The sequence below is a fragment of the Bos indicus x Bos taurus genome, chromosome 6 (genome assembly GCF_003369695.1).
Source record: "Bos indicus x Bos taurus breed Angus x Brahman F1 hybrid chromosome 6, Bos_hybrid_MaternalHap_v2.0, whole genome shotgun sequence".
Lineage (NCBI taxonomy): Eukaryota > Metazoa > Chordata > Mammalia > Artiodactyla > Bovidae > Bos > Bos indicus x Bos taurus.
Window position 1 is genome coordinate 94,120,164 of NC_040081.1, and position 288,358 is coordinate 94,408,521.

General features: G+C 38.5%; 1 protein-coding gene across 1 annotated transcript; it reads right to left on the reverse strand.

The window, feature by feature from the left end:
• Positions 1–24,180: 24,180 nt before the first annotated feature.
• ANTXR2 (ANTXR cell adhesion molecule 2) lies at positions 24,181–203,333 on the reverse strand. The gene is made up of 17 exons (XM_027544859.1): positions 202,518–203,333; positions 201,789–201,860; positions 199,606–199,677; positions 180,449–180,530; positions 179,628–179,735; positions 179,436–179,504; positions 177,987–178,067; positions 159,835–159,895; positions 157,658–157,756; positions 155,594–155,663; positions 139,772–139,850; positions 127,546–127,641; positions 110,787–110,831; positions 109,253–109,345; positions 103,933–104,100; positions 103,559–103,639; positions 24,181–27,853 (listed from the first exon to the last, which is right to left on the reverse strand). Exons 1-17 carry the CDS (start codon positions 202,667–202,669, stop codon positions 27,815–27,817), a joined length of 1,467 nt encoding a protein of 488 aa, XP_027400660.1. The 5' UTR covers positions 202,670–203,333; the 3' UTR covers positions 24,181–27,814.
• Between the last annotated feature and the right edge of the window lie 85,025 nt (positions 203,334–288,358).

Genomic DNA, 288,358 nt, shown 5'->3' on the forward strand with positions numbered 1-288,358 from the left:
ATCAATAGTTCTTATTAGGATAAGAAAGTAATTCACTGAGATATAAAACCTCATGACAAACTAGTTTATGAGATTACCTAAATAGTAATCTGACAGTAATATTAGCAGCTAACACATATGATAGTTAAAAAGTGGCTCCCTAGGTGGCTCAGTGGTAAAGAATCTGCCTGCCAAGGAAGGAGATGCAAGAGGCGCAGGTTTGATCTCTGGGTTGGGAAGATCCCCTGGAGGAGGAAATGGCAACCCTCTCCAGTATTCTTGCTGGGAATTCCCATCAACAGAGGAGCCAGGCAGGCTATAGTCCAGGGGTTGCAAAGAGTCAGACACAACTGAGCACACACAGACATGTACTGAAATGATAGTTGAGAAACGGGGCACAGAAGATCTGGTGCACAAGGAAGCCGCCACAGGGCCAGTAATATTAGAAGATGGAGTGATTTCCCCCCACATACACACCCGCAAAGAAAAATGCAATGCTTCACAACTTGCCAATGGTCAATGGCATGTAGAGTGAGATGTAAAAACATGTCTATGCATGTACAAATATATCTATGTATACATGTATAGGAATATGTACATACACACATGTATACAGGCATACAAAACACAGGTTTATATAACTGATGTGAATATAGTTGAGACACTGATGGCAACGTGGACTAAAAAACAAGTGTTCTAAAACCTAAGACATAAGTCTATAACAAATTCCTAAGACTCAAGTTCTGAGTACATCTTCCACAAAATAACATTTAATTAGGTTTAAATAGGTATAGTTCATTTATACGGAGAAGGAAATGGCAACCCACTCCAGTACTCTTGCCTGGCAAACACATGAAAAGATGCTCAACATCACTCATTATCAGAGAAATGCAAATCAAAACCACTATGAGGTACCATTTCAAGCCAGTCAGAATGGCTGCGATCCAAAAGTCTACAAGCAATAAATGCCAGAGAGGATGTGGAGAAAAGGGAACCCTCTTACACTGTTGGTGGGAATGCAAACTAGTACAGCCACTATGGAGAACAGTGTGGAGATTCCTTAAAAATCTGGAAATAGAACTGCCTTATGATCCAGCAATCCCACTGCTGGGCATACACACTGAGGAAACCAGAAGGGAAACAGACACGTGTACCCCAATGTTCATCGCAGCCCTGTTTATAATAGCCAGGACATGGAAGCAACCTAGATGTCCATCAGCAGATGAATGGATAAGAAAGCTGTGGTACATATACACAATGGAGTATTACTCAGCCATTAAAAAGAATACATTTGAATCAGTTCTAATGAGGTGGATGAAACTGGAACCTATTATACAGAGTGAAGTAAGCCAGAAAGAAAAACACCAATACAGTATACTAACGCATATGTATGGAATTTAGAAAGATGGTAACAATAACCCTGTGTACGAGACAGCAAAAGAGACACTGATGTATAGAACAGTCTTATGGACTCTGTGGGAGAGGGAGAGGGTGGGACGATTTGGGAGAATAGCATTGAATATGCTATTCAATATATATATATTTCATATATAAGCATCATATATGAAACGAGTCACCAGTCCAGGTTCAATGCACAATACTGGATGCTTGGGGCTGGTGCACTGGGACGACCCAGAGAGATGGTATGGGGAGGGAGGAGGGTTCAGAATGGGGAACACATGTATACCTGTGGCAGATTAATTTTGATATATGGCAAAACCAATACAATATTGTAAAGTTAAAAAATAAAATAAAATATAAAAAAAAAAATCCCATGGATGGAGGAGCCTAGTAGGCTGTAGTCCATGGAGTCGCAAAGAGTCAGGCATGACTGAGCAACTTCACTTTCACTTTTCACTTTCATGCATTGGAGAAGGAAATGGAAACCCACTCCAGTATTCTTGCCTGGAGAATCCCAGGGACAGAGGAGCCTAGTGGGCTGCCGTCTATGGGGTCGCACAGAGTCGGACACGACTGAAGCGACTTAGCAGCAGTAGCTCATTTATAACATTTTTTTTCAAATTTTGCCATCCTTTTCGGTTATTTTACCATTAATTATTATTTAGTGAGTAAATGCATGCTTATTTATTAAGGGACTCAATTAATTTTTATTTATTGATTGCTCACAGTATGCCAGGGATGGCTGGCTGAGCATAAAGGGACACCATTCTGCCCTTGAAGAATTCCTCAGGTACAAAGAAAAGACAAAAGCACTTGGCCTTACCCATTATATGAGGTTATTGGTGCTTCTGTTACACCAAGAGCACGCTCACGTGTGTGAATATGCCTGTGCACGTCCGTGTGTGTCCAGCCAAAGACTGGACAATGTCCAACTTGACTTTTTCACTTGGTCACCAATTCAAATAGGTTTGGCCCTCAGAAAGTTAAAGTTAAAGTCACATGCACAGTAGCTGTGAAGTGCAATAAAGTGAAAAACAATTAAAAAGGTAAAAAAAAAGTCACATATTATGTTGGATACTGGCCTGTTATAATTAGGAAAGGGTCTCCAATGATGTTTACTTAAAAAAAAAAAACATTTAGTATGAATATTTTCAAACATACAACAGCAACAACAAAAAGAAATTATATAACAGACACCAGTATGTACAAAAATAAGAACAAACATATCTTAACACAGAGGATGAGAAGGTTGGAAGGCATCATTGACTCAGTGGACACGAGTCTGAGCAAACTCCAGGAGATAGTGAAGGACAGGGAAGCCTGGCGTTCTGCAGTCCATGGGGTTGCAAAGAGTTGGACACAACTGAGTAACTGAACAACAACATGTTTTATTATTATAGTAGCTAACACCCATCATGCTTACTATGACTCGATCACAAGGCTTGACTCATTTGTCACGTATAACCTCCTATTCCTTCACATTTTATCAGCTACCAGAGGTGCTGCTGCTAAGTCGTTTCAGTCGTGTCCGACTCTGTGCGACCCCATAGACAGCAGCCCACCAGGCTCCCCCATCCCTGGGATTCTCCAGGCAAGAACAATGGAGTGGGTTTCCATTTCCTTCTCCAATGCATGAAAATGAAAAGTGAAAGGTAAGTCACTCGTCGTGTCCGACTCTTCACGACCCCATGGACTGCAGCCTACCAGGCTCCTCCATCCATGGGATTTTCCACGCAAGAGTACTGGAGTAGGGTGCCATCGCCTTCTCCGTACCAGAGGTAACCAAGTTGATTTATATTAACATCATTTTCAGGAATGTTGTCATACGTTTACTCTCTATATTTGTCCATGACATAAAATATATTACTGTTTTGTTTTTATAATTGATGTAATTTTATCATATGCTAGATAACTTCCGGCTGGTTGCTTTTTTCACTCGATGCTAAATTCTTGGGATTGATCTATATTGATACACTTATTTTAACTATATGAATGATCCACAGCTTATTCACTCAGTGGCCCACAAAAAAAAATCACTCTATAGTTTCCACTCTTTTGTAGGTCGTGATTCTGAATAAACATTCACATCCCAAGCTCCATCTCGCTTCTAAGAAACCAGCCTGTGTAACTCAGGCAGTAGCTCCCAGGTACTAGGAACAGTTTGGTAACAAGTGGGCTTCAGATTCGTGAAAACAGTTACCAGACACCATCACTGTCATCAAGCTACCCATTCTCATCGGTCTCTGTCTCAGCGTCTCCTTCCCTTTCTTGCTATGGCAGCAACCTCTAATTTTACCTCTAACCTTGTGTTCCCCCACCAAACACACAAAGAGAAAGCATGTCTTTTTATGACATGGCTTCTATCTGCCTTCTGGATCTTGTTCTGCTCTTTGGGGGGTTTGGTCTGGTGTTACAAGTCTTTCCTCTTTGCTTTTTCCCCTTAATCTATAAATAAATTTAAGTTACCTTGCTTTGGAAGGCAACAGTAACAGAAGTTAATAACTTCTGTAATTTTGATCCTACAAAGACCAACTTCTGACCTTTCCAGCCATCCTCTCTCTCTCTCTCTCTCTATATATATATATATGTATATACACACACATATATAGGCTACACTGTGTAGCATGTGGAATCTTAGTTCCCCAATGAGGGATAGAATCCATGCCCACTGCAGTGGAATCTCAGAGTCTTAACCATTGGACCAGGGAAGTCTGCAACCTCTCTATATTAACTTCTTATCCCAGTGGAAACTGGCTTCTACCACCACTAGATTCACTGAAATTATTTTATCAAGGACCCTATTAACCACTTTATTACTAAATCCAGCGGACATTTTTTCAATACTTGCTCCCCTTGACCTTCTGTTGGATTTGGCAAAGTTAATCACTTCCTTTGAATTGTATTAATATAAGTATTTCAAATATATGTGTTCAAATATAAAGCACATATAAAGATATGAGACATTTGTTACTTATTATCCGAATTAAACAGATATAGATGTATATATTTTGCCGTGTTTTCTTGAATGCTATCTTATTGAAAATATAAATAAAATATTAAATGTAAGAGATAATTAAAAATTATCATCCTTTCCCCAAATCTTCCTCTCCAGGAGTAACATATAACCTAAAGTGACATATTCTAGCCAATCCTTCCTTTTCAAAATACTATCACCCTTTCTTCATTCTCACACAGTTTGATTACTAGTTTTTAGAATGATTTTTGGGCTCCACTTCCATCAGTATTTTCCTACTGCAAGTATTCCTTACAAAAGATTTCCTAGAAGAGGTTCTGTCTTTGGCTCTCTTCTGTTTCCACTGTCCAAACTTTCTTTGAGTTATTTTCTTCCATCCCCATGGTTTCAAAAAGTATCTCTCCCGAGTTATAAATCATATATCTGAAACTCTACTTAAAATCTCCATTTATATAGTTTACATATAAGTGTAAGTGACTTTGTTTTCTAGACCTTTGGGAATTTGAATCTTCCCTATGCCTGAATACACAGGAGGTTTTCTCCAAAAGGTATTTTTAAATGACTAAACTCATGTATGGATGAGCTGAGGTTATGAAGTCTTCAGTTTGTTTCATCCGATATAATAGACACTACTCACAGCCTGTAGATAAATTAGATTAGAATTAAAATAAGTAAAACTAAACATTTATTTTCTCAGACTTTCTAGCTATGTTTCAAGTGTTCAACAGCCACATGTGGCTAGTGGAGAGTGAAGCTTCATAGACATTTTCCATGATCTAAGAGAGATCTATGAAACAGTACTGCTTAAGATTAAACTGACAGGAATATGAATAGCAAAGAAGAGAAAGGAAAAGGTAGTTCTAGTAAGAAATAGGAGCAAAAGGAGAGGAGGAAGTTGCATTATGTTTTCTAGATGTAACGATTAATTGATAAATTGATGGCTATAGGAAATGCCAAGCTATGCAGAGGTCAAGATGAGAGATTATTAATTGTTGCTGTTGTGTTGATGCTGTTGAGCGTGAGATTTTACAGTGGTACATCCTAGAGAATATTTCTTAAGTCACTGCCACAGTATCAAAAACTTTGTTCCATACCTTGATTTAATATCAGGAGATATTTCTTCATAAATTTTTCTTTTTCTGCAACTATTTAAAGAATAGCTCTAAATAATGTTGGATTCTTATTTTCTTTATGCTACCTTATAATTAGAATAGATTAATTTTGTGAAAATCAATTGTTTCCATAGTTTTTTTTTTTTACACCATTTAAAAGTGGGTTTTCCCCCTGTGGGTTAAATTTACCACTAAGAACGAAGCATAATGATAATGGGGAGATGTACAAAAGTTATCAATCATTTGAATTTTTCAAATGTTTCCCATAAAGACATCCAAGGAATTTTAAATTTCCTCCTAGAATGATATGACACTGACTCCCACTTTAACAACACTGCTCCTTAACTGGGCTTCCCTGGTGGCTCAGACAGTATAGAATCTGCCTGCAATGTCTCCTTAAATGCTTCAGTACATGTAAGACCACTATACTTTACACTATAAATGGTCATTCAGGGACTTGTACAAATATATATATTAAGAGTGATGGATTGTTAGGGCTCATATTTTGTTTTAATTGAGTACAGCTGTTAGCACTTGTCCAGTAATTGACTAGTTAGGTCATATGAATATAAAGATGTTCTTCTCCCATACAACTAAGCCTGGCTTTAATGCTAAAACCTTGAGCAGGATACTGAATAAAGCTCTACTTTAAGAGATCTTTGATATCTCATGTTCACCCAAGAACATTAAATATACAGAATTCTGTCCAATGACTTAAAACTGACTTGCATTTTTCTCTTTTATATATTAACCTCATATCACATACTAATCAACAAATTTTTCTGAAATATTTAGCCATTTAACTTTTCTTCAAGTTTTAGAATTTTAACTAGTCATAGAACAACAGATTTCTTTAACTTCAGGTGGATATCTACTGGCTATCTACTCCTCTATTATCACTTGTGTTTTCCTCACAAAACTTTATGCATTCTTTGGATTCTTTGGTAATTTTTTATGTTCTTGTAGCATTTATATTGTTTGGTGGGTTTTATTTTTGTGTTATTTTTATTTTCATCCCCAAATTTATGTCATTGTTTTTTGGGAGACAGTGAGTCTTTTGATTATTTTAATGAGCATAATTTAATCAGATACAAAAGTTTCTAAACCTTGGTTTATTGATGATTTGTTACACCTGTGTAAATACCACTGAAAGTAAGGAACTGATTCTCAAATATATTCATATATCAAAAATCTATGGGAGGGCTTATTAAAACACAGGTTGCTGGGTCCACTTTCAGAATTTCTATTTTTGTTTCAGTAGGTCTGAAGGTGGCCCCAAGGATTTGCATGTTCAACTCAACCTTTTTGTGTATATCTGTATTGGTATCTAAATTGTATGTTTGTGAATCTTTATGTGCATTTATTTCTATTTTTATTTCTATGATGAAAATCATAGTGTATGTACATTTTATAACCTAACGTTTTACAACAAATACATATATATATGTATATATATGTGTATATACTTGTGTATACTTATGTATATACTTGTGTATATACTTGTGTATACTTGTGTATATACTTGTGTATACTTGATATACACAAAAGTATATGTGTATATACACAAAATATATATATATATATATATATATATATAGTGCCAATTGGTGATTGACTCAAAATCCTCTAGCAGTGTCCTTCAGACTTGCAATGGGAAACTTGAAAGCTGCTGCTGCTGCTGCTGCTGCTAAGTCACTTCAGTCGTGTCTGACTCTGTGCGACCCCATAGACGGAAGCCCACCAGGCTCCCCCGTCCCTGGGATTCTCCAGGCAAGAACACTGGAGTGGGTTGCCATTTCCTTCTCCAGTGCATGAAAGTGAAAAGTGAAAGTGAAGTCGCTCTACAGTTTAGAATTAGGAATTTGTATGGTGGGTGTGGCCAATTGACTAGAGACAAAGAATCTGAGAACGTTCAGCCATTCAAAATTATTAGAAAAGAGATCTCTATTGAGATGAGGAAAACAGAATTTTTTCACATGTGTTTCAATAAATTGGATTTATCTGAAATTAAAATAGAAGTTTTCAAATGCCATCATGAGAATTAGTGTAATTTCAATTTAGTTCCATTCTCATAGTGTGTTGTTGCTCAGTCACTCAGTCGTTTCTAACTCTGCAACCCCATGGACTGCCGCACACCAGGCTTCCCTGTCCTTCACTATCTCCCAGAGTTTGCTCAAACTCGTGTCCATTGAATTGGTGATCCCATCCAAGTATCTCACCCTCTGTTGACCCCTTCTCCTCCTGCCTCAATTGTTCCCAGCATCAGAATCTTTTTAGTTTAAGCAGTTACTTGAAATAGATTTATTTTGAGAAAATATTTTCATAGGCCTAATTCCTAAATTCATTCCGTATGTTATGGACGGAAGAAGAATAGTGCTCTCCTCACCCACAGATATCTGGGAATGAATGAATATAGTACCCTACATGTCAAAAAAATTATAAATATCATTTAAGACTTAGATCTTTGAAATGAGATTATTTTGCATTTTCTAGGTGGCCTGGTCTAATCATTCATTAAAATGGAAGAGAAAGGCAAAAAGTAGGTCAAGAGATGCAAAGTGAGAAAACTCTGACCTGCCATTGCTGGCTTTGAAGATGGAAGAAGGGAGCCATGAACCAGGGAATGTGGGAGGCCCATAGAAACTGGGAATGACATCAGCCGACACGCCAGGAATAAACGAGACCTCAGTCCTGTAACTTCAGAGAAACGGATTCTCTCCTATACTCTCCTTAGGAATGCAGTCAGACTTCTGATGCCCCCGAACAGTAAGATGATGTTAGTACATTTGTACTGCTTAAAGACGAGAGAGTTGTAATTTGTTACAATAGCATCAGAAAATTAGGGAGATAAGCTTCATGAAAGGTGAGGATAATGTTTCTGTCTTTTTCAGTGCAGCAAATAAGAGGCCAACCAAATGCCTGGTATGTAGACAGTAGTCAGCAAATATCTATAGATTTAACTAATTAAACCCCATACATTATTCTCATGTATTTTGGCTTTACTCAGTAAGGGAAATCATCTCACTCAATTTTAGGAGAGAAATAGAATTTACTGATTAAATTCTGACTCTAACTAGCTTAAAAAATGCAAATAAAACCTTGGAAAAAAAGTAATTTCTTATGTAATTAGCTAAATATAACTGTATGAATGGGAAGGTTGGACCCTTCCAATGTAATGTTTTATCTCATTTTATTTGATTAGGAAAATTATGAAACAGCATGAAATGCATTACTATACTAATGTAGCCTCTAAACTGTGAATCTCATTGTAACTATGGCCTTGAGGTCTTTTAAGGTTGAACCTGAATGAACAAGTTAAAGTAGTTTAAAAGAATGCTCATTCACATGCACACACACACACACACACACACACACACACTCATAAGTATGATAATTACACTCTTGCAGAGGAAAGCTTAACCTTTGTGCTACAATCAGAATAAAAAAAGGAAATGGCACATCAGTCAATTTGTAAAAATGCTAAAAGTAGTCAAGCCACTTGAATGTTGCAGCAATTCCAAAAATGCTTAACTGTGTGATTTGGAAGATGGATGTTGGTGATGGTAGCACAACATTATGAATGTATTTAATACCAGTGAATTATATACTTTAAAATACTTAAGATGGTAAACTTTATCTTATGTGTATTTTAGCACAATAAAAAATAATTGAAAATATATGTGGAGTAGAGTACCTGTTAGCAGTCCCACTGGAGGATTCTTAAACACTCTGCCCATTGCATTTTGGTATTGGAGATGCCAAGGAAAATACAATGCAGTTGAGTGCTGGGTGAAATAACTCTACTTACAGAGAAGAGAGAGAGCAAGATCGGCCTCAGTGGCGGACAGTCTGCCAAGACGGCGGGTCTCTCCCTGAGGCACCCTCTTTGTGATAAGGCAACAGAGAAACCCAGGAGACTCACCTGCAAGCTTTTCATGTTCTAAGCAGTCTGCCTTCTTTCCACCTTTCAGAGGCTTTCAGAGGTTTTCTTTGTTGTTGTTGCTGTTATTGCTGTTTGTTAGGTCCAGGGGTTTGTGATAAGGGGAACATGGGAGAAATGGGACCACTCAGTCTTAAAGGAGCTAGAAGTCTGAATAATCCTTACAAGAGCCTATTATTTGCCAGACACTCTGTTATTTTATGTTCTACTTATGGTGGCTCAGACAGTAAAGAATCCACCTGCAATGCAGGAGACCTGGGTTCAATCCCTGGGTTGGGAAGATTCCCTGGAGAAGGAATGGCAACCCACTCCAGTATTCTGTCCTGGAGAATTCCTTGGGCAGAGGAGCCTGGTGGGCTACAGTCCACGGGGTCACAAAGAGTCAGACAGGACTGAGGGACTAATGCTCAGTACTTTGTTGCTAAGCAATTAGGACTGAAGAAGAAAGGAGGGAGAAAGGGAGGGAGGAAGAGAAGGAGGGAAGAAGGGTAGGGATGGAGGGAGGATACTACTCATCTTCCGAGTCTCTGCAAGAACTTCACAGCTTTCCCTAACGACTCAGCCTAGGTTTGTTGTTGTTTACTTGTGTCTGACTCTTTGAAACTTCATGGACTGTAGCCCACCAGCCCTTGGGACTTCCCAGGCAAAAAAACTGGAGTGGGCTGCCATTTCCAGCCTAGGTTAGCCCCTTCCCATTACAAACTCTTCCAGCACTTTATATGACTCATGACTTGCATCATTTTGTTCAGACCTGTCTCCTCTTGCCAATGAGATTGCTGAGACCAATTTGTCCTTCCCGCTGCAGTATCCCATCACCCAGCAGAGAGGCCAGCACGAGGTAGGCACCTACCCGTCTTCATTAATTATGCTAATGAGTGTGCAATTTCCCTTCTCTCTGGCTTTGTTCTTATCATTGTTTTTCATCTCTGGTACAGTTGCTGTTGGAGTTCTGACTTTCCTGATCAGTTTTTGGCTCCTTTCTCTTGGCAACAGAACGATCTCCTGACCTCAGGCATGGTTTGCACTGATCTAGCAAGGGGTAGGGAGGGGGAAGTCTTTACATTTCTGACTGCTCAGTGCACCTAACCTCCTCTACTCCCAGGGACTCCACGATGTCATTTCTACTATTCTCCAGGTGCTATCAGAAAATCAGGATGTTATGAGCGTCTGGCTTCACCCTAAACAGCACTGTCCTTTACCTGCTTTGTGTAAGTCAAGGGGTACAGTGAAGAGAAAAACATGGATATCAAAACAGAATAAATACCTGGAACAGTTTCGTTATCACAGAGTCAAAATGTAAAATATAAATCTAGTTGCTCAGTTTTCCATTGTGAAGGGTCACTTCACCATACAATCTTTAGAAATTAAAACCAAGACTCTGAATTAATTATCCTTTCACTGTGTTGGGTTTTCTTTCCTTTCTCGTTCAACATTAACTGCCTCTGAAATTATGTTAAAGCAATGATCTCTATCGTAATGTCCTTCAGCTGGCCCTGAAAGCAATTTCCTATGAAAACCTCCTTTTTTTTCCCTAGGAAACATCTCAACCTTCTTAACCTCATCATTTTTATGTCATTTTGTTTTGTTTTGTTTATACTTAGAGGATATTACAATTTTATGTGGCTTCACTTATCTGTGACTTAGACTAAAGTCGTGTTTTGCAACAAATAGAATGATTTAAAAGTATTTTGCTCCCTCAGGAAGGCCGTTAATGTACATGGGAAATTGTGTGGCAGCAAAATGAGATACTCTCCGTGGTACAGAGTTTATCTAGGGTTGCCCATATAAAACAGGCCTCATTTAGCATTAAATCTCATTTTATGTGATCAGGGTTTATTTTCCAATGGGCTACTCAGGATTCATGTGGTAAGACTGCTTTTTACTGAGCATCCTGAGAAGGCTGTCTCTATCTCTCTCCACTCAAGTTGCTTACACCTCAATTTCACACTTTAATTTGCTAAGTTTTGGCCCAATTAGCACTGAATATGTTGTGTGCTGCCAGTACATATTTATTAAATAAAAACAATGAACAACACATGTCAAAGTGCTTCGGAAAATTATAAAGTAGTAAGTACACATTATTAATGTCTTCAGGTGATTTGCCTGGTTATCATTAAACACGCTGAAAAAATCATTGTCTGATGTCATATTGCTTCACATGAATAATCAAGGATATCTTTAGGACTGTGGGGCACTTAAGAGTTCATATTATGAGTCATTTTTAGCATCTTTCCCTAGAAAGGATGGTGTGTTTGTGTATGTGCATAACTACATAAAGTAACAAAAATTATGAGCAACATGAAAACTATTCCTAGTTAATGTAAAGAATTTCATAATTATTCCTAAAAACTCAAGATTGATTGGTATATAATGTTGTATTTTAGGGGAAATCCAGCTGGAAAATCTGATCCCTTTTATTTCTAATATTTTAGAGTTTATCAATTTTATTGATGTCATGTTCAAGATTACTACTTGAACAATATTTTAAGTAGATATTAGTTTTAATAACATTAAAATCATTCTCCTTTCTTAAAAAATTTTTTTTATTCTGTGAAGAAAACAACTAACAGGTGAGGATATCTATATATTTAAGATCTATAGATTAAGATCTATATATTTAGGTTGCTGCTACTGCTAAGTTGCTTCAGTCATGTCCCACCAGGCTCCTCTGTCCCTGGGATTCTCCAGGCAAGTGGGTAGCCATTGCCTTCTCCAATATATTTAAGTTGGTGCAAATGTATTTCTGGTTTCAGACCATGAATTTTAAATCATTATAACTAGGCTCAAATATATCTTTATTAATCAAAATAGGAACCATTGCAATCAACACATTTTTGCCAATGAGAAATAAGTTTGTTTATTCCTGCAGCATAAAAATCTGTGCTTCAGGGTTTGATGAACTCTTGGAAAGCATTTTCTGCATTCTGCTGGTTGTGGAAGTGTTTTTTTTCCCTGTAAAAAGTTTTTGAGATTCTTGAAGAAGTGGTAGTTGGTTGTCAAGAGGTCAGGTGAATATGGCAGAATAGACAAAACTTTGTAACCCAATTCGTTCAACTTCTGAAGTGTTGAATGTGCCATGTGTGGTTGGGCATTATCATGGAAAAGAATTGACATCTTTCTGTTGACCAATGCCATCTGCAGGTACTGAAGTTTTTGGTACATCTCATTGATTTGCTGAGCATACTTCTCAGATGTAATGGTTTCACTGGGATTCTGCAAGCTGTAGTGGATCAGACGGGCAGCAGACAACCAACCAATGACCATAACCTTTTTTTTTTTGGTGCAAGTTTGGCTTCAGGAAGTGCTTTGGAGCTTCTTCTAGTCCAGTCACTGAGCTGGTCATCACCACTTGTTGTATAAAATCCACTTTTCATTGCATGTCACAATCATGTTGAGAAATGGTTCATTGTGTAGAATAAGGGAAGACACTTCAAAATTTTTTTTTTTTTAAATTTTCAGTCAGCTCATGAGGCACTCACTTATCAAGCTTTTTCACCTTTCCAATTTGCTTCAAATGCTAAATGATCATAGAATGGTCAATGATGAGTTCTTCAGGAACTTCTCATGTAGTTGTAAGAGGATCAGCTTCAATGATTGCTCTCAGTTGGACATTGTCAACTTCTGATGGTCAGTATGCTCCTTGTCTGCGAGTCTCCTGTCTCCTTTGCAAAACTTCTTGAACCACCACTGCACTGTACATTCATTAGCAGTTCCAGGGCCAAATGTGTTGTTGATGTTGCAAGTTGTCTCTGGTGCTTTATGACCCATTTTAACTGGAAAAAGAAAATTGCTGGAATTTGCTTTTGTCTAACATGAATTCTCTAGTCTAAAATAAATATAAAATACAAAGCAAGTAATACATCACTAGCAAAAAAAAAAACCATAAACTGAGAAATGTGCATTAAAATCATGTACAACATAACCACTTTATTTAAAAATGCATTCCAATATCAAAGGCAAATTTCAACAGTGCAAAAACCGCAATTACTTTTGCACCAACCTAATACTATTACCTCAAATCCATCCATCAGTTTTGGAATGGCCACTCCTCAATATTTCTGCTAATTTTCAGAGGCTATTTTTTATATTAAGTTGAGGGAACGCTTTGCTTTTCTTGAGTTTGGCCAACTTCCTCAAGTGACAGAAAATGTGAGTTAGTAGACACTTGAAATGGAAGGGTTTACATTGCAGGAATGCCTGCCATTTAAAGTGGAATAGGAAGGATTCTCAAAATAGCATTCTTAAAAACATAAAAACTTCCTCTGTCATTTTCTCAATTGATCCTCTCACCTCCTGTAAAATTGCTCAGCCTCTTCTCTCTCTTCTTTTTTCTCTATTTCCCTTCAATTTGGGGTGGGAGGGGTAAGTGGAGATTCCCACCAAGATTTGATTTAGGCAGAGAAATTCAGTGTTGTCCAGCCTCTATGGCAAAACTGAGATCTGAGATTCACTTCACATGGAGGAACTGAGCTGAAGCTATGAATGCGTAACTTGCAAGAGCCCCTTCTGGTTGAATTACATTCTTAGACTAAGGCTGTCATGCTCTTTAGTTCTCTACAAAGAGGGGTGGAAAGGCAGTTTAATTTTCCAGCTACCCAGGTACCTAAGCAAATGAGTATAAGATATTTTTAATTTCCTGGTGTTTCTTTTAAGAATCTTATGATTGACTTGGAATATATCGATTCAATGGACATAAGTTTGAGCAACCTCCCAGAGATAGTGGAGCACATGGAAGCCTGATATGCTACAGTACACAGGGTTGCAAAGAGTCAGACACGACTCAGCAACTGAACGACAATATTATTTATCAGTGTTCCTTGAAAAATATGTGAACAATCTTACACAGATTAAAGAACAGAGGCTCTTTCTGTACTCTGCACAGGTCTACCTCCTTCCATTTTTGCCTTCTGAAGCTTACTCTCCATCAAGAAGCTAGAGTCTTTTTTTTTTCAAGTATAAAGTGGAACATATCACTATTTTGCTCAAATCCTCCAAGAGCTGGCTTCCCATCACAGAGTATAATCATACATCCATACATGTCCTTGCAAGCCCTGCATGCTGATTTCCCACTCCCCCATCTTCTTCTCTCACACACTCTCTCTTCAGCCCCTCTACCTTTCTTCATTCAACTTCTTGTTCTTTGTTATTGCTCAGTAGCCAAGTCATGTCCAGCTCTTTGTGACCCCATGGACAGCAGCAAATTGGGCTTCCCTGCCTTTCACTATCTCCCAGAGTTGGCTCAAACTCATGTCCATTGAGTTGGTGATGCCATCCAACCATCTCGTCCTTGTTCTTACCAAGCTCATTTCTGTCTCAGGACCTGGGAATGTGCTCTTTCTTGTGCCTGGAATCCTTACCCCTTCAGAGAGACTTTCAATGACCACCTCAACTATAAATCTTTTTAACTGTTTTTGTGTCATTCTGTTTTATTTTCTTCCCAGCACATGATATATATACACATGTATATACATAGATATATATCATATCTATCTATATATCATATCTATATATGATATATATCATGTATATATATTTGATACTTCACTGAGAGCATCTCTCTAGATGTCCCCTTGTTTATTTTCTATTTTCTCATTTGAATATAAAGTAGGGAACTTTCTCTTCTATTTCTCCAACACCCAGAATGGGCTTTTAATAAATTATAACATAATATTATACAGGGCTCTTTTGGTTTCAGTTGCAGCAGAAGCCTCAGGACTTCAGAATAACACTAGGCACAGCATCCTAGTGTGCATCATAGCAGCTCTTCTGGACATGATACACTGCTATTGTGAAACTGGTTGCACAATAGTCCTTTGGTATGTGCCATGCTAAGTCGCTCAGTTGTGTCTGACTCTTTGCAACCCTATGGACTGTAGCCCACCAGGCTTCTCTGTCCATGGGATTCTCCAGGCAAGAATATTGAAGTGGGTTGCCATGCTCTCCTCCAGGGGATCTCCCTGATCCAGGGATCAAACTTGCATCTCTTATGTCTCCTGCATTGCCAGACAGGTTCTTTACCACTAGCACCACCTGGGAATGCTTTGGTATGCATGGGGAATTGATACTAGGACACTCCACCCCCCATGGATACCAAACTCTTCTTATACAATGACACAGTATTGTCATTTACCCTCTACATCTGCACTTCTGCATCTGCAGATTCAACCAATGAGAACCTGTGAGTATGAAGGGCCGATTATACTGACATTAGCTAATCATACCTAGACAGCATGTTAAAAAGCAGAGACATTAGTTTGCCAACAAAGGTCCATCTAGTCAAAGCTATGTTTTTTCCAGTAGTCATGTATGGATGTGAGAGTTGGACTATAAAGAAAGCTGAGTGCCGAAGAATTGATGCTTTTGAACTGTGGTGTTGGAGAAGACTCTTGAGAGTCCCTTGGACAGCAAGATCAAACCAGTCCATCCTAAAGGAAATCAGTCCTGAATATTCATTGGAAAGGACTGATGCCAAAGCTGAAACTCTAATACATTGGATACCTCCAATACCTGATGCTGGGAAAGATTGAAGGTAGGAGGAGAAGGGGATGACAGAGGATGAGATGGTTGGTTGGCATCACTGGCTCAATGGACATGAGTTTGAGTAAACCGCAGGAGTTGGTGATGGACGAGGAGGCCTGGCATGCTGCAGTCCATGGGGTCGCAAAGAGATGGACATGACTGAGCAACTGAAATGAACTGAACTGAATGTGAGGGTAAGGCTGAAGCATTCAGATTGGCAATGAGAGACTTGGGTAGAGGCCAGACCCCAGAGCTCTAGGCATAGGAGTGAGACACCCTGGAAAGACAGCGGGTACAGGGGCAGGGCAAAGTACTGTAACAAAATTATTCAAAATAGTACTCATTTGAATCTTTAAAAGTAACAGAAAAAAATAGAAATGTGTATGGCTAGTTCTAGCCTTAAACACACGGCATCTGCTTAAAACTAAGGGGGAATATGTCTTAACTGAAGTAGTAGAAGGTAAATGTTCCCATAATTCAAAGGAGTTTTGAATTATGATAAATTCAGAAATGTAATATCTGGACAGTGCACAATGATGTGATATTTGAGATGAGATATTGAATTATCTACAATACATCCTTTCCTTTATGGTCTCCTCTGTAATCTGTGATTGCTTCAAAATGTCATTCTGATCATACAAACTGCTTTCCTGCTTTAGACCTTCAAACCTTGGTTGAATGGCTTCTTTTCATCCTGAAGATAACAGTGAAAAATAGTGAACATGGTTCTATGCTTTCTGATTTCTTTCTGTTTGGTTTTAAGTTAATTTTTATTGGCATAGTTGCTTTATAGTGTTGTGTTAGTTTCTACTCTGAACGAATGAATAATCATTAGAAAGAATCAGCTATGCATATACATATGTCCCCTCCCTTTTGGACTTTCTTCCCATTCAGGTCACCAGAGTGCATTAATTAGAGTTCCCTATATAATATGGCATTTTAAACGAAGCAACTGACAAAGGATTAATCTGCAAAATACACAAGCAGCTCATGCAGCTCAATATTAAAAAAACAAACATCCTAATCAAAAATTGGGAGGAAGACCTAAGTAGACATCGCTCCAAAGAAGACACGCAGATGGCCAACAAATACATGAAAAGATGCTCAACATTGCTCATCATTAGAAAAATGAAAATCTGATTTCTTTCTAAATCATCCTGCCTCATCTTTTCCCACTCTTCCTGGCTCTCTATTTGTAATTCCCAACTCTCCATCCTCAAAGATAGCCTTAGTTTTTATTACTTCTGGGGCACACTTGTCCACTGTCTACAAGATTCTTCTTTCCTCCTCTCTTTGTGTCTTTATCCTTCAAAGTTTCTGCTTCTTTCAATTTTCCCCTGAAACCCTAGACCAAAGCTCACACACATTCAAAATGCCTGTCCCACTTGTTACCCATTTACTTAAAGTGGTTATTTTTTTTCTCCACCAGAATGTGGGCTTAACTTATTCCTTACTAATTATTCCTAACTTACTTATTCCTTAACTTATTCCCTACTAATCTGAATATTGCTTATCCCTCATTTGTTGCTCATGTTGGCATTAGAATGTCAACATATTTTTGTTCTTTGCCTCTAGTGATCTTTCAATACTTTCAGTATGACAGCAGAAAGTATTACAGGAACTAAATCTAGGTTAACTTTGGGGCTTATGCCAGATAGATCAGGTAAATACTCCGGAGGCAACAAAAACCTGCTCATATACTTCTCAGCCTTGTGTGAAGTTTATCATCTGGCAAGAATCTTCCAAGAATTTATCCCCTGGCATTTTTCCTTTTATGAGCAAAATCTCAAGTAAAATACAAAGCTACAAAATGAGGACAAATGGAATTCCTCCAAAAACAAAACCACTCATGTGATGACAAGATCTAAATAATTTGGGCAGGCAAAGATCTAATGTAGAAAGTTGTAGGTTTGGCATATATATATACCACCATGTATAAAGTAGATAGCTAGTGAGAAGCTGCTGCATAGCACAAGGAGCTCAGCTCAGGGCTCTGTGATGACCTAGAGGGGTGTGATGCATGGGTGGGAGGGAAGTTCAAGAGGGAGAGGGTATATGTATACATATAGCTGATTCACCTCATGGTGCAGCAGAAACTAACACAATATTGTGAAGTAATTACACTCCAATAAAAACATAAACTCTGATAGACAGAGTGCCTGAAGAAGTATGGATGGAGGTTCGTGACATTGTACTGGAGACAGGGATCAAGACCATCCCCAAGAAAAAGAAATGCAAAAAAGCAAAATGGCTGTCTGAGGCGGCCTTACAAATAGCTGGGAAAAGAAGAGAAGTGAAAAGCCAAGGAGAAAAGGAAAGATATACCCATTTGAATGCTGAGTTCCAAAGAATAGCAAAGACACACAAGAAAGACTTCCTCAGTGATCAGGGCAAAGAAATAGAGGAAAACAATAGAATGGGAAACACTAGAGATCTCTTCAAGAAAATTAGAGATAGCAAGGGAATATTTCATGCAAAGATGGGCACAATAAAGGATGGAAATTATATGGATCTAACAGAAGCAGAAGATATTAAGAAGAGGTGGCAAGAATACACAGAAGAACTGTACAAAAAAGATCTTCATGACCCATATAATCACGATGGTGTAATCACTTACCTAGAACCAGACATCTTAGAATGTGAAGTCAAGTGGGCCTTAGAAAGCATCACTACGAACAAAGCTAGTGGAGGTGATGGAATTCCAGTTGAGCTATTTCAAATCCTGAAAGATGGTGCTGTGAAAGTGCTGCACTCAATATTCCAGCAAATTTGGAAAGCTCAGCAGTGGCCACAGGACTGGAAAAGGTCAGTTTTCACTCAATTCCAAAGAAAGGCAATGCCAAAGAATGCTCAAACTACCACACAATTGCACTCATCTCACACACTTGTAAAGTAATGCTCAAAACTCTCCAAGACAGGCTTCAACAGTATGTGAATGGTGAACTTCCAGACATTTAAGCTGGTTTTAGAAAAGGCTGAGGAGCCAGAGATCAAATTGCCAACATCTGTTGGATCATCAAAAAAGCAAGAGAGTTCCAGAAAAATATTGGCTACTGCTTTATTGACTATGCCAAAGCCTTTGACTGTGTGGATCACAACAAACTGTGGAAAATTCTTCAAGAGATGGGAATACCAGACCACCTGACAGATTTCTTGAGAAATCTGTTTTGCAGATCAGGAAGCAACAGTTAGAACTGGACAAGGAACAACCGACTGGGTCCAAATCGGGAAAGGAATACATCAAGGCTGTATACTGTCATCCTGCTTATTTAACTTATATGCAGAGTACAATCATGAGAAATGCTGGACTGGATAAAGCACAAACTGGAATGAATCAAGATTGTCGAGAGAAATATCAAACCTTAGATATGCAGAAGACACCACCATTATAGCAGAAAGCAAAGAAGAACTAAAGGCCCTCTTGATGAAAGTGAAAGAGGAGAGTGAAAAAGTTGGCTTAAAACTCAACATTCAGGAAACCAAGATCATGACATCTGGTCCCATCACTTCGTGGGAAATAGATGGGGAAAAGAGTGGAAACAGTGACAGACTTTATTTTTTTGGGCTCCAAAATCACTGCACATGGTGATTGAAGCCATGAAATTAAAAGACACTTACTCCTTGGAAGAAAAGTTATGACCAACCTAGACAGCATATTAAAAAGCAGAGACATTACTTTGCCAACAAAGGTCCGTCTAGTCAAAGCTATGGTTTTTCCAACAGTCATGTATGGATATGAGAGATGGACTCCAAAGAAAGCTGAGCGCCGAAGAATTGATGCTTTTGAACTCTGGTGTTGGAGAAGACTCTTGAGAGTCCCTTGGACTGCAAGGAGATCCAACCAGTCCATCCTTAAGCAAATCAGTCCTGAATATTCATTGGAAGGACTGATACTGAAACTGAAACTCTAATACTTTGGCCACCTGATTCTAAGAACTGACTCATTGGAAAAGACCCTGATGCTGGGAAAGGTTGAAGACGGGAGGAGAAGGGGATGACAGAAGATGAGATGGTTGGATGGCATCACCAACTCAATGGACCTGAGTCTGAGTAAACTCCGGGAGTTGGTGATGGACAGGGAGGCCTGGAGTGCTGTATTCCACGGGGTGCAAAGAGTTGAACGTGACTGAGCAAATGAACTGAACTAAACTGGACTGAAAAAACAAAATGTAAAAAAAAAAAAACAAAATTAAAGTTAATATATATTTTCTTATGGTGTCAGAAGGAAAATATTTACAAAAGGAAAAATATAAACTTCATGGTATGTTGAATAACAGCCTCCCAAGGTGTCCATGGGAATGGCTATCCACTCCAGTATTCTTGCCTGGAGAATCCCACAGACAGAGGAGCCTGGTGGGCTACAGTCCAAGGGGTCGTAAGAAGTAGAACAGGACTGAGCACCGAAGCACACAGCACAAGGTGTCCATGGCCAATCCCAGAACCCGTGACTGTTACCTTATATGGCAAAAGGAACTCTGAAGATGTGACTATGTTAAGGATTTTGAGATGACCAAGTTATCTGGATATCCAGGTGAGTCCGATGTAATCACAGTAGTCCTTTTAAAAAAGAAGAAGGAGACTAGAGACAAGAGGTGATGACTGAAGCAGAGGCTGAAGTGATACACTTTGAAAATGAAAGAAGGGTGCACCATCCAAGGAATACAGGTAGCCACTCGAAGCTGAAAAGGGCAAGGAAACAGCCTCCAAAAGGAACTAACCCCAATCAAACCTTAATTTTTTAGTTCAATGAATCTGATTTTGGACTTTTGACCTCCAGACCAGTCAGAGAATAAGTCTGTGTTAAGACACTAAGTTTGTGGTAATTTGGGACAGCAGCATTAGAAAACTAATATAAGCCTTCTCTTCTCAATTGAATTGATACTAAAAGTGTCTTTTTCAAAGTTAGAAGTTATAAACATATGCAGACCTTGGGTTGAGAATTATTGGACTGATTTTTAAAGAGGTTGAGGGAAATATTTTTAAAAGCAGAGTCAGGGGCTTCCCTGGTACCTCAGTGGTGAAGAACCTGCCTGCTAATGCAGGAGACCCAGGTTCTGTCCCTGGTCCAGGAAGTTCCTGTATGCCGAGAAGCAAATAAGCCCACACACCACAACTGAGACTGTGTTCTACAGCCTGGGCACCGCAACTAATGAGCCCATGTACCCCGACTACTGAAGTCCGCGTGCTCTAGAGCCCATGCTCCAGAACAGGAGAAGCTGCAACTAAAGAAAAGCCTGTGCAGCAACCAAGACCCAGCACAGCCAAAAATAAATGAACAAAAATCAGAGTCATCCCTTCCATTTTATCCATGAAGAAATATTTCGAGGAGTATACTATTGTTCTTCCACCAGATCAATAGATTCAGTGGTTCTGAAATCACTCACGAATTGGCCTTTATCATTTTGAATGAGAATTTAAAAAACCATGGCTACCACTACAGCATTTTAGTGCTTTCTGAGAATGACAGGAATACAGAGACACTGAGTATTTTCAATGCCAACATAATTTTCTTTTGTTTTTACTGCTGTGCCCTACTATTTTTCGTATCAGAAAAAGTACATTGACTATTCCAAGTCATCACTTAATCTTGATATCCTTTATAAAGATTATTCTAAATCTTTTTAAATTTTCTATAATATCCAGCACCCTCGGAAGAGACCCAAGACTTTAATTGCAGAAGCCCTGGAACTTTCTCCCATTTTTTTAAACATTAAGAATTTATTGAAGATTTTTCACACTTGAACATATTGTTTAAAATATAATCTTTCTTTCCATGTGACAGCCTCACACAAACAAAGTATTTAAAGAAGATGAAGGTCTGTCATTGCTCTGTTTAATTAACAAGAGACTTTTAGAATTAGAGAATGTTAAAAAAAGAATGCAGAAGAAAACTTAGTGTGATAATGATAATCGTTTCATTTCACATCAGAATTTCAACTCGTAAAAATTCTATTTACAGGTGTCATCTGCTCGAACTAGTCAATCTTCTTTCATAATGTGAGCTTTTCTTTCCCTAGTTACTTATACAAATCAGATGGTGGAGTACAAAATCATGCGGAGAGGTTTAGATTTGCTTCTAATTTAGCACATGATGTAACAACTTCCTTTTTCTATCATCTATGACTTTGAAAGCTCCCAGATCCTTTGTTTTGCATCTAAATTATTTAAAATTGCCTTTCCTTTTAGTACATAAAGGCAATGCATATCTTTTTAATAGTCTACATTCTTGAAAATTAACTCAAGGTTTCTAACCAAACTACTTCGATGCACATTTCAGTAACTTTTCAATTTATTTTGGATTACCCAGTGACACTTATGATCTTGAAAATACAATTCACCTAAGATACAAATAATTTTACAGTAATTAGGAGACAATGTTAAGGGTTTGTACATGCTGTGCTAACTTGCTTCAGTCATGTCTGATGCTTTGCGACCCTATGGACCATAGCCTGCCAGGCTCCTCTGTCCATGGGGTTCTCCAGCCAAGAATACTGGAGTGGATTGTCATTTCTTTCTCCAGCAATCAAACCCTCATTCCATATTTCCTGCATTAGGCAGCCTGGTTCTTTACCAGTTTTCTTTTACTATAAGACAGTGGTGACGTTGTAAAAGGTTAGCAATTTTAACACAGCACATATACTCAGCTGTGTTCACATTATTCAATAAAATGTTTTCCAATGAATACTTGTTGTGGGACGCACAAGCACAGTTATCATCAATTAAGATGTTTTTTTCCAATTTTGACTAAGCAAAGAAGAAATTAACTTTCTGCAGGGTATGAAGTAGCTCAATCATTACAACTGTAGCATAAATATCTCCTAACGATTTCTGTTTATATTTATATATGCCTTTGAGACACTTAAGACTGTAAAGTCTAAGTGAAACACATGAATATATTTTCCAATATTTTACACAACTTTTGAGAGATTTCAGGAGATATAAAGTTTATTATCAGTTGTGTCTTTGACAAAGCATAGTTAAAAGAAATTTACTGAGAAATTACTCTATCATAGCTAATTACCAGATTTTGTACTATATAGTTCAATGCCTTTTTTATAATGAAATGGCAGTTTACAGAGCTAATATTATCACATTCTACAAATGAAGCCAGTTATTAAAATATGATATACATAAATACTAAAACATTAAATAAGATGTATATTCATAAAAATGTCAGAGTTGGAAGGAAATTTAGGTATTTCCAGTTCATCCATTTTCACTCTGTGGTTGAGAAGCTAATCTGTTCAATTTCATCAAGCTACTTGTGGCTAGATCTAGGTCCAGAACCTCCATCATCTGATTCTTAAGCCAAGACAATTTGTAGTACATTTGGGCTCCCCCGATGGATCAGTGGTAAAGGATCCACCTGCAAAGAATGAGGATAGGAAATGTGGGTTTGATCTCTGGATCGGAAAGATTTCCTGGATGAGGAAATGGTAAACCTCCCTGGTATTCTTCCCTTGAAAAATCCAATGGACAGAGAAACCTGGAGGGCTAGAGTCAGACACGACTGAGCAACTGAGCATGCATGCACTCTGAGTCAATCTCCACCTCTCTCCATGTCTCTCTTCCTCCCCTGCTTCATGCACACACACACACTTTACCTCAATATAGTTCTTGCAAAGCAATCTGAACAAGCACATTTTAATATAAATTTGCATATTATACTCTGTACTTTCTTATCAGCATTTTCTTTTGGCAGAAGAGTCCCAAAATAAAATGCATAAAAAAAACCCAGCACAGAGCTTGCTACACTATGAGAAAGAAGTTTTTCTATCTTTTGTCAAATTGACTGAATTAGATCCTGGTAAGAGTAGAAATATCCCCAAATTGAAGTGTTCTCTGAAATAAGCCATAGAAATTCACTTGGTAAAATATTAATCTAACTCTGAGCCTAGAGTACGTGGCCGCACTCACTTAATCACCTGCAAATAGACAACATGCTCCAGTCTCACCTGCTTGTTTCTTTACTTAAACATCCAAGAGATGAATCAGAGTTATTCGATGATTCTAGGATAGGTATTTCCTTTCATATTAAAATTATGTATTTTCTCCTGTGGAATACTAACATTTTTCCAGTAGCAACAGAGAAGTGATAAACTTCCTAAAGTAATGTGATGCTGAACAAAATCTAGTAAAAGTTAACCATAAGGCTTTGTGATAGAGGAAGTTATAATATTTACAATATTTGTAAATGTTACTCATTTATATTTTACCCTCTTAAAATTGAAAAATAATATATGTAAGCAGTTCAATTGAAAAAAAACACTTTAATAACCTTCTTGGCCACAATACAGGCTGTTTTAATTTTTAAAATAATCTAATTAAATGCCTCTGAGCAGTAAACAATGGTCAGTGATATCTAGATAATAAAGTTAAGTTCACAGAGACACCCAGATCTCGTATCCAGTAAGGATTTATTAGAAAAACAAATATTGAATAATTTATTATTTTAAATGGTTAGAATATAATTCAGGAAAAATATAAGCAAGTCATTTCCTTTCTAACAATTTAAAATGTAGAACGTTCAAACCTTATATATTTTTGCCAAAATAGTAATTATCCATAGATGACAGATGCTGCTCCCCACTTAATGGAGGGTCTCAAATTTTACTCTGCATCTCATTGGGAAGGAAATTTAAAAATTTAAAATAGAATTAACTTGGGGAAAGACATCAGTGCTGTAACTCTTAGCACCAAATGTTTCTTCTTGGAGCACCAAATGCTTTAAGGAAAACATTCCAAGTATCAAAGTTTTCAGATAGATAAATATTTATGGATCAAATCCATAAAGAACAGACATTGTTATGAAATATATATAGATGCCTTCAAAACTTTCTTTCCAGGCAGAGTAGACACATAAGTTAGGAGTCATTTCCCACTTAATTGTTTTTGCAACCTTATGCAACACAAATGGATTGTGGATAAAGACTTAAACTGGCTTATTCACAGAAAATAGATCTTGACTGACATTATGTCCAGAAAATTAAACAGGAACTGTTTCTCAATATAAAACACTATTAAACTTAAAGAAATGGCTTTATTTTAACCTTTTATATTCTTAATTGAAAGGCATAGAGGTTTTCAATTTTGTCCTTTTGTGAGAAAACAACACTCCTTAAGCAAATTATTCTCAATTTGCTAGTTAGCAAAATCAGAGAAAATCATTAACCTCAATCTAGTTTGTATCTTCAAGTGCAATAAAATTCCATCTGTCTTTGAACTTTATGAACAATACGTTTTTAGTCTGTATATAGACCACTGCCTCTTCCTCTTCACTGAAAGTTCTTCATAGTGATATTAGAACCAGAAATCCATTTTCCTTACACTCTACAGAAACCTACTTTGCCACGTAAGGGCAAAGGTGTACTTACGTTGCTCAGATAAAAAATAAAAGTGTCATAGAAATGCCATATGATACTAGACGAATTCAAAGGAACTACCAAAGAAGCAGACTTAGCTTCTGCATGTACCCTTGATGCTCTTCAATACCATTTAGGGGTGTGCACTGATCAGAAGGGCTTCCCTGATAGTTCAGTGGTAAAGAATCCACCTGCCAATGCAGGAAGAATGGGTTCAATCCCTGGGTCTGAAGATCCCCTGGAGAAGAAAATGACAACCCACTCAAGTATCCTGGCCTGGGAAATCCCGTAGACAGGGGACCCTGATGGACTACAGTCCATGGGGTCCCAAGAGTTGGACATGACTTAGTGACTAAACAACAACTGATCAGAAATGAAATGCCAAATTAAGAAAACAGCATCTGCCCCAGATGCAAATGTAGAACAATGGTCTACAAGAACTCGGTGGGGATGTATGTGGTTTCCAAGTTACACTTGCACACATGGATAATTACTACCAACACTATCATTTGTGAACATAACAGACATTTTGGAACTGGATACAATTCTGTCCCTGCAACTAGCCAAGACAATTCAATATGCAACCAAACAAGGCTTGAGTGTATGTGGGCTTAAAGAAAATGGTAGCCAAAGCACAGGTAAAATTTTATTTATGAATATGGAGACACATGACTTTGGATCCAGCCAGCCAGTGACATAAATAAACTCGAGCAAAAGATTCAAGCTAGAGGATATATATGTATATCTATATATAAAAATTTGTGTGTCTGAGTAAGGCTTCTTGGAACAGTGCCACAAATCTGAACACCAACCATCAGAATCACTCCCGTCCTTTGAAATTTCCATTAAGAGCACAATGGGGGTAATTATACTGGGATGCTCCAAATCGCTGTTTCCATCTTGTGCACTCACATGCCCGCCAAACATGAAATGTTCGCCTTCTCCCTTCCAACATGATGGTTGTTGAACTTATTTTTAGTGTCATTTGATAAGCCTTTGTGCTCGCAGAGAGACATCCCACTGACCCGGCCACTGGTCATTGTCTATACCAGTTCACATCAAAGCAGGCGCGCTTTGTCAGGTTTCCAGTCGAATATCCATTTCGCATCTGAAGTACAGTATCGAAAGTGACTAGATCATTTGAGCTTTTTCTTCAGCTGCTGCCTCCTTCCTCCCCCACAGTCTTTCCGCTCACGCTAACATAATTTGGCATCGTCGACGTGACACGATGGTGGTTTTTCTAAAAAAAAAAAAATTATAATACAGACATTTTCGATGTTTCGAGGTGGTCGGCCCTCCTGATATTTTCATTTATAATTTGATGAGAGGAGGTCTTTTTGTTTTTTCTCAACTGAATCACAACCAAGGTAGAGTGCCCCTCAAAAATCCAAGAAATATGCATACAGTAATAGGTCATTCAATGTCAAAAGGCATAAAAAAGATGAGCAAAATCTTCACAGGCTGCTGCTTGCTGTTGCCTTTAATTATATTAATTAAACTTTGAAATTTTCATGCAAAGAGAGTTGCTGGCTTGTGACGCTGAAGAGCCCTTGGAGACTTGGAGGAAGAAAAAAACCCTGAGCGGAAGCTTTGTGGTTACTGCTTCCTTTAAATTAAAAGCAAAACAAACTCCTAGGTATGTTTGCAGATATTAATGCTTTATGCACTACTAAGCCCTAAACATAGCAAGAGGGGTAAATCGACCCATCACAGGGACAAGTTCTCAAATCATGAGTCCATTAAACTCCACTCAAGATCTCTGGTGAGAGGCTGTCTTCCTGTGGAATAACGCACTATTAATTTTCTTCTTTTCCCAAGCGCATAATGAAAGGAAGGTGTCTTCAAAAACTAAAGGGCAAAATCTTGCTTGCTACCAATACCTTGAGGCATCCTGTCTACACTTTGTCATGCGTGTGCACTTTTCAGTGTTAGAATGACAAGATTTTCCAGTCAGAAGCTTCCCGGAAGGCACACTGTGGTAGGGGGACTTGGAAGGCTTCCGTGATCTGACATAGCTATAAGGCAATAGACTCCATTATTTGCTGAGCCTGGTGGGAGATTTCGCACTCTGCCTTTGGCTAACAATCTTGCCATGTAAACACACAAGTGCCATGTTTCCATGTAAAACACTCCTTTCTCCATTCAGGATCCACCACGGCCAATTGTTTTTTTTTTTCCTCTCTATTTTGACATCATCCTCACACTTTTGTTTTCACTTTTTCCTCTTCTACACATTCAAGCAGACTTTCTTGTATAAACCACAGCATGTCCATTAATGTTCCTCTTTATTTTCAATGTCCTGAATCATGAGTTACCATTGAGTTTCATCAACTCCCATGTAGATGGCAGAACAAGTGTTTGAAAATGTTTGGTGCAAGCAAAGCAGAAGGCAGAGAAAACATTTCCTGACTGAGAGGAATAAAGCTGCTCTTCCAAAAACTTCTGAAATGCACTTTTTTCATTTGGTTGGAAATCGGCGTTCTGAACGTGTGCCATCTTCGTACCTCTTGGCCTTCTCGTTTTCCTTTTACTGAGATGGAACTCGAGAGAAGTTTATGCACCGGCCCTAGGAAAGAAACAAATACTCATTGAAATACTGAAATAATTATTTTTAAAACCTGAGAACACCTAGTTTTTCTACCATGATATAACAAACAATTACCCAAGGTAAGGTCAACATTAAGATGAAACATGGTCATAATTATTTCCCCCTGGGTCAAAGCATGACGGTTTATTCAGATCTTTACCATAGCAAGTTCATCTACACGATGGCATGATAGAATTAGAGTGGGAAAAAAAAACAAAACAACTATGAGAAATAGAACTTTGATATTGTTATTTAAAGAACAGTATTACTACCCTAGCAATAAAAATATCAAAGCCACAAACTCATATTTTCTATAATGAAATAAAAGTATCCCTTTATGCAAGCTGGTGTTTTTAAAGCTAATATAAAATTGGTGCTTCAAAAATGTATACATGAGGACTGTATAGAAGAGATTGAGAATAAGAAGTCAGGGAGAAAGGGAGAGATGCCATTTCTTTGTGATTCCATTTTATAATAGGCTTTCACAAGAGACTTATTAGCATTCCTGTCCACTACTCTCAACCATCTCTCACAAGTGCACACCACTGTTACATGGCCTCTACACGTAGTCACTCTATTTGCACTCCACATTTCCAAAGAGAGTCTGCCATTCTAGTTCCTTGGCACTTCAATAAAGCTTATAGAGAAACATTATTTCATACATAACTATAAATAATCCAAGAATTAGTTGAAAATAAATTTCCAGTTAGTAATAAAAGATCCCCTTCTTCCCCTCCTTGGTGTGACAGTGCTGATGTCTTGTACTGTCTAAATCATATCCAGATTCCTTAGTCCAAAGCTACCACACTGCTTTCTACTTTAGGGTTCAGATCATCATCTTATGGAGATTGTCCTATTTCTCTTAATATCTGCTCTCTAACTTCATATTTTAGACTGTCTTTTCATTTCCCTCTAAATGTTAAAAATACATTTATTTCAAGTGTACATCCTTTGTACATGGTATATTAAAAAGGAAACAAGATTTTGGTCTGTTTTCCTCTCAAAAATCACTGTACAACAAATTGGCAATTTCAGAAATCAATGAAGAAATATTAAAGCAAGGTAGTTTACATTTGCTCTTGCCTATGGTTTTTCCTGTGGTCATGTATGGATGCGAGAGTTGGACTGTGAAGAAGACTGAGCACCGAAGAATTGATGCTTTTGAACCGTGGTGTTGGAGAAGACTCTTGAGAGTCCCTTGGACTGCAAGGAGATCCAACCAGTCCATTCTAAAGGAGATCAGTCCTGGGTGTTCTTTGGAAAGAATGATGCTAAAGCTGAAACTCCAGTACTTTGGCTACCTCATGCGAAGAGTTGACTCATTGGAAAAGACTCTGATGCTGGGGGGTTTGGGGGCAGGAGAAAAAGGGGACAACAGAGGATGAGATGGCTGGATGGCATCACCAACTCGATGGATGTGCGTTTGAGTGAACTCCAGGAGATGGTGATAGACAGGGAGGCCTGGCGTGCTGCGATTCACGGGGTTGCAAAGAATCAGACATGACTGAGCGACTGAACTGAACTGAACTGAAGAGGCAAATATTCATCAAATTACCTGCCTTCTAAATAATTTTGGAAGTAACGTTATTACTACAATTGTCAATTTTATTCCTTACTTTGTGCCTAATGTCTACAGATAATATCTGTGCAAAAGGAAGTGGGAGAAAATCATGGAGAAGACTACTTTAGAATGAGATCAAAATTCCTTGATAATGAAATGATCACAGGTCATGTACTTAGACTGTATTTATTTTTTTTCTAGAACCTTCAAACAAGATTTTCAGAATGAATATTAAGGGAAAAGATGCTTTTCTCCAGATTAGCTACATTTGTCATCAAGTGCCAAGAAAAACATTTTTAAATGTTATTTTCATGATATATCCCTTTTGAAAAAAATTTTTCCAGGGGGGTAGGAAGAAAAATGACATAATTAATAAATATTTGGGCAAAGCAGTAAATCAGTCCTTCTGAGCCATGACAGTATAAATAGTATAAATACATACAATGAGAAATAGATTTTAACCGTGCATATTAAAACAATGATGTATATTAAAAATATTACTTTCTGGCAGTTTTCCAAAACCAAACAAAAGGAAATATATGAGGAATGGCATTCAGAGAGCAAAGATACAAGTTAATGACATCTTTTCTTGTGTATTTATTGGACACAAAATGTAAAAGTTTTCTATTTCTATATCATTTTGAAAAAGAAGTTATCCTGAATTTCTACTTTTATTTGCATTTCATCACTGCTGCTAAGTCACTTCAGTTGTGTCCGACTCTGCGAGACCCCATAGACGGCAGCCCACCAGGCTCCCCCATCCCTGGGATTCTCCAGGCAAGAACACTGGAGTGGGTTGCCATTTCCTTCTCCAATGCATGAAAGTGAAAAGTGAAAGTGAAGTCGCTCAGTCGTGTCTGACCCTCAGCGACCCCATGGACTGCAGCCTTCCAGGCTCCTCCGTCCATGGGATTTTCCAGGCAAGAGTATTGGAGTGGAGTGCCATTGCCTTCTCCAATTCCTAGATTTAAGTGTAAAGTTCTTTCTCTGACCATTTCTATTCTACAAATCAGATTAACCTTAGTGATGCTGACTCATTTATTTTAAGCAATTGAAGGGTTTAAACAGAGAAATTCACAGTACACTTGAATTTTCAAAATCATGTTATCATCTAAACTATTCCAGACTAAATTATTTTCTATTTCATTTGGTGTGGTTTAATTAAAGACCTAGAAACTAAAATGAAGAAAGCCATATTGATTTTCACCCTGAGGTCCTTACTCCAACTCTTCCCAACCTTGGGATTAAGTACTGATCATCAGTCTATTGATTTAAGTACCTCAAAACTCTGCTGAATACCATATATACCCTGGATTTTAGCACACACATTGATAAAAACAACCAAATACCTCCTCTACTTCTAATCATGGACTCAGTGTTTTTCACTTTTATCAAGATCTGATCACGTTTTAATTTATAGGAATTGAGAAGTTGGTAACTTAAAGGAGTTTTGTTCAGAAGTTACTTCCTCTGTTTAAGCCTTCCTCAGCTCACCCAGTCATGTGGCTCTTTCCCTGAAATTCCATCTCTATAATGGCCAAACCACATTGCACCATAATTGCTTGCTCCAAGACCAAAAGAAAAGATAGTGCTCAAATCCTAGTGCTCCAAAGCTTGAATATGTATCCCAGTTCTGTTATTTATTAACTGTGGGATCATGAACAACTTATGATTTCTTCATCAATAAAATGGGGATTAAAAATTGAATGTTTATATTATTAAGTCTGTTAATATATATCTATAAAGCACTTAGAATAGTACCTGGCATATAGTAAACTCTCATTTAAAAAACAGTCACTATCCATCTCCTGTCTATGATGTTATTGCACAATGTCTAACACAGAACAGACATGTAATAAATACTTGCTTAGAAACAACTGGACAAATGGATGGTGTATTAAAAAAAGAATACCTCTACTTGGGGATGAGAAGACCTTGAAAATGGGAAGACAGAAAAAGTACGAATTTGAGAGAGAAAAAAAAATGGACTACAAAGGAGAAAAATACAACAGTGTAAAGGAGAGAAGATAATATGGAAAAACATAGAATACAGTAGTTCTAAAAAGAAAAGACCGATAAAGAATAATCAAGAAAAAAAGAAACTATTGGCCAAAGGAAATTTTTATTTAGTATTCCATCAGTTATCTTACTCCCAGGGGATTATTTCATGCTAGCTACTACCATTCACTTACCAGAATGTTCTAAAATCAAGGCAACATACCCTGGTTGCAAGTGGCTGTAATTAAGAGTCTGTGGGCCTTCAAATACTACTCAATACTAAGATTACAAAACCTGTCAATATCATGCTAATTACATTTAAGGTCAAGAACATTTGGGCTGCCATTGATATCATGGCAAAGCAAGCACTCTAGGCCAGAACACTGCAGAGCAATTTTTGTTCACAGGAAATGGGATATGACAGGGCTTATAGGTCTGCTATATCCTCATGCTTACAATGCCTATACAATAAAGATTTGTTACCAAGGTAACAAGGAAAGCAGTATAAAATAGCTTGAGCAAATGACTCATCACTGAATGGTTTGGAATGGAAAATACTAGTAGTAAACAGCGATTCTTTTCCTGAGACTATTTCACTTAGCGTGCATGTGCGTGTTCAGTCTCTCAGTCGTGCGCGACTGTTTGCGACTCTATAGACTGTAGCCTGGCAGGCTCCTCTGTTTGTGGAATTTTCCAGGCAAGAATACTGGAGTGGGTTGCCACTTCCACCTCCAGGGATCTTCCTGACCCAAGGATTGAACATGCATCTTCTGCATTGTGGGCAGATTCTTTACTGCTAAGCCACCAGGGAAGCCCCCCTATTTCACTGTAATTATAAACCATCAAGCTCTGAAAAATTTTTTAAAAGTTAGTTGAACTAATCTAAATATACAGAAATATACATAGATACATACTTTTAATACTTTATTCTCTAAATAGAGGTTAATACTAGTACCAGGGAAAGGACTATAGACTCTCTAAAATAAACCACTAAAATTGTAATATGCTAAAACAAATGAACACAAGGTTTCTGCTAGCAAGAGTTAAAACAGATGTGGCTTCCTGAGGCGGCTCAATGATAAAGAATCTGCCTGCCAATGCAAGAGACGCAAGAGATGCGAGTTTAATCCCTGGGTCAGGAAGATCCTCTGGAGTAGGAAATGGCAATCCACTCCAGTATTCTTGCCTGGAAAATTTCACGGACAGAGGAGCTACAATCCACGGGGCTGCAGAGTTGGACACAAATGAGCATGCTATATTATATTTATGCTATATTTTACAACATAATAAAAGAAGCTTGAATTCAGGTGATACAGTATTTAGAGAATAATATATAATAACATGTAATATTGTATTATGCATGCATGCTAAGTTGCTTCAGCTGTGCCTGACTTTGAGACTCTATGGACCCCACCAGGCTCCTCTCCAGACAAGAATATTGGAGTGGGTTGCCATGCCCTGTCCTTCTCCAGGGGATCGTCCTGACCCAGGGATTGAACCTGGGTCTCTTGCATTGTAGGCAGAAAAAAAAAAACACATTAATTTTCTCTATATTTCCAAATTTTTATTGAATATTTAAAAAATAATTTTCCTGACTTAAAATCATGCTCTAATCATGCATCTAAATAATGGGTGAAATCAAAGTATACTGTTGTTGTGATGATTTAGGTAACACCATATTATTTATTCAATTAGTCAATCACTACAACCAATCTGAATGTTGTACCATGCTTTTTAAATCACTAGTTCATAAGTTTCAACAGTAACAACATATAGTCAATATGAAACTGAATTAAAATAGTATCCTTAGGACTACATTTGTTTAAAAATGAACTATGAATATATTCTATTCTTTTGCCTTGGGAGTACAGAATTCTTTGGATGCAATGAAATAATTGTTAAATTTATTCATTTTGCATAAATTAGGAGCAAAACTACTTAAACATTTAAAAAAATTAAGGTTAGGTAGAACAAACAGAATAACTACTGACTTTAGATTATAGCCAAATACATTTAAAGTACATTAATTTCAAAACTATGATAATTCAGATAATTACTGGCCAGGTTATAATTTACCTTCTTAATATGCTAAACAATCAATGAGGCAAATAAACTATAAACAATATTGTTATTTGCATATTTACCAACTTAAAATAAGTTGTAGTATATTAGAAAGGCATTTATATATTAATAATTGAAACCATGGTATTATGATCTGGGAATGACATTTTATTTACCTAATAAAAATTATGGCTTAAAAGGAATAAAACTGCCTCACTTTGAACGTAAAACTGTTTTATGCAACTTTATATTGAGCACATTACCTAATTAGTGAGCTTCTGTGGCAAGAGAACTCACGCATTGCTAGTGAAAGCATAAATTGGCAAAAATTATATAGTAAGCCACATGTGTAATAAGTCTTTAAAAGCTTATATTCCTTGACTCAGTAATTTCATGTTGGGAATTCAGCCCAGTAAAGTATCTAGGCAAAGATTTCAAAATGTTTACCATTGCGTTTTTATAATATGAAAAATATAACAGTTAATTTATATTTCTATCAGAGGAAAATTAAATTATGACTCATCTATCATATATGTAGCCATTAAAATAGAAAAATTTAAAATATTTAAAGATGTAGGGAAATAATAAGTGAAAAAATTCCAATTTGCATATATATATATTTATTATTGGGCTTCCCTTGTAGCTCAGTCGGTAAAAATCTGCCTGCAGTGCAGGAGACCTGGGTTTGATCCCTGGGTTGGGAAGATCCCCTGGAGAAGGAAATGGCAACCCACTCCAGTATCCTTGTCTGGAAAATCTCATGGACAGAGGAGCTCGGTGGGCTGCAGTCCATGGGGTTGCAAAGAGTCGGGCATGACTGAGTGACTAACACTTACTTACTATATTTATTATTATGCAATGAGTATGTCTGGCGGGCTTCCCTAGTGGTTCAGATGGTAAAGAATCTGCCTGCAGTGCAGGAGACCCAGGTCAGGAAGATCCCCTGGAGAAGGGAACAGCTAACCAACTCCAGTATTCTTGCCTGGAGAATTCCATGGACAGAAGAGTCTGGAGGGCTCATATAGTCCATAGGGCCACAAAGAGTCAGACACAACTGAGCAACTAACAGTGTATGTCTAAAGAGCAAAAGACAAGACTAACAGACTATACCAAACATACTATGAGGAGTGGAACTGTATGATTTCTTACATTCTATTTTATATCTTTTCTGTATATTTATACATTTGATAGTTAAAAAAAACAGTTTTCAAAGAGTAAATTCAATCAGCAAAAATGTGATCCTTTCTAACGATCTATATTTATGTTTCTAAAAATCAGCCCAGGAACCCACTGACTGCTCTCAGGAATCACCATCATCTACTATCTATGCCAAAGTTCTTTAGCATTCATGTTCCCATAGGTCACCTCATTTACTTGCCTGAAGGTTGTCTTTTACAGTCAATACCCTGATGAACTCATGTGAGTGCAGTTCTACTCAAGAGGGACTGAGTATGGCAGAAGATGATGATTAATAAATTTTATAGTCCACAGTCAGTATTTTCATTTTTATGGTATATAATACTAAGAGTTTCCATAAAAGGCCTGTTCAAGCATTTGTCCAGGTCACAATCAGCAATCTAACTTCTTGAAATGTCTGTATGTATGTGCGTGTTCACACTCATGAGTGTGTACATGTGCACATATAGCCTACGTCAAACCCTATGCATACGGGAGTTGATCACCTTTAAATGAAAATATAAGATAAAACTTTCATACAACATCAAACTTTCCAATAACATGCATAGTATCCAGGGTATATGTAGGCATGTGTGCTCTGTCATGCAGTTGTGTCCAACTCTTTTGTGACCCCGGGGACTGTAGCTTGCCAGGCTCCTCTGTCTATGGGATTATCCAGGCAAGAACACTGGAGTGGGTTGCCATCTCCTCCTCCAGGGGATCTTCCTGACCCAGGGATCAAATCTATGTCTCCTGTGGTTCCTGCACTGGCAGGCAGATTCTTTATCACTGAGGCACAAAGAAGCAGGGTGTGTGTGTGTGTGTGTGTGTATGTGTGTGTGTGTATCCACTCAGTCAATAACACAGAATATGTATACTTCAGGGACTCATCAATAATAATTTTGGAATCATTCCTCCCCAGATCTGTGGGCAAAACTATCTTTCAAAGTGAGGTTCTAAGTGAAATGCTAGCCACTGATTTCTCTAGGTCAGTCTGGTTTCTCATACTGTAGTCTATGATGTCCCATGGGTTCTAAAAGAGTCACTACCGCTGGAATAGTGCACAAGAATGGAGGAAACAGACACATACAAGCTCTCCTAATTCAAATCAAGAAGCTGTACTCTTATCTATGCTTTAAAATTACAATTCATATGAGATTTTGTTTTTGCTTAAACTAAAATTATAGTTTGATAACTATTATTCAAGCTATTCGTACCTATGTAAAACCAGATCACCAGTAAACTATCAATATATATGGACTTGGCGTCTTTACTTCTCTTTAGAAATACAATGCCTTCCTAAATATATTTATGACAACATTAAAGCATTATCCCTTCAACATTTGGTCATATCAAGACCCCATATAAACTTTGATCATATATAGAGAATTTCGCATTTTGGAAAATTGCTATTGAGGATGATGATATTAAGGGGTCAATTTTTGGAGTTCAGAGCTAGGTAGGAAAAAGCCTGTCATTTCTGGTAAGCTCATGCGTTTCCCTTGTATTATGTAATGCCAACTGTATAACTCAGCCTTTCTCTTTGCGCCTTGACTTCCAAAAGCTCAGACTTACATCATGTTCTAAGGCACTGCTATTCTTAGTGTACATTTTCTGGTATAGCTAACACTTTGGCCCATGATTATTTCTCTATTTTTATCCTTAAGTTTTTTAACACATTTTCCTCAATATTTCTTTACAAGTGGATTAGGTATAAGTAATTGTAAACTAATATATTTCTCTCTTAATTCTCAACTTTCTTAATTATGCAGACTCCACACTCCTCTAAACCTTTAAAACCCTCCAACAAATGTATTACACCCCAACCTCTATCTTACACAAAAGATCAAATCTTGTCTAATTCCCTTCTTTGTTGCCTTTTCTTATTCTGGTATGACTTATTGAAGTACCATGGAGATGGCTGATGTCAATTTAATCTTAACTAATATGAATTTGAAGCTTAAACATGCAAACATGTTGAAACTATACTATTCCATAAAATTCCAAAAATTCTTCTACAAAAATAAATCTCCTAGGTCTAAAGACTAAACGCTTAACTTCCTTTTCTTTGATTGCTAGAAAAAATAAGCACAATATGATGCTTTATAAACTTTAAACGTACTTATATGCCAATTCATCTCTTAGAGCTCAGGTCTGTGCAGAGGCTTTACTCTGTTACTCAGTTTCCCTCAGTATAAGAAGGAACAGAATGTACCACGGATATATTACAAACCAGCATATCCCTTAACTCCATTTAGGTGATTTTCAGGAAACACCAAGTATCTATTAGAGTAAGAAGTTCATTGACATTTCATCGTTGGCAATACCTTCTCTTAGGTCACATAATAAGTAGGAGTAGAAAGTTGAGACTCAAAATAAAAATGTCCAGTGCCATTACTGTTCTTCAGCTAATGAAACCAGGAGATTAAAATTAGATAACAGTAGGAACCAATATATTTACTGTTGGTTACTCCAGTACTCTTGCCTGGAAAATCCCCTGGATGGAGGAGCCTGGAAGGCTGCAGTCCATGGGGTCGCTGAGGGTCAGACACGACTGAGCGACTTCACTTTCACTTTTCACTTTCATGCATTGGAGAAGGAAATGGCAACCCACTCCAGTGTTCTTGCCTGGAGAATCCCAGGGACGGGGGAGCCTGGTGGGCTGCCGTCTATGGGGTCGCACAGAGTCGGACACGACTGAAGTGACTTAGCAGCAAGTACATAGACCCCAACTCTGTTGCAATATTTGAAAATTGATTTTGCCAATCGATTGTTACTGTGACCAGAGTAGCATTAAGCAGAGCAAGTGCCACATTTCCCATCTCTTGAGCATTAAAATTCTGCTGGCATTAACACCTGCAAGCTCCTTTACTAGCTATCTGCACAGGATATATTTCACTGTTATAACCGTTATAGTATTATGCTCACCTCATAAATATCCATTGACAAGCTGAAGCATACAACTGCACTTTAGTTTAGACTTTTCAAACACAGATAGCTGATTTATTTATATCTGCACTTCAAAAAAGACTTTACTAAACCTTCATGCTTTGTGCAACAGTGAACAGTGACTCAAATTTAAAATTGTGTACAAAGCAGAGATACACAAGGAAACAGACCCAAGACAACTGAAGAGGTCTAGGAAATCACAAAGGTCAGGAAAGAATGTGGGCTTGAGAACACAATAGGCTCTTTGAGTGAAAATTTCCTGTAGCAACAGGAGGTACAGAGTAAGGAAAGGGCACCTAGTATTCTCTCTCTGTCTAAATGTCAGAACTTCCTGAGAGCTTTATTTCATTTTTTTAGTAAAAGGGCAAGTTAGTGAAGCTTACATATCTTTTTTTTTTTAATTTTATTTTATTTTTAAACTTTACATAATTGTATTAGTTTTGCCAAATATCAAAATGAATCCACCACAGGTATACATGTGTTCCCCATCCTGAACCCTCTTCCCTCCTCCCTCCCCATACCATCCCTCTGGGTCGTCCCAGTGCACCAGCCCCAAGCATCCAGTATCGTGCATCGAACCTGGACTGGCATCTCGTTTCATACATGATATTTTACATGTTTCAATGCCATTCTCCCAAATCTTCCCACCCTCTCCCTCTCCCATAGAGTCAATAAGACTGTTCTATACATCAGTGTCTCTTTTGCTGTCTCGTACACAGGGTTATTGTTACCATCTTTCTAAATTCTAATACTAATAGTATAATAAGACTACATTCAACTATCAGGTATATATACACACTATATATGTATATAAAAACATATACATCTATACGCTATAGACACACATAATGAGAAAAATATATATACACATAGTTAAGTGTTAGTTGCTCAGTTGTGTCTGACTCTTTGCAACCCCATGAGTGTAGCCTGTCAGGCTCCTCTGTCCAAGGGATTCATTCTCCAGGCAAGAATACTGGTGGGGGTTGCCATTTCCTTCTCCAGTATATACATAAATGTATATGTATAAAATGTATACATAATTATACATGTAAATATAGTATTTATATATTATGATATATACTATATATGTAAGAATCTGTGTTATCCTCTTTAAAATCTGTGTTATCCTGCTTTAAAAAAAACTGAAATATACTGAGCCAAAATATAAGTTCCAAATACTTTTGTTCTAACAGAAGCCCAACCTATACCATATGTTCCATTTATAGTGGAGACAACACACTATATAGAGATTCAGTTAACGTCATGAAGGGAAGTATTGAGTTTGCCTGATGAATTCACCTTTCAATTTTTTTCTCTTTATTCTGTTATGGCACCTGCAAACTTTTAGTGACTCTACATGTACTGGTAACATTTACTTTTGCAAATACCTATGTATCTTTATTTTTCTGAGATTCAGGCATATAGCTGGCAGTTAATGAAACAACTAATTCATACCTCATAATAGTAAGACACGAAGCTAACATAGCCTTCACTAAATGCAAGGCAGAACCCTACCAAAAGCTGGGGACATAGCAGGAAACCTGAGAGAGATCCCTACAGAGTACATAACATTTTCCTTGAAAGCAAAGGAATCAAGTGAAAGCTAGGGAGAAAAACAGGAGGGGAGTGAAATAATTACCTTTTCAAAGACACACAGGGCTTTCCCTAAGAAAAAGGAAGCAGCCCTTGAAGGTTTGGGGAATGGGAAAAGGAAGGGGAAAAACAGCCCTGAGGGACTCAGGACATTCTTGATCTACATGGCAATAACCTGTTGAAACCTGGAAGAGGAGAACTGAGAAAGATCCCTCCAGGATTCATGGGGCCTTCTGACAGTGCAGGGAATATGGCCAATCAAAGGATGTAGAGCAAGGAATCAATATGGAAATGGGTCTTTCAGTACAGAAAGTGATAATTGGTGGGGATAGGAGAGGTGTGGTCCTGGACGCTGGAGAGCAAAGAGAACTCCCCAAAAACTAGGAAGCTCACAGGTAGGTGGTAAAGGAGAGAGACAGAGATAGATATGAGATGGAGCTGGGGTGGGGTGGAAGGAGAGATCTACTAAAGGAAAATCCTTGAACCTGCCCTCAAATGTCTGGAAGCCAGTAGTACACTAAATCTAAGATGGCAACAAACTGAGACCAGCTCAACCTTAAATCAGCAACATGACAGAGGAACTGTATACACATTTCCAGAGGTAAATATTATCTAGGTTTTTTTTTTATTTTTTAATGACAGTGTCCAGCATAAAATCACAAATTATGGTATTCACAAGGAAGTAGGAGAATATGATCTGAAAATACAGGTCATATTTCCTGCAACAGAAAATACAGTTAATACAGGCAAATCTATGCTTAAGACACAAGGACTTTAAAATATGTACGATAAAATATTAATAAAATTTCTAGTGAGAAAGATGGATAGCATGCATAAAAATATGGTGAAATTCAGAATAAATATGCAAACTCTCAATGAGAGCAAAATGGAAAAACTAGAAATAACAAAGTAGTAGCAGATATAAAGAATGTTTTTGATTCATGTAAAAGTAGGCTAAAATAACAAGAAAAATGCATTGAACTTGAAGGTAAGAGAATATAAATTGTGCAAATTGAAAAAAAAGAGAAAAAAATAACTAAAGATAATCTGAGACCATTGGGACAATATCTAATGGTCTGTCACATGAGTAATTGGTGTCTCAGAAGAGAGGAGAAGAAATGGGGCAGAAAAATTTGAAACAAAAATAATGGCTAAGAATTTCCTAGACTTGATGAAAGGCATGAACCTACATATCAAAGAAACTTAGTGATCTTCAAGCCGGATAAATACATGGGAAACTTTACCAGAGAATATATAATGAAACTTACAAAAATCAAAGAATATCATAAGCGTATACCTCTCTGCCCCTCATCACTCCAGCCAAATATAGTCTATATAGAGAAAACATTTGTAAGCCCAACAACTAACATTTTATCAGAAACAATGGAAAATATAAGACAGCAGAATTCTCTCAAATGCTAAATGGGGAGGAAAAAAGTCAACCTCAGGAAGGTAAGCAAAATAAAGACATTTTAAGACAAGCAAAACCTGACATAATTTATCTACAACAGACTGCAAAAACCACAAGTGTTAAATGAAATTTCTTGAAACTGAAAGAAAAGACACTAGATGGAAGCCTGGATGTGCAGGAAGAAACAGAGAAAAACAGGAGTACATATGTGCATAAGTGTAAAATATAAATATATAAAAAATAAAAATTTTGTGACACTATTGATTACTTACAGCAAAAATAATAAGAACATATTATTGAATTCATAACATCTGTAAAAGTACAATATATGCTAATAAGAACATATAGAAATAGAAGTTAATAAATGAAAGTTAGGCCATGGTAATGTTTATATATGACTTTAAATTTGTATACAATTATTAGATTATAGATTAAGAAAAGTTGTCTCTAGAGCAACCACTGAAAAATAGCACAGAGGTATACCTTAATATTTTACATAAAATACTATATTAATCCAAAAGAGGTCAGAAAAAGAGAAACAGAGGAATAAAGAATGGATAGGACAAATACAAATAAAATGCAGTAGATGCAAGAACTGAAAATAAATGGAAACCAATGAACTGGATACATAATCACACTTACAAAACAACTATCTCAGGTGACTTAACACAGTATTTTCTTTGTGTATCTACTACAGAAAATAATTTAAGAATAAACAGACCAACAAAAAATGTTTTATTTCATTCATCAGTCTTAATTTTGCTAATGCTACTTTATTATTAATTTGTAGTTAATGTATATTATAGCACAGGGCAGATAAGTATTTAAATATTGGTAAGGCCAAGGTTTTTAATGTAAGAGAAAAGAGGTACAAGTATGAATTCACAAATACTTAGTAAGAGCCTTTAATTCCATAAACTCATGATTTTCTCAAAACTATTGATTTTCTAGTTCTACCTGCTGAAAACGCTTAGAAGCAATGAATACGCAAAACAACTAACACCCCCATATACAAACGTGCTTTATCTAAATAATATTATTTATTAAAAACATCTAAATCATCTTGGAATTGAATGATTTATTACAGTTTTGAAACAAAAATATAAAAGATGAGTATGGGACATATTTTGACAAAACTAAAGAAAATTTATCAAAGACTAATGTAGGCCTTATTGCCAAATTCAGACTTAAATTGAAGAAAGTTGGGAAAACCACTAGACCATTCAGGTATGACCTAAATCAAATCCCTTATGATTATACAGTGGAAGTGAGAAATAGATTTAAGGGCCTAGATCTGATAGATAGAGTGCCTGATGAGCTATGGAATGAGGTTTGTGACATTGTACAGGAGACAGGGATCAAGACCATCCCCATGGAAAAGAAATGCAAAAAAGCAAAACGGCTGTCTGGGGAGGCCTTATAAATAGCTGTGAAAAGAAGAGAAGCGAAAAGCAAAGGAGAAAAGGAAAGATATAAACATCTGAATGCAGAGTTTCAAAGAATAGCAAGAAGAGATAAGAAAGCCTTCTTGAGCGATCAACGCAAAGAAATAGAGGAAAACAACAGAACGGGAAAGACTAGCGATCTCTTCAAGAAAATCAGAGATACCAAAGGAACATTTCATGCAAAGCTGGGCTCGATAAAGGACAGAAATCGTATGGACCTAACAGAAGCAGAAGATATTAAGAAGAGATGGCAAGAATACACAGAACAACTGTACAAAAAAGATCTTCACGACCCAGATAATCACAATGGTGTGATCACTCACCTAGAGCCAGACATCCTGGAATGTGAAGTCAAGTGGGCCTTGGAAAGCATCACTGAACAAAGCTAGTGGAGGTGATAGAATTCCAGTTGAGCTATTCCAAATCCTGAAAGATGATGCTGTGAAAGTGCTGCACTCAATATGCCAGCAAATTTGGAAAACTCAGCAGTGGCCACAGGACTGGAAAAGGTCAGTTTTCATTCCAATCCCAAAGAAAGGCAATGCCAAAGAATGCTCAAACTACCGCACAATTGCACTCATCTCACACGCTAGTAAAGTAATGCTCAAAATTCTCCAAGCCAGGCTTTAGCAATATGTGAATGGCAAACTTCCTGATGTTCAAGCTGGTTTTAGAAAAGGCAGAGGAACGAGAGGTCAAATTGCCAACATCCGCTGGATCATGGAAAAAGCAAGAGAGTTCCAGAAAAACATCTATTTCTGCTTTATTGACTATGCCAAAGCCTTTGACTGTGTGGATCACAACAAATTGTGGAAAATTCTGAAAGAGATGGGAATACCAGACCACCTGATCTGCCTCTTGAGAAATTCGTATGCAGGTCAGGAAGCAACAGTTAGAACTGGACATGGAACAACAGACTGATTCCAAATAGGAAAAGGAGTACATCAAGGCTGTATATTGTCACCCTGCTTATTTAACTTCTATGCAGAGTACATCATGAGAAATGCTGGACTGGAAGAAACACAAGCTGGAATCAAGATTGCCGGGAGAAATATCAATAAACTCAGATATGCAGATGACACCACCCTTATGGTAAAAAGTGAAGAGGAACTAAAAACCCTCTTGATGAAGGTGAAAGTGGAGAGTGAAAAAGTTGGCTTAAAGCTCAACATTCAGAAAACGAAGATCATGGCATCCGATCCCATCACTTCATAGGAAATAGATGGGGAAACAGTGGAAACAGTGTCAGACTTTTTTTTTCTGGGTTCCAAAATCACTGCAGATGGTGACTGCAGCCATGAAATTAAAGGACGCTTACTCCTTGGAAGGAAAGTTATGACCAACCTAGATAGCATATTCAAAAGCAGAGACATTACTTTGCCAACAAAGGTCTGTCTAGTTAAGGCTATGGTTTTTCCTGTGGTCATGTATGGATGTGAGAGTTGAACTGTGAAGAAGGCTGAGTGCCGAAGAATTGATGCTTTTGAACTGTGGTGTTGGAGAAGACTCTTGAGAGTCCCTTGGACTGCAAGGAGATCCAACCAGTCAATTCTAAAGGAGATCAGCCCTGGGATTTCTCTGGAAGGAATGATGCTAAAGCTGAAACTCCAGTACTTTGGCCACCTCATGCGAAGAGTTGACTCATTGGAAAAGACTCTGATGCTGGGAGGGATTGGGGGAGAGAGGTGAAGGGGACGACAGAGGATGAGATGGCTGGATGGCATCACTGACTCAATGAACGTGAGTCTGAGTGAACTCCGGGAGTTGGTGATGGACAGAGAGGCCTGGAGTGCTGTGATTCATGGGGTTGCAAAGAGTCAGACATGACTGAGCGACTGATCTGATCTGAATGTATCAGATGTCAAAAAGATATAATAATCAACATGAATTAGGTTTTTACAATATGGTTTCTCTGATCAAACTTCTCATCACAAATAGTAGAACAACTGATATGGTATATTACCAAGTGCATAGCACCACTTATTAATAATCCATGCCATAAAAATATGAATTTGAATTGCAGTAAATGGTTACAGAGTGCCAGTATATATAAGCGTGTGTGTTGCAGACCAGTGCTGGAGGAGCTGTACTTTATAGAAATGTTCAGATGGCACAGAGATTCTAAGGAAGTCAATGAAACTATGACTACCTGGGGAAGAAAAATTCTGGTAGAGAAATCAACAAGTGGAAAGTGTAACTGGCATTTCCACAGAAAAGTAATACAGACAGCATGGCAAGAGCAGACTGAGCAATGAAGGGAGGAAGATGAGGTCAGAGAGGAAAGCAGAGACCTTATGATGTAAAGTCCTGTAGCAGTAACAGTTATAAATTCTCTTTTTTAAAAGCCAAGTTACTAATTACACAAAGTTAACACCCAAAGCCTTTGACTGTGTGGATCACAACAAACTGTGGGAAAATCTTAAAAAGATGGGAATACCAGACCACCTGACCTGCCTCCTAAGAAATCTGTATGCAGGTCAAGAAGCAACAGTTAGAACTGGAAATGGAACAACAACATGTCCCAATTTGGACATGGTTCCAAATTGGGAGAGGAGTTATGTCAAGCCTGTATATTGTCACCCTGCTTATTTAACTGTTATGCAGAGTACATCATGAGAAACACTGGACTGGATGAAGAACAAGCTGGAATTAAGAATGCCAAGAGAAATATCAATAACCTCAGGTATGCAAATTACACCACACTTATGGCAGAAAGTGAAGAGGAACTAATGAGCCTTTTGATGAAAGTGAAAGAGAAGAGTGAAAAAGTTGGCTTAAAACTCAACATTCAGAAAACTAAGATCATGGCATCTGGTTCCATTACTTCATGGCAAATAGATGGGGAAACAATGGAAACAGTGACAGACTTGATTTTCTTGGGCTCCAAAATCACTGCAGATGATGATTGCAGCCATGAAATTAAAAGGTGCCTGCTCCTTGGAAGAAAAGTTATGACCAACCTAGACAGCTTATTAAAAAGCAGAGACATTTCTTTGCCAAGAAAGGTCCATCTAGTCAAAGCTATGGTTTTTCCAGTAGTCATGTATGGATGTGAGAGTTAGACCATAAAGAAAGCTGAGTATCAAAGAATTGATGCTTTTGAACTGTGGTGTTGGAGAAGACTCTTGAGAGTCCCTTGGACAGCAAGAAGATCTAACCAGTCCATCCTAAAGGAGATCAGTCCTGAATATTCATTAGAAGGACTGATGCTGAAGCTGAAACTCCAATATTGGCTACCTGATGCGAAGAACTGACTCATGTGAAAAGACCCTAATGCTGGGAAAGATTGAAAGTGGGAAGAGAAGGGGATGACAGAGGATGAGATGGTTGGATGGCATCACCGGCTCAGTGGACATGAGTTTGAGTATGCTCTAGGAGTTGGTGATGGACAGGGAAGCCTGGCGTGCTGCAGTCCATGGGGTCACAAAGAGTTGGACAGGACTGAGCAAATGAACTGAACTGAACTGACTGAACACCTGTATTCCTCATCTCTTTTACAATAGACTGAGCCTAGATGTTAAGTGATTTCCTTTTCAAAGTTTTTAAGACCAATACACACACACACACACACACATACTTACTCTCTCTTCCACATACACTCAACAAACAACATCAGGATAAAAACCCCAAACTCCAACCACTCTGTCAAATAATAGCTAATTGAAAACTCAACCCACATTTGAATTATGTATTTATATAAATGTTAAACAAATCCAAATGAAAAGTATGTTATATCACAACTCTTCAATCAAGTGGGGGAATAAAATAAATTAATTCAGTCAGTGTGGAAGAATGATGCATGAAAATATTAATTTTCACCTGAGTATTTATAGACTTAAAATTTTAACCTCTAGTTGTTAATATCACAGAGCAAAACTTTTACATGCAATTTTTGTATTTTTTTCCTAGAAAATTAGGCATCAAGATAATTCATTTGTCTTATCAAATTGATTTTGGCACATTAAAAGAGAAACCCCAAATGCTTATACACCATTGTCACTGAAAAACATTTATTGGGAGATTTTGTTAATGTATACAATCCTAGTAATACAATGATTTCTTTCTAGCTAAGTTTAGATTCTAAGAATTACATCCTCACTTTTGGGACAGTGTACGTTGTCCCATTTAAAAAGATTAATAACTAAAAATGTGTTGATGAATTCAGCCTATCAGAACGATCCCCTGAAATAGGAAATGGTTTCATTAGCTGTCTCTGCTTTAAAGTATTCACAGCTCTTCGGGTCATTTGTCAGAGAGCTAAATTCCCAGCTAATCTGAGACAAACTCCAATGATTTAACAGGTTCTTTCAAAGAAAAACAAACATTAAAAACTGCACTTTAAGTTTTAAAATCAATACTTAATGGATAATACCAATTAAAAATACCTTAAAAGATTTACAGTTTTAAAGCTTCATTCTGAAGGGAAATTATAAATTACTTTCTAGATGATAAATGAAAAAAATTTTATGGAAAAATGTTCCTAAAGCTTTAGCTGGAAAATTAGTCACTCTTATGCTGTTTCCCTTCAGTGCTGCAAATATTTAATGAACTCATTCCAGACATTCAATTTGAACACAGGACATAAGTATATCTTCAATTTATGGACAAAAAAAATTATGCTTTAGATATTTTTATTACATTTGGGAAAAACAATTTTGAACAATTGCTAAAGTCATTTTTATATTTAATGCTGCTGCTGCGGCTGCTAAGTCGCTTCAGTCGTGTCCGACTCTGTGTGACCCCACAGACGGCAGCCCACCAGGCTCCCCCGTCCCTGGGGTTCTCCAGGCAAGAACACTGGAGTGGGTTGCCATTTCCTTCTCCAATGCAGGAAAATGAAAGTGACAATGCTCAGTTGTGTCCAGCTGTTAGCAACCCCATGGACTGCAGCCTACCAGGCTCCTCCATCCATGGGATTTTCCAGGCAAGAGTACTGGAGTGGGTTCCCACTGCCTTCTCCATTTAAAAATGGTATCCAAATCCCCAAAGTCAGGATTTCATTTTGAACATTTATTACTGACTAATATTAAGACATGAAATGATATATACTTTTTTATAACACATAAGTAATATGGATTAAAATTATTCACAATACACTTAAACATTCTAAACTGCCAGAGCAGCAGCCAAATGATTACATTTACTGCTAAATTTATACCAGGGAGAACAAAACTTCAAGTGGCACCTTAAATCGTTGATATGAAAATTAGGTTGATAACAGTATGAAGACTATCCTCACTTTTATGTGCAGATGCAAGTCTGAACAGACCTTTCAGATACAGCTACCGGGATTCATATCGCAAAGATAGATGCCACTGTGACCCATATGTCACTTCACTTGTCAATGAGTATACAATGGCACTTAATGGAAAACCCTTGGTTTTCACATTATGAAAAGAAACTAAACATGAATTTTGTCCCTTGATCAATAGAGGCATTCCTTGCTTAAATAACATATCAACTAACAAGATAACTCTTAAAATAACTGAGGTAATATTAAACCATCCCAAGAGATATAATCTCCCTCAGAAGGAAAGGACAGACTTTCAAAGCTTAAACATTTATACAAAGATAAGCATATACATACACTCAAATAAGGAGACAAACATGATTGTGATACTGTTTCAGAATACTAATGACCTACTCATGTGTAATCATTTACCTCTATATACAAAGGACATTTATACTTCAGCCATAGAACTCAAAAATGCTGAAGACATGCACATTTGAGTCAAATAATTAAGTGATTGACTTTGATTATTTAATCTCCACTTGATTGTTACATGTAATTATTCAACATAAATCGCAAAACCAGAAATTAGAGTTTAGGTCTATCTACAACTCAAATGGGGAAACAGTGGAAACAGTGTCAGACTTTATTTTTTTGGGCTCCAAAATCACTGCAGATGGTGACTGCAGCCATGAAATTAAAAGACGCTTACTCCTTGGAAGGAAAGTTATGACCAACCTAGATAGCATATTCAAAAGCAGAGACATTACTTTGCCAACAAAGGTCCATCTAGTCCAGGCTATGGTTTTTCCTGTGGTCATGTATGGATGTGAGAGTTGGACTGTGAAGAAGGCTGAGTGCCGAAGAATTGATGCTTTTGAATTGTGGTATTGGAGAAGACTCTTGAGAGTCCCTTGGACTGCAAGGAGATCCAACCAGTCCATTCTGAAGGAGATCAGCCCTGGGATTTCTTTGGAAGGAATGATGCTGAAGCTGAAACTCCAGTACTTTGGCCACCTCATGTGAAGAGTTGACTCATTGGAAAAGTCTCTGATGCTGGGAGGGATTGGGGGCAGGAGGAGAAGGGGACGACAGAGGATGAGATGGCTGGATGGCATCACTGACTCGATGGACATGAGTATGAGTGAACTCTGGGAGTTGGTGATGGACAGCAAGGCCTGGCGTGCTGCGATTCATGGGTCGCAAAGAGTCGGACACAACTGAGCGACTGAACTGAACTGAACAACTGAAATACTGGGTCTAGTGTTAGTGTTAATAGATGATTTATGGATGGATGGATAGATGGATGGATGGATACACAGAAAGATAGATATTGATACACATATTGATAAATAAATAGGAAGATATATAGGTAGTCAGATGTGGATATAAAAACCAATTTTCAGTTAGTTCAGAAAAACAAATTCTGTTATTCTAAGCCAAAATGATTTTCTAAACCAAAAATAATATAATAGGCCTAATATTCTACTTGGAGAAGGAAATGGCAACCCACCCCAGTATTCTTGCCTGCAGAATCTCAAGGACAGAGGAGCCTGGTGGTCTACAGCCCATGGGGTTACAGAGAGTTGGACATGACTGAGTAACTAATACTCATATTCAACTACGAAAGATATAATTAGATTTCAGATGATAGCAAAGTTTGTTCAGCAGTATAACAACTCTTCTAATTTTTTAACAACAAAAAAAATTTGTTTAAACTCTATCTTCCTTCCCAGACTTTAAGTTTCACGAGGGCTTCCCTGGTGTCTTGGATGGTAAAGCATCTACTTGTTATGCAGAAGACCTGGGTTTGATACCTAGGTCAGGAAGATCCCCTGAAGAAGGAAATGGCAACCCACTCCAGTATTCTTGCCTGGAGAATTCCATGGACAGAAGAGCCTGGCGGGCTACAGTCCATAGGATTGCAAAGAGTTGGACACAATTGAGCAACTAACACACAAGAGCTTCATGATCTTTTTTTTTTACTACCATTTTGTAAATGCTTAAAACAGTGTTCACCCTACAGTCTATGTTTAAAATATATTTGCTGAATTACTGATAACTACTGAGTATGAAATATTAAATTTGATCTATGCAGCTGCTGTCTCTCTAAAACATATAATTGATATTGATATAGATATTCATGTGAATATTGAGGTAGGTCAATCTAACCACACAATGATTAGGAAGCTATAAAATAAAAGACAGTGGCTCACTTGCATATAATGCACAAACACAAAACTATGAAACTACATTTCAATTTTTGCTGACTTATAATTAAACAATAGTGGCATTGTTCCATGGCCAAAGTCTTCCTGGCTTTTTTTGTGATGTGGATATTCAAAGCAATCCTTAGAGGTCTCCTTTCCTATGTGTCAGCCCAGTGCTAGGCATAATAGAGAAAGAGTTGAACTGGAGGACAGAAGTATTCTAAGCTGGAAAGCAAGTAGGCATCAGGGAGGAACTGAACTTGATGTCAATTTTAAATAGAGAACAGATGGTAGGAAGTGAGGTCTGCTTCAGGCTTGAAATCACCAACAGACAGAGAAGATAATCGTACATATTCCAAATCCATTATGATACTTAGATCTAAATACAACACATGTTTGACAAGCAGGAAGTGGTCATTACGAGCAACCGAACCACATGTAAACATGTCATGAAGTACTGAAATATTAAACCTGTGCCCAATTAATCAATTTTGTGGGTGTTTATTTTCCTTTATGACTCTGCTATTCCCTGTCAAAGAAATCAATATTTGAAGAAACATGGTACTTCTTAATATAAGGGGCATGTCTTGATGTATGTCAATAAAAATTCCAGAGACCAAGTCATGCATCAGGAAAAATTATTCTATATTTTCTATTGTTAACATCATGAGATTTGAAAACAATATAGCATAATTCATGCAGACTTCCCAAAACATATTTTTTCAAAACTCTCTTAAAATTAAAGACATTTGCTGACAAATGTGAAAGTTTAATATTTAATATATACTGTGCTGCGGTTAGTTGTCCAGTCATGTCCAACTGTCCACAACCCCATGGACTGTAGCCCACCAGGCTCCACTGTTCATGGGGATTCTCCAGGTAAGAATACTGGAGCGGGTTGCCAAGCCTTTGTCTAGGAGATCTTCCCAACTCAGGTGTCAAACCCAGATCTGCCATATTATAGGTGGATTCTTTACCATCTGAGCCACCAGGAAAGCCCAAGAATACTGGAGTGGGTAGCCTATCCCTTCTCTAGGGGATCTTCTGGGTCATGAAGATCTTTTTTTGAATAGTTCTTCTGTGTATTCTTGCCATCTTTTCTTAATATCTTCTGCTTCTGTTAGGTCCATATCATTTCTTTCCTTTATTGTCTCCATTTTTGCATGAAGTGTCCCTTTGGTATCTCTAATTTTCTTGAGGAGATCTCTAGTCTTTCCCATTCTACTGTTTTCCTCTATTTCTTTGCACTGATCACTGAGGAAGGCTTTCATACCTCGCCATGCAATTCATTGGAATTCTGCACTCAAATGGGTATATCTTTCCCTTTCCCCTTTGTCTTTAGCTTCTCTTCTTTTCTCAGCTATTTGTATGGCCTCCTCAGACAACCATTTTGCCTTTTAGGATTTCTTTTTCTTGGGGATGGTCTTGATCACTGCCTCCTGAACAATGTCATGAACCTCCATCCAGAGTTCATAGTTCTGTCCATAGGTGGTGTGATTACTCACCCAGAGCCAGACATCCTGGAATGCAAAGTCAAGTGGGTTTTAGGAAACATCACTACGAAAAAAGCTAGCGGAGGTGATGGAATTCCAGTTGAACTATTTCAAATCCTAAAAGATGATGCTGTGAAAGTGCTACACTCAATATGCCAGCAAATTTGGAGAACTCAGCAGTGGCAAAAGGACTGGAAAAGTTTTTTCAGTTTTCATTCCAATCTCAAAGAAAGGCAATGCCAAAGAATGTGCAAACTACCATACAACTGCACTCATCTCACATGCTAGCAAAGTAATACTCAAAATTCTCCAAGCCAGGCTCTGACAGTATGTGAACTGTGAACTTTCAGATGTTCAAGCTGGATTTAGAAAAGGCAGAGGAACCAGAGATCAAATTGCCAACATCCATGGGGTGGATCTTGCTCTCATCGAAAAAGCAAGAGAGTTCCAGAAAAACATCTACTTCTGCTTTATTGATTAACCAAAGCCTTTAACTGTGTGGACCACAACAAACTGGAAAATTCTTAAAGACACAGGAATACCAGACCACCTGACCTGCCTCCTGAGAAATCTGTATGCAAGTCAGGAAGCAATAATTAGCACTGGACATGGAACAACCAAATGGTTCCAAATCAGGAAAGGAGTACATCAAGGCTGTACATTGTCACCCTGCTTATTTAATTTATATGCAGAATATATCATGTGGAATGCCGGCTGAATGAAGCACAAGCTGTAATCAAGACTGCGGGGAGAAATATCAATAACCTCAGATACACAGATGACACCACCCTTATGGCAGAAAGTGAAGAGGAACTCAAAAGCCTCTTGATGAAGGTGAAAGAGGAGAGTGAAAAAGCTGGCTTAAAACTCAACATTCAGAAAACTTAAGATCATGGCATCTGGTCCCATCACTTCATAGCAGATAGATGGGAAACAATGGAAACAGTGACAGACTTTATTTTCTTGGGCTCCAAAATCACTGCAGATGGTGAGTGCAGCCATGAAATTAAAAGACGCTTGCTCCTTGGAAGAAAAGCTATGACCAACCTAGACAGCATTTAAAAAGCAAAGACATTACTTTGCCAACAAAGGTCAAAGCTATGGTTTTTCCAGTAGCATGTATGGATGTGAGAGTTGGACTATAAAGAAAGCTGAGCACAGAAGAATTGATGCTTTCGAACTGTGGTGTTGGAGAAGACGCTTGAGTACCTTGACTGTAAGGAGATCCAACTAGTCCATTCTAAAGGAAATCAGTCCTGAATATTCATTAGAAGGACTGATGCTGAAGCTGAAACTCCAGCCTGATGAAACTTTGGCCACCTGATGAGATGAACTGACTCATTTGAAAAGACCCTGATGCTGGGAAAGATTGAAGGCAAGAGGAGAAGGGGACAACAGAGGATGAGGTGGTTGGATGGCATCACCGACTCAATGGACATGAGTTTGAGCAAGCTCTGAGAGTTGGTGATGGACAGGGAAGCCTGGTGTGTTGCACTCCATGGGGATGCAAAAGTCGGACATGACTGAGTGACTGAACTGAACTGACTGAGGGGTTCTTCCCAACCCAGGAATTGAACCAGGGTCTTCTGCATTGCAGGCAGATTCTTTACCAGTTGAGCTACACTAACTCTATCAAAAAAGTAAAGATTTGAGCTTAAAAAGAATGAAAACCTGCTTAAAAGGAATAAAATATAACTTGATAAATCAATTCCGGTGACTCCTTATTTAAAATGAAAGAGTGTTTAATCTACAATGCATTATTGCAGTTGTCCTCTCTTTGATAAAACATTATTAGAAAAGTATCAATTCTGTGGCAGGTCTGGTACTCAGAACATTTTTCCAAGTCAGGAACATGAAAGAAAAAGGCCAGAAACTGCCTTTTGCAATTGCAAAAAAAAAATATATATATATATATAGTGTTCATAAAGCTTGCTTTCTTTGAATTCAGTCTTTCGTCACACTTTTAAAATATGACAATGAAAATTCAATTCCAAAAACTTGCCACTGGAAAATGTCTCTTTGACTGAAATGAAGAGAGGTGTAGTCGTGCATCAGTATAACACCACAATGAAAGCTGTGCCGAGCTGTCATATTCTAACCTAGCATCCCATCACCACAGATAGAAAGGCTATGTAAGATGACAATGTAATGTGTGGTTTGAATGGCATCCCTGAGAAAAATCCAACTGCAGCAGCACATTTTTAGATTTAAATGTGGAAGATGGGTCATACTAAATATATATCATTGTATTTTTTCATCAAAGTCAACATCTATCTTTGGGATGCAGAGAAAACTGAATGAATAAAATATGCTTGTACTGGCAAAACCCAAACCTGGACAATTGTATCAGTATTTTTATTCAGTCTCTTCTGACAACACCAATGCACCTTGCAAAAAGAAAGCCAGATGTTCCTTCCACTCAGTGCTATTAAAAGTCTGTTTTAAGACTTAAATTATATTCACTGTTTCTCTTTTTTTTCCAAATGATGATGGCATTGAAGCCTTTGATAATGAACAAAACATATTTTTATGTGGGTTTTTTAGTACTTCTAGATTTAAATATACAGCTTAACATATGTTTAAGACAGAGCATATGGAAATAAGAAAAAGTAAATCTGAAATCCAGGCACAAATATTACTTCATAGTCATTTCAAATCATGCAGGTTACTGAGACTCAGAAACAACAAAAATATAATCTCTTCGCTATAATCATACGAACCTACAGGAATTAAAATTTCCATGGTTAGTATCTCATTGTTCAGATTCTACAGAATTCATCCTAGATTTTAAAAGGATGAAACCAAGAGAGTTCTTCCCTTCGTGTGACTTGGGGTCATTTCTTACTGAGCAATATTAAAAATAACACCTTTACAAATCAGCCAGTGAATAAATTAATTAGCAGCAACCAGTGAGTACTTCTAGTGTAACAACTTCAATCTATTCACTTAACTGCATTATTACAGAAGTGATGCCCATGAAGAAGTCAGTAGAAAAATGTACAAAGCAGAGACATCACTTTGTCTACAAAGTACTCATGTTTGGATGTGAGAGGGGGACCATAAAGAAGACAGAGCCAAAGAATTAATGCCTTCAAATTGTGGTGCAAGAGAAGACTCTTCAGAGTCCCTTGGACAGCAAGGAGATCAAACCAGTCAGTCTGAAAGGAAATCAACCCTGAATATTCATTGGAAGGACTATTGCTGAAGCCTAAGCTCCAATACTTAGGACATGTGATTCAAAGAGCGACTCACTGGAAAAGACTCTGATGCTGGGAAAGATTGGAGGCAAAAGAAGGTGGTGGCAGCAGATGAGATGGTTAGATAGCATCAACTGACACAATGAACATGAATTTTGAGCAAACTCTGGTAGATAGTAGAGGACAGAGGAGCCTGACATGCTGCAGTCCATGAGTTTCAAAGAGTTGGATACATCTTAGTGACTGAACAACAGCAACAACATTGTATGATTTCACTTGTATGTGGTACCTAGAATAGTCAAATTAATAAAGATAGAATAATAAATAATGGTTCTCAGGGACTAGAGGAGAGGAAACAGAGAGTCATTGTCTAATAGGTACACAGTTTCAGTTTGCTTTGCCAAAAAGTTCCAGAGATGAAGTGATAATGGCTGCACAACAATCTTGACGCACTTCACGCTACTGAATTGGACACTTAAAAATGGTTAAAACTGTAAATCTTATGTGATACGTATTTTACCACAATAAAGAATTATTATTTACAGAATTTAAAAGTCAACTGAGATTATTACCATAATTTACAGATTAGTTAAATTGTAGAATTTAATTCATGATAGATGAACTTGAGATCTAAAAAGTCAAAAGTTCTCATATACCAGTAATGATTAAGTTAGGAATATTTTGGAAGATATGTTATATTTAAAGAAAAATATTTCATTTATTCTAAAAGATATAACAGACTTTTATACATTACTCATATTCCTCATAGCTCATTGGGTAAAGAATCTGCCTGCAACGCAGGAGACGCAGGTTCAATTCCTGGGTTAGGAAGATCCACTGGAGAAGGAAATGGCAACCCACTCCAGTAGTACTTTTGCCTGGAGAATCCCATGGATAGAGGAGCCTGGCAGGCTACACTCCATGCGGTTGTAAGAGTCAGACATGACTTAGCAACTAAACCACCACCATATATTACTCATGTGTGGTTATCTATCTATCTATATATATATTAATCATAATTATTTTATGTCATGATAGTCAATTTACTTTAATGTAATAAAACCAATGACAGCATGAAAAAATAATTATTGCTTAATAAGTATTTTGTAAGACACATAGCCAAGAAAATATCTGATATGTCAAAAGTTAACTCAAAATTCTATTTTAAATATAATTTACTATCTTAATCTCAGTAACATAGTAACAGAGTCAAATAAAGTCTTGACTGTATGCAGTAGTTTGGAATAAGTAATTCAGAGTGGAAAAACTATCATGATAATTGAAAACGAAAGGCAAAAAAGCTGCTGGCTTTCCCCCAGCCTCCGTTCTCTTCCTTCAGTCATTCAAGTAGGCCCTAACAGGAGTCCTCTCCCCTATTTACTATCATCTGGTGGACATAGGTGACAACCACTGGGCTCATAGACTCAGCAACCAAAGACAAAAATGTAAAGATTCTAACTAATAATGGACAAATAAACTTTTTGTGAGTTTTCCTTCATGTTTCTGCCACCACTATTTTCTCTAAATAAGACAGGACCCAGGGCCTAGGAGAAGAGCAAACATTACGGCATTTCTCTCTTCTAGTGCTAACTTGGCAATACCGCTGTGATTCTGAGGATCTTTCCAAACTGATACATGGTTAAACATATGCAAAATTATCAGAGAAACCAGTTACAATCACTTTTAATAAAATGATTTGAGCCATAACCCACTATATTCCTCAGGAATACAACCAATAGTTTTCTGACAACAACAGCAATAATAATTATGACCAACCATTATACAATTCAGTCCATATATATCAAGTGCTTTTCCAAGGGTTATGTAAGGACTTGACTGTGTGCATAACAATAAACTGTGGAAAATTCTGAAAGAGATGGGAATACCAGACCACCTGACCTGCCTCTTGAGAAACCTGTATACAGGTCAGGGAAGCAACAGTTAGAACTGGACATGGAACAACAGAGTGGTTCCAAATAGGAAAAGGAGTACATCAAGGCTGTATACTGTCACCCTGCTTATTTAACTTATATGCAGAGTACATCATGAGAAATGCTGGGCTGGAGGAAGCACAAGCTGGAATCAAGATTGCTGGGAGAAATATCGATAACCTCAGATAAGCAGATGACACCACCCTTATGGCAGAAAGTAAAGAAGAAACTAAAGAGTCTGTTGATGAAAGTGAAAGAGGAGAGTGAAAAAGTTGGCTTAAAGCTCAACATTTAGAAAACTAAGATCATGGCATCCGTTCCCATCACTTCATGGCAAATAGATGGGGAAATAGTGGAGACAGTGGCTGACTTTATTTTTTGGGGCTCCAAAATCACTGCAGATGGTGATTGCAGCCATGAAATTAAAAGACACTTGCTCCTTGGAAGCAAAGTTATGACCAACCTAGACAATATATTCAAAAGTAGAGACATTACTTTGCCAACAAAGGTCTGTCTTGTCAAGGCTATGGTTTTTCCAGTAGTCATGTATGGAAGAGTTGACTCATTGGAAAAGACTCTGATGCTGGGAGGGATTGGGGGCAAGAGGAGAAGGGGACGACAGAGGATGAGATAGCTGGATGGCATCACTGATTCGATGGACGTGAGTCTGGGTGAACTCCGGGAGTTGGTGATGGACAGGGAGGCCTGGCGTGCTGCGATTCATGGGGTCGCAAAGAGTCGGACACGACTGAGCGACTGATCTGATCTGATCTGATCTGATGTATGGATGTGAGAGTTGGACTATAAAGAAAGCTGAGTGCCAAAGAATTGATGCTTTTGAACTGTGGTGTTGGAGAAGACTCTTGAGAGTCCCTCGGACTGCAAGGAGATCCAACCAATCCATCCTAGAGGAGACTAGTCCTGGGTGTTCATTGGAGGGACTGATGTTGAAGCTGAAACTCCAATACTTTGGCCACCTGATGCAGAGAGCTGACTCATTGGAAAAGACCCTGATGCTGGGAAAGATTGAGGACAGGAGGAGAAGGGGATGACAGAGGATGAGATGGTTGGATGGCATCACGGACACAATGGACATGGGTTTGGGTGGACTCCAGGAGTTGGTGATGGACAGGGAGGCCTGGTGTGCTGTGGTTTGTGGGGTCGCAAAGAGTCAGACAAGACTGAGCGACTAAACTGAACTGAATTGGGGTTGTTTACCCATCACTTCTATGTGGTGCGTATTGATATCCTGAATTTACGATGCGGAAACTGATGCTTGGAGAAAGCAAATCCTTTACTCAAAAAAGTTCATTACAAGTGAGCAACAGCTCCAGGATATGGACCTAGGAGAGTCAACCTCCAACACCCATAATCATCATGGGTGTTGATTATGAATAAATAAAATTCTTTATTTTGTATATATGTATGCTACTGCTGCTGCTAAGTCACTTCTGTCATGTCCGACTCTGATCCCATAGACGGCAGCCCACCAGGCTCCCCCGTCCCTGGGATTCTCCAGCCAAGAACACTGGAGTGGGTTGCCATTTCCTTCTCCAATGCATGAAAGTGAAAAGTGAAAGTAAGTTGCTCAAGTTGTGCCCGACTCTTCAAGACCCCATGGACTGCAGCCTACCAGGCTCCTCTGTCCATGGGATTTTCCAGGCAAGAGTACTGGAGTGGGCTGCCATTGCTTTCTCTGGTGTATGTGTATATATATATATATACATATATATATATATTTTTTTAATTACATTAGAGATGATAAAATATTACTGGATGGGAATATAGGAAAATGCCTATCAGGTGGCACTAGTGGTAAAGAACCCGCCTGCCAATGCAGGAGTGCTAAGAGATGCTGGTTCAATCCCTGGGTCAGGAATATACCTGGAGGACGTCATGGAAACCACTCCAGTATTCTTTCCTGGGAAATCCCATGGAGAAAACGGCATGGTGGGCTACAGACCAAAGGGTCCCAAAGAGTCTGACTGAAGGACTTGGCACACATGAAACTTACATCTAGTGAGAATTCAGAAATTATTAAATACATTATAAATTAAATCTGCAGAATGTTATGAAAAGAATTATAAAATTTATAAAAGGAACGTACATGAGAGAGACCTTACCTATTTACAGCCAAATAAAATGAACTCAGTATTAGCACACCAACTAGTATGTAAGGATAAGTGTGAATCGACTACATTAAGTCCCCAGACTTTACATACTTTCCATTTAGAATGGAACTCTTTTCAGTAAATAACATACTCACACTCTATCTTCCTAGACTCAGTTGTCTGACATGTTCTCATATTCAAGACAAAGCTTTGCAATGATGGAAGTTGATAATTATACTAGGATGTAGTCCAGCAAGATCCTTAGGGCATTCTGGGGAATATGAAGTTTCTTAATACATTAAACAACTCCAGATTGCAGCATCTGAGTCTTGTGTCCATTCCTTTTTTCATTCTCTTTCTTGCAAATCTTACCTCTCATTACTGTGATATATGTATCTTTTGCACTTCAATTTTATTATATTGCTTCTAACTTGCCACAGGTATGGAAACCAGATAGTGAAGCCCACTAAAAGCAGGTATAAGATAAAGGTAGATAATAGTGTAAAGAGCTGGGACTCTTCAAAATCTATTTTTACTGATTGGAGAATTATTTATCCATTTAGAGCTCTAGAGTATGCTCTAGGTATGAAAGTTGCTGATCTGTTTTGCAATACCATATATTTTAATATATATAATTTCACAAAGATTCTACAAAATAAATTCAGTTGATTATATGTTTAGTACAGAGCCATACTTTCCCTACATATGACAGTAATATTCTTAAGTCTCAATTTCAACACATTTACCAAAATAGAGTTGAAATCAAGAAGCCTACCAGATCTAATCAACAAAACCAAACTTACTTTATGTATATTCACCGTCATAGAAGAAGTGCACATATATTCGAATTGTACATAATTTCTCTCAACTTGAAAATTTTGCAAATGTGCTTTGTTATATTTCATTATTTAAATGCTTGGTTTTAATCTCATTTGCATATTACAGGCTGAAAGTAAATAGCTATTTCATATATATATATATGTATGTGTGTGTGTATATATATATACTTTCTCTAAAAAAAAGATAAGTATATATCTTTTTTTAAGAGAAAGCAAATTAATAGTTTATTTTATAAGGGTTGCAGTCAGGGACAACAGCTGCAAATATTTTATCCTTTTCTAAATTGCATTTGTGCCAATGGTGAGTAAATTAATGCCCTAAGATCTCTCTTTCTCTCTCTTCTGCCTCTCTCCTCCTCTTCCTCTCCCTCTCTCTCTGTCTTTCCACTTTCAGATAAATGCCAGTCATTTGGCCAGGGCTCACTCACAGAAGGTGCAGCAGGCACAGATGGCACTAATGCATAAATGTAATCTAGCAAAAGAATGCCAACGCCAACCCAGAAAAGGTTCCAAAGAACTGCAGTGCACTTACAGGAAGTCTGTGATTGGCAAGGTTAAAGCTGCAACTGTGAGAGCTCACTATTTGCTCCCAGATCAACAATAGATACTCTTGAGCAAATGAGCATGTTTAATTTGTTTTATTTGCCACCAAAGTATTAATTTAGATGGTATTTAGATAAGTGATATAGCTTTACAAATAACACTAAATGAGGATCATCTAATTCCTGCAACTGAACATATTCATAGATTCATGTCCATCTGAGTATCTGTAGACTCTTTACAGCCACCCTCTATTTGCTTAACTCATTTTGTTTTCTTTATAGCTCTTGCTACCTGAAATTATATTTTGCCTATTAATATACCGACATATGCCTCCCCTAGTTACTTTCACTCAATCATTCTTCAAAGGATTTCACGTTTCATGATTAACTTTATTTCCTGTCTGTCCCCTGAACTCAACTCCACCGGAAGAGAGTCTTGATCTGCTTTGTTTACCTCTCTCAGTGCAAAGTAATAAACTGTTGACTGAATGTTAAAAAGGGGTGAATAAAGGCACTCACGTGTAACACATGCTTACATGTTAAGTAACAGTATTCTGATGTCCATTCAAACTTACTGTAAACTGCTGATATAATGCTACTCTGAGGATAGTTTCTCTTTTTTTTCCCTCAAAACCAAGTCATCTCACCATACTATAAATTTAGAATGCTCACAAAATATTCATTATTTTGTAAATTAACTAAGGCCATCAATATTCATACTTGGGTAAGTATTAAATATGAGCAAAACATTAATATAATAATATTAACTGTGTTTAGTAATCCCACTGCTGCCTACTTAAGAGTTCTGTTTATTTCATGAAAAATGCCACCTGATTGTCTAGTCTAGGAAAAGCAGGAAGATGAGTGAAGGAGACATTCTAGGAGAAGAGCGACATCAGGGCAGAAAGGATTTCCTTGTATCGTGATTAAAATGGTTTACAATAACTCTCAATAAAGGAATGATGTGCTTCCTTAGCAAAAGATACTGCTTCTGAGTTCTTCATTATAGACCTATTTATTTTCTTCTCAAAAATACCCAGCTTGCAATAAAATCAATCATTGCTGCATTAGTTATAATGCTACCATTCACATCATGAAAAACTATTAAGTATTCAAACGCATGAACAGTATGAAAAGGCAAAAAGGTAGGACACTGAAAGAGGAACTCCCCAGGTTGGTAGGTGCCCGATATGCTACTGGAGATCAGTGGAGAAATAACTCCAGAAAGAATGAAGAGATGGAGCCAAAGCAAAATCAATAGCCAGTTGTGGATGTGACTGGCCATAAAAGTAAAGTCCGATGCTGTAAAAAGCATATTGCATAGGAACCTAGGAGTGTCAGGTCCATGAATCAAGGCAAATTGGAGTGGTCAAACAGGAGATGGCAAGAGTGAACAGTGACATCTTAGGAATCAGTAAACTAAAATGGACTGGAATGGGTGAATTTAACTCAGATGACCATTATATCTACTACTGTGGGCAAGAATCTCCTAGAAGAAATGGAGTAGCCATCACAGTCAACAAGAGTCTGAAATGCAGTACTTGGAAGCAATCTCAAAAACAACAGAGTGATCTCTGTTCGTTTCCAAGGCTAACCACTCAATATCACAATAATCCAAGTCTATGCCCCGACCAGTAATGTTGAAGAAGCTGAACGGTTCTATGAAGACCTACAAGACCTTCCAGAACTCACACCCAAAAAAGATGTCCTTTTCATTATAGGGGACTGGAATGTAAAAGTAGAAAGTTAAGAAACACCTGGAGTAACATACAAATTTGGCCTTGGAGTACAGAATGAAGCAGGGCAAAGGCTAATAGAGTTTTGCCAAGAGAACGCACTGGTCATAGCAAACACCCTCTTCCAACAACACAAGAGAAGACTACACATGGACATTACCAGATGGTCAACACTGAAATCAGATTGATTATATTCTTTGCAGCCAAAGATGGAGAAACTCTATACAGTCAGCAAAAACAAGACCAGGAGCTGACAGTGGCTTGGATTATGAACTCCTTATTGCCAAATAGTCAGGAAAATCACTAGACCATTCAGGTATGACCTAAATCAAATCCCTTACTATTATACAGTGGAAGTAAGAAATAGATTTAAGGGATTAGATCTGATAGACAGAGTGCCTGAAGAACTACAGACGGAGGTTCATGACATTGTACAGGAGACAGGGATCAAGACAATCCTCAAGAAAATAAATGCAAAAAGGCAAAATGGTTGCCTGAGGAGGTCTTACAAATAGCTGAGAAAAGAAGACAAGTGAAAGGCAAAGGAGAAAAGGAAAGATATACCCATTTGAATGCTGAATTCCAAAGAACAGCAAGGAGAGATAAGAAAAAGCCTCCTCTGTGATCAGTGCAAAGAAATAGAGAAAAACAATAGAATGGGAAAAACTAGGGATCTCTTCAAGAAAATTAGAGATACAAAGGGAACATTTCATGCAAAGATGGGTACAATAAAGCACAGAAACAGTATGGACCTAACAGGAGCAGAAGATACTAAGAAGAGATGGCAAGGATACACAGAAGAACTGTACAAAAAAGATCTTCACAACCCAGATAATCAAGATGGTGCCAGACATCCTGGAATGTGAAGTCAAGTGGGCATTAGGAAACATCACTACAAACAAAGCTGGTGGAGGTGACGGAATTCCAATTGAGCTGTTTTAAATCCTAGAAGCTAATGCTGTGAAAGTGCTGCACTCAATATACCAGCAAATTTGGAAAACTCAGGAGTGGCCACAGGACTGGAAAACATCAGTTTTCATTCCAGTCCCAAAGAAAGGCAATGCCAAAGAATGCTCAAACTACTGCACATCTGTACTCATCTCACACAAGAGTAAAGTAATTCTCAAAATTCTCAAGCCAGGCTTCAACAGTACATGAACCCTGAACTTCCAGATGTTCAAGATGGATTTAGAAAAGGCAGAGGAACCAGACATCAAATTGCCAACATCCATTGGATCACTGAAGAAGCCAGAGAGTTCCCGAAAAACATCTACTTCTGCTTTATTGACTATGCTAAATCCTTTGACTGTGTGGATCACAACAAACTATGGAAACTTCTTAAAGAGATGGGAATACCAGAGCACCTGACCTGCCTCTTGAGAAATATGTATGCAGGTCAGGAAGCAACAGTTAGAACTGGACATGGAACAACAGACTGGTTCCAAATAGGAAAAGGAGTACGTCAAAGCTATATATTATCACCCTGCTTATTAAACTTATATGCAGTGACAGACTTTATTTTCTTGGGCTCCAAAATCACTGCAGACAGTGACTGCAAGCCATGAATTAAAAGACACTTGCTCCTTGGAAGGAAAGTTATGACTAACCTAGACAGCATATTAAAAAGCAGAGACATTACTTTGCCAACAAAGGTCCATCTAATCAAAGCTATGGTTTTTCCAGTAGTCATGTATGGATGTGAGAGTTGGACTATAAAGAAAGCTGAGTATCAAAGAATTGATGCTTTTGAACTATGGTGATGGAGAAGACTCTTGAGAGTCCCTTGGACTGCAAAGAGATCCAAGCAGTCCATTCTAAAGGAAATCAGTCCTAAATAGTCATTGGAAGGACTGATGCTGAAGCTGAAACTCCAATACTTTGGCCGCCTGATGTGAAGAACTAACTCATTGGGAAAGACCCTGATGCTGGGAAAGACTGAAGGCAGGAGAAGGGGACGACAGAGGATGAGATGGTTGGATGGCATCACTGACCTCATGGACATGAGTATGAGCAAGCTCCGGGAGTTGGTGATGGACAGGGAGGCCTGGCGTGCTGTAGTCCACAGGTTTGCAAAGAGTTTGACATGACTAAGCAACTGAACTGAACTGATGCCAACTCAGGGTGTGCCTACATTTACCATGGGAAAATGCTTGGTAAAATGTTATGTGAATGTTATCATAAAATCTGTGTAACAATATAAAAAACAAAAATGATATAATTTTAAAGCAGAATGGAAATTAGTATTTACATAGTATGATTTCACCTATATTTAAAAAAGAAGTTCAGAAAAATTTTGAAGTAATATTTTCTTTAATAGTTTTGTTTTCTGTGATACTTAAAAGAAGATTTTTGGGCTTCCCTGGTGGCTCAGACAGTAAAGAATCTGCTTGCAATGACGGAGACCTGGATTCGATCCCTGGGTTAAGAAGATTCTATGGAGAAGGGAACGGCTACTCACTATTATATTCCTGCCTGGACAATCCCCATGGACAGAGCAGCCTGGTGGGCTACAGTCCATGGGGTAGCAAAGAGTCGGACGACTGAGCAGATTTCACTTTCACTTTTTTCCATAAGAAGATACTGTTTTCTTCTCTTCCTAAAACTTTTGCAGTTTTTCTTTAGTAACTGCTTGCTTTATAATAACAAAGAGTTGAAAGATAACTTACCACTTTAGTTACTTACGTATTTTACCCCACCTTATTCCACACACACACACACACACACACACACACACACACACACACACGCACACACACAAATTGAAGTTAACTGTAAACTCTAATCTCACCTTGAATCAAATTACTGGAAGAAACTAAGTAGCTGTTAATATTTTGAGTGTTCTCTCAGATACAAATTGTGGCGTATGAAAAATGTGTACAAAAAACAGTAGAACAGAATTTTTGGAACAAAGAATATCAATAAATGACCATCAATGCTTCTGAGGAAGATGAAAGGAGTAGGTGGGCTCTTTCTATCTTTGAAAACCAAGTCTACAATGAGAGTCACTTGACTTGGAGTAATGTATCTGTTTTTTTGGAGTAATGTGTCTTTTCCACTATAATGTCCTCATTTATAAATTTTGGACAACAGCATGGCCTCATGGAGTAAGTGGGAGAACCGTAGGCATTCCCTGAAGTTCAATGCCTGACGCAGGATGACTACTAATAAATGCCATGTGTTCCTACCACTGTTTCCATCTAACAGAGAGGAACTGGCAAATAGTATGGTGCATAAAATTGTTTTAAATAAAACTTCAAAGCAGATATTGGAGCAAAAAAAAAGTCTTCATTAGTCAAGTTCTAATCCAAAGAAATACTATCTATTCAGCGGTTCTTTCATGAAGAACATCAAGAACACAGTCATCAGAGTGAGATCCTGTCTGCTTTCAGGGGATTGACTCTGGACATTCTATTAAGAAAACAACTATATACTGTCAGACATAGCTAAGGACAGACAGGTTTGTAATATGCTCCTAAGATTAAAATGCATGCCCTCTACCAATGTGGAGAGTTTAAAATTTTTATGTTCCTTTTTTTGAAAAAAAAAAAAAAATGGCACTGCATCTGCCAGTCAAAACAAGCACCGTCTCCTCCATGCTAACCCAACTTCTCAGCACAAATGGGCTGGATTTCAGTGGCCACACCTCATTCTTCCCTCAGTTTTCACCTTTACACAAGATACGACTTGGTGTTGGTGGTTCAGTGGCTAAGGTGTGTCCAATTCTTTGTGACTCTATGGAGAGTAGCCCACCAGGTTCCTCTGCCCACGGAATTTCCCAGGCAAGAATACTGGAGTGGGTTGCCATTTTCTTCTCCAGGGATCTTCCCAATCCAGGGATCAAACCACATCTCCTGCACTGCAGGTGCATTCTTCACTGACTGCATCACCAGGGAATCCCCAGGACATAATTTACTCAACTAGAAACAGCACTGCTGAAATTATACATAGCTCATGGTAATACAACATGAACCACAAATATAAAAATGAAGTAGTGGCAAGGGGTGACAATGCAGGAGGCACACTGTTTCAGGAGAAACACTGAACACAAAAAGAAGAGCTCAAAAGTGAGCTGGACTGGATCTAAAACTGGAGGAAATGCCACAAGGATCAGTAACTTGGGTGAGGGTGAGGTCAAACACGAATATGAGGAAGCAAAGTAGAAACCAAAGAGCAAGACACCACATCAATTATTTAGGCTTACATGCCTATGATGTGTGGCACAAAATGGGAAGGAAGTCTTCTTTCCCTTGGCTGCAGAAATTGTAACATGAAGAAATTTCAAGATGTCTGCAATTCAATCAAAAGACCAGCTCTAAGGTGACTTAGAGTGAAGATGCTGTGTCCACCCTTGTGTATGCTGGCCACCTGTTTTTGGAAGGCACATTTGCTATTTCACATTCACTGTGTTAGTAGGTGGTACGTTTCAACAGCTGTATAGTTGTTGTAGAACCACGCTGAAGAGTGACACCTGAGTTAAACTACTTGTAGGAGATGACTTGGCTTCTAGCAGAATCTACCTTCTTAAATGATAAATGAACGTTTTGAAAAAAAAAATAAAAGCACCAAGAACTATGATCTCATTCTAAAGTTGTAAGAAATTGGGACTTATCAGTATTTGACATATGTACAACCTGATTACAGACTTCCCGGTGGTGCCAGTGGGAAAGAACGTGCCAATGCAGGAGAGGTAAGAGATGCGGGTTCAGTTTCTGGGTTGGGAAGATCCCCTGCAAGACGGCATAGCAACCCACTCCAGTATTCTTGCCAGGAAAATTCCATGACAGAGGAGCCTGGTGGCTACAGTCCATAAGGTCTCAAAGAGTGCAACACAACTGAAGTGACTTAGCACACACACACGCACAACCTAATTACAGGCCATATATTCTAAAACTAAAATATTATTCATAGTCCTAAAGGTAGGGAGTAATCATACCATTGTCAGAACCATTATGATTCTTCTCTTTAACTGTGTGGATCACAATAAACTGTGGAAAATTCTGAAAGAGATGGGAATACAGACCACCTGATCTGCCTCTTGAGAAATCTGTATGCAGGTTAGGAAGCAACAGTTAGAACTGGACATGGAACAACAGACTGGTTTCAAATAGGAAAAGGAGTACGTCAAGGCTGTATATTGTCACCCTGCTTATTTAACTTATATGCAGAGTACATGATGAGAAATGCTGGACTGGAAGAAGCACAAGCTGGAATCAAGATTGCGGGGAGAAATATCAATAACCTCAGATATGGAGATGACACCACCCTTATGGCAGAAAGTGAAGAGGAACTCAAAAGCCTCTTGATGAAAGTGAAAGTGGAGAGTGAAAAAGTTGGCTTAAAGCTCAACATTCAGAAAATGAAGATCATAGCATCCGGTCCCATCACTTCATGGGAAATAGATGGGGAAACAGTGGAACCAGTGTCAGACTTTATATTTTTGGGCTCCAAAATCACTGCAGATGGTGACTGCAGCCATGAAATTAAAAGATGCTTACTCCTTGGAAGGGAAGTTATGACCAACCTAGATAGCATATTCAAAAGCAGAGACATTACTTTGCCAACAAAGGTTCATCTAGTGAAGGCTATGGTTTTTCCAGTGGTGACGTATGGATGTGAGAGTTGGACTGTGAAGAAGGCTGAGGGCCGAAGAATTGATGCTTTTGAACTGTGGTGTTGGAGAAGACTCTTGAGAGTCCCTTGGACTGCAAGGAGATCCAACCAGTCCATTCTGAAGGAGATCAGCCCTGGGATTTCTTTGGAAGGAATGATGCTAAAGCTGAAACTCAGTACTTTGGCCACCTCATGCGAAGAGTTGACTCATTGGAAAAGACTCTGATGCTGGGTGGGATTGAGGGCAGGAGGAGAAGGGGACGGCAGAGGATGAGATGGCTGGATGGCATCACTGACTCGATGGACGTGAGTCTGGGTGAACTCCAGGAGTTGGAGATGGACAGGGAGGCCTGGAGTGCTGCGATCCATGGGGTCGCAAAGAGTTGGACACGACTGAGCAACTGGACTGAACTGAAAGTTGTTTCAATCATTGCTCTTAAACAAGTATACAATAAATGACTTAATTATTTAGTCAGAGTCTCATTCTTTGCTGGATTTTTAATTGATCTCTATTCAGATACATTTCAGGTACAGAACTGGACACGGAGCAACAGACTAGTTCCAAATTGGGAAAGGAGTACGTCAAGGCTGTATGTTGTTACCCTGCTTATTTACTTACATGCAGAGTACATCATGAGAAATCCTGGGCTGGATGAAGCACAAGCTGGAATCAAGATTTCTAGGAGAAATATCAATAACCTCAGATATGCAGATGACACCACCCTTATGGCAGAAAGAAAACAGGAACTAAAGAGCCTCTTGATGAAGGTGAAAGATGAGAGTGAAAAAGCTGGCTTAAAACCCAACTTTCAAAAAACGAAGTTCATGGCATCCAGTCCCATCACTTCATGGCAAACAGATGGGGAAATAATGGAAACAGTAGCATTGGGCTCCAAAATCACTGCAGATGGTGAGTTGAGTCATGAAATTGAAAGATGCTTGCTCCTTGGAAGAAAAGCTATGACTAACATAGACAGCATATTAAAAAGGAGACACATTATTTTGCTAACAAAGGTCCATCTAGTCAAAGCTATGGCTTTTCCAGTAGTCATGTATGGATGTGAGAGTTGGATCATAAAGAAAGCTGATCATCGAAGATGAATACTGAAGCTTTTGAACTGTGGTGTTGGAGAAGACTCTTGAGAGTCTCTTGGACTGCATGGAGATCAAACAAGTTAATCCTAAAGGAAGTCAACTCTGAATAAATATTGGAGGGACTAATGCTGAGACTGAAGTTCCAATACTTTGGGCACCTGATGCGAAGAGCTGACTCATTGGAAAAGACCCTAATGCTGGGAAAGATTGAAGGCAGGAGAAGGGAATGACAGAGGGCGAGATGGTTGGATGGCATCACCAACTTGGTGAACATGAGTCTGAGCAAACTCATGAAGGACAGGAGACAGTGAAGGACAGGAACCTGGCATGTTGCAGTCCATGGGATCACAAAGAGTTGGACATGACTGAGCGACTGAACGACAACATTCAGATACATTTTTAAATGACACAATGCTATTCAACTGCTATTTTCAGATCTTCTGTCATCAAAACTTGGCTATTCTCTTTCAAAACTACTACCATTCTCTTTCCTAAATTAGTACTATAATTGGTAGCATTGTAATCAACCTTCCCTACCTACAATTTCTCTATCTATGGGTTCTGCATTGGCAAATTCAACCAACCTCAGACTGAAAATATTTGGGGAAAAAATCCAGAAATTTCCAAAAACTGAAACTTGAATTTTCCATGCACTGGCAGCTATTTAGATAGCACTTACATTGTATTAGGTATAATAAGGAACCTGGAGATGATTTAAGATACACAGGAGGATGTGTAGGCTATATGCAAACACTACTACCATTTTACATTAAAGACTTGAGCATCCACGGATTTTGTGTTCTGGAACCAATGCTCTGGATACTGGATACTGGGGGACAAATGTACTTAAAATCCTGCTTTGATGAGTCCCACTTGTGTTTTCCCCTTAATCACATGTCTAAAACTTAAACGAACAGCCAAAATGTTCTCACATTTTTCTAATTCAACAAATGCTTCTTTTCTTTTTAAGAAAATGTATTTTCTCATAAAAGTTCAAGCATAACTGCTGATGGAAAGAAGTAAGAAATATTTCAACAGTATTCAAATTGGTCTCAGGGATTGGAGAATGATGCAAAAGAAATAAAAATCTCATATTAAAACTAAAAGATAGTGAAGAAAAAAACTAACATGTGAAATAATCAGAGGGCAATTAATTTAAAAATTATTGCACAATATTTAAAATAATTCACTTTAAGCTCTGGTTATTTATTGCACTCTGACATATAATGGCTTTTGCACTTACACACATTCCTACCCACTACTATACAAGAATAAGAGCTACCTTTCTATTTTCTATTTTTCTGTCTCTTGCACAATTCTAGACACAAAGTCAGCAAGTAATGAATAACTTCACTATGCACTCATTCAATCATTTGGAGGCAGTTCTCACTTAAATCTTTGTTACAAAGTAGAAAAAGTGTGTTGGTGACTTTTTTCTTTATTTAAAAAAATTAATAAATGGAGAAGCCTTAATTTTATAAAACTTAAAAACATCAGAAATTTAATTAAGCTTTTAATTCAGTGATAAAGAATAGGAATCAATCACTATAGTCTCAACAGTAGTATTAAGAAAACAAGGTGCCCATTTCAGTTCCTTAATGAGGCAATTACCAGTAATAGGAAAAGCTCAAAAGATTCAGATTTGGCTCAATTAAATTCCTTGAAAACTAATCTCATATAACCATCTAAAATAGCACAAAGCAAAGCAGAATAAATTCTCTGGAAGATTATTTGCAATATCCATAAAAGTTTAGGCTAAGGCAGCCAGTTTCTGATTATATGTGTTCAGACATATCTTTATCGACAACCTCACTATAGTAAATTCATAGAAAACTGTCTATCTGCAAGTGATTTTTTGCCATTCACTTGGGCCACTTTTTTCCAATTCTAATTTGCAACTCATATTTACCCTGACAGAGATACTGCCTGGAATGTGACATTCTTAAACAACAGATATCTGTTTCACTATCTGAACCAGAAATCAAGAAATCCCAAAATCAATGACAAAGTACAACTTGAGGACTTAAGTATCTATTAAGCCAAATATTTGTACTGAACATCAACCATGCTGCCTAGCCTTGTGTTGGTGTTTCAAAAATGCCTAATATTTTTGAATAGTTCATTGCTTTTGAGTGAAAACAAGAAATGATATTTGACAGCTAGTTACTATTTTATTCTAGTCTTCACTAAACAATGATGCCTTATCCATTCCTTATTTTTAGGAATTTGTTGCTTCAACATCTCACAAAAAAATTTCATGAGGTTGGTAACACACATTATTGCTGTCTACTTAGAGATGGTCAGAAGGAAAGTTCAGTTCAGTCACTCAGTCGTGTCTGACTCTTTGCGACCCCATGAACAGCAGCACGCAAGGCCTCCCTGTCCATCACCAACTCCCAGAGTTCACCCAAACCCATGTCCATTGAGTCAGTGATGCCATCCAACCATCTCATCCTCTGTCGTCCCCTTCTCTTCCTGCCCCTAATCTTTCCCAGCATCAGGGTCTTTTCAAATGAGTCAGCTCTTCACATCAGTTGGCCAAAGTATTGGGGTTTCAGCTTAAACATCAGTCCTTCCAATGAACACCCAGGACTGATTTCCTTTAGGATGGACTGGTTGGATCTCCTTGCAGTCCAAGGGACTCTCAAGAGCCTTCTCCAACACCACAGTTCAAAAGCATCAATTTTTCTTTGGCACTCAGCTTTCTTCACAGTCCAACTCTCACATTCATACATGACCACAGGAAAAACCATAGGCCTTGACTAGACAGACCTTTGTTGGCAAAGTAATGTCTCTGCTTTTTAATATGCTATCTAAGTTGGTCATAACTTTCCTTCCAAGGAGTAAGTGTCTTTTAATTTCATGGCTGCAATCACCATCTGCAGTGATTTTGAAGCCCAGAAAAATAAAGTCAGCCACTGTCTCCACTGTTTCCCCATCTATTTCCCATGAAGTGATGGGACCGGATGCCATGATCTTAGTTTTTTAATGCTGAGTTTTAAGCCAACTTTTTCACTCTCCTCTTTCACTTTCATCAAGAGGCTCTTTAGTTCTTCTTTACTTTCTGCCATAAGGATGGCCTTACAAATAGCTGTGAAAAGAAGGGAAGTGAAAAGCAAAGAAGCAAAGGAAAGATATACCTATTTGAATGCAGAGTTCCAAAGAATATCAAGGAGAGATAAGAACATCTTCTTCAGTGATCAATCCAAAGAAATAGAGGAAAACAATAGAATGGGAAAAACTAGAGATCTCTTCAAGAAATTTAGAGATACCAAGGGAACATTTCATGCAAAGATGGGCTTGATAAAGGACAGAAAGGGTATGGACCTAATAGAAGCAGAAGATATTAAGAAGAGGTGGCAAGAATACACAGAAGAAATGTACAAAAAAGATCTTCACGACCCAGATAATCACAATGGTGTGATCACTCACCTAGAGCCAGACATCCTGGAATGTGAAGTGAAGTGGGCTTTAGGAAGCATCACTACAAACAAAGCTAATGGAAGTGATGGAATTCCAGTTGAGCTATTTCAGATCCTGAAAGATGATGCTGTGAAAGTGCTGCACTCAATATGCCAGCAAATTTGGAAAACTCAGCAGTGGCCACAGGACTGGAAAAGGTCAGTTTTCATTCCAATCCCAAAGAAAGGCAATGCCAAAGAATGCTCAAACTACCAGAAGGAAAGAACACTGAACAAAATGTTAAGTTCTCTTGCTAAGTATGAAAGCAGAGTGTCATTCACTTCTGAGTTTCAGTCAAGTCAATTAAAACCTGCCAGAGGTTTTGCAAAGCCTACCACCGCTAGTGCTACTCATACAAATTACAAAATATTTCACTCCAGAGGATATCTCTGTGAGCCACAGAACAGTAACAGAAAAGCAAGAAAGACAAGAGAAGTCTAGAATTCAAGCTCATTAAATGTATCCAAAATGTTTCTGCCTTTTCATGCCAAGCTCTCTATAAGCAATTCAGTCCCTACAGAAAAATGCGAATGATGCTGAAAAAGGAGGACATTATCTTAAGGCTTGCTACTTTGTTATTCATGGTGGTTAATATATTGTATTATATATAGGAATAATTACTACAGTTATACTCATTAAAAGCCACTAAATCACAAGACCATTTTAAACTGCTGCAGTAGGAGAAAAACGTTCAGATTTTTACAGTATCCAATTCTGGCACCACACCAAAAAAAATGATGTACTGTACTACTTGGGAGATACAAAAAAAAAAAAGTGAATATGAGTTCTGGTACTTACGTGTATATTTCTAATTTGTGTGACAAATAAAAGGTATTTCTTCCAGCCTTCGGAATTAAAAAGTCCTACTCTATGGCTGTCACAACAGAAAAGCAAGCCACTGGCCTAATGCTGGTGCCCATATGGTTGTCACACATACATTTGTGAGTTTGGAACAGCATGCTTTGTGTTGGCCATTTTAATTTCAATAGGCTATTAATCTTTTAAATACATTAAGCATGACCAACCCTGCTGCCAGGGTCTCCTGCCCCTCCGATTCTCCTTCCTTCTAGCTCAGGGTTTTTGCCCTGGATCTGGAGGTTTCAGCAGAGTGACTCCTGCCAACAGGAAGGCAGAGAAGTTCATTTAAAATTACAGAGTTGTTTTGAAATTGCCTAGTGACACTATAATTTTCTATTCTTAAACTTCATAAAATGAAGCCCAAGTGCTTTTCAAATAGATAATGCTGGTTTTTACAAACATGACTTGAATTGTTTGAACTCAAATCTAGGCTTAGTTTCAAGCAGCTTCATTGGAGACAGATTCATCCACGACAAGAGCTACCTTGGTGAGGAGTGTGGGGTTCCCTCGGCCCCCTTCACATTTATACTACAGAGAATTGCCCACAGTAAGGAAAGATGAGAAAGCAAACAGGTGGTGATTTCTTGCCCAATGAGAAAACTCGGTATGTTAAAAAATATGTACAAAAGTCCAAAATGACAATCCCTTCTTTAGGAATATCCTCCCCAATTACTTTACATAGTAGTTGTTAACCTCAATAAGGAATAATCATATTCCTCAAAATTCCCATTACAGTTTAGACTTCCAGATTTGTAAGTCAACCACCATCCATCTTATATCATTTTATTGGGAGAAGTGCACTGATTTCCTATGTACTGTTACTGTTACTAATGGCTCAAACACATGTTAACACTGATTGAACACTGACTTCATGCCAGGCAATGTTCTAAGTGTTTTACATGTAATAACTCGTACAGTCTTCACAAAATTAATCAGGGTATTTATATGACTGAATGCCAAGGAGGCAATTTTATGTTTTCCTTTTTATGAAGAAAGATACTGCTTATTTAAGAACCCTGGGGCATTTATGGAAATGTAGAAACCTTTATTCAGCATTTGAGAAGTACTTAATTTGATGGGCTTCCCTGGTGGTTCAAACAGTAAAGAATCTGTCTGCAATGCAGGAGACCTTGGTTCAGTCCCTAGGTCAGGAAGATCCCCTGGAGAAGAAATGGCAACTCACTCCAGTATTCTTGCCTGGAGAATCACAGGGACAGAGGAGACTGGTGGGCTACAGTCCATGGGATTGCAAAAAGCAGGACATGACTGAACGACTAACACACTACTTCTGCTACTAGTTTGATGTAATACAGACAGATATTTTGGATTTGTCCAGAAAAGAATATGTTATTTCTAAGCTTATACTATACACTGAATTATAAATTTTTTAAAGGCCAAGAAAGAAGTGCTTAGGTCCTTCTGCTTATCCATTTAGCAAATCAAAATATGATTATTTGATAGCAATTAACATAAGAAAATTTACCATCTGAATTCTGTAACTATATAGAAAGATTTTAATACAGCTATCTTTAATGTTTGGAAAATATTTTGTAGGGGAGATTTGTTTTTATTTTCCTTTCAAATTCTTATTTTATATTGGAGTCTTGATGTTTTTCATCTTAATAAACCTACTATCTATTGATCTGAGATTCTCAATACAAGTTGAAATCAAAATACTCAGTTTTCACTAGATCCCTTTGAATCACAGCCACTTCAGACTCGCTTTTGTGGAGCTCACCTGGCACTCTTCCAGGAGCCTCAGCCATCAAACTTCTGGTAGAAGGAGAATGAGTGAAGAAGCCCCATGCAGTCAGCAAAGTCTGAATTATACCGACTGGAGCCTAATTTATTTTTATCATCACAAATAGGCCCTATCTTAACATATTTGTTCTTACATATAAATATATACTCAGATTTATCGACTAAAATTTTTAAAAATAAAAATTCTAAAAGCCGAAAGCAGGGAAAGTAAGCTCTTCTAGAGCAGAATATATGAAGTGGTAAAAATGTAGAGTGAGAATGAAACTGAGAAGCAGAGGCTGCCAAATTTGGAAATATAATAAGTATATAACAGCAAATATTTATTAAGAACTTCCTGGATTTCAGTGACTGGGCTATGTGCTTCACTATCTCATCTAATCTTCAGTAACCAGGGGTGGTAAGTGCTATTATGAAATAATTTTTGTTTTAAATATTTTTTTAAAAGGAAAATGAGCTTTAGAGAGCCCAATAATGTGCTTAAGGGCACAGAGTAAACCATACAACCAAGAATGGAACCCAGGTATCATAAATCAGTTAAGTCATATGCCCCTGTGAACAGACTAAGATGAACATCTGTGTGCAAAACGTTTACTGGCCAGCACTGTCAGAAACAACCCTTGCTTCTGTTGAAGAACACAGGATTGGACAAAGAGAGAATTTGTTTTGTGTTTCAGTTTAAACAGAGGCCTCAACCAATTCCATGAAATTTCTGGAGCTTCAGGTTAAAAAGCCTTTGCCCACCCAGATCACTGAATGTGGGCTGTCCTATTACTATGGAAACTTCAGAGGAAATCCAGTCCTCATGAACTGTCCATCATTTAAAACAAAAAAAAGAGTGCCTTCCCTGGTGGTCCAGTTGTTAAGAATCTGCGTGCCAATGCAGCGGACGTGGGTTCAGTCCCTTGTCTGGGAAGATTTCACAGGCCAAGCAGCTAATAAGCTCGCGTGCCTAGAGCTATGCTTGGCGAGGAGAGAAGCTACTACCACGACAAGCCCACACACAACAACTAGAGAAAGCCCTGAGTAGCAGCACAGATCCAACGCAGCCAAAAATTAATAAGTAAATAAAGATTGTGAAATGGCAATAAGCATAACCAACCTCCGTTTTTGTTTTTTAATTGAAGGCATTCCTTTTTTAGAATATTAATACTATCTGAAGATCTATATCAGACAGTTTATGTCCTGTCAGCAAAAGTCCTTATCCCTAAACCTTAGGATCTAGATATCATATAAAATAAAAAAGGCACAATGCTTTCTCTCTTTTCTCAGTAAAGTAAGGATTTATATAGCCATATGAGACAATATTTGAAATTGCTATGAGCCTCTTCTATATGTGAGATGCCTACTTATTCCGCCAGAAGCAAATAGGAACCAACTATAACTGACTTGTAATCTCTACTTCTCAGCTAGATGGGGCTATTTTAAGACTACTGAGAATGGCCACCCTAAAGTAAAGTGGTTCTTCCCATTAGAATTGTTCTCTCTCCAAATTTCAGGCCAAGTAGATTATTCACGTTTGTTTTATTCTATTTTTATTTAAAATTTCTCTATTGAAATATAGTCAATGTATAATATTATATACTGCAGGTGTGCAAAATATAGTGATTCACAATTTTTAAGGTTATTTAGTCCCTTTAAGTTATTATAAAATGTTGTATAATATGTCTTTATACCTTATTTATTTTATACACAGTAGTTCGCGCCTCTTAATTTCCTACCCCAATATTGCTCTTTCCATCTCCCCACTGTAACCACTAGTTTGTTCTCTATTTCTGTGAGTCAGCTAACTTTGTATTATATTCACTAGGCTATTGTCTTTTAGATTCCACATATAAGTGATATCATACAGTATTTGCCGTTCTCTGACTTATTTCACTTAGTACAACACCCCTCCAAGTCTCTTCATGTTGCTGCATATGCAAAATTCCATTCTTTTTTATGGCTGAGTAGTATTTCACTGGATATACACACCACATTTTTATCCATTCATCTGTTGATGCACATTTAGGTTGCTTCCACATCTTGGAAATTGTAAACAGTGCTTCTATGAACACTGGGGTACGTATATCTTTTCAAATTAGTTTTTTTTTTCCAGATTTATACCTAGGAGTGGAATTGCTGGCTCATATAGTAGTTCTACTTTTAGTTTTTTTGAGAAATTTTCATACTGTTTTCCACAATGGCTGTACCAATTTACATTCCCACCAACAGTGTACAAGAGTTTCTTTATTCTACATCCTCACCAACGTTTGTTATTTGTGTTCTTTTTGACAACAGCTATTCTGACAGGTGTGAAATGACATTTCTTTGTGGTTCTGATTTGCATTTCCCTGTTGATTAGTGGCATTTGGTATCTTTTCATGTGCCTGTTGGCTATCTGCGTTTCCTCTTTGGAAAAATGTTTATTCAGTTTTTCAGTCCATTTTTTAATTGGGTTGTTTGGTTTTTTTGATATTGAGTTTGTTTATTGTATGTGTGTGTGTGTGTGTATATATATATATATATATATATATATATATATATGATATTAACCCTTTATTGGTCATATAATTTGCAAGTATTTTCTCTCATTCAGTAGGTTGTCTTTTCATTTTATCGATACTCTCCTTTGCTGTGCAAAAGTTTTTAAGTATAATTAGTCCCATTTGTTTATTTTTGCTTTTATTTACTTTGCTTTAGGAGACAGATCCAAAAAATATTGCTACGGTTTATGTCAAAGAGTATTCTATGTTTTCCTCTAGGAATTTTAGTCTTACATTTAGGTTTTTAATCCATTTTGAGTTTATTTTTTTGTATTAGAGAATGCTCTGATTTCCTTCTTTTACTTGCAGCTGTCCACATTTGTCTTATTTTAAACTAGCATATGTAAACAGGGAAGAATGTACTCATAAGCAAAATATGAAATTGGAAGAAAAAATAATAATCACACTGCTCTGCATTGCTACCTCCTCTCATAACCCAATCTGCTCCAGCATATTGATTCAATTAGGTAAATCTGATTATGTAGGTAGCAAGGTCCTATTTAAAACAAGGATTGGTTCAGCATGACCATCATTCATGTTTTCAGTGCCACAGAGACTAAATAGGAAGACAAACTCATAATAAAAACAATGACCTAAAAATATTTATTATTGTGCTCCAGCAGAACATTTTCTAACCTACAACTTCCAATCACCTTTTACTGTGGGCGATGTCAAAAACACTTATTGCACAAGCAGAGATCTGTGTTTCCTTTGCCACAGACAATAAATCTTTAGTGTCTGCTCCTGATACGCATCACTCCACTTGTTCTCAAGAGGCACTGGATGTCTCTCTTGCCTTCCCCCTCACCTAACAAGGTCACTTTTGAGTGATGATACACTTACTGCAAAAATGTATAGGCATGCACAATAATTATTTAAATATCTTCTCAGCAAATATTACAAAGCTCTCAACACTGTTGCTTTCCAAACTTAATATAATGTATACATAACCTTGGTATCACTAATATATCAAAATATAAGACCATCTAAAAACAGGTATCTGTCCTGTCCTTTTTGTTTATTATTGCTACACAGTTATACTTTATTCAGAAAGTACATATTTGAGGAATTAATTTTAGCTTCAGAGAAATCTCCTTTTCATTGAGTGGTAATCTGGGAATTAAAGAAAATAAATTGCTACTTGACTGCATTCACCTCTAGCTTACAAATCCTCAGCTTTTTTCTCAATTAGTGAGAAAAGTAGTGGCGAAAATATGTAGAGTGCAATTTATTTTTTATCTTTGTTGGCCTTTCTCAACCAGGATTCTGTAAGTGCATTAACACCTTTGGAGGCATCTATTGTATACAATAAGCTAACTTTTCACCTGAGCCTGATGTGAGTTGTGTAGCATCCTTGGAAGAATGAGAAAATAATTCTTTAAATTATTTTCTCTGTTCTCTGATTCAGATAAAAACCTTCAGTTGAAAAGTTCTATTAATAAAAAGGTTCAGAGATTATACAACTTGCTGAGGGCCAATCAGTTGGTAAATTCAAAAGCTGATATTTGAACCTGGTCTTTTGACGATAAGCTGGGGCACATCATATAATGAATATAAGACATGTGTTATTCCAAATTTCAGGCATGACATTTTGCTTTCTTTAAGTCAAGTTAAGATACATAAAAATTCAGAAGTACATTTTAGATTAACCCTCCTAAGTAAAATAAGCCAAAACAGATGCCTATGCGTCTAAAGCAAAACAAAGATAATACAAGTCGAAAAAAGAAAGTAACAGTCTTCAATCTCTGAGAAAAAAGAATTTCTAAACATATTCAAATAAATACGTAATAATATTTTGATGACATAAAATCATGATGGAAAACCTTTCCATTTCAGTAAGATAGTGAATCTCCCGTGTGTTCTCAAACTAAATGCGAAGACAAAAGGAAGGAAGAGAGGGAAGAAACTATCCTTGCAAGCAACTCAGATCTTTAAAGCAAAGTTTTTAATATAGGCACTATAATACCTTCTGTACATGATCTATACCCTTTAAATTTGGTCATCATCCTTTCTTTGAGTCAGCACTACCATTCCTTTCTCTGACTTCTACTCTAGCTCTCCGGTATTTTTAGTAGGACAAATAGCCACTCTAAATCCTTTGGCCATGTTTTATGTTCAGGAAATATTATCCCTTCACTAATGTCTGGCTAGTATTTAAAAACGAAGGAGATGAATCCTTTCCATATGAGTGAAAGAATGAAAATACTTCAATTGAGGTATAAAATGTATTTAAATATCATGAGGAAAAAGGAAATACAGAGGACACAGGTATCCACAAACAAGATGAGAACACAGGAGCTAAGACGGGTTTGGCATATTATCAAATGACACTTAGATGTCTGCGATGACTAAGAGCTGTCTGTTAAATAGAGGATGACAGGTAGTAATTATTCTAATGCAATACATTGTACACTAAACAAGGATGGCTGGGATAAAGTGTCAAATGCTGGTCATTAATGATGACAAGGGCTGGATTCAGCTGCAGCAGCTGTCACCGTCCCAGGTGGGTGACCATACTGCCATAATCCCTGTCTCTACAGAGGTCCTTCCTGGGAAAGTACAAGCCAATACTGCAGGTTAAAAAATACAAGTAATAATATATACAGTAACATGCACATAAAATCTCAGTGTCCTTAGTATCCCCAAGAATTTACTTCTTGGTAGATTATACCTCTACAAGTCACTAACTCCAGTGTAATTTACATGAGAGCTTTGATATTGTCAAACTCTGAGTTTAAACTTTACCACTTGCCAGCTGTTTAATCTGTTTTTAACATCCTGTGTGTGTGCATAATGGAGAATTTACTTTTTATGAGGACTATAGTGAAAAATGCATGTTACATAGTAGGCACTGCTGCTGCTGCTGCTGCCTCGCTTCAGTCGTGTCCGACTCTGTGCGACCCCATAGACGGCAGCCCACCAGGCGCCCCCGTCTCTGGGATTCTCCAGGCAAGAACACTGGAGTGGGTTGCCATTGCCTTCTCCAATGCATGAAAGTGAAAAGTGAAAGTGAAGTCGCTCAGTCATGCCCAACCCTTAGCGACCCCATGGACTGCAGCCTACCAGGCGCCCCCGTCCCTGGGATTCTCCAGGCAAGAACACTGGAGTGGGTTGCCATTTCCTCCTCCAATGCATGAAAGCGAAAAGTGAAAGTGAAGTCGCTCAGTCGTGTCCGACTCTTTGCGACCCCATGGACTGCAGCCCACCAGGCTCCTCCGTCCATGGGATTTTCCAGGCAGGAGTACTGGAGTGGGGTGCCATCGCCTTCTCCGTAGTAGGCACAAGACAGGAGAAATGAAGTGTTAGTCATCTCCTAAGCCATCAAACAAGTTGGTCAAGTCTAAATTGCTTTCTGTTAGTGAACATGTATCATTCCTATGAAGATTTGATGAAAAGACATCAATTTTACACACACTGTAATTTATGAATTATGGTCTGATATTTAAAAATGAGGCACAACACTGATGATTATATTCAAAATTCTAGGACAAGGAAATGACTAGAACAGCTATCATATCACTGCTGTTCTCTGAATATGCATGATTACAACTAAGTCTGTAAAACTACTAGAAAACTTCCATTCTTAAAAAATCCCCACTCAATATTCATTACTTTATTCAGTATCACTTCACATTCTTTTAAGCTAAATGATCATCCTAAAACTCTCTGTTGGATCATCAATCTTAGAAACAGTTGCAGAAAATAATAAAAAATTCCATTATTATATCTTCATTCATACTCTTCCCCTACTCTAAGACTTCAGAAGTTACTACCTGCACTATTCCTTTCAAAACATCCAATATCATCATTCACATCATTCTTTAACACTACTTTCAGATACATTGGTTTACAAGAACCCACAGACTCTCATCTCTCAGTTATTTCCTCATTGATTTATGAAACTCCCACTGCTTCAGAGAAAAAGGGTTACATAGCCAGTAGCTACAAATCTATTGACATATGTCTTGATAACTAATGAGAACACACTCGGTAGCACAGGGAACTCTACTTAATGCACTGTGGCGACCTGAATGGGAAGTCCAAAAGGGTATATGTACGTCTGATTCATTCTGCCAGTACAGTAGAAAGTAACACAGCATTGTAAAGAAACTACACTCCAATAAAAATTAATAATAAAAAAGAACTAAGCTGCTGAAAATAGCTGGAGCAAGTTAATTGCTTCAGAATTTTTCAAACCAAATCTCATATTTCTTCTCCTTTTTCTCTCATTCCTTTTGCTGACCTACCCTCCACTATAAATTATTCCAACAGTACCTCAGTTTCTGTATATTTCATGTTATCAAAAATGCTGAAGATTTGGAAAATACAAACCTAAACCAAGGAGAGGTTGGGATGCTAATTCTAATTTTTAAAATTAAACCAGATGCCAGTTTTGATTCACAAGAAAGAAAATACCCAATATTAAAGGAGGAGAAAACCAATTCTCAGTCTCTTAAACATAGTTTCAACTATTTAAGGAACCTCTCCAATCTTCATGCCCAGGTCTGATTTTTTTTTCCCAAACCAGTATTTCTAACCTTCCACTGGCATTTCCAACTCTTTATTCAAGCTCAGTTCCATGGCACCATCCTCAGGGCCTTCCTCTTTTCTTTATTCTCCACACATCTAGCTCCCCTAGTAATCAAGTCCTGCCAGAAGCCCATTTTCCACTCTATTTCCATTCCTTTGGAATCCCACTGTCCCTTCCCCTGGTTGCTGCCCTCACTTGGTGGTTCCTGCATTAGTCAAGCCTCCTGATCTTTCCCTCAATCTATCCAAGAGTATACTATCTGTCATGAACCTAATACTCTTTATTAAAAAAAATAAGTCGAATTTCTTTACAATGTTGTGTTAGTTTCTGCTACACAATGAAGTGAACCACATAGGTGTGTGTGTGTGTGTGTTTATCTCCACTTTCTCCCCCAACCCCCTGATACCTCCCCTGTAGGTCATCACAGGGTATGGAGCTGAGCTCCTTGTGCTATTCAGCAGCTTCCCACTAGCTGTCTATTTTATCATGGTAGTGTATATATGTCAGTACCACTTTCCCAATTAGTCCCACCTGCCCCTTCCCCTGTATCTGCACATCTGTTTTCTATCTCTATTTCTTCCCTGCAAATAAGTTCATCTGTACCATTTTTCTAGATTCCATATATATATGTATTAATATATAATATTTGTTTTTCTCTTTCTGACTTACTTCACTGGGTATGACAGACTCTAGGTCCATCCACATCCCTACAAATGACCCATTTGTGTTCCTTTTTATGACTGAGTAATATTCCATCACAGTCCCCATCTTCTTTATCCATTCATCTGTCAATGAATATTTCAGTTGTGAAGCTAATCCTCTTTAAAAAAAAATGTTTCCATGAGGTCCTAATACAGAACTGGAAAGCAAAATTCAATAAAAACATTTTTATCTGGAGGGGTAAAACTTTAAAAAGCTTAAGGGGATTTCCCTGGAAGTCCAGTGATTAAGACAAATTTGTGGGTTCAGACCCTGGTTGGGGAGCTAAGATCCCCTATGCCTTGTGGTCGAAAAACTAAAACATAAAAAAGAAGCAATATTGAGACAAATTCAGTAAAGACTTAAGATGTGTGTGCGTGTGTACGTGTGTGTGTGCACACACACGTGTGCTCAGTCCTGTCCAACTCTTTGAGACTCCATGGACTGTAGTCCACCAGGCTCCTCTCTCTATGGGATTTCATATGGTCCACATAAAAAAAAAATCTAAAAAAAATGTAAAAATGAAAAGCTTAAGAAACAGCACGATGAAATACTTGCTGGATATTGAGTGCTAAATGTTAATCTAATATACTGGAACCCTCAGAAATGGATATGACATATATTTAGTCCCCATTATTTCCCACCGTGTAACTTGGAAGTGACTAAAGCATATAGTTGAGCCACTGTCCTGGAACACATGTGAACTTTTTTGTCTTCTCTACCTGTACAAATCCTTCAAGGTTAATTCAAACCTCTCTTCCTCTATAAACTGTCATCTTAGCTCCTCATCTGAAGTGCTCTTCCCTGATAACTCAAATAGCAATTAACGTCTAGACCATTCATTTGGAAATTAATTAGGCAACACATTAGCTACATCTCTTGTTACTGCCTTGAACTGATATTTAAATACCTCAGTATTTTATTTTCTATATATGTATTCTTGATTCGTTGAATGGATCAAAAACTTACTGAAGACTATGTACCAAATATTTTGGGAGCTCAAAGACTGCTTAAAAACACAAAGTGCTCAAGAAAAAAGTTACTATTTTTATGCCTCTTACATTCTAATTCTAGCTCATTTTGTCAAACTACCATTTGATGTGAAATTATAACTGTGTGGATATAAAGACGCTGATGCTGGGAAAGACTGAAGGCAGGAGGAGAAGGGGATGACAGAGGATGAGATGGTTGGATGGCATCACCGACTTGATGGACATGAGTGTGAGCAAGCTCTGGGAGATGGTGATGGACAGGGAAGCCTGGCGTGCTGCAGTCCATGGGGTTGCAAATAATCAGACACGTCTGAGTGACAGAACTGAACTGATATATATTTTACTCTTTTATTTGCTGCATTAATATATAGTATAGATTATCTGTAATATCTTTGTGCATGTATTACTAAGAATTAAAGCAGCAATATTAATTCTCCAAATATAGTATTTATAAAAAGCATCATCATCATATATCTCAAGGCCATACAGAAACTGGAGTAGAAAGCTGGAGTAGAAATTAGAATCCATCCAGAATGTACAATGGGCTTTATTTTTTTATATTTGTTTTTAACTGAATTTTGCTTGCTTTGCTTTGAATTATAATTTTTGAGGCTTTACTTTATCCTCTACTCCAAATAGATCATAAATTTCTAGAAGGTTAGGGACAAGAAGTAATTTTTTAAGTCATCATTATTTTTTTTTAATGTTTCTCTTAATTAAGATAAAAGAGTCTATTGACAATATTATAGTTCATTTTCCTTTCAGCCTAATTTTACTGAAAAGCATTTCAACCAAAAATGAGAAAAATGTTTAAATGTATGTTTTCCAACACATAAAAAAGAAAAATTCTAGCATTAATAATTTTTAAATTCAAAGATATCCACCAGCAATCTTATAGACCATATAGTTTCATTAATGCAATGCCATTAACTATTCCATTGTTTTCCATATTTCTTATTCCTAAAAAAAGATTTTAAAAACAAATCAGTAAATGTTTATAAAGCATTAGAAGAACTGTTTACTATAAATATAATAAACTAGGCTTTAAAACATAGTTTAGGGCTTCCCTGGTGGCTTGGTGGGAAAGAATTTGCCTGTTAAGGCAGAAGACAGGGGTTCGATCCCTCATCTGGGAAGATCCCACATGCCATAGAGCAACTACACTCAGGAGCCACAACTACTGAGCCTGTGCTTAGAGCCCAGGAGCCACAACTAAAGAGCCCACGTGCTGCAACCACTGAAGTCCACGTGCCCTAGAGCCTGTGCTCCACAGGAGTCACCGCAGTGAGAAGCCCGTGCACCACAAGAGTAGCCCCTGCTCTCTGCAACTGGAGAAAGGCCTGAGCAGCAATGAAGACCCAGCACAGCCAAAAATAAATAAATACAATTATTTTTTTAAAAACATAGTTTATAAGGACATTGTTCTCATGCCTTCAGTTACATAAATTATCATTACTATTAATTTTAATATTCGTAGTTTATAAGAGAGGGAGCACATAGAATGGTATCTGGGAAATAAGGGAAACAGTATTTCTCGTAATTTGTTAAAAAGGTATTTTCTCAGCAAAATAACAACAACAACGGTTGTAATGATAATGTCAGCAAGCCATGTCATGAAAGTCTTTCTAGGTGCCTCATCAAAGACAGTTTTATGACAAGGAAACCCTGGCCTCACCGTGTGAAGTGGAAGGTACGTAAAAACCACTTACACCATTACACTGTAGCTCTCAACCTACAAACGTCAACCTTCAGTTCCTGCTACTTACACGCTAGGGATCTGCCTTAAAAGTAATGGTTGACAGCCTGTTTGCTTCAATTTTCACTAATGTACCTTAGAAGACACTTTAAAAACCATTTCAGTGGGCTCTTGTAGGATGATTTGGGGCATGCTATTTGCAGCTAGATCAAGGGATAAATTTGACAAGTGGAATCAGTTGCTCCATAGATCAAAATGAGAGCTCAAGCAAGAGAAAATGATTGAGGAAATAAACAGTAGACTCAATAAATATTTAACTGAAGTCGAAAATGATGATGAAATATTCTGAAAACAAGATTTTAAGAGGGACTCTAAACAATAAATTATACGACTGTGCCAACAGCATCCTAAACTAAAAATTATGTCCTTTCTTTAGTGAATATGAGTTTTGATATGAAGCACATTTGGAAAACATAACTTGGAATTGTGTCATAATCTCTGGATGGAACTTTTCTTTTTAGTTTGATTTTATAGATTAGAAATAACCATTGATTTGTAAAAGTTTAAGATTAACCTGTCAATATATTTTCTACCATTAATTATATCTCACTTCTTTTTGAAAAGAAAATGTTTTATAATTATTCCTTATTCTTGGCCCCTCCATAATACCTGCTGCTGCTGCTAAGTCGCTTCAGTCGTGTCCGACTCTGTGCGACCCCATAGACGGCAGCCAACCAGGCTCCCCCGTCCCTGGGATTCTCCAGGCAAGACCACTGGAGTGGGTTGCCATTTCCTTCTTGCAAGTGCCCCCAAATAAATCCACACATAATTTTCTGACCCAAATATTTAAAAAATGTGATTAAAATACTTTACATATACATGCTGGGTATACAGTATCTAAATAGTCACTAGTGATTTCTATGTTATTTAAACAGTTGACTAGAAATTCCCATTTCTATATTGGACTTTGCAATTTAATTTCAACGCATGGGTCTATAAATTGTAATCAAAACACTGAATGCATGTCTATATAACTGGCCAATTAACTTTAAAACATAAAGTAGAATTTAAATGGCACACTCATTTTTCCTATAACCTAAAGTTCAAACAAATTCAACACTCCGCACTCACTACTCCTCTGTGTGATGCTAACAACTCATCTGACATTTCTGATCCTCAGTTTCCCTATCCATAAGCATGGGGCTAAGGAAAGTGAGTTGCTTTGAGAATTGTGGTGACACACACAAGGTCAGTAGCACAGTGCCTGGCACATAGCTGCTTCTCTATAGATTATGCTGTTTTTTCATTACTGATGATGACATTAGAAATGATGGCCATGTACACTGACTTCCATAGACCTAGCTTAATTTTTTAGTGAAGTATATTCTTCAAGTTTTGACTTTCTATACCAGCCATCACAGTTTTGGATCCTGACACTGTCCCAACATCAATGTAGTCAATCTAAGGCATATGTTACATTGGGGTCTTTCCTGATTTATCTTTTCTAGTTGCAAATATGAAATTAAAAATTACTGTTTCCAAGTCTTCTCAGTCAGTTCAGTTCAGTAGCTCAGTTGTGTCCAACTCTTTGTGACCCTATGGACTGCAGCATGGCACACCTCCTTGTCCATCACCAACAACCAAAGCTTGCTCAAACTCATGTCTATCGAGTTGGTGATGCCATACAACCATCTTATCCTCTGTCGTCCCCTTCTCCTCCTACCTTCAATTATCCCAGCATCAGGGTCTTTTCCAGTGGGTCAGTTCTTCACATCAAGTGGCCAAAGTATTGGAGCTTAAGCTTCAGCATCAGTCCTTCCAATGAATATTCAGGACTGATATCCTTTAGGATGGACTGGTTTGATCTCCTTGCAGTCCAAGGGACTCTCAAGAGTCTTATTCAACACCACAGTTCAAAAGCATCAATTCTTCAGCACTCAGCCTTCTTTATGATCCAGCTCTCATATCCATACATGACTACTGGAAAAATCATGTCTTGCTACATCCTAGTATTTCCCATTAACATGTTACTATTTATATCCATGTTGTGTTCATAATGAGATATTTCTGATATAGATTTGAAATATTAAAAGTCTAAGAAATTGGTGGTTAAGTAATATTAATTAAGAATTTTCTATTTATAAATATCTAAAACTTTTATCTAACTAATCAAGAATAAGATAATTTTAATATTAGAATAAAACTGCAATCAAACCATTGTCCTCAGAGCTTTATGTTAAAAGTGTTCAAAGGCTAAAGATCAAAACAAATGTTATTTGTCTTCTAGTTAGCTGTAGGGGAAAAGACCACTTAATAAAAGGAGTGTATTTAGCTGATTTAAAACAAAGTGATTGATTTTCATTTAACATTTGTCCACTGTTGTTAGCCTAAGGTAGAAAATCAATTTCAGAATGACCCAATGGGAGAACAGTCCCATGTAGCTATATATATTTAATGACAAAAACACATTAGTACTTCAATGCTTATAATAGTATTAAATAAAAGAAACTTTTGTGTTTAAATTATTCTGTAGTTGTGACACAAGACAGAAAACTGCCACATATCAAAATGACAATGGAGATAAATCCAAGATCACACATTAATATCTTCTCTCTTTGTTTTGAAATAAGCAGCAAAAAATAGATGTCTTATAGAAAGACAGAAAACTGGCATAAAATTTAAATATACTGCTCTCTTAAATCTGTATTCTCTTTACTTTCTTCCATGTGCACTTATTACCAATTTATTTAAAGCATAATAGTAGTAAAATATCCGTTATGGATCTAGAATCATAGCATTGTCATAGTTATTCAAGTGTATTTCAGAATATTGAGATACATATGCCACTTTTAATTCTTGTAGTAACCTGTAATATGGCTATATGTATTAATTATTGATGATATCATGAAAGGTCTAATTACTAAAAATGTATTAATTTAACAGCTTTGTAAACAACAAACAAAACATTCTACCGACATAAATTTTTTCCTTCCTCAAAGATTAGCAAAGCCTGCTGTCCGAGAGCCAGTGCATAAGCTCCTGGGGTTGTACTAGTGAGCAGGACAGGACAAGTGACATGTTCATGCGGAGCTGGCTTGGTTGGAATTAAACAAAAATCAAGATTTTGAGAATTCAAAGTTACCTTTGTGATCATTTATTTCTCTTTAGTACAAATGAGAAAACTGAGGACCAGACAGATGAGGAAATTTGTGGCAGTTTTCAAGACAATGTCTTCTGACTCCTAACGCAGTGATCTTTCCAATATGCCACCAAGGGCTTTAGGAATTGCTATAACTCTGCCCTCCTCTCGGAACTTATCTCTCCGTCTCCCAGTTTGTTGCTCCAGCCAAGGAAACTACCTGCAATTCCTGGAATATAAAAGTTATTTCATCCCTTGTGCCTTTGAACATCCTCTTCCTTTGGAGCCCAGAATTGAGATAGCAGTAGAAGTTGCAGTGTAAGAAGGTATTGAATTACGTAACTTCTGAGGTCCTTTATGATGCAAAAGTTCTGTATTCCACGCAGCTCATAAAATTTCTGTACAGTTTACTGCCACTTCTAATATCAGCTTTTATTTATAGATGTATGCAAAGTTAACTTATTTATATATATATACGTAATAGGGTAATATGCATGCAAAGAATGCTCAAACTACCACACAATTTCACTCATCTCACATGCTAGTAAAGTAATGCTCAAAATTCTCCAAGCCAGGCTTCAACAGTATGTGAACTGTGAACTTTCAGATGGTCAAGCTGGATTCAGAAAAGGCAGAGGAACCAGAGATCAAATTGCCAACATCCAATGGACTATTGAAAAAGCAAGAGAGTTCCAGAAAAACATCTACTTCTGCTTTATTGACTATGCCAAAGCCTTTGACTGTGTGGATCACAACAAACTGTGGAAAATTCTGAAAGATGGGAATACCAGACCACCTGACCTACCTCCTGAGAAATCTGTGTGCAGATCAAGAACCAACAGTTAGAACTGGACATGGAACAACAGACTGGTTCCAAATCAGGAAAGGAGTACATCAAGGCTGTATACTGTCACCCTGCTTATTTAACTTATATGCAGAATACATCATGAGAAACGCAGGGCTGGATGAAGCACAAGCCGGAATCAAGACTGCCAGCAGAAATGTCAATAACCTCAGATATGCAGATGACACCACCCTTATGGCAGAAAGTGAAGAAGAACTAAAGAGGCTCTTGATGAAAGTGAAAAAAGAGAGTGAAAAAGTTGGCTTAAAACTCAACATTCAGAAAACTAAGATCATGGCATCTGGTCCCATCACTTCATGGCAAATAGTTGGGGAAACAATGGAAACAAGTGAGAGACTTTATTTTTTGGGGCTCCAAAATCACTGAAGATGGTGACTACAGCCATGAAATTAAAAGACGCTTGCTCCTTGGAAGAAAAGTTATGACCAACACAGACAGCATATTAAGAAGCAGAGACATTACTTTGCCAACAAAGGTCCATCTAGTCAAAGCAATGTTTTTTCCAGTAGTCATGTAAGGATGTGAGAGTTGGACTATAAATAAAAGCTGAGTGCCGAAGAATTGATGCTTTTGAACTATGGTGTTAGAGAAGACTCTTGAGAGTCCCTTGGATTGCAAGGAGGTCCAACCAGTCCATCCTAAAGGAGATCAGTCCTGAACATTCATTGGAAGGACTGATGCTGAAGCTGAAAGTCCAATACTTTGGCCACCTGATGTGAAGAACTGACTCACTGGAAAAGACCCTGATGCTGGGAAAGACTGAAGGCGAAAGGAGAAGGGGATGACAGAGGATGAGATGGTTGGATAGCATCACCGACTAAATGGACGTAAGTCTGAGTAAACTCCAAGAGTTGGTGATGAACAGGGAGGCCTGGCATGCTGCAGTCCATGGGGTCACTATGAGTTGGACACAACTGAGCAACTGAACTGAACGGAACTGATGCATTCTCAATACACAGTCTCTCTGTCCTCAGTATCCACAGTGGATTGACTCCAAGACCTCTCATGATACTACAATCCACTGACGCTCAAGTCCTTCATCTGAAATGGTTCTACCCACTGTTTCCACATCCACAGATTCAACCAATAGTGGACTCAATTTCAACTCTACATGCTAAAAAAATTTATGAATACAGACACAGATACAAACTTGATCATTTTGGCCCAAGAGAATCAGACTCAAAATTGGAAATTTTAAAAAGCACTTCTCTACGTGTATAAAAGCCCTAGTTCACTGAGTTATTGACTGAATAGGAAGAAGAATAAAGAGCAGCACTGGACAATGATAGTATGGCATAATGGGGCACTCACTGAACTGGAAATAAATAAAACCTGGGTTTGAATCTAGGCTCTGTTATTTTTCAGCAATGTAACCTTGGCAAATGCAATAAATTTCTCTGAGTCCCATGTTCTTCATGTATAAAATGGAAATGAAATGACACCTAATTCTAAGCACTAATAGCTGAACACACCTAACTGAACATACCTAAGACATTTGCAGTAGTTTAGTCGCTAAATCATGTCTGACTCTTTTGTAACCATCTGGACCATAACCCTCTAGGCTCCTCTGTCCATGGGATTTCCCAGGCAAGAATAGTGGATTGACTGGCCATTTCCTTCTCCAGGGGATCTTCCTGACTCAGGGATCAAACCCTTGTCTCCTGAATTGGCAGATTCTTTACCACTGAACCACTGAGCCACCAGGGAAACACCTAAGACATAGTAAGTGCTCAGCAATTAGCTGAAATTGAGTCCTAAATCCTTCCCATCAAGAGAAAGTGTGCCCTCTTTCCTGAAATTATGAGTGCCCTCAACAACCATGATGCCCTGTTGTCACCCCCATCAGATGCATAAACACACTCCACATGCATGCCTGCATGCACATATGAAAAAATATATGTATTCATGTACATCTGATCTGCTAGTCTGAGCTTTAATTATCTATCTAAATATTACTAAGAAGCAAGAAAGACCTCTAGACCTCTGACAAATCACGAAAAATATATGAAAGCCATGAAATATCAGATTTTTAGCTAATTAACCTAAGTTGGTATTTTTAAAAAATGCGATGTCTATTAGAAAAAAAGTGTTATTTTATCCAAAAGCCACTTAGTCATTTGACAATCCATCAGGTCTCCTATATTATAATGTTCATGTGATTCTTTCTACAACTCATGATGAAAGACTACACATAAATATAAAAGCATTGATACTAGATTATCACACACAAAAAAATTACCTCCACTCCTGTCCCAAATTTCATTTGGTCACATTATTAGGCAGCTCCAAAACTTTACTGGCTCTCCACTACCTATAAATTAAATTAAAATCTAAACTCTTGATATCTTCAGATTTTTGCATTGTCTCTCCAATAATTAGTGTGCAAAATAGGTAGACAGATAAATACTATGTTTTATCTTATTTATATTTAAAGCTAATAATAAAAGGAAGAAAACACTTCTGTAAAGAATAAACATTATATATATCAAAACCTAATTTGGGATTTTAAATTCATGGACAACAGTATTCAAGTCACTGGCTATAACCTGCTACTGCAATTCAGTTCAGAGTCATCAGAAGAAAGATACACGTGTAAAAATTAACTTAGTGCGTTATATACTTTCGTTATAGACCTTTTCATTTGTCCAAATACATGGAGAATTTGAAATGTAATTCTGAATTCATAATTCAGAAGCTTTAAGCCATACCTGCTTTTTAGTGATTTTCCCTGGAAGTACTGCAAGCCTTATTCCATAGCCTCCTTGGCCAAAATATTAACAATTAATACAGTTAGTTGCAATTTCACACTGAAAAGTATCATGGAATAATAATGGAGGTTTAATAGCAAAGTAGGGTAAACCTGGCAAACATGAGTAGAACAGCCAAGTGGGGAGAAAAAAAGAATTTTAAAGGAAAGGCTGCTTAGTCATTTCAAGGTTCAATTTGTTTAATTCTAATTGATTAGGGCTGCAATAGAGGAATATGGAACTATACAAATGTATAATTTGTAGTTTAATATTTAAGTAAACACTAATTCTGTTGCCTGCAAGATTTTCAGAAGAATAATCTCTTTCTCATTCATTTCTTTTTCATTTGCTTCTTTTCCCACTTCTGCTCACGATCTTTCCTCCTTCTACTTCAGCCTATAATCTGACATTTCCTCTTCAGTGAAGTATTTTGTATGCTGGTAAACATGAAAGTAATATTATTCAGATTTACTGCTGTTGCTATACCTAGAAATTTTATTTGGATTTACTGTTACTTGTCTATAATTCCTAACTGCCCTACAGTAACTGTCAAAAGGTGAAGGCCTGAATATTAACCCAGGGAAATCTTTGAAAGATGTAAATGAAAATATTTATGTAAGATACACACACACACACACACACACACACACACACACACACTTCTCTCCCTCCTAAACCTTTTATCTTATAAAAGAGCATCTGATGCCAAAGCATGAACAGTATATTAAGGGCTTAATTTCAGTATTAATAACTCAGATTTAAAACTTGGCAATTAATTAAGATTAATGACAGAAGTCATCCCTTTCTTCCTAATGTAACACTTCCTCCCATCTCTTCAATTCTCCACTCCACTGACCCTTCCATGCTCATTTCAGGCTGTGAAAACCTCAGGTCCTGAAACTCTGATCCTGTTATGTGCTGCCTTTTTACCTGAGATTAACGAAGTAGACATTAGCAAATTTACAACCAACAGCTCAGACAGCTGCCCTACTTTAAGCAGTTAATGGAAAAGGAACTAATCTAGTTAAGAGCATAGGACTAGTTCATAAATCTGGATTCAGAGAATAGATAAAGCCATCATGCTTCTTCTGGAGAGTAGGGACTGAGTTCAGTTGTCAGCTTTCTGGTCATTTGTTGAGAAGAGCCAGTGTTTCTATAAACTGGACTAATGAGACTCAGAGCTAGCATAAGCTGCATGTATGCTTGCAGAGAAGATGATAATAATGCAAGAGACTGACATCGTAATGTATGATTTCACTGGGATAAACATACATCCTACAAGAATTCCAGTCATTGAAAATTTTTCTTGGATCAAATATGAAACAAAGACTAAATCTGTTTTTAAAAAAAAAAAAAAGAACAATGCAACTGCAAACAAGAAAAAAATAAACATATCCCAATAAAGAGAATTAATAAAAATTATAAGCCTTCATCTATTCAGAATTCAACCTGAGGAGAAATAATTGTATCATGCTCTTATAACTCAGAAAATGTTCAACAGATTTAATTATGAATTAAAAATTAATCATCATCCCCAAATGATAAACCTTAGCTCCAGAGAAATAGCATGTTTATGTATCAGCATCCTCAGTCATACTATTATAAGAGACAATTCATATTTGTCAAATTTAAGAATTGCTCTGATGTCATAATTTTCTCAGTAGCTTAGTTTCAGGGTGGAAACATGAAGGTAAAATTATAAGTCCTGCTTACAAAAACCTTTTTAAGTTCCACAAAATCAAAATATGTATCTCTCCAGAATCAGTAGAGTTTACTACATAAATTCATCAAGAATTCATTTTAATCAATTACAATAAAGCTAAAGGGGACATTAAATCACATAATTCTGTTCATTCAATCAGTACCTTGTATACATTATAGGGTAATATAGTGATTTTTTGGCATGAGACATCACACTCAGAATAAGTTAAGGTCTTGTCTCTGCTCACTGAATTGTGGGAACCATGAGGTCTGTTCAGCTTCAGCTTAGGTACAGCAGGGGAAGGGTAGCTAGAATAATGGAAATAAAGTTAATATATGAAAAACATACATAGGAATATGCTAATCCAGTTAAACACAGAGAATGTGGTAATAAGACATTATACATGTTTTCAGAGACAAGGAAGAGGAATTGAGGAAGGAGGCCAGAACTGTCTAAAATGGTGTGTATCATGATGAGAGCAAAGCAGTGAAAATCTACATGGTCTCTAGAGAAAGGCCACATAGAAAAAAGAAAGTTTTCTCTCTAGGAAGAGAGAAAACTTAAGATCAAAGGTTAAACTGTAAGAATCAACCAATGTTAGGCGATAGGAGAAGGGAGAGAAATGAAAGTGTCAGGCAAAGGTAATTGGAGAGTAATCATTCTTTACTATTGACCTCTAATCTGTTTACTATGTATATAGATGTGTTATTTGAATTTTTTATTGAAGTATGTTACAGATTTACTGTCAATCAAGATAGGATATAATATGATATGATATGATGTATGTGTGTGTGATTGCAAACCAAACTGTGCTTAATGCTGGTCAGGATTATGAAAAATATATATAATATATATTATTTTCAATACAGTAACCTGCTTTGAAGAAGCATTATGGGAATCTAAAGTTTAGAAAATTAGAACCACCTTTTCCCCACATATTTTCTAAGTGAAAAGAGTTCTCTAGGGTGAGAAATATGAAGTATATCAGTGAACAAAATTATTTTGAAATGGGAAAGAGTTTGTAAACTATTCCAATTTCATTAACTGAAAAAAGAAAAGCATTAGGAGAAAAAAATTCCTTTTAAGTCTTTGAAATAAAAGGAGTTAATTTTTAATCCAAAGTCAGATAAATAAAAATGGTAAACAAGTAAATGGCCGTTGGCATTCTTAAACATAATTTTTGCAAAGTCTGAATAGTAAATCATTTTTATTTTTTACCACAAAGTTTACAACAGTTTCAAATTCCTCATATACTAGAGGCTGTGATTTGATTCAGAGTGGAATTAGGGAAGAATGTAAGATTATATGAAGCAATTTTAAAGATGATTTACTTAGATTATAAATGTATATTATAAAAATTATAGTGTTTTATTTAGGAGTAGAAAAAGAAATGAAAGCCATTTAGCCAAAAATGTCACTTATTTCTCCTTAAAAGTATACATTTATACAATGTATTAGTATAAATTCATTTTTAAAAGAAGGGGACAATGAAAGCTTCCTACTCAAGCCAATTTCCTTAACTGAGTTACAAAGGTTTCCTTAAACTGAACTTATAAATAGGGGCCTGGTAGACATAAAGGCACCATCATTAGGCTCTCTGTTAAAGTAATAAACTGTCTACCAAACAATGTACTTTTCCCCCTCATTAGACTATATCCTTCGGGCTCTAAATTGAAAGCAAAATTTAAGATATACAGAATAATATAAATTTCTGTAAATTATCAGAAATTGTAAGGTGACATTTAAATAAATATAAATTTAATCTATCGTAATTAAGATTACATAAGGGCTACAGAAAAAGTAAACACAGAAAAAGAAAGGTTAAAAATCTACCTTTGCTGACATTTCTACTCCCAATTGGATGATTTAATTAATGTTCTCCAGGTGCTTAACAACAAAATTGTATATGAGCCTAAGAAAATAATGTACTTGGCCAGAGGGGGAGCAGAAGAAGATGGTGGAAGAGTAAGACGGGGAGATCGCCAGCCTCCCCACAAATACAATAATGCATTTGGCCATGGAACCAATGTTAACAAAGTTGATATTTTTAAAGTATTCTTTTAGTGTGCCAAAAGCTCACTGGTGACAAAAAAAAAAAAACACACAGAGACAGAGACTTATTTTTAAACTCAGTGCATTAATTCAAGAAGAGGATATTTATGTTAATTTAATAATTTTTGTCTCGTGATTTTCTAAAGGTTGCTGATCAATTCTAACAAAAAAATATCTCTACCTAAACTTACAAATTAATATATAACATATATATGAGGCCACTAAATACATTCTGGATCAGAGGGGTAAGAAGCCAATTAAATATCTAAGTTCTACTTATACTTTGGTTGAAAAAATAAACCTTTTTGGGTAATTTAAATGATTAAAATTTGCATATTCTGTTTTTCACTTTGGGGAACCAAATTGAGTCAACACTTTTGCCAGCTTATATGCATAATTAAGCAACAATTTTATTTAAGCTATGAAATAGTATCAAAAAAGCACTCTATTTTCTGAACTTGCTATTTTCCACTGAAACAGACATTAGTCAAAGACATATACACTGAAAAATATGTTCTGTAGGACTATATATACACATACATTTATATTAAACATTATACACACACATATATATACACACACGCACACAGGCATAAATCAGACAGTGGAAACTGTAACAATGGCATGTTCACGACATGAGTTATTCTACTAAAAATTTGTCTTTCAAATATGTGTAAACCGAAGTTAATTCTTTCTGCTAATTTAAGTGGGATATTTAATGTATTTTAAGGATGCCCTGAAATGTAATGACAAGAAGTAATAAGAACTGGGGCTTTCCTGATGCTCCAGTGGTTAAGACTCCATGCTGCCAGTACATGGGGTAAGAGTTCAATCCCTGCTGCTGCTGCTGCTAAGTCACTTCAGTTGTGCCCAACTCTATGTGACCCCATAGACAGCAGCCCACCAGGCTCTGAGGTCCCTGGGATTCTCCAGGAAAGAACACTGGAGTGGGTTGCCATTTCCTTCCCCAATGCATGAAAGTGAAAAGTGAAAGAAAGTGAAGTCACTCAGTCATATCCGACTCTTTGCGACCCCATGGACTGCAGCCTTCTAGGCTCCTCCATTCATGGGATTTTCCAGGAAAGAGCACTGGAGTGGGCTGCCATTGCCTTCTCCAAGTTCAATCCCTAGTCAGGGAATTAAGATCCTCATGTATGCCATGCGGTACAGCCAAAAGATTAAATAAATAAATCTGCCTACTAAGGCTGTTTTCTGGGGTGGGGGTGGAGAACGGGAGAGAAAGATAGTAAGAATGGAAAGATACTGGTGGTAATAAAAAGGATAGAAACATCTACGGGTACTCTTTCCAAGTGTTGTCCAATCATACTTGGCCTAAAGGACCATACAAAATTTCAGATCTTATAGAAACAAAATGCAAGCAATCACTTAAGAGTTTTTACAAATGATATTTTTATCTACTCTTTCATTTAAGTATAAAAAGGAAAAAGTGAAAGCATTGCAGGCATTTTGTGTTCAGTAGGACTGACTCAATAAAGCTAAAGTAGAGTCCCTAAAATCTACGTTTGGCTATATGACACAAAGTATTTACATGGAATCTAAAAACAAAGTTTAAGAACGCAGTTATTAGCCGCATAGTTCCAAGCACTGAAGACATTTTACACATCAAATCGTCTGAGTGAAAGCTTCAATCTGCTCAGAAACATCCACAAGTGGTTTACGTCTTGCAAATGTGATGCAGAATTTAAAGGCATCCTCGTACGAAATCGCTGCCTTCCAGATGCTTCTTCAATCTGAAGATGAAGTGGTTTGATAGTACAGAGTGCTGCTTTGAAAGCATGAGTGTTCAGAGTGATCCTTGGGAGGGTTAAGAATCCTTGAAAAAGCCACCACTGAAGAGGTGAGGCCGTTAGTTTGGAGCTCGAGAATTCAGAAGCAGGACTGACAAAGGACTGAACCTAAATCTAGATCTGGAGATGGAAGCCAGAGGTCCAGCCCGAATCATCTACCACTGAGGTTCTCAGGCTTCTCTGCTGCTGCTGCTGCTAAATCACTTCAGTCGTGTCCAACTCTGTGCGACCGCATAGAGGACAGCCCACCAGGCTCCCCCATCCCTGGGATTCTCCAGGCAAGAACACTGGAGTGGGCTGCCATTTCCTTCTCCAATGTATGAAAGTGAAAAGTGAAAGTGAAGTCTCTCAGTCATGTCTGACTCGAAGCAATCCCATGGACTGCAGCCTACCAGGCTCCTCCGTCCAGGCAAGAGTACCGGAGTGGGGTGCCATTGCCTTCTCCACAGGCTTCTCTGGTGCCTTCTAAATAAACCTATGTTTTCAGACTGGGTTTTGGTGGGAGAGTTTGTAGATTTTTTTTTAAATCAGAGGACTAGCACTGAGTTCTGTTATAATGAACTTTTTTCTTTTAAGCAGCTACCATCAATCATTTTCAAAAATGAAAATATCTGCACAATTAATGGAAGTCCTCTCCATGTAATAAACTTAGCTTAACTGGAAACTGGCTATGCACCTATATTGTTTATTTCACCACCGACTGATGAAAACTTTGCCAAGTGCTAGCATTTCTCCTCAGGTCATTGCACCCTGGCTGCCCTCACTCCAAAGGCCACTTTGGATCAGCTCCTTTCCTTTATCTTCGTGGCTGCCCAACTACTTCCTCAGGTGAGGCTGCCTAAATATTATTAACCATAACAGTTTATATTACCATAGAATCCTTATTACCTTACCATACCCCGAAGCTTTACTTGTCAGACTAATATTTTAACAAATCTGTTGTGCCAATACTGTGTGTGCACAATTATAAGTTGTTGCAATAATCTCAGCGAATTATACAAATCCTTAGGATTTTTTTCTGGCTCAATCTAGGTAGAAGAGGAGAAAACTTCTTTAAAAGGAAAAAAAAAAACGCTTCCATTAACATGTTATTCTTACTTTTGATTTTTAATACCCAACTATCGCTACGCAGCCTTTATAAATGAGAAGAAAATTAAAGTCAGTGCAATTTTCTCAATTTCGTCTTACTAAAATTTAAACACATCTGGCAAGAAAACCTAATTCTCTTTCATCTCCGTGTAATAAAAAGCCCTAAGTTTAAAAAACGAAGACATAGTGTGCATACTTCACCACGGGTGTTACTACCACCAGCATTCTTTTCTGGCCGTGTTTCAATTTCTGTCTGCTTATTGGTGAAGGAGGGACTGCGGTCTGAAGGTTAACATAACCTCGATGACAGACAAGAAGCTCCTTGGAGATTGGGTTTGTGGAACAGCTCCCTAACCAGGGCTGCGCTTTCTTCTTTGCTTTGCTGCTTCTCTAACTCTCTTTTCAAATAGAAAAAGAAAAGAGAGAGAGAGAGAGAACGCCTGCTAATGCATCATTTATAAATTACCTTGTTATGGCAAAAACAAAACACCGCTTTGAAAACCAAACAATCGCCTGCTGCAGACCCCAGCCCGTTTGATGGAGACCCTTCAAAAGAGTCCCCGGCTTCACGGAGGCTGTTTATGTGGAGACTTCGATGGGTACCTGCTGTCCCCCGTCACTCCCTGGAAACTTGGCGGCAGATGTTGCCGCGTTAAGTTGTCTCTGAAGTGGCTTTCCGTCCTCGTCTCCCCACCGCCACGGAGTCAAACTGCATTAGATCTCTTTATTCGCGCCTAAGGCAAGTTCGGGAGCGCAGCTGTGTCCACCCCCTGCTCCTACCTTTGGTGTTTCAGGCCTCCAGGCAGCGAGAGGGAGACCAAAACGGTCCTGCCGCTCTCAACTACCTCCGCTGACAATCCGGCCGCTCGCTGCGGGCCGGGGGAGGCCGCCGCCGCCGCGGCGAACAGATGTCGGCGACAACCTGCGAGCTCACACCTGGACGCGCCGCCCGCACCTCGCGCCCGCGCGCTGAAACATTCATGACTCCGAGGACCGGCGGCCGCCATCAAAGCCCGGCGCCCCGGCCGCCCGCAGCCCCGCAGCCCCGCCGTCCCGCCGCCTGGCGGGGGCTGGCGGCGCCCACAGGTAGCCGGAGGGCGGAGGCCGAGCAAGAGGTGTCTGGCGTCGCTTTGATACTTGATGCCTGAACTTCAGTTACTTGATCAAGGACTTCAGTTCGGCCGCGGATGCTGCCATTGAGCCCGCTGCGGCCTCGGAGCCATGAAAGGAGAGCCATTTGGCTGGAAATTCAGCGTGACGGGCCTTGCAGGGGAAATGTGCGTGACTCCGGGTTTGGTTCTATGGACGCTGATGTGTTTATGAAACTAGACTCTCAAGAGGCAGAATCTGCAGTAAACAATGTATAAAGCCATGACAGGATGGGTTTTCGAGGTGGAAAACGGCGCTGTTGACTAAGGGGAGGTGGTGTTATTTTGGAACCATAAGCCACAATCTGAAAACATGATGTTTTATTGTCTCTCAAGCAGTTTTGTTGTGTCTCCCCCGCCCCCAAAGAAACAGCATGACTATTACTTTCTTTAAAATTGACAAATGAGAAAGCGTTCTCATTTGTTTCTTGACAATATACAGCAAAACTGCATCCATGCCCAACGAAATGAAAATGTTTGCAAAAGTTCTCCTAATCTCTGCAATGTACAAATTGCTTTAAACACACACACACACACACACACACACCTCATACCATTATGCACACATTTCACAAGAAGCATAGTCAAAAGTAAATACACTCAAGCCTTTACAAGCACAGAAAAATAACAAAATTATTTGCAAAATTTATTCACCAGTTTGTTGATAAGATTAAGTTTTTCTTAAAAAGAACTGGCCTTGAACAGCTAGTAACATATATTCCAATGAACTATTTGATATGCAGAGACAAATCTTTTTAGTGGGAATCAATATTGATACATATATATACCTATATACACTGTATATGTTCAGTTCAGTTCAGTCAGTTCAGTACACACATGTTTAAGAAATCTTTCATCAGTTGTCTGAGTAGTCAGAGATCTATATTTTAACTTAGTTTTATCAATTACTGATTGGTTTCAGGGGAGTCAAGTTGAAGTTAGAATTTTATCCTTCCTTACGCTGGCGGAGCCTAGTCATAGGTAAATCTGGCTATCTAAATGTGTCCAAAAAAACCCTCCAAGACTAATTTTCTCATTAGGTGATTATGCCCCAGCTTGCCTAGGAAATCCAAAACAAAGAATAGGCAGAGAACTAGAGGACACTGCTACTTGGACATCTTTGTCTTCTAAATTTAAATTTTCCTCTACTCCATGTAATCCTATGAGATAAACCATATCTATATAAACTAAGTTGATAAAAACCTTGGGGTTCAGACAGTTTAATTTCTGAGAGCTTACCTAACTAGCCACAATAAATAGAAGGTAACAGTGAGCCATGGTCTTCTTCTCCTGCTTAGATAATTATGAAAGCAAAGCATCCCATCTTACTAACGTACAGAAAAATTAGCTGTGCCAAATATGTTCTGTATCACTTATTATCCTATCTCTGGGTCCTCAATTTCTTACTAGGTAAATTAAGTTTCTCAAATGAAAGCTATTCTAAAGCAAAAGAAAAGTACTGGAAATTTTAAAATATTATATGGTCTTTTTTTAAAAACAAAATTTGTGGGACGCTGGCATATCAGCACAGATTACGCCATGTACCATGCAAACAATTTTATTTAGAGAAATAATTAAATATTACTTTTTGGATAATAATATTTGATATATTCCAGTCATTGTAAAGTTTTTAAAAATAAAACCCACCAAACATTTACTAAGATTAAGTGTCCTATGTTTGATGCAGATTCTTTGGGGCATAAGTACCAAAGTCCCATGAGTTGGCTGTTATCAATAACAGTATTTACTGTTATCAATAACTGTTATCAATAACAGTATTTACTATGCTCATGAGGAAAAGAATAGAGCAATTAAAAGACTTCAGAAGAAGAAGAAGCCAGAAAGAAAATTAGCATAGTGTATAAGAAATGCATAAACTAGTATAAGAAATTAGCATATGGAGGATGGGAAGTTAATATTGGAATTAACTCTATCAAATTAACTCTATTAACTCTATCAAAGAGGTCCTGGTAGATGATACAAAGGTGACAGAAACTCAGATATTCTCAATAATCTTTGTGAAACATGAAAAATGGGGAAATGAGGAATAAAAAGAGGGGAAGGCAAAGATTTCCCAGGCTGTCTAAAGGGAAAAAGTTATATGCTGTAAACTATAGGTCCGACATCAAACCCTAGTCTAAAAAAATAAATATTATAAAAGATCATAGCAAGAACTAGAAGCAAGAAAAAAATATGTCACAATTACTTGATTTCCAGAACCAAATAATTCTGCATCACTGATTCGGTTGAATGGGTGAATACATAAATATACGTTATACCTTAAATACAGAAAACTAATAACATTTATTAAATATCCTTGTGAATAAGATGGTAAACTGAGTTAATACTATTGGTGGGCTTCTACCTTTACCATATTCATTTCAATTAACAGTGTGGAGTGTCAATCTGTGCGGAAGGTGTTCATGGAGTACCCCACTGAGGTCTGAATTTGAAATAAGTGACAAAAATTTGCAGTTGACAAAATTTTGGAAGCATCAAACCCATCAAGAATAGGTATTATGAATAAAGATTAAATCAGGCTGTGTCAGACACACATAGAATCATAATATATATCTGATGAAAAGCAAATCAATTAACTGAACCAACAATTGATATTTACTAAGTTTAAAGTCCTGCATTTAAAAAAAAAACAAATTTAAAAATCATAAGTCACATATATAGGTGAAGAGTGAAAAAAGTGGTAAACAAAAAACTGGGAAACAGAGAGTTTACTACCTTTTGTCTATATTTTTTAAATACAAAATCTTTTAAAACTGAAAGTTTTGTGTTAACTGTGTCACTAAAATACATTTGGAAGAAAAAACTGACCTGAACTAACTGAAGAGTATTTATGGTCTATTATTATCCACCTGTACTAATCAATATTTCTGTAACAGAATGTCTCAACACTGAGCTCAAGAGATGATGCTTTCCACAGTATATAAACAGATATATGGACTGTATCAGAGTCCTAAAATCTGAAAAATTCTGAGTTTTGAAACAATTTAACCTCAAGAGTTAGGATAAAGATTCTAGGACTATATCAGACAGAATGAGCAAATTCTCAAAAAAACAAAGGAAATTTTGGTCAAAATAATGAAAGCATTATTCTGCAATCATGGAAAAATAAATGATGCTTTAACCTGCTGGGGCAATGTGTAAACTATTCTAGCACTATAATCTAAGAAGAACGTTAGATTTACTTGGTATCTAACAAAGTGTTTGGTACATTTTAGACATTAGATAGATATTTGTTTGAATTAATGGAAGAATGATTATAATGCATCATTCAGAAGCACAAATATATCAATTTATCCAAACTCAAAGATTTCTTCTATTCCCAATTCATCATTCTGGCTTGAATCCCCAACCCCCAGACTATCTTTTAATCCACACATCACTGTTCTCGGCTACCTCAGAGATTTTGCTCATGACGCTTCATCTGTGGAAATACTCATTCCACCTAGCTCCACCTGATGAAATCTTATGCATTTTCAAAACTAGAAGGGCTCTATTTCTGATGAAACATTCCCAGATTCCTCCAGGAAGAGTTAATATCTCTTCCTCCATGTACTCAAGAGTACTTGATGCTTATTTATATATGGCTTAGATCATGTTCTGGAATAAATTTTATTTTTGTGTGTATCCCAAAGTTTAGATTTCTTAAGGGCAAGGCTATCATCTGTACCCCCCAATATTACCAGATGCTATTACTTGTGCATATTTATAATCTACAAATTATTGAATTAACTCAAAATTAGTACAAATGAGAAAAGGCCATAAAACTAAATTTTAATCATGAGAGTTAAAGGAATATAGAAGGTTACTGACAAGAGTATTGGAACCACTGTCTTGTTTTTGCTAATACATCTCAGTGCTACCACTATACCCAACACTTAAAATGTTGAAAATTAATGTCTAAGTTGGGGGACAGAAAACTAAGATGATGCATGAAAACAATTTTAAAACCTAAAAAGTGAAAGTCTAGCATATTGAAGAAGAGAGTTGTTACATGTCATTTGAGAAGCAGAACTTTATATTATGCATTAATTTGAACAGAGGCACAAACTTCTTAAATACAAGAAGTTTGTATTAACCACAGTGGTTTGGTAATGAAAAAGCCTGCTTCACAAACCACCTAATTCTTTCTACCTGTGGTCACAGCAAAGGGTAAATTATCTGTTAGGGATATTCCAGGAATATTTTCTCAAATTGGTTTTCTAAATGGTTGAACTCAGATGTTTTTAAAATTATCTCCATCTCATAGAAGTAAAATCTTAAGATTTAGATGTTTTGATAGTTTAAACACCATGCTAGAATCATATAGCATTAAATATAGCTTGGAACTTAAAATACTAATCTCATCAATTATTTCATCCTTAAAAGAATAATCTAGTTTTTTCCCAACACATCCCAGGTACAAACCTCATCTCCTTCCTGAGGTCGCATCAAGGAAACTCGGTCGTACTGCCTCCGCAACAAAGCCCAGAGCGCGTCCAGCCGACCCTAAAGGGAAACATGATCTGTAAATCTCTGGGAAATGTACTCAACCTCTGCTTGCTAGATAAATGAGCTAAAATGAAGAAGATAAAGTCTTTTCCTCTACTCTCATTTCTTTCATAAATTAAATGAATAAATAACAAAAACAGAGTTTCTTGTTGCTGAGAAATGACTCGGTCAGTCATTAGAAGGTAAATTGAATGTCTGCTGTTTGATATACCTTGGTCCTCCTTCAGGGAGACTAAAAGGATTACACTTTAGGAAGCTGCAGTTAAATCCCACAAAGTTTGAACAATCACCTTAATTGGCGTGTACCACTTTGTCTGAGGAGGCTGGTGTGTGGGTTTAGATGGCGGTGGTCTCGGTCTGACGGGTTCCTCTGGTTCTTCAGGAAGGGTTACCACAGCATTTTTGGCTTTCTCCAGCCTCGCACCTTCTTCTGTAGATCCTTTATCACCCCAACGAACCTTTAAAACAAAGGGAAATATTGCTATCAGACATACAGTGGCCTAGGAGAACAGACTCTTGTTCAGCTGGTTCTTGGCTCATCACCTCAGAGTCAAAAGATGAGTAAGTAACCTAACTCCAAATTTCTCTTCTGAGATTTAACAGATTTTTCACCACTCCTTATGCATTTAATATCAAGATCCTAGAAATAAAAACCCTTTATAAAAATTTGGCATCGATTAAATTTGATACAACCAACCATTTCTCCATTGTTTCAAATAAGGAGTTAATTTGTATTTTACAAGGGAAATGTGTAATTCTATTCTCTAGGTATGTTCTCCTTCTAGCTAAACACACCCCTATATACTGATGACAATGGTTGAAACAGATGGTAATGATGATGATAATTAGCATTTACTGAATAATTATCATGTGCCAAGCTGCATTTAATCCATACAAAAAATGCTATGAGGTAGATACTGTGTTTTTTGCTTCCCATGGAGGAAACAAAGATACAGAGAGGTTAAGTGATGAGCCCAAAGCCGCACAGTAAGTAGCAAGACAGGGATTTGAACATGTTAATCTGAAGTGGACAAGATGTTTCAACTAGGTTCGAATTTTACAAATATATTTTATAAAAGAAGTTAATTTTTCCTTCCAAAATTCCCATCAAGTTTGACTAAGGACAAAAGTGTGATTAAACTTTCACCTTTGGAAGTAAAAATAATTATGTATGTTTTATCTTCATTTTGTAAAGCAGTTCTCAGTCTTCAGTTCCTCTGCTCATATGGATATGGTTATTTGACATACACATTTTTCATTAAGGAAGACAAATCTGAAAAGACTCTGAAGAGAAGAATTCAGAGACATGAGAGATTTCCACAAATTTGGGGGAATTCCTTCCTCTGAAAACCCTGGATACTGAAAACAACTGCAAGGTCAAGTGATGTTTTCTTTATTTTTCAATGAAAATTGGCTAAATCTGAGCCAAATTTTTTTCCAGTGTGGGGATGTGAAGAGGATGCGGCCCCTGGAGGAAGGTTTTGTTCATCCAAGAGCAGCATAAAAGTCTAAAAAGCAAGGATGTTCCCAAAGAAGACAAAGATAAGTGAAGCTCTAAAAAGAAACAGGAAGGCCTGTCCTGGGCACACAGCAACTCACCAGTGTTAGGTAATTTCTACAAAGAAAAAATGATTAATAAGCTTTTTAAAAGCATTTTAATGACCTGAATTAGTGGACAGGAATACAGATGATTACCATTCATAGAAAGATCTATTCATAGCTTTTTGATAAGGCTTACTTAGATATTTTTACCTTTTTTTAACTACAATTTTAGAATAGGTTTTCAATTTCAAGTGGACCCTGTTGAGTCATTAAAATGTATCTGTATCTTTCAGTGTGATCAGTGGTACTAGAATGTTCTTTATGAGGTTGTTAAAATTGTTTTAAACACCATTAAACCTTTAGAGCTAGATAGTTGGCTTTCTTTCCAGAGAAATGACCTTCTCTTTCAAATCAGTGTCTTCGCCTAGATTAATTAAAACTTTAAAAATCTTTAGATATATCTAAATTGAACTCAAAAATTCTAAAACCAGGACCCATCTCCTGCAGTTATAAAGTCTCAATTCTAAGAGAAAAACAAACAAACAAACAAAAAATAAGATACATAGTCAAATAGTATCATAACATAGAGAAGTAATTCAGAGTAGAAGTATAAGTAGGTAAAATTTAGGACCATCCAGAAGTTATAGATGTTTAAGTCAGATTTTAACTAGTGCAGCATTCACAGTTGATATCACAGAGGTGATGGTAATTGTATCCTTCCTCTAAATAACATTGGCACCATTCTCAGATAAAGAACACGAAGATAGTTGAACTTGAGTTCTCACCCAACATGGCATTTCTAAGGACTCAACTATTAAACAACTAAATGTATGATACTAGATTAGTGGAAAAGTCCATTTTACAACATCTTATGGAAAAAACTGAATGAACTTTTTGGCCAACACAATATATAATTGTTGTTGCTGTTGTTTAATCACTAAATTGCATCCAATTCTTTTGCGACCCATGGATTGTAGCCTGCCAACCTCCCTGTCCATGGGATTTTCTAGGCAAGAACACTGGAGTGGGTTGCTGTTTCCTTCTCCAGGGCATCTTCCCGAGCCAGGGAATGAACCCATGTCTCCAATGGCAGGCAGATTCTTTACCTCTGAGCCACCAGGGAAGCCCCAATTATAGTTGCTGAGTTCTAAAATAAATGCATTACATAAATCCATTATTCTTAGTTCATCATAGCTGTTTCATCATTATCATCATCACTACAAACAATAGCACAATCCTTTCTCACTCAACTTCAAATTCTAAAGCTAGGAAACACTATATAGAGTTTTCCTTAAACTCTTAAAAACAATTAAATATATATACATACTTATATGTATAAATTTTAATATTTTAGTTTGACCACATTGAGATAGCCAAAAAGGATAAAAGAATAACAAGAATAGATTGCTAAAGGCATTCTTAACAAAATTGACTTTTGAATATTTTTTAAAAAGTGCAAATTTTATAGCTAAATGTTTCCAATTCTATTTGGTTTTCATGATAAACAATGAAATTCCATAATTTCTGAGCATATTCAGAGGTTGTATCATAAAGGAGCAATTTTAGAACTGAGAAAAGAAACAAAAACAGTTTCCTGCTGAACTGCCAGAAACACACATGTGAAGTCATCAGGTACTGTGGCTCAGTTGTGCTAACAGCTATTATTAACATCAGTTCAGCTCCAGCTTTCTGCAAATAACCATTACTATAGTGTTTAAGTATTTAATGTAAAGGAGAAGGAAGAAAGGACTTTCTACTAAAATTCCTATCCTGGCTTAAAACAACATTTAGTTACAAAGACTTATTTTTTAATTCAGATGTACCATGATTTCTATAATTCCATTTACTTTCCCTTTAAGGTATTTATTTTTTTTAAGGAAAATACTTTCCAGATTTGAATAGGCATGATTTTAAAACAAGGTATGTTTTCTATTTTTCCTCTCCAAGTTTAAATAAATTCACGCTTGAAAAAGTCCAATGGTGCTTAATTCTCAGTATATTTGTATTGTGTATTTTTACGTATTGTGTTTTCCCTTTGTGATGCCCATATTTACTTGCTCATTTTTTTTATCATTCCCATCCTTATTTCCTCCTCACTGATGGAGTAGTCCATAAAATGTAGCCCAAATTATCCATGGTTAGGGAACTTCCCCAGTGGTCCATTGGTTAAGACTTTGCCTTCCAATGCAGGGGGAGTGGATTTGATCCCTGGTCTGCGAAGTTAAGATCCCACATGCCTTGTAGCCAAAAAAACCAAAATGTAAAATAGAAACAAACAATATTGTTTTGAAAAACCAAAATGTAAAACAAATTGAACAAATTTAATAAAGACTTTAAAAATGGTCCACATTAAAGAAAACACTTTTTAAAAAATTGTCTATGACCAAAATGGACTCTGATTTATTAACAGTGAGTGAGTCCTTCTCATAAATTTTCTTCAGCTAAAAAGAAAGGGCAATGTAATTTCATATTAGGGCTTCCCTAGTGGCTCAGATGGTTTAAGTCAAAACTAAAACACAAATTAATAAATTTCAATTTGACTAAATTTTAAATAAAAGAGTCAATAACTCTTAAAACTTGAAATGTGAGTTACTCAGGGATGTTCATGGCCCCATGGCTTTCCTGACCATATTCCAGTAATATGCCTTTTAACTTGGAACCCATTCAGGAGCTCATGCATATGCTTTTATTTTCTGTAGAAAGAGACTCCTAATCTCTGGAATACTAGAATATTGGAATAACAAAAATCTGCCACAATTCCTGGTGTTTTCAATAAGAACAAATATACCAGGTGGCTCAGATGGTAAAGGACCACCTGCAATGCAGGAGACCTGGATTTCATCACTGGGTTGAGAAGATCCCCTGGAGAAGGGAGTGGCTACCTACTTCACTACTCTTGCCTGGAGAATCCCATAGACAAAGTTGCCCGGTGGGCTACAGTCCATAGGGTCGCAAAAAGTTGGACACGACTGAGCAACTGAGCACGCGTGTAGTGTATTTGAACCCCACTGTCATGTGGCATTCTAGATGTGTGGATTTCAAAGTGGAATCAGGCTTATTATTCTGATATAAATTAGTACATGCTCACTGACAAATAGGTCATGAACAAGCAGGGAAATACATAACACAAATTGAAAATCACTCCATTCAAAGACAACTACTAACACGTTGTGCTAATTCCTGTCTAACCGCTTTCCCCCTGCATACATCTTCTTATATACATGCTTTGCCAGGATCTGTGATTAATAATAAAGTCATGATACCAATGAGAAAATCCCTCCAATTGCTCCCTTGGGTGGGAGGCTGGCTTATCTCTGCCACTGTTAAGGGGTCAGTGCTGACAGGGCTTGCTTATTATTAATTATTCCACCACATTGAAAAATATGTCTGTGGTGATAAGAAGACCTCATTTGATATTTAAGATATAATATTTAAGTTCTGTTTTAATCCACACTTTTTGCCAGTCTAAAAATTTAATACATTCTATAAATGATATTTAATATTAATTATGATTATTCATAAGTGGCAACTAAAACCTATTTTTATTTTCATGTTTTTAATATGTTTATTTTAATTGGAGGCTAATTACTTTATAATACAAAACCTATTTTTAAAAAGCCTTAAAGGTACTTCCTCTACATTTGTGATAGGGTCATATCCACTCTACTGAATAGTTTAACACTTTTTTCTCCCCAAACAGTACTTAACTACTGAATCTTTTCAAAGACAATCATTGTTACAACTTTAAGTAGTTGGCTTCTTCAAAGTTGATGTTCTCTGTAGTCATTTTTTCCAAAACAGTGAGGAAAATCCCTAATTTTGTTTTGCCCTTTAGAATTCAGGCGTCTTATCAATGCAATCCATTGGCTAATGAAGTCAGTTCTTGCACAGTTTTGAAATGGCTAGAATTATTCCATGGAAAAAAAATTGCCCCCAAAAATACTACATGTTAAGAAAAATTGGATGGTATTAGGAAATTGAGCTGTGAAAAGTAGTTTCCATGGCTTAATAGTTCTAAAAATATATATTCCAGATTAGCAGCTTCTATTTTTTTTAAGAGATACCAACCTCCATTCTTTTAATTCCTCCAACACCTCGACCACCATAATAGGAAGCATCCACAGTTGGCCATTTCTTGGTAGGCAGAGGTTCTTCTTCCTCCTACGCAGATACAAGTTTTAAAAAGGTGTTTAATAATTTCTTAAAATGTTACTTAGTCAGAACTGGCTCACATTTAGATATTTTTCTGAATAATACCACTGATATGGAAGAAATATAGTAAAAATTGCACATAGCACAAGTGTATGTACTTCTGCTTACGTGTATAAATTTCTAGTGAAGCTCTACAGAATATAAGGGCTCCTTTCATTCCACAATTCATGGAATCTACCTTATTTTCCCATCATTTCATGGGAAATAGATGGGGAAACAGTGGAAACAGTGTCAGACTTTATTTTTCTGGGCTCCAAAATCACTGCAGATGGTGACTGCAGCCATGAAATTAAAAGACGCTTACTCCTTGGAAGGAAAGTTATGACCAACCTAGATAGCATATTGAAAAGCAGAGACATTACTTTGCCAACAAAGGTTCGCCTAGTCAAGGCTATGGTTTTTCCTGTGGTCAGGTATGGATGTGAGAGTTGAACTGTGAAGAAGGCTGAACACCGAAGAATTGATGCTTTTGAACTGTGGTGTTGGAGAAGACTCTTGAGAGTCCCTTGGACTGCAAGGAGATCCAACTAGTCCATTCTGAAGGAGATCAACCCTGGGATTTCCTTGGAGGGAATTATGCTGAAGCTGAAACTCCAGTACTTTGGCCACCTCATGCAAAGAGTTGACTCATTGGAAAAGACTCTGATGCTGGGAGGGATTGGGGGCAGGAGGAGAAGGGGACAACAGAGGATGAGATGGCTGGATGGCATCACTGACTCGATGTACGTGAGTCTGGGTGAACTCCAGGAGTTGGTGATGGACAGGGAGGCCTGGCGTGCTGCGATTCATGGGGTCGCAAAGAGTCGGATACGACTGAGCGACTGAAGTGAACTGAACTGAAAGTCTCAACATGTGTGTAAATTTGAACCCTGCAAAATTGGTACTAAAAAGGTAGTTGAGAAGCTTTGAAAATGCACAATGCCATGTTTCTTCTTGCTAACACAATATTACTAGTATATGGTATATACTAGTAATATGATATTTAATATATACTATATTAATAGTATGATAATACAGCATATAGCAGTAATATAAAAGTAATACTAATTTTGAAGAAAGTAATAATATCTTTAAACTTCAAGCTTAGATCTTCCAACTTTTTGTAAATAAGGTAAGTAACAGCAAATTATTCACATATTGGTATAAAAAGTAAATTAAATCTCTATGTACTATTGCTCCTGATAGCAAGTCTATGTTTATCAATGTATGAAGGTCCTATCTTCTAACATGTAAAAGAAACCACAAGGTTTGAAAAATAACAAGTGACTTAGTCTAAACTCAAAGTCAATATATCAGAGTTACCTAACAACAGCATAATTGATCAGATCTGGCATAATATCTAAATACAAAAAAAAAAAATACCCACATCACTTATTAAGCACTCATTTACCTCTTTTGGTGCAGAAGGTGGTGGTGGAGGAGGATCCTTGATAACCTGTACCAAAAAAAAAAAAATTTAAATGTAGGAACTTCAGTGACATCGAGAAGAGACAATAAGAATGTATAAAATAATTAGATTAGTAAAATACTGTGATGGTGCCAAAGATGTCCCTGATCAACTTAGCTTCTCAATACTTATCCCCCTATCGCCCTTTATTTTTTTTTATTTTTTTTTTGTTTTTATTTATTTATTTATTTTATTTTATTTTTAAACTTTAAAATATTGTATTGGTTTTGCCAAATATCGAAATGAATCCGCCACAGGTATACACATGTTCCCCATCCTGAACCCTCCTCCCTCCTCCCTCCCCATACCATCCCTCTGGGTTGTCCGAGTGCACCAGCCCCAAGCATCCAGTATCGTGCATCGAACCTGGACTAGCGACTTGTTTCATACATGATAGTATACATGTTTCAATGCCATTCTCCCAAATCTTCGCACCCTCTCCCTCCTATCGCCCTTTAAAACTGCGTTTTTTTTTTTAACTAGCTTTTGACTAACCAGTAACTACTAGTCATTTTTTTTTAAACTAACTAGCTAACCAACCAGCACATTCACTCATTTTATCTTTAGGATATAGATACATTATAGCTTCATTTTTCAGGTGAATAACAAGAAAACTGTCAAATACCTTTCACTAGGTGTTTCTTCTAATGTTAAAATGCAAACATTTTTCACTAGATTACAGCTTGTTCCCTCAAATGGAGAGGGTATTTACTAGCAAAGTCTTCCTGCTGTGATTCACTGATTCTTTTCAAATTGATGATATAAAAATCAGTTTGCATTGGATGAGATAAGGGAGATGAACATACTCTCTTTCCTCACCTTTTTTTTTTTCTAGAAACAAATCAACCTCTTAGCTAAGATTCCTTTCCTCAGTGGATTATTTCATGAAGTCTGATATGGTTAATTCTTTATGTGAGAGGAATATAGACTGAAATCTGATTTAAATGATCTTCACTGGTATTGGGGTGTCTGGACTTTCATACCATCCTGATAGAAAATGACGGACCAAGTGCCAATGGCTTCTGATAATTTGGGTACACATCCAAGTCTGTATACTAAGAAGGAAAACTTTGAAAATATAACTGCTCCACTTCATTTAAGGTCAAATGTTTCAATTCTGTTATTAGATGCTTAAAATTTTAAAAGAGTAGCTTTGAAAATAAATATCATCAAAGAATTCTTTTACTGTACCGTTATCTATTATCATGAATATGTTTTTCTTTTTTTTTAACTTTTTATTTTGTATTGGGGTATAGCCAACTAACAAACAATGTTATAATAGTTTTAGGTGAACAGTGAGGGGACTCAATCATGCATATACATGTATCCATTTCCCCCCAAACTCTCCTCCCATCCAAGCTGCCACATAACACTGAGGAGAGTTCCATGTGCTATGCAGTAAGTCCTTGTTGGTTATCCAATTTAAATATAGCAGTGCGTACATGGTCCATCCCAAACTCCCTAACTATCCCTGAATATGTTTTTTACAGAATGCTTATATTTTAAAGATATATACCAAATCACTTCCAGGTTAATGATATAATTCTGATATTTTCACCAAAATAATTTGAGGTGGGAAGTGAATAGGGTTACAGATGAAATAAGATTAGCCATAATTGAGAATCACTGAAGCTGTGTGAAGAAGACATGGAGGATTCATTATTTTACTCTTTCTCTTTGCATATGTTTGAAATTTTCCATAATGAAAGGCTTTTAAAAAATATTTAGAGACTGACTCATAATCTTTTTTATAATTATTTTCATCATTCTAATTTTGGTTTAGATCTAAATCTCAGGAAGAAAAAAAAGATAGTAACCACAATCACATGGATATAAATGGACAGTAATTTAATTTGATTGAATCTCAAAACTAATTCATCGTAGCATTTGAATGCTACAAGAAATGCTGTTATTTTTACTTAACCCTTTTATTATCCAAGTTCATTTTATCAATGAACATAAAATTCCAGTTCATTTTGGTAATATTGAAGGATAGAAATCTGTGAATTTTGAGATTTAGCCCAGAAATAAATGCCAAGAGAGGATAAAGATTTAAAATAATACTGTAGTAAAATAAGGCAAAGGTTATCATGCTACAGATGCATTTCCTTTATAAAAAGGAAGCACTCAGCTTATTTGCAGGGCAGGAATAGAGATGCAAATGTAGAGAATGGATATGTGGACAAGGTGAGGGGAAAGGAGAGAGTGGGGCGAACTGAGAGAGTGGCATTGACGTATGTAACTGGCATGTGTAAAATAGATAGCTAGTGGGAGACGCACCGGGAGCTAAGCTCACTGCTCTGTGATGACCTAGAGGGGTGGGATGGGAGTGGAGGGTGGAAGGGAAGCTCAAGAGAAGGGGGATATATGTATACATGGAGCTGATTCACTTTGCTGTACAGCAGAAACTAGCACAACACTGTAAAGCACTTATACTTCAATAATAAAACAAAATTTAAAAATAACAGTAATCTAGAAAATAAATAAAAATATGGCAAATCAAAAAAAAAAAAAAAGCACGCATGTCATTATCAACATGCATGTCCAAAATAAATGAAAACCAGATCAGTCAATATTTCACACTCAACAGAGTCAAAACCAACCTAATTACCTTCATTTAAAAGCTAATTCTTCTTCCTGTCTTCCCTGTTTCTTTCAAGTAAATCATTTTCTTTAAAATTGCAGCCTTAAAATTTTCTCATAATCTATAATTTATTCCCACCTCTGAATGATGTCACCAAATCATTTACCATGTCCAACAGACTTTTTGAAATATTCTAGTCTCTGCAGTGTGCATGTGTGTGTCTGTCTCTCTTTCTCCCCACATTCCTATCTTTTCCTCTCCTTTCCCCACCATGAATTCCCCAGTCTTCTCAAAGTAGTTCAGATTTCCTTAATATGCATGGATGCCTGTTTGTTCTCCCCTAGCATTGATCACAATTGATAATTTTATCCAACTCCAAAGCACTGTAACTTCTATGAGAATGAATTTTATGTCTGCTTTGTTCCTAATTATATTCCCAGAACTTAGCAAAGTGTCTAGCAGAAAAGCAGGGAAGAAAGGAAGTTAGAAAGAGAGAAAAGGGAGTAAGGCAGGAAAGAGAAAAGAAAATGGAAGAAGATAGAATGAGGAAGGAAGAAGGGAAGAAAGAAAGGAAGGAAGGAAGGAGGAAAGGGAAGGAAGGAAGGAGAGAGGAGAAGAGGAAGGAAGGAGGGAGGTAAAGGAAGGAAGCGAGGGGAAAGGAAGGAGGGAGGGCAGGAGGACAGAAAGATGACAGGAAGAAGGAAGGATTCTTTACATTCCATTGCCATTCATTTCAGTTCAGTTACTCAGTCATGTCCAACTCTCTGCAACACCATGGACTGCAGTATGCCAGGCCTTCCTGTCCATCACCAACTCTTAGAGCCTGCTCAAACTCATGTCCATTGAGTCGGTGATGCCATCCAACCATCTCATCCTCTGTCGTCCCCTTCTCCTCCTGCCTTCAATCTTTCCCAGCATCAGGGTCTTTTCCAATGACTCAGTTCTTCGCATCTGGTGGCCAAAGTATTGGAGCTTCAGCTTCAGCATCAGTCCTTCCAATGAATATTCAGGACTGATTTCCTTTAGGATGGATTGGTTGGATCTCCTTGCTGTCCAAGGGACTCTCAAGAGTCTTCTCCAACACCACAGTTCAAAAGTATTAATTATTTGGCACTCAGCTTTCTTTATAATCCAACTCTCACATCCATTCCCATTATCACTACCTAAAATCATGAACTCGAGAGTCTTTAGACCTTAAAAATATCTAGTACAGTATTTTTCAACTTCCCCAATGCATCCAACCAGAACTTCATTATTCTGAAAAATCCCCACCTAGTTGTCATCCAACTATGTCTGAATTCCTGCAATAAAGAGAAATTCACTACTTCACTAAGCAATTCATTCCCCTGGCAAGGAACCCACATCATTTGAAAAATTTTCCCCTAAATGAAGCCAAAACCTCCCTCTTCGTAGTTTCCACTTTTTAGCCCTGATCCTACAGTGTGAAATGTATACACACACACAGAGACAACTATTTTTAATTCCAGAAGAGAGGGTTTCCTGTTTTTGAATACGAACCATATATCATCTGACAGCTAAACCTCACAATCATTTTTCATGTAATGGTCTGAGATATTGGGTAATCTTGGTCAGTTTCTTTAGTATGTATTCATTTGTACAATATCTCAAAGTGTGGATTCTAGAACTGATAAATAGTATTTTAAGTGTGACCAAGCCATTAATTAAAGGCATGGTACTCAGGAAAAACAGATGCACCCCTGGCAGTCCTCACCTTCATTCCATGCATTTTAATTAATAACATATTGAAAACTAGGATTGATCTATAATTACCATCGCTTTATTTTGGCATTAATGTCTACAGCTTTGCATGTGTGTGTGTGTAAAGTCGCTTTAATAGTGTCCGACTCTTTGCAACCCTATGAACGGCAGCCTGCTAGGCTCCTCTGTCCATGGGATTCTCCAAGAAAGAATACTGCAGTGGATTGCCATGCTCTCCTCCAGAGGATCTTCCTGACACAGGGATGGAACCCGTCTCATTATGTCTCCTGCATTGGCAGGCAGGTTCTTTACCACTAGAGCCACTTGGGAAGCCCCTACATGTTTTACTTGTAGCTAAATTATACATGCAGCTTGCTTCTCTATCTCTAACTCATCCATCATTCTAATCTATGCATCCAGGTCAATATTTTTCTAAGCTTGTTGTTGTTTGCTGTTCAGTCTCTTAAGTTGTGTCCAACTCTTTGCAACCCCGTGGACTGCTCCTCTTTCCTTCCCCATCTCCCAGAGTTTGCTTAGATTCGTGTCCATTGAGTCGGTGCTGCTATTCAATCATCTCATCCTCCGCTGCCCTCTTCTCCTCTAGCCTTCAATCTTTCCCAGCGTCAGGGTCTTTTCCAGTGAGTCAGTTCTTCACATCAGGTGGCCAAAGTATTTGAGCTTCAGCTTCAGCATCATTCCTTATAATGAATATTCAGGGTTGATTTCCTTTAGAATTGACTGGTGTGATCTTCTTGCAGTTCAAGGGACTCTCAAGAAGTTTAATTGATTGCAATAGGAGCTTAATTGATCATTTCTCTAGTCAAAATGGATCAAATGTTCCAGTGACCACAACTGAAATCAAGGAATTACTGAATTTGGGGAAGAACCTTACACATCATGCTTCTATTCAGTTTTGCAAATTATCATAAAGTGCTCTAGAGTTCTTTCACTGGGAAGAAGCTAAGGTACCTCCATTCCACCAAGTCTAATTTAATATATGGTACTCATTTTCATTTCCTTGTGAGGATTTTAAATTTACTCTGGTTACTACATGTACACCTTGTAGGGTGTATGAATCTCTGAGAACTGAAACAGCATCCCCAGTCCTATATTAGACTATGTGCATGTGCACACTCAGTTGCTTCAGCTGTGTCTCTTCGCGACCCCATGGACTGTAGCCCACCAGGCTCCTCTGTCCATGGGATTCTCCAGGCCAGAATACTGGACTGGGTTGTCATGCCCCCCTCCAGGGGATCTTCCCAACCCAGGGATGCAACCCGCATCTCTCATGTCTCCTGCATTGGCAGGCAGGTTCTTCACACCAGTGCCGCCTATACCCCCTTGAGAATTACTGAACATCCACCTCCATAACACCTCTTTTTTATGTCATATTTATCATGCTCATTATCCTGCATAGCATCGAGTTTTAGCATGGATATGGGCAAATCAAGTTTCAGTTTAAAATCCTCATCTGACGCTGCTGACAACCTCACAACAGGATAATGAGAGGCATTTTTACCTTCTTTATCAGAGACGCTATCTGTTATCATAAGCCACAACCCAGAAAACAAAAAGTCCTTTTTCAGTGCATGAGTCCTCTTGCACTCTCATTGTTCAAATGCCTTAGCATGGCCCTCAATTCAACACTCTATCTACAAAATCTCTGTTTGTGTACCTCTAACTCCAGATTGACTGAAGACCCCTTTGCTACCCCGGATAAAATGACCATTTCCATATTAAGTCCCTTCCATCCTTCATAGAGTAGTCTACCAACTTTCCATTCCATTATCTAGAAACTTTAAAACTTTTAACAATATAAACATTACCACCCAGTTGAACCATTCATGCTTCATCAATTTGGGTTTATATGTTTATTTTGGAATTTTTCAACTACCCCTCAGAAGTGTTGATTTCTTAGGGGCAATATCATTTCTCCCTCTTTAAAAATATCATAGTGCCTAATACAGTGCTGTGAAAACAACAGATACTAAAGACATGATTGAAAGTGAGTTGAAGGAACTAGTTGAGAATGTTTGCAAAGGCTCATAGCCAACCTCTAAATTTATTTTTTTAATGGAGAAAAAAGATGTAAATGATGACTGATAAAGATTTCCATGAAAATAAAATATTGCTAGTTCCAAAGAAAATGAAGTATCAAATGTCTCTTTTGACCAATAAAGTCCAAGAGCTAATGAACTCAAAGACAGATGGGAAAATATAAGCCCATGCTAAGTTTCTTCATCTGGGAAATAAACTTGATTCACTATAGGTCCTTTCCAAAATGAAAATTCTAATAGAATGATAAAGACAAAATATGTATCACAATATTTCCAACAGGTCTTTTGCTTCTATGCCTTTACGTAATTAAGTAGGCCATATGTCTACATGTATTTGTGTTCACCTTATTTCAGAAAAGAACATTAGGGTTTGTTTTTCCAATAATGTGTAATTAATTGTATGTATGACTAAATGCATGACTTATTATAAATTTAAATTGATTTTGAAATCCTGGCAAGTATACTTTCTACATTGTTAACAATGGAAAAAAAAACCCTTAAAATTCTGCATAAATAAAAATTTGATCTTGTAGATTAAGAGACACAACCACCACCACAACAAATAACAGCACTTTCAGAAACTGAAACAGACCCAAGGCTCATCTGTGTGCTGTTAATACTATTAACAATAACCACATTTTATTGGTGCTGGCATATGCCACACACTCCATATTGCTTCCATTTTCATAATAATGCTATGCAGTTACTATGTTTATTTTAAATATAAGGAAAGGGAGGCTCTGAATTCAGTAACTTGTCCAAGGATATACAGAGAAAACATTAGAATTAGTATTTAAACTCAGAACGCTGGTCCACCTACCTCCAAACTCTGGGTTCAACTTTCTCTGGCACATGACATTCTCTTAAAATAAAGTTTGGATTGCCAAGGCAAAGGGTACAGGAGAAAAAGTTTAAGATGTGTTGAGAAGTACATTACTTGGTGGGATGGATGGATGGTTAGATAGATGAATAGGTAGATGAGATAGATAGAGATAGACAAACAGATATAAATCAATATTTATGGTAACTGTATGAGACAGATGCTATCATCCTCATTTTATAGGGATATAACATATTAATTCATATGCCCAACATCATTGCCCTAGAAATGTTGGAACAGGAAATAAATGTTGTGTGTATTTGATGTTTGTAAATGCTCCGTCTGGCCATTGTACCACACAGGCTCATAAGTAACAAAGGAGAGTGAAAATAATCTGAAGTCATTCAGTCCAAAAGCCAAAAATGGCGAAAGTCTGTGTCCACTGATGTCCCTACATTTCAGTAAAATTAGTGCAGGAGAAAAGGAAACCTGATTGTTGTCCAAATACATTAAAAATAACAGTCATGAGAATCCCATTCTTGTATTAAATAGTGCAAGAACACTCATCTCAGAAAAGGATGTATTCGTATGCACCATATTTTATGAGAATTTGCAGATTTTAAAAGGCATAATATTGCCTAGTTGCCAGGATTTTTTCTACTTAGCATCCTTCAACTCGATATTGAAGATTCTGGAAAACACTTTCACCACTTTATGAACCATATGCAGAGTTTGATTCTTCTCCAATTTTTTTTTTCATTTGTTATTATCATCATCAGAGAGGATTATATCTCATCTACTTAGCTGCTAGAATGAAGATTTCAGTTTGGAGGAGAGCCGATTTTAAAAAAAAGAAAAAGTTAGCTGCTTCAGGCAACAGTCCTTTTGATCTGCTCATTAACACTTTTCAAATGTTCGAGTGATGTGGGCATTCTTTGCGCTAGAAAATGTCAGCACTGGAGCCTGCAGCCAGCTTGATGCGATCATATGTTCCGATATTCAGAAAAGAGTGAAAAGAACTGTCAACAGTGAACTGCCTTAGATTGAAAAAAAAGATACTGTGTAATGACTGTAGGTCAAGTAGTATTTCAGAAGTGACTCTTGCCAGTGACAGAAACAAATGCCCAATATTTCAGCAATGTCATCTAAGTACCTAAGGGTCCACAGACTTCAAGAACTCATTCTTAGAGTGTACAAAAACTTGTTTAAAATACATGTGGGATTTCCTTTCACTCTTCCCTTTCTTTTTGGATAAGATCATAGAACAAGTGCAATGCCTTTCCTCTCATGAATACAAAGTTCTCTGACATTAGTGTTTGGGAAGTCCTTTCCAAATCCCACAAAGTGAGTTGCTTTCAACAATGAGACCAAGATATGGTCAGGTTATCTGCCTCCCTTTCCTTTCCTCCCTGACAGACTCACCAATGTTCAAAGAGACTGCTTTGAATAAACAAATAATAGTGGGAAGTCTGGACAATAAATATAATTTTAAATGCCTAATGAGGACTGGGAAGAACGATGTGAGAGTGTGCTTTGAAGGGTTGGGGAGCACGCATGCTCAGTCCTGTCTGACTCTTTTGCAACCCCATGGACTGTAGCCAGCCAGACTCCTCTGTCCATGGAATTCTCCAGGCAAGAATTTGCCATTTCCTCCTCCAGGACATCTTCCCGACCCAGGGATCGAACCTGCGTCTTCTCTATCAGCAAGCATATTCTGTACTACTGGGCCACCTGGGAAGCCCCGTGAGAGTGTATTCTCCTGGAGTTAAGTAAAGGTACTGCCGTCAAGATAAATAAACTAAGACTGGGAAGAGTGTGATAACCTGTTTTGTAATGATGCTGTGTTGGAAAACATCACCATAGAACCAATAAGTACTAACATCACACTCTATTTCAAAGGGGCAACCAAACATAAATCATTTTAATTAATGGTGCAAGGAAGGCATATTAAAATTTAAATTCCTTCTGTTTTATTGTGCATTCTTTAAAAAAAAAATCAGGCTGCTCTCAAAGTAACTCAATAAAGGCACCAAGAGCCCTCCTCAACAATAAAAAACAAGTGCAATGTAGAAGCATTATTACTATTTAGAAAGAACAGCACAGCTGTTGCTGGCTAAGAAAACGATTCTATATAGCTCTAGTCAGATATATCCTCATCATGAAAGCCCAGCTTACTTGTTAGTAAATTGGGCTTTAAAAAGATAAGTTTTTAAAACGGTTTTTTAAACAGATTTATGAGATCTTTATGCAATGTCTTAAATGGACTGAGGAAAAATGAGCTTGCGGTTTTCCCTTGTGGATGGAGAACTTTGGCCAAGGACACTAGAGCAAAGTGAACATTTATCATTTCCGGCATATTCAGATATTTATTTGCAGCTGGATAACACACTCTAACTGACAACACTCCAGAAAGTCTTTGTTTGCCACCTCATTAGCCTTACATCTGTAATTTTGCAGAATGCCCAGTTCTTCCAAATGATGCAACTGAAGGACGGTCAGTTCTGCTATCCTGGTAGTGAAACAAACCTGCCGTAAACTCCACACATCTTATGAGTTAAACAATGATGCAAAGAGCCGTATCTTCTCATATTTCCCTCATGATTCAATACCTGATTGTTTTTAACTTCTCCCCTTTTTTAATCTAAGGAAAAGGAAGGATGCTGCTGACATCTTTGTTATAGAAAAGCAGTTGTAAAGGATGGGTGTGAGGTTATTCAATGAGTAGGAAACAGAATCATAAACAGGTTGTGAGAAATTACTTTAGACAAAAATGAGAACTTCCCCCTTGATGGAATAGTTTGCAAATTCAACATACTCTACAGTTCACCAATGATAGTGCCTAAAAGTTCCACCTTTGCATAAGGGTTCCACTATTATTACTACTATTACTATTACTACAAGATAAAGTTCTCCAAAGATCATTGATTTAGATCCTATTTGCCATGGAAAACCTAGGCACACAGAGGACACAAATCTGCAACATTTTAATCTGTCTTTAATGATATCACCTGTCTCTTTTATCCTTGAATATACTCATTAAATGAATCGAAAGATTTAACATTTCAAAATAAGCTCATATTAAAAGCATCATTGGTAGCCAGAGATTCTATTTGGGGAGTTTTTTTCTAACCTTTTTTATTCTATGTTCCTCTTTGGCAATCTGATTATAGGGGACCAATAAACCCCTTCCTAGACTAAACAAGCTAAATTAAAATACACAGGATTAAAAGGAACCCAATTGTACTGAAATGTAACTGTCAAATCTACTTTTAAAAACAAGAAACCAGATCTGTGAAACAGAAATACTATGTGCTTCTTTATTAATTCATCAAATAATGAAATATAATAGTAGGTCTAGGAACTATCATGATTTCTTAAAGTTTCATTGACTTACAATAGTTTTGCATGTATAGCATAGTGGTTCAATATTTTTATATCATAGACAGTTATAACAATACAACTATTGTGTCTGTTCCATACATTATATCCTCATGACTAATTTATCTTATAACTTGTATTCTGGACGTCTTAATCCCCTTCACCCATCCCTCATCCCTTCCCCTCTGGCAACCACTTGTGTGTTCTCTGTATCCATGTCTTCTGTTTGGTTATATTTGTTCCTTTGTTTTGTTTTCTAGGTTGCACAAATAAGTGGAAACATATAGTATTTGTCTTTCTCTCTCATAATTTTGAAATAGTGGATATCTGAATATGAACGGGACTGTACTGGTTTCTACCATCAAATAACAAGCACCCTGAGAAAGCTGACCACGGATCTTTGCTGTCAATGGGTTCTAATATCATATATGTCTTGGATACTTCTTAAAATAGGAAACCTCTTTCTTCAACAAATCCCTGTCACTCTGAAACAGTGAGTAAATTCTACTCCGTATATAAAGCATTACACGTATTTACTTGACAGTTGACCCAAAACAAAACAGAATGGTAACTCTAATTTTAAAGAACGCACATGGGTTTTAACTGCCACAGAATCACTGCAAATATTTTAAGAATATTTCCTTGTCTCCCATCTTACAACTTCCTGTACTCCATAGGCAGGTTTTGTAATGAGTTGATCCAAAAACATATTCCATAAGAATTCCCCCAAATCAATAGCCCTGAGCAGTGATCCCCAGCTCTGGAGAATATCAGAATCATGTAGGGAATCTGTTAGATCTTTAATGCTGCAATAACAAATTAGCACACACTTAGTGGCTTAACACAACAGAAATTTATATTCCTACAGTTCTAGATGCCAGGAGTCCAAACTGAGTCTTATAACTAAAGTCTGGTGTCATCAGAGCCGGTTCCTTCTGCAGACTCCAGGGGTTTATCACTCCTTGCCTCTCCAGCTCCTGGTGACCAGCATTCCTTGCCTAGAAGCTGCATCACTTTGGTCTCTGCCTCCATGGTCACATTGCCTTCTCCCCATCTAAGGTCTTATCTCCTCTGTCACCCTCTTATATGGGCATAGTGATGGTATTTAGAGCCAGCTAGGTCATTCTGGGGAGAAGGCAATGGCATCCCACTCCGGTACTCTTGCCTGGAGAATCCCATGGACGGAGGAGCCTAGTAGGCTGCAGCCCATGGGGTCACTAAGAGTCGGACACGACTGAGCGACTTCACTGTCACTTTTCACTTTCATGCATTGGAGAACGAAATGGCAACCCACTCCAGTGTTCTTGCCTGGAGAATCCCAGGGACAGGGGAGCCTGGTGGGCTGACGTCTATGGGGTCACACAGAGTCGGACAGGACTGAAGTGACTTAGCAGCAGCAGGTCATTCTGGATGATCTCCCTATTTCAAGATCCTGAATTTAATCATATCTGTAAAGTCTCTTTTGCCATAGAAGACAACGATCATGGACACCTTACCATAGGGGCTATCCTAAACCACACTGATCCTTGGAGATGTTTCACCCAACTACCCTTTCCCCTGGTGTGAGAGAGACACCACAGATGGAAATCTGAGAGCAGCTACTCTGAAAGCCTTCCAGTTACTAGGAGCAGAAAAAAAAATCCAGGCTAAGACATAGGTAACACTGTCATTGCTGAGTCATTAATTAGATATCTGTGAAATTTTAATCTCTGAAACATGAATGGTTACATTATTTCACAAGATATTTTTTAAAAATATGAAATGATTCAATGAAGAACCCTCTGTTCAGGGTTTTTTTTTCCATTCCAGGATTTCTATCTCGATAAGAGCTTCTAAGCATATGATTCCCAAGGAGGTGATGGCTGACATAGTCTAAATGTGCCTGAAAACAGACATTTTAAGCTGTTTAATCATATTTCAGTTGAAAGACTAAATGTTTGTCCCAGTACTTAAAAGACACTCAAACAAAAGAAATTTACACAACACCAAGCTGAAATAAGGACTTCTCTGGTGACTCAGACAGTAAAGAATCAACCGGCAATAAGGGAAACCCAAGTTCTATCCCTAGGTTGGGAAGATCCTCTGGAGGAGGGAATTGCAACTCACTCTAGTATTCTTGCTTGGAGAATTCCATGGACAGAGGCTACAGTCCATGGAGTTGCAAAGAGTTAAACACAACTGAGTGACTAACATTAAGCTGAAATAAATGCATTTCATTTCCTATTAAAAAGAATTATTACCGGTAATAGCTGATAGTCAAAGTTCAAAATAATCCCTAATAACGAACGCTGTTAACGATTAACTAATCATATTCTAATACCAGCATTGTGGAAATATGTTCTCTAAACATAATCAAATAAATAAATATCCTGCAATTGTACCATCATGGTACACCTTCTGTTATACTCAAGATCTTGTTTTTCATAAGGTTATGGTTTCCTTTGACCCTTCCTTTTCATATCACCTTCTCATCTTTCTCTAACTGATTTAGCTTACTTGTTATATTCCAACTCTCTATACTTCGTTAGAGATACTTTGCTCAGGCTATATCTTTTTTTTAAATACAAATGTTAAAAGGTTACACTCCACTAACAGTTATTACAAAATAATGGCCATATTTCTTGAGTTGTGTAATATACCCTTGTAGCCTAACTTATACCCAATAGTTTGTACTCCCCACTCCCCCAATCCCTACGTTGCCCCTCCCCTGCCCACTGCCATGTCTAAGGCTCACTGTCTATTACTGGCTTGTATTTCAATAACTGATGGGTCTCAGTTGGATAAGACTTAATCCCCACCGGGACCAGATCTCAGCACCATGTACAGCAAGTAAAGCTTCTTTCAGGGGATCAGTGATCAAATCTTTCCAGTGTATTCTCCTCACCCCTGGGGTGAGTTCAAACGTCCTCAAAGACATAGGAGGTTCATGCCTAGATCCTAAACCATCTTTCACCACTCCCCTCCCTGGCATGTTAGACCTCAGCCTAGGACATCTCAAAGCCCATCTGAATAACTTGTAATTCCACACACACCTCATAGGAAATGTCCCTCATCAACTGCCAAAGTCTTGTTCAATATTCAAAATCAGTTTGGAATCGGCAGCTCCACCCAGTTTCCCTGAAACAATCCCTCAATTCTGGCAAATCCCTCTTTCCTTTGTGTTCCTGACATGTGTTGCTCCTGGCGTACTCATGAGCCTCCATTCTCAGTTTCTCTACCATTCTGTGCTTCATGCTAAAATATGAGTTTCCATATCATATGGTAGTCATTTCTGAACCCCTAATTCCAAGCCCAGCACTGGCTCAGATTACTAAGGGCTGAATGCAGAATGTTGCCTCTACTTTCTCTCTGCTTTTAAATCTGTGTTTTTAGGGAACATTTGTTCTGATTCATTTATGTGCTCAGTCGCTCAGTAATGTCTGATTCTTTGTGGCCCTGTGGACTGTAGCCCACCAGATTCCTCTGTCCATAGGATTTTCCAGGCAAGAATACTGGAGTGGGTTGCCATTTCTTACATTTTCTTACTGACCCAGGGATTGAAGCAGCATCTCTTATATCTCCTGCATTGGCACATGGGTTATTTACTACTAGCACCACCTGGAAAGCCCAATTCATTTATTTTTAGATCTAAATGTAAGTTCATACTCAAGGCTATGTAGTCTATATTTCTAAATGTAAAATATGGATGATTCTCTCTATTAAATAAGTTGCAGAAATTAGTAAGCATTCATGATGTTTCTGTAAATAGGAAGCCCTCCTGACAGCCTAAAAACACACCTTAATGGTGTCCCTCTGCACCCTGCATAAAGAAATATAATTCCTGATTTCCAATCTGCAGAGTTTCAGAGATGGAATGGATCTATTCTCACTACCTGATGATCGAATCCATGTGACGGTGAAGACTTCATTTGATTACATCAACTGTTGTGGTAAAGAAACTGCCTGCCAAGCAGGAGACTTGGGTTTGATCCCTGGGTTAGGAAAATCCTCTGGAGAAGGAAATGGCAACCCACTCCAGTGTTCTTGCCTGGGAAATTCCACCGACAGAGGAGCCTGGCAGGCTACATACAGTCCAGGGGGTTACAAAAGAGTCAGACACAACTTAGCAACTGAGCAGGCATGCAGCAACCTCACAAAGAAGCCCAGTTCATTCTTCGCAAGTGTCCTTTTAAAAAACCATATACTTTGACACTTTTGAGCCCTCTGGTCAATAGTAGATGAAAATGCAAAGTAACAAAAGAATGAAAACCACCCCTGTGAATTTTAAATTAAAAAAGTAAGGAGTACAAATCACATTAAGGCACCTTTTTGCTTTTTAATTTGAGACTCAAGAAAGTTAGCTCGTCTAAAAATCACCATATCTAAGATAATCAAGGTTACAACAGGAAACTGAGCAGAAATTGCTATGCAGGAAACTGATTAGTTCAGCAAAGAGACAGGATGCTTCATGTCTCTGCTGTTGTCTAAATTAATTCCATGCCTCCTCCGTGGCCAACTGCTCTGAGATAAAGGACTGCAAAGTTGCCTCATGAAAGTGGACTGAAGTACAATGAATAATAAATGCAGAAGTAATACAAAGCACTGCCTGAAGTTGCAAGGAGTGGAAATCAGTCAGCAAGGGTGAGAGGGGAAAAGAGTCAGTCTAGTAATATTACGTAAAACACTACTGTGATCCACAAAACATAAAATTCAATATAAGGTGCTGATAAGAGGATATCAAAATAGGTGGTAGGCATGCTTTGAAGGAGTGCTTCTTCAGAATAACCTTTTCTATGAAGCCTGAACAATCCAAGTTATATTGCTTGAACTGTGCTGATGTTTGTTACTCAGAGTTCCACCTTGTGACAGGCAGAATAATGGCCCCATAAAGATGTCCACCTGCCAAAGCAGGAGATGCAAGAGATACAGGTTCAATCCCTGGGACAGGATGGTCCATTGGTGAAGGATATGGCAACCCACTCCAGTATATTTGCCTGGAGAACCCCATAGACAGAGGTGCCTGGAAGGCTACAGTCCATGGTGTCACAGAGAGTCACACACAACTGAGCACACACACACATACATGGATACCCACACTCTAATTCCCTGGAACTGTGAATAACCTGTCTTCCAGGACCAAAGAGACCTTGTAGATGTGATTAGCATGAAGGATCTTGAGATGAGAGATTATGCATGCATGCGTGCATCAAGGTGGGTCCAACCTAATCACATGGTTCCTTGATACTGGAGGTCTTTTCCCAGCTGGGTTTGGAGTCAGAAAGACAAGTGACTACAGAAGAATGGTGACAGAGATGCAACATGCCTGGCTCTGAAGCTGGAGGAAGGGCTTACTAGGCAAGAATGGAAGGAGCCCCTGCAAGCTGCAAAAATCAAGGGAGCAGATTCTCCTCTAGAGCATTAAGAGAGGAATGTATCACTGTCGATACTTTTCAGCTTAGTTTAGCCCAGCAAGACCCATGTTGGATCTGGGATTACATAACTGTTAGGTAAAAAATTTGTGTTGCTTTAAGCCAGCAAATGTGTGGCAATTTGCTACAGTAGCACCAGAGAGCTTGTGTCTATCCATGTTCTTTCAGAGCTTTTACTCAAGCATGAAAAAGGACACAACCTCAAACCAACTGTCATAACTTCAAAGTGACTGTTTCAGATACCTAACATTTGCATGTGACTTATTTCTAAAATGATTTCCCCAAGAGGCAAACAGAAAAAGTCCTGAAATAGTGTATCTTTCAAAGAGATAATGAAACATTCAATAAGCAATGAAAACAAAACAAACCCCAAACCTGACAGATTATCAATCCCTGTCAATGAATCCAGTAGAACATATCATTCAATTTACTTGAAATTCTTTTGTACTTGAGTGGGAAACCCTTTATCCCTATCATTATTCCTACCTTCTTCTCTTCTTCCCCTAAACCTGATTTTGAAGTACTTTCTAGATTAAGTTTTATAGTAAACATTTATTAGCAGGCATGAACAGAATTTCTTACAATGATTAAAACATATAACTATTAAAATTCAATTTTCTAATTGAAACTTTGCTGTTGTTGAGCAATGTGCCACTGATTCGTATTTCAGCCTTAATTTACACCTTGATGTTTAAAAAAAAAAAAAAAGAGAGGACTGCAAATCCTTCTTACTTACCACTTTGCAGCAAAGGGGCCAAAACCACCACATCAGTCCAATACCCAAGAGCAGCAGTAACACCAAAATAGCAATGAGGGCTGCAATCCCAGTAGACTGGAGGAAGCCGAAAACAAAAACAAGGCAGTCAGCAAAGTTGACAGTCAAATCCCAAATATGTACTTTTTAAGGAAACACCAGAAAAAATGATAGGAAGCATAATAATGTTAAACCAGATTGCTAATATATTCCTTTACATTCTTAAATTGTATAAATTATCTTACTACTTATATACTACCTATATTATATTCCATTTTATTATATTTATATAATATACTAAATATAATCTATTTGTATTAAATTCCCTCATTATACCTCATATATATTATGTTAAGACAGGCAAGGATAAGTATAAAACCCTCCCAAAGTGTCTGAAATTACACCTTAAAGAAAAATAGGGGAAAAAAATCACAATTTGGAGTTGTGCGAATGGTCCCGTGCTGTGTGTGCTAAGTCACTTCATTTGTGTCCAACTCTTTGCGACCCACCAGGCTCCTCTGTCCATGGGATTCTCCAGGCAAGAACATTGGAGTGGGTTGCCTTTTCCTACTCCAGGGATCAAACCACGCACTTTCCTCTCTTGCCTTGGCAGGCAGGTTCTCTGCCACTAGTATCACCTGGGAAGCCCCATGAACAGTCCCTATGGTCCCCATCTTTCGTCTCTGGGAAAAGATTATTGTGGCTACAAGCATGATTACCTCTAGGCAGAATTTATGCAGAATTTCCCCAGACTTTTTGATGATGGGCATTATTTCTTCATATACTTAAATGGTAGGACAAGATGAATACCAAAACTCACCAAATAGGTGACAAACCAACAACAGTTCTTGTTGGCAAGTGGTACACAGGTATCAATGAAAGGATGCAATTTTATGCATTCGTATATCAGAGCATCACCCATGCCAGTTCAAGTGCTACCCACTCTCAACCACAAACCACACTGGTGTTCTTTCACTTCCTAATGACAAGCTCCTCCAGCCCTAACACCTCTGTCCTGGGCTCAGCCTCTACCTGCTTCATCTACCAACTACCTATTCATCCTACAGGGCGTAGCTAAAGCCACTTCCTCAGGAAGCCTTCCTCGTACCTTCTGGCTAGAAAATACCCCTTCTTACTGTACATGGCATAGTTCTCTGAACCTTAAACTTTAGCACTTAGCACAATTTATTTATTTGGTTTGCTTATTTATTTATGATGAACTACAATGATTTAATTTGTCTTTTCTGTATTCACTATGAGTTCTAGAAGGCAGGGCCTATTCCCAATCTACTTATCCAGGTATATTCCAGGCCAGGTATGTAAAACTATTTACTAAGAGAATGAACTCCAAAGAAATGAGATGGCAAGAGCCACAAACACAAAGTGAAAGTCGCTCAGTGTTTCCGACTCTTTGCAACCCCATGGGACCCCATGGAATACAGTCCTTGGAATTCTCCAGGCCAGAATACTGGAGCGGGTAGCCTTTCCCTTCTCCAGGGGATCTTCCCAACCCAGGAATCGAACCCAGGTCTCCCACATTGCAGGCAGATTCTTTACCAGCTGAGCCACAGGGAAGCCCAAGAATACTGGAGTGGGTAGCCTATCCCTTCTCCAGCAGATCTCCCCAACTCAGGAATCGAACCAGGGTCTCCTGCATTGCGGGCAAATTCTTTACCAACTGAGCTATGACACAAAGAAGAATACTTAATTTTTAGCATAGAGATCAATTTTCCAAGAGAACAAGGTGTCTCTTTCAAAGGCTTACTCTCTGATATCCCCAGTAATCATGTTTTGTTTGTGTTTTTATTTTTTTTTTAAGAAAAGACTTCAAGGAAGGGAAAAAAAATCAAAAAAATAAATCAATACATTATCTCTGGGTGGGAATTTGGGTCTTCAAAGGTAGGTTTTCAGAGATACACACCATATCATTCAAAACAAATAAGAAGTACAAGCCCAGAAATCAAGACAAGAGTCACATTTATCCCAAGAGCTGATAGAGAGAGAGCCTGGAGCTGAAAGAACCTACCAATACTCATCTTAAAATGGCCTTGCCTTACAAGTGTTAGTCTGGATGTCTAATTTTAAGCAAGCTGTTTAATTCTTAGGGGACTCTGTTTTCTAATCTATACAATAATAAAGTCAGTTGTTCCCAAAGCATGAAATTATTTGCGGCAAAGTGATAACCAGGATATCTCTCTTAGAAAAGCACTGTGCACATTAACATATTTTTAAAGCTCTGAATGGTTTTGTAGTAGGAAAAAAAAAGTCCAGCTTACATCAGCACAAATCAATTTTTGTCTCATAACATTATCAATATCCTACAGAACTAGGATCCCCCAGTATACATTTGGGGAAATGTTAGGATTGATCAAAAAGCTAAAAGACTTTTGGATGTTGAAGTAACAATTTTTCTTAGTAATTAGAACATTTTATGATGGAATTTGAATTGTAATACATAATAACTTATGCACAAAGAGATAATGATTTTTATGTAGACATGCTTGACTGCTCACTCCCTCAGTCGTGTCTGATTCTTTGCAACCCCATAGAGTGTAGTCTTCCAGGCTCCTCTCTCCATCGAAGTTTCCAGGCAAAAGAATACTGGAATGGGTTGCCATTTCCTACTCCAGGGGATATTCCTGACCTAGGGATTAAACTTAGGTCTCCTGCATTGCTAGGTGGGTTCTTTACCACTGAGCCACCAGAGAAGCCTCTTTATGTAGATAGTTATTTGTAAATAACTGAAGAAGAGAAGGTAGGTTTCAAAAGTATTAGTTTAAGGAGCGTTAGCAAAATATTCTTTGTACAGCTTATCAGAAAAATCTTGAAATGTGAGTCATAGTTTCCCTGTATCATCTGTTAGTATATCACAGTGTAAAAAAAAAAGAGAGATTACCATACAGTGACTTGGAAACTATCTCCAAACAAATCAGTTTTCAAAAACATTGATTATTAACTGCATTTCAATTTTAATAAATCCACTAAAAATAACTTTTAAAATAATTCTCAGGGCAACATAGACCATAAAACATGCACTGACTTCAGAAATTTTAGAAGAAGATTAACAATCAAGTATATACATGAATAATGAAAGCCATCCTTTGCTTTCTAATTTTGCATCTGGATATAAGAGGGAATAACCATACAAGCTATTTATATAACTCATGTTGCTGCTGCTGCTGCTAAGTCGCTTCAGTTGTGTCTGACTCTGTGCGACCCCATAGACAGCAGCCCACCAGGCTCCCCTGTCCCTGGGATTCTCCAGGCAAGAACACTGGAGTGGGTTGCCATTTCCTTCTCCAATGCATGAAAGTGAAAAGTGAAAGTGAAGGTTGCAAATTAACCAAAACATACAGCACCAAAATATTACCTAGAATCTTTGCCCTGTCCTGTAATCTATTTTCAGAAGACAACAAAAATAAGTATAAAAACTTCACACACACATACAATCTTCATAAAGCTCTATTATTTACTATTAGCCCACTCTTAAGGCACTTGAAAATGCTACTACATGGTATTTACCATAAAACATTAATTTTAAGAAATGAAAAGACATGCAGTCATCTAGCAACTTCTTCATTACAGTTTAATATAATTAAAGTGTAAACTCAAAATGTATTTATTGATGTAGCCTAAACATCTAAGTCAGTGTCTTGCAGATAGAAATTTGTGTGTGTATATGTGTGTGTATCAGTGAGAGAGAGAAGATAAATACATTATAGAAAATGTTTAGGTAATTATCTAAGTTCTGTGTCCTCAAAACCAAAGGAAGTAATTCAGAGCACACATCAGGATTCTTATGAAAGCACTCAAAGGGCATCTTTCTACATGGAATTCCAAACATTCATGAACAAATCATGCAATGATTACACTAAGCTCTGAAATCAAACAAGAATACAACAGGAAAAGAGTGTCAACGGAATACATAGAAAACTATGATATCCTATGGGAGAAATGTTGTCAAATGTGTTAAATTCATGATCCCACCTTTAAGCTCTTACATAAGACACCCCTGATCTGTGACTGTTCATGTATGGAGTGAACACAACGTTCCCCCCAGACCTTTCCCACAGGAGGATCGAGCCACAGTGTCCATGGAAATGGCTCACCATTTGGCTCTGCTCACAAATTCCAAAAGGGTACTATGAACATTTGTTTTCCCCTTTTCTTAGAATTCAAATCCTATGTTCAGAAATAAAGACACGAAACTAGAGGGTGTGAATATGCTACAAGTTTAGTGGTTAGTGTTTTTTTTTCTTCTTCCTACAAATGTGTCATGAGCAGGAAATTCAGCAAATCATACTGACAGAATATAAAGTAGATGGGCTAGCCATGACAGGCAGTCAAAATTCTTGCATTTTCTTTCAAAAATGTCCCTGTGAGGAATACTCACAAAACACTGTGCACATCCAGATGTAAATATCATTTTGTACAATAATATTATCATCTCAACTGATTCTGAAGATTAGTATACAAGAAAACTATGAAAATATACACTTTCCACAGACCTACAGACTTACTCTTGATCATATTTAAGTTAAGCATGGTGGAGAACAGGTCACAGTAAACAAAGAATTGAATGCAACTGGAACTTGCCATAAACACTTCCCTGGATGCCCCAGTCCCAGACATTAGCTCAGTTAACTGGATACAAATCCAGGCTTCCACAGTTCCTTTGTTTTGATTTGCCAGAGCCATTATCAGAACATGAAAGACCTCAGCAATGAAAGGGAAATAATTTCATAATTCAGATAACTTTATAAACAAATTAAGGAAAAAGGCCAAACACATAGACTTCAGTTCTATGAGCAGACACTGTGCTGCAAAGTGCAAACTTCAAAGTCAGATGAAACCAGATCTGATTACATAGAGATCTGTATCATAGGGAGAAACTAAAAGCCTCTCACTTCTGTTTAGGTGTGATACTCTTTAAACAGTAGAGAGTTAAAAAGCTGCCAAAGCTATGTTGTGCAAGTCTTCATGAAGCCCACAGGTTAGTTAGAGGGACAACCCTTGAACACACAATCAAAAATGTGAGGAGGATGGAAAGATGGTACCATAGAAACGGGGCAAAGAAGGAACTAGCCTGCACTGGGGTTCTCAGAGGACCTCCTGGGGAAGTATAAGAAAGCCCAGGAAGAAGTGCGGGTCTAACGAGTGGCTTCTTGCAAGCACAAGAAAAGACAACTTTTGGCTGGAAAACAGAATCTGAGGGAACCTGAAGCAACTGAAGAAACTAATGAAACACAAATTTCTGGAAAGCAGGAATCCTCTTTATTACACAGAGAATTGGGTTGTTGGGTTGTTTGGGTTAATACCTAACAAATTTGTTGGACGACCTTCCAAGTAGCCATCTGTTGGATCAATTCTTCCTAACTATAGTTCTGAACAAGTAGCATTTTCAGATGTCTATAAAGACAAGTTAGCCGAGGAGACCAATTAGAGACAGTACCTTGGGGCTTCCCTGGTGGCTCAGATGGTAAGAAATCAGTTTGCAGTGCAGGAGACCCAGGTTTGATCCCTGAGTTGGGAAGATCCCCTGCAGAAATGAATGGCAATCCACTCCAGTATCGTTGCCTGGAGAATTCCATGAAGAGAGGAGCCTGGCTGGCCACAGTCCATAGGGTCAAAAAGAGTTGAACACAACCGAGCGACTAACACTAACTAACTAACTCAGGTGTTGGTCAAGGCTGTGAAGCCAAAACTTTTTGAAGTTTCAGTTGGGGACAGAACCCTGAACTTGATTTGGGGGTAAAAGGAATATATTTTCTAGTTGTCCTGGACGCATTCAGTCTTCGAACTTTACCTGCATCTAACTTCCTTTTCTTTATTCAAAGCAAGCTATAGGGTAACAATGAAAAACTGTACTCTGCCAAACAGATGTGAACTTCTAGTGAACTTCTAGTCATTAAAGAAGTATAAAAACAAATCAGAGTTACTACTGTACTTGCAAAATAACTACAAGAAAAGATGAATCACTCAAAAATTTCAAAACTTTGTGACTAGCATGTTGCAATTTATCTAGAAAATAATTAATCACAACAAGCACATTAGAATAAAACAGAAACAGAAAAGGGGAACTAGATCTCCACAACTCCATTTCCATGAGTTGAGAGCTTGGGAAAGAAAAAAAACAGTCATAAGATAAGTGATGATTTCATTTACTGGATTCTTTTGAAATATTCCATATCAGGCCAAATCAGCTCATCAATTTCATAAGATACCTAGCAAGCTAAAACAAATATTTTACATTACTATACAGCTGGGAAAATTGAAAGAAAAATATATTACATGAAATTCAAAGGTTAGTGTACATAGTTGGTTGAACATAGCCATGCCCATTTGTTTATATATCTATAGCTGCCTTTGCGCTAATGGAAGAGTTGGGGAGTGCAACTGTATTGCCACCAAAGCTGAAAATAATTACTATCTGACCTTTTACAAAAAAAAAAAAATGCCAACCTTTATCTTACATAAATCAGATCAGGACCTGGTAATGAATGGAAGATTGTGCAACAGGGGCAGACAGACAGGTTCAATTCGCAATTCTAGCATTTACTCGACTATGAAACTGAGCAAGTAATTTAACCTCCAGACTCTCCAGGCTCCCAGTCTCCCCTTTCTTGGGGGCGGTGAAGGCTGAAATCATTTAATATTCTGTGCATTAAGCTGTGTGTACCCTACTGAGAGTTAGATCCACTTACGAGAGGAAGCACCTTCTACTGTGTTTGCATAGACAGGCACTAAAGATTGGAGGTGGCTCTCTGTGTTCCTAAGTTTTCTCATCTGTAAAATTAAGATCATAATAACAGCCTTCTCTTCAGTGGTGAGAATTACATCATAAAGTGCTGAGCACATGTGCAAGGCTTAGCAGTGTCTGGAATGTATCTCTTGCTCAGAAAATACATTCTTAGTGTATTATTCTAAAAGAATCAGAAAAGCAGTGGTTCCAAAGGGGAGAACAAATATCTCTCACTGCATTTTTATAAACAGAGACACATTTAAGAGACCTTCTGAAGAGACAAATGAAGAGAATGGACTCCCTGAGGGCTTCCCTGGCTGTCCAGTAGTTAAGACTCTGTGCTTCCAAAGCAGGGGACATGGGTTTGATCCCTAGTCAGGGAACTAAAATCCCACATGCTGCCTGTTCATGGCCAAAATTAAAAAGAAAAGAGAAAGAGAGAGAGAGAACAGACAGCCTAAGTCTAAGCCCTCCTCAGACGCTAAACTTAAATCTCTTAAATCTAAACCTTAGTATCCCCACTTCAAATATATAGGTACTGTCATTCATTCCTTTAACAAAGAATTTGGAGCACCTGCCTTGTGTGAGCACCAGGCACCAAAAGGGAGGCAGTGAGCAAGCCCCAGACTGCAGAGAGGCAGAGAAGTAAACAGGAAATTACAGACCAGTGACATAAGTGCCTTAGTAGGACTGAGCCCAGATGCTCCTGGAGAACAGAGGGGATTCTTTATTTGTGGGATTTCCACAAAGGATTAATCAACTGCTAAGGCAATGGTATTTTATTTGGTGTGACTTTCAAATGCCTATGAAGAGCCAAAAACATCATCCTAGAATGAATAAGATTACTAACCTAATTACCAATATCTGAATATTTCAAAACATTCCCTAATTATCATATCCAAATATGCCTGAAAGGCTAGGTATCACATAAATACAATGCCCACTATTTATTATATCATAGTATTACCCACTGTCCTCTTCTATTCTGAATAGAGATGTAATGCACACATCCACTGGTCCTTTCTCATCAGCTCCAGTCTCACTTTCCATATCGATAAAAGGGTAATATTACTACCATCCACAAGGAGAAGAGGGCAGCAGAGGATAAGATGGTTAGATAGCATTACTGACTCAGTGGACATGAATATGAGCAAACTCCAGGAGAGAGTGAAGGACAGGGGAGGCTGGCGTGCTGCAGTCCGTGGGGTTGCAAAGAGTCGGACGTGACTTAGTAACAACAAAACCAGACATATTTGAGCTTGAATAAAAATAATGACTAAATCTAATGAGGAAAAAAAGAATCATCCCATGGTTATGTAAGTAAATACTTATGTTGTACATCTTAAACTTATACAGTGCTATATGTCAATTATATAAATAAAACTGGAAAGAAAAAACTCTCTAAACTTTGTCTCCACAGAGTTAAGATCAACCTCTCATGAACACAGATTTTCTTTCCTTCATTCATTTTTAATATGACAGCTCTGTGTACTAAAGCTGAGGAATCACAGACTTGTAGGATGAACTCTAAGCTCTTTTTTTTCCAGGTTGTTGATAATCTGATCTAAATGTTCTATTTTCAAGCTTTCCTTCCACTGTTTTTACTCCAACCAGAATGATCCTGAGACAGACATGGATCCCAAGACCCTCTGCTGCACAGTGCTGCAATGCTCATACCTAAGCCTCTCCTCCGGAGAAGGCAGTGGCGCCCCACTCCAGTACTCTTGCCTGGAAAATCCCATGGATGGAGGAGCCTGGTGGGCTGCAGTCCATGAGCTCGCTAAGAGTCAGGCATGACTGAACGACTTCACTTTCACTTTTCACTTTCGTGCATTGGAGAAGGAAATGGCAACCCACTCCAGTGTTCTTGCCTGGAGAATCCCAGGGATGGGGGAGCCTGATGGGCTGCCGTCTATGGGGTCGCACAGAGTCGGACATGACTGAAGCGACTTAGCAGCAGCAGCAAGCCTCTCCTCCAACAACAAAATACAAAGAAACTGTAAGGGACTAAAAATACATGTATGCATGCACAGTTAGGGCAAATTTTGGACAAAAGATACAAAGATACCAAAAAACCGAACTGCCACTTCTGAAGAGTTGGAACAAAAGCAGGGTATTGCCCAAGCCTGCTGCACACAACACCACCTAAGGGGTGGGCAACCACCTAAGCCACCCCACTGGCCCAAGCCCTGGACACACCACTACCCTCACCCCATAAAAGGGACAAACTCCCTGCCCAGCAAGCAGGAAAGCAGAGGAACTTCTTGTGTGTTCTCATTCTCCCTTGCTACAACAAGGGCCCCAGTAAAATCTTGCCTGAATTTCTTGTCTAGCCTCTGATCAATTTCTATTGATGAAGGAGGCCAAGAACCCTGGTAGGTAATAATCCTTTTAAAACACTGTCATACAATGTCATCACTGCAGATGGTGACTGTAGCCATGAAATTAGAAGACGATTACTTCTTGGAAGGCAAGCTATGCAAACTGAATGTATTAAAAAGCAAAGACATCACTTTGACAACAAAGGTCCATATAATCAAAGCTATGGTCTTTCCAGTAGGCATGTACAGATGTGAGAGTTGGATCATAAAGAAGGCAGAGTTCCAAAGAATTGATGCTTTTGAACTGTGATGCTGGAGAATACTCTTGAGAGCCCCTTGGACAGCAAGATCAAATCAGTCAATCCTAAAGGAAATCAATCCTGAATATTCTTTGGAAGGACTGACATTGAAGCTGAAGTTCCAATACTCTGGCCACCTGATGTAAACACCCAATTCACTGGAGAAGAACCTGATGCTGGGAAAGATGGAAGGCAGAAGGAGAAGATGGAGACAGAGGATGAGATGATTGGATGGTATCACTGATTCAATGGACATAAACTTGGGCAGATGGTGAGGGATGGGGTAGCCTGCCATGCTGTAGTCCATGGGGTCACAAAGACTCAGAAAGACTTGGCATTGAACAACAACAACCATGTCACCTTCCAATGGCTCCCTGTTTCATTTAGAAGAGAAACTCAAGTCCTTACAATGACTTATAAAACCCACTATGATCTCTCCCCTCCCTCTACTCTCCTCTACTCATCTCAATCCTCCTCCTCCCCTAGCTGCCTTTACCCTACACATTGGCTGCCTGTTCCTCTTTAAGCCAGCCAGGTACAGTCCCACCTTAGGCTCTGTTTTAGCTGCTCCCTCCACATAAACACTGTTCCCTTACATGGTCTTCAGGGCTTACTCCCTCACCTTCCTCAAGTTTTCCCTCAAATCTCTTCTCATTGGAAATGACTGAGATCCCTTGTTTAATATTACAACATGTCCCCACACTCTCTCTCCATCTTTGATACAACTAATGTCCCTTTTTTCTGAAATCACCTTACTGTTAAACCACCTCTAGTCACATTCAGTTCAGTCGCTCAGTCATGTCCAGCTCTTTGCGACCCCATGGACTGCAGCACACCAGGCCTCCCTGTCCATCACCAATTCCTGGAGTTTACTCAAATTCATCTCCATTGAGTCGGTGATGCCATCCAACCATCTCATTCTCTGTTGTCCCCTTCTCCTCCCACCTTCAATCTTTCCCAGAATCAGGGTCTTTTCCAATGAGTCAGTTCTTCACATCAGGTGGCCAAAGTATTGGAGTTTCAGCTTCAGCATCAATCCTTCCAGTGAATGTTCAGGACTGATTTCCTTTAGGATGGACTGGTTGGATCTCCAGGGACTCTCAAGAGTCTTCTCCAACACCACAGTTCAAAAGCATCAATTCTTCAGCGCTCATCTTTCTTTATAGTCCAACTTTCACATCCATACATGACTACTTGAAAAACCATAGCCTTGACTAGACAGACATTGGTTGGCAAAGTAATGTCTCTGCTTTTGAATATGCTGTCTAGGTTAGTCATAACTTTTCTTCCAAGGAGCAAGTGTCTTTTAATTTCATGACTGCAGTCACCATCTGCAGTGATTTTGGAACCTAAAAAAATAGAGTCTATCACTGTTTCCACTCTTTCCCCATCTATTTGCCATGAAGTGATGGGACCAGATGCCATGATCTTGACTCTCCTGAAAACAAGCAAGACCTAGAAAGACTTCCTCTTTCTAGGAAATATACAACCTATAAATTACAAATGGGTAATATAACTTCAGCATCCCTGTACATGGAAACTGTGTCTGGTTATAAGATCCAGATAAAGATCCTATAACCACACTTGAGTGGAAGAGAGGTAAAAAACAAAACAAAACAAAACAAAAACAGCTAGAGGTACAGAATAGGAGGGATGGAGAAAGAATGCCATTTCAGTGAGGGAACACTGAGAAACCATAAACCACAAATGTTTGTAATCTCAACCACATCCTGAGGGACCAGAAAATATACAAACTGCAACATCCACAAAATCTACAAATTGCAACATGAATTGAAGATGAAAAGGCCGGGGTTGGGGTGGGGAGGGCCTAGCTATTTTTAAAATAAAAAAATGAAAACAAGTGTTGAAAAAGAGGTATCCAGGGAATTCAATAATGACCCAAGAGTCCATATGGATGCTGTTTTCCCTGCAATGTTTTCTTACAAGAAGAAATAAACTATCTCTATACAGATAATATTGAGTTGCCTTTTTTTTTTTTTTCTGGAGGAAGGATGTCTCTCAAAGTAAAAGATCAAAATGTAAAACCATCTCATGAAATCATGAGATGTGGGACAATGTTTAGGTTTGGGATTTTGGTCTTTTGAAGGGCAGGAATTTTTTTTTTTTTTGCTCTGATTTATTTATTTTTTACAAAGAAAACGCAATCATAAGACTAATAGCCATGTTATCAGTTCCTTTTAATGCTTTGTGTTTTCATGTTCAACAATCTAATATCAAGACTTAAACCCCCAAAATTAAGGAAAACATTGTCTTATCAATGGAGTTTACATCTAAAAATACTGCATTTTAGGTCCACTATGATCTATGATACAAACCTATCACCTCAATTAAATTATAACTTCAATATAGTTTTAAGCCAAGATATTATCAAGCTTTCAAAATCAAATTCCTTACTCATGCAAAAATACCAACATTAAAATGGACAAAATAATAAGCTCACTCATTAAGATGCACTAATAATTTCAAAACCATGATAAATGTCTTAGATACTACAATGCAACCTTCATTAAGAGAAGACATTACTTTCTTTATAGTTATTGTTTTAATAAAAAAAAATCTTCATTTGGAAATCATTCTCCTACCTTATTCTGATATGACTTTCCAATTTTATAAATGTCAAAACACAACCTATACTCGCTTAAAATCCCTTTTAAAATGAAACTAAAGGAAAATGCAGAACAGTCTACAAGTGCAAGTGTTTCCTCGAGACGGTCTTCAGTGTCATCCTTGTACTTCACTGTAGTGTGCAGCGACACCGAAAGACCATAAATTATTTCTGCGTAGAGTTATTTTTAAAAGGTAACTTTATGCAAACTGTGACTTACACATTCTGTGGCTGTGACTATTAGTGAACTCGAGATGACAGACTTGCCTTCATTAAAACTCACTGAAACATGAAGAGTTCTGAAAGAAAATGAAGAAACAATAATTAACAATGAATTAAAAAGTAGAGCTTTGTAGGAGATTTTTCTTTCTTTAAATAATTCAAAAGTAACCAGAAAGTCTACTTTAAAAGTCAAGTGTCTGGTCAGTTAGCTTTTTTCTTTCTTAGTTCCAGCCCTTACTCAGTAGCTAGAGGCAAATTCCTTAAGTGATTCAATTGTTTCCAAAAGAGGCACTAATGTAAATAGAAACAGGAAAAATTCCTATAGTCGTCCTTTTAGTTTAAAAATGCTATCTTTCGGACAAAAATTTAATTTAGAAGAATTCCTTAATGCAGAAAAATGCTGAGATTTTTCAGGTTCACAAAAATCTTTTTAAAAAGGAGAAAAATCGTTCCATCCCACTTCGCTTTTCCCTGTCTGTAGATATTACAATTATTATAAGATCTTTGTTTAAGAATATAAAAATAACCAACCATTCAAAGATAAAATACAGAGAAAGTGATAATGAAAGACAGAGATAAGCTGAATGGAAAAAAATAATACATGTAAATATCTGTAGGCATTTGTTGTAAATACCCAAGATTTTAACATATCCTGAAAAAGGCAGAGAAAAGAGAGAATAATTTTTGTCCATTACTGAGAACTACTATAATTAAAATACAGCTCTCATTTTGAAAATATGATTTCAAATTATAATTTAAAATAATTAAAATTTCATTAATTCAGGTTTTATTATAGTAATTCGTTAATTGGGATCAGTTGGTAATTTTTTTTTTCATAGCTTTAAGAAAATGGCAACCCACTCCTGTATTCTTGTCTGAGAAATCCCATGGACAAAGAAACCTGGTGGGTTAAAGTCCATGGGTTCGCAAAAGCCAGACAGGACTTAGCGACTAAACCACCACAGAAGATAGCAAAGAGGGAATAGTGACAAGGAGATTTTTAAAGGAAACAGCTCTTTTCCAAAAGAGTTTACAAAGTATATTACCTATAATAATCAATATACCAAGAAAACAAAGCTATCCATTCACTAAAGTGAAATAGGCAACATTTTGTTAATCTAGCTTCTATATCACACCATGCCCCAGTGTTCACAAAATATTATAAGGTCCAAGAATTAAGAGCCAGAAACTTTGCCTTAATTACTCTGGATTAGTAGAATCTTATTAAATTTATTAGAGTTCTACTCTAGGCCTTGAATTGTGTGTCAAACACTATTAGTTATAGACAGAATAAAACAGAAGCAATCTCAAGCCACTGGTAAGATTTCCAATAATGATGGCAGAGATGACAAATATTATTCAGTTCCTGCCAGATGCTATCCTGGGCATTTTATGATATTATCTCATTTAATTCTTATAACTCTTAAAGTAAGGAGTTTCACAGTTTTATAGCTGAGGAACATAAGGCCCCAAAATGCTAATTACCTTGTCCAAAGTGGTAAAGACAGGATTCTTACAAATTTCGAGTTCTTTCCATAATACCACTGAGGCTTGAAGAAATGAAAGTTCTTATTGTGTTTTTCTTTTTTATTATTCTCTCAATGTGATATGTAGCTTGGGTTTTTACAGTGCTAGAGTCTCCAGGAAAGATAAAACTAGTAAACTTCTAGCTAAACTCTTCTTCAAAATTCAGGATAACTCCTATTAAAAATATTCCCTGTAAATTATTCCCTTCAAAACATTTTGTTTTTAAAAATATGTTTAACTAAATCCAGAAACAAGCAAGAACTTAGGGTGTATATGTCAACTTTACTGAACTTCTATGAACTTCCAACACAGAATGAGAAGTGGCTTATTTAGGAAGGTAAATTTAAAATTACTTGCTTATTCTGCAGAATTGAGTGCCTTGTTTTGTTTTGCTTTTTTGAAGACTAAGCATAGTTGAATCCAAAAATAATGTTTCCTAGATCTTAATTCCTCCACTCTAAAGCACGCACCAGAAAGCATATGACACAGAAGGCATGGTTTTGGTTTGGGGCAAGATTTATTTGAGTCATAACACTGCATGATTGTTGCAGATAATCTTATTGATTCAACTTTGAAGGGCTCAGTAGACATTGACATAAATTGTTCATAATCTGGCAGGTAGAACTCACCAGACATGAACCAGTTCTCTAATTAACAAAGGGAACATTCAAAACATTTAATGATTATCCAAATGGAATAAAAACAGAAGATATTTTTACAACAAAGTTCACTCTTTTCTATAGTTCCCCATAGCATGCTGATGAGCTCTTGTAGGCAACCAAAACAATTGCATATTATTCCTAAAATCTGTCCAGTATCATGTGGTTGGTGAAATAAAACTGAGTTAAGTCTCCACAGACATGGAAATCCACCTGATGATTCTTTGGACACATGGATTCAGTTGAAACAATATAACCTTCCCCTTCCTGAGGGCAGTAGTAGCATTATCAAACTATTACCATTAACAACAATATTAATAATGATGGCATTTGTCGATTCCTTACTATGAACCTGAGAGAGTTAATTCTTAGGTAGGTTGATAAGGAGTCTGGGGCCCTCAAGGAGGAGAAAGGGGTCCAAAGCCATTGGGGAGGAGAAAGGGGTCTGGAGTTCTCCAGGAGGAGAAGAGGACAAATCGGTTTTTTCTACATTCCTTCATCTTAGTCACATAAAATGTTTTTTTCTTTAAGCCCAGAGTTAATGGCTCAAGGGTATGTTTTTCCTTAAGCTCTGTACTAAGGATTATATAACAATAATTACTAAGGATGTATCTTGCTCAACGACATGCTTCTCCCTTTTAACAAGGACCTTCTGACTAATCTTGTTATCTTTAGATGTATGCTGTGGAAGAGGGTCAAGATCTATGCTGTGGGAGTGGGTCTGGTAAAAGTATGTAAGACCTCCATTAGACTAGCAAGGGGGGCACTCTCCATCCCCCTTCCAATATATATGTCAGAGGCTTTCTATGTACCTTTTTATACTTTAATAAAACTCTGCTATACAAAAGCTCTTGAGTGATCAAGCCTCGTCCCTGGCCCCGAAGCTAAATCTTCGGAGATCGTGAATCTGACATTGTTCACCATAAGCTGTAAAACCCAATGCATTACGCATCTTCTCATTTAATTCTCACAACAATCCACTGAGGGAGGCTATACTATTATCTGCATTTTCCAAATAAGGAACATAAAGCTTAAAAAGGTAACCTGCCCCAAACTGGACTTCTCTTGACTCTGTAGTCAAAGGCTCTCACTTCTATTGCACATTACCTTAATCCTCGATAAATGCTTTAGGGTCTGATATCTAATTTTTGTTCACTGGCAAAACTGTCACTCCTCCAACTTTTTACAACATTCATGTTATTGCTCGTGGTTAATTACATTGGCATTTACTATACAATGAAGAGGGAAATGGCAACCCACTCCAGTATTCTTGCCTAGAGAATCCCATGGACAGAGGAGCCTGGGAGGGCTATAGTACATGTGGTCACAAAGAGTCAGACATGACTGAGCAACTAACTGTTACTATATAAAATACTTATTTGTGAATATATCTGTATATTTTTATATGGATATATATTTGCTGGTAGTTTTTTCAGAAACGTTGCAAGCATTAAAAACATACTCTAAAAGTTATTTCTGCTTTTACGTTTTGTTGTTTCTTTAGAAAAATATTTTGAGATTATTGGTATGATAAAGGCACTGTGTGGATCACAATAAACTGTGGAAAATTCTGAAAGAGATGGGAATACCAGACCACCTGATCTGCCTCTTGAGAAACCTGTATGCAGGTCAGGAAGCAACAGTTAGAACTGGACATGGAACAACAGACTGGTTCCAAATAGGAAAAGGAGTTCATCAAGGCTGTATATTGTCACCCTGCTTATTTAACTTATATGCAGAGTACATCATGAGAAACACTGGGCTGGAAGAAACACAAGCTGGAATCAAGATTGCTGGGAGAAATATCAATAACCTCAGATATGCAGATGACCCCACCCTTATGGCAGAAAGTGAAGAGGAACTCAAAAGCCTCTTGATGAAGGTGAAAGTGGACAGTGAAAAAGTTGGCTTAAAGCTCAACATTCAGAAAACGAAGATCATGGCATCCGGTCCCACCACTTCATGTGAAATAGATGGGGAAACAGTGGAAACAGTGTCAGACTTTATTTTTCTGGGCTCCAAAATCACTATAGATGGTGACTGCAGCCATGAAATTAAAAGACGCTTACTCCTTGGAAGGAAGGCTATGACCAACCTAGATAGCATATTCAAAAGCAGAGACATTACTTTGCCAACAAAGGTTCATCTAGTCAAGGCTATGGTTTTTCCTGTGGTCATGTATGGATGTGAGAGTTGGACTGTGAAGAAGGCTGAGCGCCAAAGAATTGATGCTTTTGAACTGTGGTGTTGGAGAAGACTCTTGAGAGTCCCTTGGACTGCAAGGAGATCCAACCAGTCCATTCTGAAGGAGATCAGCCCTGGGATTTCTTTGGAAGGAATGATGCTAAAGCTGAAACTCAGTACTTTGGCCACCTCATGCAACGAGTTGACTCACTGGAAAAGACTGTGATGCTGGGAGGGATTGGGGGCAGGAGGAGAAGGGGACGACAGAGGATGAGATGGCTGGATGGCATCACTGACTCGATGGACATGAGTCTGAGTGAACTCTGGGAGTTGGTTATGGACAGGGAGGCCTGGCCTGCTGCGATTCATGGGGTCGCAAAGAGTCGGACACGACTGAGCAACTGATCTGATCAGATTGGATCTGAATGGCACTGTTTGATCAAACCAGTCAAATCTAAAGGAAATCAGTCCTGAATATTCATTGGAAGGACTGATGCTGAAGCTGAAACTCCAATATTTTGGCCACCTGATATGAAGAACTGACTTATTGGAAAAGACCATGATGCTGGGAAAGATTGAAGGCAGAAGGAGAAGGGGACGACAGAGGATGAGATGGTCGGATGGCATCATCAACTCGATGGACATGAGTTTGAGCAAGCTTCAGGAGCTGGTGATGGACAGGGAAGCCTGGAGTGCTGCAGTCCATGGGGTCGCAAAGAGTCGGACGTGACTGAGCGACTGAACTGAATGGCACTGTTATGAGTTGGTACCTTTGTCCAAAGCTCTGCCCCTCCATTGATGGCACACAGATTGACAAAGCCACCTCATCCTTTAACTTGCCCTTTCTTTGCCCTGAGACTCCAATATATGCATATCATGTTTTGTCATATTTTATGTAATTCTGCTAGAATTTATGGATTTCTCATTCTGATTGCTATATAACCTCTGTTGCTGGTTAGTAATGTTTAGAACAGTAGAACTCATACTCTCAGTTACAGAAACTTAATTATGGACAAAAATGTATTAAAGTCATTGTTTTTATGTAATTCCACACATCAGTCGAGGTGAGTCAAGAATTCATCTTTATTTGTCCCAAGAATAAAATAAAATTGTAAAAGAGGATAGATTCTGCCCACATGTTGGGGAATCAGGAGTTCTAGGTTTGAACCCTAGTCACTATACTCTCAATCTTGCATTCCTTAATCTGTAAAATGGGGATACTTGTACCTACTTCAGAGTTTGGGGGGAAAAAGCTTGATAAAATAATGTCCTCAAAATGTCCAACACAGTGCTTAGAACACAGCAGATACTCTATACATTATTGTAACATCAGACTACTTGTCAAAAAAATTATTCAGAATATCAAGATACTTTTATACCAAGCTAAAAAGCAACATAGATAATACTGAAGAATGTATTGCAGCAATGAGATAATTGCCCAATACTTTTTTGTTTAAAGAATTTCTCTTCCCCTTACTTCCATATAGAGAAAGCTAAATTGTTCGAAAAATGCCTAGAATATAATATCACGCAAGTTTATTTAAAGAAAATTTTCAGAGCTATTTCCTTCCTGTTACAAAATGTTATCTTGACAAAACCCAACATTACAACTGTGTTGACTGTGTGCTTGAACTTAACACTTAAAACTACACTGCAAATTGGTTTCTGAATGTCTGCCAATAAGTTCAACCAATCGCTCAACCAGTCTATTGTTCTAATATTTATAAATTACCTACAATAGGCCAAGCAAGGCTGTGCTTGGTAATAGGGCTGCAAAAACAAGTAAAACACAGAATTACAATGTAACTGAAAAGAAGTCACATAAAACAATTACAATAGAATGTGATATTAACTAAAATAGGTAGCAGCAGAAAGGTACTAGAGCACCATGTATGAAATACAAGTAACTCAGCCTTGCATGAGGGCATCAACAAAGGTTTCCTGCAGGAAGTCATCTCTATGATGAATCCTGAAGAATGATCAAGAATTAGTTGGAAACGAGATTAGAAAGGAATCTAAGAAGACGGAGCACTATTTGACAAGCTAGAAGATAAGAAAGGCACAAAATAGTCAAGGAACTAAAAAGTCATTCAATATGGCAGCAACACAGAATATGACAGTGAGAATATATGGTTTGAAGCTGAAAAGGAGAATAGGATAAGGATCATGAAGAATTGATGTTTGGGATTAGTCTTATGAACTTCTAAAACAGGTAGAAATCTGGTCATAATTGTGTTTTACAAATATCACATGTGTTGCATCGTAACGGTTGGAAGAGTAATAATTTCTACAGTAGAAGACCAGTTAAGAAAGTCATGGTGTATTCCACTCTTGGAAGGAATGTAAATTGGTGCAGCTACTTTGAAAAACAGTATGGAGGTTTTTTAAAAAGTTAAGAATGGAACTACCATAAAATCCAGTTATTCCACTTCTGGGTATTTATCTAAAGAATGCAAAAACACTAACTCAAAAGATTTATGCACCTTGATGTTAACTGAAGCATTATTTAGAATTGCCAATATATGAAAGCAACCTAAGCGTCCACTGATCGATGAATGGCTAAAGATGTACAGTGTACATGTACAATGGAATAGTATTTAGCCTAAAGGAGACAGAATCTTGCTATCATGATAACATGGATGGATCTTGAGAGTACTAAGTGAAATACATCAGATGGAGAAAAACAAGTATGTATGATTTCACTCATATGTGGAATATAAAAGCAAGCAAACAAAACAAAAGCAGCACATAGATACAGAGAACAGACTGATGACTCCCAGAGAAGAGGGGGTGAAATGGATAAATGGAGTTACTTCGGATGGAAACTAGGCTTCTGGTGGTAAACACACTGTAGTGTATACAGAAGTCAAAAGTTAACATTGCACACATGAAGCATATATAATATTATAAACCAATGTTATCTTAATTAAAAAAAAATTTTTTTAAGAATTTCTTAGTACATTTCAAATAAAAACCAAAGTAGAATTGAGTCAAATAGTGTCAATGGGGGTAGGGCAAAAATGAAAACTGAGAGATATTAAGGAGTTAAAAATAGAAAGGACTTGGACATTTATAGGATGCAGGAAGTGAGGAAGAAGGGAGTAGTTAAAGATGACTTTAGAGTTTCTGTTTTGCACAGGAAGGTGGGTAATCCTGAATAGGAATCATGAAAGGAATAGGTTTGAATGGAAGTACATGAGTTTAATTTGGGAACTTCAGGTTTAAGGTGCCTAGGGGAAATACAAGTGAGTGAGTTGACATCTGGATAGTAGACACCTGAATAAGGCTTAAAGCTAAGGGAAAGATCTTGTTTGGAGATTGGGAACTCATCAGCACTAAAAGGAAGCCTTCGAGAAGGCGAGTTTATGGGTTAGGAATCTAGTCATGGTGAAAACTGACAAGGAACCACAAGAAGAGGAAGCACAGGTGACATCAGAGAAGAAACAGCCAGGGAGGCTGGACTACGAAGTTGGGAAAGATAAGGGAGAACTTTCTGAGACAGGACTGGCCCACCATGCAGATAATTCTGGGTGTTAAGGGAAGGTGGGGCTCAGAACCCAGGACTCTTTCAACTTTGTTTTCTACAAATTGGTGCTACATTGTTTAGAATTGTATACAAATGTTCATTTTCTCTTTGCTCCATCCTCAGAATATTTTTTTTTCCTCAGAATATTTTTAAGTAGAAGGATAGAAGAAACCTAAACATCTTAACAAAAAGACTGTTGGAAGTGCGTTTTAATGTCAATTGCTTCTCAAATTAATAGCAATAAAACTAAATTCAAATGTACTAAATGTTTTCCACATGACAAATTATTCAATAGTATTGGGATATTTAATGAAGTAAATAAAATTCAAGGTCCTAACAGTCACAGTGCTTTTATTTAATGTTAAAGATGTATGAAAATTCCAAAACAGGAGAACAGCTCAGTGCCATATGTTATGGTTACTCTGATCTGACAAATTTCATACTCCATGAAATATGGTTGACAATCCACAGTAACCTATTTGCAAAGTATTCATTTGCTGTTTACTTTATGCATAACCAATAAAAGACTGCCATTTTATGATCCATTAAAAAAGATGAAAAAATTAAATAAAATTGTGAAAGACATTTGCTGAAATAAATAATTTACCTCCAATTTGCATATACTGAAAATTAAACTGGTAACTACTCAAAAAGTTATTAAAATTATGTCAACTGAAGATATTTTGAAACCAAGTGCTACTATTTAATACTCTGAAGAGTTTTTTAAAAGTTAGCTTTATGCATAATAAATTATGAGTTGAAAGTCAAATTTCATATTTGTGAATAAAGATTCAATTTCTAGTTATGAATATAGATGTAAATTAATGTTTCATCTAAGAATATTTTCTTCAAAGGGTAAAAGGATAAAATAATTAAATAAAATAATTTCTTTTTGAGATACTCAATATAGTTATATAAAACTGAAACAAATACACTGCAGTCAGGAAGACTGCTAGATTTTAGAAGAAAAAAATGCTTTATCAGAGAAGTACTGGATCACATCTAAAGTTGTATTGGAAATGTTTTCAGTATTACACTGAAAATAACCCCTTTTTAACTGCATTGTGTATTTTTCAAAAGTGTTCAAATGATGCTTGGAAAAGATCACTCGATTTTTAGTGTCTTTCATCCAAAAATGTCATATGTCTTAATAATAGTAAAATCTTTAATAATATAACATTTAGAAATAGATCTATAAGAGGATTTAAATACATATTTACTTGCCCAGAGGCTTAGTTGGTAAAGAATCTGCCTGCAATGCAGGAGACCTGGGTTCGATCCCTGGGTCAGGAAGATCCCTTGGAGAAGGAAATGGCAACCTACTCCAACATTTTTGCCTAGAGAATCCCATGGACAGAGGAGTCTGACAGGCTACAGTCCATGGGGTTGAAAGAGTTGGACACGACTTGGCGACCGAACTACCACATCTTCTGTATCATCTCATGGCTGTCCCTCCTGGAACACTTTTAGTTACCAAAACACTCACTAAATGATTCTAATTTTTACAGAACTCTTCCTTATACTGAGCTGAAATGTGCCTCCCTTTACCTTTCATTCTTCTCTTGTTCTTGGAGCAATACAGAATAAATCAAATCTATCTTTCACACAACAGACCTGAAGTTTGAAGGAAGCTGAGGTGTCACATCTAGATTATGTCTTTTTCAGTATTTTAACTGCATCCTATTTAACATTTTAACACTTGACCACATTCTATTAGCCACCCCTGAATGTACGTGAATTAATGTTTCTCTTAAAAGGTAATTTCCAGAACTGAAAATCATATTTAGGATCAAGATTCAATGCAGATTAGGTGAATTTATCACATTTACAGGGCTTCCCTATGGCTCTGGCTGCCAATGCAGGAGACATGGGTCGATCCCTGGGTTGGGAAGATCCCCTAAGGAAATGGGAACTCACTCCAGTATTCTTGCCTTGGAAATCCCCTGGGCAGAGGACATTGGCTGGTTACAGTTCATGGGGTCACAAAAGAGTCAAACATGACTTAGTGACTAAAAACAACAACATATATACAAAAATGTACATTTGGCCACCCTGTGGCCTAGTGGTCTTGGAATGAGTGGCTGAGTTCCCCTCCAGACATTCACCCCAGCACAAGAGGCTGTCAAGGCTGTAGCTTGGTGTCTCTGGCAGGCCAATGTCCTGGCAACTGAAAGGAAACCCATTGATGGACACATTCACATCTAGAATGTCTGCTATGGGGCCTGAGTGCTGTGGATGCTTCTGGGCATGCTCCATCCGCTGGTCCCCTACTATAAGGAGTTCATCTCAGGCCATGGCTTTGCTCAGAACCAGCTTGTTATTTGGAAGCACTCAACCACGGGCTTCCCTGGTGGCTCAGCTGGTAAAGATTCCTCCTGCAATGCAGGAGACATGGGTTCAATGCCTGGGTCGGGAAGATGCCCTGGAGAAGGGAATGGCAACCCCCTCCAGTATTCTTGCCTGGAGAATCCCATGGACAGAGGCACCTGGAGAGCTACAGTCCACACGGTCACAAAGAGTTGAACACGACTGAAGTGATTCAGTACACTACTGAGAACAACCATGGCCAAGGTGGCTAGGCTCACAGGTCACACAATTCAGGTCTTCGGTCCAACCATGAGCTCAGCAGGGGCCCTGCAGCTATGGCACGGCTCTGATTGGACCCTGAACAAGGGGGGAAGTGGGAAACCAGTGCAGCAAAGCAGCCTCATCCAGCATGTCACCTGCTGAGGATCAATTCATCACCTCAGTTTTTGAGTGCTTTTTAAAGAGTTTTTCTGATTAAAAAATTGTGTCAAGTCTCCTTCTCAAAAAAAAAAAAAACCTGACAAGATGGAATTCACCTAACCATACAAATATATTAAAACTGTTCATGTGAGAAGCTAGGCTAAAGGCAGAATTTGTCAAACCAGGAAAGGGAAATGGAATCAATTTTATTCCAGGCAAAATTCATTATACTGAAAAAAATAACAACACTGAAGAAAATAAGATTCTATCACCAAGTCAGGCTCTAACCCCAAGTCTGCCACACATGCATCTCCATGATCCTTCAGTATCAGCTGCTTCAAATTTTCCACATACACTTGATGTCCCACCTCCTCTTACTCAAAACACTCTGTCAACTGTCTTTCCACACAGCCTTTTAAGAGGACTAATACTATCAGTTTCATCTGATTGAGATATTTATTTCATATTTGCCAGAAGACTCTGGCCAATGTTTTTGAAAGCACATTTAACTATACCATATGCCTCCTTAAATCATCTCTATCAAACAAGCTGTAGGATAAGGCTCTGGTTCATTCTGTTCTGGTTTTCTTTCTTCACAATGTGTTTATGTATATTTACCCAACTTGCTCTGTTCTTCCTGCCAAATTACAGGTTTGAGATCTCAACTAGTGCAGAGCAGCTGTGCTACTGTTGGTGTCTCACCAAACGAGGGTCAGCAAATGAGCCCGTTTCGCGAGAATGGGGACACCTGCACATTCCACTCGAAAGGCGACTGCCCTCGAAAGGGTGGGATCCGCAGGGCTTCACAGAGTCCTTCCTACTTAAGACGTTTTGGTACAAATAAACCACTGGCAGAAACTACCTTCCAATCTGTACATCTTTCTGGGTAAGACAATATGTTTAACCATAGGACATTTTTTAAAATTAAATTGTGTCCAATGGGAAAAAAAAAATAGAAAAGAACTACCTCCTTTACATTCTTTCTGTTTAATGACTAAGAATCTGTGCATTTTGGTGTAAAATTCTCTACCAAACAAAGAAATGTAATACACAGATATCCCCTCAAAGAAAGGACTCCAAAGATCCATTCCAGCAATACTAAGCAATGATATACCCGGAAAAGATTGGCCCAGATAGCTTTAACTTTTGGTTTCTCCCTGACATGCTGCTGTACATGCATGCAAAGTCACATCAGTTGCAACCCCATGGACTGTAAGCCCACCAGGCTACTCTATGCACAGGATTCTCTATGACATCAATTTCCAAATGCAAACTTATGTCCTAGCTACCCTGCTGCATTCTTAATTCCCATCTCCAAGAAAACATCTTCATATGAAGCCTCTTTCAAACCAAAATTCATGAGCCCTGGATTTTTAAAGGGATCATCCTCAAAGAAAATGTATTTCAGGAAGTAACATAAAGATAAGAAAGGGACTGAGCGAGCACTCTAATGAGATGAGGCACATGTCTGTGGCTCCAGCTCTGAGACTGTGCATCTGGCTTTGAGGCTGTCTGTCTAGGGTTACTTCACCAGCATGTTGTTAATTATTTAAGTGAGAGAACAGGGGGAACCATCACCACATCTGTCACCCTCACACAGGAAAAACCTTCATTCATTGTTAGGCCAGATGTGTTTATTTGAAACACAGACTAACTAGCGACTTAATGGGTTTGAATCCTTAGCCAAAAGCTAATTAGACAAACACAGTAAAGCATCAGTCACCTTACAAGGCTAAACTGTTTCAGTGGTGTTGATTTTAATCCAATCTCATAAGAGGCCTCATCACCTACAAAAATATCTGAAGGAAATGCAAGGCAGAGGAAAGGTCCAAATGACTTGCAAAGTACTCAGTGGAACATATAATGATGTCGCCAAATGTCCAACACAGTAACAAACAAAATCTTCTCCAATTTTGCCTCAGTGGTATCATGTACTTGATACAAAAAAGAGGAAAGCAAAATTATTTTAGACAGATCTCCTTCCAAAACACTCTCAGCTAGCTTATAGGTGAAATAGTAACATCCAAAAGCCAAACAAAGGATGATTTCTTGTGCCTGATATTGTTTAAAAATCATATAAGACATAATAAATATCAGGCACGAGAAACCATCATTTGTCTGGTTTTTGACGTTAATATTTCACCCACCAGCAAGCTGAGAAGAGGATTTGTCTACAAATCACTAAAAAATTCAAGCGGTATGTGTGGCAGCCTATTCAAAAGGGGACTGTGCCCCAAGGCAAGTTCTACAGAAAACGAATTCAGTGTTGGACAGAACAGGCATATTGCATTTTATAAGTACTTTGGAGAAGAAAGTAAGCTGTCTTACCTTACTAGTCATTACTATGAAAAATCCAACTTAGTTTTCTGCTCTCTTAAATGGGATGACCCCCAAAACAGAATTCTGACCATCTTTCTCCTACTTAAAATACCCAGTAACCAAATGCACCATTTTAGTCTATATATAAATAATGAATCAAAACGTTTGAGAAACATGTAACAAATATTTCACAAATTTATTATGTGTCCAGAATCATGTCCACCAAGAAACAAAACAAATTCATTCCAGCAGGAAGGAGACACAATAACAAACAAACAAATGCTTTGGAGAAAAAGTAAACCAAGAAAAGGAAATAGAGAGTGTTAGACTCAAAGGAGGGAGTAGACTTTATGTATGATTAAATAGGGTAACTGGGAAGGGCTTACTGAGAAGATGATATATAAACAAAACTTGAAGAAGTTGAGCAAGTGAGACAAGAGGGGAGGAGTCTCTTAAGCAGAGAGAACAGCAAGTGTAAAAGATGCTGGAGTGGGAGTAAGCTCACATGGTTAATGAAGAGCAAACAGGCCAGGGTGCCCATAACAAAGGGGCAAAAGAGGATAAGTCAGAGATGCAGCAAGGGCCAGATCCTGTAGAACCTTGTAGAACACTGACTGCAGTGATTAGACTTTCAGTATAATGGAGAACTCATTATCAAGGATAAATGAAGGGGTGATATAAATTGATCTGTCTTAATAGAATCACTGTTGCCAAAGACAGAAGCAGAAAGAGTATCTGAGAGGCTAATAACCTAACCAAGAACTGACAGTGGCTTGGTTTAGGATGTATCAGTGGAGGTGGTGGGGAAGGACTAGATTCTGAATATATTTTGAAATCAGAGCTGAGATTTGCTGATGGCCTACATCAGTTCAGTTCAGTTCAGTCGCTCAGTCATGTCCGACTCTTTGCGACCCCATGAATTGCAGCACGCCAGGCCTCCCTGTCCATCACCAACTCCCGGAGTTCACTCAGACTCACATCCATCGAGTCAGTGATGCCATCCAGCCATCTCATCCTCTGTCATCCCCTTCTCCTCCTGCCCCCAATCCCTCCCAGCATCAGAGTCTTTTCCAATGAGTCAACACTTCGCATGAGGTGGCCAAAGTACTGGAGTTTCAGCTTTAGCATCATTCCTTCCAAAGAAATCCCAGGGCTGATCTCCTTCAGAGTGGACTGGTTGGATCTCCTTGCAGTCCAAGGGACTCTCAAGAGTCTTCTCCAAAGAAATCAATAATGACTCAAAGTTTTTTTTTTACCTGAACAACAAAAAGGATGGAGCTGCCAATGACTAAGATAGAGAAGACAGCTCTGAAAGCAGACTGGGGGAACAATCAGGGGAATCAATATGGAGTCAGAGATTCAATAAAATAAGACCAAACTTTAAGTCAATAGATTTACTATTGTTAATACAGGACAGTATTGTTCAGAAAGACATTGAGCCCCACTGTGCCCCTGGGGTAAAGATGGCTCAATGTAAAATGGACAGGCCTTAAATCCCAAAGCAGTCTAATTTGATATAAGCACGTTACCAATACTGCTAAATTATTATATGACAAAGAAAACAAATACTTTTTTATAGAAAGAATAAAGATTCTGATAGTCTTGCTTTTATAAGTTATACAGCCCTTTATAACCAATTTAAAATAGAAAGTTGATACCACTCCAGTTCACTCAGTTGACCAGAACCAATGTCCAATAGATATCCTGCATATTTAAGCACCCACATAATTCAAGTGCTCAAGTCAACTTCAAACTGCTAAAATAATTTTCTTACGTTCCACAAAGGAAAATATAATCCTCCCTCTCTGAACTGTATCCTATTCATTATCCTAAATGTTGAAGAAGACTCTTGAGAGTCCCTCGGACTGCAAGGAGACCCAACCAGTCCATTCTAAAGGAGATCAGCCCTGGGATTTCTTTGGAAGGAATGATGCTAAAGCTGAAACTCCAGTACTTTGGCCACCTCATGTGAAGAGTTGACTCACTGGAAAAGACTCTGATGCTGGGAGGGATTGAGGGCAGGAAGAGAAGAGGACGACAGAGAATGAGATGGCCAGATGGCATCGCTGACTCGATGGACGTGAGTCTGAGTGAACTCCGAGAGTTGGTGATGGACAGGGAGGCCTGGCGTGCTGCAATTCATGGGGTCTCAAAGGGTCGGACACGACTGAGCTACTGAACTGAACTGAACTGTTGAACAAGAGAACATGTGAACTATTCACAGTCATTTTCTGCACAATAAAGAGAGCAGGGGGAAAAGTCACAGATGAAAATATTAAGATACTGATAAAATTATCTGTTTATTTTAGGTGACTAAAATAATAGCCCTTCCTCTAAACTAAATAGCTTTTAGTTTATCCAGGTATCATGGTTTATTGCCATACCAAAGAACATATGAATATAGACCTTAACAGGACTGGGACACAACTTAAAGAACAAATATTTCCTAGTCTAAGTTGTGCCTTACTGAGCCACATTCCTTTTGCTCTTCAATCTTAATATTTAAATACTATAGTAATTAGTCAAAATCCCATTGTTGAAATTTGTGTGTGTGTGTGTAAATTCAATACACTAAAATTCAAAACACTGGCCATGGCTTTACTGTTTAAAGACTCTAACAACAGATCTCCAACCTACCCAGATAAATATTTATAGAGTCTTTTAATCAATATTTAAGAAACAAAATAAAAAAGACTTTACCAATTTCAAATCTACTAAGAAACATATAAAGTACTAACCAGAGTGATCTGCCTAGGTTTTACTATTCCATGTTCAATCTGTATATCAACAATAGACAAAACAACTACTGCGTATTGGGTCACAATTTCCTTATAATTTGTAGCTAAAAAGTTTTTAAATGTTTTAATGAAGCACTTACTCTCCAACTTCATGCAGGGTAGGAGCAGGACAAAGCATAGAATTCTGTTCCACACTTACTGGCTTTTCATCTAGAAAATAAGATGCCATTGAATTAATAAGGGGCTTTATGTATCTCATGCAGTTTTATTAATGATATAAAGAGATACAGCAATCAGTGTCCAAGTGTGGGGCATTAGATACATCAGCATGAAAAAACAAAAAGATACTCATCTAAAGAAATAAGAGAAGGAACAGAGAATGAAAAATAGAGATTATATGCCTTATTGATATACAGTACTGGTAAATCATAAATTATGATTTTTTATATAACATTCACATATAGTTTGTAGATACTATAAAATTATCACCTTTTCTCCCTCAACTTTGTCAATATATTAGACATTCAAGAAACAATGATATATATTTTAAAAGCAGAATTTTAAAATGATAAAGATAAATATCCAAAGGATAATAAATTTATTTCAAGAGCTTAATAAAATAATTGGGTCTATAACATATAAACAGGCTTCCTAGGTGGCTTAGTGGTAAAGAATACACCTGCCAATGCAGGAGATGAGGGTTTGATCCCTGGATCCTCTGAAGATCCTCTGGATAAGGGAATGGCAACCCACTTCGGTACTCTTGCCTGGAAAATTCCACAGACAGAGGAGCCTGGTGGGCTAAAGTCCATGGGGTTGCAAAACAGTCAGACACGACTTAGCAACTAAACAACAACAAATAATATATAAATACATTTTATAGAATACTTAAGTTGCCTTGCAATTTTCATAGATATGAAAAAAATAATCTAGACTATAAATATTCAGAAAAGCTACATGATCAGATAGATAATCTTAGAATGCAAATTATGAAAATACAATCTGACTCAATTTACTTGAGATTTATTTTAGTAAATTTAATCTCATATAGCTAAACATAAAATATATTTCTATTATAATAAACTCCAACCCATAATCAAAAGAAGTTAGGTAAAGTTAATGCTTAGATATAGATGACTACTAAATAAAAATACTAAAATAATTTTTCCTCTTCAGTTGTAGAACCTACTAACAAGAGAGTTCATTACAAATATTATTGCCTTTCCTTACTAAAATGATGATTTTAATAGAAAAGATAGGAATTAATGATATCATTTACCATGCTGAGACCCTTAACACTGTAATTCAACAAACATATTGAGCAGTTACTTTGCATGCAGACAAAATTGTGCTAAACGGAGAGTTTATAACAATCAGATAAACAAAATTGTAGATGATCCTTTCAAAAAATATTTCTACCAGAGTTCACAGAGTTGCAGCATCTGCCTTACAGTATAAAATTTTAGAAGACAATATAATCACCAACGAGGAGAAAAGTCTTAAAAGAGACCCAAAAAGCCCAGAATATTAAGATCTATTTATTTAAAGAGAAGTTTTTCTCAGAATAAAGATTAAAAATGTTGCACTCATCTGCTTTTTTGAAAGTCAAGCTAGGCAAAGTGAAATTTAATTCCTTAAATATGATAATCACCAACAAATACTGTACCAGGGAGACATTACAGACATATCTTTAAGGCAAGAAGTCTGTCCTCAGGAAACTGGCTGACAACTTATTTGCAAATTAGACAAAGACAGAAAGTGACAATAAAATGAGGTAATAAGTAGTAAAGTAGTCCAAGACTGGTAGACTTTCAAGCAAGAGTGACAAGAAACAAATGTGGAGAAAGAGACAATTAAATCAGGGGGTGGGTATAGTCCACACAGAGAAAACTGGGTTCAACTCTCAGCTCTGCCCAGTATTAGTTGCGTAATCACAGACAAGTTATACGACTCTTTCAGCCACAAGGCCATAAATTGTATAATGAGGATACTTCAGATACAGTCCAGCATTTAATAAGTTATGAACAACTGTTGCCATTATTAAATAACTATTAAGTAACTATTATTACTACTTGCATTATTATTGCACTTCCTTTCTTTACTGATTAAAAAAAATATAGCACTGCTGGTTTCAGCTGACAAAAATACTTCATGCTGAAATACTGCACAGATATTAAAGCAATACGGAAATTATGGAGACATACTTATCGTGTATGTTTCATTTACAGTGTAAGTACAGAGAACACTGCCTTTCCGACTCCCCAGGTTGAATCCTCTTCCATTCAAAACAACTTGAAATTCCTCTAGAAGTAAAAGGAAGAATACAAAATGTAAATGCTACTTTTCAAGAACAACAACAAAAAGCATCACTTGAATCAAAAGCATCAAGGTGCAACGAATTTTTTAATACTATTCGGTCAACTAATAACAAAAGACATGGTCTTACTAGTTTTCTTAGACCTTCCAAGGAAATACAGTGGAGATGCCCTTCACTGCCAGGTAGAGATGCATTATTTTACATTTTGAACAAAGTGTTTTCCAATAATAACCAAAAAGAACTGAAGTGTAATTGACCAATAGAATTGAAGCACAACAGTCATCCCAGACAGATACTGTACAAACTTGCCCAAATTCTATCCTGAGGAAAATATCTGTAGGGATGTCTTAGGTACTGAGGTATGAGAATGTGAAGAAGTTAATGCCTCATTTTACCTGGTTCTTAGAACAGTCGCGTGTTGTAATTTCTTTAACCTATGACACCCCATACAGAGGTTCTTCTTTAACAGCTTCTTCACATATCTAATCCTACTTTTAATTTGTTGCATACAGACTTGTAACTCTTCAAAAGTCAGGCATTTTGGACTAATAATAATCTGTGGCCAATTAGTAAAAGAAGTTGATTTGACTCATACTCTGTGTAAGAGGAGCAGTCACTAAATGTTAGAGAGTGAAATAATATGCTAGAAGAAAAGTTTAAATGTTTATATCTTTGCTGCTTAGCTGTAAGAAGATATGTCAATTCTTTTAATAGTAATTAACTTTCAATCCTCTTCAGAGACCCCCTACCCAAGATAATCTAACACATATCTAATAATTAACTGTGGAAGAAAATGCTGCCATGCCACTCTTCATTCAGTGTGTTATTGAATATAAAGAATGTTCTTATAAGTTACAATAAAGTGCAAGTGAAATGTAAAATGTGACTCAGAAAAAGAACATGAGCTTTTGGAGTCAGACAGACAAGAATCTAACAGGACATTTACTAATAGCAACTACTGAATATATTTCTGTCTCAGTTTCCCCATCTGTGAATCCAGGATTATAAAACTGCTGAATAGTGTTGTAAGGATTAGGCCAAATTATAAATGCAAAGACCACCATCCCACTCTAGAATGTTCAAATGCACTATTCCTCTTAAACATCTCAGTAATCATTAAGGAAGGGTGGGTCTAAAAGATACCTGCAATGCAGGAGTCCCTGGTTTGATTCATATGTCAGGAAGATCCCCTGGAGAAGGGATAGGCTACCCACTCCAGTATTCTTGGGCTTCCCTAGCAGCTCAGCTGGTAAAGAATCAGCCTGAAATGCGGGAGACCTGGGTTCAATCCCTGGGTTGGGAAAATCCCCTAGAAGAGGGCATGGCTACCCACTCAAGTATTCTTGCCTGGAGAATGGCCATGGACAGAGGAGCCTGGCAGGCTACAGTCCATGGGATCGCAGAGAGTCAGACATGACTGAGCGACTAAGAGCAAAGAACACTAAAAGATGTAGAACCTCATCCCATGTCCAGCAGGTGGGAGGCCACCAGAGCCAATATTTAACTTTTGAAAGAAAAGTTGGGTTAAAATGAACTCCAGGTTAAAACTTGAAGAAATTATATAGGCCACAGAGAATCCCACTCTCTTTGGGTTGGATGGCTTGAAAGTGCTAAAACCTGAGTCTGTTTCTTAGCACCAGCTGATCAAGCCACCTGCTTCTTTCCTGCCATCCACCGTGAGCTGGCAGGGACGTACTTTGGCCAGGTCATAAGAGCATGGAGCTCAGTCTACAGATACATGCCTGTTTGTATAATCAGATAAAAGAGAAAATTTCCTATTTTATTTTACTTGTCATAAGAAAGGTCTCAAACATGAACTAAATATACAGAAGATTTTAAAAGCCTGTCACACAATATGTTCATTATTTAAAATAACACTCCAATCTTAAAAATTTGAATTTAAAATAGAAATATTTCAAGGAATTATTTAAAAATTCTTGCAGAAAAAGATGCCAAAAAATTAATTTTGCTATTCTCTTTCCAACATGAGTTTCAAATCATATATTTTAACTAGGAAAAAAAGTACAATTTCTTACAAGGTATTTTTAAATTCAAACTACTTACGCCCCACACAGACACTCGAGGGCCGCAATTCCAGGATTTCAGTGCATGACTGAGCTAGTATCTAAAAAGGAAATAAAAAAGAAGACCAAGATATGTAACTTAATCATAATATGCAAAACGAATCATAAGATTACTAATAATCTGCGGTCCTCCCTTTACAATAAATGGCAGAGAAAAATTATTAGCCACATACACAGCTACCAAGCTCTTATGAAATTTCTGTGTCATCTTTTAGTATATATTTCAAGACTGCATTCTGTAGGAATGCTTATTTGATTAGAATAAATACAGATAAGCACAGATAAAAGGAATTGTTGCTCTAAAGTCTGGGAGCCTTGGATATGAAAAGATAACTAAAATTTCTCAATAGCCATAAAATCAACGCTAACTTTCCCATCAAGCAAAAACAAGATAGCAAAATCAGACCTCCTATTTAATTATGCTAATTTAACATTTTCTATTAAAAGATTCAACATAATATCAATAAATAAACACTTCTTTATTTGACTCTGGCATTTCTATTCAATTTCTCTGCCTCAATTCCCATGGATGCTAATCCTCCTTATATGCATCAAACATTACACTTGCAGAACACAGGCCCCTTGTATGAGCCAAATATTATTCTCAAAAGCACAGACTCTCTACTCTAGCATTCCCAGAGCACAGGAACAGAACAGCTCTTCTTAGCGTGATCTGAGAGACAGAAACCACCATACAAGGCACAAGGCTACAAGTGAAAAACAACAGTGATGAAATAAGCTGCTCCTCATGGACTCAACAATCCTGTCTTTATTTTTAGAACTGCTCTGCACTACATTAGCAAAGGCAGACAAGTTCCAGATGATCTTTGAAAGACATTCCTTTCTTGCTGGAAGTTAAGGACAGACGATGTACAGTAGTTTCTAGCGTCTCCTGTTCATAACTAAAACAGGAAGGAAGGACTGTGGCAGGATACAGAAATGCTTTCCCTGCTTTCTTTAATAACAGTAGAAATATAAATTGTCAGACTCTAAAAATCAGCGGGTCAAATCATGGGATTTTTGTTGCTGAATATGCCCCTCGGAAAGAGGGTACATTTGTACTTTTTAGGGTCATTTCCCAGAGAATCCACTTTTCACATACTGATTGAGGAGTAAAATACTATAACTGAGAAATTCTGAGTGAGATCTATTTAAACTCCGAAATGATCAAAGAGATTCCACCATCACCCAAAGACTGTCAGGGCCTCAACAACTCTTGGTCTGCTATTCTATCTCTGATAATCAGCACTCACTCCTTTGAAGAGCAAGTACCTTTGTTCATTTAAGAATTGAGGATCACTCTCAAAAGTTAATGTGCCCTCTTGGAAAGAAAGAATCTCAAATCACTAACATCTTTAAACTGTTTGACATAATTCAGATAACAAGACTCTGAAGGGAATAGAATACAAAAGTTTTGCCAAAAGAGTAAGAAGCTAAAAAGCTTCCAGTTAACAAAATAGGTGCATTATTGCTCCAGGTTTGACCAGTCTGAGATAAAAGTGAGAACTGAGCCATGAAAATGGAAGGTCAAAAGAAAGCATCAGTTCAGTTCAGTTCAGTTCAGTCACTCAGTCGTGTCCGACTCTTTGCAACCCCATGAATTGCAGCACGCCAGGCCTCCCTGTCCAGCACCAACTCTCAGAGTCCACTCAGACTCACGTCCATCGAGTCAGTGATGCCATCCAGCCATCTCATCCTCTGTCGTCCCCTTCTTCTCCTGCCCGCAATCCCTCCCAGCATCACAGTCTTTTCCAATGAGTCAACTCTTCACATGAGGTAGCCAAAGTACTGGAGTTTCAGCTTTAGCATCATTCCTTCCAAAGACAGCATAAACCCCCCAAATCTATTTTGGCTGGCAACAATTCTTCAAAGAATTTACTTGAAACTAAATCCTATTGAGAAGACTGACTGATCTTAGAGCTGATAATCCTTTTACTATTCTAGTTATTTTAGGCACACCTTTATAAGCATTACAGAAAAATGTTTTGAGTGTTGAATCACCCCCTCTATTAGCACACAAACTCTTAGAGCATAGACATGGGATCTCATACTGTGCAAGCCTTCCAGGAGGACCACATTGTTTTGTACTCGCAGTACAACCAAAAAAAAAAAAAAAAACTGCTTAGAGAATAAAGACCAAACGTACTGATTAATGAGAATACTAAAAATGTCTAGTAAGCAAATCAACAATCATAAAAGGACTAAGATAAAGCACAATAAAGTGAATTTATGTTTTTACATAAATGAGATGCCAATGTTGGAAAATAATGTCTCTGCCTACATGTCTTCCTGAGGGAGGGCTGTCCCTCTGTGACTGTTTTTCTTAGTTTCTTTCCCTCCTGTATTTGTGAACCACAGGGTTGTTAAAGGTTTTTAACCAACAGTTGAGCCCACAGGGTACAGATTGGGTTGGAGGTAAAAGTGTGACCTTCCAGTGGGGAGAGGTCTGGGCAGAGAGGTTGATGGTATATCCAAGACTGTCTGCAAGACCTGTGTTTATAAATCAGTAAAAAAAAATCTATAATAAAAAAAGAGGCCAAAAGATATAGAATTCTAAATTCTGTTACTTTGTGTAAAAGATCTATGTTTCAGCTCATTATCCCAAATTGTGAAATGCCTAAAGATGGTTTGATATATTTAATCTCTATAATAACAGTCATTGTCCTTTCTCATTATCAAAACTTTCTGTCCTATTTAAAATGTATTTGTTTTGAATGCTGCCTTTGAAAGGTATGATAGGACTTCCCAATGCAGGGGACAGGGGTTTGAACCCTGGTCCGGGAAGAGTCCACATCCCGTGCAGCAACTAAGCCGGTGTGTTACAACTACCGAGCCTGTGCTCTAGAGTCGGCAGGCTGCAACCACTCAGACCAAGTTCTGCAACTCCTGAAGCCCATGCACCTAGAGACCATGCTCCCCAACAGGAGAAGCCACTACGATGAGAAGCCCACACACCACAACAGATTGCCTCTGTTCACTGCAACTAGAGAAAGCACTCGTGTGGCAAAAAAGACCCAGCACAACTATAAATAAATAAAATTACTGTAAAAATGTAAGGTAAAAAGCCTGAAACACATTATCACAAGAAAATGAAAATCCAAGTAATCCCCCTCTTCTGAGTTGTTTGGAATAAAACTACAGGGAGAACAAGAGCATTCAGCCTTACAGATTATAATTACTTATTTTCTGTTGTTTCTAACTGGTTGCATACAATTTTGATATGTTATTTGCACTATTTGGACCATCAGAATACTCTCAATAGTTCAGTGAACTCTGTAAACATGGATACATGGAATTTCTCTATTTGGCAAGGGAGTAGGGTAGGATAAGATAAGGTTATTTACGCCCTCCTCTGAGTTGGTTTCGGTGAGCCGAAAGACAGGATGTAGCCTTAGGGGTCAACTCCGACCACACTGCCAGCTGGCCTCTTACAGATGTTTGGCAGGAGATGAAAGTAGATTCCATTGTGCTGTCCCTTGCCTGAAGTTGAACTTGAATGAAGTACCAGAATAGTGTTTCACCCTGGGTATTCCAGGCATAGTCCAAATTAATTTCAATTGACTCTGCATCTAGCATCATGTACTTAGGTTGCAGGATTTCACTAGAGGCCAGATTTGCATACAGAGCACCAAGGGGGCAGACATGTACATTGGAGCTAGAATTGGCAAGACTTATGGCCATGTAAGAACCACTGCTAAGTCAGAGACACAACTCTTCCAAGAATCCCAGTGGCCACAAGGCAATTTCTTATCTTGCTTATCCATAGTGTTAGGATCAGATCTTTAAAAGTATTGAATAATAACTACGTAAATTAACAGTATTAATCTAGGAAGCATTTACAGCAGAAATAACCAGAAAGCATCAGACTTGATTTCTTCTTTCTTAGCTATTTTAAGATACATATGAAACCACATTTTGATTGAGATCTGTAAGTTCCTGAATATGTTTACATAATGAATACATGCTATAATAACAAATATCGAATATGTAGGAAGTAGCGTAAATCATATTATAGCCCCCAAAACTGCATACAATGAATATAGCTTTGGCCTTTTTCTCCTGGCATTGAAGATAAAATGAGATTAATTAGTGGAGAATTGTAGTTGGGCTGCATCCAAGATAAAATTTAGCATGAAATTAGTTAAGATGAGGTAACAAAGTCAAAATATTACTCAGCACCTACAGTGTCTTGGAAGTTTATACTGAATTTGGGAGCAATATCTAGGTCTAATGATTTGAAGACCAAACATCCAGTTTAAATAAACAAACAAAAGCCCACTTCCTACAACTAATATACATCAAGACAGATTTTTAAAATCTATATTTTTTCCAATTTCTAAATGGTAATGGTAAGGATACTATATTTAGAAAATAGAATAGAGCCCATTCCACATGAAACTAGGCAAACACTTTTTTTAATGAATGATAACACCTCATATTTAAAACCAGTCTAATATAAAAAGTATACAGCACAATGTTATAAACAGCAGCTGCTCAGTTAATATTTATTGAATTAACTGAGTAAATGCAAAACTTTCTAGTAAAAAACAAGCATCTTGACTATAAGACAAATAAACAGGGTGTGTAACAATGGACAGTTAAACATATTTAAAATTAAAGAGCTTTTCAAATCACATCTTTGGTCACATACAAGGAAAGGAAAACTTATTTGTATAGTTTAAATTGTGGTAACCAATGGCACTAATAAGGCATTGAGCCAAACACAAAAAAGAAAGAAATTTAAGATACGCACCTTCTTTTAAAAAGAGGGTTAATTTTTAGATAGGATATGTGGAAGAGAAAAATGAGATTAAATCCCATTGAATGGTTTCCTCTGTGACTTCCTTTTTAAAGGTCAGTTCTAAATAAAAAAAATTTTCCCCCAAACTGGATTATTTCTTCACCCTTAAATTCAATATGCTACCCAAACATCTCGAACATTTTCAACGTTATTCAAAATTCAAAATATTTATTCTAGCAATAATTTTCTAATACTGACTTTGAGTAAATAACATCACATACAACAGAACATTATAGATAATTTACAAGTACCCTCAGTGTACCCTTAACAAATAGAAACTGTTAATTTGCATGACATACAGCATGCCAGAAAATATCAGTAAGGATAATAAAAAGGTCTGAAAAATATAATCTGTTTTTTTCTGACTCACTGAGAGTCTTTAAGCACAGCAGGAGTTCATCCCAAATATGAAGGAGTCCAAGTTTAAATCTCATAAGGAAAAATCAGTGAAGAATATTAGTTCCCAAAAAGAGTTCCCCAAAAAATAAAGCTTTAGTAATTAGCTACACATGTACACAAAATAAGCAACTAAAACAAATGGAAAGATGTTTCTCACAATCTTTTCTTGTTTGCTTTTTACCTTTTAATATTTAGATACAATTTTTATTTTCTCTCTAGCTGTAAAACATCCTACCAAATATATTTTTCTTTAAGAGGTAATGATTCAATGAAAACAATTATAACTTGTAGTCACATGTTTGGTTGTGTTTGTTTTTTTTTAATGCTTGGAGCTTCAAAATGCCAGTTGCTCAATACAGCATGACCCATTTCTAAATATGGATTCTTTCTCCCTTTGGGTAATATAAGCACAAGTGATAAATTCTAAACAAACTTCTACTCTAATAAATCTAGGGAAGAATGTAAGTTACAATCATTGCCTTCTACTCTTCTCTGCTCCAAACATAACAGATGAGCGGTTCTGAGTATAATGTTAGTAAAATTATGCCCATATCACAAATTGTGAAACAAAACACTGAAATGACATTTAAAGTTCTTCCTCCTGTTATAATTGTAATTTTCATAACAAATCATATTAGCAGGTCTTCCTTTCTCACTATAACATAAAAATATGCCCCAAACTGGATTGTGATACAAAACAAAAATTTATATGTCTCTCCTTCTTTTTCTTTTGTTCAGCACAAACTCAGAATAATCATTTAATGCTTTCTTAATGGATGAATAACAGACTTTACATTAAAAGTGCATTAAAATTATGGGATTTACACTGATGGTACATTTAATCATAAATCTTACCATTTTATCCCCCTTTTCAATGTCCTACTTAACCGAATTTACTTTCACAAACAAGTGAGCCTCTAAAAGTTTATCTTGTTTTGCAGCCCAAAAGATTAATGTTAAGAAATAAACATTTGACACTTAACTTTGGCAATGCAACCTAATACTACCACTGAAGTTTTCTCACAAAATATCACAGTTGTAATCATTTATCAAAAATGGATTTTATTTCCTTATACTACAATCCCCACCAAATAATGAAAAAGGAAATAATAATATTAAGTAAAATTATCATGCAAATACAAATAGACCATTGGACAAAAGATGTCAAGATTATAAAATTTCAGTAAATTAAATGAGTATTTTAAAGTGAACTTTCTATTGGTATTTTTTAGTTAATTGGAATTAGGAAGAAATGAAGTACCTTATTAGAATATGTGAAAGATATTTTAAATATATTTTAATATAGTGGACTGTCATAGCTATTGATTTTTCTTCCCTATCCTTAACATTTTTTCATCCTTACATATCTATAAACAGTGTTGCCTTTCTACTGGGAAAATTGTTCTTTATTCCATGTGGTTCCGGTGAGGCTGTCAATCATGATACCTTCTCTTTGCGCACCTTGTTCCCAACCTTCCACCATGGGAGTGAGCATGTTATTCAGGCTGGTCCAAATATGTCTGTTGACTATGTTATCTGTTATAAGAATGAGCACTTGACCCAGCTGAGTCAATCAGAGTCCTTAACTGGGATAGAATAAACTGATGCTGAGACAATGGGCTTGCTAATTGAGGCCCATGGAAGCTGAAACCTTTGGCAATTAACTTTCCTCTGATGATCAACAAAGCAAGGAGTGAATGAGGCAAACAGATGCTGCTGCTGCTAAGTCGCTTCACTCATGTCTGACTCTGTGCGACCTCATAGATGGCAGCCCACTAGGCTCCCCCATCCCTGGGATTCTCCAGGCAAGAACACTGGAGCGGGCTGCCATTCCTTTCTCCAATGCATGAAAATAAAAAGTGAAAGTGAAGTCGCTCAATCCGACCCTTAGCGACCCCATGGACTGCAGCCTACCAGGCCCCTCTGTCCATGGGATTTTCTAGGCAAGAGTACTGGAGTGGGTTGCCACTGCCTTCTCCAGAGACAAACAGAATCATAGGCAAAACTTAGAAAGGGAGAAGACCTTAGGAGTGGATTGGTACCCTGGATCCAACAGCACCTGGGGTAATTTCCTCCTCTGGACCACCAGTTATTTAGATAAGCCAATAACTTTCTTTTCCTTTCCCTTAAGCTACTATACACTTGGTTTTCGTCACTTGTAACCAAAAGTCTTAATACAGCAGAATATAAACAAAAGGATGAAATAATGCAGAATCAAAAGACAATTCAAAATATTCTCTGGTTAAAAAAAAAAGATGAGTTGATTTTTCTGATGCTTAAATACACCATAACTATATTATAAAAATATTTTCAAGGAGCATAGATTTTATTTATTCATTCACTGATAAATGGGAATTGGGCAGTGTCTACTTACCCAATACTGTATTAGGTACTAGACAAAAAAAAGGAGGCAGAGGGAAATACAGTCCCAACATTTCTATCATTAATGTGAAGGATGTTATGAAAAGAGACACCTCATCTACATTTAATACTAACGATTCTTGGATAAACTGAAGCCCAGGAGAATCTGGCATACAGTGGGCCTCACATTACAGCCTGTCCCTTTTTAAAGGGAGTCCTAGAAACTGACTTCCAATTTTGCATAAGTTGTACCAGTTCAGGTTGTTTTCCTATGAATATATCTTCATAGTTAGCTCAGACTTTAGGTTTTTCATCCGGCCATGATTTTACAAATAGAGATTCCACAATTAAGCAGTCAACATCTGTAGCGGAACCTGCCAAAAGTATTTAAGCTAAAGTCTTATCGGGTAGTCTATTAGGCATCCGCTTCGATTTTCCTGTAGAGAAAATGATTTTGCAATGTCTTCTCATTCCATTCAAACATAGTTCAGACAGCTTTCTTAGATACTTTTTAAAAATAACAATAACAACAACAGATATGGCTGAGAAAAACAACTTGGCTCCAAAGGTCAAATGAAGCTTATATTCCCAGCACTAGGAATGAAGTTACCTTTTGAAATGTATATTGCACTTTTTTCCCTTTATAAACAATCTATTACAGTTTCATTTAAATTTTCTACACGTCTGAGTGACCATGTTCTTCCTGTTTAGGCTCTCTTATTTTCCCATTATGTACTTAGGAACTTCAGCATTTGCTGCCATCACCTAGGATGTAGTGTTCTTAATTCTTCTGGATCAGGTGTTATTTATAAAGCCAGCTCCACAACTGATTCATCTCTTCTGCTTAATACTTTCTGAGGTACTGTATCAAAAAAATTTGTGGAACCAACTGCAAATAAAAAGACATCTCATGGCCTTGTTTTTAGAGAAAAAAAAAGGGGGGAGGGAGGTTTTGCACAGATTATTTTGCTTTTTATTCTTCCCCTATTATTCACTAATCATGGTTTTGTTCTATTTTCAATGTTCTCTTCCCCAGCACTGCATAATGAAACACTGCATTGGAAAGTACGTGGTATTCACAGGCTAGTCTGACCTATCCTAGTTTGAATAAACTTTCATCTTCAAATAAAAGTCCTATAATTGCCTTTCCAATAAGCCAAAAATAAATATGTAACATTCTAAGATTTTAAAGTTAACCTAAAGTGAAAAACAGAATAAAATCCTTGTGTCTGTGGGCAGTGGGAGAGTAGATAGATCAAGAGGCTGGAGAACGACTCAAGTCTACAGTTTTCTGGCTTGAACATTTCTCTGGATTTCCACTTCCCTCAGTGACATTCCCCACTGGGATTTCTTCCCAGGCCCAATTTCACTCTGTCCTCTAACACTCTGGCCCTTCTGCGAAAACAATTTTCACTTTCAATGCTTCTAGACGCTCGGCCACATTATCAGGAGTGGAAGTTGTATTTGACTCCCCCTCTGTCCTTTTCATCCTATATCCAGTGAGCTCCCAGGTTCTATTAATTTTTTAAAGCTTCCCACGTTTACCATTTTATTTCTAGTTTCACTGCCATCACAGTTTTAACAGCAGCAACTAATTGCCAGGTAACATTCATTGGAGTCTTCAGAGCCTGGCTCAGAAAGAGCCAACAGTTTTATACCTAGTGGTTCAGCCCCACCTTGTTCCTGACATAGTTCTGACCAGGCCGTGAATCTATCAGGCACTTCCCTTGACATCCTTGACCTAGTTTTATTGGGAAAGACCTACAATCCTAGTGCCTGAAATAAGCCCTAAGGACCTGTGCTCCCCTGGGGTGTGGTTCCCCCTTAACCAAGTAAGGTTTCTACTCTGAATCACTAAATAGCACCATGAGTTCCCCAACAAGAATGGAGAATCTTGAGGTTCTACATAGCTTTTGTCATGGGAATTCTTAATCTACTTTTTCAGCTGTTCCCTGGGTCCTAGACCTGTGCTCACTGAGTCATGTCTGATTCTTTGTTTAGCTTGCTAGGCTCCTCTGTCCACAGGATTTCCCAGGCAAGAATACTGGCTGTGCTGAGTTGCTTCAGTCATGTCTGACCCTCTGCAACCCTATGCACTATAGCCTGCCAGGCTCCTCAGTCCAAGGGATTCTCCAGGCATGAATACTGGAGTGGGTTTCCATGCCCTCCTCCAGCAGATTTTCCCTACCCAGGGATCAAATCCAAGTCTCTTGTCTCTCCTGCACTGACAGGTGAGTTCTTTACCACTGGGAAGCGCCACCTGGGAAGCCAAGAATACTGGAATGGGGTGCCATTTCCTACGCCAGGGGATCTTCCTGACCCAGGGATCAAACCCACATTTCTTGCAATTCCTGCACTGGCAGGCAGGTTCTTTGCCACTAGTGCCACCTGGGAAACCCTAGACCTGAATCCTGAGAATTCAGAACTACGGCACAGTCAGATCTTGACTTTGGGAAGCTATACCATCTTGAAGTCCTTGTTGTTTTGACCCTTTGCTAGATGTGATCCTTGCACATCTAATACCACTCCTCTTTAGATCTAAAGGCATTGATCACTTAGAACACTGACAATCTCTCTAAGTGGACTGCCCTACAGAAGGATCAATAACTCCATCCCACATGGTCCTAGCTTCTTGCCATTCCTAGCTTCCTATCACATGCTATAAAATCCAGCCCTTCTGAGTTAGATCATTCTTAATCATTATCTCATGTAATTCACAAAACAACCGAATGACGTAGACGTCATTATCCTCATTTGAGTAAAGAGAAAGATTACATTGTAGGACATTATAAAGATTACATTATAGGACACACAGAAGGTCACATGGCTAGACACCGGCAGAGCTGGAACTCGCACTCAGGTTCTGTTTCCAGTCTCATTTTGTCTTCTCTATACTGGGTTTCCTTACACCGTGTCTCACAAGCATTACTGCAAGAGACTTATAATACAGCTTTTCATCTTCCAAATCATCCCATATATTACCATAGGAATATCCTACCTGAATTTCCACTGCTTTCTTATAAATTTCAGGCTCTAAATGAACTTTCCATGGTTCCTCAATTATTTATGCAAAAAGTGCCAATTCACCAGCCAAACATTGGATGATCTCCATAATCTGGATCCAGCCTACCTATCAATGTTTATCCCTGACATCACTCCATAATCCAGGCCAAACCCTCCTGTGCTTCAGCCACTCAGCCTAAGTTGTTTCTGAGGTTCTAATTAATTCTATTAATTAATTAATCTATTCCAATTGTCAGTGCAGTTCAGATCCCACCATAAAGAGCCTCCCATGACTTTACATAACCCAACTTATTTCACCCTTCTGTCAATTTTAATCATATTGGCATTTTACCACAAATTGCATTATAGAATTACTTTTATCATACAGGGTGACTCACTGAAATTTCCCTTTTCCAAATTCTCATACTTTATAATTCTTGGAGGGCGCCACCATAATCCAAAAACCTGAATTGTCACTCTCCAGCCCCTTTAGGACAGAGAATTTGTCTTATTTAAGTTTGTGTCCCCTCTTCCAAGCTTAACACGATGCCCTAACATAAAGAATACATTAGATTTAGGAGAAGAAGGGTGAAAACAACAAAAAATTTTTCACTAGTACCACCTGGAGGTAATGAATTCTAAACCTTCATATATGTTAATTAAGAGTGGAGGTTAAACCAATGGTATAAAAAATGTTATGCAAAAAAAAAAAAAAAAAAAAAGTTACGTATCATTTCCCTGGATAGAAATCCAAAAATTTTGATGATGCATTTCCCTCCAAATTAAAATAGAACATTAAAATGATTTTCTGAATCAAATTTTAGAAAATTTGTTATTTGTTAATATGTTCATAACAAAGGCCTTTTACAGTTCCTTGTTTTCAAGGTTATAAAAGTTATAACTACTACTGTGTTTCTTCTTTTTATAAAAACTATAATGAAAACTGTTAGAACTTTTTCCAGAGTGATTAAATTGTTGGAGTCGCTCCAATAATACATGAAACTTCCTGTTGTTCTACATCCTCACCAACATTTGTGTTGTCAGTCTTTTAAACTTTATCCATTTTGGTGGGAATGTAGTGGTATCTTCTTGTGATTTTAAACTACGCCTCCTTGATGACTAATGCTGCTTAAAAAAATTCTTTTTATGTGCACATTACACAACTAAACATATGGCTATCCTATAGGCAGGCCAGAAACTTCACTCCTAGGTATTTGCCTGAGAAAAATGAAAATATGTGCCCACAAAAAGAATTCTACATGAATGTTATCAGCAGCTTGATTCACAATACCCCCAAACAGAAACAGTTTAGGTGTCTATCTATAGGAGAACAATTTAGCAAGCTGTGCTACAGTCATACAATGGAATAAAAAGTAATAAACTCCAAGTGTACATAATGGGCAGATGAATCTCAGAAATACTCTGCTAAGTGAAAGGAGCCTTATATAGATGAGTATATACTATATGATTTCATTTATATGAAGTTCTACAACAGGCTTAACTAAACTCTGCTGGAAAAAAATAGAACAGCAGCTGCCTCGGGGGTGGAGAGGGCAAAGACTGACTAAGAGGAACCATGAAGGAACTTTCTAGGATGAAAGTAATGTTCTATATCTTGATCGGGCTTTTGAACACAAGTACATGCCTTTGTCAGAACTCACTGAATGCGTAAGTTTTGTGTAGTTTATTTCATGCAATTGTTTCTTTACACTGTATATAAATTAACATTAAAAATTGTAGACAAATGAAAAAAAAACTATAATGAAGGCTCCAAAATTAAACTCCTATCCTTGCTGATTAAGAAGTCAATTATAAACAAACTATACATTAACAAAAGGTGATATCTTATATAATAAGGGAACCAGGCCAATTAAGTCATTGGATTTTGGTGGGCAGGGAAAGGAGGAAAAGTAAACAAGAAATTCATGTTATCAATTTTTCTCACATAAAGATTAACTTCATGGAAATTAATATACTGACAATTAATAAGTCCAGATGGATTTAAATAAATTCTACAGGAAAAATAAATTATCAATCCATTTAGCGAATATTCTGCCTTCAGTGCACCAAACATTTAAACAATTTAAATTTTCTGATTTCTTCCATTTAATTAGTGTTGGTGGCTCAGTCATGTCTGACTCCTTGAGACCCCATGGACTGTAGCCCACCAGGCTCCTCTGTCCATGGAATTCTCTAGGCAAGAATACTGGAGTGGGTTGCCATTTCCTCCCCTAAGGGATCTTCCCTACCCAGGGATCAAACCCACATCTTTCATGTCTCCTGCTCCGCTTTGTGTAAAACATTCCACAGTAGAGTGTAATCTGTTAGTTTGGTAAACCATAAAGAACAGACAGAAATTCTCTTCTCTCTGTTCTGTACCCTGAAATAGATACATTATATTTGTTTTAAATACCATATACAATTTTTAAAGATAAGATGGTATTCTAAATATAAAGGATAATTCAAATTTGAGGCCAATATACAGCTTTTGTATAATATCAGAGGTGGTGCAGTCTCTGCCTTGAAGAGACAGAAAGTACTTTAATTGCTTTAAGTTTCTACAAAACAGGCATAAATCCCAAGTTACCATCATGATGATAAAAATCTCAACCATTAGTATGAGCAACTTTGATTGCAATGCTCTGTCTACGTGCCTCCTCTGCCAAGTCACCACCAAGGTTTCCCCAGATGCTGACTTCCCTGAGGATCACTTACTCCTCCTTTGGTGACAAAAGAGCTGAAGTTTAACTACAATGAGATGATAACTATATCCATCAGCTCCCTCCAGATGAAACACAAGTGGCTTCGTTCATGATTGGTGGCTAAAATAACCCAAATTTTTCTAACTTCAAGCTAAGTCTTTCGACATAACTTTGTTGTTGTTCAGTCACTAAGTCACATCTGACTCTGCAACCCGATGGACTGTAACACACCAGGCTCCTCTGTCTTCCATTGTTTTCCAGATTTTGCTCAAATTCATGTCCACGGAGTTGGTGATGCTATCTAACCATCTCATCTTCTGCCATCCTGTTCTTTTGCCTTCGATCTTTCTCAGTATTTTTGGTATTTTCCAATAAGCTGGCTCTTCCCATCAGGTGGCCAAAGTACTGGAGCTTCAGCTTCAGCATCAGTATTTCCAATGAATATTCAGGGTTGATTTCCTTTAGAACTGAGTGGTTTGATCTTCTTGCAGTCCAACAGACTCTCAAGAGTCTTGTCTAGCACCACAATTTGAAAGCATCAATTCTTCAGTGCTCAGCCTTCTTCATGGTCCAACTCTCACATCCATACATGATTACTGGAAAAACCAGAGCTTTAACTATATGCACCTTTGTCAGCAAATTGAAGTCTGCTTTTTAATATTCTGTCTAGGTCTGTCACATCTTTCCTTGCAAGGAGAAAGCATCTTTTAATTTCATGGCAGCAGTCATTGTCTATTGTGATTTTGGAATCCAAGAAAAGAAAACCTGTCATTGCTTCCACTTTTTCCCCTTCTATTTGCCATGAAGTAATGGGACCAGGGGGCTTCCCAGGTGGTCCTAGTGGTAAAAGAACCCGACTGTCAATGCAGAAGACCTAAGAAACACAGGTTCAATCCCTGGGTCGGGAAGATCTCCTGGAGAAGGAAATGGCAGCCCACTCCAGTGTTCTTGCCTGGAGAATCCCATGGACAGAGGAGCCTGGCAGGCTACACTCCATAGGGTCACAAAGAGTTGGACATGACTGAAGCAACTTAGCAAGCATGCACACGCATATACAATGGGACCCGATGTCACAATCTCAGTATTCTGAAACTCTTGGCTGAGTTTCAAGCCAACTTTTTCGCTCTTCTCTTTCAACCTCATCAAGAGGCTCTTTAATTGCTTTTTACTTTCTGCCACTAGAGTGGTATCATCTGCATATCTGAGGTTGTTAATATTTCTCTCAGCAATCTGGATTCCAGCTTGTGATTCATCCAGCCCAGCATTAAGCAAAATGTACTCTGCATATAAGTTAAATAAGCAGGGTGACAATATACAGCCTTGACATACTCCTTTCCCAATTTGGAACCAGTCAATTGTTCCATTTCCGTTCCTAACTGTTGCTTCTTGAGTCACATACAGGTTTCTCAGAAGACAGGTAAGGTTGCCTGGTACTCCCATCTCTTTTAAGAATTTTCCACAGTTTGTTGCAATCCACACAGTCAAAGGCTTCAGTGTACTCAATGAAGCAGAAGTAGACGTTTTTCTGGAATTCTCTTGCTTTCTTCATGATCCAACAAATGTTGGCAATTTGATCTCTGGTTCCTCTGCCTTTTCTAAACTCAGCTTTTATATCCGGAAGTTCTCGGTTCACAAACTGTCGAAGCCTAGCTTGAAGGATTTTGAGCATTGCCTTGATGACATGTGAAATGAGCACAATTGTATGGTAATTTGAACATTCTTTTGCATTGTCCTTCTTTGGGATTGGAAGAAAAACTGATCTTTTCCAGTTTTGTGGCCACTGCTGAGTTTTCCAAATTTGCTGACCTATTGAGTGCCACACTTTAACAGCATCATCTTTTAGAACATGAAATAGCTCAGTCGGAATTCCATCACCTCCACTAGCTTTGTTCATAGTAATGTTTCCTAAAGCCCACCTGACTTCACACTCCAGGATGTCTGGCTCTAGGTGAGTGAGACCTTCTGGGTCCTGAAGACCTTTCTTGTATAGTTCTGTATATTCTTGCCACCTCTTCTTAATCTCTTCTGCTTCTATCCTTATATGAAATGTTCCCTTGATATCTCCAATTTTCTTGAAGACATCTCTAGTCTTTCCCATTCTATTGTTTTCCTCCATTTCTTTGCATTGTTCGTTTAAGAAGGGCTTCTTGTCTCTCCTTTCTATTCTCTGGAACTCTGTATTCAATTAAGCATATCTTTCCCTTTCTCCTTTGCCTTTCACTTCTCTTCTTTCCTCAGCAATTTGTAAAGTCTCCCCAGACAACCACAATGCCTTCTTGCATTTCTTTGTGTTTTTTTTTTTTTTTCTCTTGGATTTGGCTCAGTCTCCTGTACAATGTTATGAACCTCCATCCATAGCTCTTCAGGCATTCTGTCTACCAGATGTAATCCCTTGAATCCATCTGTCACTTCCACTATATAATCATAAGGGATTTGATTTAGGTCATATCTGAATGGCCTAAGGGTTTTCCCTACTTTCTTTGATTTAAGCCTGAATTTTTCAATAAGGAGCTCAGGATCTGAGCCACAGTCAGATCCAGGTTTGTTTTTGCTGACTATATAGAACTTCTCATCTTTGACTGCAAAGAACATAATCATGGCAACTGACTCCAGTATTCCTGCCTGGAGAACCCCATTCAAAAGTTTCCTTAATACAAATTTTAAAAATGAAACTGAATAAATAAATATAACAACAACTTTATCTCCTCCTATAATCAACTACTCAATTTCTTGAAGGAGAAATCTGTAGTCATAACCCACAAAAAGAGAGTTTTCAGATGCCAATTAATCACCAGGAGAATTTTGAATTAATACTTTGATAGAAAGAAAATAATTCCAAAGGGGCTAAACCCACAGAGGTCTTCTCTCCTTCAGTATAATTATAAAAATAACTGAAAATTCCCAAGTACAATAAAATTCTATTTAAAATACAATACACTTTTTTTCACGGGCTTCACTAGTAGCTTAGCTGGTAAAGAATCCGCCTGCAATGCAGGGAACACCAGTTCGATCCTGGGTCAGAAAGTTCCCCTGGAGAAAGGAGTGGAGGTACACACTCCAATATTCTTGGGCTCCCCTGGTGACTCAGACGGTGAAGAATCTTCCTGTAATGCAGTAGATGTGGGTTCCATCCCTGAGTTGGGAAGATCCCCTGGAGGAGGTTATGGCAACCCCCTCCAGTATTCTTGCCTGGAGAATTCCCATGGCAGAGGAGACTGGCGGGCTACAGTCCATGGGGTCACAAAGAATCAGACATGACTGAGCAACTAACCACAGCACAGCACACTTTTTTTACAGGGTCAAATTGTCCTCCCTTTTGCATTGTCAATACATTTTCCTATATTTTAAAACAAATTACAGTTGTGCAATATGTACCTTGAATCCATCTCTAAAAATATTTACTAATTTTACATTGAAATTTTTTCCTGAAAATAAATACATATGTAAAACTCCTAAAATACTTATATCTCTGTTCCATTCTGCACTTAGTTTTGGCCTTTCCACTGGCTATTCTTATATGTGATAGAACTAAATTGCATGTTTTCCCTGAAAAGCCCTGTTTATCATGAGGAAAAAAAGCATACACGCTATCAAAAACAAGTTTTTTTTTTTAATTTCACCCTATGTTTCTGAAAAAAACATGATCTTTAAAAAGAAATTTTAAATACCAAAACCAAATGTCAGAAAAAAACTGAGATTTTTTTTTCCCTTCAATAAACATCCAAAGATTAAAGGAAAAACTTTGGCTTAGAGAACATATATATATATTATTCACTTCCATTTTAGGATGTTGTTTACCAAAATATAATAAATACTTAATAGCAACTGTTCCTACTGCTTCTAGCAAAAGGCAGTAAAATGAAACATAAACCTCAGCTGTGAAAGCCCAGGAGTTTTGCTTTGCATTTCATCACTCCACTTCCCCTTCCCCTGCTTAGGATGGCCCGGATTCTAACAATCACCAGAGACAGCTCAACTGAATTCCAAACAGAAATATTATGAGTTCCAGTGAAACTATTAATCATTAAAATGGAAAGAACAACAACTGCAGTCAAATACTCTGCTGCTGGTTCGAGTTGCCTGACTGATAGCTAAGAAATACCCATATTTGGAGCAGGAAGCAATCACACATTCCAATCCAAATTTTTATTTTATACTTCTTCAAAGCCTATAAAACTTTCAAGATAGCGAGTCAGTGAGGAACTCCATGCTCAAAGGGCACTCTGAGACTGGTGATGACAATCTTAAACTTCAAATCACAAACCCAGGCTCACAGCACTCAATTTGTTAAGAGTTAATTCCAAATCTCACAAACAAAATCCGTATCTCTAGAATTTCCCTGCATGTGCAATACTCAACAAATTTCCTTCTTAAATTCTCTCTTCAAGATAACAAGATTACTCCCTATAGTTTAAAATATATCTAAGGGATGCCCCTTATATGTAGAATCTAAAAAGAAATCACACAAATGAACTTATAAAACAGAAAGAGACTCACAGATTCAGAGACTGTGATTTAGAGAAACTTATGGGGACAACGTTTTGCCAGAGGAAAGAACGGGGAGAAGGGATGGTTAAGGAGGTTGGGATTGATATCTATTCACTGCTATACTTAAAATGGATAACCAATGAGGACCTACTTTATGTATAACACAGCAACTCTGCTCAGTGTTATGTGGCAGCCTGGGTGGGAGGGCAGTTTGAGAGAGAATGGATACATGTATACATATGGCTGAGTCCCTTCTCTGTTCACCTGAAACTATCATAACATTGTGAATCAGCTATATCCCCAAACAAAATAAAAAATTTTTTTAATTCTTTTAATTTAAAATTGATGAGCCTTTCCTACCCACAAAGAAATACTCACAGAATTAATGATTCCTCTAAGAGCTTGAAATCCACCTTTGACGGGAAACACTTGTTCCTTGGAATCAGCGATTCTTTCGAGCTTTAGGAAAAGGAGGAAAAGTTCACTGGGGGGTGGTTGAGACATACAACCTTTTATACCCTTCCTTACTTGTTAGTTACATTCATCTGAAAAATTACACCAGAGGATTAATTCCTTGTCAGGAATTGACTGGAGTAACTGGTGTACTCTAAATGCAGCACAACAAGAACTGAGATCAGGCACAGCCCCTTTACAACCGGCCTCAAGTCACAATTTCAAAAGAGTGCAGAGCTCTACGAGCTGCAAATGTCATGAGACACAGAAGCTTCGCTCACACTCAACCAGACATTTAAATGTAAAAACATTTTGTGAGTGGGAAAAAAAAATTTAATACATAAACCCTGTAAACTTCATGAAAAAAAAAACACATTTTTTAAGGAAAATCATTAAAGATTTTTCCAACAGACTTCTCAAATTCTAAGCTCCTAAGCATCAAATTTTCAAACTAAAACATCTAAACAAGACTTGTCATGATAACCTCGTCAGCTGATTAAAGAGGAGCATGCATATTATTTTATTAATGTTCAAGAAAAATAGGGTTTTGTCTTCAGTTTAATTAGGTAATGAAACCCATCAAAATCAAACATTACTAACACAGAGTTCAAGACAGGAGGCCATTTTTATAGCAGATCTTTAACAATTAAGTGGGTTTCTGTGGTTGCTCAGATGACAAAGAATTCTGCTGCAGTGCAGGAGACCCAGGTTTGACCCCTGGGTTGGGAAGATTTCCCCTAGAGAATGGAATGGCAACCCAATTCAATATTCTTGCCTGGAGAATTCCATGGATAGAGGAATCTGACAGGGTATATTCCATGGGGTTGCAAAGAGTCAGACCCCAGGAGTGACAAACACTGTGCTTCTCAGGTGGGACTAGTGGTAAAGAACCCACCTGCCAACGCAGAAGACATAATAAGAGACGTGGGTTTCGGTCAGGAAGATCCCCTGGAGTAAGGCATGGAAACTCACTCCAGTATTCTTGCCTGGAGAATCCCATGGACAGAGAAGCCTGGCAGACTTTAGTCCACAGGGCTGCAAAGAATCAGACCCAACTGAAACGACTTAGCATACATAGAAGTGTTAGTTGCTCAGTCGTGTCTGACTCTTCGTGACCCCATGGGCTGGAGCTTGCCAGGCTCTTCTGTCCGTGGGATTTTCCAGGCAAGAATACTGGGGTGGGTAGCCATTTTCTTCTTCAGGGGATCTTCCCAACCCAGGAATTGAACCTGGGTCTCCCACATTCCTAGCAGATTCTTTACTGTCTGAGCCACCAAGGAAGCATGCATGCAAGTCATTATTGAAAAATCTGATCAACTCTCCTTAAGATTATTATGTGATTTAGATTCAAGGCTGCAGATCTGCTGTACTTACTTGAGCTTGTTCAAAGTCAAGGACACCAACACAATAAACTCTAGCCCCAAGTGACCTGGATATCTTTGCCTATTGAGAGAGAGAGAGACAGAGAGAGGGAGACAGGTAAATTATTCAAACATCAGGCTACACATGCAGAGACATACAGCAAAATACACTGGGGTGTAAAGACAGTTTCAGTTCAATACTCACCTCTTTCTCTGCATATGATGGCACCAGACCGTCCAATTTACCATCTGTCAGAGCAATTATGATACTGGAGGTTTTTAAGTCTCTTGCTTTCTCAATTTGCTCATTTGCCTGAAAATGAAGAAAAACTGTCCAACTCACAAGTTAATCTTAACTTTTAACCAGCATGTTCCATCAAGCTGTATTTTAAGTCTGGTAAAATCGAACTATTTTGGACTAGCTTTTAAAACAGCATAGGGCTTGCCTGATGGCTCAGGTGGTAAAGCGTTTGCCTGCGATGTGGGAGACCTGGGTTCGATCCCTAGGTTGGGAAGATCCCCTGGAGAAGGAAATAGCAACCCACTCCTGAAAAATTCCATGGACAGAGGAGCCTGGTAGGCTACAGACCATGGGTCACAAAGAGTCAGACACGACTGAGCGACTTCACTTTCTTTCTTCTTTCTTTAAAACAGGGTATTTTATATTAACTATTTTAATTTGAAATATACATATATTCACATTATAGAATAATTACTATTGGGTGTAAATGACAAAGGTTTTTAGCCTTGGCTGACTATAACCACGGAGAAAATGTGGTTCTCTGAATATAGTTGCAGAGAAAATGGAAAATTCCTTAAAAGGCAAACTGTCATCCAAACTTCTTTTATCACCATGGTAAATTCTTTCTATCAGTCTTATCCCTAGAACAACTAAAAGAATTTTTTTTTTTAACTTTAAGGTAAGCATGTAATGGCATCTTTGAGTTTTACTAGGGAGTTATAATTTATTTCATTACAGAGTAAGGAAACGTTCTTTCCCATACTTACAAGTATAAAAGAACTTACTAGCTTTAGTCCTTCATGGATGTATGTCTCTCCTACGGGACTAACATGTTTCAAATTGTCCAAGCCTTCACTGATTTTGCCTCTGAAAATAATACAGTACAAAATTAAACAAAAGAAAAATGAGGAAAGATCACAATAAGCACTTTTCAAAAAATGAGGCAGTTTTGCAATTAAGGCAGTTTTGTCCCAGGTTTTGAGGGCAAACAACTCCTCATACTGTCATTTTAATGAGTATTTAATAATGTCCGTATTTTAAGCATAAAATCATTCACCAGAGTCTCACCCACATTTAAAAATAACTTACTTTATTTTAATTTTAAGGATTCTATTTTAATATTGTAGTGAAAATTATTATCAGACAAGTTCATCTCAGGAAGTTTCCAGAAAACACAACTTTCAAAGTATAATCCTAATCTTCCTTCTTTGTAACTCAGTCACCTCCACCAACCCATGTTGACTGTCTCTTTTAATACTTGTTTTAAAATCTACCTATTCTGAACCTAACTAACTTCAGTACACTCTTTTTTCTAAGATGCCCCAAATATATTCATGTTCAACTTTTACTGCAATGAACAATTCTGTATCTTAAAAATATTCTACTTTAAAATAATTTCACGGATTTAACATTTTCACTTAACTAGACTAGAAGCCTGGAGAAGGCGATGGCACCCCACTCCAGTACTCTTGCCTGGAAAATCCCATGGATGGAGGAGCCTGGTAGGCTGCAGTCCATGGGGTCGCTGAGGGTCGGACACGACTGAGCGACTTCTCTTTCACTTTTCACTTTCATGCATTGGAGAAGGAAATGGCAACCCACTCCAGTGTTCTTGCCTGGAGAATCCCAGGGACAGGGGAGCCTGGTGGGCTGCCGTCTATGGGGTCGCACAGAGTCGGACATGACTGAAGCGACTTAGCAGCAGACTAGAAGCCTACAGTGGGCTATCACCATGTCTATTATTTATAATGCATCCCCCAACTTTGCCCTAGTTACTTACTATAATGTCTTTTACAAAGTAAATGTTCAATAAATTTTTCAATCTACCCTAGGAAAAAAATTCGTAGTTCCACAGATGATGGAGTAAATTACATAATTTATAAACTTGTTTTATCTAAATATTTATGTTTTAATATCTACAGAAACAACTTGAAACTGACTCAATCTGAATGCAGATAAAAACCAAATATTTGGTGCTTCCCAGAAATGAGTGGCAGCGTGTCCTCAAGCATTAATGTTTGCTGCCAAAAGAGAAATGAAAAAAGACAACTGAAATCCAAGTTTACACAAACAGCTTTTGCCTGGTAAAAATCGCCTTCTCCATTTAGTTCAGATTCTAATCATCATTACTTCTGAGGACTAGACAACACTAGTAGAAGACTCTAAGCAGAAAGAACTTGCCAAATGTGGGGTTCAGAGTGGGAAGGTAGGTCTCTGCCTGCTTATTTCGCTGGAAGAAGCAGAGCACTTTGCCTGTATCCCATACCAGCCACTGTGACATTCTAAGTTACTCTGAACTGCTTCATTACTTTTGCAGCTACAGAGTCATAAGAGGAAAAGTGTTCCTTGGCCATATCCAACAACATCAACATTCATGAGCCCTGGTCTGTCACTTCCCAGAGTAACTACATACTCTGTCAGCCTCTCCTCTATCAACAAGTATCACTGGGACTTCCCAGGGGGTCCAGTGATAAAGAGTTCGCCTTCCAATGCAGGGGGTGCTGGTTTGATCCCTGGTTGGGGAACTAAGATCCCACATGCCATGGGGCAACTAGGCTCGTGCACCACGACTAAGACCTGATACAACAGATAAACAAAAAAGTTTTTCAACGGAAAAAAAAAAGTGTCACTAAAAGGGAAATGGAAGTCAAAACAAGACAGGGCCTTTGAGGGATTCCAAGTAACTAAAAATAAGTTTAAATTTTTTTTATTAGTAAATGGTAAACTGAGGGAGAAAAAAACCATGTAGTAGGTAAAAAACACAACTCATCCATTTATACCATGACTTAAAGTTCCAAAGGAAAGCAAGGGAGAAAATGTTTAAAAGTAAGAGAAGAAAAAATGTGTATGTTATGAAGATCAGCTCAAGTCAATATCAGATTCACTGAGCTTGGCTTTAACGTTGTCTTCAACCGCAACAAACAGCAATACCGAAACTACTTTGGAGTTTGTTGTGGTTCTGTAGCCAAGGATGCAAGACACACAAAGTCCCCTATGAGCTCACAGGGCAGAAGCTTCTTTGCCATCCCTGAGTAATCGCTACACACTTCCTCTTTTCTGCTAACTACAGCTATTTCTTGCCCCGACTATCAGGAACTGCATGGTAAATGTCTTCCTCATTCAGAAAATTCTGTTAAGCTCAATGGTTATCATATTGCTATATCCTGTTTTCTAAGATCTTAGCTTTTCTTTTCAGATGTTACTAATTTTCTGCAATGTTATTGTATTCTGTGTGACTTCAAATACTTCTTGGAAAGAGGCAGAATTTAAATAAAGCGGGATATGAAACCTCTGTTTGATTGCTGTTGCTACTTTTGTTTTTGTTGTTGTTGTTGGGCATCAGGGTATCAAAATCTATAATCAACTCTTTCTTCTTGACTTTATAACTATGTTGATTGAAAAGAGGGGATGAGGCAGAGAGGCAGGGGGTGGCAGAGGCAAAAACATATTGACTCATTTTTTAATCTAAAAAATTAACACTCTCAGCTCTATTAGTATCCTTCAAATTTCTCTGCTGAGTAAAGGAAAGAAGAGATAAGAAGGGAAGAGGAAAGATAAGCAGACAAGAGAAGGGAAAGGAAGGAAACATAGCAACCACTACTGCTAGGCACTGTGCCGCCTCAGTGGCCTTTCTCCAGCCATAAGACACCGCAACTATGGGAGGTGTGCATGAGGTCACAACTAAGGTGAAGATATATTTGATAAATAGTGGCATAATAAAATAGTTGGCAGAAAATTCTGACTTGCTCAACTAGCACAATTCAGCCATAATTTTAAGTCCTTTCTACTTGTGACTAAAGATATACATTTATAAATGTATCTCTATACTTAACCTGAACTTTTCAATGTGCACTGCCTTAACTCTCCAGACTTCAAAGCTCTTTCTAGGTTTCAGTCAATCAGTCTACACACATTGGCTGAGCACCCACACATGTGAACACTGTGATCTTACACCGCGATATGACAACAATTTACGCCTAGTCTATGGCTACCCTCTTACCCATTTACAGGTGCAATGTCGTTCTCCACCCTGGCTGGACACTGGGATCGCCTAAAAGGCTTTTAAAAAAAAAAAAAAAAAAAATCTTCTGGACACTAATGGAAAAAATTATAATTTACTTGATGTGTGCTGGGGTCAGGGTATTTCTTGGAAATTCTCCAGAGCATTATCTATAGTGCGGCCAAGAATTATGAAACTCTGATTTAATCTAATTTTAAAACCTTTCCATGTTGTTGGAAAGGGCTTCCCTAGTGGCTCAGTTGGTAAAGAATCTGCCTGCAATGTGGGAGACTCGGGTTCAATCCCTGGGTTGGGAAAATACCCCGGAGAAGGAAATGGCAACCCACTCTAGTAATCTTGCCTGGAGAATTCCATGGAATGTTGTTGGAATGCTCTTTTCCTTACCTATTTTGCCAGTCAGTTCTTCTACTAAAGGGGTTTTGGAGGTAACTAGGATAATCTTTTAAAATGTAAAATGCAGTTTCTGGGATGGATGACTTATAGCCAGAGAGAACATGGATTAATTCCAAGCCCAGTCTCATTTTCTCAACTATAAAACAAAGAGGAAAATACCTGTACTACAGGGCCATTGTGAGGATTAATATAATATAACATATAACATAACATATAATAAGTACTGCGCTAGGCCACTTCGCTAGCTGTCCAGGGGTTAAGACTCCACACTTTCAATGCAGGGGGTGTGGGTTCAATCCCTGGTCAGGAAACTAAGATCGCACAGGCCATGCAGCATGGCCAAGAAAAGCTACTATGGTTGTTATTGACACTGGTCATTCCTCTGTTCGTAGGATTTTGTTCACCCAGTTTACTTGCTTCTTGATTCTAAGGAGAGCTCACTCAGCAAACTGAAGGTTGAAAAAATTTGATAAAGACCCAAAAAGGAGGAGGGAAAGGAATAGAGGAAAGAAAGTTTATGCTGAAGCTTTAGTGAGAACAAATGATATGGAAAGCTATAGAATGAGGTGGGAAGACTCAGGTTTGGAGTAAATCAGAAACGAACTAAAACTTGGGTTCTGCAACTAGTGTAAGCACTGGCAGTTGTTTAATTTCCTGCAGCTCAGTTCCCATATCCATAAAGTGTAAATAAGAATGGCTGACCCAATGACGTCTTCATTCACTCATTCCACAGACATTTATTAGGTGACTACTATCACATTTATGAAAATGTTAGTTGCTCAGCGACCCCATGGACTGAAGCCCACCAGGTTCCTCTGTCCATGGAATTCTCCAGGAAAGAACACTGCAGTGGGTAGCCACTCCCTTCTCCAGGGGATCTTCCCGACCCAGGGATCGAACCCCGGTCTCCCGCATTGCAGGCAGATTCTTTACCATGTGAGGCACCAGGAAGCCCATCATCTTTTTAATATAATGTTATTATATTTGGCAGCTTTGAACAATTCAGAAAGCTGTCGGATCTGGACAGAAGAGCTATTAGAGGAGATAGACGAGAGAAAGGAAATGGTTAGTGCCCTAAACGAACCCTCTTTACTACAGCTTCTCCTTTGCATTGCCATGTTGCTCTTCTACAAAACCTACAAATGGTGGCAAGCTGAATTTGAAGTGACAGATGGCACAACGGATAGCAGTCCAGACTGCTCCAGCTAATTATCTACCACTGCATCCTTCAGTTGTTTCATGTTAAGCAAAAGTAACACCAACATAACTCCACAGGGTTGCTGTGAAAAATCAAAGAGTTGATGCATATAAAGAATTCGGTACAAAGTCAGTGTCACACAGACATTAGTCATTATTCTTTTATCACATGATGTGTCAGGAACTGAGCAGGGTCATCTGCAGCCAGACCTCATTCTTTCATCATGCCACCCTGCATCATACCATGAACGCAACCCACAGGTCAAACATGGTGCACTGGCCACCTTAATTCCCAGCTCTAAAACTCACTAGTCTTAGTAATTTTGTGACTTTGCTAAGTTGTGTCCTCTCTGAGCTTGCATTTCTCCCCTGTGAAAATGGGAACATTGATAGTACTTATATAGCAGAGTTGTTATAAAATTTAAAGGGACTATTACTATCAGGGCTTCCTTGATGGCTCAGTTGGTAAAGAATCCACCTGCAATGCAGGAGACCCTGGTTCAATTCCTGGTTTGGGAAGATCCACTGGAGTAGGAATAGGCTACCCATTCCAGTATTCTTGGGCTTCTCTTGTGGCTGAGCTGGTAAAGAATCCACCTGCAATGCAGGAGACCTGGGTTTGATCCCTGGGTTGGGAAGATCCCCTAGGGAAGGGAAAGGCTACACATTCCAGTATTCTGGCCTGGAGAATTCCATGGACTATACAGTCCATTGATGCTTTTGAACTGTGGTGTTGGAGAAGACTCTTGAGAGTCCCTTGGACTGCAAGGAGATCCAACCAGTCCATTCTGAAGGAGATCAGCCCTAGGATTTCTTTGGAAGGAATGATGCTAAAGCTGAAACTCCAATACTTTGGCCACCTCATGCGAAGAGTTGACTCATTGGAAAAGACTCTGATGCTGGGAGGGATTGGGGGCAAGAGGAGAAGGGGACGACAGAGGATGAGATGGCTGGATGGCATCACTGACTCGATGGACGTGAGTCTCAGTAAACTCCGGGAGTTGGTGATGGACAGGGAGGCCTGGGTGTGCTGCGATTCATGGGGTCGCAAAGAGTCGGACACGACTGAGTGACTGATCTGATCTGATCTGATACAGTCCATGGGATCGCAAAGAGTCAGACACGACTGAGCAACTTTCACTTATTACTTGTAAACAGTTAGTACAATGCATGGCACCTAAGTGTTCAATAATCAATACCAACTGTTTATATCAATTTTCTGTGCATGCGTGCTAAGTTACTTCACTCATGTCCAACTCTTTGCGATCCCATGGACTGTAACCCCCCCAGGCTCCTCTATCCACGGGATTCTCCAGGGAAGCATACTGGAGTGGGTCACCATGCCCTCCTCTAGGGGATCTTCTAGGGATCGAACCTGCGTCTCCTGTGGCTCCTGCATTGGATTCTTTACTGCTGAGCCACCAGGGAAGCACAGTGGTAGTTGCTAAGGAAGATCGCATTGCAGGCAGATGCCTTACATCTGAGCCACCAGAGAAGCCCATCAATTCACTGTACTGTGCCAACCGTTGACGGTAATGTAAATAGGAATTATCACCTTTGTTTTTCACAGTTTGGGAGCCTTATTTGAGAACTTCTCTTCACTAGTGCAAAAACACATAGAATTTTTAAACTTTATATTAAGTTATACAAACTCCAACTCATATGCATGTGTTCAGTATTGCTCTTGAATAGGTGAATATCAAAATCCCAAAATGTACTTCTATCACAGCACAATATTAAACTATTTTAGGAAAATTATCATTTCTAATAAATAAAACTTCAATTCTCACATTTATACCTTACCTATTAATTCTTAAGACTGAGAGTTTGAATTGAAAAAACTATTCAAAGTCATGAAAGTAAAAGGAAATGTGCCCATCTATTCCAACCCAAGAAGGAAATAATGATAATATTAAAATAATACAAAAATAAAGTATTAATGTTGTTAATAAACAGCTTTAATTCATACAAAGGAATGAGAGTGAGAGGCTAATAATAAAAAATAAAAGTAAATAACACATCATTCAAAATTTGCTGACATGGGTTATGGGTTACAGCAGAATCTAAAGACTAGTGCCAAAATTACCAGTCTAATTTACTATTTTGGTTACACACAAGGTTTTTTTTTTTTCCATTTAGCTGGCATGTTTATTTCTGAAAGCGATTCATCTTTGGAGTTTCATTATTACTTTCAGTATAAACTATGGTACAGAATCTCTAAATATGACCTCTATCAATTTCTTCCCACTCTATATGCACCCATTTTCCCATCAAAAGTTGGAATTTATCCCCCATCCTCTTGATTCTGGCCCAGCCCTGTTACTACCTGGCACTAGAACAAGGTAGACGCGATATTCTTAGACGTCCAACCCTTAAAAGAAATGGAGACACTGCTTCCTTCATCTCATAGTACTCGCTCTTGGACCCAGTCATCATGCCTTGAGAAGCCCAGGCCACAAGCCGAGGTCCCATGGAGGAAAACGTTATTCCAGTAAACAGCTCCATAACAGTAACCACCTTCTATGATTATAGCACCAGATAATATCATGTGGGACAGAGAAGCTTCCATTTGAGCCATCCATCACAGAATAGTGAGAGATAACAAAATCATTGCTTAAGCCACTAAATGTTGGGGTGGTTTTTCATGATCACTATGCCTGTTCCAGGACTAATTCTAAATGAGGCACAGGACTTTTCCCTTTATATACCCTTGGTAGCTAGCTGCCATACAAAAACTTTGATTACCCTGAAATCACCATGGTAGGAGGAGACTTAACCTAGCCATGAGTTGAAGTCATGTGTAGCAGAATGAAGACTCAGGTCAACAGTCCTAGCTGAGCTCCTAGACAACAGCCAGCACCAGCACGAACTTTCGAACAATGTGGGTGCGGTCATTTCAACCCTTCTAGCCATTCCAGCTTTCTAGCTGACAACAGGCAAAGCATAAGAACTGCCCATTCAATGCACAATATCATGAGAAATGACTAGTTGTATTTATATCACTAATTTTAGAGTAGTTTATTATGCAGCAATAGATATTCAAAAATTAAAGTTGTGACTAAAGTAAAAGGTAAATGACCTTGAAGAGATGGATAGTAAAGACTGGAAAGGCAGTGAGCAAATTGTTACTGGAGGCTCAGTTTCATGCTCATTCATATCTGTTGCATTCCATTGGTTAAAGTGAGCCATAGCCCCAGCCCACATTTTTTAAATTATATATTTAAATTAAAATACTTATATAAACATATGTAAATACATGTGTATATATAAATATATATAATATATAAATATGTGTGTACTTAAATACATATATAAATATATAAAAATACTTATACACACATATATTATACCTATTACATATATAATCATATTTGTCTCAGTGGTAAATCTGCCTGTCAATGCAGGAGATGCCAGAGAATAGGGTTCAACCCCTAGGTCGGGAAGATCCCCTGGAGGAGGACATGGAAACCCACTCCAGTATTCTCACTTGGAAAATTCCTTGGACAGACGAGCCTGACACGCTACAGTCCATGGGGTCACAAAGTGTCAGACACAACTGAGTGTGTGCACGTGCACACACGTATGCATATATGTTGTATGTATTCTGTGTTTCATTGGAGGTCACAAAGGAGCAACCTATCACAAAAACTAAAAGCCTCATACATCTATGCTACCAAATGCCAGTTTAGATAACCCTATAAGCATAAGTGTTATAGGTATGGAGGTAGAGGAACCAGAGATCAAACTGCCAACATCCACTGGATCATGGAAAAAGGAAGAGAGTTCCAAAAAACACCTACTTCTGCTTTATTAACTACACCAAAGGCTTTGACTGTGTGAACCACAACAAACTGTGGAAAATTCTTCAAGAGATGGGAATACCAGACCATCTGACCTCCCTCCTGAGAAATCTGTATGCAGATCAAGAAGCAACAGTTAGAACTGGAAATGGAACAACAGACTGGCTCCAGATTGGGAAAGGAGTACATCAAGCTGTATATTGTCACCCTGCTTATTTAACTTATATGCAGAGTACATCATGAAAAATGCCGGGCTGGATGAAGTACAAGCTGGAATCAAGATTGCCAGGAGAAATATCAATAACCTCAGATACACAGATGACACCACCCTTATGGAAGAAAGTGAAGAAGAACTAAAGAGTCTCTTGATTAAAGTGAAAGAGGAGAGTGAAAAAGCTGGCTTAAAACTCAACATTCAGAAAACTAAGATTATGCATCTGGTCCCATCACTTCATGGCAAATAGATGGGGAAACAATGGAAACAAGTGAGAGACTTTATTTTATTGGGCTCCAAAATCACTGCAGATAGTGACTGCAGCCATGAAATTAAAAGACGCTTGCTCCTTGGAAGAAAAGTTATGACCAACCTAGACAGCACATTAAAAAGCAGAGATATTACTTTGCTGACAAAGGTCTATCTAGTCAAAGCTATGGTTTTTCCAGTAGTCATGTATGGATGTGAGAGTTGGACTATAAAGAAAGCTGACCACAGAAGAATTGATGCTTTTGAACTGTGGTGTTGGAGAAGACTCTTCAGAGTCCCTTCGACTGCAAGGAGATCCAACCAGTCCATCCTAAAGGAAATCAGTCCTGAATATTCATTGGAAGGACGGATGCTGAAGCTGAAACTCCAATACTTTGGCCACCTGATGGGAAGAACTGACTCACTGGAAAAGACCGTGATGCTGGGAAAGATTGAAGGCAGGAGGAGAAGGGGATGACAAAGGATGATATGGTTGGATGGCATCACACACTCGATGGACATGAGTTTGAGCAAGCTCTTGGAGTTGATGATGAACAGGGAAGCCTGGCGTGCTGCAGCCCATGGGGTCATGAAGAGTCAGACTCGACTGAGTGACTGAACTGAACTGAACTGTACTTTATCCTTAAGAGATTATCAGCCAGGGATATGAAATGAACAAAACTGCAAACAAAATGTAGTAATACACAGAAACTTTATAAAGATTTCAATTCAGTTCAGTTGCTCAGTTGTGTCCGACTCTTTGCAACCCCATGGACCGCAGCATGCCAGGCCTCCCTGTCCATCACCAACTCCCAGAGTTTACCCAAACTCATGTCCCTTGAGTCAATGATGCCATCCAAGCATCTCATCCTCTGTTGTCCCCTTCTCCTCCTGCCCTCAATCTTTCCCAGCATCAGGGTCTTTTCCAATGAGTTAGCTCTTCGCATCAGGTGGCTGAAGTACAGTTACATAACATAATTAAATATTGCTCTTGGAAAATAAAACTTAGTAGACTGAGTAGAATATGAGACAAGACAATCTTCTCAAGATGTTATTCATGTCCATACAAAATTACTAATGATTTATAATCCACTTAGCACTGTACTTTACCTGAGCAATTACAAATAAAGCATTTAGCAAAATGTCTGATACATAGTAAGTGCTCAATAAACTTTACTACTTCTATCTCCTTCCATTAATAAACCACAATATTATATAATCAGTCTGACAAAATTAGAAAAATTACAGGAGGGAAAATCTGCTCACTCATTCAAATGTGGGACCATCCTAGCTATCTATTTAATTATGCCATTATATACTGTTACATGGCATACAGTGTGAAGAATAAACTGCAAAAAAAAAAAAATTGTTCCCTATTAGCTCAACTTAAAAGATTTTAAAGGGTTTCAAAAGAATGAAAGATGATTTTTCAGGCACGAACATTGCTAATACATTATCTTAGGAACTCATACTTTATATAAAAACTTGTTTACTTTTTATTTAACATGTCATGGTAAGGCCAATATATGTCAAGGTCTCTGTGGTACAGATTCCAGACCAATGAATCCAAAGTCAGAGTCCTAGATTCAAAAATATCTGCTTACAAAATGCCCCATACAATATGGGTTTGTGAAAATTCATCTCTAATTTAGTCTACACTTACCTAAGTGAGGTACCCAGATGACACCTAAAGTCTGTATCTGCTGTATCTTGTGTGTTTATACCCCATTTCCTCATTCAACACCTCCCTGGGCCATGAAAAAATGACCTCTGCATTTTACCACCTGAGTGTGCCAGGTGTGTCTTCCAGACATGAGTAACAATGCATTTCATTTTCTAGAACACATCCACAAAGCAAATATGGGACTTCACTGAAAACGGCTATTCCCACATCCACGACTGGAGTCTGAGTTGCTGCCATGCTCAGACCTCTCAGAATTAGCACAATGTGTGACCAGCACTGACTTTTCTCAACAGGAAAAATTACTTCCCTGTTAGAATCTAAACAAAAACAACTAGTCACTTCCTCTCACCACGTCACTGGTTTGTAAGAGCACAGAAGAAATTCAGAGGATGAATATATCTTTGAATTATGACAACTCTGACCAATTCTGGAAACCAGCTGGAGAAAGGGGAACAAAGATTCTGAGGCAGTGGAATGGTTAGGTGCTCATGCTCAAGAGCTATACACAGGGGTGAATTCTGGCTCTGACATAGCCATGTCACTTTGAGCAAAGTCACTTGACTTCAAGCTTCTGCTTGAATCTGGGCACATAACGGTGACGAGGCGGTACAGTGATAAGACCCAGATCTCATCTCAGCCTCAGCCTCCTTCCCACCTAGTCATTAATTAGGCCTCCTCATGCATTATGTGCACTTAATCATCCCAATATTACCCCAACACTTCTACACAGTAAGAATGATTAGCTCCTTATAACAGACAAGACAATTGGGTAGCAAGAGGTGAAATAACTTGTCCAAAGTTACACAGCTCGTATACAGCGCCTATGTTTTTCTGACCCAGAGTCCAGTCCTGATGTTTACATTTAACAAGCAACCTTCAGGATCTGCGCCCCTCCGCCAGGCTTCCCTTCTGGCTCAGCTGGTAAAGAATCCACCTGCAATGTGGGAGACCTGGGTTCGATCCCTGGATTGGAAAGATACCCTGGAGAAGGGAAAGGCTATTCATTCCGGTATTCTGGCCTGGAGAATTCCATGGATTATATAGTCCATGGGATCCCAAAGAGTTGGACATAACTAAGCAACTTTCATTTCATTTCACTTCAGCACTCCCCAGGTTAACAGCTGAATATGTTCTATTCCTATTCAGGAAATTAACACTGAATAGTCATTGGAAGGACTGTTGCTGAAACTGAAGCTCCAATGCTTTGGCCACCTGACATAAAGAGCCAACTCATTGGAAAAGGCTATGACACTAGGAAAAATCGAAGGCAAAAGGAGAAGCGGCAGCAGAGGACGAGATGGTTAGATAGCATCACTGATTCAATGGGTTTCCCTAGTAGTTCAGCTGGTAAAGAATCCACCTGCAATGCAGGAAACCCCAGTTCGATTCCTGGGTCAGGAAGTTCCCCTGGAGAAAGCATAGGCTACCCACTCCAGTATTTTTGAGCTTCCCTGGTGGCTCAGACCATAAAGAATCTGCCTGCAAGGCAGGAGACCTGTGTTCAATCCCTTGGTTGGGAAGATCCCCTGGAGGAGGGCATGGCAACCCACTCCAGTATTCTTTCCAGGAAAATCTCCATGGACAAAGAAGCCTGGCAGGCTACAGTTCATGGGGTCAAAAAGAGTCGGACATGACTGAGCGACCAAGCACAGCATACCACTAACTCAGTGGACATGAATTTGAGCAAACTCCAAGAGATGGTGGAGGACAGGAGAGCCTGGCGTGCTGCAGTCTATGGGTTCGCAAAGAGTCAGACAGGACTGAGTGATTGAACAACAACAATGCTCTACTCCTAATGTTTATACTTTCTAACTCCTGAGTTCCATTCTGATACCAAGAGAGTTGTCTCTGGCTACATAAGTCAGTCATATTTCCTTTAAACCTAAGCATTTGTTTTTTATAAATAGTATATTATTCAAATAAAATTGAATAACCTAAATGTATAGAAACTAAAACATGAAGGAGCCCCCACCTTGAATCTCACTAAAGGAACCCCCACCCTGAATCTCATTGCTAAGACAATATTGTTGTTAGCAATTTGTTGCTCATTTTCCAGACTTTTTTCCATGCATTCATTATCATACACACATACCATAAAAACCATTAAAATTTTTGTTTTTATCATCTTTAACAGAGTATTCTGCAACTTGCTTTTATCAACTAGTATATCTTAGACATATTTTCATAGCAATATATATAGATTTTCCAGTTCTTTGAATGACTGCATAGTATCCAATTCTATGTATATACTCTAATTTAATTACAGTATCATCAACTGATGAGCATTTAGATTTACTACCATTTTCACATTATGAACAATGCTTCAGGGTTTAATCTCACATATACCTATCTTTGCACACTGGTGCTACTATTTCAGTAGGGCATAGTCCTAAAAAGTAAAATTGCTGATAGAAGACTTCTAAACGTTTACAAATACTGGCAAATTTCCCTGCCTGCAAAATGAATGAACCAATTTATAAATTACCAACTATCTTATCACAAGTAAACTTTTAACTTGGATTCAAAGGAATTAAAAGAAATCCTTTCAAATAACAGAAATGTATATATTACTTACACTTTTTATATAAATTTAATCAAATAACTTATTTTTAATTTCCTAGACTAAGTTTGTCTACAGAATATTTTTTCCTAAGTAATTGATTATTATTCTCAGGTCAAACAATTATATGACTTTTTCAAGTTGGGGACAAGTATATCAAAAAGAGAGTTGGAAATGTTCGTAACTGATCTGTAACAATAGGAATGAAAAGATTAGCAAATATAAATCATGTTTTTATTATTTCTTAAGGAGAGAAAACATTTGATAGCAGTTAATAACTCAGGTTCTAGAGTCAGACCAACCCAATCGTTCATTCAACATATACTTCCTGAGCATCTACTATGTTTCAAGCTCTGTTATAGGTGTTAAGATTTGGAGGTGAAGGTAAACGAGACAAAGAAGACCCCTCTGCTCTCATGCAGTTTACATTAGGGTTATGGAGATAAAATAAATCGATTAATTATCAGAACAATTTCAAAAAGTGATAACCAAATAGAGAATTGTGAGACACTACTGGGAAGGTGGGGTAGGATTGCTTCACACCTGATACCAAGGCAAGGCCTCTCCGGGGAGGTGACGCATGGGATGAGGCCAGGCAAGACATGGGGAAGACAAAGGGCAAAACTGCTAGTATAGAAACACACTCGGCCCGTTCAGGGAAGGGAAAGGTGGCGAGTGGGCGAGCCTGGGGCATGCAGTGTTAGGACAGGATTGGGTGAGCAGTCAGGTAGGGCTTTTAGGCCACTGGGAAATGCTTTCTACTCTAAGCCATCAGATTGTCTTAAGAGCAAGAGTGGCATGATCTATTCTACATTTCAAGAGACCATTCTGGCTAATATACTCCTCATCACTGATTAACTGTGTGTCCTTGGACAAGCTACATTTCCTTTCTCAGCTTCAGTTTCCTCATTTATAAACTTGAGATAATAGTATCTATGACATGGAGTTGATATAAGGGTTAAATAATGAATGGAAAGCATTTTGCACAGTATCTAGCACATAAAAATGTTCACTAAATGTTTCCAACTAAATCGCTTTTACCTCATTAAGATTACACTGAACAGAACTAAGCATAATTCACTATCACCAATTATTCAACACAATAACTAAAAATATCCTTTTAAATGAGTCTTGATTCAAATTCTCTAACACCGAGAGGCTGGATATTTCCATATTGAGTCAACACTCAGCACTTTCCTCTTACTGGATCCTATAATACAGCCCTGAGTTATATGTGTTTGTATACACTCCTCACTATCACACACAAGATTATCCATCCTTGTGTTACCTCCAGAGCACATAATGCTCAAAACATGGTATACAGGGTAGCCAGAGCAGGATGGTGGGTAGGTGAGTGGAGGGATTACCAGATAGGGAGGATAAAAGAGAAGACTCTTGAGAGTCCCTTGGACTCCAAGAAGATCAAACCAGTCAATTCTACAGGAAATCAAGCCTGAATATTCATTGGAAGGACTGATGCTAAAGCTGAAGCTCCAATACTTTGGCCACACGATGCAAAGAGCCAATTCATTGGAAAAGATTCTGATGGAAAAGACTGAAGGCAAAAGGAGAAGCAGGCAGCAGAATATGAGATGGTTAGATAACACCTCCAACTCAATGGACACGAATCTGAGCCGGAGACAGTGGAAGACAGAAGAAGCTGGCATGCTACAGTTCATGGGGTCGCAAAGAGTCAGACAGGACGCAGCAACTTAACAACAACAATGAAAATAAAATAAAATAAAAATCATGAGGGCAAAAGAAGAGAATGTTTCAAATTGAAATATTCAAAATAATAACGTTTTAGGACTTTCCTGGTGGTCCAGGAAAGTCTGCCTGGACCTGCCAATGCAGGGGACAGAGGTTTGATCCCTCATCCAGGCAGATTCCACACGCCACAGGGCAACTAAGCCCATGTGTCACAACTACTGAAGCCTGTGGGCTCTAGGGCCCATGCTCCACAATGAGAGAAGCCACTACAATGAGAAGCCCTCACACAGTGACTAGAGAGTAGCCCCACTCACCTTAACTAGAGAAAGCCCACGTGCAGCGACGAAAACCCAGTGCAGCCAATAAATACATTTTTTAAAAAATAATGGTTTTAAATCATGAGCATATAAAATGGATAACTGATCATTTCTTGCCATGTTTATTATTCTGTTTATGCATTTACATAGTACCAGACTTCATGATGAAACCCTAACAGAAGACACAGTCCAACTGTAAGGACTTACTGCCTTCTAATCTTGCTTCCTCTCTACTGAAGATATTTAGCAACACTTTGAAACACGAAAGAGGTACTTCTCATATTTACCAAGCTGCAGAAGAATTATGAGAAATAGAAACAAAATTGTGAAACCTGATGTATTTGACCTTTGCTTTTCCTATGCGCTCAGACCTTTAAGTGTGACATCAAGAAAATTCATGCGTAGAATTCCCCTTTCTAGACTTTGAAACAAGGATCCCCAATAGCTGTGGCAACATTCGTTCAGTGATCTTGCATCTAAATATGTGAATGATTTCTACACACTTAAAAGGCAGGAATAGAGATGCAGATGTAGAAAATGGACATGTGGACATGGAGAGAGTGGGTTGAATTGAGAGATTAGGCTTGACATAAACATATCACCCATGTGTAAAATAGATAGCTGGTGGGAAGCTGCTGTATAGTATATGGAGCTCAGCTCGATACTCTGTGGTGACCTAGAGGGGTGAGATGCTGGGGCAGGAGGTGGGTGGAAGGAGGGGAGGAGGGGGAAGGGGTTGCAAGGAAAGGGAGGTCCAAGAGGGAGGGGTTATATGCATACATATAGCTCACTCACTTTGTTGTACAGCAGAAACATACAACACTGTAAAGCAAGAATACCCCAATTGTTTTTTAAAAAAGGGGGGGTATAATGAATGAAAAGTGACCTTATATCCAAATATAGAGGACCATAGAAATTTGAAAAGTTACTAATTAAATAAAATTGGTAAAAGAACAACTAGGTTCAGAATTTAATCCTTTAATGGAAACTGTTCTGTAATATACAAAATACTTTTGTATGCATTGTCTTATTTTTGATCCCCACAAATCTCTTAAGGAAACACAGTTAAAAAAAAAAAGAAAGAAAGAAAGAAGGAAAACACAGTAGATTATGCCTGCAGTTTATAGACATAAATACTGACAGAATGAGAAGATGATTTATCCCATCTCTAACCAATAAGTAGCAAAACTGGAACTCTAACCCAGGCCTTGTTAGTGTACATTCTGCTACCCCAAACTAATGCAATTTGGCAAACAGGGAAATTTGTTAAAACTAAATTTATTTCTATTTAAAAAGAGAAAGAAGAGCCAACTATGTTTTAAGTTGCAAATAGCATTATACTAAAATTCCTCCTGAACTATTATAAATCCTTTCAAGCAGTACAATAATCCCTTTATATAAGGATAATGCCTCCCCATGATTAAAATACTGCACACTGCCTAACTGCAGATACTAACAACAACAAAGCTCTCTTCTCTTGATACATATATGCCAGACTCTGTCCTACATTGTCCACACACACTGACTTCAATTTTTACAGCAGTCTTATGAGGTAGGTATTATTATTATGACCATCATCATCATCATTATTCAGATGGAAAAAAGTGAAGCATAAAGAGGTTGTCACTTGTCTGTGACCATTTGGCTAGGAAATTGGTTCAGCAACTTTCAGCTGCAATATTATGCTGCCTCTGGAAACAGAAGCCTCTTTATCCCAACCTCTGCCTTATCAGATTCAACCAATGATAACAGAAAATCTTTAGTGAGATTCAGTTTAGTTCATTCTCTCAGTCCTGTCCAACTCTTTGTGACCCCATGAACAGCAGCACGCCAGGCTTTAACCTGTCCATCACCAACTCCTGGGTTAAAATTGTGTTAGTGAGGTTGTGTACAATAATATAAATTTACTATTATTATAGTGTATAGTAATAGTAAAAATTGTGTTAGTGAGATTAACACAATTTAAACCCTTTCCATGCCTGCTGATGCAATACCAATCTTGCTGACCTGTGATTACAGTTTATCAAAGTGCTGGAGAACTCACATATAAAGTACCTAACAGAGAACCTAGCACAAAGTAGGCAGTTAACAATTACTGAGAGTCTATAGTGTGTCTGGCAATATTCTAAATGCTTTTCTCTACATATGCACTCCACAAATGTTAGCATGGTTCTCTTTTTGTGCTACATGCTATGTATATGCTCAATTGCTCAGTCGTGTCCAGTTCTTTGCGACCCCATGAACTGTAGCCCCCCAGGCTCCTCTGTCCATGGGACTTCCCAGGCAAGAATACAGGAGTGGGTTGCCATTTCCTCTCCCAGGGGATCTTCCCAATCCAGGATCAAACCTGCAGCTCCTGCATTGGCAGGTGGATTCTTTACCACTGAGTGACCTGGGGTGAATCAAAAGCTGTTTCTTTGGAAATTAAGCTAGGCAATGGAAAAAATTCTTTTCATGAAGGCAAGGACTGTTATATCAATGGGAATAAACAGCTGTTGTATTTGGGTTGTTAGGGACTACTGTTGCCCCGGCCTTTGATGAGACCCAGATGCACATGAGAAAGTATGAAACGAAGTATCAGAGAGGAGACTGAGGTCATAAGCTGGACTCCCCACCTACAGAGAGATTTCCTCTCCAGGAAAAGTAAAACTTAAAGCACAAATATGTTAGAAGTTTGATGGATTTTCCAAATCAATTCTGGGAATTTTAAATAAGTTACCTCTGTAAGCTCTTTTAAAAATTATGTGTTCTCGACATTTTTAAAGTAAAAAAAAAATACTTTATTTAAAGGAACTATAAACACAAAACTTCTCAGAAATCCACATATTACACAGAACAAGGTACAACAGCCTTCTTTGCTGAAACTACAGTTTGGAGAAATTGGATTTCACAATAAAACTAACCCACTCATTTATTCAAGAATTGATTAAGAACTACCTTGTGTACTTCATGTTAAATGAAGTAGAAAATCTCCCTTCCCACTATGGAAAGTACCACTCTTTAAAATGTCAATGACTACTTATTTTTTAACTTTTTATTCTATGATGGAGTATAGCTGATTAACCATGTTGTGATAGCTTCAGATGGAAAACAAAGGGACTCAGCCATACATATACATGTATCCATTCTTCCCCAATCTCCCCTCCCATGCAGGCTGCCACCTAACATCAATGACTACTTCTAACTTGCCACAATGATTAGTTCAAATGACACCAAAATGGTCATATAAAGTATTATGACATTGATTTGGGGGAAATTTATATATATATATATATATATGAAATTAAATTCAAATTCATAAATATATATATTTATGAAATTAAAAGCGAGTTCTTTCATAAAGGTAAACCTATTCTGCATCAGTGGACCTCAGAGTAAGTCTGAAGATGCAGGATGTCTGCTCCATCTAGTAAATTATCCAAATAGATCCATATCTTTCTCCTCCTTAATGTTCTTCAAATTCCTAGTTGATTAATATATTACATCGAAACAAGAAAGATGTAGAACTACTTACAGTAACAGAGAGGGGGAAAGGTGGGAGGCAGTAAACACACAACTAAGGCGGAGATCTGGGTCTCATTGTACATTCCACAGCAATGTGAATGATATTGATTTTCAGATTAGCTACTCTTTTTTATTATTCATACCTCCTTTTCCCTCTATTAGTGAAGAGAACTAAACTGTCTGCGTACTTGCTTGATTCCACTGAGAGGCCTGAATCACCACTTGGAAATATCCATCATTCCTTTAAGATTAGTCTCTACTAAAAGCCTGCAGCAAAGTGATAATGCACTAACCTGTCTCCGGTTAATGGCAAAATAATGGTGGCTTGAGAAGAAAACACAATGAAAGATAATCTCATTTGAGGGCTGCAAAACAAGAAAAGAGGCAGTTAAAACATTTTTAAAAGAAATATTGATATAATACAGATGTATAGCTAGGGAATCTCATTTAAAATCAGTCTCACTGAACAGTCCAGTCTTCTTTTAAATGGAACCCCTAAGTAGATACATGAACTCTGCTCAACATTACCATTATCACATAAGTCATTCTGGATTTAGTCAGTGCTGCTCAGCACTCAGGCACTCCTCTCTGACCCACAGGGCCACTTTAGGAACAAATTACCTAGAAAGATAAATCCCAGGCCAGTGGAAAGTTTTCTTTCTTTCTTTTTTTTTTTTTTTTGTAGAAAGCTCTTTCTTTGGCCTTCTACCTCATCTTCTTCAAGGAGGCCAATCCCTTCAGAATGATTATCATAGCAAGTTTAGGGCTGGAGACAAGCAGGTTTGATTTAATTACCACAACTATGAGAGGAGTTCATACAAGTTATCCTGAGGTAGGATTACTTAAGGAGTGTCAAGGACAATGTGAAAGAGAAGAACAAATCACATTTTGATTAGACATGCTCAGTTCTCTAAGTCTTTAGCATCATACTTCCGACTGGCAACAACTGCCCTAGTTAGCTACACCTTTTAAGCTCTAAGCCTTGATCTCACAGAATGATTCCTGTTTCAAAGACACCCTATGCAATGTTTCTTAAGATCTGAACCTGAGGCTGTAACACTCAGCTCTATAAACTGAAGAGCAGAATGATGCCCAAGGGTTACACATATTTGAAAAGTCATTCACTTCAGTAGTCACCCTTTACTCATTTCCTACAATATATTATGGGTTAGCAACTGAACAACTAAACTTGTGCCAGAGAACTGTTTACTATAGAATTCCAATTTGTAAACCAGACCAAATAAGAGCCCTACTTCTTGGAAATCTACTGAAATGACCCACTGCGTTTGATCAAAATCTATGAGACACTCTGCACACTCTTGGATTAAATCAGAAAATTTATCAACAACTCTCTCTCCTGCCTTTGACACTTAACGATATAGAGCCTCATTTACTTTTCTTTCCTAGACAAGCTTACCTTAGACCCTGTCCAGAAATGAGTGTTATACTTGGCTTCTTAAACAGGAGACTGATGACTGAACATGGACAAGCATACATTTTTATAGGGATAAGCTTACTGCTGCCAATAACTGAAAGCAAGGATTTCCTAGGCCTCTACAGATTGTTTGAAGTTACTTGCAACATGACTTTCAAAATGTTTTGATCATCCAAGCCTGTTTTAAAGAAAACATTTGGGCTAACATGACTGAAAGAAGCAATATTTAATGATACAGCTCCTTTTCATGTCCTTTCCATTATCTTGATAAACTTGCATTTCCTCATTGCATTTTTTCTTCTTTAAAAAGAAAAAAAAAAAAAAAGAGGAGGAGGAAAAAAGCCTCAAAAGCCTAGTGTCCTAGGGTCACTTTTAAATAAGAAAGCCACTAATTTCTGGTTACCTCTAAATAAGAGAGTAAGCTGGCTATCATAGCAGTTATGCTTTTTATAGGAGACAAACCAATCTTTCCTAGTAAGGCTTATTGCATATATAGAACAGTTAAATTTTAAACCAGCCACACACCCACACATTGTGTAAACACAAGTCATTTCTTTAAAGGCACACACACACAAGTGCCTTTTCTGGTAGTGGGTTATTAACACATGCTCATTTGAAGTTTACCAACACTTTTTTTTCTTAATGAGGACCTCAATAATGCTAAGAATTGTGTGGAATGGCAAATATATTATGGGTATTATTAGCATAAACTTTTAAAGTGATAAATTTTGAGAAAGCATAAGTGAAATTCAAAACAGATGAAAACTCAGAAAGGAAAAGACATTTGGAATCATGTCTGAAGATACTTCCCCAGAGCCTGAGCCAAGTTTCTGGGATCCAGATGAAATAAGGCCTCAACAACTGAAGGGCTGTCCTAATAACAGCATGTGTGTGATAAGACCTTGAGGCACTTAAAAATCAACACTTCAGTAAAGGCTTTCCTTGCAAATGGTTTCCAAAAAAGGATACCCTATCTAGCCTTTGGTCTACTTGCCTCCAACTCAAAGTTCCCTGCTTAGGAAAGAAAAGTAGGAGAAATACCTTACAAATCTCTCTGTAAGTTGCTGGACAAAATTGTAAATTTCAATCCAGTTATTTGCCACACTCCCAGACCTGAAAAAGAAAATTGAACGAATCAGAAAAACAACACATTTACAGGGGTGTAAGCTGACCTCTTCTTCAAGCCAAGTTAACAGTATTAGCAACTGAAAGGTAGGTGCTACAAGAACCTAGGAAGTCTACCCATCTTCAAGGATCACCTGCCTGCTAATTGTCTGGAGTAAGATCCCAGCTCTTCAAATAAACACAGCCTTCCTTAGAAGGAAATGCAATCCACAGTTGAGTACGTTAACTTTAGACTGCCAAGCTACAATGAAAGTGCTGTGCTCAGGGTAAAACCCGGCAAACTTTAGCCAGCGTGAGGCGTTGAGGACTGGGGGACTCAGAAGGAGTCTTATGTGGGTCCCAGGGTCGCAGAAGGTTACCCCAAGTGACCGCACTCCCATTTCCTAAGAAACCCCGCCACTGGCCAGCAGTGACTGCCCATCTCCCTAGAGAGCCTAGCAGCTCGGGGCTCCTCCTATTACCCCGCAGCCCGCACAGATCCGAAAGCGCTCGCCTTTCGGACAGAGATAGCAACAGGGCGCCCATCACCGGAGTTACCCCTCACCCCTCCCCAGGTCACACAGACATCTCAGCCTCCCCCCACCACAGCTCACCACCCAGGGCCACTCTCCCCAGGAGACCCTGGATCCCTTTTCCCGCACTCACTTGTCTAAGACGAAGTAGAGATCAAAGGCTCCGTGGCAGGAGGGCTGCTCCTGGGCGCTCAGCAGCCCCCCGGGACCGCTGAGAGCGAGCAGCCACAGCCCAGGGACCAGCCAGCGCCCGGGACAGCGGGCCGGGGAGAGCCCCGCCACCATCCTGCGGCCGGGGGTCTGCGGCTCCCTCCTGCTCGCAGCCCCCCTCGGCTCGGCTAGACTCCACTCGGGGGCGACGCTAGGGTGGTGGGAGTGACCAGGGACGCACCCTGAGGTGGGGGTTAGCGAGTCCCTTAGGGCGCCGGCGCCTGGGTCAGAGGGACCCACTGACTGACAGAGGGAGGGAGACAGGGAAGGAGGGAGGTCCTAGGAGGACAAAGGGAGACTCCGCCGCCGCCGCAGCTGCCGCCGGAACTCTTGACGAATCCCCGTGGAAGAGCGATCCGGCCCTCCCCCTCCCGATTCCGGAGAGTTCCTGCAGATGACCGTGGCCCGCGGCGACTGCTCGCAGGAGAAGTTCCTCCGCCGCGTTGGGTCGAGCCTCCAGCCTCCGCTCCGGAGCTCGGGTCCTCCAGGAGGGCCGCCCGGGACGCGGCCGCCGCCGCGTACACTTAAAAACGGAGGACCGCTCGGTTCGGGTTCCCCGCCTCCGCCGGGCACTGCAAACTTTTCTTCCTCGTACTCGGCTCTGGCACCGCGCGGCGGCCGGGCGGTCCTCTTTAGGGGAGGAGGCCGGGCGGCTCCGGAGAAGCCACTCGCAGCCAAGGCCAGAACCGCAATCCGGCCGGGTCTCCGCGGTGGCAGTGTGCGCCCGAGGGCGGGGCCTGAGCCGAGCCACACACGCACACTTGTGGGTTCGTGCCGAGCCGAGATGACTAAGGCTTGCCAGCTTTTGGAAAGGAGAGAAGTAGTTTAGAAAAACAGATGTCCTCTAGAAACTAAACAAACCCCCTTCCTGTACCCTGCAGACTCGGCCTGTTGCAGCAGCTGTGCAGAGCAGCCCGTGGCGAGGTTGGGAGACTGAGGTCTAGCGGTCTCGAGAAAGGGCATGACCCCCTCTCTCTGCCTCACCCCCATTATCACAAGCGCACTTGCTGCTCTGGTATCTAAGGAAGGCAACTTCCTCTTTTTTTTTTTTTTTTTTAAATAAACCTACTTCATTGTTTCATCTCACAGACTAGAAACTTCTCTGTGTGGGGTGTTGGGGGGAGTAAGGGTGGGAAACTCTTCAGGAGTGAACAGTTGTACCTCAAAACATTGCATCCCACTGACATTGATCTCAAGCTCCAGATATTAAGAATTTCATCTCGGAGCAAACTTGCACAGGAGCGAGAGTTTGCATGCATTTTGGATTCTCTGCTTACCCATTCTGCACTCAACCTCTCTCTGCCCCCACCGCAACCTGCCTTCCCCCGGTGGAAACTGGCTTTTAGAGACTAACCATCTGACCGGTATGTTAGTCGCTCAGCCGTGTCCACCTCTTTGTGACCCCATGAACTGTACCACCTCAGGCTCCTTTGTCCATGGGATTTCCCAGGCAAGAATACTGGAGTGGGTTGCCATTTCCTCCTCCAGGGGATCTTCCCCACCCTGGATTGAACCCTCCTCTCCTGAGTTTTCAGTATTGGCAGGCGGATTCTTTACCACTGAGCCAACAGGGAATCCCACTGGTATACACACCAGTGATTGAGAGTAACATTCAGTGTCACCTCCTCTTCATTTGAATCAAGTCAAGGCTTTATGATAAAAAGTTCATATAGTACTACATTACATGTTGTCTCAGCAGTTTGAATAGTTGTGGTGCACATTTAACTTTTCGTTTACATTGTCTTTGACTACAACCAGATTTGCAAGCTGTTTGAAGACTGAAATCTATCACCTTAGTATCTACTTTAGGTAAAAAATCTGCCTGCCCATGCAAGAAACTCAGTTCAGTCTCTCGGTCGGGAAGACCCCTGGAGAAGGAAATAGCAACCCACTTCAGTATTCTTGCCTGGGAAATTCCATGGACAGAGAAGCCTGGCAGGCTATAAATCCATGTTGCAAAAGAGTGGGACACAACTTAGCGCCTAAAACAACGACAATATGCCTGGCACTGTTCTAGGACCTAGAGTTAAAGCTCAGAATAAGATGACAAGCCCCAGTTTCCATGAAGCTTGCAGTCTGGATGAGGAGGAAAAGCAGGCAGAAATACATAAGTAAATGTCTATATAGAAGGTAGCTCACAGAGATTTAAAATACGGTCATATGATAGAGAAAGACCAACTAAAGGACTAACAAGAAGGTAGCCATTCCAAGAGCTAGAGGAGGAAACATTTCCCGTGACTGCATCTTTCCAGAAGTATTAGCTTAGCACATTCAAGAAACAGAAAGAAAAACAGTGTAACTGGAGTTTTATGAGAAAGAGGAAGAGAGCCAGACAGGGGCTAGCTAGTATATGTTTCATAAACTGTGGTAAAGAATTCAAATATTTTATATTGTGCGACTAAAGCCCATTCAAGGAGTTCTAGGGGTGGGGAAGGGGATCAATTGTTATGATCTATGTTTTTTATAGATCGTTATAGCTGATATGATACAATGAATTTGAAGACAGCAAGAATGAAAGCAAGAAAACCAGTTAGCAGACTAGTGCAGTACCAGGGCACAATAAAATGGTACCTTGGACCAGCATCTCTGTAGTGTCTGAACATAAAGATAGAAACAGGTAAGAACTTCGTTAAATACAGGTGGATCCCCAGTTCGGAAATGTCTGCCACTTAGAGATGGAAATTCCACTATCATCCACCGGACCTACCACTTCTTACCTGATAGGGTAAGGCAGGTACTGATGGGCCAAGTGGCTGATTGAGTAGAAGATAACACTTTTGTTAGAAAGAAATACAAATCCTCCATTGTTTTCAAGTAAGTGAGCTCCAGGGGGAAAAAAAAAAAAGTCCAATGAGAGGGATGGCTATATTATCAGAATCCTAATTCTGTGCTCCTTGGTCTCATCTTCTCTTAAGTTTCCGAAATTCTGATTTTTCTGCAGCCATAAGGCCTCCAGGAATATGCTGCCACCTCTCATTTCAGATTTAGGCCCTGTTGTGGATACACTGGAAATCCCGTAGCTCAGACTCTAAAGAATCCGCCTGCAATGCAGGAGACCTGGGTTCAATCCCTGGGTCAGAAGATCCCCTGGAGAAGGGAATAGCAACGCATGCCAGTATCCTTGCCTGGAGAATTCAATGGGTAGTAGAGCCTGGTGGGCTACAGTCCATGGGGTTGTAATGGATACATTCATCTCTTTGACTTCCCATAGCAGAATTGACACAGGTTGACTTTCAGGAAACTTATATTAACAGCTTGTTAAAGGTTTTTATCATTTACTGTTGGTCAAAACTGATCTCCATTTTCAACTTTCATTTTAATCAAGATAGAATCCGAGATACCATATATCTTTAGCAATGAATATCATATTAGTACATGACTGAATAAAATCAGGGTTGTGGGGGATTGCCAAAAAGCAATAACCATTGCTTTCAAGTTAGAAGATGACAGAAGTTAAGTGTCTCATGCACTCTATCCTCATGATGAAGTATTTTAAATTCACATACACTGGCTTCTTTTCCCCAGGTTCCTTCACCCATTTCTGTTCAATTTCTGGGACTCCACAAACTAGTTTAAGGATCCATCTTGTGCTAGGAACAAACTAAAGCAAAATACTTTGCATTTAAAACTCGTTCTTCCTCCAAATTCCTAGGCCCTCCTAGACTTCTCTCATTCAGTTCTTCTTTCCTGATAAAGAAGGAAAGATTAATCCTTGTTGATTTACTTGAGTAATTAATCCAGCCCAGTTCTGAAATTTTTATCATTGCAGCAAGGATGTGGCTTCATCTAGCACAGGCCAATAATTAATGGAATCATTTTCCTCTAATATAAATGAGTGGGAAGGTCATTAATTTGCTGGGGCAACCAACTGTCCCAATTTGTCCCAGACTGAAGAGTGTCCAGGGACATGCAACTTTCAGTGCTGAAACTGGGGCAGACGCTGGGGTGGTCCTTAAAGAGGGCTGTTAGTCACACTATTTCCAAGAAATAATGAGGGAAGGTGACAGCGAGGGCAGACAGGAATGGCAACAAGCCATGAAGTAGGAGAGGTCACAACAGTAAAACTTTCTCTTCCCCCACTCTGGGGAGAGAGGACTCAGGCCTTATGTCAGCTGGATACTAGCCAGGTAGAGCTTCAAATGGACTTCTGTACCATTACAAAACGGACTTCCCTGGTGGCTCAGACAGTAAAGCATCTGTCTACAATGCGGGAGACCCAGGTTCGTTCCCTGGGTTGGGAAGATCCCCTGGAGAAGGAAATGGCAATCCACTCCAAGACTATTGCCTGGAAAATCCCAAGGACAGAGGATATAGCCCATAGGGTCGCAAAGAGTCGGACACAACTGAGTGACTTCAGTTCACTTCACTTCACCATTACAAACATTCTGGCACACTGTTTAACTCTTTTATTAATTTTAATTTATTATTTTTATTTTGCTTCTTCAGGTGTTAAAGCATGTGGGATCTAGTTCAATAGGGGGTTGAACCCAGGCCCTTTGCATTGGGAGCACAGAGTCTTAGCCACTGGACCACCAGGGAAGACCCTAACTTTCTATTTTAAATCAAAAATGAGATAAGAAATGCAGATTTTTAGCAGAGGGGGGACACTTAAACTGAATGATTTAGATAAATAAATCTAAAATATTTCTTTTTGATCAAATTATCTGCATTTCTGCTGAAGTAGTTTGCTTCATAATCCATATAAGCCCCTACTCTTTGAAAGTTATTCTTTGTATCAAACTGAAGTTCTAGTTCAACATTAGAATTTATTACCTTATTGTAAAACATACTAATAAATCCAAGAACATTTTAAACTCAGTTTAAGGCACTTACAGTAGCTTGACATTGACACCTGATTAAAAGTATCCACTAGGCCTTTGGTCACATCCCATCTCTTACATCCACAGAGCTCCTATGGATTTTATGTTAAATTTTATTTATTTATTTACTAATTTTTATTTAACAAGTATTTATCAATACCCACTAGGTATCTGGTAATATTCTAAGCATATAACTTATGCTTTCAGGAGTTCATCTTTCCAATATCCTATCATTAATTTATTTCTGTCTCCTCTGACACCAGCAAAGAATAAACAGAAGAGACAAATAAGCTACAATAATAAACACAGGAAAATAGAAATGAATGTATCCTTTATGTGTAAAAAGTCATATAATCTATATTATTTACAAGTTGATAACTTTTTATGACATGTAAATAAAGTACCACAACGGAAGTGATTCATATTCACAGTACCTGTAGAGTGATTCATTATATAACTACCATGATTCACAGGAAGACAATAAGTACCTATAGATGACAGAGTTTATTCAAACTTTTATCAGTATAGTCACTAAAGAGCTAGATTTCCCCAACGTCTGAACTAGTTCCTGACAGTGAACAAAATGCTTTTTGAAGGTGCCGATTACTTCTAAGTTAATATCTCTGTGTGTGACAACAGGGGATGTCAACCAATGGCAGAAAATGGTTACTAACATCTGCGTTTGGGATTGAAAGAAAGTGAAAGTTGCTCAGTCGTGTCCAACTCTTTGCAACCCCATGGACTATACAGTCCATGGAATTCTCCAGGCCAGAATACTGGAGTGGGTAGCCTTTCCCTTCTCCAGGGGATCTTCCCAACCCAGGCATTGAACCCAGGTCTCCTACACTGTGGGAGGATTCTTTACCAGCTGAGCCACAAAGGAAGCCAGAGTGGGTAGCTTATCCATTCTCCGGCAGATCTTCCCAACCCAGGAATCTAACCAGGGTTTCCTACATTGCAGACGGATTCTTTACCAACTGAGCTATTAGGGAAGCTGCTTGGGACTGGGTGTGTCTTAAATCCAGTTTCCCAGAAAGAGAGCTGAGACTCTGAGATCTTCCTGCAGGAGGTATATTGGGTCATGCTCTCCAAAGCAAAACCTCTGAAGAGTGAAGAAGCAGAACTAGTCAGAGGAAAAATCGAAACATAACACAATTGCAGAGGCAGTCTCAGCCCACCCCAGTGGTAGTCTGGAGCTGGAATGGCCTTTCACAGCTGTCCTGAATTGAATGAAGTCAGAGTTTTGTGTCCCTGTGGACACCCCTTTAAAAATAAGTGTAACCTTGGGCAAGACAGCTTCCTCTGACTTAGGACATTTATAAGAAGGAGATGTGAGCTGCCAGCAGTCAAAACTCCTGGCTGTGGAAATGAGTACCTCAATCCTGAAGGAGGACCACAGCATCCAGAACATCCATAAAAAGATAAACACCTGGCAGCTTGTTTGATGAAAGTCATATCTCGTGTGAAATGTCAGATGTTCACAAACCAACGCAGGCTCTGAATGGCATCCTGGAGTGATAATGCCCTGTGATGACACCCTTTCTTCTCACGCACTCTAGAGCAGACCTGGTCCAGGCCGGTTTCTCAATGCTTAGTGAAATTATTCTAATTATGTCCTGTCTTCCCATACCTCCTACACACTTCAGGGTGAATTATTTTTCTGAAGTGCAAACCAATCATGCTAATCACCTAAGTAATAATTGCCAGTGAGATACCATCTCCTAGTTACTTAAGGCCCTCCACAATAGCATCACAGATTAGCTCCATATCTTTACCTCGAATAAGTTAAGCCCCCTCATGTACTCTATGCTCCAGAGAAACCATGGTAATCACCATGCCCCCATATACACAAATATGCCTTTGGGACTTGCCTCATTTTGTATTTCCATTTCCCTGACACCATATTTCAGGTTTCAGATTCTATTTCCTCTTTCACTTCCCTTCCATTCTGTTACTGAACAATTCAGGTCAAAAGCCATTAGACGAGGCCAAGCAAACAGTGTTCTGGTGGAGAGGATCTATAGTACTCGAAGGCAGGATATCAGAGGCCAAGCAGAGTAAGGAATTTCCCAGGTGCAGGGAGGGGCAGCCTGGCACGGAATATTGAACCAAAACTGGTGAGGGAGATTTCCACATGGGAGGGCAGTGGCCCAGCATGAGGCGTCAAAGAATCAGCCAGGTGAGGAGGTTACCCGTGTGTGTGTGTGTGTGTGTGTGTGTGTGTGTGTAGGGGGCACTACCCGATGTGTGGTTTCTGAGCCTAAGCGAGGACAAGAAGACTTCTGTTCAGGGAAGGAAGCCCACCGTGGAGCAGTTGGAGCCTACACACAGACTCCCATGCAGGGAAGTCCCCCAGTGCAGGATGTCAGAGCACAGATAGAGCATGAAGAGAGACTAAACTGGAACACCAGCTGTCCAGAATGTTGAAGCATGAGGGAGACAAGCCGAGGGTGGGGCAGTGCAGAGCTGAGTGTAAGAGCTTGCTGCTGCTGCTGCTGCTAAGTCACTTCAGTCGTGTCCAACTCTGTGCAACCCCATAGACAGCAGCCCACCAGGCTCCTCTGTCTCTGGGATTCTCCAGGCAAGAATACTGGAGTGGGTTGCCATTTCCTTCTCCAAGCCTGAGAAGTGTGTAAAGGAATTCTGCACAAGGGAGCCAGCCTGCTGTGGGACTGGACCAAAGCAGAGCAGGGAAAGTTTCAGATTGGGGAGCACCTGGCTGGATATATTGAAGCCTAAGTATTAATAGCACATGGAGGCTTTTATTCAGGAGTCACCTCCATAGGATTTCAGAGCCCAGAAGGGTTATAGAAAGAGCCACCCCAGGGCAGGGTGGCAGCCATGTTCAGAGTGTGTCACTGCCTTAGTGGGAGCAGCAGATGGTGACAGTGTCAGAACTCCCGCAGGACGAGGGCAGCAGTCCTGGGGGCCGGTCACAGTGGTGATGAGAAAGCAGCTACGTGCAGAGGGATAGATAGATTGAGTACACAGATAACACACTTTTCACCGTCTGAGAAGGAAGTTACAAATAAGGAAATGAGAAAGTAATTACTCTTCTCATAGGTCTGTGATGCATCTTGACACAACCTGATTCACACACCAGTTTTCAAATTCTAGTCATTTTGCTGTTTTTCAACATCCCAGCTCAGGGAGTGGTGGAAATCAAGGAAAATAGAAAAGCTGCCTAAAATGGTGGACCCTAATTGAACTCACTCAACACTGATCCAACTCCCCTCCAGTGTGTCTTTTGCATGCTAGAAAAAGCTAAAAATGGACATTTCCTAAACTCCCTTACAGGTTTTCCTCATGGTTTAGAATCCACCCATATATGCTCAGGCTGGACTTCGGATCAGAACTAAGTTCTATGAGGAGACAAACAGAGCATGCAGTGTCATTTGTTTAATTAATTAGCTGTGCTGGGTCCTAGTTGCAATAGACAGAATCTTCAGTCTTCATTGGGGCATGAGGGATCTAGTTCCCCGACCAAGGATCGAACCCAGGACCCCTGCATTGGAAGTTCAGAGTCTTAGCTCTTGGACCACCAGGGAAGTCCCTGCAGTGTCCTTTTGTTGGTGCAGGTCATGACAGAGGCTGTGTGCAGGAGGCAGCATCTGGACCTCATTTAGTGGCTTCAGGATTAACTACCTTAATCTCAGTAGAGTGAGCAGCTCCCTTGCACCCCCATGCTGGGTGTATTTGGGGAGTTGTCCCTGAATGCTCGGCCTTCATCCTCCTTCTTCAGCAATTCAAATGACTCTGTGAGCTCTTTATACTTCTTAATAAATCCCTTTCTCTTAGCCGCAATTCTGTTTTCAAGCACACAGACAAGTCCTAACATTCTATAATCTCTGTGAATCTTACATTAGTCATTTTGCTGGCATTTATAATTACGATAAAAGATTGTAAGTGGAAGAAAAGAGATAAGAAATTGTGAAATTTTAAATTATCCTTTGCACTCATTTGATATTATTCCTCTCCTTGGTAAATGCAAATATTCTGCAGGAAGTTCAGTTCAGTTCAGTTACAGTCATGTCTGACTCTTTTCGACCCCATGAACTACAGCATGCCACGCTTGCCTGTCCAGCTCCCAGAGCTTGCTCAAATTCATGTCCATTGAGTCAGTGATGCCATCCAGCCATCTCATCCTCTGTTGTCCCCTTCTCCTCCTGCCTTCAATCTTTCTCAGCATCGAGGTCTTTTCCAATGAGTTAGTTCTTCAGATCAGGTGGCCAAAGGATTGGAATTTCAGCTTCAGCATCAGTCCTTCCAATGAATATTCAGGACTGATTTCCTTTAGGATTGACTGCTTTGATCTCCTTGCAGTCCTAGGGGCTCTCAGGAGTCTTATCCAACACCACAGTTTGAAAGCATCAATTCTTCAAACCATAACTTTGACTAGACAGATCTTTGTTGGTAAAGTAATTCTGAAGGAAATGGGAAATTTTAAATGTTTTTTAAATAATTTTATTGATTTATTTTTGGCTGTGCTAGATCTTCGTTGCTGCACGGGCTTTTTTCTAGTTGTAAAGAGTGGGGGCCGCTCTCCAGTTGCGGTGGTCACACTTCTCATTGTGGTGGCTTCTCTTGTCTAGAGCACAGGCTCTAGAACATTCAGGCTTCAGTAGTTGCGGTGTGTGGGCTCAGCAATTGCAGTTCTCGGGCTCTAGAGTACAGGCTCAATAATTGTGGCACATGGGCTTGGTCGCTCCAAGGCATGTGGGATCTTCCCAGACCAGGGATTGAACCTGTGCCTCCTGCATTAGCAGGCAGATTCTTTACCAACTGAGCCATCAGGGAAGCCCTAATTTTTTTTTTTTAAAGAGAAAGGTTTTCAAAAGGGGTTTACACTCTTCAAAAGTTTCACACACATGATTTCATATAATCCCCTAATAACACTTACTGAAAAATCTACTCCTAAATTGCCCCTCCCATCCTTCTCCCCATTGGTCAGTCACTCTGTCAGTCTGCTTCTTTTTGATTTTATTCACTAGTTTGTTGTATTTTTTAGATTCTACATATAAATGATATCATGCAGTGTTTGTCTTTGTCTGACTTATTCCACTTGGCATAAAATTGAACATTGTAAAGCACTATAGAATTTAAAGAATCTTTCATTCAAAAAAAAAATATATATATAGCACTTCCCTGGTGGCTCAGTGGTAAAGAATCTACCTGCCAATGCAGGAGACACAGGTTCAATCGCTGGTCTGGGAAAATTCCACAAGCCCTGGGACAACTAAGCCCAGGCATCACAGCTACTGAGTCTATGCTCCAGAGACCAGGATCTGCAACTACAGAAGCCTACACAGCACACGGCCTGTGTTCTGCAACAAGAGAAGCCATTGCAATGGGAAGCCCGCAGACTACAACTATAGAGCAGCCCCCACTCGCCACAACTAGAGAAACGACCATGCAGGAATGAAGACCCAGCACAACCAAAAACATTAACTTACATTTTTTAAAAGTAACCTTCACAGTAAGCAAAATCAATAAATTTTTACATACTGGAAAATATTCTTTTAAAAAGTAGAAGAAGAAGACCCAATCTACTTCTTTGAGGATATCATAAGACAAGTACAAATTTCTTTAGCTTTCTTAAGAACACAGAAGCAGAAATTTTAAATAACAAAATTCAAAGAATGGAAGTGGCTATAGATAGAAACAGACAACTCAGAAGGGAGACAAAACAAGTTACAGTTAAGAACAACACCTTCCTCAAAAGAGACAGACAAATAAACCCCCAGGTTTATCCTGTGGATGATACCAAATGAAGGTCTTCTTAGCCCATCCATTCAGTTGAGGGAATTCAAGTTTGGTTGCCCATTTTCCCTTACCTTAAATCATTGTGGGAGAAGGGGTCCCCATACCTATGTCTCCACCATTTTCAAGAAGCAAAAAAAAAAAAAGTCCCTCTTTTAAGCTAAGCACTATATTTAAAGACTTTGTAGGCAACATGAAAAAGAAAAAGAAACTTTTTTTTTTGCTTCTTCCAAACTTGTTTATATAACATTTTAAACAGCCACATTGTTTCTGCTCCAAGATATTTAAGCTGTGGTATAAACTATTTTTTTTAAGATAAAAAAGTTTGAAATGTAATTCTTCTATTTGGAGTGCCTACCATAAGTACTACAATTAAAAAGATTTTTCATATTCTGGAGTCCTTGCGTTTCTCATGGAAACCACTTGATGGGTGCATATCCAACTTTATTTTAACAGCACATATGGCACATAGATTATCCATCCCAGTTTTCTTGGGAAGTTCTTTGAAAGGAGCAGTAGGAAAGTTGTCAATCCCCAAATGGCCAATGGGTTTCATATGTAGCAAATTTGGCTAGCAAAAATACCAGCTTAACATTGGTATTCACCAACACTGGACCACAAGTGCCTGAGGATATTTTTCAAAGTTTACTAAACCAGAGGTTTGCTTTTGACCCTTATATTTATACAGAGTTAACACTTGTTCATCAAATAAAGGAAGGGTCTTAATTTGAAGAAATTCATTTTTACAAATTTTTAAAATTTATTAATCAAGCAAATGTTTAATGCCCACTTTCTGCTAAGCACTGATCTCTGCTCTTTGGAAGATGGAGTCTAGTAAGAGATACTCTAGTGAGATATTCTAGTTACTGAACTAAGATAATTAAATACCCATAATACCAAGATTAAAATTATGTGATGGAGTGTAATAGGAATTCCAAAGACTGAGAAGTTACTCATAGCTGGAAAGATCAGGATCAATGGAGGACAGAGCATCTAATCTGCATTTTGAGAGAAGGATAGTCTTTTTAGTTTAGCCCAGATGAAGGGAAGAAATGTCTGCAGAAAAAAAAGCATAACCAGCTCGTGTCTGACGATGGGGGTGGGTTGGTAAAAGATGGCATTATCAATTAAGATGTGTAGAAGGAAGATGGTGGAGGAGTAGGTGGATGTGGAGAAAAATCTCTCTCCACGGATGTACTTGGATTACACCTTTAGACACAGAAGACCACATAGAACACCAGCTGAGTACAAGAAGGAATCCCTGACCACCGGAAAGAAATGTACAGACCCATGCAAAACTCAGTAGAACAAAGGAAGGAGAGGAAAGGAGCAGGACTGCACCTGCACCCAGGAGTGGGGGAGCTGAAGCAGGGTCAGATCCCCACACTGGGGAGTTGTTTGGGACAGAGGAGAAGCATTTGAGGCTGCTGGAGAGTGCAGCGGCAGGTCTGTGACAGTCAGAATGGAATGAGATCCACACAGACAATCTTTGCCACAGCTCTACATATCCAGGACAGGGACACAAGTCCCCTGGAACACACAATGGATGGGAGCTGGAGCATAGGGGTTGGAGAGAAATCCCAGGGTGAGGTCTGTTGTCGATTGCGGGGAGATGACCTGAGGGGACACGAAGGAGGAGATTGCAGTGGGAAATGACTTTAAAGGAAAACTATGCAGCCATGGAGGCAAGGCAATACTGCTGAGTCACGCACAGTGGGTGGAGTCATCACTGTAGCCTTTGTCTCCCCACACACCAGTGCCAATATAGAAAGACCCAAAGAAGATGGCCCTTTAAGTCCCTGACACACTGAGAATAGAGAAGGACTCCAATCAGGGGGGTGCTTTAAGTACCTAAACACACCAAGCAACAGAGAAAGACCAGCCAAAGAGGACCTTTGAATGCCAGCTGCCAGAGGCTAGAAAAAGACTCTGATAGTACCATAGCTCATTGCTGCACACTTGATACCACCAGGGTCCCCACGATCCAAGCAGCTGTGCCACTTCCATGCTCAGTCTTCACTGGGGCAGAGCTGCCAGAGACTAGAAAAAAACCCTAAAAGCACCATATCTCCTGCGTCTCTTGGTTGTGGGCTCCCCTGAATACCTGGCACTGTCAGGGTCCTTGCAATCCAAGCAACTGTGCCACCTCCACACCCAGACCTCACTGAGGCAGACCTAAGTCCTCCAGGGCAGCCTCAGGAGCAAATTCCTGTGGATGATCAACACGCAGATGTGGAGATAAAACCACAGTTGAAATCCAGAGGCAGTGTGGCTAAGGAAGAGGATTGAAAACCTTCCTACCAGCTGTACAAGCTTCAGATTAAATCCACATAATCAAGTAGGCAAACTCTGTGTCTATGAAAGGACATTGAGAGGTCCCACAAAAGAAAACACACTAGCTCTGGCAGCTGTAGACATTGGAGGCAAGAACAAGCAAGAGTAAGACCAGATTAGAGTCTGAGCTGTCCCCACAGCAGGTCCAGAAACCAACCGAGTATTGGAGGACATCCTAGGGATGTGGAGGTGGACTGTGACTCAGTGAGCTGAGATTTGAGAAAAACATTTATTATTATTCTTATATTTTGATTTGCTCTGTAGTTGGTTCTAGATTTTTTTTCTTCTTTTTATTTCCTCTGTAGCTGTGACTGTTGGTTTTATTATTACTATTAACTATATTTAAGCTTTTGAGAAGGCTTTTTTTTAAGAATCACACTTTTTATTTCGTTCATATATGACTACCTCTACATTAGCCTTTTGTGGTTGGGTAGGGGTTTGGTTTTGGTTTCTTCATTTTTTCATTTTTCTTTGATTTTCTTATCTTTTGTTTGTTTTTCTGTTCCTTTCTGCTGTAGTTACTCTTTAAAATATATAAATCTTTTTTTATATACTTTTATTTAACTTTGCTTTTCTACTTTTTTCTTTTCTTCCTTTTTTCACAACGTTTGTTTCTTTTCTCTATCTTATTTGCCAGTTGGCACCCTACTTCGGTTTTGTTTTCCAGTTTGTGCTTTAGTCCGTTTTTAATTGGTTGATATCATTTTTGGTTTTCTTTGTTTGCTGGGTCACTCTCTTGTTTTCTTTTCTTTGAAGTATTTTGATTTTGTTTGTTTGTGTGTATGTGTATATTCCATAGTTTCTGTTCTTATTTGTCTGGTTTTGTATTTACCATTTGTCTGGGATTCATCTTTATTTCTTATCGTGTTTTTGTGTGTTTGTTTTAATCCCCTGTAATGCCATAAAAACTACTTGTGGAATCTTGGTTCCCCAGCCAGAGAGCAGGCCTGAGCCTTTGGGGTGGGAGACCTGAGTCCAGGACCCTAAACCACCAGAGAACTCCTAACCTCAGTGAGTATTAATTAGTGAGAATTCCCATGAAGGCTTCCAACTGTATACAAGACCCAGCATCACCCAACTGCCAGCAACACAGTACAGGATGCCTCACCCAAACAACAAGCAAGACAAAAACCAAGTCAAATCATCAGCAGACTGGATTCCCACAGACATTCCAAAACATACCACCTCACCCAGGCTTGCACATCAGAGGAGGAACAAAAACTAACTTACTTTCTCCCACCAGAATGTAGGCACAAGTCACTCCCAACACAAAGCCTACACAAATCACTGGACCAACCTTATCCACCAAAGGCTTAAACCAAAAGAAAGGAGGAAAACTACCCTAAAACCAGGGGAAAGGTGACCTCAAGCACAGTAACTTAGAAAAAAATTAAAAGACGTAAATATTCCACAAATGAAGGAACAAGGTAGAAACTTACAAGGCCAAATTTATTTGGAAGAGGAAATAGGCAAATTTATTTGGAAGAGGAAATAGGCAAACTACCTGAAAAACAATGCAGAATAATTATAGTAAAGATGATCCAAAGCCTCAAAAGCAGAATGGAGAAAGTGCAAGAATCAAGTAACACATTTAATAAGGACCTAGAAGACATAAAGAAGAAACAAACAGAGACGAACAACACAATTACTGAAATTAAAAATACTCTACAAGGAATCAATAGCAGAATAATTGAGGCAGAAGAATGGATAAGTGAGCTGGAAGATAGTATGGTGGAAATAAGTGAAGAGCAGAATAAAGGAAAAAGAATGAAGAGTATTAAGGATAGTCTCAGAGACCTCTGATAAAATAGTAAACACACCAACCTTCTAATTATAGTGGTCCTAGAAGAAGAGAAAAAGAAACGATCTGAGAAAATTTTTGAAGAGACTATAGAGGCTGTGTATTGTCACCATGTTTATTTAACTTATACGCAGAGTACATCATGAGAAACGCTGGACTGGAAGAAACACAAACTGGAATCAAGATTGCCGGGAGAAATATCAATAACCTCAGATATGCAGATGACCCCACCCTTATGGCAGAAAGTGAAGAGGAACTCAAAAGCCTCTTGATGAAAGTGAAAGTGGAGAGTGAAAAAGTTGGCTTAAAGCTCAACATTCAGAAAACAAAGATCATGGCACCTGGTCCCACCACTTCATGGGAAATAGATGGGGAAACAGTGGAAACAGTGTCAGACTTTATTTTTCTGGGCTCCAAAATCACTACAGATGGTGACTGCAGCCATGAAATTAAAAGACGCTTACTCCTTGGAAGGAAAGTTATGACCAACCTAGATAGCATATTCAAAAGCAGGGACATTACTTTGCCAACAAAGGTCCATCTAGTCAAGGCTATGGTTTTTCCTGTGGTCATGTATGGATGTGAGAGTTGGACTGTGAAGAAGGCTGAGGGCCGAAGAATTGCTGCTTTTGAACTGTGGTGTTGGAGAAGACTCTTGAGAGTCCCTTGGACTGCAAGGAGATCCAACCAGTCCATTCTGAAGGAGATCAGCCCTGGGATTTCTTTGGAAGGAATGATGCTAAAGCTGAAACTGCAGTACTTTGGCCACCTCATGTGAAGAGTTGACTCATTGGAAAAGACTGTGATGCTAGGAGGGATTGGGGGCAGGAGGAGAAGGGGACGACAGAGGATGAGATGGCTGGATGGCATCACTGACTCGATGAATGTGAGTCTGGGTGAACTCCAGGAGTTGGTGATGGACAGGGAGGCCTGGCATGCTGTGATTCATGGGGCCGCAAAGAGTCGGACACGACTGAGCGACTGATCTGATCTGATCTGATAGTCAAAAATATCCCCAACAAAGGAAATAGTCAATCAAGTCCAAGAAGCACAAAGAGTCCCATACAGGATAAACTTAAGGAGAAACATGCTAAGATACATATAATCAAACTAACAAAGATTAAATACAAAGAAAGTGTTTTGTGTTAAAGAAAGACTATTAAAAACAGCAAGGGAAAAGCAACAAGTAACATACAAGAAAAATCCCATATGATTAATAGATGATCTGTCAACAGAAACTCTATAGGCCAGAAGAAAATGGCAGGATATATTTAAGGTACTGAACAGTAAGGAACTCATTCAAAATCTAGGAAGAAATCAAAAGCTTCACAGACAAGCAAAAGTTAAGAGAATTTAGCACCACTAAACCAGCTTTACAACAAATGTTAAAGGGACTTCTATAGACAGGAAACACAAGAGAAGGAAAAGACCTACAAAAACAAAGCCAAAACAATTAAGAAAATGCCAAAATGAACATACATATTAATAATTACTTTAAATGTAAATGTATTACATGCTCCAATCAAAAGACACAGACTGTCTGAATAGATACAAAAATAAGACACATATATATACTATCTACAGGAGACCCACTTCAGATCTAGAAGCACATACAGACCAAAAGTTAGAAGGTGGAAAAGATAGTCCATGCAAATGGAAATCAAAAGAAACTGGAGTAACAATTCTCATATCAATCAAAATAGACCTTAAAATAAAGACTATTACAAGAGATAAGGAAGGACATTACATAATGATCAAGGGGTCAATCCAAGAGGAAGACATAACAGTTGTAAATATCTATGCACCCAGCATAGGAGAACCTCAACACATAAGGCTCATAAAAGAAGAAATTGACAATAACACAATAATAATAAGGGACTTTAACACCCCATTTATACCAATGAACAGATCATTAAAACAGAAAATTAATAAGGAAACATAAGCGTTAAATGACACATCAGACCAGATAAACCTAATTGATATCTTCAGGACAGTCTGTCAAATGCAGAATAATACACTATCTTCTCTAGTGTACATGGAACATTATCCAGGATAGACCACATCTTGGGTCACAAATCAAGCCTCAGTAAATTTAAGAAAATTGAAATTGTATCAAACATCTTTTCTGACCACAATGCTATGAGACTATATCAACTACAGGGGGAAAAAACTGCAAAAAACACAAAAGCATAGAGATTAAACAATATGTTTCTAAATAAAGAACAGGTTATAGAAGAAATTAAAGGGAAATAAAAAAGTTTCTAGAAAGATTAACCCCCCCCCAAAAAAAACGACAACCTAAAACCTATGGGATGCAGCGAAAGCAGTTCTAAGAGGAAAGTTTAGAGCAACACAATCTTACTTCAAGAAAAAATAAAAACATCAAATTGACAACCTAAATTTATATCTAAAACTGGAAAAAGAAAAACAACTAAAAAATCCCCAGAATTAGTATAAGGAAAGAAGTCATAAAGATCAGAGCAGAAATAAATGGGGGAAAAAATGAAGGAAACAATAGTAAAGATCAGTAAAACTAAAAGTTGGTTCTTCTAGAGGATAAACCAAAATTGACAAAACATTAGCCAGACTTATCAAGAAAAAAGGGAAAATAATCAAATCAACAAAATTAGAAATGAAAAAGGAGAGGTTACAACAGACAATGCAGAAATACAAAGGATCATAAGAGACTATTATTAGCAACTATATGTCAATAAAATGGATAACCTGGAAGAAATGGATAGATTCTTAGAAAAGTTCAACCTTCTGCAACGGAACCAGGAAGAAAAAGAAATTATGAGCAACCAATTACAAGCACTGAAATAGAAACTATAATCAAAAATCTCCCAAGAAACAAAAGCCCAGAGCCAGATGGCTTCACAGGTGAATTCTGTCAAACATTTAGAGATGAGTTAATGCCTATATTTCTGAAACTCTTTCAAAAACTTGCAGAGGAAGGAACACTATCAAACTCATTCTACAAGGCAACCATCACCCTGATACCAAAACCAGACAAAGGCATCACACAAAAAAAGAAAATTACAGGCCAATATCACTGATGAACATAGATGCAAAAATCCTTAACAAAATTCTAGCAAAAAGAATTCAACAACACATTAAAAAGATCATACACCATGATGAAGTCAGGTTTATCCCAGGGATGCAAAGATTCTTCAATATATGCAAATATATGTGATGCACCATATTAAGAAACTGAAAGATAAAAACCGCATAATATTCCATAGACAAAAAAAAAAAGCTTTTGACAAAATTCAGTACCCATTTATAAAAACTCTTCAAATAATGGGCACACAAGGGACCTACCTCAATATAATAAAGGCCATACATGATAAACCCACAGCAAACATTATTCTAAATGGTGAAAAACTGAAAGCATTTCCTTTATGATCAGGAACAAGGCAAGCAAGCCCACTCTTGCCACTATTATTCAACATATTTTAGAAGTCCTTACTACGGCAATCAGAGAAGAAAAAGTAATTATAGAAATCCAATTTGGAAAAGAGGTAAAACTCTCACTGTTTGCAAAGGGCAGTATACTATACATAGAAAACTGTAATGATATTATCAGAAAATTACTGAAGCTGAATTTAGTAAAGTCACAGGATACAAAATCAGTACACAGAAATTGCTTGCATTCCTATACACTACTAACAAAAAATCAGAAAGAAAAATTAAGGAATCAGTCTTATTTACCATTACCACAAAAAGAATTTTAAAAACCTAGAAATAAACATACCTAAAGAGTGGAAACAGTGTCAGACTTTATTTTGGGGGGCTCCAAAATCACTGCAGATGGTTACTGCAGCCATGAAATTAAAAGACGCTTACTCCTTGGAGGAAAAGTGATGACCAACCTAGATAGCATATTCAAAAGTAGAGACATTACTTTGCCAACAAAGGTCCGTCTAGTCAAGGCTACGTCCAGTGGTTATGTATAGATGCAAGAGTTGGACTGTGAAGAAAGCTGAGCACCGAAGATTTGATGCTTTTGAACTGTGGTGTTGGAGAAGACTCTTGAGAGTCCCTTGGACCGCAAGGAGATCCAACCAGTCCATTCTGAAGGAGATCAGCCCTGGGATTTCTTTGGAAGGAATGATGCTAAAGCTGAAACTCCAGTACTTTGGCCACTTCATGTGAAGAGTTGACTCATTGGAAAAGACTCTGATGCTGGGAGGGATTGGGGGCAGGAGGAGAAGGGGACGACAGAGGATGAGATGGCTGGATGGCATCACTGACTCGATGGACTTTAGTCTCAGTGAACTCCGGGAGTTGGTGATGGACAGGGAGGCCTGGCGTGCTGTGATTCATGCGGCCGCAAAGAGTCGGACATGACTGAGCGACTGAACTGAACTGAACTGAAAGAGACAAAAGAGCTATATGCAGAAAACTATAAAACACTAATGAAAGAACTCAGAGACTATAAATAGACGGAGAGATAGTCCATGTTCCTGCATTGGAAGAATCGATACTGTGAAAATGACTATACTACCAAATGCAATCTACAGATTCAGTGTGATCTCTATCAAATTACCAATGGCATTTTTCACAGAACTAGAAGAAAAAATTTCACAGTTTGTATGGAAACACAAAAGTCCCCGAATATCCAAAATGATCTTGAGAAAAAAGAATTGAGCTGGAGGAATCACCCTTTCTGACTTGAGATCATCTACAAAGCTACAGTCACCAGACAGCATGATACTGGCACAAAAACAGAAATATAGACCAATGGAACAATATAGAAAGCCTGGAGTTAAACTCACACACCTATGGGCACCTTATCTTTGACAAAGGATGTAAGAATATACAATGGTACAAAGATAATCTCTTCAATAAGGGATGCTGGGAAAACTAGACAGTTACAAGTAAAATAATTAAAACACTTCCTAACACCATATACAAAGATGAACTCAAAATGGATTGAAGACCCAAATGTAAGACCAGAAAAACCAAAGCAATATACACTATGACCCACTTCCTAGAGTAATGGAAATAAAAACAAAAATATACAAGTGGGACCTAATTAAACTTAAAAGATTTTGTACAGCAAAGGAAACTATAAATAAAGTGAAAAGACAGCCCTCATAATGGAAGAAAATAACAGAAAATGAAGCAACTGACAAAGAGTTAATTTCCAAAATGTATAAAATAAGCAGCTCATACAACTCAATACCAGAAAAGCAAGCAACCCAATCAAAAAGTGGGCAAGAGACCTGAACAGACATTTCTCAAAAAAAAAGACATGCAAATAGCTAATAAACATATGAAAAGATGTTCAACATCACTCATTATTAGAGAAATGCAAATCAAAACTGCAGTGAGGTAGTTTTGACTGTCACCTGTCTGACTATCACCTAACACTAGTCAGAATAGCCATCATCAAAAAATCTCCAAGCAATAAATGCTGGAGAGGAAGTGGAGAAAAGGGAATCCTTTTGCACTGGTGGTGGGAATGGAAATTGATACAATCACTATGCAAGACAGTATGGAGACTCCTTAAAAAACTAGGAATAAAACTACCATATGACCCAACAATCTCACTACTGGGCATACACCCTGAGAAAACCATAACTGAAAAAGACACATGTACCCCAGTGTTCACTGCAGTGCTATTTACAATAGCCAGGACATGGAAGCAAACTAGATGTCTATAGATAGATGAATGGATAAAGAAGTTGTGGTACATATATACAACGGATTACTGTGCTTAGATGCTCAGTTGTGTCTGATTCTTTGCAACTCCATGGACTGTAGCCCACCAGGCTCCTCTGTCTGTGGGGATTCTCAAGGCAAGAATACTGAAGTGGGTTGCCATGCCCCCCTCCAGGGGATCTTCTCGACACAGGGATCAAACCCAGGTCTGCTGAATTGCAGGGAGATTGTTTACCAGCTGAGCTACCAGGGAAGCCCACAATGGAATACTCTTCAGCCATAAAAAGGAAGGGATGTGAGTCCGTACTAATGAGGTGGATGAATCTAGAGCCTATTAGACAGAGTCGGAAAGAGAAAAACAAATATCGTATATTAACACATATGTATGGAATCTAGAAAGATAGTACTGATGAACCTATTTGCAGGGCAGCAATAGAGACACAGACATGAGAACAGACTTATGGACATGGGGTGGAGGGAAGGAGAGTATGGGACAAATGGAGAGAATGGCATGGAAACATATAGCTATCATGTGTAAAACAGATAGCCAGTAGGAATTTGCCGTATGACTCAGGGAACTCAAACTGGGGCTTTGTGACAACCTAGAGAAGTGGGATGGGGTGGGATGGGGTGGGAGGTGGGAGGAAGGTTCTAGAGGGAGGGAACATATACCTATGGCTGATTCACGTTGTTGTTTGGCAGAAACCAATACAATATTGTAAAGCAATTATTCTTTATTTAAAAATAAGTAAATTAAAAAAAACCATGTGTAGAAGAACAAGCATGTGTTTTTTAAGGCACGATCCTTTGATTACTTTCTTTACCTGTTTCACAGGATTTGTATTGTGTTTTAATCGTGCAAAACCTAATAATGCTTTCTCCAGAGTATTGTCATCATACTCTTAACAAGTAGTATGACTACATGATACCTTAAACTTAATGTTAAGACACCTGTAATGGAAAACATGCTTGGAGATACAATAGTCCTCCTGAGCCCTACTCCAGCCTCCATCCAAGGGAACAGAAGCATAGAGTAGTGCATGTACAGAGTACATAATAGGCATGGAAAAAATGTCAGTGTTCTGAGTCCTGAGAGTATGAAGGGAGAGGGTAGAAAGTAAAGCTGACTGAGCTAGGTAAGGTCCAATATGTAGAAGGCTTTAGGTTAATACTGTCCACCATCTGTTTTTGTAAATAAAGTTTTATTGGACACAGTCATGCCCAATTGTTTACATATTGTCTGTGGCTACTTTTGTGCTACAATAGTATATCTGAGTAGTTAAGACAGAAAACATATGGCCTACAAGCCTAAAATATTTACTGGATTTTTATGAAAAAAAGTCCAACCTTTGTTTTAAAAAACTTTTAATGTATGAACTTTTCAGTAGACAAAGTGTAGATAATAGTAACTTTTAAACACCAGAGGAGTTCAAACAAAGCTTTGCATTTAGAAGGATAACCAGGTTGCTTTTGGCAAGACAAATTAGAGAGGAAAGGTGCAAAAGAGCTGAGAACACTTAAAACTGTTTTCAAAAGAGATAAAATCTGGTATTCTTTTCTTGCTTTTTATCTTGTATTCAATGAAATACTAAGGCCTAGACTGATTCAAAGCTGCAAAGTTGGCAGTAAAATCAGAAGAATGACACTTTTAAGAATGACAAGGTATGGGATTTCCTTGGTGGTCCAGTGGTTAGCACTTAACCTTCCATTTCAGAGGGTGTGGGTTCGATCCCTGGTCAAGGAGCTGAGATCTCACATGCTTCGTGGCCAATATTGTAAAACATAAAACAAAAGCAATATTATAAAAAGTTTAATAAAAGCTTTAAAAATGGTCCACATTAAAAAAAATCTTAAACAAACAAACAAAAGAATGGAAAGGTATAGAAATTTCTATGCCTTAGAGAAATACATGTAGTCAGGATGTAAGCTTTGCCTGGAAAGAAGCTGAGGAGTGAGCAGCACTGTGTAGGACTGTGGCTGAGAAGGCTCTGAGGAAACAACACGTGGCAAATCGCACTGCTGGAATTCAGTCCTGGAAAGTCTCCATGGTAGGTAGTAAGCCTGCCATTTCTAAACCAAAGTCTTCAATTCCATCCATAGGGTTCACCCCAAGGAAGAAGTAAATTTGATTAGAGTAACAGATTCCAAAGTAAACTGCTGCTGCTGCTGCTGCTGCTAAGTCGCTTCAGTCGTATCCGACTCTGTGTGACCCCATAGACGGCAGCCCACCAGGCTCCCCCGTCCCTGGGATTCTCCAGGCAAGAACACTGGAGTGGGTTGCCATTTCCTTCTCCAATGCAGGAAAGTGAAAAGTTAAAGTGAAGTCGCTCAATCGTGTCCGACTCTTCGCGACCCCATGGACTGCAGCCCACCAGGCTCCTCCGTCCATGGGATTTACCAGGCAAGAGTACTGGAGTGGGGTGCCATTGCCTTCTCTGCGAGGTAAACCAGGTAGAGACAAAAAGAAGTATCATTTAGCTACAGAGTGTCTTATAGAAACTCCAGAGCAGACTGTAATGGCACTTAGGGATGGGACTAGAGTCTAAACTTGAAGATCCAGGTTCCAATTTCACATTTCCAGAAAGAAAGGCTTTGTTGCATTGACGTCATTTGGTCCAGATGTCCACCCTTGACTGAAACTCAAATGCAGAGGCAGGAGCATGTAACTGACACACGGCAGACAGGGCCCCACCCTGGTGGTGAGAGGACATTTTCTAGAGACGACACACCAGGAAGATACCTTAAAAGGTGTCTTCTGCAAGAAGAGGAGCCCCTCTTTTATAAAGAGAGTCATCGAGGGAGCAAGATTCACTTTACAAAAATTCTGCTTAATGGCAAGTTCTTTGGGAGACTTCAGTTCCACACAGTACAGTGTCTGTATTGCTTATAGCGGTCATCTCTTTTCTGTCCAAAAGATTTTTCTCTCACACAAAGCTCAATTAAACAAAGAAAAGTCTGAAAATGACTTTTATAAATTAATTTTCAAACAATTACAGTCAACATTTTGATTGATAACCTGACCAACTATTAAAAAGAAATAAAATGCAATGCATGGTTCAGCCAACAAGCTTCTGTTTTTGAAACTCTGACCTTGACAAATTTGCATTTTAAAGACACTCATTAATGATTTCCCTTCTGTGGCACTAATACTGAATATAAACCAAGGGAGCCTGGGTAGGCACAAACATCAATATGTGAAGGATAGCGCAGATAAATTCATTGCACCTTGAGGTGATTAGTTTAAAGCTCATTGAATTTCTAGTCTTTGAATTAATGCCTTTTTTGTGTATACATGATATAGTACAAGAAGAATCATGTGGCAGTCAAAAAAATAAGCTAACAAAGTTGATATCTTCACCATTCATCTTATCCTTGACACTTCTAACAAAATGGTTTTCCACCCTGAATTGACAGTCAAAACAGAGGGACTTCACATAGAATTTTAAACTGCATTCATGTTAGATGGTATCAAAACACAATACCAAACTCATGAGATCAAATAATTTCTCTTTTCCCTGATGCAGACTTGAGAAGTGTATCATCCTTTTTAACTAGTAATTTTTCTTACAAGAGTATCTTGTAAGAAGGTAAAGTGCATTGACATTCTTCATACATTACTTTACACTTGGATTTAAAGTGAAAGCTAGTTCCATAGGGAAAGGAGAAAAAGAGCCTTTCCAAGTCTCCTTACTGTGGCTTACTAAGTAAGTTAACGGTGCAAACTCAAAGTGTGCACATGAGTATCAAATAAATTTCTAAAGAAATATGACAAAATGTTTGCGATCACCCTTTTGTTAAAATTTATGGGCTATTCCGTTTCCAATATATGGAGAAATGAACCTTTCGATTGTGTCTGCGTTATCGACTTTCTCTTTAGTCAGACTTCCACTAGAAAACACATAGCTAATATTCTTGAGCCTGATGATTCAGGTAAAAGGTTTGACTGTTTTTTGGTATTTTCCCTTTCTCACTCTGTTCACCCACCTTTAATTTATTTCTCACTGATTCGAACTTGCTGATTCAATTGATCCCATATTTACACACAGATAGCTCTGAAACATTGTCCGTGAATGATATATGTATATTAATCACCTTCCATATATTAACCTTAAGATTTATCTCAGGTGAGGAAGGTCTTCCTTTCCTTTTACCTGTGCCTTTAATGACTACACTCCCCAGAGTAAACATTCGTTTCTTCCAACCTTCCTTCTCTGTAGGGCTCTATATTTGGAGTTTTTATGTAAATAATGTCATCTGACAATGAATTTCTGGAAAAGGTACGGTATCCTCTGGATGAGAAAATTGATGCATAGAGAGCTGAGAGGCAGCTAGTACACTGAAGGGCGGAGATTTAAGGGCGGATCTTTTGATGGATGTTCTGTGTACTTTTCTTTCTACGATACCTTGGCCCTTCTTCTGCAGGGTCTCCCCATCAAAGGGCATAGCTTTTGTCAGACAACTTTCTCTGCACAGCTCTAGGTATAACTGCTTCCTGATCTATTCCTGCCTTCCCCTTTGTAAATCACCTCTCCATTAGATTATCCAATTGGAATGTTTTTAGTCTATTTCCTGCTGGGAACCTGATTGATATGGCTCACCCCTAAAGAGAACTCTCCAATGACCAACCCCTCTCCCATTTCTACCAGGTCCATCTCAACTACTCTCTGACTTGCTTCCTTTAAAGTATCCCTTGCTGCAATTCTTGTTCAAAACAAACAGGTTCTTCAGGCTTTCTTCATAAAGACAAAATAATCTGGTAAAAAAAAAATTCACACTAATATATGCAGCACTAATAAATATTTAATGTATTACCTTTCCTTCTACCCTGTCTCTAAGCTGACCAACAATATTTGCATATTTGCATTAATCTCAAAGAATAAATATCTAATGGCAGAATGCCAGCCATCTGTTGCAGGTGGCTTAGGGTCAGATTTTTTTTTAAACCATGTAGGCTCAAAGGACCATAGTTAAGTGGAGGGACTATTGGATAGAGCTGAGTTTCAAAGTTATTTTTGCAGCATCTAACTCATTCTCTCCCTGCATTGAATTTGGTTGGTGATAAGAGCATCTAATAGATAAAAATTGGTAAGTAATACATTAATATTAAACAAGAGCAAAAGAGTGTGCTATAGATGGAAAGTTCCAGGGGGCTTTCTATATATAGGATGACTATGTATGATCGCCAACTCTTATCACATAGGCAGTTGGCTCAATCAAAAACAGTTTTTTTTTCAATGAGATAATATAGTCAAATAATTTTCAATGAACATATTCTTTGTTATTCCATGTAATTATTCTTTTCCTATTGAATATGGATAAAAGAAGTCTTTCGTGCATTTCAGCTAAATAAAATATAAATTAAAAATATGTAACTAAAAATTTCTTATGGGATTTTAAAAAAACAGACACATTAGAGAGGATTGAAGGTTGGATGGTCTGTACATTATCAAATAATAGCCCAAATAAAAATATGCTTCCAGACATGTACAGATGGCTGTTTTATAATCACTGGAACTTTAAAAATGATGAAATATGGCTGGCCTTTAGGTTTCCTGGATGAAGTCTATTATAGGATGATTTACCATCTGAGGACCCAGAGGATGTATAACAAGTGTTATCACTAAAATAATGTTGGATGAAGTCTTGAGCCGAGCAGAAGTAAGAAAGCAGCCTGGGGCCTTGGGAACCTTCTGTCTGGCCTGTGGCACCATTATCTGCCACAGTATCTAGTCTGTACAGAAACCTTATTTCAATTTCACTTGGGATCCATATGTTTCTGCTGACCTTTCCTTGCAAAGATGACTTTTTTCCCACATTTTGCTATTTTCTGCTTTCCAACCATGTGGGTATTTTTAAAAATTCTTTTGGTTTTGTTGAAGTGACATTTCACTAGCTAAGACAAACAAAGCTTCTAACATAAGGGTAGTGATTAAAAGAGTTTGATAGCATCTTAAATGTACACAATATAAAGAAGAACACAGACTGTGCATTCTATATTCTGACACTAGCACCTATGTTTCTAATGCCATATTTGTTTAATCCAATAATCAGCTTTAGCTTCATTCTTATCAAAATGAACTTGAGTTCATTTTCATTAACTATTGGGTTTTCTTATAAGGCACTCATAAGGATATTTGAAAACCATATGGATACATTACTCATTCTTAATCTATGCACAAACTGGGCTTTCTAATTGTCATTTAATATGTGATACTCATCAAGAAGGCATGACTGGAATGTGGCTTGATATAAGAGAAGGCTTCAACTTAACCAACTGTACGGAAAGATCACTGAAGAATTAGTGTCACCAGATGGTCTGCATGAAGTCAAATAACACAATTCTGTAGTTTCAGCATCACCCAGAGATGAAGGTGACTTGGCCAGCTGACATGGACATTCTGGTTGCTTGGCAAATATTGCCTTACCGGGTGTTGGGGGACATCAAGTGGTATCATTTGATGATATCAGGCATGAAAACCATCCCATAGCGGTGCTGTGATTGCATTTCTACCAACTAATTTGAATTTCCATGGAAATATTTTTTTACAAAGGAGAGAATGTGCATATTGGGTGATATCAGTATGTTGATTCACTTGGCAGTTGTACTTTCCACTGAAAATTAATAAATGGTCACATTGAGGCACCCATAACAAAATTATTATCTCTAACTTTGCTTCTATAGCTATGCTAGTGTTTAAGCAACTCCTATTGTTTCTTCCCTTTCTCGCCTCCTAACAAAATCAACTGTAACAGGTTATCCTACCTGTTCTATAGGGTAATTAAGAAAATTGTAAGTGAAAGAATATAAATTAAGGTACTTTTCAATCCCTGGGTTGGGAAGATCCCCTGGAGAAGGAAACAGCAGCCAACTCCAGTACTCTTGCCTGGGAAATCCCACGGACAGAGGAGTCTGGCAGGCTACAGTCCATGGGGCAGCAAAAGAGTGGGACATGACTTAGCAATTAAATAACAACAACAACTTTTATTAAATGTAGCAACTATGTGGTTTTATAATTGAAATGAGTACCTTGCACATTATAGGTACTTATCAAATCTTTATATTTATTTGTTTGCCACTTAGTTCCACATAAAAAATTAAGGTAAGTCAATCAAAGATTAGTTAGGAAAGTTATCTTTCTTCTTCTTCCCTACAATTGGCACTCTTTGTTTTAATCTGTCCCTTTTAATTTAAACATAAAGGAAAAATATAATTGTCTTCACTGTGTCTACCCCTCACTCAACTCCCCTTTTTATATACTTCATGCATGTGTGTGTGTGTACTGAAAGCCAAATATTTATTCCTCTCCTTACACTGGATTGATTTTTCTTCCCATCTTTCAAAGGCATTGTCATAATAGTGTTCGTTAAGCTTCACTGAATACTATATGTGGTGAGTGTTCAGTCGCTTCAGTCATGTCCATCCATCTCTTTTTGGCCCACTGGACTGTAGCTGCCAGGCTCCTCTGTCCATGGGATTTTCCAGGCAAGAATACTGGAGTAGGTTGCCATGCCCTGCTCCAGGGGATCTTCCCAAATCAGGGACTGAACCCATGTCTCCTGCATTGGAAGAAGATTTTTTACTGCTGAGCCACTGGGGAAGCCCATTGGATACTACACTAAGTATCTAAATATATTATCTCATTTAATATTCAAAAAAATCCTAAGATACAGATATTATTTATTTATTGCTCACTCTATGCTTGCTTGGTCCTAATTTTTGATTTATCAAAGAGAGAACTGAAGTTCAGAAAATTTAAGCAACACGGCCAAAGTCATGGAACTCATGGACAGAGAAGCTGAAATATGCTATGTTTAACTCCACTGATTTCTCTTTTTTTAATTCATTTTTTAATTGAAGTATAGCAATCTATAATGTTATACTAGTTTCAGGTGTACAGCACAGAGGTTTAATATTCTTATAGATAACGTTCCATTAAAAGTTATTAAGAAAATGCTTATAATTCCTTGAGCTATACGATATACCATTGTTGCTTATCTATTTTATGCATAGCAGTTTGTATCTCTTAATCCTTTACCTCTCATTTGCCCCTCCCCTTACTGTTTCCTTTGAAGAAGGAAATGGCAACCCACTCCAGTATTCTTGCCTGGAAAATCCCATGGATGGAGGAACCTGGTAGGCTACAGTCCATGGGGTCGCAAAGAGTCGGACACGACTAAGTGACTTCACTTTCACTTTATACTGTTTCCTTATTTGGTAATCACTAGTTTATTTTCCACATCTGTTAATCTGTTTTGCACATACATTCATTTGTAATATTTTTTTAGATTCCACATATAAATGATATCATACAGTATTTGTCTTTCTCTGACTTATTTCAGTAAGCATAATATTCTCTAGGTCCATACAGATTAGATATATTTTTTTATCTTTTATCATTGTGAAGTAATACATTTCTCATTTTCTTAACCCACTTCTAATTCTTGCTAAGAAGAGAAAAATGGAAAAATTCACTTTCAAATACTTTAGCAGCAGATTCTGGTACTGTCTGTATATTTCCAATACTCTGTAATAGCAAATAACATACTTATTTCGTTATGTTCTGATTTATCACAAATGACTACATGCTATAAAAGATGAGCCTTGACTCCCTTATACCACTGCCTTGCATGTAGCCATTTCCCTCCTTGCTCCCACCTTTACAAAAGAGCTATAATATCCTTAGGTCTTTTTTCATAGGCTGTGTTTTTCCAAGGAACCCTACAATCTAATACCTGAGGAATATAAATTTAGCCTCCAATATTCTAGATGTTAAGAACCCCATGGAAGAGTGTTCTGAGGGTCTCATTTTTCGTACTGCAGGCTTTCACATTTTCCCCATCTTTATTATGGTATCAGCTCTCCATATCCACTATTTGAAATATTTTTTCGATATGGGCTACTTTAAGGTCTTTATTGAATTTGTTACAATATTGCTTCTGTTTTATGTTTTAGTTTTTTGGCTGAGAGGCATGTGAGGTCTTAGCTCCTCAACCAAGAATCGACCCTGCACTCTCACGCATTGGAAGGCTAAGTCTTTTAACCACTGGATCACTCGGGAAATTCCTTCACTCTCAACTGTGTCTGGAATCTCTATGAGCAAAACATCCTTGGTTCAACCAGCTAACCTGCAGGCTATTGCTTGGGGAGGAGATGGAAGAGGGGGAATGGGAGCCCCTCCTCATAACACAGCACTGTCGACCTAGTCTCCTGCTTTGAGCCCCACCCTGCATTCTCACCTTCAGAAGCACCTGGTGATTTCAATGCAGGAACATTTCCAGGGTTCAGCAGACTGAATTAGCTTATTGGTAGGCTTAGATTTCAGCTTTCCTAGATCTGCTGAGTCCCTTACCATTTATCCATCTGCTTGGCAGCCTCCAAAATTATCTGTTGTTCCAAAAATATACTGGAATGTTAAGTGAGTAATTGAGAGGTGAGGTCTTATACATGCCAGATCAACCAATGAGAACACACTTACCCATAGTGTTCTCAGTATCCTGGCCTTTTCTAAAGCAATTTAGGGAATGAGAATGTTGGTTGAGAGAAGAAATTATAGATTATACAGTTTCCACTTAAGTCTATGATTAAATAATCTTATGTGAAAATTGCTTGTAAGAACATACTCTCATCACAATGTCACATAAAATCTTAGCTGATCTGCTTGCAAACATCCCTCTCCCTGGACCATCTATGATCCTTGTCAGTAAATCTCCAGTGCCAAGCATGTGCCTAACCACAAATTAGTGCTTCAATAAATGTTTGTTGAGAGAATGAACACAAAGACCTGTGTTAGGATAGATAACAGAGAGAATTTTAGTTCAGCACAGCAAGAAAGTTTTAAGGCTTATCGTCATTGTTATTTTCAAATAGATTTATTTTGCATCAATATTGGTTTCATGATTATAGAGAACACAGTGAAATCCTCATGAGAAACATCCTCATATTTCCTTGTTCACAAGTATAGCACAAATAAGAATCCTTCTTAAGGCATTTATACCTAATGTCTATTTTGGATAGAAACTGGAAATTTAAGAGGAAAATATATAAATTGCACATATGTTTCACATTTGAATTTCATCCCAAAATCTAGATGTTGAAGAAATTTAATATTATTTCTGTTGTTCTAGCTACTAAATTCCTACTAGGGTAGAAAGTAATTAAACAATCTTGGTCAATCTTTGTGACTCCTCACTCCCTTTGCAGGGTACATCTACAATCAAAAGGACATCTTCAGTACCAAGGTATTTACACATGCAGAAATAGTGGAGGATGGACAGATAGAATCTCATCCTAAGTGTCATGTCCCCATGGCATGCATCGACAAGCTTCAATCTGCAAAGGGGAAGAGGGGGAAGATGAGCTTAAGAGGAAAGACAGCGGAAATGGAAAATGCCAAGAAAAATTTGATTAATATCTCAAAAATATTATTCCATCTTTCCCAGTTGGAATCCCATGGGGTTGATCTACTCCAGTTTTTATTTGATCACATCCTTACCCAAACCTCTTTCTGGTTCTTATCCTCCCACAAGTTGTCTGCATTCCCTCCCCATCCCCACATTCCCCAGGGGCTTACTTTGCCTGGCCCAGGCTTTTTGTTTGTGTCTCACAGCTGTCCTGCTGCCAGTAGGGTGGGATGACCACGCTAAGCCAGGCTATCCGGATAATGTCCTGCTGGCAGGAAGAGAGGTTTGCAGCAGTAACACACTGCGTCTTCCTCACATTCCGGACACTCCCAGGAACCATGTGGGGCCCACTTACAGAAAACTGGCTCTCTGCTTCATTCATCTGGCAGCCAAGACCCAGAAACTAAATCTGGTTTCCAGCAACAGCAGTGGGAACATCAGTATCAAAATTAGTTTGCTCCATTCCACAAATGTAAAATTTTGTTTTTTTATTTGCTTTGACAAGTACTCCTGCAAGCAGTATTTCTGGAGACCACCTCCAACCATGTTCTGTACCAAGAACTTGACTTTTATGAATCATAACAATAATAGCAACTGACATACAGTTCTAAACTTAGGTTAAATGTTTTACATGAACTATCTCACTAAATCCTCATCACAATCTCATCTACATTTTACAGTTAAAGAAACAGAATCATAGAGGGTAGTTACATTACTTGCCTTAAGTTATATAAATACCAAGTCCAGAATTAAGAGTTTTATCAGAATCTGAACTTTACCGTCTTTGACCAACCAAAGTGATGTAAGAATGTATATGTAGTTTCAAACTACAGATACAGATAGCAACAGAAAATTAGGTATCATGAGGAAAGGAGAAATTTAGACATGCTAACTCTTCTAGGTTAAAATATTTATTTCTCAATTAAAATTCTCACACAGATATATAATTAACACCAAAATGTATCCTGAAGAAAGCAGCAGTGAATAGGTCCATTTTTTAAACTTTGGAGACAATTTATAACATCACAACAGTGAAACCACTAACCAGAGAACAGAAACTGAACCAAAATAAATGAACCCAAAAAACTGTTAATTTATTTTCACCCCTCTTCTTTTATGATTTTCTTCTCCTGGTACTTGGATATAAAATACTATGGAAATGTACATTTATTTATCCTTCTGTCATAACAGGAGCTAGTAGAACCATCACTAAACCAGGAATAAGACTACATTTAATGTGAACTCAACCACTAATCAGCTATGAAAATTTAGATGAGTTGCTTGATCTCTCTACCTTAGAGAAACAGTCTCCAGAATGATGCTGGTCTGAATAAACTTTCAGATTATTTCCAGCTTGAACATTCTATTATATCAGTTATTTAGTTCCTGCTATAAAAATTTCTTTTCTGAGCTAGCAGGCCCAGACGGAGGACTTGGAGAAGACAAATATAACATGAAATTAAAAATAATTAAGGATCTCTCATTACAAATCAAGCCCCAAATTCCATTTCTAAAAGGTTGGTGTTGTTCAGTTGAAAAGTCATGTCCAACTCTTTGCAGCACCATAGACTGTAGCACGCCAGGCTTCTCAGTCCTTCACTGTCTCCCAGAGTTTGCTCAAACTCATGTCCATTGAGGTGGTAATGTCATCCAACCATCTCATACTCTGTCACTCCCTTCTCCAGAAAAAAATTTAACTGCTCCCTTCTCCTCTTTCCCTCAATCTTTCCCAGCATCAGGGTCTCATCCAATAGGTGAGATCTTTGCATCAGGTGGCCAAAGTACTGGAGCTTCAGCTTCAGCATCAGTCCTTCCAATGAATATTCAGGACTGATTTTCTTTAGGATTGACTGGTTTGATATCCTTGCAGTCCAAGGGACTCTCAGGAGTCTTCTCCAGCACCACAGCTTAAAAGCATCAGTTCTTTGGCACTCAGCCTTCTTTATGATCCAACTCTCACAGCCATACAAGACTGCTGGAAAAACCATAGCTTTGACTCTATGAACCTTTCTCAGCAAAGTGATGTCTCTGTTTTTTAATACCCAGTCCAGGTTTTGATCTTAGTGCGACTTATTTTCTGTTTTCAACTTAAACATAATTTACTCCCAGAAGTTCTCCCTAACTCCCTCTGGAGGAAGATGAACGCACCCTTTGTGTACCTTAATCCTCTATGCATCTCCTAATAGAGACTTTTTATAATTCTTTCTAATGACTTATTAATTGATTCTTCTCCAAATAATGTCATAAGCTTGAACTGGGAATCTCTTTTTCTCACAAGCACCTACCTACAAGAGTTGCTGGCACATGACAGTTGCTCAATAAATGCCAACTAAAATTTTCTCTCGTCCAACTTCCTTACTTTACAGATAAGAAACTGGAGCTCTTGAATACGAACATTAGACTTCCAGGAAAGACCCCTTTTCCCCCTCAACACTGTTACTCAAACTTAATATAATAAACTATATATTATCAGAATAACTATGAGTAGAGATAGAGATGATTATAACTATATTATGGAATACAAATAAGACATACATGGAATTTTTAAAATTCTTGCCATAGATAATACAAGCAGAAAAAGATTCAATTGCTAGCTGACAGTGAGATTAGATATGGTCAAAAAAACTGTTGTCAATTCCTTAGCTGTTAAATCAGATCATAATCACGATCAGTTAAAGACAATATAGGTGTTTAATCCAGGACTCGACAAGAAATGAGGAAAAATCCAGAGTTATCAGACTTAGGAGGAAAGAGAACATTTAAAACTTTAAGCATGCCATTGATAGAAGGATAAAAATGATTTGTAAACACACATACACTACCACACACACAGTGACCACCACCATACATATGTGAGGGGTTTTAAGGTTTCAAAAATATCCACAGGTGTTCATGTACATCATACAAAAACATTCTGTCCAGTTAAACTCTAATAAAAAAAATTGAATGAGTTATCAGTATAAGATAACTATGAATCAAACAGTGGACATATGATTTTATTCCTAAATCTGATTAAGTTGACTAAATCTGATTCATTGGATCATTTTGAGTATTTATACTCCCAGAATCTTCTGCAGGCAAAATGAAAGCACCCCATGGTCCCATTTATTGACAGGGAGCTGTGATCAATGCATCTGGAAAACTAAAGGGAGGACAAGTATGGGATGTGGGTGATGATAGTACGACAGATACTAGGAGAAAAGAGAGTAAAAGAGCAGAAATGGGTTCTCAGCAGGAGTGTGGGCATCAAAGAGCCTACTTCTCACCCTTCATCTCCCTTGTGTTTTTTGGTGCTGCAGAAGTTATCTGGGATCTGTGAGGAAACACGCAATGGAACGAAAACTGTGCTTTAAGAAGGGCAGAAGGGAAAGCGGAAAATGCCTGCTTAGTATTATTGAAAAGATTCTTATGGTTCAATATGATCTAAAATAAAAGAACGATTCATTGAAAAAAGTTATTTATACTCTGTATTTAAAGTACGCAAAACTCACTAAAAAGTTTATTAAATAAAATAAGCAACTAACACAAGCACCCCATTCACAATCTAGCATTCATATACACACAACTAACCACACAACTGATGACTAGTGATACCTCGTAATTTATATATTACTGTAAGTTGTAGCTGGGGATATGATTGAGGGAGATTTCTTACCTCTTCCTGCTTAGAATCTTTTTTCTTTTCCTATTTGCAAATAGTTGAAAAGTAGCCTCTTTATAATAATGTTGTAAGGAAAAGCGAACACATATTTCCCTGTGTAAACTCTCCAATTATTTTATTATAAAAACGTATCCTAAACCACCCTCCAATGTACAAATCCCATACTCACTGGAATGTGTCAGCAAGAGTCTGCATGAGAATCAAGGAGTTCATATTTAAATAGAACAAATATGCCTTACACACTGAAGGAATGTTTTTTGTAAATATTTAGAACATTATAAAATATTTTGTTGCAGTTTATATGCTATTACTAAAAATAGGACACATGCACACTGGTGGGCAAAACAATGCTTTGAAATAAAGGAGATGTTAGATTTTCAAATGGGATTTCTTAAAGCATGAAATATGTTTCGTTTTAAAACATGCAGTAGTTTCAACAATGCAGAATAGAACGTCAAAACTGGAAGAGACAAGAGAGATCTTTTAGATCATTTTAAGGAAAAGGAAACTATGGGAATTATTAAGTAACTAGAAGTCAAAGAACTCAACCACTGCTTCTGTAAGAGACCTTTTTAACAACGGAGGACATAGAGGGTGGGGTGGAGACAATGGCTTCTTTAAGGCCCTGCTAGTCCTCCTCACCTCATCTGACTTTCTGTTCTCCATCAATCTCAAACCCCGAGTGGATTCCCTCTCCGGCTCTCCTCTCCCTGTTATTCTCTGCTTTGTGTTTCCCACATCTGGCTGGAGTGCAGTTTTTCTTCTTGTACTCCTAGGGAAATATACCAAATGAAAGGGACTCTTCCATCTCACTGTCTTTTTATAAAATTCTCAGGCTCCAAGTTGTTTCCCCAAAATTCCCCTGAAGAAAGAGAAACCCTTAGAATAACAAGTGATCACTCCTTCACCAGGAGTAGGGACGGGAAGAAATCATCACCCAAGGGAGAAAAAAGTGATAAAAAAAACAACTGCTTATCGTGGTGTTTGGAGAAAATTATGTAAATATTTATGCAAAGACAGCTTTTCAGAACACAGTGAGCTACATCGGAACCGCTTGTGCCAGTGCGCACAGGCAGCCTCACAGTTGGATCAACAGCCTGAAAAGCAGATGTGCCAATTTCCTGTATTTGATTATGATGATTCCTAATTATGCCAAAGCTGTGGCAATGTCCTTCCCTCCAATGACTCTTAATTTTGTTTTGCTAAACCACACACACAACCTGCTTTGGATGTGTAATTCATTGTCGCGTTAAGTCTGTGAAATACTCATTCGTGGGCCGAATAGTTCTGAGGACAATGGCTCACGAGAATGCTGTTTTCTTTTTTCATTGGGCATTATCAAACACGCAGGGGGGAAAAGAAAGAAAATAGGCCTTGTGATAGAGTCGTGCTGTTTAACATTAACAAGGTTTTTCCACCACAGTCTACAAATGAAAATAACCGGTATACAGTTGTTTCTTGAAAGGGCAGTTTTCTGGCGCTGTATTTAAGTTCCAGTCAACAAAAAACAGCAACCTTTATGATTAGGCACGGATTATAAGCTATAGTAAGCAGATGTGAAGAGATACTTGGACAAGGGGGGAAGGGGTGGAATGAATTGGGAGATTGCGATTGACAAAATATACTACCATGTGTAAAATGGATCGCTAGTGGGAACTTGCTATAAAGCACAGGGAGCTCAGCTGCTCGGTGCTCTGTGACGATCTAGAGAGGTGGGTGGGAGTGCAATGGGAGGGAGGTCCAAGCAGAAGGGGATATATATATGCATATGCTTGATTCACTTCCTTGTGCAGCAGAAACTAACACAACATTGTAAAGTTATTGTATTCCAATAAAAAAAAAAAATTAACAAAGAGCTTGACCACTGAGGTGCTTAGATCGAATGGTATGATAGTTGGAAGGGATAAAGCAAAACATGACCAGCTCAATAGTCATAGAGCCTTCCATGTGAGGCCTTGAACTTTTCTGGCACAACTAAAGGGATATTTACTAACCTGGATTTTAATAAGTACACTTATTTACATTTCTCACCCCACAATTGATATTCATGTTTGCTTTTCAATTTAAAATGTGCTTTTTACTTATAATCCTTCATTTACACTGCACAATAATCCTATGAGGTCAGTGTTATTATCCTTATTTATAGATGTAGAAAGTACATAGATGCTAAATTACACGTTCAAAGTAAATAGCAGAGCACTTACCCTGGTGGTGGTGGTTTAGTCGCTAAGTTATGTCTGACTTTTTCGACCCCATGGACTGTAGCCCGCCAGGCTCTTCTGTCCATGGAATTCTCCAGGCAGGAATACTGGAGTGGGTTGCCATTTCCTTCTCCAGGGATTCTTCCCAACCCAGGGATCCAATCCGAGGCCCCTGCATTAGCAGGTGGATTCTTTACTGCTGAGCCACCAGGGACTTAAATGACAATTTGTATGTAAATCAACAATTATTTTTTAAGTATCCATTTATTAATTAGGCTTTTTCGATGATCCAGCAGATGTTGGCAATTTGATCTCTGGTTCCTCTCTGCCTTTTCTAAAACCAGCTTGAACATCTGGAAGTTCACAGTTCACGTATTGCTGAAGCCTGGCTTGGAGATTTTGACCATTACTTTACTAGCGTGTGAGATGAGTGCAATTGTGCAGTAGTTTGAGCATTCTTTGGCATTGCCTTTCTTTGGGATTGGAATGAAAACTGACCTTTTCCAGTCCTGTAGCCACTGCTGAATTTACCAAATTTGCTGGCATATTGAGTACAGCACTTTCACAGCATCATTTTTCAGGATTTGAAATAGCTGAACTGGAATTCCATCACCTCCACTAGCTTTGCTCCATAGTGTGACTAGTCAAGGCTATGGTTTTTCCAGTGGTCATGTATGAATGTGAGAGTTGGACTGTGAAGAAAGCTGAACGCCAAAGAATTGCTGCTTTTGAACTGTGGTGTTGGAGAAGGCTCTTGAGAGTCCCTTGGACTGCAAGGAGATCCAACCAGTCCATTCTGAAGAAGATCAGCCCTGGGATTTCTTTGGAAGGAATGATGCTAAAGCTGCAACTCCAGTACTTTGGCCACCTGATGCGAAGCGTTGACTCATTGGAAAAGACTCTGATGCTGGGAGGGATTGGGTAAGGAGGAGAAGGGAACGACAGAGGATGAGATGGCTGGATGGCATCACTGACTTGATGGACGTGAGTCTCAGTGAACTCCGGGAGTTGGTGATGGACAGGGAGGCCTGGCGTGCTACTATTCATGGGGTAGAAAAGAGTCGGACACGACTGAGCGACTGAACTGAACTGAACTGATGCTTCCTAAGGCCCACTTGACTTCACATTCCAGGATTTCTGGCTCTAGGTGAGTGATCACACCATCGTGATTATCTGCATCATGAAAATCTTTTTTTTTTTTTATTTTATTTTATTTTTAAACTTTACAATATTGTATTAGTTTTGCCCAACATCGAAATGAATCCACCACAGGTATACCCGTGCTCCCCATCCTGAACCCTCCTCCCTCCTCCCTCCCCATACCCTCCCTCTGGGCCATCCCAGTGCACCAGCCCCAAGCATCCAGCATCTTGCATCGAACTTGGACTGGCGACTCGTCTCATACATGGTATTACACATGTTTCAATGCCATTCGCCCAAATCTCCCCACCCTCTCCCTCTCCCACAGAGTCCATAAGACTGATCTATACATCAGTGTCCCTTTTGCTGTCTCGTACACAGGATTATTGTTACCATATTTCTAAATTCCATATATATGCGTTAGTATACTGTATTGGTGTTTTTCTTTCTGGCTTACTTCACTCTGTATAATAGGTTCCAGTTTCATCCACCTCATTAGAACGGATTCAAATGTATTCTTTTTAATGGCTGAGTAATACTCCATTGTGTATATGCACCACTGTTTTCTTATCCATTCATCTGCTGATGGGCATCTAGGTTGCTTCCATGTCCTGGCTATTATACACAGTGCTGCGATGAACACTGGGGTACACGTGTCTCTTTCCCTTCTGGTTTCCTCAGTGTGTATGCCCAGCAGTGGGATTGCTGGATCATAAGGCAGTTCTATTTCCAGTTTTTTAAGGAATCTCCACACTGTTCTCCATAGTGGCTGTACTAGTTTGCATTCCCACCAACAGTGTAAGAGAGTTCCCTTTTCTCCACACCCTCTCCAGCATTTATTATTTGTAGACTTTTGGATCGCAGCCATTCTGACTGGCTTGAAATGGTACCTCATAGTGGTTTTGATTTGCATTTCTCTGATAATGAGTGATGTTGAGCATCTTTTCATGTGTTTGTTAGCCCTCTGTATGTCTTCTTTGGAGAAATGTCTATTTAGTTCTTTGGCCCATTTTTTGATTGGGTCATTTATTTTTCTGGAGTTGAGCTGTAGGAGTTGCTTGTATATTTTTGAGATTAGTTGTTTGTCAGTTGCTTCATTTGCTATTATTTTCTCCCATTCTGAAGGCTGCCTTTTCACCTTGCTAATAGTTTCCTTTGTTGTGCAGAAGCTTTTAAGTTTGATTAGGTCCCATTTGTTTATTTTTGCTTTTATTTCCAATATTCTGGGAGGTGGGTCATAGAGGATCCTGCTGTGATGTATATCGGAGAGTGTTTTGCCTATGTTCTCCTCTAGGAGTTTTATAGTTTCTGGTCTTACGTTGAGATCTTTAATCCATTTTGAGTTTATTTTTGTGTATGGTGTTAGAAAGTGTTCTAGTTTCATTCTTTTACAAGTGGTTGACCAGTTTTCCCAGCACCACTTGTTAAAGAGATTGTCTTTAATCCATTGTATATTCTTGCCTCCTTTGTCAAAGATAAGGTGTCCATATGTGCGTGGATTTATCTCTGGGCTTTCTATTATGTTCCATTGATCAATATTTCTGTCTTTGTGCCAGTACCATACTGTCTTGATAACTGTGGCTTTGTAGTAGAGCCTGAAGTCAGGCAGGTTGATTCCTCCAGTTCCATTCTTCTTTCTCAAGATCGCTTTGGCTATTCGAGGTTTTTTGTATTTCCATACAAATTGTGAAATTATTTGTTCTAGCTCTGTGAAGAATACCGTTGGTAGCTTGATAGGGATTGCATTGAATCTATAAATTGCTTTGGGTAGTATACTCATTTTCACTATATTGATTCTTCCAATCCATGAACATGGTATATTTCTCCATCTATTAGTGTCCTCTTTGATTTCTTTCACCAGTGTTTTATAGTTTTCTATATATAGGTCTTTAGTTTCTTTAGGTAGATATATTCCTAAGTATTTTATTCTTTCCGTTGCAATGGTGAATGGAATTGTTTCCTTAATTTCTCTTTCTGTTTTCTCATTATTAGTGTATAGGAATGCAAGGGATTTCTGTGTGTTGATTTTATATCCTGCAACTTTACTATAGTCATTGATTAGTTCTAGTAATTTTCTAGTGGAGTCTTTAGGGTTTTCTATGTAGAGGATCATGTCATCTGCAAATAGTGAGAGTTTTACTTCTTCTTTTCCAATTTGGATTCCTTTTATTTCTTTTTCTGCTCTGATTGCTGTGACCAAAACTTCCAAAACTATGTTGAAGAGTAATGGTGAAAGTGGGCACCCTTGTCTTGTTCCTGACTTTAGAGGAAATGCTTTCAATTTTTCACCATTGAGGATAATGTTTGCTGTGGGTTTGTCATATATAGCTTTTGTTATGTTGAGGTATGTTCCTTCTATTCCTGCTTTCTGGAGAGTTCTTATCATAAATGGGTGTTGAATTTTGTCAAAGGCTTTCTCTGCATCTATTGAGATAATCATATGGTTTTTATTTTTCAATTTGTTAATGTGGTATATTACATTGATTGATTTGCGGATATTGAAGAATCCTTGCATCCCTGGGATAAAGCCCACTTGGTCATGGTGTATGATCTTTTTAATGTGTTGTTGGATTCTGACTGCTAGAATTTTGTTAAGGATTTTTGCATCTATGTTCATCAGTCATATTGGCCTGTAGTTTTCTTTTTTTGTGGGATCTTTGTCAGGTTTTGGTATTAGGGTGATGGTGGCCTCATAGAATGAGTTTGGAAGTTTACCTTCCTCTGCAATTTTCTGGAAGAGTTTGAGCAGGATAGGTGTTAGCTCTTCTCTAAATTTTTGGTAGAATTCAGCTGTGAAGCTTTCTGGACATGGGCTTTTGTTTGCTGGAAGATTTTTGATTACAGTTTCAATTTCCGTGCTTGTGATGGGTCTGTTAAGATTTTCTATTTCTTCCTGGTTGAGTTTTGGAAAGTTGCACTTTTCTAAGAATTTGTCCATTTCTTCCACGTTGTCCATTTTATTGGCATATAATTGTTGATAGTAGTCTCTTATGATCCTTTGTATTTCTGTGTTGTCTGTTGTGATCTCTTCATTTTCATTTCTAATTTTATTGATTTGATTTTTCTCCCTTTGTTTCTTGATGAGTCTGGCTAATGGTTTGTCAATTTTATTTATCCTTTCAAAGAACCAGTTCTTCTGTGTATTCTTGCCACCTCTTCTTAATATCTTCTGCTTCTGTTAGGTCCCTACCATTTCTGTCCTTTATTGAGCTCATATTTGCATAAAATGTTCCCTTGGTATCTCTAATTTTCTTGAAGAGATCTCTAGTGTTTCCCATTCTACTGATTTCCTCTATTTCTTTGCATTGATCATTGAGGAAGGCTTTCTTATCTCTCCTTGCTATTCTTTGGAACTGCATTCAAATGGGAATATCTTTCCTTTTCTCATTTGCTTTTCCCTTCCCTTCTTTTCACAGCTATTTATAAGGCCTCCTCAGGCAGCCATTTTGCTTTTTGCAGTTCTTTTTCTTGGGGATGGTCTTGATTCCTGCCTCCTATACAATGTCACGAATCTCCATCCATAGTTGATCAGGCACTCTATCTATCAGATCCAGTCCCTTAAATCTATTTCTCACTTCCACTGTAGAGTCATAAGGGTCTCATAAGAGTCATAAGAGTCATAGAGTCAGGTATGATTTAGGTCATACCTGAATGGTCTAGTGGTATTCTCCACTTTCTTCAATTTCAGTCTGAATTTGGCAATAAGGAGTTCATGATCCAAGCCACAGTCAGCTCCCGGTCTTGTTTTTGCTGACTGTATAGAGCTTCTCCATCCTTGGCTGTAAAGAATATAATCAATCTGATTTTGGTGTCAACCATCTGGTGATGTCCATGTGTAGAGTCTTCTCTTGTGTTGTTGGAAGGGGGCGTTTGCTATGACCAGTGCGTTCTCTTGGCAGATCTCTATTAGCCCTTGCTCTGCTTGATTCTGTACTCCAAGGCCAAATTTGCCTGTTACTCCAGGTGTTTCTTGACTTCCTACTTTTGCATTCCAGTCCCCTATAATGAAAAGGACATCTTTTTTGGATGTTAGTTCTAGAAGGTCTTGTAGGTCTTCATAGAACTGTTCAACTTCAGCTTCTTCAGCATTACTGGTTGGGGCATAGACTTGGATTACCGTGATATTGAATGGTTTGCCTTGGAAATCAATAGAGATCATTCTGTCATTTTTGAGATTGCATACAAGTACTGCATTTTGGACTCTTGTTGACTATGATGGCTACTCCATTTCTTCTAAGGGATTCCTGCCCATAATAGTAGATATAATGGTCATCTGAGTTAAATTCACCCATTCCAGTCCATCTTAGTTTGCTGATTTCTAGAATGTCAATGTTCACTCTTGTCATCTTCTATTTGACCACTTCCAATTTGCTTTGATTCATGGACCTAATATTCCAGGTTCCTATGCAATATTGCTCTTTACAGCATCGAACCTTGCTTCCATCACCAGTCCCATTCACAACTGGGTGTTGTTTTTGTTTTGGCTCTATCCGTTCATTCTTTCTGGAGTTATTTCTCCACTATTCTCCAGTAGCATACTGGGCACCTACCGACCTAGGGGATTCATCTTTCAGTGTCCTATCTTTTTTCCTTTTCATATTGTTCATGGGGTTCTCAAGACAAGAATACTGAAGTGATTTGCCATTCCCTTCTCTAGTGGATCACATTCTGTCATCTATTCCTGCTTTTATTGACTGTGCCAAAGCCTTTGACTGTGTGGATCACAATAAACTGTGGAAAATTCTTAAAGAGATGGGAATACCAGACCACCTGACCTGCCTCTTGTGAAATCTGTATGCAGGTCAGGAAGCAACAGTTAGAACTGGACGTGGAACAACAGACTGGTTCCAAATAGGAAGAGGAATACATCAAGGCTGTATATTGTCATTCTGCTTATTTAACTTATATGCACAGTACATCATGAGAAATGCTGGGCTGGAGGAAGCACAAGCTGGAATAAAGATTGCCAGGAGAAATATCAATAACCTCAGATATGCAGATGACACCACCCTTATGGCAGAAAGTGAAGAGGAACTCAAAAGCCTCTTGATGAAAGTGAAAGAGGAGAGTGAAAAAGTTGGCTTAAAGCTCAACATTCAGAAAACGAAGATCATGGCATCTGGTCCCATCACTTCATGGCAAATAGATGGGGAAACAGTGGAAACAGTGTCAGACTTTATTCTTCTAGGCTCCCAAATCACTGCAGATGGTTATTGCAGCCATGAAATTAAAAGACACTTAGTCCTTGGAAGGAGAGTTATGACCAACCTAGATAGCATATTCAAAAGCAGAGACATTACTTTGCCAACAAAGGTTCATCTAGTCAAGGCTATGGTTTTTCCAGTGGTCATGTATGGATGTGAGAGTTGGACTGTGAAGAAAGCTTAGCACTGAAGAACTGATGCTTTTGAACTGTGGTGTTGGAGAAGACTCTTCAGAGTCCCTTGGACTGCAAGGAAATCCAACCAGTCCATCCTAAAGGAGATCAGTCCTGGGTGTTCTTTGGAAGGACTGATGTTGAAGCTGAAACTCCAATACTTTGGCCACCTGATGCGAAGAGCTGACTCATTTGAAAAGACCCTGATGCTGGGAAAGATTGAGGGCAAGAGAAGAAGGGGACGACAGAGAATGAGACGGTTGGATGGCATCACCAATTCAATGGACATGGGTTTGTGTGGATTCCAGGAGTTGGTGATAGACAGGGAGTCCTGGCATGCTGCAGTTCATGGGGTTGCAAAGAGTTGGACATAGCTGAGAGAGTGAACTGAACTGAACTGAATTAATTAGGCTTGATCCTTATGAAAGGTAATGACAGAGCAAAGCTTGAGTTTGGCCCCTCTCCATCTCAAACATCTAACAAATTGAGACTGTGTCTCACTCCAGGAAACTAGTGGCTTCCTATTTTTCTGTGTATGAAGAACAGACTTAGGCACCTCTATCCCAAGTTCTAGATCTTTCTTTCCTGTCTTCTCTCAAGTCCTACCTTGTTGAGGATCTTTAATTGACCGGAACCTGGTGTTCCAGAATCAACAATAAGAAAGTAAAGGAGAGAAAGAGGTCGATATTCCTTGGTTTACGTAGAAAGCCAATAAAGCCCCTGGCATGGGGTTTGCTCTGTTCATGGAAGCCTCAGGCACCCTCTCGATGGGGTGAAGGCACAGAGTGCCTTCTCGAGAGGGTCTTAAAAGCCCGGGCAGTAAAGTGAACTCAGGGGGCCTCTGTGCTCCAAAGAAATAGCCTGAGAGAGAGAAAGAAAAAAAGAGAAAGAAAGCCATGGGGACCAGAGCTCTGATGGAGCAAAGGTGTTTTAATCAACATGGTGTGGGCATATATACTGTAGTTGTTTTCAGCAAAGATAAAGATTAAAACTCCAGACTTACAAAACATAGGCGATCCATATTAAAGAGAGAGAGAGAGTTGTAAATAATCACTTTTACCATATGGTTCACAAGAAAAAAGAGGGTACTTATCACCATATAGAAAAACTAAAGAAGGAAATGCCTGGATCCCTCAGCCTGGGAGAGGCTTGCCTCTCCTCTTAATTCCTGAATATTCTTAATTCCTGAATATTCAGGAATTAATAAGGAACAGAGGATTCCTGACAGATCCAAAACAGCACACAGGAAGCCTCCTGTTGAATGCTTCCTGACACTACCTAATCTACCACTTTACAAACCTAATCCAGATTCATTCACTACCGAGAAACTTTGAGACTTATCTAATTTGCGCTACAAAGGAGTCTTCCAAAGAAGAAGGATTCTTAGTCTAATTTTTTCATTCTGCATTTCCAGCAGAATATTAAGTGGTGCCTGGAACACTGTAGGCATCACTGCTGCTGCTGCTAAGTCACTTCAGTTGTGTCCGACTGTGCGACCCCATAGACAGCAGCCCACCAGGCTCCCCTGTCCCTGGGATTCTCCAGGCAAGAACACTGGAATGGGTTGCCATTTCCTTCTCCAATGCAGGAAAGTTAAAAGTGAAAGGGAAGTCGCTCAGTCATGTCCAACCCTTAGCATGGACTGCAGCCTACCAGGCTCCTCCCTCCATGGGATTTTCCAGGCAAGAGTACTGGAGTGGGGTGCCATTGCCTTCTCCGGTAGGCATCACTAAATATTTGTTAAATGCATATGGTTGTATTACATCCTTAAACTCATAAAGGAACCATCTAACTGTCTAAATTTTGTTGTTGTTCACTTGCTAAGTCGTGTCTGACTCTTTCCAATCCCATGGACTGCAGCATGCCAGGCTTCCTTGTCCTTCACTATCTTTCAGAGTTTTCTCAAGCTCATGTCCATTAAGTCAGTGATGCCATCCAACTATCTCATCCTCTGCTGTCCCCTTCTTCTCCTGCCCTTAATATTTCCCAGCATCAGGGTCTTTTCCAATGAGTTGGCATTTTGCATCAGGTGGTCAAAGTATTGGAGTTTCAGCTTCAGCATCAGTCCTTTCTGAATATTCAGGGTTGGTTTCCTTTAGGATATACTTCCTGAATTTGGATTCCCCCAAAGCAGAACATCAGATAAGGACTTAATTCCAAGCCATTTTTATGGAAGATGATCCCTGGAAATAGGCATGAGGGAGAAAGAGAAATAAATTAAGGGAGGAGAAAAGCCAATATAACATTTAAGAATCAGGTTTGCCCTCTAGGTAGTAGGAGCTCAACTTCCCTAGAACACTCACAGAAGGGTCCACCTAAGAAACAGGATACTGGAGCGTTTATCTGTGGGCTATGTTGATAGAGGGCCACCCTGGGAGTGTCAATATCCCTACACTTCCAAAAAGCACAAGTAGGTTCACATAGCTTTGGAGAAAGCCTTGAAGAAGAAACTAGAAAGATACAGGCTGGTAGATGCTAGCAAGATGAGGTGAGCCTGAGCTTACAGGAAACTAAACATGATAACAACAGCTAAAATTAGGCGTGAAAAGAGAGGATGTGAAACAAAGAACCAAAACATCTGCTCCACCAACACAAAAGAAAGAGAAGTTCATGGCATTTATTCTCCTAATTTCTAAAACTGGAAGAATTTCTGAAATTTTGGAAATCTGGGAAGAAGATCATGTTCTGATAGCTTGAAAAAGGTCTCAAGTGCAGCAAGTCCTCTTTCAGTTATGCAACAAAGTTGAAAGACACCGAACATCAGTTCAAATACAGAGATGCCACAAGTTGAATGATAAGATTCTTAAACCATATGCTCAAATAGAAAAGAGAAGCCCAGAGTATATCGTTAAATTAACTTCCACCTGAAGACTGAAATAAGAATTTAGGAATAATTAAGATTTTAAATCTAAAATCATAATTTGTAGGAATGCAATCCGGTATAGCTTTTTATAAAGGATTGAAAATGTGTGACATTTTGATACAAAAGGAAGAGGCAAGTGTTTCTCAAGTTGAATCTCTAGACTTAATCTTCTCAAAGTCTGATGACATGATTTGGGGGAATTCACAGGTTGAAGGATATATGTATATTATATATATTATATACACACATACACATATATAATATACATGTATATGCTATATCAGATCGGATCAGATCAGTCGCTCAGTCGTGTCCGACTCTTTGCGACCCCATGAATCACAGCACGCCAGGCCTCCCTGTCCATCACCAATGCCCGGAGTTCACTCAGACTCACGTCCATCGAGTCAGTGATGCCATCCAGCCATCTCATCCTCTGTTGTCCCCTTCTCCTCCTGCCCCCAATCCTTCCCAGCATCAGAGTCTTTTCCAATGAGTCAACTCTTCGCATGAGGTAGCCAAAGTACTGGAGTTTCAGCTTTAGCATCATTCCTTCCAAAGAAATCCCAGGGCTGATCTCCTTCAGAATGGACTGGTTGGATCTCCTTGCAGTCCAAGGGACTCTCAAGAGTCTTCTCCAACACCACAGTTCAAAAGCAGCAATTCTTTGGCGCTCAGCCTTCTTCACAATCCAACTCTCACATCCATACATGACCACAGGAAAAACCATAGCCTTGACTAGATGAACCTTTGTTGGCAAAGTAATGTCTCTGCTTTTGAATATGCTATCTAGGTTGGTCATAACTTTCCTTCCAAGGAGTAAGCATCTTTTAATTTCATGGCTGCAGTCACCATCTGTAGTGATTTTAGAGCCCAGAAAAATAAAGTCTGACACTGTTTCCATAGTAAATATATTCTGAATCATCTTGATGACCACTTTCTTATAGAGATGCCCAAAGCATAAAATCATCTTTCATATTTAAAATTTTAAATTTAAAAATTCAAATCCTGTTTGAATGACAAGTACAAAGTTAACAAGTTAAAAAATCAAAAATATTAATATTTTTGACAAGTGAAAGTCATGTTATGTCACAGGATGCTCTAAAAAGTGTTTGTAAGTTTGAGTAAAAACAAAGTGATAGAAAACTGAGACATCTCAAATATAATGTAGTGTAAGCACTCTCAACTCCATAAAACCCTGCTCCATAGAAATCTGTACCAAAGAGTCCGTCTTAGAAAAACAATGTCATCTGCTATATTAAATTAATGTTACTGACTTTCTAACTTTTTTCCTGATTGGCAAATCTGCTTTTATTAATATAAGAACAATAAGCATAGAGAACTTATTCCCAACATTTCTGTTTTAACTAGTTAAGAATTACTACAATAAAGTAATTTAATTCACCTCTCAGGATCTGCACGTGCATGCCCAGTTGCTAAGTTGTGTCTGACTTTTTGTGACCCCATGGACTGCAGCCAGCCAGTCTTCCCTGTGCATGGGATTTTCCAGGAAAGAATGTGGAGTGGGTTGCCATCTCCTCTTCCAGGAGGTCTTCACGACCCAGGGATCAAACTCGTGTCTCCTACATCTTCTACATTGGCAGGCAGATCTTTACCACTAGGCTACCTGGGAAGACCCTTTCAGGGTCCATAAGGGTCCTTTCAGAAGGAATCCCCACATGACTTAAATCTTAGAAAGGTTGACTCAGGCTATAAAGTATACCCGAAATGAATGTCTCTACAAGATTTTATAGAGAAGGCAATGGCACCCCACTCCAGTACTCTTGCCTGGAAAATCCCATGGGCGGAGGAACCTGGTAGGGTGCAGCCCATGGGGTCACGAAGAGTCAGACACAGCTGAGCGACTTCACTTTGACTTTTCACTTTCATGCACTGGAGAAGGAAATGGCAACCCATTCCACTGTTCTTGCCTGGAGAATCCCAGGGACGGCGGAGCCTGGTGGGCTGCCGTCTATGGGGTCGCACAGAGTCGGACATGACTGAAGCAACTTAGCAGCAGCACAAGATTTTATAAAAACCTCCAAGAGTTAAAATAGTTTGAGCACCTATTATATGCGTAATATATACACAGAACACTTCAGATGCTGCAGAAATAACGAAGTTGGAGAGTCAAAGCATTGCTATCACGAAATCAGCACTTAGCTGGAAAAATTAATCACTATTGTCCTAATAACACAATCAGGGCTTCCCTGGTAACTCAGATGGTAAAGAATCTGCCTGCAATGAAGGAAACCTGGGTTTGATCCCTGGGTTGGGAAGATCCCCTGGAGGAGGATATGGTAACCCACTCCAGTATTCTTGCCTGGAGCATCCCATGGACAGAGGAGCCTGGTGGGCTACAGTCCATGGGCTCACAAAGAGTCAGACACTACTGAGCCACTAAGCAACTAAGCACAGCACAGTGCGTTATATTTACTAAATAAAAGGTGTGGACAAAGCCTATAGGAGGCAGACAATGACATGAGCTTGGTTGTAAAAAGGGGCTTCATAAATAGGATGAAATTTGGAGAAGTCCTAGTGGGTGAAAAGGATGAGACTTTGGATAACAGAGAAAGCTTTTCAGGCAGAATGCTAGCTCAGAAATGAGAAAGTGGAAGGGTGCATGACTTCAGCGCAAAACAAATTATTTCACAAAATTGAAGTACACCTTGAAGAACAGTGGAGGGTAAGATTGGAAGGTAAATAGGGCCATAATTAAGAGAACTGTGAATACCACCACTGTAATTTGAAATTTTCAGCTCTGGGTCAATCGATAGCCAGAAGATTTGGAGCAGGTGATGGAGCAAGGATTGAAGATTGTTTTCAGAATACTAGAGCAATGTCACTGATGGCTGAAGAAAAAAATAGGTCTTTTTGTAGTTCAGCTTCAAATTATCTTAACCCCCAAATGAATTAAAACCATAGAAAAATGTCCTTAAATCCAAGAAGTCAATATAAAATCTCTTGGCAAAAGATACCATTTCTTAGGCCTCAAATTATCTTGACAATGTTTCATATACAACGTCAGACATGCAATCCAAATTAAAGCAGTATAAGAGAAGACAAAATAAGAACCTGATTAAAAACAAGAAAAACACGAGAAATTAAAAAGAGAGCCATATAGATGTCAGCAATAATTTAAAAATAACTATGCCTTATATGCTCAAGGAAATAAAAGAATTTTGACAGAGAATTAAAATTTATTTTTAAATAAAATACACTTTAGAAAATAAAAATATAATAACCAAAATTAGGAACTTAATATAGGGGTTTGCGAGCATATTAGATAAGGTAAATAGAAGATTAATGAACTTGAAGGTAAGTCAAAGTAAGATATTCTAGATGAATATTACCTACTTATTTCTTACAGCTTATTTCTGTATCTTGAAATAGGGAAGAGAACCACTAATAAAGAAACTTTAGGCATGAACAAGAGAGCTATTATTCAAGCCTCCAGGTATCCTGTCTATTAAATACCTTACTTTTACAACTTTCCTAAAGGACACCCATTTTTCAAGTACTTTTCTTCTTTCTCTCATGGGAGATTTTCCCTGGGTTGCTTCTCACTGAGTCATTCCCTACTCCCAGTCTATTTCATATTTTAAACCACACTATGGTTAATGAATCACCTATATATCCTTCCTTATCACTTGCTTTTTACCCTCATAATTCCCTGGAGGGGGGGAAAAAAACAGGGGAAAAAAAAAAGCCATTCGTGACTAAAAAATGGTGTGTGTGCTCAGTCGCTCAGTTGTGTCCAACTCTTTATAACCCTTTGGACTGCAGCCCACCAGGCTCCTCTGTCCATGGAATTTCCCAGGCAAGAATATTGGAATGGGTTGCCATTTCCTTCTCCAGAGGATCTTCCCAACCCAGGGATTGAACCAGTGTCTTTTGTGTCTCCTGCATTGCAGGCAGATTCTTTACTTGCTGAGCCATCAGGGAAGACCAGAAACATGGATACCTATGGAAATTCAAGGCCTCAAATGAATGGAGTCTCAACCCAAATGGTAAAACACCTCCTCCTCTGCATCTCCCAATGTTAGAACTCACAGTTTTAATCTATTCTCTAAAATTTCTAATTTAAACCTTTGGTACCAATATTTACATTTGTTTAGTGATACACTGTATACATGGAGAATACTTTGGAAAATATAACCTTTAACAGAAGAAGTGGGGTGAAGAAAAAGAAGAAAGAAAGAAAAGGGGAAGATGAGAAGAAAAAGGAGCCAGTAAAAAGGAAGAAAGGGGATGATGAGGATGTAGAAAAAAGAGAAACAGAATATCAAAGAAAATTAGGGATGATTAGTGAAAAGTGGAAAACAAAAATAAAGACTAGACTTCTGGTGTCTAAGTCCATGTATAAGGAGCTTAGAAGATGTACCTCTGTTCTAACAAGTAAAACATTGAACAGACTGAAAAATCAACAACTCTTCTCGGGTCCATAAGAGAGAGGAAGGCACAGGGAAAACCATTGCCCCCAAAAGTGGAGAAACAGGTGGATATAGGGATTCATGGCTTAACAAGAGCAGACTCACAAGTAGAAACCACCTTGAGAACAAGTGCTGGAGTAGGAAAACCTGAGCTGAATCGATAAATTTGCTGGAGGCTCAGTGAGGGCAGCTAAAACTCCAGAGGGAGTGTTAGGGAGAGGTCCCCAAATATTGATGAGAGTTACCTGCGGAAGCTGACCAGGCTCCCATGAAAGTAAAAGTGAAAGTTGCTCAGCCATGTTCGTCTCTTTGTGACCCCATGGACTGTAGCCTGCCACGTTCCTCTGTCCACGGAATTCTCCAGTCCAGAATACTGGAGTGGGAGCTGTTCCCTTCTCCAGGGGATCTTCCCAACCCAGGAATTGAATTGGGGTCTCCTGCATTGCAGAGGGATTCTTTACCAGCTGAGTTACCAAGGAAGCCAATAAATATCAGAGAAAATTTTTTTGTGCTTCTAGAAAGGGGAGGGGAAAAGGAACCATTTTGAAATATGCCAGAGAACTCTGTTTTTTTTTTTTTTTTTAAAGACAGACCAACCACCCAAACCAGACATGACAGGCATATTGGAATTATCAGACTGAGAATTTAAAACAACTATGATTTGCATGCTAAGAACTCTAATAGATAAAATAGTCAGCATACAAGAACAGACGATCCATGTAAACAGAGAGATGAAATCCTAAAGGGGGAAAAAAAGTTCTAGAGATAAAAACACTGCAGCAAAAATGAAAAGTGCCTTTGATGAGCTTATTAGCAGACTGGACATGGCTGAAAAAAGACTCTCCGTTCTAGAGAATATATCAATAGAATCATCAAAAATAAAAAGCAAACGGGGGGAGTGGCCAAGATGGCTGAGTAAGAAGACTTTGAACTAGCCACGTGCTACAGGCACACCATAATTAAAAACTTGAGCTATCAGAGAAGCCCATTTATCAATAAGAGCAACCCAAAGACCAATACAGAGATTTTTCAGAACTAAAGATATAAAGAAGGAATAAAGACAAGATGGGTGAAATGGGAGGTTGTGGGATATATTTAAGACCCACGGCCCTGGAGTGTGAACCATGTAAGAGGACAGTCACTTGCAGAGGTTCTCCTCAAGGAGTGGGGGGTCCAAGTCCCACATTAGACTCCCCAACTCAGGGGTCCTACACCAGCAAGATGAGGACCCAGAATGAATGTCACTGAAAGCCAGCAGGGCTTTGCTTATGGGAGAGGTGGAGAGCTACAGGAAAAGAGATGCTGGTTTCAAAAGGCACACGCAAAATCTTACACAATCTGAGACCCAACACAGAGGAGGTAATTTGGAACCCTGGGTCAGATCCACTTGTTGATCTTGAGAGCCTTCCAGCAAGGCAAGAAGCAATGGGAATTCCTTCTAGGGGCATAGAGGCTGGCAGCACACATTTGGGGGAGCTTGTTCTACCATGAGGATACTGGTGCCAACAAACACAATTCTGAAATCCTCTCTCTAGCCTATCAGCACCAGGGCCTTCCATACCCAACCGGTGGTTGGTACCACTAACAAAAGCCCCAAAACCAAGCAGCCAGGCATATGGGGGCTCAGTCCCACCCACCCACCAGTGGGCTGGCAGCCTCTGCATGAGGAAGAGCCTGACAAAAACCAGGTCAAGAGAAAGTCATACCTATATACCTACCAATGTACCCAGTGTGGCCTTGCCACAACACAAGGGCCCACACAGCCCACATAAAAGGTATCTCTAGAGCATACAGCTGTGGTGACTGGAGCAGGATGTGCTGCTAGGCCCCATTGAAAATCACATACATAAGGCCACTTCTTCAAGACTTGGAAATGTAATACACCTAACTAATATATTGAAATAAAAACAGAGAATTAGGCAAAATGAGATGAACAACTGTGTTCCAAATGGAGTAACAAGGTAAAACCCCAGAGGAAGAACTAAGCAAAGGGGTGAAAAGCAACCTACCTCATATAGACTTCAAGGTAAAGATAGTAAAGATGCTCAATAACCTTGTGAGAAGAATTTAGCAGAAAGTTAGAAAATATAAAGAAAAACCAAAGATATTTAAAGAATACAATAATTGAAATTATAAAAAATACAACAGTATGAATCAAAAGTGGATTAGATGATAAAAAGGAACAGATCAGTAAACTGGAAAACATAATAGTAGAAATCATCTAAGCTAACAGAAAAAAGAATTTTAAAAATGAAGAAAACTTAGGAGGCCTCTGGAATAAAATCAAGCACACTAACAATTACATTATAGGAGACCCAGAAGGAAAAGAAAGAGAGAAAGGAGCAAAGAATTTATTTAAAGAAATAATACTGAAAACTTCCCTAACCTAAGAAAGTAAATATCCAGGTCCAGAAGAACAGAGTCCCAAACAAAATAAATCCAAAGAGAACCACACTAGGATACAGTATAATTGAAATGGCAAAAAATGCCATTTTTGTTCTCCAGGGGATCTTCCAGACCCAGGAATCATACCCACATCTCCTGCATTGCTCACATCTCCTGCATTATAGACAGATTCTTTACTGCTGAGGCACCAAGGAAGCCCAAAGATAAAAAGAAAATCTTAAAAACAAAAAGAGAAAAGCAACTAGTTACATACAAGGGAGTTATAATAACATGAACATAAGCATTTTCAGCAGAAACTTTGCAGACCAGAGGGAATTGCATGATATATTTGAAATGATAACAGGAAAAAAACTAGGACTTCTCCAGTGCAGGGTACACAGGTTCAACCTCTGGTCAGGCAAGATTCCACATGTTACAGGGCTACTAAGCTAGTGTGCCACAACTACTGAGCCCAGGCTCCAGAGTCCCTGAGCGGCAGCCACTGCGCCTGTGTGCTCTAGAGTCCATGCTCCACAAGAGAAGCCACAGCAGTGAGAAGACTGCACACCACAACTAGAGAGTAACCCCTGCTCACCACGAGTAGAGAAAACCCATGTGCACCAACAAAGACAGCACAGCCAGAAATTAATAAATAATTTTTGTTTAAAAAAAAAAGGAGAAACCTACAATCAGGTTTCTCCTTTACAATCAGGTTTCTCCTTTTTTTTTTAAACAAAAATTATTTATTAATTTCTGGCTGTGCTGTCTTTGTTGGTGCACATGGGTTTTCTCTACTCGTGGTGAGCAGGGGTTACTCTCTAGTTGTGTGTGGGGAGGGAGGAGGGAGGAGGGTTCGGGATGGGGAACACATGTATACCTGTGGCGGATTCATTTTGATATTTGGCAAAACTAATACAATTATGTAAAGTTTAAAAATAAAATAAAATTAGAAAAAAAAAAAAAAAGGACAAACCTACAATCAGAATTACTTCACCTGGTAAGGCTATCATTCAAGTCTGAAGGAGAGACAGTTTTATAAATAAGCAGACACTAAAAAGAATTCAGCACTACTAAGCCAGCTGCACAAGAAATATTAAAGGGACTTCTCTAAGTGGAAAAGAAAAGACCACAACAAAAATTTGAAATATACAAAAGGAAAAACCTTTATTGATAAAAATAAACAGTAAAGGTAGTAGATGAACCACTTATTTACAAAGCAAGAATGTGAAAATACAAAAGTAGTAAAATCATCATAAGCAGTTAAAGAATATACAAAATGTAAAGATGTAAAATATGATGCCAAAAACTATAAACAGGGAATTACCAGGTGGTCCAGTGGTTAGGACTCTGTGCTTTCACTTCCCAGGGCCCATATTCAATTCCTGGTCATAGAACTAAGATTCCCATAAGTTGTGTGGCATGATAAATAAATAAACACAATAAATGTTGCATGGAGAAATTAAAGTGCATGGTTGTTAAACTGAATTTGAATTTAAGAAACCAACTTAAAATTATCGTGCATATGTATTGATTGTTATTTATAAACTAGTAAGGTGATAAGAGTTTGGCGGAGGAGGGTGGAGGTGTGTTTTAGTTTTCCTTAAGGATTTCCTTGGTTGGATTTTCAGTTATTAGCAACTGAAGGAATCTTACCTGATAAAGGCCTTCATTTTAGACAACTAATATGACTAGGTATTAGATATACAATCACAAAAATATACTACTTCTAACTGAAGCACAAGCTGGAATCAAGATTGCCGGGAGAAATATCAATAACCTCAGATATGCAGATAACACCACCCTTATGGCAGAAAGTGAGGAGGAACTAAAGAGCCTCCTGATAAAAGTGAAAGAAAAGAGTGAAAAAGTTGGCTTAAAGCTCAACATTCAGAAAACGAAGATCATGGCATCTGGTCCCATCACTTCATGGCAAATAGACAGGGAAACGGTGGAAACAGTGTCAGACTTTATTTTTCTGGGCTCCAAAATCACTGCAGATGGTGATTGCAGCCATGAAATTAAAAGACGCTTACTCCTTGGAAGGAAAGTTATGACCAACCTAGATAGTGTATTCAAAAGCAGAGACATTACTTTGCCAACAAAGGTCCTTCTAGTCAAGGCTATGGTTTTTCCAGTGGTCATGTGTGGATGTGAGAGTTGGACTATGAAGAAAGCTGAGCACCAAAGAATTGATGCTTTTGAACTGTGGTGTTGGAGAAGACTCTTGAGAGTCCCTTGGACTGCAAGGAGATCCAACCAGTCCATTCTAAAGGAGATCAGTCCTGGGTGTTCATTGGAAGGACTGATGCTGAAGCTGAAACTCCAATACTTTGGCCACCTCATGCGAAGAGTTGACTCATTGGAAAAGACTCTGATGCTGGGAGGGATTGAGGGCAGGAGGAGAAGGGGACGACAGAGGATGAGATAGCTGGATTGCATCACCAACTCTATGGACATGAGTTTGAGTGAACTCCGGGAGTTGGTGATGGACAGGGAGGCCTGGCATGCTGCAATTCATGGGGTTGCAAAAAGTCGGACACGACTGAGCAACTGAACTGAACTGAACTTCAGAGAGTTTAAATCTAGATAAAGAAATAAACAAGAAAATAGTATTTTAAGTGTTGAGAAGAAAAATTCAGAAAGCTCTTTTGAGCACATATAAGTTCTAGATAGCATCTGTTCTCAGCATCAGGTGAAGATGAGATTATCACCAAGATGTTCTTGAAAACTGGATGGAGTTTAACTCTATGTTTAATCCAGTTAAAACTTTGTGGAATTCTGAGAGCATCATTGGCCCAGCCATTGACTGAGACTCAGAATCTAAGTTCTCCACTGATGGAAAGATATTGGTGAAAAAACTACTTTGAGTAGCCTCAAAACAGTGAGTTTTACGTTGGTAAACCTCAGGACAGTTTTCTCATTAAATATCCACAGTGTTCTAAAGTCCCTTCAAGAAGAAGACTTAGAAATATTGCAGGAAAGAAGGAGGAGTGTAATATTAGTTTCATATTCTAACCTTCCTCAAGTTCAAATTTCCTCCTTTCATAAAGCATTGAGGGAAAAAGACTTAGTATAAAGCTACAGTAGTTAAGATGGTGGTATTTGTGAAAGACTAGACAAATAGATCAATGGAACAGAATAGCAAGCCCCAAAATAGATCCATATTAGTAGAGTGAACTGATCTTTGACAAAAGAGAAAAGACAATGTAATGGAGCAAAGATAGTCTGAAGTAATTGGCCATTCACATGAAAAAAAGTGAATCTAGGCACAACATACACTCAGTGGTGTAAGTCGCTCAGTGGTGTCCGACTTGTCGAGACCCCATGGACTGCAGCCCATCAGGCTCCTCCATCCATGGGATTTTCCAGGCAAGGATACTGGAGTGGGTTGCCATTGCCTTCTCCGAATGTAAAGTACAAAACTATAAAAACTATAAAAATCCTAAAAGATAATATAGGAGAAAATCTAGACAACCCTAGATGAGATAATAACTTTTTAAATTCAATACCAAAGGCATGATCCATGAAAGAAATAATTGATAAGTTGGACTTCATTAAAATAAAAAACTTCTCTCTGCAAAAGGCAATGTCAAGGGAATGAGAAGATAAACTACCGAATAAGAGTGTTATCCAAAAATTTAGAAAGAACCCTTAAAATTCAGTGATAAGAAAACAACCCAATTTTTAAAAATGGGCCGAAGATCTTAACAGACACTTCACCAAAGAAGATATACAGATGGCAAATAAACATACAAAAAGATGTTCCATATATATATATATATATATATATATATATATTATATCAGAGGAATATAAATTAAAATGAGATACTCCCAATCTACTACACTTACTAGATTGGCCAAATTCTGGAAAACTGACAAAGCCAAATACTGATAACAATGTGGAGCAACAAGAACTCATCACTGATGGGAAAGCAAAATGGTACAGACACTTTAGAAGACAGTTTTGTGATTTCTCACAAAATTAATAGTGCTTCTTGATATTCACCCCAAGGACTTGAAACTATGTTCAGACTAAAACCTGCACATGGATGTTCACAGAAGCTCTCTTCATAACTGCTAAAACTTGGAAGCAACAAAGTTGTCTTTCAATAAATGAATGAGTAAATAGAGTGTAGTACATTCAGACAACGGACTGTTATTCAGTGCTAAAAAGGAAATGAGTTATCAAGCCCTAAAAAGACATGTAGGAACATTCAATGCATATCACTAAGTGAAAGAAGCCCACCTGAAAAGGCTACATCCTGTATAATTCCAATTATACGACATTCTGGAAAAGACAAAACTATGAAGACAGTCAAAGTAATCAGTGGCTAGGGGTTGACGGTAAAGGCATGAATACAATCTTTAGCACCGCGAAAGCAGTCTGAATAATATGATTATGATGGACACATGTAATTATATATTTGTCCAAACCCATATAATGTACAACAGCAAGAATGAACCCTAATGTAAGCTATGGACTTTGGGTGATTATGATGTGTCAATATAGCTTCATCAGTCGGTAACAGATGTACTATCTGGTGAGGTATATTGATAAAGGAGGTTATACACATGTTGGGGTAGAAAATCTCTGTACTTTCAGTTTTGCTGTGAACATAAAACTGCTCTAAAAATGTCTTAAAAATGAAATGAAGAATAAAGAAAGTGGGATATAATTAACAGGGTGGTTAAGAATACTGGTTATAGAGCCTGATTGCATTCACATTACAGTTTTGCCACTTACCAGGTATGAAACTTAGAGCAAAGTAGTTATCCCTCAGTGCCTCAGCTTCCTCATCTTTTAAATGGGGATAATAGTAGCAACTGTCTCATAGGGTTGTTGTGACTACTAAGGTAACATATGGAAAACACTGTGAACAATTCCTAGAATATAAGAAATCCTAAAAAAAAGTGTAGCTGGGGTTTTCATATTAGTTGAAATATTAGGGTCATCACAATAATAGTTGGATTCTGTAAATTATCAGCATTTAGAATTTCTGCCAACACCTTGATCTCTACAAATCCAATAATTAGAAAAACTCTTACTAGAGATGCCCAGTATATTTGTCAGTGGATATTGAATGTTACTATCTCACTAAGAATGTGCTAATGAAAATTCAGCAAAACAAGTCTTTTCACAACTTGTACAAATGTGCTACAAACACCCATAAAAAAAAAAATCTAACCACATTTGTACTAGATTTTTTGTCTCTATTTTAGAATATCTAGGCACCATCCTAGAGGCAGGACCTCCCACTTAAAAATACCAAGAGGGGTGCAGGAGACTTGAAAGCCCATGCATTAAATGTGTTTCCATTCATTTCACAGGAAGCTGACCTCAAATTCCAGCATGTGTGTGTAACTGTCTCAGATACCTGAACGTAAGCAAAGCAGATAACTAGCCCTGCCTATTGAACCAACATAAAAGTTCCGATCAAAAAGATCTCCTCATCAGATGTTCACATATTCAAGTTTACCACATTCCATAATGTGTTGACATGTTTACAATGATTTACTAAGAGGCAGAGAAGACTTTCCCCCACTTAACAAGAGGCTTCAGTAATCAGGCTCCTGGAGGGTGATAGCAGTTCAAGCAGGTGAGTGACAAGCATGATTACAACCAATAGAAAATGCAGTTAGATCAGCTTCTCCTACTCAACCCTCCCCTATAAAATATCTCACATTAAATTGAAAAAATTATAAACTTCAGAAAATACTCACAGCCCAGTGACAGATTTTCAAGCTTTTATTAACAGACACCTAATATTGCCTTGCTTCATATGACTTGAAGATTGAAGAACCTGAATGCTTTCCTTTTCACCATCATCTGATGCTGTCATCTTACAGTAAGCTGGGGCAGGAAAGAATTCAGGAAATGGAAGACAATGTGTATATTATAGAAAAGGAAATGAACTGCAGTTAAGAAACTTGGTTTTGAGATAAACCATTATTTTTTCAGTTTTTACAAAATGAAAACAATGGTTTTTCACATGTAAGTAGGACTTTCCATTGACTTTCACACACACACACATACTATATATATATATATATATATATATATATATATATATATATATATAATTTATTTATTTATTTGGCTCCCTTAGTTGCAGCATGTGGGATCTAGTTTCCTGACCAAGGACTGAACTCAGGCCCCCGGGTGGCTCAGATGGTAAAGAATCAGCCTGCAATTCAGGAGACCTGGTTTCAATCCTTGGATGGGGAAGATCCCCTGGAGAAAGGAATGGTTCCCCACTCCAGTATTCTTGCCTGGGAAATCCCAAAGACAGAGGAGCCTGGTGGCTACAGCCCATGGGGTCCCAAAGAGTTGGATACAACTGAGCAACTAACACACACACACACACACACACACATGCACACACAGTGAGATAATCTAAATTCTATAAAGCTCATATTATGTTTCCAGTATAATTTCTAGGTCAGGAATGCCTAAGAAATTTGCTACCTACTGTCCTCACTAGCCAATGCTGAGTGTCTTGTTCATTCTGCCTTTGATTACTGCTTTGGCCCTTGATGCCTGTCCTACCTGGAAGCCAAGTCTGTCCCATCATAGCCTCTAGTCATCAGTGAAATAAACCCTAATTCTCCTTTGGAATTACTCATCTACATGTAATGCTTGCCTCTCTCACTTGGGTGCATGGGACTCTGAGAGGCTGTCCTTGGACTCATCAGACATCTCAGTATGGTCAATCCACCACTCAGGCACAGTGATGGATTGTCGGCTTCTCCATACTTTGCAGTTTGGTGGCTGCACCCTATGGAGTAATACCATGGGCCCATCTATTCTGAGATCCCCACACACTTGACTGAACTTTCTTTGACCTCCCTCTGAGGTTTAGACTCAAAAGAAAGGAAATAAGTAGGCCCTTTATGACCACTAGTGCTCCCACAGGTCCCTCTCACACATCTTCCCATCAGCTGGTTAGAGTCTCATAGCCTTTGTTGTTGTTGAGTCACTAAATTGTATTGAGCTCTTTGCGATCCCATGAACTGCAGCATGCCAGGCTTCCCTGCCCTTCACTATCTCCCTGAGTTTGCTCAAATTCATGTCCAATAGCCTTTAAGTGACAAAAAAAAAAAAAAGAACTACATCTTCCTACATTTTTGCCAACGCAATACTGCAGTATTTGGCAAATGGTAACCACCAATAACTAGTAGTTAACGTAGAAAATGTATGCAAAAAAAAAAAAAAAAATGCACGCACGTTAAAGTTTTGGGTGAATGAGTAATTTGAGTTTAAATTACTTGATAAGAAGGTTAGAGGATATTGTAGGGTGAATAATGGCCCACCAAGGGGTGTAAGTCCTAATTTCCAGAATCTGTGATTATTACTTTACATGTCAGAAGGAAATTTGTATGCTTGATTAAATCAAGGATCTTGAGAGAATCATGGACTATTGAGGTAAATCTGGTGTAACCATAGGGGTCCTTATAAGGAGGCAGGAGATCAAAGCCTTTTCCTGGTGATTCAGTAGTAAAGAATTTCTCTGTCAATGCAGGACACCCGGGTTCGATCCCTGCATCGGGAAGATCCCTTGGAGAAGGAAATGGCCATCCACTCCAACATTCTTGCCTGGGAAATCCCATGCACAGAGGAGCCTGGCGAGCTACAGTCTATGGGGTTGCAAAGAATTGGACATGGCTTAGCACCTGATCAACAAGAGGAGATCAAAGAGACATTAGGATATAAAAAGGCAGAAGCAAGACAGTTATCATGAGTCAAGGCATGTAGGCAACCACGTGAAGCCGAGAAGGGCAAGGAAATGGATTCTCCCCTCAGAGACTCTATAAGAAATCAGCCCCACCAACACCTTGACTTTACCACAAAGACCCATTTTGTACTTCTGGCATCCAGGACTGTAAAATCATAAATATGTGTCATTTTAAATCACTAAATGTATGGTAATTTGTTACAGCAGTAACAAGAAATTTAATACCAAGAATATGAAACAAAAATCAAGGTATTACCATTTTGAAAAACAATTTGGCAATTTATTATACAGTTAAATGTATATTTATTATATGACCCAGAAATTCCATTCTAGGTGTTTGCCCAAGAGATGTGAAAACACATTCTTATACACCAGTATTCATTTTTATTCATAAGAGACAAAAACTGATAATAGCCCATATGTCCATCAACAGGTGAATGGATAGACAAGATTGTGATGTATTCATGTAATGAAATGCGATAACACAGCAATAAACAGAAATGAACTACTGATAGTCACACCAACATGCATGAATCTCCAAAACATTATGCAGGCTGAAGCCAGGAACCAAATGTACATACTATATATTTCTTCTTTTAAAAGTTCTATGAAAGGAAAATTAATCTATAGTGACAGAGATCAGGTCATTGGCTGCTTAGGGTTGTGGGGAGTATTGCCTGTAAGGGGGCATAAGGTGGGATGAAGACAGTATCTTACATTTTGATTGCTGTGGTGGATACACAGGTGTGAAAATGTACCAAAACTCATCAAACTGGTGCTGACAGGACTTCCCTGGTGGTCCAATGGTTAAGAATCTGCCTGCCAATGCAAGGGACACAGGATTGAATCCCTAGTCTGGGAAGATTCCGCATGCCACCAGCAGCTAAGCCCATGTGCCACAACTACTGAAATCTGTACTCCAGAGCACGTGCTCAGCAACGAGAGAAGCCACCACCTGATAAATTTGTAATTTATCAGGTAAATATTTGTTTGTGTAGTTTCCCAGTATTATTTTCTGGAAACCAGATGGGAACATTTAGAATCCACGTGAATGTAGAGCACTAGTGTAGACCAATGTCCCTCACATTTTTAAAGTCTTGAACAATAGTCATTGTTTTGTCAGCACCAATTCTTTTTTTTAGAGTTAACTTTTAAAAATATTTATTTATGTATGTATTGGCTGCACTGGGTCTTTGTTGCTGTGAACAGGCTTTCTCTAGTTGTGGCAAGCAGAAGCTACTCTCTAGCTGAAGTGCATGGGTTTCTCATTGTGATGGCTTCTCTTGTTGCTGAGCATGGGCTCTGGGGTACAGGCTTCAGAAGTTGTGGCACATGGATTTAGCTGCCTTGTGGCACGTGTCATCTTCCCAGAAGAGGGGTTGAACCTGTGTCCCCTGCATTGGCAGGTGGATTCTTAACCACTGGACCACTAGGGAAGTCCTGTCAGCACCAATTTGATGAGGTTTGGCACATTTTCACATTTCATTTTCACAGGCTGGCTTCCCTGGTGACTCAAATGGTAAAGAATCTGCCTGCAATGCAGGAGACCCAGGTTCGATTCCTCAGTCGGGAAGATCCCTTGGAGAAGGGAATGGCTACCCACTTCAGTATTCTTGCCTGGAAAATCCCATGGACAGTCCACGGGGTCGCAAAGAGTCACAAAGAGTCTGACATGACTGAGAGACTAACACACACACACATACATACACATATAATTATGAAACTTAAGACTTCCTTTTCACTTTTCACTTTCATGCATTGGAGAAGGAAATGGCAACCTACTCCAGTGTTCTTGCCTGGAGAATCCCAGGGACAGGGGAGCCTGGTGGGCTGCCGTCTATGGGGTCACACAGAGTCAGACACGACTGAAGTGACTTAGCAAAAAAAAAGATGTTACTACTCAAAATATAACAAAGAGTTACTGTTTTTAAAATCATCCCTTTTTTAGAGGAGATACTGTTCCTTTGAGGAAGCCCTATATTTTAGGTTGAACATGTGAAATTACCCTTTGTGTCAGTTAAAAATTTTTTTTAATATCCTTGAGTGAATATCCTCTTCCAATGCACATTTTAAAAATTGTAATATAATGACTGTCTTTGTTTTAGTCTCTGTCAATTGAGTTTCAAATATAGTATATATTTTTAAAGTATTTTTATATACAAAATGCTGTCGGTTTAAAACACCCTGCATATATTTACATTCCAAATCAGTGTCACTTTTATCATATGTTACCACCGTGGAGTGTTTCTTCTGTAATGCATTTAAAAAAGAGCAAAAACAGGGTATTCTTAAGCAAACAGACTTTGACAAGCTGCTCTGCAAAGCTGATTTAAGTGCATGCTTCTTATTACTTCAGGTATCTATAATTACCTAAAAGCATAGTGAAGGACAGGGAAGCCTGGCGTGCTGCAGTCCATGGGGTCACGAAGAGTCAGACATGACTTGGTGACTGAACAACAGCAACAAAATCTAGAGATGAGATTTGACCCAATTCAGGTTCTTCCTTCTAGTATTCATGTCTTTAGTCATTGACTAAAATAATGGACTTTTTATGTTTGGAAACTACTCTTCTAGGATTGAGTTGAGGTGATAGAGGTAAGATGAGAACCTATTGTAAAAACGAATTTAAAATTCAGAGTATATACATGTGCTATCCACTTTTTGTTTGGTGGCATCAGCCTAATGGACCTGTAGAGAGGAGAGTTCTAAGGAAAATCTATAATATTCATGTCTCTGGCTTTCTCTATCAACTAGGATAGAAATAAAATAATTTAGATGGACTATTTCAATCTTTTTGGGAGAACATATACTGAAAACATAGTCCAAGGAATCGTTTTCCTTAGACTGAAAGGGGCTTAAGTCTAAGCTTACAACCAAGAAAATAAAGAAGGTCTGTAAAAGAAGAGTATAAAAATGATTTATCTTATTAAGATGGGGGTTAGAGGCCTGCAAGAAAGCCCTATTAAGTTCTGTTTTTCAGTATAGAATAATAACTACATTGCTGAAAAGGAAACAAAGGGAGACGGAACTACCACCAGAACGTGTATTTTCCCCCTGGATATTTAGGAAGTATCCAAAATACATTCTTCTTCATTCTTAAACTCAGCAGAAAAGTGAAAATGTCATTAATATTTTGACCTTACATTTTTTTCTGAGAATATTTTCATCTGTGGGAACCCTTAGATAGTGTTTCCTAGAATTTTCAAAGTATTTCTCATCAAAGCAATGAATTTCCTTTCTCTCACATATCATACCACTCCCATTCTTCTTCATTGTTCTTCCTTTGCCATTAAGCCCAAACTTCCAAATCCTCTACAACTCCAAGATAACAAAAGATACAATTCTTCAGCCTGCTTTCATATTTTTTTCTGGTACAGCCAAGACTACATATAATCCAATGACTGAAATATCTATTTGGGAATGAGGAGACATATTTCAAATACTTCTTTTCTGAGATGAAAATAAAACCCTCTTGAATTGTGTGTTCCCCCTTAAACAGTCTTACTTTTAACCTTCTGTTTGCCAGATGGTAGAACTGAATATCCACTTAATAGGAACATGGTACCTAGATAGGTTAGATTAAGCCATAACAAGAAGTAAAACAGGAATGTCATTTCTCTATGCTTTAAAAAAAAAAGTATGCTTTTTATTTTTTCCTCATTTGTCTGAGACAGTGAATACTGATTATAAAAGACACATTGGTGCACCCAACTTCAGTCCATTTTATCCATCTGGGTAGAGAAAGTATGACAGGCGTGCGTGGGTGTGGATGTGTGTTGTGAGAATGTATAAGCAGAAATCCAGGCTTGAGAGCGCAAGAAAGTGAGAGCGAGAAAATGGACTGTGAAAATTTAAGTCTATCCCAAATCCTGATTAACAAGCCTGTTGTTTAATCTTCATTTATCTTAACTCATTTTGTAGTCAGGGCACATGGGCGTCATTTTCCTCAAGGAAGCTTGCTCTGATTAGAAATGCAGAACCAATAGAATTGTGGGCTATTATTTGAAATGCTTCCCTGGTCATTATTTTTGGATGCCTGTCAGTAAACACAGGTACTAATGGGAAGGTCTCCAGTGTAATAACTAAAACAAACATAGAAGGCAAAAATCACCATCACAATCACACTGGTAATGGGGACAGATAAACCCAGAGCTGCAAATCCCCTCTTCAGTGTTTGACTGCAGACTCTGGCACTTACCTTAAGCTAGACTACTTTTATTAACTTTACCTTTTTAATACTTTTCCCCTCTAAACTACTACTGTTGGCCTTATTTTGGTTTGCCCCTTGATTTATCTTTCATTCCTGCTTACTTTGTTTTTCTAATATCTTGCCTTCTAATGTCTTCTGAAATTTGCATTATCATTTATATCAACTACTACACCTTTTCTTAATTTTTCTTTTTACAAAAACTAAGGCTTCCTTTTTCCTTAAAAGCACACTTCTTAAAATCTTATGATCAGTGGACACTTTAATTCTTTTAGTGAAGTAAAAGATACTCCTTGGATTAACGTACTTCTCATCTAAGGGAAGTATGGGTTGACCAAAAAGTCTATTCAGGTTGTCCAGTAACATCTGAAAGAAAAACCCAATCGAACTTCTTGGCCAATCCAATACATGAAGCTAATTGGCCTGTAAAAATACAGAGAGGAAAATGACACTCGTTAACCAACAACCTAGAATCAGGGACATTTATAAGTTTGAGTAGGGGACTTTTTACAAAATTCTTTTCATTGGTATTATCTAATTCTTGCATCTAATGAGATTATTATAATCTTATTTCATAAGGGTGGAACCACAACTTAGAGAAGTTAAGCCCTTTGTTCAAGGTCACACAAGTAGCAAATGGCAGAGCAGGGCCTGAGCCCAGTTTCACCATCTGCAAATCCCATACCCTTTTCAACAGAAAACCTTAGGAAGAGCAGCCCAGGTCTTCAAAGTAAAGGCCAGCTATATACATAAATTAGGCTAAAGAGGATTTTTGTAAAACATATGTTTTAATTTAATGCCTTTACTTGCATAAATTATGTTTCGCTAACATCAGCTCCTCCTTATTTTAGATGTCAGCTGACCTTCAAGTCAAATTAGGCATGGTTCCTGTTTTTTGTAATAATATTTTATTGAAGGAAATAGGCTTACCTGTTTGTTCATGTATATCTAGGGCTGTCTTTATACTACAAAGGCAAAGTTAAATGACTGAAACAGGGACCATGTGGTCCAGAAAGCCTGAAAAGTTTATTATCTGGACTTTCTCAAAAAATGTTTGTTGACCTCTGTCTTAGATTTTTTACTCCTGTTTATCCTTAACAATCTTTAGATAAATGAGAATAGACTGTAGCCAGCAAAGTATAATTTCGTTAGAAGTAAACTGTGTCTATGTATGCTGCTAAGTCGCTTCAGTTGTGTCCGACTCTGTGCAACCCCATAGACGGCAGCCCACCAGGCTCCCCCATCCCTGGGATTCTCCAGACAAGAACACTGGAGTGGGTTGCCATTTCTTTCTCCAATGCGTGAAAGTGAAAAGTGAAAGTGAAGTCGCTCAGTCGTGTCCGACTCTTAGCGATCCCATGGACTGCAGCCTATCGGGCTCCTCCGTCCTTGGGATTTTCCAGGCAAGAGTACTGGAGTGGGGTGTCATTGCCTTGTCTGGTGTCTATGTATAGCTGCCAAATTAACCTTTCTAAAGTTGTTTTTGAGTAACATCAAGGGCCAGTCACGCTGTAGTCGATTGATTCTACCCCAGGCTACTCTTAATTAGCTATTGAATATCAACACTACTGGAACTATTAAGATTGTGGTCCAGTTATTTCAGATATATAACTTCCAATCATAAAAAAAATTTTTGTGTGTGTTTCCAGGTTATTTCAACAGGGATTTTTCTGATATTGGATAGTCTCCCCCAGATGAGAATACATTGACTCACTTAAGAAAGAAAAATGTTGAGAAATGTTTCTGTTTTACAAAGATGAAATCTGTTAGATGCTCACTGCCTTGTCTCAATAGTAACTAAACAATATGATGTGACAGATGTTTGAGAAATTCATGTACTAATTATATATCTCCATTTTTAACTTCTCAGCTCTAGAAACTACTAGTCCTGAGAAGCTGCTGGGTTTTTTTTTTTTCTTTCTTTGTCTCTGATGGACATCAAGGGATAAATAACAAGAATATTCAGTTTAAATACTAAAAATAAATTCACAATCATTATTTCCCCCTTAAATAACTCAAGTGCATATCACGAGAGTATATTAAATTCTTTTTGGAAATTCTACTTTCATCAAGAACTCTCTACAAAAAGAGTTTCATAAATTCACTCTCTGCTGAATCTATCAATTAAAAATTCCTTTGGTTGTCTTTGTTTTGCCTCTTCTAAGAGAGTTGCCTAGTTTTCATAAACAAAAGAGAACCCTTAAGGATTTTGAAGGTTTTGGCTCTCTTTTCAAACTTTGCCATTCTATATTGGAGTTTATATATTTCTGCTGCTGCTGCTGCTAAGCTGCTTCAGTCGTGTCCGACTCTGTGCGACCCCATAGATGGCAGCCCACCAGGCTCCCCCGTCCCTGGGATTCTCCAGGCAAGAACACTGGAGTGGGTTGCCATTTCCTTCTCCAATGCATGAATGTGAAAAGTGAAAGTGAAGTTGCTCAGTCGTGTCCAACCCTCAGCGACCCCATGGACTGCAGCCTTCCAGGCTTCTCCATCCATGGGATTTTCCAGGTAGGAGTACTAGTCTACATTTATGTGGCTTGTTCTTGTTTAGCCACTAAGTCTTACTCTTTTGTGACCCCATGGACTGTAGCCCACCTCACTCTTCTGTCCATGGGATTTCCCAGGCAAGAATAATAGAGTGGTTAGCCATTTCCTTCTCCAGGTGGTTCCTGCTGCATCTCCTCCATTGCAGGCTGGTTCTTTAACACTGAGCCACCAGGGAAGTCCCAGCATTGCCATTCTTCTTGGTTGTTTCTGGTGTCTTACTTTTAGTGCTTCATTTTTCATTATATTCTTGCATATTGTGATCCAACCTATAAATATTAAGAACAAGCACATTTGCACCATAATTTTCTGAAAAAGAGGATACTGTGTTATATTTTGTTTCCTTTCCATTCCTGGTGACTGTCAGAACTTCATCTGCCTTTAATTGATTCAACACAGTATTCAGAGAAGAGTCTACAATAACCCCTGAGTTGTAATGTTAGATACAAATCCATTACTCTGCAAGTGTAGGTTGGATTATTTGCTTCCTAAACACATGAGCCAGACATCCTGGAATGTGAAGTCAAGTGGGCCTTAGAAAGCATCACTATGAACAAAGCTAGTGGAGGTGATGGAATTCCAGTTCAGCTATTTCAAATCCTGAAAGATGATGCTGTGAAAGTGCTGCACTCAATATGCCAGCAAGTTTGGAAAACTCAGCAGTGGCTACAGGACTGGAAAAGGTCAATTTTCATTCCAATCCCAAAGAAAGGCAATGCCAAAGAATGCTCACACTACCACACAATTGCACTCATCTCACATGCTAGTAAAGTAATGCTCAAAATTCTCCAAGCCGGGCTTCAGCAATACATGAACCATGAACTTCCTGATGTTCAAGCTGGTTTTAGAAAAGGCAGAGGAACCAGAGACCAAATTGCCAACATCCACTGGATCATGGAAAAAGCAAGAGAGTTCCATAAAAATATCTATTTCTGCTTTATTGACTATGCCAAAGCCTATGACTGTGTGGATCACAATAAACTGGAAAATTCTGAAAGAGATGGGAATACCAGACCACCTGACCTGCCTCTTGAGAAATCTGTATGCAGGTCAGGAACAGTTAAAACTGGACATGGAACAACAGACTGGTTCCAAACAGGAAAAGGAGTATGTCAAGGCTGTATATTGTCACCCTGCTTATTTAACTTCTATGCAGAGTACATCATGAGAAATGCTGGACTGGAAGAAAGCTGGAATCAAGATTGCCGGGAGAAATATCAATAACCTCAGATATGCAGATGACACCACCCTTATGGCAGAAAGTGAAGAGGAACTCAAAAGCCTCTTGATGAAAGTGAAAGAGGAGAGTGAAAAAGTTGACTTAAAGCTCAACATTCAGAAAACTAAAATCATGGCATCTGGTCCCATCACTTCATGGGAAATAGATGGGGAAACAGTGGAAACAGTGTCAGACTTTATTTTTTTGGGCTCCAAAATCACTGCAGATGGTGACTGCAGCCATGATAAAAGATGCTTACTCCTTGGAAGGAAAGTTATGACCAACCTAGATAGCATATTCAAAAGCAGAGACATTACTTTACCAACAAAGGTCCATGTAGTCAAGGCTATGGTTTTTCCTGTGATCATGTATGGATGTAAGAGTTGGACTGTGAAGAAGGCTGAGTGCCGAAGAATTGATGCTTTTGAACTGTGGTGTTGGAGAAGACTCTTAAGAGTCCCTTGGACTGCAAGGAGATCCAACCAGTCCATTCTGAAGGAGATCAACCCTGGGATTTCTTTGGAAGGAGTAATGCTAAAGCTGAAACTCCAGTACTTTGGCCACCTCATGCGAAGAGTTGACTCATTGGAAAAGACTCTGATGCTGGGAGGGATTGGGGGCAGGAGGAGAAGGGGATGACAGAGGATGAGATGGCTGGATGGCATCACTGACTCGATGGACGTGCGTCTGAGTGAACTCCGGGAGTTGGTGATGGACAGGGAGGCCTGGCATGCTGCGATTCATGGGGTCACAAAGAGTCGGACACGACTGAGCGACTGAACTGAACTGAACTGAAACATATGGTTCAGCAGGTAAAGAACTGGTCTGCAACACAGGAGATGTGGGTTCGATCCCTGGGTCGGGGATATCCCCTGGAAGAGGGAATGACAACCCGCTCCAGTATTCTTGCTGGGATAATCCTAAGGACAGAAGAGCTTGGTGGGCTATGGTCTGTGGGGTCGCAGAGAGTCAGATACAACTGAAGCAACTGAGCACAAACATATTGGTTCATTATCTTAACCTTATTCTCTGTGAGATTCATATGTCAATTTTCTGTCCACTAGCACAGCTTAATGAAGTCTTCCTGCAGTTTATCCCCATCAACTTGAAATTTATTAATGAGAAGAGCTTAATGTTACTGGCAAACTTGGGAATTTCATTGTGAACATTTCTTTTCCACATCACTTATAAAGCTGCTAGTAAGATCAGCCTCTGAACTGATTCCTGATATAAAGTGCTTGAATAAACTAAAATAATGTATGAAGAAGAATTAAAATCTATAATTGCTATTCAGTGAAGAGATGATTTTGAGTCAATGTTATTTAGAAAACAAATGAATTAAATCAACTGCTATAAAGGGTGAAACAATAATTAAAGACTATTAACTATTCATAGTCAGACCCAGTGGGAAACTACTACATTTTTATCAAAAAACAAAGAAGGCTAAGTCTCCCCTGTGTAGACTGGAGAGTCCCTTACTCCTAAACCAAGACATAAGATATGGATGCTATTATCCCTGAACACTGAGGGACAATTGTGCACATCAAATCTTTTACATCATATCCAAGAGCATGAGAGGAAATGGATGAAAACATTTCAACATGATTTTTTTTAATGCCAAAGGCAGCAACAACAAACAAATATATACAGAAAGAAATGGAATCTAGAAGATCTGGACTATGAGTTTTGAAAAAAATTACCAGAGCTTAAGTTCTCATCCTATCCAGATACTGGCTGGCTTCCAAGAGAGGTGTTGTCTTCAGCACCCAGCACTCAATAACCTAAGTCTTCAAATTCAGTTCCCTTCCAAATTCAGTTTTCTTTCCCTGTCAATCGAACCATTCAAAACAGAATGTACTTTGTGATCTATGAAACCCTGGTTTCACTCTTGTAAAGTAAATCACAACAGGGTAATCATCATCTTGAGATCACAAGACAATTCCAACTTTGGTACCAGAGATACACATATCAGGAGTAAAAAGAAGCAGCAATTTCCCTACAAGGACCAATTTGATGAACTGTGACTTGTGTTAAGACTTAATATCAATACACAGTTGCTACTTCAATAATACACATCATTGACTCAAAGTCAGTGCAACATAAAGGAAATCTTGACTGGATCAATGTAGAGCAATAGATAAAGATATATCTGACCCCTCTGGAATGTGGAAGAACTCAAAGCAACTTCATTTGAATTTGGTGAGATAAAAGCAAACACTTGCTTAGCCAAACTAGGTCAACAGTTAAGGTTGATGGGATGAATTTAGCAAATGGTTGCTCTATTTTGAATATTTTCTGGGTAATATGTAAAGCAGAGCCCTGTGCCACTTTCTTTCAGTTCACCCTGAGTGTCAGCTGAAGCTGTGCTGGACAGATTCTGTGTCGGCTACAGGGATCCTCAGCCCCCTCAAGGCCCCGCTGTATCACTCCACCTTTCTTCATTCTGCCTGCACAAGGGGCAGCCCAGAAGCTGGTAGTGAGTTAATCCTCCCAACGACAACCCTCAATTAATTGAGGAGGAGAATCACTAGGCAGATGACCTGGCCCCTTGGTCTCCCATCCTCTGGAGGGAAAACTCTGACTGCGTTCTATGTGGTTCCTCCAGAGGATCCTCAGCAGAAATGAGTTCCAACGACCCAGAGGGATGGTAAGGGAAGGGAGGAAGGAGGAGGGTTCAGGATGGGGAACACGTGTATACCTGTGGTGGATTCATGTTGATATATGGCAAAACCAATACAATATTGTAAAGTTTAAAAAAATTTTTTAAATAAATAAAAATAAATAAGAAATGAGTTCCAGTGGCACAGAGCAGAAACTAGCTTGGGAATACTGATGCCCTCTGTGGACTTTCCCTTCTGCCCTGCCTCATTTTCCTAGCTTCTAGCCAGGACCTCTCACCGTCCCTAGTCAAATAAACTAGCAGCATCCTTATCTCAGTCTCAGCTTTAAGGGAACCCAAATTAGCACAGGATCTGTATATCAGATTTATTAATACACTTGTCATCAAATAGTCAGGTGAAATAGATTTTAATTCCATCAAAAATTAAAAATTTTTAGTACCTGAATAAAAAGGCAATTTGTCATAGTAACAATTGGCAATGTTAACCATGGGTGGCATGAATGTTATTAACAAATAAAAGAAAAATACTTTTTATCTATTAAGAATGTCCAAAAAAATGGATTTTGTGAGGAAGTTAAATTATAGAAGAATGACTAAAAAGTACATCACAGGTCTAACAAAGTTGTGAAATAGATGCTTAATTTTGTTAAAAACGCAAATCCAACTGTAGATGTTAAGATTTGTGGAAGAGGAACTACATTCGCAACAGGAAGTTACATAACATGGCAGTTGTCATCATTTGTAAGTAACTATATACAAAAAGGAAGATCTGTTTTAGGAAATTTCAGACTGTTTCTATGGTTTGAAGGTAGGACAATGTTGGGGTGAAGAAGTGAAGTCGCTCAGTTGTGTCTGACTCTTTGCGACCCCATGGACTGTAGCCTATCAGGCTCCTCTGTCCATGGGATTTTCCAGGCAATAGTCTTGGAGTGGATTGCCATTTCCTTCTCCAGGGGATCTTCCCAACCCAGGGATCGAACCTGGGTCTCCCGCATAGTAGACAGATGCTTTACTGTCTGAGCCACCAGGGAAGTCCCCCTTCTTTTCATAACCACTTTTTGGACTAATTAGAGAAAAATAAAGACTTCCTCTGTGGTGCAGTGCATAATAATCCGCCTACCAATGCAGGGGACACAGGTTTGATCCCAGATCTGGGAAGATTCCACATGCTATGGAGCAGCTGAGCCCATGCACCACAACTACTGAGCCCGTGCTCTAGAGCCTGGAAACCACAACTAATATTTTGGAAAGAAAAGTGCCTAGAGCCCATGTTCTGCAACAAAAGAGGCCACAGCAGTGAGAAACCCACCTCTCGCTACAACTAGAGAAAGCTCAGGCAAAGCAACCAAGACCCAGCCTAGCCAAAAATAAGCATAAAATAAATTTTTAAAGTTAAAAATTATAAATGGGAATCAAGCAGATAGAAATAAAAATATCACTTTAATCACTTAGACTGGCTTACAGGCCAGGGCCTTTCTTTATATTTACTCAATTAATTTCAGGGAATAATTTACCCCCACAGGCATCCCTGTGTGGAGAGACCTACCCCTGTAAAACTTACTCCTGCTGCTAAGGCGCTTCAGTTGTGTCCGACTCTGTGAGACCCCATAGACGGCAGCCCACCAGGCTCCGCCCTCCCTGGGATTCTCCAGGCAAGAACACTGGAGTGGATTGCCATTTCCTTCTCCAATGCATGAAAAGTGAAAAGTGAAAAGTGAAAGTGAAGTCGCTCAGTCGTGTCTGACTCTCTGCGACCCCATGGACTGCAGCCTACCAGGCTTCTCTGTCCATGGGATTTTCCAGGCAAGAGTACTGGAATGGGGTGCCATTGCCTTCTCCAAAAACTTACTCCAGGAAGAGTCAAACTGTATATGTGTTTTTTTTTTTTTTCCTTTACAGCTAGATCCCAAGAGAAATGGGAGTTGAGAGGAATAAATTATGTTTGCCTAGTTTCTCCTTCCAAACTCAACTATCAGATAAGTCACTCTTTCCTCTCTAAGGGAGGAGTAAGGGCGTAGGCAGAGGGCATGAATGTTGCACTAATTAAATGCTTTCCACATGGAATGAAAATTTAGGAATGGGGAAAAGGCAAAATATCCAACCCCAACTGATTTAGAAGAAGTTTTTCTGAATCTGTCACTTCTGAACCATCAGAAGTGATAGGCCAATCTCCTATAACCCTTACCATTGTCTACTTCTAGTTTCTGAGAGAAAAACAAAGTATTTGATAGGGTGAGTATAACATGGGAGATTACAAAGTAATTACTGGCCACTAGTAACTCAAGAATGAGTTACTCTGACTTCTTTCATTTGAATTAGAATTCCTGGGTAGCCAGAAATACAAGGATTTCCAAGGATAACCCTCAACCAAATGGAGAGAGTCACTGGATAAAAGTTTAGGCTTCCTGTATCAATATTTTAGAAAGAAAAATTTATGTGTATTTTAAATGATTCTGCAGAGTATCTCCAGTAGGATTGGGCTTTAGTCACCTAGCAGTAACCAGTTCAACAATATATCAAACAGTCAAGAAACTCATCTTTGATTATTGATCAATAGTTAATGTTATATAGTTTTAATAATGACCATTAAAAGATAATTCAGAAATTCTATCATTAGAATCTTAATATTACTATATTACAATGTATTCTAGTAGAACCTCTTAATGCCCAAGTTATATTAGAATCTATTAATGCCTTGCACAAAGTAACAATGATTTGAATTGTGGCTCAGCTAGTAAAGAATCCACCTGCCATGAGGAAGACCTAGGTTTGAACCCTGGGTTAGGAAGATCCCTGGGAGAATGGAAAGGCTACCCACTCCAGTATTCTGGCCTGGAGAATTCCATGGACTGTATGGTCCATTGGGTAGCAAAGAGTCAGACACAACTGAGTGACTTTCACCACCATACACTAAAACCAGCTAATTATCTTCTGGTATTTTAAATTCTTACATATTTTTTCTTTATTATTCTATTCTTCTCCCAATTCCTATTCTTCTTCTTCCTAAATACAGTTTATAGTGAGGTTAGCAAACATATATTCCTAGTAGAAATCTCAACAGAATGAAACACTGGTGTCAGTAGTCCATGTAGCAAACTCTGGATTATCTACCAAGATTCCTGATTGGGACATGGAACAAGAACACAGAGAAGCTTCATTTCTCTGGCATTATCATTGTTGGTGTATTAATAATCTGTTACCACATAACAAATTATTCAAAAGCTTAGTGGCTTTCAACACCACCATTTATTATCACAGTTCCTGAGGGTCAGGAATCTGGGCGTGGTTCAGTGGTCCTGTGGCTCAGGGTCTCTCAAAGGCAATCATCAAGGATACAGTCAATACAAGGCTCAACTGAATGAGTTCCCATGCCCATTCATTTTTCTGTTGGTAGAATTCGGTTGCTTCTGGCTGTAAAACTGAGAGTCTCAGTTCTTCACTGGCTGTTAACAAGAAGTTACCTGCAGTTTCCTGGTACATGGGCTTCTCCGTAGGGAAACTCGCAACTGAGGCAGCTAGCCTCATTAGAGAAAACAAACCAATAAAGCCAGAAAGGGACAATAATGATGTAAGTCAGTCTTTTCAAAACCTAATCTAAGAAGTGATATCGCATCACTTTTGCATGTTCTCTTCAATGGATGTGAGTAACCTGGTAAGGCCCTCCCTCAAAGGAAGCCGGTCACACGAGGATATGAATGTCAGGAGACAAGGGTCATCCTAGAAGGCTACCTACGATGACTGGAAATTTACTAATATCTTAGCTGTTTCACCATAATTAACAGAGCCATCTAAAAATCTCATCACTCAGCTAAAGAGTTAATTATGTGAAAGTAAATCCCCTTGTAGAACCTTTGGATTATCTGTCATCTCCATATACACAGATAAACCTTCTTTCCACTTTGTTAATGTGTTTGCCTACTGGTTGTATGTCAGTACGATGGGTAACCACCAGGACTGGTTATTTGTTTTAATTACTGTTCTCTGCATTCACTCTTCTCCATTTACTTAGAGAGAAACAAACAGCTATATTTTGTGAAAATTCATATATATAATAAAACGAACAAAGTTTTTCTCTACTTATTAAAAGATTTTAAAAAGTCTTATTCTACTATATTCTCATCATCTTTTTGTTTTCAAATTTTTCATAGTTATAACTTTTTGGCATGTCATTACGAATTCATGGGCTTTCACACATTCAATTTATTGTTAATTAATAGTAATTTATATTGTGTTTTGAAACTCAGGTTTTCATAAATTGAACTTCATTAGTTTCTTTATCCTTTTAGTCATCATCCCATGATGTTCCTAAAAACATTTTATTCTCTAACAAAAGCTATATGTTTTAGACCTGCTGTTTCTAATCCTGACTTTTTACTGCTTGAAGACATTGACACAGCCATTGTCAAAGAAGGTGTGATTTCTTTTAGTGGCGAAGGCTGTCAGAAATAAAATTCTAAGCGTTGGAGATACATACATTTATGTTGTTGTGGGAAAGAGTGCTAATACTGTGACTAAATTTTAGAGAAAGAAACGGAAAAAGTTTTCCTTTCTAGAGTCAAGTTTCAAATTGAGTTTTCTAACTTAACACCATTTTAAACATTATGTTGTGTTATCTCACTTTTTTAAAATAAAGGTTTGCAAAGCACTAAGATCTCCCATTACATGAAAGGCAACCAGACAGGTAAACCTCACCTGTCTCCTAAAAAAGGACATGAATATGTCCTTGATTTAGCCTAAGCAGCCAGGTCTACAGACTTGAAAAATTCAAACTCATTTCTGGTCAGTAATTACTGTTGAGCAATCTTTATATGCACCTCTCTTTTCTCATAGTTTTGTGCATTCCATTATTTATTTAGTTTGTGATTTAGCAGCTTCTCAGTGATCTATTGTGCAAAGACTTTGTATTCTAAACCCTTGCCTGTTCAAAAATTCTTGTGTGTGAAGAAAGAAGTCTATATGGAACTTCCCCAACCCCAAAAATCATTGCTGGTATTATAGAGCACATCCTCTCTCTGCAGCCCTTCTTCTAAATATAGACGGATATACCACTTTCTGTAATTTCTACCACCTTTTAGACCATCAGTCTGCTCCTCACTCTACACTTTAAAAGATGTGATTGTTATATGAATGGAAGTTAGAACAAAATACATATGCATTTTCAGACATGTGTGGGTGTATGTTTGTATGTAATGTTTTTTACATACCTTCTGGGGCAAACATTACTGTTTGGCTAATTCAGTATCTACTTCTATTCCCCTCCTCTATAATTGTTTCCCATTATAGTAGAAAAAATAGTCATCATCAGTTCAGTTAGGCCATGTGCCACAATTCTGGGCAGAAATGGGAGTTGCTAAATCTGGATGAAGGATCCCAGGTGGCTGAGTGGTAAAGAATCCACCAGCCAATGAAGAAGACATGGGTTCAGTGCCTGGGTTGAGAAGATCCCCTGGAGAAGGAAATGGCAACTCACTGCAGTATTCTTGTCTGGGAAATCCCATGGACAGAAGAGCCTGACAGGCTACAGTCCATAGGGTCACAAAAGAGTTGGACACGACTTCGCAACTGAACAACAAACAAACAAATCTGCATGAAATTGAATGTTTGTCTTAGAAGAGTCTTCTGTTGTTGTTGTTCAGTCACCAAGTCATGTCTGACTCTTTGCGACCCCATGGAATGCAGCATGCCAGGCCTCCCTGTCCCTTGCCATATCCTGGATTTTGCCCAAGTTCATGTCCAGAATACTTTTCTAGAGGAACTCAAGCTAAGACAGAAATGAGATGATGGTAACTTCAGTAGTACTGTAACAACACAATTAGAGGCTTAGCTATGGTGACTTGGGATGGGATTCATGTAGAAGAGGAGCACTGGCTTATACAACATCTCTGAGTTTTGAGAGGCGAAAGGGACAGTGATAATGCTAATGCCCATGGAGACGTTGTTGTGTAATCAAAGTGACAAAGAAAGAAGATCACAAAGTCATATGAGGGAGCTATCAACTCAAAACACAGTGTGAAAGCCACCGGCCTGTTATGGTAGTATTCAAAGAGACTCCTCATCCACAGCTAGAAAACAGACTGAGCTGAAAATGAAGTTGTGTCTTACTAAGAAAGTAATCATTACAAATAATAGCTGAATTTACAATCCCCTGGCAAGTCTCTATACTAAATTCATGGCCCTGATGGGGAGGAAGAGAATCTAAAATCTGGAACAAGAATATCTGGGTTTATACACATAAGAATCTTCAACCACTACTTCCTCTAAAAATTGGTAGCCAAAGCAACTGTCTCCTTCTTGGTAGAGGATCACAGCTTCTCGTTGCCTGGAAACCATGAGAGGTCCTCACCTAAGGCAGATGACCCACAGATGATGTCTGCATTCCTCAAGATCTGCCCCACTGCTGGTCATGGCTTCTAGATGTGCTGTGCTTAATTGCTCAGTCATGTCCCACTCTTTGCGACCCCGTGGACTGTAGCCCTCCAGGCTCTTGTGTCCATGGGATTCTTCAGGAAAGAATACCGGAGTGGGTTGCCAGGCCTTCCTCCTGGCGATCTTCCCAACCCAGGGATTGAACTCAGGTCTCCTGCATTGCAGACAGATTCTTTATCGTCTGAGCCACCAGGGAAGCCCAGCTTCTAGATGAATGGTCCTCAAATTTCAACATTTATCAGCATCACCTGGAGTACTTGTTACATCACAGATTATTAAGCTACCACCCCCAAGAGGCTCTGATTCAGTAGGTCTAGGATGGGACTTGGGAGCTGGCACTGCTAACAAACTCCCAGGTGATGCTAATGCCGATGGTCTGGACACCACGCTCCCAGAACCACTCTTTTAGAAGAATAATGAGGAATAACTCTCAGTCCAACCTAAATTAGGGAAGTAGTCTCTGTTAGAAAGAAAGAGGTTATTTACCAAAAAAGCCACAGAACCTGAATAATTTGTTACCATAGGAACCAAGAAAATGAGCCCAAGAATGGATCTGAGAGTATAGTATATAAAGCAAATATAAAACAGTTTTGAGTCTTGAGTTTTGATCTACCAACACTTTCTCATGACTCTGGACACTGGGAACAAAGATGCTTTGAGCCCATTGTAGCATGTTGCTGAGATAGGTCTTCGAATGTGGAGATGACAGATGATAGTGGCCTACAGTAAATGAAATAGAATTGCCTTGGCAGAGTAGTTATGATGGGGTCAAAAGGCCCAGAGAAATGGACATGTTACAATAAATTATTTTATTTATGACCAGAGATCATTAGCTATGTTCCTTTGTCATTGTTGTTCAGTCACCAAGTCATGTCCAACTCTTCGAGACCCCATCCATGTACAGCAGCACACCAGGCTTCTCTATTGTTTCAGTTGAGTTCAGTTCAGTTCAGTCGCTCAGTCGTGTCCAACTCTTTGCGACCCTATGAATTGCATCACGCCAGGCCTCCCTGTCCATCACCAACTCCCACAGTTCACTCAAACTCATGTCCATCGAGTCAGTGATGCTATCCAGCCATCTCATCCTCTGTCATCCCCTTTTCCTCCTGCCCCCAATCCCTCCCAGCATCAGAGTCTTTTCCAATGAGTCAACTCTTCACATGAGGTGGCCAAAGTATTGGAGTTTCAGCTTCAGCATCAGTCCCTCCAATGAACACCCAGGACTGATCTCCTTTAGGATGGACTGCTTGGATCTCCTTGCAGTCCAAGGGACTCTCAAGAGTCTTCTCCAACACCACAGTTCAAAAGCATCAATTCTTCAGCCCTCAGCTTTCTTCACAGTCCAACAACACTCACATCCATACATGACCACTGGAAAAACCATAGCCTTGATTAGAAGGACCTTTGTTGGCAAAGTAATATCTCTGCTTTTGAATATGCTATCTAGGTTGGTCATAACTCTCCTTCCAAGGAGTAAGTGTCTTTTAATTTCATGGATGCAATCACCATCTAAAATGATTTTGGAACCCCAAAAAATAAAGTCTGCCACTCTTTCCACTGTTTCCCCATCTGCCATGAAGTGATGGGACCAGATGCCACGACCTTAGTTTTCTGAATGTTGAGCTTTAAGCCAACTTTTTCACTCTCCTCTTTCACTTTCATCAAGAGGCTTTTTAGTTCCTCTTCACTTTCAGCCATAAGAGTGGTATAGGAGGGTCCAAAGGGCATTCCCCTTGTTAATGCAATAAGGAAGGCACAGGCATCATTGAGTAGAATGGCAATCCTCTTTAAGTTACTGGGTTCCTTACGTGCAATGGGGAAGATAGAATTCCAAGATAGGTGAGACCAGGTGACAGCACTTAACTTCCTGAAGCAAGATGGACACAAGCAGCAAAGCTGGGGTGACAATGGGGGATTCTTGCCCACAGAGGCCATATGAAAATAGCTAGTAGACCTTAGAGTTCCAAGAGATTAACCTTACAGACAATGTGGGTATTGCTTCACCTGTATAACCAAAAAAGATCAAGAGTGAGTAAGCCAAAGTTTGGTGTCAGTTACTACAATTAAATGTCATGATTCTTCACCTAGTTTCAAGATCTTGGCCAGTTCTTAGACCCATAGGCCAATAATCAAAAGGGAATTCAATCTCCTTGAGGAAGGATCTTTACACTACAAGTATATACAACTGTGATTCCCTTTGTACTTTCCCAGAGTGACTTATACAGAAATTTTACACTAATAAAAGTGAAATATGCAAATGTTCACAGGGATGTTGGATACCAAGACAGATAATACCGATACAGTGGAAACATTATTTATAATGAAAGAAGTAAATACATGACCACCAGACCTCCTATTTTTTAAATACTCAGCTGGAATTCTGTGAGCTCTTAGCATCTGTAAGATGTAAGACTTTATCTTACATTTGAAATCTGACTTCAAATTATAGCACCTTCATCTCCTTATCTGATGGCTTTCTCTAACCATCAAAGCTCTTGCCTCCACACACAGCAGACAGGATTCTTGAAAATGAATGCCACCTAAGAACAACCCAACTCCTGTTACCTTTGAGGCTTATGTTCTACTGTGTTTCAAATGATATTTTAAGTGGCTTGGTAATGCACTTTATATTGGCTATCTTTTCTTCTTGGTCTTGATTTATTACTCTCCTAGCAATGTTTCCAGCATCTCTTGGATCATAGAAAAAGCAACAGAATTCCAGAAAAATGTCTACTTCAGCTTCATTGACTATGCTAAAGCCTTTGACTGTGGGGATCAAAAAAACTGTGGAAAATTCTTAAAGAGATGGGAGTACCAGACCTTACCTGTCTCCTGAGAAACCTATACGCAGGTCAAGAAGCAACAGAACCAGACATGAAACAATTGACTGGTTCAAAATTGGGAAAGGAGTACATCAAGACTGTATATTGTCATCTTACTTATTTAATGCATATGCAGAGTACATCATGTGAAATGCCAGACTGGATGAAGCACAGGCTGGAATCAAGATTTCAGGGAGAAATATCAATAACCTCAGATATACAGATAGCATCACCCTTGTAGCAGAAAGTGAAGAAGAACTAAGGAGCCTCTTGATGAAAGTGAAAGAGGAGAGTGAAAAAGCTGGCTTGAAGCTTAACATTCAAAAAACGAAGATCATGGCATCAGGTCCCATCACTTTGTGGCAATAGATGGGGAAACAATGGAAACAATGACAGATTTTATTTTCTTGGATTCCAAAATCACTATAGATGGTGATTGCAGCCATGAAATTAAAAGATGCTTGCTCCTTGGAAGAAAAGTTATGACCAACCTAGACAGCATATTAAAAAGCAGAGACATTACTTTACCAACAAAGGTCCATCTAATCAAAGCTATGGTTTTTCCAGTAGTCATGTAGTCATGTGAGAGTTGGACCATAAAGAAAGTTGAGTACCAAAGAATTGATGCTTTTGAACTGTGGTGTTGGAGAAGACTCTTGAGAGTCCCTTGGAATGCAAGGAAATCAAATCAGTCAATCCTAAAGGAAATCAGTCCTGAATATTCATTAGAAGGACTGATGTTGAAGCTGAAGCTTCAATACTTTGGCCACCTGATGCAAAGAACTGACTCATTGGAAAAGATCCTGATGCTGGGAAAGACTGAAGCCAGGAGAAGGGGATGAAAGAGGATAAGATGGTTGGATGGCATCACCAACTCAACAGACGTTGAGTTTGAGCAAGTTCCGGGAGTTGGTGATGGACAGGGAAGCCTGGTGTGCAGCAGTACATGGGGTCACAGAGTTGGACATGACTGAGAGATAGAACTTAACTGAGCACTGTTTCCATAGATCCCTCCCAAATATGTATGCTCAAATATTTGTGTCTAGCGCTGCTTCTGGGGAGGAATGCATATTAAGATATATTAATACAAGTAAACAGAATAGAAAGTAAAAAGTTTCTTCCCTTTTTCTTTTGGGATTCTGGCACATCATTACCTAAGATATCCATCATCAATACAGGATATCTGATAGAAATGAGAAACTGTGATGTGACACTTAGGCACAAAAACAGGGGCAAGGAATAGCACCTTCTGAGTCTTCTTCTGTGAAGCTTGTCAGATATTTAGAAATTCTGCTGTGATGTAATTGAGTTGAAAGCCAGAAGATCTGCTAGGGTGAGATGAGAAATGAGGTGACATCATTGCTGATGCTGTGAGGGCCAGAAATACCACCAAGCATTCATATAGAGCCATTTCTACACGTGTAAGATCATGGTGCCTTGACCACAGCAAGAGACCAGAAAGGTCTCCCTAGCTTCAGACAGACTTCTGCAGGTGATTCCATAAGAGTATCTATCTATGATGAGGAGGGATGAAAGGTATTGCCCAGAACCCAGGGAGAACACAATCTCTTATCCCATGACCATGCTGCTGCTGCTGCTGCTAAGTCACTTGAGTTGTGTCCGACTCTGTGCGGCCCCATAGATGGCAGCCCACCAGGCTCCCCCGTCCCTGGGATTCTCCAGGCAAGAACACTGGAGTGGGTTGCCATTTCCTTCTCCAATGCATGAAAGTGAAAAGTGAAGTTGCTCAGTCATGTCTGACTCTTAGCGACCCCATGGACTGCAGCCTACCAGGCTGCTCCATCCATGGGGTTTTCCAGGCAAGAGTACTGGAGTGGGTTGCCATTGCCTTCTCCATAAGGACACATAAATCCTCTCGAATCCAGATATATTTCAAGTAGGATAGGAGAGGAGGAGTCACAGAAAGCTGAAATTTGGACTGTCTGAATGTGTGTGCTCTGCTAAGTTGTTTCAGTCATGTCCAACTCTGTGCAATCCCATGGACTGTAGTCTGCCAGGCTCCTCTGTCCATGGAATTCTCTAGGCAAGAATACTACAGTGGGTTGCCATTCCCTTCACCAGGGAATCTCCCCAATGCAGGGATTGAACCTGTGTCTCCAGCATTGCAGGCTGATTCTTTACCATCTGGGCCAACAAGGAAGCCCAAACAGTAATATAACATGCGGTTGTCTAAAACCAAGGGACTGAGATCATTTTTACTGCCAAGTTTTAATACTGCCACAGCACAATCTATGCTGTCCAGTTAAGTGGGGCTCCAGAGGAAGAGTTTCATGTTAACGGCACCCCCAGTTTATAGATTTAATGTCTTCAAAGAATAACTGAATTCTCACTTTCCTTTATTTATTAAGGGGGAAATGCTTTTGATATATATATTTAAATATAATGCTATTATAATAATATGATACCCTGGAGTGCATCACTTACAGTTTCCAGGGATGTAAAGGCAGAAAAAGACAAGATCCTAAGCACAACAGGCTACACAGGCTGGAGAGCCCTTGGATGCAGACACTCAGATTCACCTGAGACCAGGAAAGAGGTGAGGCTGTACATTAGAGGATCCTGGGCTTCAGGGGAACTGAAAGAGCCATCAGGACAAAAGGCAATTAACAACTGACCCTGTACCTTCTCCTTTTCTCTGGAAATTTGTCCCCTCACTTCTCCTATACATGTCCTGTGTCTTCTCTTGACAATTCATAATTCACCTACTCTGAATCCAAATGTCATTAAGAAAGATAACACAAAGGGAAACTTTAGACACCTTAGAGCTGAAGCAGTTCATTCAGATGAAGAATTACTGTGTTTTATAAAACTCTGTGAAATGGATCCTAACACAGAAGTCAAAAGAAGAGGACTGTGGGGATCTCAGAGTTTAACAGTCCACACAAGTGTTAACGGGAGCTTCAAACCCACATCAGGTTTAATCAAGATGACTCAAATCACAATTTTACAGAACACTTTATAAATTGTCATATAAACAAAGGCACTATTATTGGAAATCTAAAACAGAAAAGGCAATTGTTGTTCAGTTGCTCAACAGTGTCTGACTCTTTGCGACCCCATGGGCTACAGCATGCAAGACTTCCCTGTTCTTCACTATCTCCTAAAGCTTGTTCAAACTTATCTCCATTGAGTTGATGATACCATCCAACCATTTCATCCTCTGTCACTCCTTTCTCCTCCTGCCCTTAATCTTTCCCAGCATCAGGGTTTTTTCCAAGGAGTCAGCTCTTCGCATCAAGTGGCCAAGGTATTGGAGCTTCAGCTTAAGCAACAGTCCTTCCAATGAATATTCAAGACTGATTTCCTTTTGGATTGACTGGTTTGATCTCCTTGCTGCCCAAGGGACTCTCAAGAGTCTTCTCCAGCACCACAGTTTGAAATCATCAATTCTTCAGTGCTCAGCCTTCTTTATGGTCCAACTCTCACATCTGCACACAACTACTGGAAAAACCAAAGCTTTGACTATACGGACCTTTGACACTAAAGTGATGGCTCTGCTTTTTTTTTTTTTTTTTTTAATTTATTATTTTTTTTTTACTATACAATATTGTATTGGTTTTGCCATACATCAACATGCATTCGCCACGGATGTACACATGTTCCCCATCTGCTTTTTAATACTCTGTCTAGATTTGTCCTAGCTTTTCTTCCAAGGAGTGAGTATCTTAATTTCATGGCTTCAGTCACCATCCACAGTGATTCTGGAGCCCAAGAATATAAAATCTGTCACTGTTTCCACTTTCCCCCTTCTATCTGCTATGAAGTGATGGGACCAGATACCATGATCTTCGTTTTTTGAATACTGAGTTTTAAGCCAGCTTTTTCACTCTCCTCTTTCACCCTCATAGAGGCTCTTTGGTTCCTCTTCACTTTCTCCATTAGGGTAATATCATCTGCGTATCTGAGGTTATTGATATTTCTCCTGGCAATCTTGATTCCTGCTTGTGCTTCATACAGCTCAGCATTTTGCATGATGTAGTCTGCATATTAGTTAAATAAGCAGGGTGACAATATACAGCCTTGTAGTACACCTTTTCCAATTTGGAACCAATCAATTGTTTGATGTCTAGTTCTAACTGTTGCTTCTTGACCTGTGTATAGGTTTCTCAGGAGACAGGTAAGGTCTGGTACTCCCATCTCTTTAAGAATTTTCCACAGTTTGTTGTGATCCACACAGTTAAAGGCTTTAGTGTACTTAATGAAGCAAAAATAGATGTTTTCTCTTGAATTCCCTTACTTTCTTTATGATCCAATGAATTGCTTCTTCTAAACCTGCTTGTGCATCTGGAAGTTATTGGTTCATGTCCTGTTGAAGCCTAGTTTGAAGGATTTTGAGTGCAATCTTGCTAGTATGTGAAATGAGCACAATTGTATGGTAGTTTGAACATTCTCTGGCATTGCCTTTCTTTGGGATTGGAATGAAAACTGACTTTTTCCAGTCCTGTGGCCACTGCTAGTTTCCAAATTTGAGTGCAGCACTTTAACAGCGTCATATTTTAGGATTTGAAATAGCTCAGCTGGAACTCCATCATTTCCACTAGCTTCATTTGTAGTAATGCTTCCTAAGGCCTACATGACACTCTAGGATGTCTGGCTCTAGGTGAATGATCACACCATCGTGGTTATCCAAGTCATTAAGACCTTTTCTTGTACAGTTCTGTGTATTCTTGCCACCTCTTCTTAATCTCTTCTGCTTCTGTTGGATAGATCTTTACTGCTTCTGTCCTTTATTGTGCCCAACCTTGTATGGAATGTTCCCTTGATATCTCCAAATTTCATGAAGAGATCTCTAGACTTTTGCATTCTATTATTTTAGTCTATTTATTTACATTGTTCACTCAAGAAAGCTTTTTTATCTCTCCTTGCTATTCTCTGGAACTCTGCATTCAGTTGGCTATATCTTTCACATTCTCCCTTGCCTTTCAATTTTCTTCTTTCCTCAAATATTTGTAAAGCCTCCTCAGACAACCACTTTGCCTTCTTGCATTTCTTTTTCTTGGGGATGGCTTTGGTCACTGCCTCCTGTACAGTGTTATGAACCTCTGTCCGTAATTCTTCAGGCACTCTGTCTACTGGATCCAATCCTTTGAATCTATCCATCATATAAAAGTTATTTTACAGATCAGTCTGATAATTAGTACAGGAAAAAAAAAACGTGAGGATTAGGCCTTCCATATGTCTGGGAAGTAGGAGAGATGTTGATGATGAGGGAATCAGGGGAATCACTAACACCTCTGTCAAGGAGAACAGCAAAGTAAAGTAATTAAAGCCCAGTTTTGATACCAGATGGGCTCAGATTTTAATCCCAGATCTGCCACCTGCTACCTGTG

Excerpts from the sequence above, each read along its gene's own strand:
- ANTXR2 (XM_027544859.1), bottom strand. The coding sequence starts at position 202,669 with ATGGTGGCGGGGCTCTCCCCGGCCCGCTGTCCCGGGCGCTGGCTGGTC. Across the intron at positions 179,505-179,627 it reads CATCATATGCAGAGAAAGAG|GCAAAGATATCCAGGTCACT; the intron begins GTGAGTATTGAA and ends CTCTCTCAATAG. Across the intron at positions 178,068-179,435 it reads TTGACTTTGAACAAGCTCAA|CTCGAAAGAATCGCTGATTC; the intron begins GTAAGTACAGCA and ends CTTTTCCTAAAG.